At 45.2% G+C, this 285,092-nt stretch overlaps 8 protein-coding genes and 2 long non-coding RNA genes across 23 annotated transcripts; 6 read left to right on the plus strand and 4 right to left on the minus strand.

The window, feature by feature from the left end:
- Positions 1-2,792: 2,792 nt before the first annotated feature.
- Positions 2,793-38,413, minus strand: LOC132672337 (uncharacterized). Of its 8 annotated transcripts, none has more exons than XR_013554512.2 (6): positions 38,136-38,413; positions 16,001-16,209; positions 11,523-11,599; positions 9,693-10,482; positions 5,664-5,736; positions 2,793-3,793 (listed from the first exon to the last, which is right to left on the minus strand). It is a non-coding gene; the product is annotated as an uncharacterized LOC132672337 (long non-coding RNA). The 8 variants fall into 8 exon arrangements; XR_013554510.2 differs by having other exon boundaries at positions 11,341-11,599; XR_013554511.2 differs by having other exon boundaries at positions 9,693-10,316; positions 10,436-11,599.
- A 163-nt stretch (positions 38,414-38,576) lies between these two features.
- On the plus strand, positions 38,577-60,198 carry YWHAB (tyrosine 3-monooxygenase/tryptophan 5-monooxygenase activation protein beta). 2 transcript variants are annotated; one of them, XM_060618881.3, is made up of 6 exons: positions 38,577-38,736; positions 53,322-53,624; positions 55,809-55,932; positions 56,807-56,970; positions 57,792-57,887; positions 58,187-60,198. In XM_060618881.3, the coding sequence occupies exons 2-6, from the start codon at positions 53,331-53,333 to the stop codon at positions 58,241-58,243; spliced, it is 735 nt and encodes a 244-aa protein (XP_060474864.1). In that variant the 5' UTR covers positions 38,577-38,736; positions 53,322-53,330; the 3' UTR covers positions 58,244-60,198. The 2 variants fall into 2 exon arrangements, with proteins under 2 accessions (XP_060474864.1, XP_060474871.1); XM_060618888.3 differs by lacking the exon at positions 38,577-38,736 and adding an exon at positions 42,052-42,082.
- Positions 60,199-61,830: 1,632 nt separating this feature from the next.
- PABPC1L (poly(A) binding protein cytoplasmic 1 like) lies at positions 61,831-82,773 on the plus strand. 2 transcript variants are annotated; one of them, XM_078444052.2, is made up of 14 exons: positions 61,831-62,023; positions 64,095-64,288; positions 65,788-65,903; positions 68,025-68,164; positions 68,326-68,420; positions 71,580-71,717; positions 72,016-72,111; positions 76,774-77,040; positions 78,062-78,161; positions 78,794-78,922; positions 79,472-79,575; positions 80,428-80,521; positions 81,964-82,094; positions 82,540-82,773. In XM_078444052.2, exons 1-14 carry the CDS (start codon positions 61,831-61,833, stop codon positions 82,606-82,608), a joined length of 1,866 nt encoding a protein of 621 aa, XP_078300178.2. In that variant the 3' UTR covers positions 82,609-82,773. The 2 variants fall into 2 exon arrangements, with proteins under 2 accessions (XP_078300178.2, XP_060474976.3); XM_060618993.3 differs by having other exon boundaries at positions 78,077-78,161.
- A 1,282-nt stretch (positions 82,774-84,055) lies between these two features.
- On the minus strand, positions 84,056-103,258 carry TOMM34 (translocase of outer mitochondrial membrane 34). Its single transcript, XM_060618983.3, has 7 exons — positions 103,008-103,258; positions 99,017-99,116; positions 97,719-97,871; positions 94,753-94,922; positions 91,723-91,870; positions 86,754-86,880; positions 84,056-86,565 (listed from the first exon to the last, which is right to left on the minus strand). Exons 1-7 carry the CDS (start codon positions 103,132-103,134, stop codon positions 86,461-86,463), a joined length of 930 nt encoding a protein of 309 aa, XP_060474966.2. The 5' UTR covers positions 103,135-103,258; the 3' UTR covers positions 84,056-86,460.
- A 7,753-nt stretch (positions 103,259-111,011) lies between these two features.
- On the plus strand, positions 111,012-203,075 carry STK4 (serine/threonine kinase 4). 5 transcript variants are annotated; one of them, XM_060618974.2, is made up of 12 exons: positions 116,735-116,815; positions 117,911-118,136; positions 118,825-121,787; positions 122,760-122,888; positions 125,614-125,728; positions 131,768-131,932; positions 136,767-136,934; positions 138,279-138,416; positions 140,816-140,944; positions 141,832-142,018; positions 161,825-161,982; positions 198,894-203,075. In XM_060618974.2, exons 4-12 carry the CDS (start codon positions 122,872-122,874, stop codon positions 199,050-199,052), a joined length of 1,236 nt encoding a protein of 411 aa, XP_060474957.1. In that variant the 5' UTR covers positions 116,735-116,815; positions 117,911-118,136; positions 118,825-121,787; positions 122,760-122,871; the 3' UTR covers positions 199,053-203,075. The 5 variants fall into 5 exon arrangements, with proteins under 5 accessions (XP_060474900.1, XP_060474957.1, XP_078300175.1 ...); XM_078444049.1 differs by having other exon boundaries at positions 117,954-118,136; XM_078444051.1 differs by having other exon boundaries at positions 116,742-116,815; positions 118,004-118,136.
- Positions 203,076-212,535: 9,460 nt separating this feature from the next.
- KCNS1 (potassium voltage-gated channel modifier subfamily S member 1) lies at positions 212,536-221,027 on the minus strand. The gene is made up of 4 exons (XM_060618899.2): positions 220,893-221,027; positions 219,935-219,994; positions 217,598-218,626; positions 212,536-215,067 (listed from the first exon to the last, which is right to left on the minus strand). Exons 3-4 carry the CDS (start codon positions 218,621-218,623, stop codon positions 214,597-214,599), a joined length of 1,497 nt encoding a protein of 498 aa, XP_060474882.1. The 5' UTR covers positions 218,624-218,626; positions 219,935-219,994; positions 220,893-221,027; the 3' UTR covers positions 212,536-214,596.
- Positions 221,028-227,586: 6,559 nt separating this feature from the next.
- On the minus strand, positions 227,587-232,406 carry WFDC5 (WAP four-disulfide core domain 5). The gene is made up of 5 exons (XM_078443805.1): positions 232,322-232,406; positions 231,781-231,815; positions 228,821-228,989; positions 228,605-228,745; positions 227,587-228,196 (listed from the first exon to the last, which is right to left on the minus strand). Exons 1-5 carry the CDS (start codon positions 232,404-232,406, stop codon positions 228,192-228,194), a joined length of 435 nt encoding a protein of 144 aa, XP_078299931.1. The 3' UTR covers positions 227,587-228,191.
- Positions 232,407-242,507: 10,101 nt separating this feature from the next.
- On the plus strand, positions 242,508-244,097 carry PI3 (peptidase inhibitor 3). Its single transcript, XM_060646765.2, has 3 exons — positions 242,508-242,634; positions 243,449-243,694; positions 243,931-244,097. The coding sequence occupies exons 1-2, from the start codon at positions 242,559-242,561 to the stop codon at positions 243,691-243,693; spliced, it is 321 nt and encodes a 106-aa protein (XP_060502748.1). The 5' UTR covers positions 242,508-242,558; the 3' UTR covers position 243,694; positions 243,931-244,097.
- Positions 244,098-263,482: 19,385 nt separating this feature from the next.
- On the plus strand, positions 263,483-266,174 carry LOC132688049 (uncharacterized). The gene is made up of 4 exons (XR_009614396.3): positions 263,483-263,706; positions 263,849-264,007; positions 264,362-264,405; positions 264,618-266,174. It is a non-coding gene; the product is annotated as an uncharacterized LOC132688049 (long non-coding RNA).
- Positions 266,175-282,182: 16,008 nt separating this feature from the next.
- On the plus strand, positions 282,183-284,847 carry LOC132688055 (antileukoproteinase-like). Its single transcript, XM_060646783.1, has 4 exons — positions 282,183-282,310; positions 283,238-283,399; positions 283,677-283,826; positions 284,601-284,847. The coding sequence occupies exons 1-4, from the start codon at positions 282,226-282,228 to the stop codon at positions 284,627-284,629; spliced, it is 426 nt and encodes a 141-aa protein (XP_060502766.1). The 5' UTR covers positions 282,183-282,225; the 3' UTR covers positions 284,630-284,847.
- Positions 284,848-285,092: the final 245 nt, after the last annotated feature.

Here is a 285,092-nt window from a genome sequence, read left to right on the forward strand (position 1 = left end):
AACATCATAAAGATTTGCCTTTCGATTTTGTATAGCTTCTTAAACCATCTGAAGTTTGTCTTTACATGATATGAGATAGGATGTTATTTTATTTTTTCCATACAGCAGACTCACTTTCTCCAACACTGTTAGAATAATCTGTCCTTTCTGAATTCTTCTCTTCTGTTCCATTGGTCTACAGTGCTTGAATTAACAGCACACTTGGAAAAATTAGACTTTATAATAGGTCTTAATATCTGGTAGGATGAGATCCCCACCTTTGCTTTTATTTTTGAGACTACTTCCTTTAGCTATTCATGGAAAGCTTATCTGCCATGCAAATTTTAGAATTGGTTTATCCAATTCCTCTCCCCCAGATATCGACTAGAATTATATAAACTGACACCATTACAATGTTGTGACTTACCTTTCACAAACATATCTCCATTTATCCAAGAAATAAACGCCTCCTTTAGTGAGCTTTCTCTGACATGCTTAGCTAGGGTAATGTCTAGGTAATTCATTTTCTTTCCTTCTTTTTAAAATATTCTCCAATTTAATATGTGGGAATGGTATCTTCTTTCAGGACAGCCAGGGTTTGGGGTTTGTTTGTTTTGGAGGGGGAGAGAGAGTTTGTGCATGTAAAAGGGCAGAGGGAGAGGGAGAGAGAGAATCTTACGCAGGCTCCACGCTTAGTGCGGAGCCCAACACAGGGCTCGAACCCACAAACTGCGAGATCATGACCTGAGCCGAAATCAAGAATCAGACTCTCAACCGACTGAGCCACCCAGGCACCCCCAGCCCGGTTTTTTATACTCTTCTCTTCGTGACCCTGTCTCCTGGATCGCCCTCTTTGGCAAGAAATGACCCCGAAGATCTCAGAAACCCAGGCCCCTATAAGGACCAGGCAGAACCAGGAAAGCAATAATCAGATGGGTAGTTGCCAAGGGTTCCAATCTATTGAAGGTGCTGTGTATATCTGGGGCTCTAAAACAACTTTACATGAAATGAGATGGAGAGAATAATACTGACCTGGGTTCCTTTCAAGGGTACCACCACCCCTGTTTGAAGGGGTTACTTAAACTGCTTGGGTGTTGGGGGAGGGAGAAGATGATTTGCAGTTAAACTGCCTTCTAAGGGAGATGAGCCTTCTTAACTGCAGGGTGCTAGTCTCATTGAGCTGGTTATACAAGTTCAAGGCTAGAGCTGAATTACTTGTTGCCACAAGGATCCTTCCTTCCCAGCTCTTTTTCTGTGCATCACCTAGCCTCTCTTCTAAACAAATGTTGAGCAAACATGCATTTAAAGGGAAAAAGAGACACTGAATTATTAGCTGTTCTGGGCACTACGCATCTCAGGCTGGCAAGGTATGGGATGGTGAGAGAGCAAGAGGTCCTGGCAAGGCCCTAGAGAAGCCCAAGCCTACAGGAACCAGGAAATCAGGTAGACCGCCAAGGTAGGAACGTGGGAATGGGGACCAAGGCCAAAGCCCTATTACAGGAACTGTAGCCCAGGCCGGATGGAACAGGACTTCTTAAACCAGATAATAGTCCCATTATTGAAACACCAGCACATGTCCCAACAGAAAAAAAAAAACAGCAAAAGACCTGACCAGGCAAATCTCCAAATGAAGAAAAACAGGTGGCCAATACAAGGAAAGGAAATGATCAATCTCACTAGAAGCAAAACAATAAGAGATTTCCCCCCCTTATCTGATGGGCAAGGTTTCTTTTTTCTTTTTCCTTCTCTTTGTTCTTTCCTTCTTTCTCACTCTCTTTTTTGTGGTGATACTCTTACTGAGAGAGAGGGTGGTGGAGGGGCAATCTCACGCCCAGCCGGTAGTTCCGTGTGTTGGCACAGCTTATCCGGAGGGCAATTTGGCAGAGGCTGCGTTAAAAACCCCAAAGACAAGCACTCTTGGATCCAGCAATCCTCCTTCTAGGAAACTTTCCTAAGGAAATAATTAGAATTGAACACAAAGATGGATAATAGCCGCTTAACATTTACTGGGTGTTCAGTCTGTGCCAGGCAATATGCTGAGCTCTTTACGCTTAAACCTCAATCAGGCCTTGCAGCCACATACGGTGAGATGGGGATTGCCACGTCCATTTTCAGGTGGGGAAACTGAGGCTCAACAAAATTTGTCGAAAATTGCACAAATTCAAGCCTATCGCGTGACAGGCGGGGGCTGAAACCCCCATCTCTCTCACTCCAAACACCGTGCTCTGAACCAGCTCACTGTCCTATAGTGAAAAGCAGAAGAGCGTAAGAACTGGTGTTCCGGAAAAGTATGAAAGTGATGTCCTACACAGTACCGTTTGAAATAGCAAAAACTCAGAAATAAACTTAATTGTGTAAGAAGTGAAGGATAATTAAATAAATCCTGTAGAATAGTATGACAAAATGCAGTCATTAAAAAGAAATCTGGAAAAAATTATGACAGGGAAATATTCATGATATACTCACTGAAAAAAAAAATGTAAAACAGCTATGTCCCGTTTTAATTTTAAAAATGCATCTATACCATTTTTATGAAGTTCAAAGGTAGGAAAGACCAGAGAAGTGATCAAGATCAAGGGAAGGGGTTGTCAATTGGGAAGCCTGCTAGGGTACAGGAAATGTGCTAGATCTTGATCTGGGTTGGCTGACGCTGGTGGATGCATACCTAAATATTAATCCAGCTGTATAATTAAAACGTTAATATAAGTGCTTTATAGAAGTTAGGTTTCTCTAAAAAAGAAAAAAGTACATAAATGTATAGGAAAAGCCCTAAAGGAAAAGAACAGAAGAATGTTAGCAGTGATTGTGGCTAAGCATAATTTTCACTTTATTCTTTACAGTGTTCTCTGTACAGTTGACCATGAACTGCACGGGTGCACTTAGATGCAGATTTTTCCCCATATATACAGTCTCATACTGTACATGTCCTCTTTTTTTATGATTTTCTTAATAACACTTTTTCTCCAGCTCACTTTATTGTAAGAATCCAGTGTATAATACAGACAACATGCAAAATAACTGTTAATTAACCATCTATGTTATCAATAAGGCTTCCAGTCAACAGTAGGCTATTAGCAGTTAAGTTTTGGGGGAGTCAAAAGTTATACGTGATTTTCAACTGCGTGGGCATCAGCAACGTACAAGAGTCAACTGGTACTTTCTTTCCTTCCTTTTTTTTTTTTTTTTTTTTTACAATTAGAAAAAAAAATAGTGTCAAGTTCATCATCAGAGGGGAGGAGGGAAGGAGAGCATGCACTTGAGAGCCAGGTATGGTCTGGACCTGGCACTCGGGGGGTGGTTCCAGTGCTGGAACGGGAGTCTGGTCTTGCAGGCAGGACGCCCCCGTTCCAAGGATGGAGAGAATGGAGGAGAGAAGCCCTGCGTGATAGGTAACGCTGAGAGAGGGGCCCTGAAGAGCCTGGGATGGACCCAATTCCTGCAACTTTAAATGCCTGCTCGGTGGGTGCTGTGCAGAGGACCCCCCCCCCCCCCCCCGCCCCAGTCACAGCCAAGGCTCCTGGACTCCTCATTCTGCTGCCAGTCAGATGCCTTGTTGCTCACTGCTGATGACATCAGGCCTCCCGGGAGCACACTGGCTGTCAGTCAGCCTCTTCTGGAAGCAGTAAGCCAACTCTGCCTCCTCTCTCTTTTAAAGGGACAGCTTCTGCCCGGATGAGGGAGCCAGATTGGGGCCCTCTTGACTCCCTCCTTCCATTTAGAGTCCGATTCCAGCGCAGTGGAGAAATGAGAGGGGGTGCAAGGCAGGTTTTCGTGGCTGCTTCCTGAGCCTCAGCTCATCCCTGACAATGAAACCCTGCCAACCAAGAAGTGGATCAAAATAAAGAATTTAGGTACAAAGAAGCTTTGGTATATAAGATTACCTGTAAGTATTAAATATGCCTAAATATAGAATAAGAAAAAAATAACTGAGAATTAGCAGCTCTTCCTTCCCTACTAAGAAATACCAATTCAGATTGGGTCCATCAAATGTACCTAGTAAAAAAAAAAAAAAAAAATCCCACATTTCCTAACCTCTGTTACTGCCAGGGGCGGCATATAACACTGTTACGGCCAATGAGATATAGACTAAGAATTTGTGGAAAGCTTTCTTGATAGAGTCATTTTCTCCTTCTTCTAGTGAAATAGAGACATGGTGGCTGGAGCTGCAGCAGCTGTTTTGTAATTATGAGGAAAACCCCAAAAGACTTGCAGAGACCCCAATCCTGACATTCTTGAGGCCCTGAACCTGAGGCAGTGACTGTCTAACTCTTCACTACTTGTTTATTTAAGCTACTGTTTTCTGTAACTCATGACTAAAAGCAACCTCTAACTGTTTCACTCAACAATGTAAACATAATAACATAACTAATGCAAAATGGGAAGTTTGGGGAGAAGGGATGGGGAAAAGCATAAAAGTGCCAATGTTTCGGGGCGCCTGGGTGGCTCAGTTGGTTGGGCGTCCAGCTTCGGCTCAGGTCATGATCTCTTGATTTGTGAGTCCAAGCCCCGCATTGGGCTCTTTGCTGACAGCTCAGAGCCTGGAGCCTGCTTCGGATTCTGTGTCTCCCTCTCTCTCTCTGCCCCTCCCCCACTCGCACTCTCTCTCTCTCTCAAAAATAAATAAACATTAAATACTTTTTAAAAACTGCCAATGTTTCACTGCAGGTAGTTGCTATCTGAAATTGAAATATTTAGTTAAAAATGATGTGGGGCGCCTGGGTGGCTCAGTCGGTTAAGCATCCGACCTCAGCTCAGGTCACGATCTCGTGGTCCATGAGTTCGAGCCCCGCATCAGGCTCTGGGCTGATGGCTCAGAGCCTGGAGCCTGCTTCCGATTCTGTGTCTCCCTCTGCCCCTCCCCCGTTCATGCTCTGTCTCTCTCTGTCTCAAAAAAAAAAAAAAAAAATGATGATGGCTGCAACCTCTTGATGTTTTCCAGAGGGATCTTTGATGAGCTAATATTGTTTTTGGTGGAAAAAGAGCTATCTAAAGTTCAGATATTCTTTCATCTACAAAAATTCTATTAAATCCCAGTCAAATATATGAAATAGCTCTCAAAATTAAAGAAGAATTTTATAATATGAAACAATTTTGATAAACCTATTTCTGATTATCTGTGTACATGCATTGAAAGATGTTGGGCATGACATTCATCTCATGTGAATTATGCAAATCTCAGGTGTTTTTGGTTTTGTTTTTCGACTTTTAAATTTGAAATAATTGTAGATTTACAGAAGAGTTGCAAAGATAGAGCAAAAAGTACCATCTCACTTATTCTTCACTTAACTTGCTCTAATGTTAACATCCTTACATAAGCACGGTACATTTATCAAAATGAAATTAACTGGGTAATATGCATAATATGATTAACTACACTACAGACTTCATTCGGATTGTCCAATTTTTCCACTGATGTCCTTTTTTCTGTCCCAGTTTCCAAACCAGGATACCATCTTGCATTCAGATGTCACGTCTCCTCTGGCCTATGACAGGTTCTCACTCTTTCCTTGTCTTTCATAGTCTTGACATTTGCAAAGAGTAGTGGTCACTTATTTTGTAGAATATCCTCAATTTCCGCTAGTCTCCCACTTCCTCATGATTAGACTGAGATTATAGGTTTGGGGGGAGTGATGTGCTCTTCCTATCACATCATAGCAGGGGCACATAATATCAACATGACTTACCCTTCGTGCTGTTGACCTTGATCACTTGACTTTCTCACTTCCTTCTTTGTACTTTTCCATATTGCTTTAACTCCTATAATAAGTATGTGAAGTCAACGAATCTGGAAGTGCTTCATAAACCGAAGAATCCAAAAATGTGAGGGTTAAATTTTTTATTTGAAAGGGAGAATTGATGTCCAAGCCTTGATTGGGAGAGGGAGATGGAGATAAGTATAGCTACACCATCAATGTTTAATTGGTCTGGAGGCTAGCCAGGGCGGCGGGGAAAGATAGAGATGACTTTGGGATTTATGTAACTGCTGGCAGAGCAAAGAATTAGGGCCTTGTCCGGATAGTTTTCATATAACACATTTCCCTTTCCCCTGTATCCCTGGGTAAGAGTAGAGGCCACCCCACCAGCCTAGTCAGAAACGACCTAACAAAGGAGGATTGGTTCTGTTGGGAAAGCGAGTGGATGTGGGAACTAACACTAACCAAGCACCGTCTCTGCTTACACCTCACTCGTGTAACATTCACAATGCTGCCAACTAAGCGTGATGATCATCTCCACATCCCACGTGGGCAAATTCAGATTCAGAGAAGTGAAGAGACTTGCCCGAAGCCACACTGCCAGTTAACCATCAGCTATCTCTCAGGCAAAGTACGGGGTGGCACGGGAAAGCCACTGTGTGAAATTAGATCTCTGTGACACCAAACCTACGCTCTCTGTCTTCCACTTCACGCTATCTGCTGCTTGGGAAGAACCGTGGTCAAGTACGGGAATTCTAATCCCCAGGGGAAGCTGTGGCGACAACCCACTCTCCATAAGGTTTTTCATCGTCATAAGCTCTGTGTCTCCTCACTGATCAGAGAGTCACCTGGCACGAATTCCGGTTTCAGGATCCCACCACCCTTTGGATGCCTTGGACAGCTACCCTCTGCAACTGAATAGTAACAAAGGTCCAGGGTAGCTGGGAAAGCCTTTCCCTAGGATGTGTCCAGCCAGGATGCAAAGAGAAACAAAGGGGAGAGGGGGGAAAGGGAAAGGAGAGAGAGAGAGAGAGAGAGAGAGAGAGAGAGAGAGAGAGAGAGAGAGAATTGCATGGTTCTGGATTCTAGACTCTTCTTCCAGTCAGCCCTAAGGCCCGCCTTAGTTTTGTTCCTCCTAAGGATAGATTTGAGCCAGTGAAGAATCCTTTTTTCTTGAAGCTGATTCAAGTTTGGTTTTTTCAACTTGAAACCAAGGTGTCCTGATGAGCACATTCACCTTAATCTAGTTTCTACTTATTCTTATCATCACTGTGCCTGTGGCTTTTGCCTATCTGGGCCCCCAGATCTGTTTCACGAGTGGCTATGAATGCAGGCTCTGGAGTCAGAAAGACTGGGGGTCAAATCCCAATGCTTGCACCAATAAGCTATGTGGCCTTAGGCAAGGACTTTACCTCTAGAGCTTGTTCAATCTGATAAAATGGGGTGATAATATTCCTGCAAGGGGTATTATAAGACTTACACAAGAATAATTCATGCAAAGTGCTTAGCGCAACACAAATTTAACTTAGTATTCAATAAACGACAGCTATGATTATTAGCATTATTCAATTCTCCTTGCCAACTGGTCACAACTTATTGATTACCCAATTCCACGAGACACCTGCTGACCTAAGCCATTTTTTTCTCACCACATAATTCATACACCACTGGTAGCCTATGGATAAGTCCCCCCAGGGGTGGGAATCTACCTCAGCCCCTCAAGTGACAACTTAGGGCTGGCATTCCAACAAACGTTTGGAATTGTATGGCCGACCTGTGCCTGGTGGTATGCAGTAAATATTTAACAACTAGCACTTCAAAATGAACAATAACAAGAGTGTTTTTGCCAGCTTCCATGGTGTAAGTACTCCCACCATGTCTGATTCCAAGCTATCAACGCAATGTCACTAAGCACAGAGTTGGGAAGAAAGTGTGCAGTTGACCCTCATGAGCTAGAGCTGGCCAGTACAAGTACAAGTGACTTATTGAGGGATCTCTCGGGTGAAGCCTTTGAGGGGGTGAGGGAAGGAGAATACGACTAGGGAGAAAGGTAGGCAAAAAAAATATGGGTAGAGCTCCAGTCTAGCCACTGCCTAATTCCAAAGAGGGTTGTCCCAGCCTGATGCAAGGCGGTGGGGGACTGTGCATCCAGTTAGTTGGTCATTGGGTACACAGGGGCACAGGTCTTCAGGGGCACAGATTCCCAGGGATTTCCTGTCAAGGATGTTCCACTGGCTGAGGTGAATTGTCAGAAGGGAGTGGCCGTGAGCTGTGAGCAACCAACTCTCACAGCAGCTGGGGGATGAGCACAGCGGCCTAGTGAAGGGCATCTGGGTGGGGCCCCAGTGTCATTTACTAGGTAGTGATAACAATGCTGATGAGAATTTTTATGGGGAAGAAAATGGTGGTGGTGGTGGTGGTAATTGGGGAGCATGGTGACGGCGGAGCTTCTGAGGGTGACGATGAGTATAGCAAAGGTGCTGGTTATTAGAGGGACCAAGGATACCAAAATCCTTACTTCTTCAAAGTTGGTCTCTTTCTTTTCTGCGTTGTATTTCTACAGTAGCCCTGGGGAACAAAACTACTCAGAATTTCATCTCGTTGAGACTAGTGAATGAAAACATGACTGAGAAAGTCGCAATGCATTCATTTCACCAGTGATGTCCTGCTGGGTGTGTGTTTTGTTTTAACAATGCACACATTCTCCAGGGCTGTGATTTTGTTCTGTTTGCCACTCTACGTCATGGTTCACTGGGAAACGCAGGGGTGTGGTGACTTTAGCCTTCTTAACCCATCAAACCTATCAGTAGTGTTTAACACGCCAACATTATGCCAGGAAGTCCTGGAGATTGCTAGAATGAATCTATCCTGCGCTCAACGTGGGATTGTTGTTTTCAGCGAAAGAGCCTCGCTTGTGAGGACGAGAGCAGAGTGACTGAAGTGAGTAAGCAGGTCAGCGTGCTGGTGGGGAGTGTCGGGGGAAGAGTCTGCAGAGTGGATGTCCTTTTATCTACCTCAGGGCGTCTGCCTAGATTTCTCCTCCTTCCCCTCCCTCCCCAGAGGGAGGCAGTGAGGCAGCAGGGGTGCTCACTTTCCACTTCAAGCACCTATCACGTTATATTTTCAACCAAATAGCTTCCTACATAAGAGGTATTCTGGGACAAATGTAGAGTTCATTCACTCCTTCCATAAATATGTACTTAGCATCAGCTGCAAGCATGCACTCGGCTAGGTGCTGGGGATAGAACATTTGGAGGGGGTGGGGGACAAAATCGTATGTTCTAGTAGATCTGAATACGACTCATCCTCATTACACACAGATGAGGAAATTGAGGCTTAAGAGGTTAATGGGTTTGGCCAAAGAGCACAGCTAAGATTTTAACTAAAGTCAGCCAGCTCCCCAAACCCATCCCCTTGACCAATTCTATACTACCTGCCATGGACATTTTTTTTTGTTTTGTGTTGCCGCCCAACATCCTCTTGCATTATTCTGGTACTTGAACCCTCTGGTAGCTTCAGGAAAACGACTTTTTCTTTTTCTTTTCTAGATTTTTAGAAAATTTATTTATTTAAGCAATCTCTACACCTGATGTGGGGCTGGAACTCACGACCTCAAGGTCAAGAGCTGCACACTCCACCGAATGAGCCAGGCAGGTGCCCCAGGAAAACCACCTTTTCCAGCACCATCTAGAAAGATGGTCAGGTAAGGCATCCTGCCCTCTTTAATTGTGGCGTGGGCCCATGACCGAAGCTACGTCATCCCAATGCTGGAATTCTGCTATCCAGACCACCTAGAACTATGGTTCCCTTTGTTCAAGTTGGTTTCTCAGCTTCGCCTGAAATTCTGAGAGCCATCCCATATTCTTCCCCCAAACTATTTTTTTCCTCCAGCTACACAGAGTCTGCTTCTTTGCATACAACCAAATGCTCAGACTGACACACGGCCACTTCAGTCTCTGAGCCTCAGTTTGGACTTCAAGCAAGTTTTGTCACCTGCTAACTAGGAGGTGTAATACTCACCTTGCAGAAGGCGGGAGGGAAGATCTTGTTTCCTTGAGCCAGACCTTGCCAGCATCCCTGTTTTCTAGCACCTTCTTCAGACTCTAACCTCCCGGGAAAAGCTTCTCCATTCTTCGCTGGGGCTGCCAGACACGCAGAAGCTGCACACTCAGCAAAAGCAGTGAAGGAGCCTGAGCTATATTTGAGCTTCCCTGAGAACACACGGACGCAGCCTCCTGTGCTCTGGCTGGCCAAGGAGAATGTAATTAACAGACTCTTCTTCAGAGCATGGATTGAACAGGTGATGGCTCAGCAAGTTCAGAATCACAGCCATGGCCAATTTCTCTTCCCCCCTGGTCTATTTTTGAGTCACCACAGGTGCTTATTAAGGCCACATGTCAGGCCTACAGGGCAGAGGAGAGACTTTTCTCAGAGAAACTGTCAGGATGGTATGAAGTTGACAGAACAGAAATCTGACCAAATAAAGCTTTATTTTTCTCATGTGACAAGAAGTCTAGGCAATCCAGGCTGGTACAGAGGACCGATTACAGAGAAGTTTCTTTGGTCTTCCGGCTCTGCTATCCTTAGCAGGTGGCACTCACCCTCATAGTCACAAGATGGCTGCTGCACTTCCAGAAACCTCACCTATGTTCCAGGTGACGATGAAAACAAAGGCAATTTGTGCCTCGGGCTTGCTGACTTCTCCCACCTTTTAGTATGAAGAAGATAGATCCCCAAGAATCCCCACCCAAATGTCCACTTACATCTTATTGGTCAGAACTGGGTCAGGGGACCACCTGTAAGGGTGCACCTGTAAGGGAATGCGGGCAGGTGTTTTTAAGTGGGTACATTTTATTCGAACAAAATTAGGACTCTGTTACTAAGTAAAAAGGAGAGGCCAGACATTGGTTCAGCACCTCGTAGTGTCTGTTAGAGGTGAGAGGAGGGATACGTGGTTGTGAGGGAAGTCTCTGAGGGGCTGAATCAGAGGTTCTCAGAAACACAAGAGATGGACCAGGTTCCAGAGCCCTCAAGCGGGAAGCTAGAGAGACCCATCATCCTCACTATGATGTACAGAGAAAAGCAGGTGCCTCCTAAGCATGTTCTGTAAAGACACTGTTGACCTCCAAAACATGGAAAGGTAGAGGGGCTTATCAAAGAGTCAAACAGTCCTGGTTTTAAATCACAGCTCTGCCTGATACTCCGTGACCTTGGGAAAGTCACTTAACCTCTCTGGGCCTCTCCGTTTTCTCAACTATAAAATGGGGATGATACCTTGCACAGTTTTTATGTGGCTCAAATGAGACCACATGTATAAATTGCGCATTGAAGGCATTTGACACATGGGAGTTATTATTGATCTAATTCCTTCATTTTCTGAATGGGGAAAACAAAACCCAAAGAGAGGAGGCAAGATGACCTAAGTCACACGGCCAGATAGAGGTGGAGCTGAGACCAGGGCCCAACTTTCGGACTTCCGACCTGAGGTGTGTTCCATTTCACCGCCGCCTCTACCTGTTAAAAAATTATTAACTTTCGCCAAAGTGTGGAATCAGGCCTGCACCGTGGAATAAAGTAACCGGTTCAGAATTATAGATTTTTTTAAAAAACTGAACAAAGTACTTTCAGATGCTTCCGACACCAACAGTTAAGCAGAAAAGGAACAGACCTCCTGCTATACCGCTTCCGGCGAGTTCTCGTATTCATTATGTTTATTGTGATCAGTATTTACTGAACACAATGACCACAGGTAACATGGAGCTGAAGTTCCTCCCCAACGGCCAGAGCGAACGTTCAATGAGCGCTGCGTTAGCTTCCTACCGCTGCTGTAGCAAATGAACATAAACTCACATGAAGTCACTGATGTCTCTGTTCCTTTAGCTCATGCTCCACGGAGTTTTGACAGAGATTTCCTTGAACACCAGGAACTAAAAACAAAACAAACAAGGGGTGCCTTGGGTGGCTCAGTCAGTTAAGTGTCCGACTCTTGATTTCGGCTCGGGTCATGATCTCACAGTTAATGGGTTCGAGCCCCGTGTTGGGCTCCGTGCTGACAACATGGAACCGGCTTGGAATCCTCTATCTCCCTCTCTCTCTCTGCCCCTCCCCCGCTGGTGCTCTCTCGCTCTCTCAAATAAATAAACTTTAAAAACAAAACAAAACACACCTCTCAGAAGCGGTCATTGCCAGAGAGGAAGGAGATGGGCACAACGGGTGAAGGGGACTGGAGGGTACAGGCTTCCAGTCATGGGATGAATAAGTCACAGGGATGAAAGGCACAGCATAGGGAATAGAGTCAACGGTATCTTAAGAGTGATGTCTGGTGACAGATGCTAGCTACACTTGTGAGCACAGAATAACGTATTAGAGATGGTGAATCACTATGTTGCACACCTGAAGCTAATATAACATGATGTACCAACTATACATCACAGACACACACACACACACACACACACACACACACACACACCACCCAGTATTTGCAGACTGCCTCTGTGCTGGGGTGCTCCTTCAACACTCAGCCGGGCTGTTCACAACTCTGCCTCAGACGGCACCCCTGTTTGCACTGAGCCGTTTTCAAGTTGCTTTTTCCTTCGTTCAGCATTCACTTGGTTGCTATAAACCTTGACGGTTTTCCAGAGTTCTGACAAAGTTAGTTCTGATAGTGTCTGCTTGCTTTCTCAATGTTTCTCTGGGGGAGCTCGGAGCGCCTTGTCTGAGCAGTAGTTTGGATTGCTCTAACAAAAACATTACAGTCTGGGTGGCTTATAATAAACAACAGGAATTTCTTTCTTACCTTCCTGGAGGCTGGAAGTCCAAGATCAGGGTGCTGGCATGGCCAGGTTCTGGCAAGGACCCCCCTTCTAGGCTGCAGACTGCCAGCTTCTTATTGTACCCTCACAAGGCAGAGAGCAGATACAGGAAGTACAGCTCTCGGGTGAGCCCTGTAAGGGCACTAATCCCATTAAAGGGCTCCTCCCTCCCGGCCTCATCTAAGGTCAGGCCTCCCGAAGGCTCCACCTCTTAATGCCATTACATTGATAGGAGATGGGTGAGGTCTCAACACAGGAATTTGGGGAGGACATTCAGTCCATAACATGCCTACTCCGCCATTTTGTTTTTTAAAGGCTTCCCTGGTGATTCTAATGGGTAGCCAAGGTTGACATCCACTACTCTAGAATCAGAACCTTGCATCACTGCTTTCAACAGGCTCCTCAGGTGATTCTGATGCAGCCCCGCCGAGCTTTGGGATCCTGCAGATTAAATAAATTCTGGGACGGACCTCAGGAAGTCCACTTTGTCTCATCTTCCTCCAGTTCCAGGGAGCCAGACGGGATGGAGAGGTCAGCCTTTGTGTGGATGGCTTTCCATCTGTCCACCGCAGCACGTGGTGCCCACGAAGGGCTGCATTTGGAGTTAATGAGAAGAATTGCCCCCATTTGCTTCCCAAAGGAATCAGAATGGAAATACAGAAAGGAGCCCAGGATGTGCCATATTCCTGCCTCCAAGTATGATCATTCAGTTGAAGCTTCTCAGCGGATCTCTTTTGGGACTTGGCATATGGGTCACCTGCACCCGAGCTAGAATCCCCCCAAATCACAAAGATTTCGGGTCACAAGCTTTTGGGTAAGTGCAGCTGGGAGGATGAAGCTGTCTCAGTCCAGTTGAACTCCAGGCTTCCCCCCTCACAGACATGGGGTCCTTGAACAGTAAGTCATTCTGGGATGACCAAGAGATTTTTCTCTCTCACCACCTGTGACCATGCACCAGGCTTTAATTATCTGAGTCTCAGTTTCCTTAACTGACTGGTGAAAATAATTACCCGCCTCAATTCTTGTTATTACTATAGAAGATAAACGCAGGGTAAAAAATACAATGATAATAATACATGTGTAGTAAAAAATAAAATAATAATAAATGTGTACTTTGATTCTGTTTTTGTCAAAAATTATGTCTATGTCTTTAACTTTATTTTGTTCACATTTATTTATTTAGAGAACAAGTGATTGTGCGTAGGGGAGGAGCAGAAAGAGGGGGAGAGAGAATCATGAGCAGACTCTGTGCTGTCAGCTTGGAGCTGACTCGGGGGCTGGATCCCACAAACCGTGAGATTATGACCTGGGCCAAACCAAAAGCGGGCGCTCAGCGGACTGAGCCACCCAGGCGCCCCTATAATTACGTATATATCTTTATACATATACTGATCTTTATATGTTTGTGTGGATATACGTGTATGTTATGTGTTTATGCACACAATGCTGCCTAGAACAATGTTCACCAAATAGGTAGTGGGATTGGAGGTGATTTTTGTTGTCCTCTTTGTACTTTTCTAGCTTATTTATGATGTGCACGTACTATTTTTAGAAAAGAAAACTGAACTTTCGGGTCAAGGGGGCTGATTAAGTCCTTCTATGATTCTCTCCCCCTCCGAATATCCCACTGCAATGACAAAATGAACATTTTAAGTACTAAGGAAAGCTATCAAAGTAATAATAATAATTACTCTTAGAATTCTGAGGTTTAAAATCTGGCACAAAGTGCTTACCGATTACGATCTCCATTCCCTAGCCGTCCTAAAGAGAACCCTTCTTTGCCCTGGACCCCTCTGCAGTCAGGTGGAGACTGTGGACCTTTTCTCAGCGTAATTATCTTTAAATGAATCAACTTCTATGCACAGGATTACAAAGGAAATCATTTACATCAACATACACTTATCAAAATATTTAAAAAACAAATCTGTCATATAGTGACATATGTGCTTCTATATTAGAAGATTTAGCAGGGTGTCTAATGACTACCATCATTTCAAAGTCACGACGAGCATAAATGATGTTATGAAATGACTCCAACAATACCATCATGGTGGGAAAATACCTGGTTTCTATTGATGATGAAGTCACAGAAACTGCTAACACTACTACAGTTTGTTGCTTATGTTTGTAAGCGAAGAAAATGCTGCCTTGAACTTAGTGAAAAGAAAGGCCATTTTTCTCTTCCAGCATTATAGACCTCCAAATTTAACAAAATACGTGCGCCCAGAGATCTTCGCTTAGATCTGTCCATCTGTTTGTTTGGTCTCTTTCGCGTTTACATTGTTCCTCGAATGTACGAGGGCCCTTGGCCGCCTGCTCATGGGGGAGGGTGGGACCTAGGCTAAGGTTACTGAATGCTATGTGATTGGCAGGGGGTCTCTTCACTGCCAATTTGGTATGACGATTAGGAAGCTCCCAATGCATGTTTAGGTCCTTCCTCCCGAGCTGGTCAAATTCCCCAGAGATGGTTCCCCCAGCTTCTTTTTAGGAGAGTGTAATTCTCCCTGCCAGCATTCTGGAATCTAGGTCAGGAAAGCAGCCTGTAAGAAGATTGGGTGGGGCATGCCAGGCTTCCATATGTGAACTTTTACTTAATCCCCCTGCTTTCCGGTGGATGTCCCATCTTCCACGACACGTGGTGTTTCCCAGCCCAGATGCCCTCTTGTCATAGTCGACCGCTGTGCCATCCAACACAGCAGCTTCTGCCAGCTACTCACATTTAAATTCATTAAAATAAATAAAATAAACGTTCAGGTCCTTAGTTGCACCAGCTACTTATCAAGGGCTCAGTAGCCACATGGAGCTAGTGGCCAGCTACCATATCGGATGGCGGTACACAACCCCTTCCGTCACTGCAGAAAGTTCCATTGGACGGTGCTGTTCTAGAGCAGGGGTTGGGATTTTTTTTTTTCCTGTAAAGGGCCGGATAGTAAATATTTTTGGCTCTGCACGCCATATGGCCTCCTTCGCACCTACTTAACTATGTCATGGTAGCGCGAGAGCAGCCGTAGACAATACATGGGACCTGCATTGGAATGCATGGCCGCGTTCCCACAAAACTTTATTTATGCACTCTGAAATCTGACTTTCATATCATTTTCACGTGTCACAGAATGTTATTCTGGTTTTGATTTTTTTCCAGCCATTTGCAAATATAGGACTATTCTTAGGACAGGCTGTCCCGAAACAGGCAGCGGGCTAGATTTGGCCTGTGGACCGTGGTTTGCAGACCTCTGTCTTTGCGTTTTGCCTTTTCAGAACAATTCCTGTACTGCTATTTTCGTAGGTTCGGGGAGGAAGCAGAGGGTAAGGGGTGTAGTTTTTCTAACCTAGAAGTCTCATTACCTGTTCAGGGCCTGTCTTCCCCCAGTGCCTTAGAACCTGTGAGCACGGAGACCCATCTCTCTTATTCACCATCCTCCACCTAATGTCCAGTACAATGTTTGACATTGACATTCGATGGAGACCTGCATTAGGCTCTTCATCAATCGAACTCAATGATCAAATGCTCGCCAAGCCACCTTCTTTGTATAATTTGGCTTTTCACTTAGATCTGCCTCCGGGAAAGAATGTGCTGGTCACACTGATGAGAGTATTCCAGTCTTCTCAGCAATTATATTTCTCGTTATCAGTGAATACACTGACGTTCCGATTTTCCACATCAGTCCCATGAGCTTGGTAAATGTAATTCCACCTCGGAGAGAAGACATCAGCTTCTAAGCCTGTGCAGAATCAAACAAATCTTGGTTACAGAAGTGGAAGTCTCAATTGAATTTGATAAGAAGACTTGTAAGGAGAGGGGAGGTAATCTGGTAGACAGAAGTACTGGGAGGTTTTAAATGCAGGGCTGAAATTGCCTTCCCAGCAAGATAAAGGAGAGAAGGTTGCAGAATGTTAACATTTCCCAGACCATAAGAGGACAATGTGCCAAGGGCATTGTCAGAAACCAAGTGGACGGGGCAACAGGCACAGGTTAAATTAAAAGTATATGTATCCCAAACTCCTAGAAGATAACAGGAGAAAATCTTGGGTCTGGTGATGGCTTTTTAAATTTTTTTTTTTTTCAACGTTTTTTATTTATTTTTGGGACAGAGAGAGACAGAGCATGAACAGGGGAGGGGCAGAGAGAGAGGGAGACACAGAATCGGAAACAGGCTCCAGGCTCCGAGCCATCAGCCCAGAGCCTGACGCGGGGCTCGAACTCACGGACCGCGAGATCGTGACCTGGCTGAAGTCGGACGCTTAACCGACTGCGCCACCCAGGCGCCCTGGTGATGGCTTTTTAAAAAACATTTATTTATTTTTGATAGAGAGAGAGCACGTGTGGGAGATGGGCAGAGAGAGAGAGGGGGACAGAGGATCTGAAGCGGGCTTTGCTCTGACAATCGTGAGCCCGATGTGGGGCTTGAACTCACAAACCGTCAGATCACGACCTGAGCCGAAATCAGTTGCTCAACTGACTGAGTCACCCAGGCACCCCTGGTGATGGCTTTTTAACTGTTTATTTATTTATTTTGAGAGAGAGAGAGAGTCTGTGCATAAGAGGGGGAGGAGCAGAAAGAGAGAGAGAGAGAGAGAAAGAATCCCAAGCAGGCTCTGAGCTGTCAGTTCAGAGCCTGACACAGGGCTCAATCCCACCAACCACGAGATTATGACCTGATCCGAAATAAAAAGTCAGATGCTTAACCACACTAAGCCACCCAGGCATTATTTTTTAATGTTTATTTCTTTCTTTTGAGAGAGAGAGGGATGATGCCTTTTAGATAGAACACCAATGGCACAATTCATGACGTAAATCATTGATTAGCTGGACGTCACTAAAATTTAAAACTTCTGCTCTGCAAAAGACAACGCGAAGAGCATGAGAAGGCAAGTAACAGGTTAGGAGAAAATATTTGCAAAAGACATACTTGATAAAGACCAGGAGCCAAGATAGGCAAAGAACTCTTAAAACTGAGCAATAAGAAAACCAATCCGATTAAGAAAGAAATCAAAGACCCTACCAGACACCTCACCAAAGATGATATATAGGGGGCGTCTGGGTGATTCAGCTGAGCATCTGGCTCTTGATTTTGGCTCAGGTCATGATCCCAGGGTTGTGGGATCGAGCCTTGTGTCGGGCTCTGTGCTGAGCACGGGACCTGCTTGAGATTCTCTCTCTCTGCCTCTCTCTTCTGCTTGCACTCTCTCTCTCTCTTAAAAAGATAAAGATGATATATACATGGCAAATAAGCATGTGAAAATATGTTCCACATCATACATCACTAGGGAAATGCAAAATAAATGCAATGAGACACCACCACTTAATCCTGAGAAGGGCCAAACTCCAGAATATTGACAACACCAGATGTTGGTGAGGACGTGTAACGACAGGAATTCTCATTCGTCGTCAAATACGGTGTCCGGAAAAAATGTCCCTCTTCCTATGTAGTGGCTTTTCACCTCCCAGTCTGCCTGACACCAGATCCCATGACCATGAGTTGTCCGCTTAATTGACTATATTACTTATTTTTGTGCCCTATCCTACCAGAGGTAAGATAAATACGTGAGAGTGATTTGGGCCACAATGGGCCGTGCAGACTTAACAAACACGTCCTAGGTGCCTGTAATCTAGCACGCTCTTTCACTTGTGTCATCACTCCCGATTTACGGCGGAGGAAACTGAACCGGAACAAGGGGACAGATGAGTTGCTCCATTTATGCAGGGTTTCAAAAACAAAGGAATTATGGGGGCGCCTGGGTGGCTCAGTTGACTAAGCATCCGACTTCGGCTCAGGTCGCGATCTCACGGTTCGTAAGTTCGAGCCCCGCGTTGGGATCTGTGCTGGCAGCTCAGAGCTTGGAGCCTGCTTCGGGTTCTGTGTGTGTGTCTCTCTCTCTCTCTGCCCCTTCCCTGCTCATGCTCTGTCTCTCTCAAAAATAAAATAAAAACACTAAAAAAAATTTTTTTTAAAGAAGTCAAAAGCCAGATGCCCATAATGCAGTATTTGAAAGTTCTGAAAGAGACTTTTAACCTACAATTCTATTCCCAGCCAAATGGAATCAAGTAGGAGGGCAAATAAAGACATTTTCAGACTTGTGAGGACAGAAAAAGTTTGTCTTTTTTTAAAAAAAAATCTTTGTTAAAGTATGGAGAATACATTAGCATCATGGCTATATTTGCAGGACAGAATATAATAACGTTATATTGTGTTATATTTGGGCATAAGTTAGGATATGCTTGCCTCTGCTGACAAAGCAAATAACTGCCAAACTCTCAGAGGCTTAGGACAATGAAGACTCATCTCACTCACACTACACGTTGACTGTATCCTGGTGGGGGTGCTCTGCTCTCCCGGGACTCAGACTAATGGACACTCTTCCACGTGGCAGGTGTGGCAGTGGGCAGGAGAGCATGCGTGTCTGTGTATGGGGTGAGAAACTCACACAGTCATTAAATGCTCCAGCCTAGGCTAACAAAGGTCACTCCCTCCCACAACCCATTGGCCAGCACCAGTCACATGGCTACACACAACTAAAAGCTGTGGGGGACTTTTGAAATCAGCCAGGCTGACAAAAGATGGAAAACAGAAGCAGGGGGGAAAGATGGCGGGAAAAATACTGCTCATGCCTTCATCTTAGAAAGTGAAATGTCAACTCTAGAAAACAGTATGGAGGTTCCTCAAAAGGTTACAAATAGAACTATCCTATGACCCAGCAACTGCACTACTAGGTATTTATCCAAAGGATACAAAAACGCTGATTCGAAGGGGCACATGCACCCCAGTGTTTATGGGGGCACTAAAAACAATAGCCAAAGTATGGAAAGAGCCCAAATGTCCCTCGACGGATGAATGGATAAAGAAGATGTGGTATATATATGTATACACACACACACACACACACACACACACACACACAAGGGAATAATACTCAGCAATCAAAAAGAGTGAAATCTTGCCATTTGCAACAATGTGGATGGAACTAGAATGTATTATGCTAAGCACAATAAGTCAATCAGAGAAAGACAAATATATGATTTCACTTGTATGCGGAATTTAAGAAACAAAACTTATGAACATAGGGGAAGAGAAGGAAAAATAAGAACAGAGAGGGAGGCAAACCATGAGACTTAAAAAAAAATTTAATGTTTATTTATTTTTGAGAGAGAGAGAGACAGAGACAGAGAGAGTGTGTGTGAGCAGGGAAATAACAGAGAGAGAGGAAGACACAGAATTCGAAGCAGGCTCCAGGCTCTGAGCTGTCAGCACAGAGCCCAACGTGGGACTCGAACCCACAAACCGTGAGATCATGACCCGAGCCAAAGTTGGAGGCTCAACTGACTGAGCCACCCAGGTGCCACAAGAGACTTTATTTTATTTATTTATTTTGAGAGAGACAGAGAGCACGAGTAGAGGAGGGGCAGAGGGGGGGAGAGAGAGAGAGAGAGAGAGAGAGAGAGAGAGAGAGAGAGAGAATCCCAAATAGGCTCTGCACTGTCAGTGCGGAGCCTGATGCAGGGTTTGAATCCAAGAAATCGTGGGATCATGCCCTGAACTGAAACCACAAGTCAGACGCTTAACCGACTGAGCCACTGAGCCACCCCTAAGAGACTCTTAAATATAGAGAACAAACTTAGGATTGCTGGAAGGGTGGTGGGTGGGGGGACAGACTAAATGGGTGATGGGCATTAAGGAGGGCACCTGCTGGGATGAACACTGGGTGTTGTATGTAAGTGATGAATCACTGAATTCTACCCCTGAAACCAAGAGAGAGAGAAAGTGAGTTGTCAAAAGGGATTGTCCATGTGATAGAATAAGAAAATAGGGGTGCTGTTTATTGAATTTATGAGGAGAAATGAGAAATACCAATAAATATATAAATAATCAACAGTTGGAGAAAGCACAGAGTATAAGTAAACTTTACAGACAATAAATATTGTCTAACTATTGTTTATATTTAGGGACATAATCACCTGAAAATCAAAGTGATTAAAAGAGATTGCCCCAACAGAGTTGGGCAATGGGCATGAGAGTTTGCTTTTCATGGGAAACTCTCCTGTGCTGTTTGGTATGTTACCATGTATATGAACGTATTAGCAGGGCTCTCCAGAGAAACTGAACCAATGGGTGATAGATGTTTACAGATAGATATGGATATGTGTATATGTACATGTGTGTATACGAGACAAAGAGAGAGATTTATCGCAGGAATTGGCTCACACACCATCTCATGTCTGTAGGCTGGAGAACCAGGAAAGCCAGTGCTGGAACATTCCAGTCCAGTCCAAAGGCCCGAGAACCCAGGGAGCAGACGTCTGAGTGTAAAGACCTGAGAACCAGAAGTGCCAGTGTCCAAGGGCAGGAGAACATGGATGTCCCAGCTCAGGCAGAAAGAGCAAATTCGCCATCAACAGATTGAGCGATCCCTGCCCCTCCCTCCCAACATTGGTGATCTTTACTCAGTCTACTGATTCAGATGCTAATCATTTCCAAATATACCCTAGCAGACATACCCAAAAATAACATTTACCAGCTCTCTGGGCATCCCTTAGCCCAGCCAGGTTGACACATAGAACTCACCATCAGAATGAACTACATTTTGTTTCAAATAACATAGTTTTGGAGGTTGTACATCCCAGTTCACCATTGGGAAACTCTCCTAAACTTCAGGTCCCTTTTCTATAAAGTGGGGTAAGATTTTATGAGGACTACATGAAATCACGTATGGCAAGAGGCGGGCGTAGTGCCTGACACGTAGCACATGCTGGTTACACGGCGACACATCACGAACATCAGGTCCAGATTGACTCTGTGTGCAAGAGATTTGAGCCCTGAGCCTTGATGGAGAAGGTTCTGGGAGACCATCCAAACCACTGCTTCTGCAGGTTGGGCACAGGTGGCCTGGTCTTATCTGCAGCTACACGAGGAGTCAGTCCCCAGGACCAGGACTAGAATGGCCTCCTGTCTTCCAACCCCAGGACCTGCTGGCCACCCCTGTGGTCTCTGAATCAGAACTGCATTTGGCTCTGGACATAGAGAAAGAACCCTTTGGGAGGAAAGGGATCATTTCCTCCGGTGCAAATTGTTTCTTTTTGTGCTGGCAAGTCCAAGGTGTTCTGACAAAGGTCAAAAGTATTTATTTTCTTTAATACTGGAGGGGTCAGAGTGAGATACAGACAAGGATGAGCCAAAGTGGGGAAAGGAGAAAGGGGGGGGGGGTGTCAACTTTGAGAGCTGAAAAAGCTTCTTATCACAGGCAATGGCTGTTTTGGGGGCACAGACACAACTCCTGGTTTTCTATTAAAAACAGCAGAAATTACAATGAGGGAAAATTAAGAAATCATTAAATACAGACGATGCGGTCAAAGCCACTCTCCCATCTAGTCCTGCCCACCTCCCGATTATCTCTTCCTGCTCCCTACCCACATGTGACACCTGAGCCCTGAGCTTTGCCGCTCTGCTGGGCTCCTGACCGCTGCACTCCCCTATGCCATTCCCTCTGACTGGCTCGCCCAACCCCAGTTCCCTGGCTAGTTGGGCCCTTCCTCTAGGACTCAGGTCAGGCGTCCTCTCCTCCTCAAAGACCACCCTGCCAGCTCTTCTTCTGTGTACCCATCACATCACATCTTGGCATCTTAACACTTACCAAGCTGTGTCGAAATCGCCCAAACTCCCATCTGTCTTTCCAATTGGACTGGAGATCACACACTGGACCCTCAGACTCAGATCTGGCATTCAGAGAGAATTATGTTTTACTTGCTTGGCCTGTACTTTTTTGGGCCCACATGGTGTTTTTAAAAAATTTTTTTGCATTCATTGCCAAAAATTAAAAAGAGATTGTGCAAAAAATTTTTTTTTTCAGTTTCTGGCTTCTCTTGAACAAACTGGAAATCCAGTAAGACGGGTGCAGTTCTCCACCCTTGTGGTAGTGGCCCCCTTCGGATAGAGCACTGTTTATTTCTCCACAGTCCCCACCATGCTCTATTGTCTCTGCATTTAAGCCTCATCTCAGAGCCATTTGTCATAACTCTTGCAATATTGTGGGTTTTTTTGTTTTTGTTTTTGTTTTTTTTTTACAGCGGAAGAAGAAAATAAAATATTTCTCTTACCCATGTTCCTTATTCACACCTGGTCCACTTCCCTCATTTATGTCACCAGACTAGACCCTGTAGGTACCTTGGCTTTCCACCCTTGTACCAGGAGCTCCTTGAAAACAAACAAGATGGTGGGGGGGGGGGGGTGCCTGGGTGGCTCAGTCGGTTGAGCGTCCGACTTCAGCTCAGGTCATGAGCTCACTGATTTTGAGTTCGAACCCCGCATCGGGCTCTGCGCTGATGGCTAGGGAGCCTAGAGCCTGCTTCGGATCCTGTGTCTCCTTCTCTCTCTGTTGCTCTCCCGCTTTCTCCCTCTCAAAAATAAATATTTTTTTTAAATAAAAAAAAAGAAAACAAACAAGATGTTTGTTCATCTCTGTCGCTCCAACAGCAAGCACAGTGCCTGGCTCAGAGTAGGTCTCCATAAATGCTTATTGGAACCATGAATGCAACTCTTGCTGTTAGAAGAGAATCCCCCTGAGCCACCCATTCAACAAATTTTACTGAGTCCATCTGTGTGTCCCTTTCCCTAACTTGGTGTTCTCTCTCTTTACCTTCAGAGTCCTGGATCCTCTCGGAATCCCCAAATAATTAAAACTTCTCTGTAGATTCATTGGGTATTTCTCATAAAACCTTGCTCTTAGCAATTACATCAGAGAAGATCGTAAGAACCATTGATCGGTAGTGGTAGTATTTTTATCAGTAATAAATAGTTATCATTTATTGAGAGCTTCCCACGTACCAGGCACTGTATATACATTTCCTCGAACAACAACCCTGTGTGGTGACCTTCAGGAAAGCACATTCATTCACTCACGGTTCTGGAGCAGGTATAAGAAGACTTGAGGTGGGCAGCCTCTGTCCCAACCACAGAATTGGACTTCTCCCGGGTCCTGGGCTGGTGGCTTCCAGGCGTGCCTCCTAGCATGACCAGAAGACCTGCGAAATGACTCCGGTCTGGGGCTCCTGACTCCAGGCCAGCTAGCTGTCTCCTCCCAAGCACTTTGACACCTCCTTTATGGATTCTTTCTTCTTTCTCCTACACGACAGTTTTAACCAGCCCAGGGACCAGTTGTTCTGCCCTCAGATCGATAGCCCTGGGGAAGGCCTGCAGACGGCCTCTAGAAGCACCTCAGCTGCTCCTGCAGAGGGACCACTGCCTCCTGATTCTGTTCAGTCATATTATGTACTTCTTCCGCTTTATTAAAGCTGCCTCCTTTCCGAACGAGTTGGCACAAGCCCAATAGTAGTGCCTAAAACTTTTCATTTCCAAATCCAGAATCGTATTTTTCTTCCTTCCTTCCTGCCTCTCTCTCTGTCCCACCCTCTCTCTCTCTCTCTCTCTCTCTCTGTCTTGTTTGCTTCTTAGTCACCATGATGTTTTAGAAGAGATTTAAAGCCGCTCTTTGGCTGGGGTAAGTGCTCAGGAAGCATTTAAGACAAAGAGATGAAAGAATAAATGATAGAACAGTCAGCACTTGGTAAATGGTTGATGAAGGAGAATCAAATGAGATAATGCATGGAAAACTGATGTATATAATCTGTCAATGGTGGACCTTGTAACCAAGCTGGACGAGACTGCAGCCTTATCCGCTGGCGCCATCTGCTGGAAACAAGATAGCACAACAGGTCCGTTTCCGCTTTACTCAGGTATGGGGACGCCGGCTTCTGGAAACGCCCGCAAAGGGCTGAGTAAAAAGGGAAGAATGCATTTCGGCAAAACCTAGTATGGGCCAGGTAGCATGCTAAGGGCTTCACACTGCTTTCCATGCATTATTTCTCTTCATCCTCTACTATCATTAGAAGAGGCAGATACTATTATTATTGCATCTTTAGAGATGAAAAACCTGAGACTTTCAGGTTTACAGCAGATTCACGAAGTCTAAAGCCACATAGCTAGTGGGTATTTGAGATAACACTCGAACCCAGCTCTGTGTGACTTAGGAGCCTTGTGGGTTTGGTTCCTCAGGAATTAAGACCCCAACGGGGAGACGTGCATGCAGAAAGTTTCCTGCAGCGTGCTCTCAAGGTGACAGGTGGAAGGGAAAAGTCAAACTGCAATGCAGCCTCATCAGAGGTCTCAGCTGACGCCCACCCTGCGGGGAGTGGGGAGGAGTATAGAGGCGGGATGGCAGGGAGGCTGGACCTTGGGGCTCCCACTTCACACAGTCATTGGATGCAGTACTCGGGCTGGGTTGCGCTCTTCAGCCAAGGGCAAGTCCCCAAGAGGGAGGGACTCAGTTGAGTACTGTCAGCGGCCAATGCTCCCAGCAGATGGGGGAACAAGTGCCTCAGTATTAGAGCGGAGGATCTGGGCAGCATGCCACAGTGTCCACTACAGAGCCCGGGCACCTATCTTACCTGCATCACTGCTCAAATAAGGGGAACAGCTGGTAGGCAGACAACGTCAGTGTCATAGATAGTGGGAGGGGGATTTAAAGCGTGAAAGTGGTTCTGCCCACCAATCGCTCAATGCACCTGTGACTCAGGCCATGCCTGCCATCCAGCTGCAATAACCAATGTACTTTGACCAATTCATATGGAAATACTATATAGATTATTTCATGGGTTCCAAACCATTAATAAAGAAGTAAAATGCAATGTTCAACTAGCTGGACAAGTGAAGTGGTTGGTGATGGATTTCTTGACATCCTCAAATAAGAAACAGAAGGACTGGGTGCCACAAACTGACTAATGCATAAATGTAACTGATTTTTTACAAAAAAATCACTTTGTGGTAAATCAAATTGTATAAAAACATTTCAGTCTTTCCCCCATGCCACCTCCATAGAAGAGTGGGTTTTTTATGTTGGAGACTGGTGGGCTTGTTCATTCTACTTCTTTAGCTTGGTGGAGAGCAGTGCATGGTTTCCCCCACCCACTGACAATAGACTTGACCACGTATGTGATTCGCTTTTCCCAGTGGGATGTTAGCAGTTTTGACACAAGCAGAGGCTTGCAATGTTGACCTTGCATGGTTAATCTTGCCCTCTTGTGCTTCTGCAATCCCAGAGAACATGGCCTGGCTAGGCTGCTAATCTAAAGATGAGAGACGCCTAGAGCAGATCTTGACCTAGTCTACAGCTTGGAGCCACGCCCAGGCAAGCCCCACTGAGCCCAACCTAGATCAGTCAACCTACAGAAGTATACATGAAAATAAATGATGGTTGTTTTATACTACTGAGATTGGAGATGGCTCGTTATGCAGCAATAGCTGATTGATACATGTTCACAGAGTTGTAGAGGATAACACACATGGATATCTCAAGAATAATTTCAACTGTACATGATCTTTCTTCAAGAACTGTCTTTAGGGGCGCCTGGGTGGCTCAGTCGGTTAAGCGTCCGACTTCAGCTCAGGTCATGATCTCACAGTCTGTGAGTTTGAGCCCCACATCGGGCTCTGCGCTGACAGCTCAGAGCCTGGAGCTTGCTTTGGATTCTGTCTCCTTCTCTCCCTGCCCCTCCCCACGTGTGCTCTGTTTCTCTGTCTCTCAAAAATAAATAAATATTTTTTTTAATTAAAAAAAAAAAAAAAGAACTGTCTTTAGACTTAATCTCCATGTAGGATGAGACTCAGATACTTAAACATGGAACAAATTGGGCCACACATTTTTCTTAGCATCTGTGGCAGAGACCATTAAATGTCCCCTAATAAATGTCTCTCTTTCTTCTACAAAGCAATGAGAAGTTCTATCCAAAATCTGTGTAGACCCTCCAAAGGGTGACACTAATGTCTACTAGATATGGCCATGAGGATATTGGACAAGGCAGAGTTTTCCTGAGGGAAGAGCCAGGGGTCACAGAGGTCACAGGACAGGGACATTGCTCCCAGATTAGCAGGACCAACTCACCTACCAGAAAAAGATGATTTTATAATTCCTGGGATCTGAGTAGTATTTAGAGATCATCTCCCTTGTACCTAGGTACATGGTCCCCCAAACGAATGCTAATCTTCCCAGCTTCCCTTAGAGCCAAGTAGGGCCATGTAGCTGACTTTTGCCCAATAGATATAGATCAGATAATCACATTGCAGATTCTAGAACCTTTATCAAGAGACAGCTGTGTTGCACCCAATACCTCCACCATCCCCCTGGGGTCTCTGACTCTTTTCCTTATGGCTTGGATGCAGACATAATGTCAGGAGTTGGAGCAGCTATTTTGGAACATGAGGTGAGCTTGGAAATAGCAGCTATGTGCAATGAAGCAACAAGATTAAAGGTGCCTAAGTCCTAGAAGACTTCATGGCACAAATCAATGCCAAACTTCTTGTCTCCAACTTTTTTTTTAATGTTTATTTTTGAGAGAGAGACAAAGCTTGAGTGGGGGAGGGGCGGAGAGAAAGGGAGACACAGAATCTGAAGCAGGCTCCAGGCTGAGCTGTCAGCACAGAGCCTGACGCAGGGCTCGAACTCATGAATTGCAAGATCGTGACCTGAGCCTGGCATCTCTTTTAGTCAGACAAACCTAACCCTAACTGATACAGCATCCAACTATTGACAATTCACAGTCCCAACATTTAATTAGAAGGAAAAAGATCTTTTCTCTGTTGTAACTGTTAGTAGAAACAATAGCACTCTAAAAATGTATATCTGGGGGCACCTGGGTGGCTCAGTCAGTTAAGCGTCCGACTTTGGCTCAGGTCGTGATCTCGTGGTCTGTGAGTCTGAGCCCTGCATCGGGCTCTGTGCTGACAGCTTAGAGCCCAGAGCCTGCTTCGGGTTCTGTGTCTCATTCTCTCTTTGCCCCTCCCCCGCTTGTGCTCTGTCTCTGTCTTGCAAAAGTAAATACATGTAAAAAAAAAAAAAATTAAAAATGTGTATCTGGAAGTGGTTCAACATGCTGGAAGAAAAGAGCAGACTGGAGTTGGAACACCCAAGTTCTAAACCCAGCACTGTTGCTGATGAACTGTGTGATCTGCCATTTTCTTTCCACTGGGAAACCGAGGAGTTTGGAATAGGAAGCAGAATCATCAATAAACATAGGAAAAGATGCTTACCTTCACTAGTAAAAGAGAAATGCAAATTAAGACAAGTAGATACAATTTCACACCAATCAGATTGGCAAAATCAAAAAGCCTAATAATTCCAGGTGCTAATGTAGATATGGGAAAACAGGGATTTTCATACAATGCTGGGGGAACTGTAACTTGGTACCATCAATGAAAATTAATCATTTGTGGTAAAGCTGAAAGACGTGACTATCTTGTGATGCAGCAGCTCGACTTCTAAATATATACCCTGGAGACACTCTCACAAGTGTGTCCCAGGAGATGCTCTAGTATGTTTGCCGCAGCATTGAGGAAACAGCCCATAATCTCAACGTGTGTTATAGAGATAAGTTAGGTAAGTACGTTGTGATATATTCAGGCAATGGAATACTATCACAACAGTGAAAATGAACCATATCTTTGTTCAGGTCTTGAACCCCTAATGCTGAGTGGTAAAAGCAAAGTACACAGTGATACATATGACAATATGGCATTGATATAAGAAAGTTTGAACCCACAAAGCAATTCTACATATTGTTCCTGGGTATATACATATGTGATAAAACTATTAAAACATGGTAGGAAAAGATATGTGACCAATTCCTGACAGTGGGTCCCCCAGGGAAATAAAATGGGGAAGGATACGAAAGGAATTTCAACTTTATGTGCAATGTTCCATATCTTGGGTGCCTGGGTAGCTTAGTCTATTCAGCATCTGACTCTTGATTTCGGCTCAGTTCACGGTCTCACAGTTTCAAGAGTTTGAGTCCCACATCGGGCTCCATGCTGACAGTGTGGAGCCTGCTTGGGATTCTCTCTCTCCCTCTCTCTCTCTTTGCCCCTCCCCCACTCTCTCTCTCCCTCTCTCAAAATAAACATGAAAAAAATCTTTAAAAAAAAAAAAAAAAGCAATGTTCCATTTCTTTACTATAAAATTAGAAGCAGGGTGCCTGGGTGGCTCAGTCGATTGAAAGTCCAACTTCGGCTCAGGTCATGAGTTTGAGTTCGAGCCCCAAGTTGGGCTTTGTGCTAATAACGAGGAGCCTGCTTTGGAATCTCTGTCTCCCTCTCTCTCTGCCCCTCCCCTCCTTTCAAAAATAAACATTAAAAAAATAAATAAATACGGGGCGCCTGGGTGGCTCGGTCGGTTAAGCGTCCGACTTCAGCCTAGGTCATGATCTCGTGATTCGTGAGTTTGAGCCCGCGTCGGGCTCGGTGCTGATGGCTCAGAGCCTGGAGCCTGCTTCCAGATTCTGTGTCTCCCTTTCTCTCTGCCCCTCCCTTGCTCATGCTCTGTCTCTCTCTGTCTCTCAAAAATAAATAATATTTAAAAATTTTTTGAAAATAAATAAATAAATAAAAGAAAATTAGAAGCAAAACTGACGAGATTTGTCACATTACTGTCTTAGGATTTTGTGTTTGTAAGCTTTTGAAGTTATAAATGAAAATGAAAGAATCTGAATGAAATGATATCTAAGGTCTCATTCAGCCCTAAATTTATATGTACAAAACACATACAAAGCATGGTACAATATACAAAGAATACATCAGTTGGAGGTCTTTCAGTTATGAGTGACCAACACATACACACACATCACACCAACAACAAAACTGTCTGAAGCAAAAGGCTCATGTTACCAAATACTCATGTGTAGCCTCAGGTAAGGCTTGATCCAGGACTCAAAAGATGCCACCACATCCATTTCTCGGCTTTTCCTCTCCACTGGCCCAGAAACGATTACACAATGGCTGAAGCAGTCTCTGGCTTTACATGTACCCATCACAGAGTCCAGGGAAGAAGAGATCATCTGTGTCCCTGAATTATCAGCACGAGTCCTTGCTAATAATTAGGGCAATGCAAATTAAAAATGCACTTTTTAAAATCGGGGGGCCTGGTGGCTCAATCAGTGAAGGGTCCGACTCTGGCTCAGGTCATGATCTCACTGTTCGTGAGTTTGAGCCCTGCATTGGGCTCTGTGCTGACAGCTCAGAGCCTGGAGCCTGCTTCAGATTCTGTGTCTCCCTCTCTCTCTGCTCCTCCCCCTCTCACTGTCTCCTTCTATCTCAAAAATAAGTAAACATTAAAAAAATGCACTTTTTATTTTTTTATCCTATTTTTTAATTCCATTTATTTTTAAAATTTACATCCAAGTTAGTTAGGATATAGTGCAACAATGATTTCAGGAGTAGATTCCTTAGTGCCCCTTACCCCTTTAGCCCATACCCCCTCCCACAACCCCTCCAGTAACCCTCTGTTTGTTCTCCATATTTATGAGTCTCTTCTGTTTTGTCCCCCTCCCTGTTTTTATATTCTTTTTGCTTCCCTTATGTTCACCTGTTTTGTATATTAAAGTCCTCATATGAGTGAAGTCACATGATATTTGTCTTTCTCTAATTTTGCTTAGCATAATACCCTCTAGTTCCACCCACATAGTTGCAAATGGCAAGATTTCATTCTTTTTGATTGCTGAGTAGTACTCCATTGTGTGTGTGTGTGTGTGTGTGTGTGTGTGTGTGTATACACACCACATCTTCTTTATCTATTCATCCAACTATGGACATTTGGGCTCTTTCTATACTTTGGCTATTGTTGATAGTGCTGCTATAAACATTGGGGTGCATGTGTCCCTTCGAAACAGCACATCTGTATCCCTTGGACAAATACCTAGTAGCACAATTATTGGGTCGAGGGCAGTTCTATTTTTAATTTTTTGAGGAATCTCCATAATGTTTTCCAGGTGGCTGCACCACTTTTTATTCTTTTTTTTTTTTTTTTTTTTTTAAATTTTTTTTCAACGTTTTTTATTTATTTTTGGGACAGAGAGAGACAGAGCATGAACGGGGGAGGGGCAGAGAGAGAGGGAGACACAGAATCGGAAACAGGCTCCAGGCTCCGAGCCATCAGCCCAGAGCCTGACGCGGGGCTCGAACTCACAGACCGCGAGATCGTGACCTGGCTGAAGTCGGACGCTTAACCGACTGCGCCACCCAGGCGCCCCGGCTGCACCACTTTTTAAAATAAAAAAAATATATTAAAAAATGCACTTTAAAAAACATTAATCTGCATCCAACGTGGGACTTAAACTCACAACTCTGAGATCACGAGTCACATGCTCTACCAACTGAGCCAGACAGGTGCCCCCAAAATGCACTTTTAAGTACTATTTTTTGCTTATGATACTGGCAAACAATTAAGTCATTCCTGTACTGTGGGTAGGAGAATGGTGTGGGTATCTTCTATTTGGTCCTCCAGATTGGCTCCCTGTCCTCTCTTCCTCTTCTGTGTCCTAGGGGACAGGCGTGCATCGGCTACAACAGATTACCTGGCCCTCTGTCATCTGGTTTAGGTCAGCCCAGTAGAAGATCAGAGGGAAAAGAGTGATTTGAGGCATATATTCCCTTCACTCCCTCTTTGTGGGTCCATATTGGGCTGGCTTCACCCATCCCTTCACACGACTCTCCTCCCTGTTCTCCTCCCTGCTCTCTCACTTTGCTCCTGCTGGCCCAGGAGTGGTGATAGCCCAATTGTTACCAGCCCCGGGGGTACTGTGCTGTTCTTTGTAAACAGTCCTTCTTTATTAAACTCTCTTTGGAATTCTCCTATGAGTGTGCCATATTAGGATACAGAGAGAAAACTGGCATAGAACATCCACTTCTCTGTACCCGCCCTAGACAAAAACTTGCACATATATAAAAAATTAGAGACGATTTAAACATTTTCAAACGAGGAAGCTGCTAAATAACTATAGTACATCCATATTATGACATATCATACAGCTGTTTAAAAAGGAGATGGATCTATCTGCCTAACACAGGAAGACTTCTAAGACATATTTTTGCACGCAGAAAGTAAGGCTCAGTACCATAATAAATTATATTAAAATGATACCTATTCGTATAGTTTTATGAACCCTATAAAACTACAGGAAAATTGTCACTGCCCCGCCCTGTAGCAGGACTACACATCCCCACCCTACTGAAGTCAGGTTTGGCCATAGGATTTGCTTTGACCATGGAAATGTGAGTGAACATGACAGGATACTTCCAAGCAGAAGCTTTAAAAGCTTCTACCATTCTTTCTTCTCCCTCTGTCATGAGATAGGCACATCCTGGCTGCTTCTTCACTTATGTCCAGAGAAAACGGCTGAAGCCAACCCATGACAAACATGTAAGGATCGAGAAATAAACCTTTGTTGTTGTAACGCACTTAAGATTTTGAGGATGTTTATTACTGCAGCATAACCTGACCTACCGTGACTAATGCAAGCTGCTATATAATTGCTACTTGGTTACTTTCTGGGGAGGCGAAATGGCACTGGGGGGTGGTGATCACAGGGGACTTTCACTTTTAATCTTTAATATTTTAATTTTCTTACAATGGAAGCATATCCATGCATCACCACGTAATAAAAATACATGATTGAAAATGAATACAGCAGGTGTTTTCTTAAAATTCAGGGCTAAAAAAAATATCATTCTTAAAATACACACACAAACACCCAACAAATTAATGGTTCTTGTTGCCCAGCTGGCACTCTGAAGAAACAGACTGAAGGCGGATAGCTCTGTGAACTTTCCAAGGCTAGAGGAAGTACTGCAGCATGACATGCCTTGCCACTTTCCCTGCAGGTAGAAATCTGCAAAACCTACACACGCTGTGAAACTTATTTCTGGTTCCGTTATCATGAAATTGAAATAGACTCATAATTTTTTTTTTTTAGGTTAATGATGCCTGCCTTTCCAGTGACCTTATTTATATGAGAGCAAAGGTGATTATATGACCAAAATTCAATTCAGAACTCTAGTCTCCTGGCACAGTCAACTCTTATGTGGCTCTTAGTGAGAGCCATGGGAGCTCTGTTTCTGATTACACCTATAGATCTAAGTCCGGAATTCAGCCTTGGTTCCATTAAAACAAAAGCCAAAACGGGTGGATGGATATCAAAGACCTCATGTGAGTTGACATGTCATAGACTACCCCACAATTTCAATTTCTTATTCAAGCCAGACAACAGCTCTCTGATCCTTGAACTCTACTTTTGAAACAAATGTCAATGGCCAGCCTCTACCATCCAGTGCCCAGTCCCCAGCTTCACATGGTCAGGAAGTTACGGTGGCAGCAGGAGTAGCTGTAACAACCCTGACCTCTCAATCACAGCTGTGATGACTTTGAAACAAGAGTTGTCCCTTCCCTCCCTGTCACCCCATCCCTGCCCTCCCCAAGTTGGAAATGCCAGATCTCTCAATGAGTCTACAAGCACCTAATTTCCGATATTAAATTCCTTTCTGCTTAAAATATTTAGAGTGGTTTCTGCCTCTGTCTCCTACACAAAATTCTGACTAAATACAGGTTGGAAGATGATATTCAGAAAGTAGACCCAAATACACAAACACTAAAGAAAAATGAGAGGGAAAAAAAAAAATATTAGAAAATCATTCCAAGAGTTCAGCTATCTGAATAATTAGTTCCAGAAAGTGAAGACACAGAAAATAGGGAGATGGAGGAAAGACATCACCAAAGAAAGACTTCACAAAAATATCCCAGAGCTGGGGGCATCTGGCTGGCTTAGTCGGCTGAGTGACCAACCCTTGATTTTGGCTCAGGTCATGACCTCACTGGTTGTGAGATCAAGCCCCTCATCGGACCCTGTGCTGACAGTACAGAGCCTGCTTAGGATTCTCTTTCTGTCCCTCTCCTGCTCACACTCTCTCTCTCTTTCAAAATAAATAAACCTTAAAAAAAAAAATCCCAGAGCTGAAGGAAATGGGGTTTCAAATGGAAAGAGATCATTGAGAAATAATTAGACATTATGTACCTCTTCATATGATGCAATAGGAAATACACAACCCCACCTGTAAAATATTCTTGTCAAAAATTGAACTGGAATCTAATACAGGACATTCAAGGTATTGTATCACATTTTAAAAACACCACAAAGGTCCAATCAGACAAATTCAGACTGTGAGACATTCTACAAGATAATTTACCCAGTTTCTTCAACAAATCAATTGTAAAAAAAAGAAAAGAAAAAAGAAAGAAAGAAAATAAAAGGAGGAGGAGTAATTGTTACAGATTCAATGAGAGTTAGCAACTAAATGCAATGGGTAGACCTTGAATCTGGACTTAAGTAGGCCAGTGTAAAAGAAGTCATTTTTGAGACAATGAGGGAATATCAAACATGGACTGTGTGTGTGTTAATTTCCTGAAGTGTGATCATGGAATTGTTATTTCATTATTCATTTTTAAATTCTCATCTGTTAGAACTACATACTAAGGTATCTACAAAGGCAAGGATGTAGTATTTGGGACTTGCTGTAAAATCCTGCTAATAGTAAGAAGGATAGACTGAAGAGTAAAATAAAGCTGGGTGATGGGTATATGGAGATTATTGTACTATTCTCTCAACTTTTGTGTTTGCTTGAAAATTGTCATAATAAAAAGTGAAAGAAAGGAAGAGAGGATGGATGGAGGGAAAAAGGAAAGAAAAGGAAGGGTGGGGAAGGGAAGAGGAGGAAGGAAGGAAGGAAGGAAGGAAGGAAGGAAGGAAGGAAGGCAGGCAGGCAAGCCACTGGGTGTCTCAAGGCTGTTAACCATGAAATTTCAGAGTAATAGGAACAAAAAGAAACTTTGGAGAAACAAACTAGGTTCTTACTTTGTACATCCATGTAAGAATGGCTGAAATAAAAAACAAACAAAACAAAAACAACAAGACCTAACAATACCAAATGCTGACATGGATATGAAGCATCAGGCACTCTCTTTCACTACTGGTGGAAATTGAAAATGGTACGGCCACTTTGGAAGATGGTTGATAATATTTTACAAAGCTAAACATAGGTTTAACATGTGATTTAGCAATCGTGCTCCCGGTATTCACCCAAATGAGCTGAAAACTTACGTCCACACAAACACCCGCACAAGGAGGTTTATAGCATTTTTTCTTCTCTCTCTCTCTTTTTTTAAGCTTATTTATTTTGAGAGAAGGAGAGGAGCAGAGAGAGAGAGGGAGAGAGAAAATCCCAAGCAGGCTCCCCACTCTCTCAGTGCGGGACTCGATCTCAGATCATGCCCTGAGCCAAAACCAAGAGTCAGATGCTTGACTGACTGAGCCACCCAGGGGCCCTGGTTTATAGCAGTTTTATTCTCAACTGTTGGAAACTGAATCAAGATCTCTGTCCCTCAGTAGGTGTATCTGTTTGCTAAGGCTGCTGTAACAACGCCCCACAAAGTGGATGGCTTCAAACAACCAAATTTATTCTCTCACAGTTCTACAGGTTAGAAGTCTGAAAACCTGGTGTCAGCAGGGCCACCCTTACCTGGGACTCTGGGTAAATCCCTTCCTGCCTCTTCCTAGTTTCAGGCAGTGGTTACAAGTCCTTGGTGTTCCTTGGCTTGTGGCTGCCTCACCCCAATCGCTTTCATCACATGGCCTATTCCTCTTTTTAGAAGGACATCCGTCATATTGGATTAAAGTCCACCCTAATGACTTCATCTTAACTAGATTACACCTGCAAAGGCTTGTCCAGATAAGGCCACAGTTCACAGGTACCAGGGACTAGGACTTCTACATTTCTTTTTGGAAGATGGGAGGTGAGGGGTACCTGGGTGGCTCAGTGGGTTAAGCATCTGCCTTTGGCTCAGGTCATGATCTCATAGTTTGTGATTTCCAGCCCTGCACTGGGCTTTCTGTTGTCAGTGCAGAACCTGCTTCAGATCCTCTGTCCCCTTCTCTCTCTCTCCCTCCCCCACTCCTGCTATCTCTCTCAAAACATAAACATTAAAAAAAAGTTTTTTTTAAAAAAAAAGGGGGCACCTAGGCAGCTTGGTTTGTTGGGTGTCCGACTTTGGCTCAGGTCATGATCTCATAGCTCTTGACTTCAAGCCCCGTGTCAGGCTCTGTGATGACAGCTCAGAGCCTGGAGCCTGCCTCACATTCTGTGTCTCCCTCTCTTTCTGCCCCTCCCCTGCTCACACACTGTCTCTCTCTCCCTCTCAAAAATAAATAAACATTAAAAAAATTAAAAATAAAATAAAAGACACAAGTCAATCCATACAGCAGGTGAATGGAAAAAATGTGGTACGTTCATACAGTGGCGTATTACTCGTGATAAAAAGAAATGAACCATCAAGCCATAAAACGACATAGAGGGACCTTAAATCATATTGCTTAGTGCAAGAGTCCAGTCAGGAAAGGTGACACTCTTAGGATTCTAACGATATGACATCTGGAAAAGGCAAAATTAAAACAAAGCGTAAAAGAGAAGTGATTGCCAAGGAATTGGGGTGAGGGCAGGGGGTGAGGGTCAAGTAAGTGAATACTTGGGTTTTTGTAGGGTTTCTTTTGTCTTTTAAAATTTTTTCATTTTAGCCTAAATGTTATTTACTGGAAAGAGCAGAGAGAGTACAGGCCCTCTAGGGACAGGAAGGAACAAAACAAGATGCGAGTCTGCCTCCTGTTCAGCATCTTCTCTGGCTGGCCCACTGGGCATAAGGCACAGGGGAGTTTTTTGTTTTTTTAATGTTTGTTTGTTTATTTTTGAGAGACAGAAGAGAGAGAGCACACAGGGGAGAGGCAGAGAGGGAAACACAGAATCCCATGCAGGCTCCATGTCATTAGTGCAAAAGCCTGACACTGGGGTTGAAGTCACAAACTGTGAGATCATGACCCGAGCCAAAATCAAGTCAGAAGGACTCTTGATCGCCTGAGCCACCCAGGTGCCCCGGCACAGGGGGGTTTAAGGCAGTGAAACTGTTCTGTAGGAGATAGCAATGGTAGATACAGATATCGTGCATTTGTCAAAATTAATTGAACTGTACAAAATAAATGAGCCCTAATGTAAACTATTGCATTAATAACATATCAATATGGGTACATTGATTGTAACTAATGTACAACACTAGCCTGTTAATGTTAGGGGAAATGGGGAGGGGCAGAGATTGGGTGTATGGGAACACTGAACTTTTTAATCTTTCTGTGAACCTGAAACTGCTCTACACCAATAGCCTATTAATTTAAAAAAAAAAAAATCCTTTATAGAATCTAAGGCTCAAGTATCTTCCCTTTCAAAAAGTCTTTCCTGCTCTCCCACCAACCCAAGATGGATTGTGCCTTTCTCTCAGGCTCCCAAAATATCCTGGGCTTCATCTGCCACATTGTATTTCAGTATCTGCTTGTCTGTCAATAGCTGTGGTTTGTTGACCTCTGGCCTAGAATGCAGAGATGATGAAAGCAGGTAATCCATGCAACCTGTTAGCAGACACTCAGGGGTGCCTGGCAAAAGGCACTTCTGTTCCCTTAACGCACTGATGACGTCATTTGGGTATAATTATCATGAGCCCTCTGACCCACTAAGGCATTTTCTGGATGGGGGCAGAAGCCACAGTCAGATTACACTGCATTATTTCAACCTGAGCCAATCTCTAGATTACTGATCTTTTTTTGGTTTGCCAAAGATGGATCCCCATGGAGAAGTTTTTGCACTGGAAACTCTTCTGGGGTTCAAATCCTGCGGTTTTAACATCAAATCCGTGCTGTTTACATTACACAACACTCTCTTTCAATCTTGCTCATATTAAAAGTGTAGGGGTCACTGGCACAAATGCCTACGTGCAGATACATAAATGAGAAAAGCAGACTCAGGTCGGGAGGGGACCCTGGCACTTTGAAAAGTCTCTGACCTAGAATGGACAGCCACTCCTTGGCTTCAGCCCATTGTTGCCACACAGGAATGTGAACACAGTCCTGCCAGATGGAGTACTGATGCAGATTTCTGTTCACACGGAAATTTCTGTCTTTAAAAAATGTTGGCAACTAACACAAATGGTTTAGAAATACTGGAGCTGGCATATTGGGAGGATAGGGCATCATCCAGCTGAAATGGGGTTTTATCATGGAGGGGAGAGAGCAGGGAAAGGGAGAACCTTGACTGTCACCTGTCACACTCAAGGCGCTTATCAATAGTCTTCCAGGTCTGAGTAACCACCAAAGGATTTAAGCAAGAAAGGGAAGATAAGAATGGCATTTCTTAAAGATCACTTTGGCAGTTGATGGGGGCAGGGCTGAGGGTAGGGTGGTGAGTTAGAAGTCTGTAGCATTCAGCTAAGTAAGGGTAAAGGAGAGATGACAAAGGCCTATTTACTTTGTTCTTTCTCCTACCAGACTGTAAACTCCAAGACAGCAAGGCCCGTCTGTCTCATGCTTGCTCTGTCTCCAGCACAGAGCACAAAGCCTGCTCAGTAAATATTTGTTAAAAGAATGAATGAAAGGGAGGGAGGAGAGGTGAAAGACGTTCTGGAGAACTGAGTTTAATGGGAGTGGGGGCTGTAGAGGCCTGTTTCCTTCCCTTAAGCTTTCCCTAGGAGGCTTGGGAAGGGCGTGTCTCAACGAAGAGATCACAGAGACCCGCTTCAAAAAAAGAACCAAAGACTTGGCCGGTTCCAGTCCTGGTCCGGGCCACAAATGAGCAAAATGGTAAGTACCGTAAAGGGCTAAAGGGAAGATTAAGCGAAAATTGAGGGAAAAGCAATTTCTGTCCTTCCCTAGGTCCAGTATTCCCAAAACACATGGCGAAAGGGGACTGACCTCAGCCTCCGACCCGGTGGCGATTCCTTTTTGGGTGGGGAGGGAACGGATGACCCCGGAGACTGTGGTCCTGGTCCTGCCGGGTTCCGAGCCCAAGCAGAGAGCGCAGCACCTGGGGCTCACGCCCGCCCAAGCCCTCACCTCGCCCAGTCCCCAAGTTCCCACACGTTCCCTCCTCCCCCGGCTCCACCCCCTCTTCTCCCACCGCCTCTTTCCGCCCCCATTTCCGTCCCCCTCCGCCCGCCTCCTCCTCGCTCCGCGTCCGCGGCGTCCGGGTCTCCTCTCCCCTTCTCCTCCCTCCGTCAGCGCCCCTCTCGGGCGGCCGGGGCAACCCCGTGGCCCGCTCGCCCAATGAGGAGCCGGCGCAGGGGCGGGGCGGGGCTCGGGCCGGAGCGGAAGTGGTGACCGGAGCGGAAGTGGAGCTGCCGCCACCGCCGCCGCCGATTCCGGAGCCGGGGTAGCTGCTGCCGCCGCCGCCGCCGCCGCCGCCGCCTTTGCAGCCGCCGCCGCTGCTGCCTGAGGAGTGGGCTTGGGAAGGAAGCGGTGACCCGCGCTCGGAGCTTCGCCCGCAATCACCTTTGCTCCCTGTTGTCCTCCCCCGGTGAGTGCGGTGCGGGGTCCGCCCGGGGCCCCTGGGGGCCCAAGCGCGAAGCTTTTCCCAGGGGCCGGCTGCCGTGGCGACGCGGGCGAACCCGCGGGTGGACCCCGGGAGGTGTTGGCGCGCGGCTTCCCCGGCCCCGCGAGGCCGCCTGCGGCGCAGGCCCGGCCTGGCCGCGGCCCCTCCCTGTTTCCGGGGCCGAGCCCCATCGCTCTCGGAAAGGCCTGGGCAGCCCTCGCCGCCTGCGGCCCTGCCCTGCGGGCGGGGTGCGGCTCCAAACGGGACCCGGAGGGACGTCGACCCGCGGACCCCCGACCCTCCATTCCCCCCCTCCCCAGCTTCGATCCCTGCGCGACCCCTCCCTGCTCCTTGGCGAAAACCGACCCTTTAAGCCCTATTAACCCTGTTCCTTGCTTTCTGGTTTCCAAAAATTAAAATTTAACCCAATACGGGCGAGTTTTCGAGGCCCAGGGCCTGTATCGACTCCCCTGGATGGGTAAGGGGTTTAACCTTGGGAGAGAGCAAAGGGGAAACCCCCTCCCACTTTGCAGTAAAGCCATTTCTTCATCGTTCGCTGGCTTGGGAGCCTAGCAGAACCCGAGATTCCCTGAGAAGCACAGGGTTGAGGTTTGAACCAAGAAAATGCATTTGTTGGAACCGGTTACTGAGTCAGGCCTGATGCCCGGGAAAAAAATATCAGAGACTGAAAATCGGGAGTGTTTTCCCACGGTATTTACCGTCATTTAATGCCAAAGTCTTTTGTGTCCTCACCCAACATTTACCCATACTGTGTGTTAGCACGTTTTTGGGGCTGAAATTTGCCTGGTGCCCTCCCTGGTGATGGGGAAGGGGTGGGATTGATTTGGGCCCCTTATCTTTAGAGGATTGAGTACATCTTTGTTGCAAATGGAGAACTGCATGTAATGGGGTTTTCAAAGGTGGCAGTATTGGTAATTTGCCAGCGTTTCTGTAAAAATGCATGTCTCTTGTCCTTGGCTTCACTCCCTTTTTCTTTGGTAAGGCTAGGTAGCATCAGACTCTGATTTTACTTGTCCTGTGTGGGAGACGGAATTTGGCAAGATGATGTTATGAACATACAAAATCAGGCGGCCACAGGATCCAAAGCAGAAAGATGAAGCACTTTCAAGAACATGAAAATTGTCTGAATTTCTCACTGTGTCTCAATTGTTCAAATGAAACCACACACATAGGCAGTTTATAGAACTGGACACACAGCTACTCAGCTTTTTGCATTTTCTCTTTGGAAATTTATATGTATAAATAGTGCTTGATTATTAGTGATTTTCTTGACTGCTCCCAACGTACCCCATTTCTCAGGAATATCTCAGTTGTCTGAACCCTCATTTTTCTTGGATCTTTTTCCCTAGCAGCATACAGAATGGTGAGGGTAAAACGTGTCAGTTTTTACTGAACCCTACTTAGAATTTTAGGTGTGGTCTTCCAAATGGAACGCTAATAATTCGTAGCATCTACTGAATTATTTTCCTAGACTCTCTTCAGTGAGATAAGAAACCATTCACCCATCTTACAGATGAAGTCTTTATGGGAAATGAGGTAATTTGGACTAGACCACACACCTAATTTTTAGATTGAATATCCTCATTCATCAGGAGCAAATGTTTCTGGACTGTCAGCTCCTGGAGTATGGCTCCTACCCTATAATCTTCTGTACATTTCCCATCATGCAGTGCTTGTGTTATGTTGAAGCCATTTTAGAATTGGAGCTCTATAGATCAGGAAGGCAGCCTCCATAAAACCAGGCGGAGCAAATTCCCATGATGCTAGTTCCGGAGGGACAGTCTCCAGAGACTTGAGCCACTGCAAAAAGTGACTTTAGCCCAATTGGCTGTGGATATAGAAACAAAGAGCACTGGACTTGGAGTCAGATAAATTTGGTTCAGGTCTTGCCTATGGCATTTTCTAGCTGTGGGATCTTTAGCATGTTACTTAATCTCTGGTTCTTAGCTTCTCTATCTCCAGAGTTGTCCTGAGGCCTTTTTTACAAACTGTAAACTGTTAAATGTAAGCTTTTTTTTTTTTTTTTTTATTAAATCACAGAGTCCACTATTAATAGCTTTCTTTTTTCTTCAGCTGCATTCTCATGAGACCCATCCCTGCTTTATATACCTGTTGCTTTTCAAAAATCGATATATTATTGTAGAACTTTATTTTGTGTATAGCATCTCCAGTCTTTCTGAGCCTATTTGCATCTGTACAATACGAATGGTAATATAGTCTTTGTTGTGTTGTGACAAACTCAATAATTAAAATAAGCATATGGGGTATAGTAGGTGTTTAATAAATGTTAGTTGACTATATCTGTGCATATACATATATAGAGACTAGACAAAGCATAAATGCTACATAGCATAGACACAAGAATCCATCCATTTGTGGGGCACTTGGATGGCTCAGTTGGTTAAGCGTCTGACTCTTGATTTTGACTCAGGTCACAATCTCCCAGTTCGTGAGTTTGAGCCCTGATTCATGCTCTGCTCTGACAGCCTGGAGCCTGCCTAAGATTCTCTTTCCCTCTCTCTCTGCCCCTCCCCTGCTTGCTAGCACGTGAGCTCTCTCTCAAATAAACTTAAAAAAAAACCCGTCCATTTGTAATTTATTCATCAGCTGATGAGGTAGCATCAGGTAATTAGTCTATAATAATAGTAATCACTTACACTGCCTACTGTGTGGCAAGCTTTGTCCTAAGCACCTTACACATATTAACCAAGTCTTCATAACAACTAACGATAGGTAAGTACAATTAGCCCCATTTTACAGATAAGGAAATTGAGGCATAGAAAAGTTAGATAATTTCCCCAGGGGTGTATATACTTAGACCCATACACAGCACAAGGTAAGTAAGCGCTGCAGCCAGAAATCAAACCCAGGCACTTTGGCTCTAATAATAGGTGTCTGCTAATGGTAGAACATGTTTTGTGTGAACACCATTTAGTTCGTAATGTTTCTTTCCACATATCCTATTACAGTAAATGTGTTTGGGCAGGAATTTTAGCTATTTTTGAGGATAAATGTCATGTAATACATTGGAAGGACCGTATTTATTCTGACCTGTAGGGATGATACTGCTGGTGAGCATCAGGAAGCAAGCTTGTGAAGACCCCAGTGTTTCTAGCATTTGCTTCATATTAGGAAAAGGATTCATCAGTTACTTTGTGGCACACTGATTTATCTAATCCTAGGTTCTTTACCTAATGGGATGTGGTCAGGACTGTCATCACTGATTTTGGTTTATCATACTACTTTTTTTTGTAGATTTTGATACTTTCCCTATTTTGTTGGGGAGGAAGAGATGAGAAAATAAATCTACGTAAGTAGAGAGAAAATTATAATTTCCTGTTAGGCTACCTATTCTTTCAGTGGCATCACATTAGGCAGCTGTCCTTTAAATAAGGATACCCCAGAACTAACTAAGATTTACTTGTAAAGGGACTTTACACCCCTTGGTTCCTGCATTTTTGTAGGAGAGGTGGCAGTTCACGCTAGCAAGGGGGCGAGAAATTTGCTTTTTCAAAGCACCTTCTGAGCATTACAACCATCTTGGTCTCTACAGGAATCTGGTTCTGGTCGTCATCTGTGTGTCATGAGGGAGAAACTTTACAGTTGGAGCTGGATTCTAAGGGAATTTTTCTAAGGGGAATACTTAGGGAGGAAAAAGAGACTAAAGTACTTTCTATTTTGGGATATGTGTGCTAAAAGCCAAGTAAAAAAGCTTACTGCTTTCTGGGCTAAGAGATCTTCTAATACAGGCATAGTTGTGTTTCTAATATGTACTTATAATGAGATGAGATTGATTGATGACCTCAAGAGAACAAGTCATTCCCAACAGTAAATTAGTGAGACAACCTTTTTTTTTTTTTTTTTTTTTTTAAATAATCTGGCCAGTTCTCTCTTATGTAAGTTTTTTTCCTGTTAGTTTTATTTCATTGTTTAACCTGAGAGACCCAACAGTAAAAGTTATTTCTGAATGGCCTTGACCGGGACAGAGGTAACAATAAAGTAGATATGAATCCTGGCCATTGTTCTATTTGCCCACAGACCTCAAAGCTTATTTGACAGTCTCTTGAGTTTTTGGCATATGCTATTTTTAACTCCTTAATTTTATTTTGATTTTTAAAGCTAGATGAATTAACGTAAGGTCAATTCTGAAATCTCACTGTAATAACTTTGTATGTTTTTTGAAAAGTTGTCCATTTTATCTTTTCCTTAAGTAAGCATTGGGAATCCTAGTTGAGCATTAGGAGGTAGTGCCACATAGAGGAAAGACCATGTGACAGCTAATACCTGTGTGACCGTGGGCAGGTTACTCCTGGCATCTGTGAAAGGGGACAATGGCACCTACCTCATAGAATACTTAGGATTAAATGAGTTGATAATAAAGGCCTAGTGCTGTACACGTTTAGGTAAACCATAAATGATGGGTATTTTTGTTATTTATTAAATCAACAATCAACTGGCATGGACTTTTGAAAAGAGGAGATGGACAGAAAATATTCTAAGGGCTTGTTGAAACTCAGTTTGAATCTATAAATATAAAAATTGGGGGGGTGCCTGGATGGCTCAGTCCATTAAGTGTCTGACTTCAGCTCAGGTCATGATCTCGCAGTTCGTGGGTTTGAGCCCCGTGTCGGGCTCTGTGCTGACAGCTCAGAGCCTGGAGCCTGCTTTGGATTCTGTGTCTCCCTCTCTGTTCCTCCCCGACTCATCCTTTGTCCCTCTCCCTCTCCCTCCCTCCCTCCCTCCCTCCCTCCCTCCCTCCTTTCTTCCCTCCCTCCCTCCCTCTCTCTCTCTCTCAAAAATAAATAAACATTAAAAAATAATTCAAAAATTAGTAGCTGAGAAACATTAGTCAAAAAGTATAGTGTTGTCTTCTGATTGGAGCTAAGGTGGCTCTACTCAAAAAGTAGACTAAGGCAGAATGTAAATATAGTCTGTATTTTATAGGTCAGATGTGGTCTACTTATCTCTGTCCACATAGGAAATAACAGCCTTCTGCACTTCTTTTAAAAAAGTGCATCGATGGGGCGCCTGGGTGGCTCAGTCGGTTAAGTGGCCAACTTCAGCTTGGGTCACGATCTCGCGGTCCGTGAGTTCGAGCCCCGCATCGGGCTCTGGGCTGATGGCTCAGAGCCTGGAGCCTGCTTCCGATTCTGTGTCTCCCTCTCTCTCTGCCCCTCCCCCGTTCATGCTCTGTCTCTGTCTCAAAAATAAATAAAACGTTAAAAAAAATTAAAAAAAAAAAAAGTGCATCGAGTGGCGCCTAGGTGGCCCACTCGGTCAAGTGGCCCACTCTTGATTTTGGCTCGGGTCATGATCTCGAAGTCGTGTGATTGACAGAGCCTGCTTGGGATTCCCTCTCTCCCTCTCTCTCTGCCCCTTCCCCACTCATACTTGTGTTTTCTCTCTCTCTCTCTCTCTCTCTCTCTCTCTCTCTCAAAGTAAATAAATAAACTTCAAAAAAAAAAAAAGGGGGGTGCATCAAGTGATGAAACAGTCCTACTCAGCATGGCAGGCATTATGCCACAAGTTGGGTGCCCAGAGATAAAGTCTGGATTCCTGCCTTAAACTCACAGTCCAGTGTGGGAGTCAACAAAGACATTTAGGGTAAACTATGCTAAGTGCTACTTTAGAAATAAGCATAGGTAAATTAACATGTGTCTTTCTTTTAAAAGTCTTTAAATAAATCCATTTGGATTTAAAAGAAATGAGGTGTGGGGGCGCCTGGGTCGCTCAGTCAGTTGAGCCTCTGACTTTGACTTCCTCTCAGGTCATGATCTCACAGCTCCTGACTTTGAGCCCCTAGTTAGGCTCTGTGCTGACAGCTCAGAGCCTAGAGCCTGCTTCGGATTCTGTCTCTGCCCCTCCCCTGCTTGTGCACGCACCCTGTCTCTCTTTCTCTCTCTAATAAACATTAAAAACAAAAATGAGGTCTGTAGTTAAGTGTCCCTTCCCTGGCTGACCACTTTTGTGTGGCTGCTATTTGAGTGTTCACAGTGTGTAGAGACTGTTAAGTATTTTGCATCATGAACTGGTTTACTTCTTACAAAAACCATATTGTGTAGATTTGCCTGTTTTATGCATGAGAAAACAGACTCACAGAGGTCAGGTAACCTATAGAGTTGGGGTGTGGTACTGGTAGTTGGGCTGAGTCACTCCATTATGTAGGTGGGCTCAAAGCTTTTGAACCCTATTTACAAGATTGACCAGTTGAGCTGCGTTTATGGATCAGAATCAGCATATTGTCTTTTGGGATTGATCCTTTAAAGCCAAGATATCAATTTGTTGTCCTGTCTGCTGGGTTCACATTGTGTGACCTTGGGTATCACTTAATACCTCCATTGTTTTAGTTTTGGCTAATTGGACGTAATTAACAACAATATTCAACAACTGATGCAGAAGAGGGAAGAGATTTTGAAATAGAAGTTTTCCTCCACAATTCTGTGTTTGCTGGACATCAGCACTAATGATTTTGTATTTCGGACATGCTGTTTCATTTTCTGACAGAGAGCCTGCAAATGTTCGGACGGAATTAAGTTGGTGACATGACTCTGAATTTTGTGTGTTGAATGGCACACAGACATGTTTAGAGTGGGTGTTTTTCAGTGAGTAGTTTTCTTTAAGAGCTAGGAGTACTTCACTTTTTCTGGGTAGCACCCCCTGACCATCAGGTCCCATTGACTTTCTCACTCCTTCCTGCTTGTAGCTTGGCATCTGTTTTTCCTTCAGCGGAGTGACTCCAGAACTGTACCTTTGGCCTTATGGTGCTGTGGATGCTCTGTCCGGAATGGTGCGGCTGAACGCTAGTCAGAATTTACGATCCCTTCCTACCCCGTGGAAACTTGGGAGTCTAGATTTTTAAGGTGCTCCTGTCAGTGAGTTCCAAGAAAAGAGTTCATACTCAAAAAGAGTTTTTTCACTTGCAGTGATTTCAACACACTGAATTATATGCACTACGTTTTTGTGAAGTAGCTTAAGGGTAAGAATGTGTCTACTTTCTTTCCTTTACTCCCACCGGGCACCTACTAGCCCTTTTTTTGCACATCATCTTATTTGATAGCAACTAATGTCTCCTTTTAACATTTGAGGAAACTGAGGCTTAGAGAAGTTACTTTAAACGTTGCCAAATTTCTCTTTTTGAAGCCCAGATTTGTTGTATGTGGAGCTTTCCTAGAAACAGATTCCATTCCCGTGTGTTTCATAATTAGACACATGATAGACCATGGCATCCTTATTTTAACTTTTCTAGCAAATTATTAAGCTCCGTTAAAGCTCAGTATTTTATTATTTAAAAAGAAAATTTTTTTAATGTTTATTTATTTTTGACAGAGAGGGAGAGACACACACCCAGAGCATGAGCAGGGGAGGGGCAGAGAGAGAGAGGGAGACATAGAATCTGAAACAGGCTCCAGGCTCTGAGCTGTCAGCACAGAGCGCGACGCGGGGCTCGAACTCACGGACTGTGAGGTCATGATCTGAGCCAAAGTCGGACGCTCAACCGACTTTGCCACCCAGGTGCCCCAAAGCTCAGTATTTTAGAAGTGAGCATGTCCTTTTCCTTGAAGACAAAACATAACTGAAAGTTAGATATAGCTGAAGGCCACGTTTCACAAGGTCATTTTCAGTTCTTTTCTTCCTTTGCAAGGCTGCTTTTCTTTTTTTATATGGATTAGCACTGGGTAGTCATTTTTATTTTTTATTTTTTTCCTTCCTGTGCTTGGATATCTGCTTCACGCTACTGCGAAATGGCCTCTCAGTATTCTGAACCTGGCTAAAAGAAATCCTCTAGGCAAAGAATTTTGAGATAGAGGGCCGTGGTTGGTTCGTAGATACTTTCATTTCAGCATTTACTGTCAGATTTGATGTTTCATGTATTTGAAGGAAATCCTGTCATTTCATGCGCACCCTCAGAATTATTCTTCATAATATCACTTAGCGGTATTTTACAAAAATGAAATACTTTTGTGCCTCTTTTTCTTCCTCTTCCGATTATATGTATCTCTTTAATAGATAAGTGACATTAATTCCCTTCTTTTAACAGGCCTGTAGTCTCATACCAACTATCCATCTTCTTAACCGCTCTGCTCTTGGAGATTTAGCTTGTTTCCAGTTTTTCACTAAGCATTGCTGATTTAATCGGCAAATGCTTCCCAGTCCTCTAAAGTGTTTACAGGACCTCATCCAGTGGCTTAGCAGAGATAGACACCCATCATCATCATATGGCTGTGCTTGAGAACCGTTCTGAGGCATCTCCGTGTCGGCATTCCTGATTGGTGCCCAGCACAAGGAAGTCTGCTGGTACTCTGCCTGGTTTGATGTGTTGCGGCCTCCAACAGGTTTGCTCTGGCGTCTTTGAGCGGTCAGTGCCAGGCTGGATGGTGAGACCACAGCCTTTTAAGGTTTCGGGGAGGCAAATAAAAGACCTCTTGCTGATGTTTCTCTTGGTAGGACATTGGTTGAGAGTCTCAGAAGAAAAGTAGGTCCTGATTATAAACCGTCACTTCTTGGCATTCAATTCAAGAAAATTCAATTAGGAACTAATGAGCGAAGGTGTTATGGTTAACATGTGTGTCCACTTTGAGGCTGTTGAAGGCTGGAGTCTTATCTAGGAACGTTAACATTGTAACATACTCACCTCCTATACAAGAAGAATCTAGACTTGCTTTCCTTCTCCTGGGTTGAATGTTAAGTAAATAAATAAAAAACCGAGCTCACATCTGTGGGCCGACACAGGGATGTGTAGGTACTGTTAGAGGAATAATAGTGCTTCCATTGGTTTCACACTATGCATTTCTTTTTAGAAAAAGATTTCCCTTAATTCCCTGCACCACCTCATCACAGCACCTCTTGTGAGCTAGATGTCATGTCTCCAGTGCACAGATTGGAAGGCTGAGATCGAACAAGCTCACGGGGCTTTGTAGTAGCACATCCCGCTCTTACACCTGGTCCTGTTGCCTTTCTGCCATAACCACATACAGCTATCCTGCTCTTTCTGCTCTCCCGGTACTGATTTGTTGAGAAAAGTTGACAGATACTTATTCGAGCATTAGTTTTGTGCTTGGCACAGCGTTAGGCATTAAGTGAGAAACCAACGGGGAGCTTTCCTGTGAGGGCATAACACGTGGGACTGTTGGTGAAGGGACCCTGCTCATCGTGTGTACCAGAAAACATATGGAATGTAGGCCCTGGACTGTGTCATAGGCTACAGGTACATTTGGGTTCATAGGCTGGTCCATCAGCAGGGGCTGGGGTAGCCATGGAAGGCTTTCTAGCCAGGTGGATGGATAGGGTTTGCGTAGGCAGGAAGTACAGAGGAGAGCATTCTAGACCGAGGAACTAAAAAAGCCCTTTCAGGGGTGTTTGAGCCTGACACGTGTAGGGTATTCGAGGGTCTTCTCCAGCCGGAGAGGAAGATCCATGTTGGAGAGTGGCCAGTGAGAAAGCCGGACCGGTACGGAAGAGCCACATCGACAAAGGACTTCGAAGGCCGGGCAGAGTTTAGACTTGGTGGAGCTGCCAGAAGAGTCGTTGAGGGTGACTGAGTGAGGGTGGGGGCGGGACTAAGTTACTTTGTTTTTTTTCTCTTTTTCTGTTGAAGTACAGTTGACTGGCCGTGGTACACTAGTTTCAGGTGAACAAGATAGTGACTCGACAAGTCTACACGTCAATGCTGTGCTCACCCGAGCTTAGCTGCCACCGGTCACCGTCCAGCACTGTTACAGTACCACTAACGATATTCCCTGTGCCATGCATGCCTTTGGCAGAGTAATTTTGAAGGAGGATGCAGGCGTACAAGGAATGAGGTACACACATTATGAGGATTTAATGTGCTTGTGAAGAATAGGTACTTGGTGTTTTGAATTATCTGAGCGGAGGGAAGACTGCCACGTTTGCAGTTTTATTATTCCTTCATTTGGGGATCTGTTCATGCAGCAGATGCCAGTTGATGCGGATCGGATGCAAGGTGCTGTGGGAGATAATGCCCTAAAGAGTTTATGGTGTGGTGAGGGACTTAGAGATAAATACATATCATTTTAGTACTGAAGAAATGTGATAAGTCGTGAAGAGAGAGATAGATGAAATGCTTTGTTGAGAATATTTTCAGCTTGGAGCAGCTCTCTCCAGTAGAAATAGAATACAGTCCTCATGTGTTAAACATTTTTTGGTGGCTACATTAAAAAAGCAAAAAGCATGTGAGATTTACTTCAATAATGTTTTATTTTTTTGTTATTTTTAATTTTTTTTTGTTCGTTGGAGAAAGAGTGTGAGCAGAGGAGGGGGGCAGAGGGAGACAGAGACTCTTAAGCCGGCACCACGCCCAGCGCGGAACCTGAGTCGGGACTTGATCCCGTGACCCTGGTATCATGACCTGAGCTGAAATCAAGAGTCCAGCACTTAACTGACTGAGCCACCCAGGTGCGCCTATTTTAATAGTTTTTTTAAAAATTTAACTCCATATATCCAAAATACCATGGTTTCCACATGTGACATAGCTACATGTGGCCGGTGGCTATCAACCATGGTGGAATGACATCTCCAGCTTGGTGGTTTCAGAAAGACTTCCTGGGGGGATGGCACTCGGGCCACTCTCTGAAGAATTCTGTATGCTCAGTAGATGGGAAAGGACATTCCAGGCAGAGGGAGTGGCTTCGTGAGCAAAGACATGGAGACCGAAAAGCAGACTCCCAGGAAAACCATTTTGGCAGAAGCACAAATTGTGTGGAGGGCATGTTTTGGCAAAAGGCTGGAAAGATAGGCTGGAAAATCTTCAATGACGGGAGTGAATCCGACTACTATTGGCGGGAGGGAACTTTAAAGAATTTTGAGCAGGAAGTGACTCAGTCAGAGTTTTAAGAATGGGTCTGTGCTTTAAGACACCAAGAGGGCTGAAGGTAACAGGAGACTAAAGGCCGTGGGTCTGGGGAGAATGGAAGGGAGGCTTATTGCAGATGCAGAACTAGGAACTGTTCCAGATCTCTCTCGTCTCCTGCCTTCCTCCAAACTGCTGGGTGTTGTGTAACCCATTTCCTGTTGAAATTGGTCTAGCTGCTTCAAAATCCGTGTTATATAAGTCAAAAGTTATGTAAGCAGTAGGCATCAGGACACTTGGCTGTGGATTTTGTTTGTTGTAGTTGTCGTGTGCCTGTGTGTGTATGAAATTAAAGTTTTTTAAACAGATGGGTACATTTTTGAAGACATGTATTCAGTCTTAACATATCGTGATGGCTCTCAATGTCCAAGAAGCTCTTGCAACTTCTGAAGAAGCTTGAAATACTTGGCCCCGAAACAGCCCATATTTGATTTTGAGAAATAGGGCATGTACCTTTGAGAGCTCCCAGGGAGCAGTCAGGATTCTTCAGAGAGGTTGGATTCAACTTTCACTGTTTGGGAGGGGAGCTTAAGTGGGGGGCTGGCAAGGCCAAAGAGTTTCGTGGCATCTTTGGGGCAGTGTTGATCCTTTGTGTTTCTCTACTACTCTTTTATAATCCTGCATGTGATGGCTTGGCTCTGAATTGGCTTTGGGCCAGTTCTTTATTAATTGGAATCTTTCCCGGTCGAGTTGCACAGTGCTGTTCGATGAACTTCAGAGTGGGCCACTGAGTGGTCGCTAACTTTGAATTCATCCGCAAACTGGAACATTTCTGAAGTTATTGAAAGTTAGCTTCTCTCAGAATGTTTCTCACTTTGAGGAGCAGCGAAGATAGGATTATTTGCTGTCTGAGAGTCTGAAAGACTTTGTGGTCAAGAAAATTAGACATAGTGAGTAGGTGTGTAATTTGAACACGAAGGATGGCGTCCTTTTGATGGACTTTGATCAGAGTAGACTAGGCTGCGTTGTGGCAGCCAACAGCACCAGCATCTCCGTGACTTCACCCAGTGACCATACTTCCAGTCCAGGGCCAGCCTGTAGGAGTCCCTGCACGACAGTCACTCAGGGACTCGGGCTTCCGGCACTGCACAGCGTCTAGAGCACACGGCCTTCTATGTGGCTGCTGTGTAAGAAGAGAGCCTCTCCGATGACATACAGGCTTTCAGTTGTCACCTGGAAATAGCATCATTGCCGCTGTTTGATTAGAACGAACGCTGTGCCCCTGGGGACTGCCGGAAAATGTAGGAGAGCAAATGGAATGTTTCATGAGGGTTATTATCTCTGTTACAGTCTCCCTCTAGTGACGTGGGTGAAGATGTCGGGCAGATCAGGTGAGACTTGCTTCACTGAGTGTGAGCTTAGAATTAGCAAGCCTTATGTAGGACGAGGCTCTGAGTATGACTTAGATCATAGGCAGTGGGAAGGAAAATAGTAGTTCTGAACTTAGAGAACCAAATCTGTCGGAATAGTCTAGGTTTGGGGCGTATCTTATGCTCCATCTAATAACACATTTTCATGTGATAGGGCCCTGTCTGTAGAATTTCTTGCTTAAAAATGCAGAAATACATGTCGGGCTCCGTGCTGACAGCTCAGAGCCTGGAGCCTGTTTCAGATTCTATGTCTCCCTCTCTCTGACCCTCCCCCGTTCATGCTCCGTCTCTCTCTGTCTCAAAAATAAATAAACGTTAAAAAAAAAAATAAATAAATAAATAAATGAAAGTGCAGAAATACTTGAGGCAAAACCATGTTGTGAGGAGAGGTTGTACTTCCTTTGCTATTTTAAAATTATTAGTCATTTTCAGAGTCTTAAATTGTGATGCTGTGTATATAGTAATGAAAGAATTTGGGTTTTCTGTTTTATCTTTTAAAGATTTTATTTTTAAGTAATCTCTACACCCAGCATGGGGCTCGAACTCACAACCCCAAGATCAAGAAAGAGTCTGGCTGAGCCAGCCAGTCACCCCTGAAAGAATTTGTTTTAAAAATACTGATAACTCCAGAGTGCCTGGGTGGCTCAGTTGGTTGGGCGTCTGACTCTTGATATTGGCTCAGGTCATGATCTCAGTTTGTGGAGCCTGTTTGGGATTCTCTCTCTCTCTCTCTCTCTCTCTCTCTCTCTCTCTGCCCCTCCCCCATGCGCTCTCAAAATAAGTAAACTTTAAACAGATACTGATATTCCTACTATTATTTAAAGTAGTATTTTCCCTTTTTGTACCTAAGATAATAGTATATTTGTGCACCGTGGCACAGAGGGACATATCAAAATTTAAACTAACAGTACGTAAAACAAACTTTTGGTTCGTTTTGTTTAACAAAATTTTTTAGCTACATATTATCCCAAAACTGAATTCTCTGTAAATAGTGATTATTGTGAGGAATTGACTAAGGTGAGGTGAATAATTTGAGGCGTATTCACTGATGGGTGTCTAAAAGGTGTGATAAGCTGAGGTCAGTGAAAGTGACTGTTCCAAATTTTTTTTTTAATTTTTTTTAATGTTCGTTTACTTTAGAGAGAGAGTGCACACGCTGAATGGGAAAAGGGCAGAGAGAGAAGGAGACACAAAATCTGAAGCAGGCTCCAGGCTCTGAGCTGTCAGCACAGAGCCTGATGCGGGGCGTGAATTTGGAAACAGCGTGATCATGACCTAGGCCAAAGTCAGACACTTACTTACCCGACTGAGCCACCCAGGCGCCCCTCAAAAATTTTTTTTAAATGAACTCAGTTATGGTTTGAAGTTCTGTTGCCGTGCATCTTGAATGCATTCCTCTTACAACCTATGCCATATACAAAATTAGTGCCTGATGCTTGTTTGTAATGCTCTAAACTTCTCAAAGCACCTTCACATAGATCAGGTCTTTTGTTCCTCACGGCAGCGCTCTGGAGAGTAGGTAATGTTCTTCTTACTTTCCAGTAAGGAAATTGAAGCTCTCAGAGGTTAAGTGATGTGACCAAGGTCATATTTCACTTGTAAGTAGCAGAGGCGATGCTGGAGAGAGCTGAATCTGCCTGCCTTTGGTTTATGCTCTTGTCTACAATGTGTCCTTGTAACAAAGTTAGCAAAGTGCAGAAGATCCGGTAACAATGGCTCCTATTTTTAGGTGCCCGCTCTTGATGGGCACTACCAAATGTAACATTTAAAGCTCTAGCTTTGCTTTAAAATTAATGGAAGCAATCATCACACTTCATCACACGTAAGGTGTTTTTCTCTATACTATGGGGAAAAAAGTCATACTGGTCAAAACCAGACAGTTCTGGAAAGAAGTTAGGGATGTGTGTTTAGCATAAGCCTCTAAAGAAATAGTTGGTACAGCAGCCTCCATGTGCTGGGAAGGCAGACAGGACACGTGGGGACAGAGATGAGTCTCCAGGGGTCTCTCAGCAGGGTTGCCCGGAGCCTTCTCTGAACCTCCATTTCTTCACCTCAAAAAGGGGGAAGGGATTGTTGTGAACATATCTACTCTTGGTTAAAAAAAAAAAAAAGAAAGAAACCTAGAAAGCTTAGCAAAGTTCTTAACCCTGTAAGTGCTCATGTTCAGCATTGCCGAGGGCTTTTGGAAGCACACGTTTCGTATCTAGGTATGATTCTCCCCACACGGTTGGAAGAAGATTTACATTGCATTTCCTGGGCCCTGAAACCTGACACTTGCTTCCTCTCTTTTCTCTCTCTTGCTCCTGTTCTAGGGAACGACCATGGATAAGAGTGAGCTGGTACAGAAAGCCAAACTTGCTGAGCAGGCCGAGCGCTACGACGATATGGCTGCGGCCATGAAGGCGGTCACGGAGCAGGGGCACGAACTCTCCAATGAGGAGAGAAACCTGCTCTCCGTGGCCTACAAGAACGTGGTGGGCGCCCGCCGCTCTTCCTGGCGCGTCATCTCCAGCATCGAGCAGAAGACAGAGAGGAACGAGAAGAAGCAGCAGATGGGCAAAGAGTACCGGGAGAAGATAGAGGCCGAACTGCAGGACATCTGCAATGACGTTCTGGTAAGAGACCAGTGCTTCTGTTTCAGATAGTGATTTCCAGACAGTATCGATTTAATGTGCAAATACAAACTCTCAAATGACTTCTGAGAGAAAGGTGTTGGAATGTACTGGAAAGCTGCAAACCAGTTGCAACTAATTTGTGAGCGTATGATGTGATTTCTCTCACCTCTTATTTGATCAGAGGTCGCTCATCACAAATGGGGTGTTTTCCCCTCCCTTCAGAAAGACCTGGGATAAACAGGAACACTGAGTCAGCATCCCTCCATCTTTTCTTTAGAAACCGAGTCCAGATAGGCAGGATGTCAGGTAGGTGCAGCCACAGATAGGCTGTTCTGTATGTCAGGCTGAGTGGTGATGCCTCTCCAGCAGGGGAGACGGGAGCAAGAAGCTGAGCTCCCTTTCACCCTCTCCCAGTCGCGTCTGCACAGTGTAAAGGCCTGAAAGTTAGCCGCGCCCGTCAGTTTGGCCTGCGTTCCGAAGCCAGATCAGATGCGGTTGGGGATTGTCCTCTCCTGGGTTTTAGATAAGCCTTGGTCAAGTGATTGATTCTGAACTATTTCACTCTGACCACAGTCTGGGGTTGGATGGGAGGGGTGCGTATCCTAGAGCAAGTCATGATCATATTGCCTTTCCCTCACATCCTGAGCCCACTGGGAACTTTCTTTTTCTTCCAGGTGAAATCAGGTAAAAATGAACGGTGAGGGCTGCTTTGAAGGGAAAAGGAATTCACACTTGTGGATCTACCTCCTCCCCTGCTGGCTGCCTCTCCGAATTACTGCCCATGACACCTTTCTTTTGAAAACCAGTACAAAGCTTGTCAGCCATCAGGCAGTACTCCTCCTCCCTAACCCATAAGGAGTCACACCCTGTCTGTCTGCAGAGAGTGTTAAAATGACGACTGCCCCTTGCAGCTTCTCACTCTGATTGACTAAATTCCCTTACAACTAAGCTTTTGCATTGAGCTGCCCTTCTTACGAGACTCATGGTGTAAGAGTGTCATGGCTAAATTTGTTGCCTGTTCGTAATTTGGGGGTTTGTTAATGGTGCACTAATTCCTGAATGTTAGGTACATCTGGTATTCAGATGAAGTATGGCATGCATTCCAAGGGCAAGAAAGTTCCATAATTCCTGAAATGTAGACCAGCTTTTAAGAGCATCTGAAAGAATGTGAAGAAAAGCATGGTACTTACTGCCTCTTAACCAGTTTTTCAGGATGCCACATTCTAAAACAACTCTTCGAAAATATTGCTCTGTATACGAAGCTTGGACTCCTTCAGAACTGCTTTTGTTGTAAGCATAAATGTTTAAAGGAATTTATTATTAATAATAGTATTAGCTACTTTTTGAGTGCTTACTACGTGCCAGGCAACGTGTTAAGCGCTTCATATACACTGGCTCATTTATCCTCATAATTATCCTAGAAGATGGCTATTATGCTTCCCCATTGTATAGCCGGGAAAACTAAGGCACAGGTGCTTAAATACAGGGTCACAGGTAGTAAGTGGCAGAGGAGGGATTTCTACCCAGGTCCGATTGATTTTCAACTTAGTTTTTGGCAGTTTTGCTCTATTACCGCCTTTTTCCTCCCAAAAGGTAAAGATTTTTTTTTTTTTTTTTTTTTAATTACAGAAGTAATACAAGTTTATTGTTTTTAAAAGGGGTGGGGGGAGCCAGGCAGAAGAGTATAAATAAGAGAGTAAAAATCATTTCTAATCCTGTCACATAGAGAACCATTATTAATATCTTGATAAATATCCCTCAAGAGTTTTCCCTTCCATATTTGCGTGTGCACATACATATTTTAATATTCAAATAGGATTCATGTGGTATTTATAATCCTTTTTTCTTTTTTTTTTTCCACTGACTTGTTTTGAGAACCTTAGCATGTTATCAGTGTGGTTCTGCATCGTCATTTTTAAGGCCTTACGTAGCATTCCATTGTGTGGCTAGACTTTAATCAACCCCTTGTGGATGGTCAGAGTGATTTTTAACAGAAGGACACAGGCATCTGCTGTTATGACCTGGGCTAAAAACCACTTAAAAGCTTTGGATGGAAATTATGTTTTTTAAATCTTCAAAAATATTATTTAGAAGTGGTAGTATGTGTTTTGAACCTCAAACATAGTTATAACATCTTCTAACTAATATTTCCAGATTCTTAACAGAATGTGAATCATTTTTTAGGAGCTGTTGGACAAATATCTTATTCCCAATGCTACGCAACCAGAAAGTAAGGTGTTCTACTTGAAAATGAAAGGAGATTATTTTAGATATCTTTCTGAGGTGGCATCTGGAGACAATAAACAAAGTAAGTAACTTTTTTTTCTCCTAAGAAATTTGACCAGTAGTGGAGCCAGTCTTCCTTCATAAGAATTTTAAAACCGTTTTTGCTTTGTTCCTCATAGACCCTACTGTCACAGTACTGAAGATTTTGAAGACCACAGCACTGTGCTGACCTGTGATTAGCAGGGTCATGGGGGGTGACAAATCAGAATGTATCTAAGGGGAAAACAGGGCATGAAAAGTGTGGCGCAGTAGTGCATTTAAAGAGATCCTTTTCTTAAAAAAAAAAGGCTCGTTATTGAAACTTTGAAGTATCTGCTAGCCTAGAACCGCTATAGTAAATAGTGATGCATTTCTTTCATCACATACGCGTTTCGTGACGGTGATAACTACAGCTGTGCTTTTATTTAAGTGCCTGCTACGTGCCAAGTATTCTAGAATCTCGTTTATTCCTTACAAAACTCTAGGAGTTGCGGTGGGAATCTGTTCATTTTTCTGATAAGGAAACCAGGGCTCATGGAAGTTTTCACGTGCTCCAAACCCCACATCTAGTGAATAGGAGTTGGAATTCGGGTTTGGGTCTGTTGACTCCAAAGTCCATGATTCTTCCACTGGAGCGTATTGTTTCCCGTGTTCTGTCTTGTTAAAGGTTATCTCTGTATTTCTTAACTGCTTTAGGAGACTTTGTCCTAATTGTTTTCATTTTCTCCCAAAGCATGTCATGTAGTACTTGGCTGAGAGTATACGTTTAACGAATGGTTGTTAATCAGGTGGCGGAGACACCCCTCATTTGCTGGTTCCTCAGCCACGCCCAGTGTGGTAAAATAACTAGATGCTGGTCCAGTGTGCGATACACCTGGGAAAGAACCTCCCCTTTAATGTTCTTATCTTTCTTACAGCCACTGTGTCGAACTCCCAGCAGGCTTACCAGGAAGCATTTGAAATTAGTAAGAAAGAAATGCAGCCTACACACCCAATTCGACTTGGCCTGGCACTGAATTTCTCAGTCTTCTACTATGAGATTCTAAACTCTCCTGAAAAGGCTTGCAGCCTGGCAAAAACGGTGAGAATGACCTTCTGTGCTTTCTGATCATAGGAAAACAGTGTTTGTGTGTGTGTGTGTTTGGTTGGTTGGTTGGTTGGTTTTGGTTTTGTGCTTGTTTTTTAAGAATTTGTTTTTATTACTGAATTTAAGAAAATTCAGGAGGAAGGTAGTGTGTTTTTTCTTGTCAAGCTCTGGGCTCTGTAGGCCGCTGTTAGGTATTCTATTTCTCATACCAAGATTTGAAGTTACTACTATGTAAACCAAAGAAAGAAATCAGACCAGGTTTTCTTTGTGTGCTGGGTTACCTCCTATCTTCTGTTGGTAACTCAGCTGCCTTTTCTACATATTTTTTAGTCTTTGAACATGCACACTGTTGTTTAAGAATTTTTTAATCTGGAAAAGTGGTATGAAATGAATTCTCTAAGGTCTGGCACTTAATTGAATCAGATTTAGTGGTGTGAACTTCTGTTCTCACTTTATTCCCTGTATCCAGACCTTTGGAGTTTTAGTAAAGAAAGAAGAAAAAGGGTTACTGGAAATATCTTTGGCAGTTAAAAAGTTATGTGAATTTGTGCTGGGTTGACAGTAACCCCTGCTATCTTATCACATACAGTGAAGTTCTCAGCTAGAGGACTTTTTTGTCATTGTTCGTTGGTGCTTTATGAACATGCATTATCTGTTTGCTGAAACAGCTAACAAACAAGGTCGTAATAGCCTCAGTTCCCCCATAGTACGGTACTGGAGAAGAAATTGTATTCACTTGTTGTTAACGGAAAAAAATGGGGCTAAACTAGCTCCAGAGAACCTGTGACAGCTTTGCTAAAGGCTCTTTGTTTTAGGCATTTGATGAAGCAATTGCTGAATTGGATACACTGAATGAAGAGTCTTACAAAGACAGCACCCTGATCATGCAGTTGCTTAGGGACAATCTCACTGTAAGTATTGCTGGTTTGTGCAGCTGTTTCTGGAGGGTGTATAATCTTGTTCCTACTCACTATTGCCCAAGACTCAAGGGGAACTGTACCCTGCAAGTACATGTTAAAAGTATTAAAATTGTTAAATTGGTTAGAAATGACTGCTGAAGTTTTGACCTCTGCAGTCTCCCTGTCTTCAGTAATACAGGAAGAATTTTAAGCAGTGAAGATGGAAGGTAAGCTGACACAGGCTGGGCCTATCTCGCTGCGTGAATTTGAGTAGCCCTATTTTGATCCGAGCTCTGTTTTTCTCTTTTCAGCTGTGGACGTCGGAAAACCAGGGAGATGAAGGAGATGCTGGGGAGGGAGAGAACTAATGTCTGTTGTGCTTCGTGATCTGTTCGATGTCACTCTGTACCCTCCACATATATCCCTTTTGTGCGATAAAAAGAAAAAAAAAAAAAGGAGTCGTACGTCGACTTTTAATTTTTCACAGCCTCAGCCTAGCAAAATGGTCCATGGGATAAACAGCTGGCGTTTGTATCTAAAACTCCGATTGGTCACATAAATGCCACGGCATTCTGAAGTTTTTATTTTGATTAACATTGACAGGATTACTGTGTGTTGAATTTTTTTTTTTTTTTTTTTTAACTGAACACTGTGATTATGGGGTTTTGTAACTTAGCAGACCTCTTACTGGTAGAAAAAAATAGACCTGAATTATGTGTAACTTTTTGGAAAGTTTAATCTGATATCCAACTGGTCCCTGAACTACAGTTCCATTGTAAAGTTGTACAGAAAGTTATAGAGATTATATTGTGACGCTGGGGCGCGGAGTGAGACACCTGTCCTGTGACATTCAATTGTGACAGCAACTCACAGTAGTTCTGCCTGTGTTTGGGGGATTACAGGCGCTTGGCCAGTCCGGGCTGTTGCCAGTCAAAAGTTCGTGACCGCAGACGTCCACAGTGTCTTCCTCTGAGTAAACTCGAAGCCTGAAATGGAAACTCTTTGTGGCAGATAATTGGGTTTTGACCCCGTGAAAAGGTCCAGTGCTCCTGGAACACGTGTTGTGTGACGTGTGGCTAACACCCCCTTCCTACAGCCGTCATACTGATTTGTCTTATGCTCCCGTGGTGGAATCTGTTTTCCTTATAACCGGGAGCTAGAGGAGCAAAAAGCCGTGTGTGTAGCCTATCAAAAAGGCCGCCTCTGTTTCCTGGGTGATACCTTTAAGAGTAGTGTTCTGCAGAGACTGCCTCTCACTTGAGAAGTACTCAATCTTCAGGTGCTTCCTAGCTCCCGGCTTCTAAATTTTGAAATCGAAACGTTCTTCCCACTGTCCCTTTTGACTGTTGACTTTGGTATTCTTTTCCCTCTTTAAGTTTCTGTCCTGCTTCCTGACACCGTTTTCTTTTTGAATTCTGCCGTTGTCTTCCGTTCATCATCGTATGTAATCCCATCTGGGCAGGGATGGGGGCCTGCAGGGAGTGAGCAGAGTTGTTGAGCACTTTGGTCAGCAGGCGGCGCTTCAAAGAGTTTCTGAGAAGAGCTCCCAGCACACAGCTCTGGCTTCCTCTGGTTCTCAGCACGCTTGTTGCTCTTCAGTCATACGGAAACCTGAATGGAAAAAGTATTTTTAAACATCCATGATTTCTCCCTGTATTGCAGCCAGCCCTGGTAATGCTTGTTAGTACCTGTCACCAGATCTCCCAAGTGTGCCTCCTCCAGCCAAGTTCACAGACCTGTTTGAACAAGACCCTATGATGCAGGGAAGTTGCATGAACGCCGCAGTGGGGAGAGTCCAGAATAGCCAGGCCTACCAGTCTCACAGTTCCCCCCTCTCCCTTGAACATTCCACGTAGCCGTAGTGTCCACCTGTTTGTCCATCTGCTGAAATGAGAAACATTCATGCACTGAATTAAAACAAACCAAAAGAAAAAAAAAAAAGGAAAAAACAAAAAAAAAAAAAACAAAAAAATCCCTGCCCCCCCCCCCCCCGCCCCTTCTAGCTGAACAAAAATGTGCAGTTAATACTTGGCGCTTGAAAATGCAGTAGTGAATGTGGAACGAGCCTGTCTGTATATCTGGTAGCTCTTTCTTGCTTTGTGTTTCCTCACCAGTATTCTGCCTCACGTTTGCTTCTGTGACGGTTCTATTGCCGAGCAAGCACACCTGTGGTTGTGAAAATAGTATAGCAAAAAAAGAAAACTCCCCGGTTACCGATGTACTAGATTTGTGTATGTCTTTTCAAAGTTCTAGTTTCCACCTTACATGGAATAATCAGGAAAAGTGTAAAAATTCAAAAGTGAAATAAAAAATTTTATCAGTTGCCTGTGAATTGATCTATGGCGCCATCTCTCTCACTACCAGAACTAGCTACCTATTCTGATCACACTATTTTTGGCTCACTTCTTTCTTTAGAAGTAGGAAACATCCTTATTTCATCCCAGTTAGAACCCCAAGTCAAGGTGTTGTAAAAGGGAAGAAATTAGCATTAATTAACCATTTTCCACCCATTCTGTGCCACCTCTCCACCTTCCACAACAAACCGTCTTTTTTAGCTTCTGGGATTTGTTATCTACATTTATTTTGCATCCCATTCGAGACACACACACACACACACACACCCTTTTTTTTTAAAAAAACCCTGTGAGAGATGGTTGCACAAGGCTTGGTCATTTCCAGGGTTCTACGAATCCCTGTCACTGTCCTGACACTTTATGGTTCACGGTAGCCTGCAACCCTGTTTCCTTATGGCGTCTGCCCCCTTTGCAAAAACTTGCACGCTCCCACAAGGAGAGGGGGGAAAAACATCAGGGTAGAGTGTATTTCAGCCCAAGGTGAGAATGGGTTTGGGGCTGGCTTGCTACCATGTGCTGCCCAACCAGACTAGTTCCAGAACTTCCATCTGTGGCAACCACCCTCAAAGGGCCATGGGAACCTGCCTGCCTATACTCTGTTATAGGAGGGGACGGGAGAGTCGCTGTGAGAGGTGAGGGGAAATACTGGCAAGTCGGGGCGCCTGGGTGGCTCAGTCAGTTAAGCGGCCGACTTCGGCTCAGGTCATGATCTCACAGTCCGTGAGTTCGAGCCCCGCGTCGGGCTCTGTGCTGACAGAGCCTGGAACCTGTTTCAGATTCTGTGTCTCCCTCTCTCTGACCCTCCCCCGTTCATGCTCTGTCTCTCTCTGTCTCAAAAATAAATAAACGTTAAAAAAGAAAAAAATACTGGCAAGTCTTAGTGGTCCACTGTGGGTTGGTTTTTTTTTTTTTTTTTTTTTTTTTTTTTTATGCCCCCACACCACAGGTAGGTTAAGGCTGCAAGCTGAGCTTGGGGTCACTGTCACAACCTTGTCCTGTTAGGTCCCTGCTGTCCCTAGAGAGTAATGGTGAACCTTCCAGATGGAATGCAGGTGGAATGGCTTGTTCAAAAGAAAGGCAGACAGGGAAGGTTCCGGAAAAGATTTCAGCAACGGGAGACCCGGTGTCAAGGGAGACCTCTGTGGTCTCAAATTCTCACGTGGAGCCTTCAGTCCCCAATTCACACGGCCAGTTCCAGGAGGGGGTGCTGGATTCGGGCTGTGTCGATAAAAAGACTCCTTTCAGGAGGCGAGGTGCACAATCTTTTAAGCTGAGTTTCCGGCTCGGGATTCTGTTCCTATGTGAAACACAAAATGCGCGGTTCCCTCAAACGCTTGAGAAGAGAGCCATCCCTGTTACTCAGAAGGGCCCAGAAAGGCAATGACCGGGATTGGAACTGGGATCCGGCCCCGCTCTTAGCCGCGTCCCCGCAGGCCCCGTTGAGGGCGCGCCCCGCCTCCGGAGGCGGGGTCCCAGGGGCACCACCTGGGGCCCCTGGAGCGCTGAGGGGTCCCAGCTGGGGGGGCGGGGCGGGGCGGGCGCTAAAGGGAGGGGCTGCCGCCGGAGAGGGAGAGCCCCGGAGCGGCGTCTCAGTTCCCGCCATGAACGCCAGCGGCCCGGGCTACCCGCTCGCCTCGCTCTATGTGGGCGACCTGCACCCCGACGTGACCGAGGCCATGCTGTATGAGAAGTTCTCGCCCGCCGGCCCCATCCTGTCCATCCGCGTGTGCCGCGACGTGGCCACCCGCCGCTCGCTGGGCTACGCCTACATCAACTTCCAGCAGCCCGCCGACGGTGAGCCCCCGGGGGAGGGCACAGACGCACCGACCGACAGATGGCATCTCAGGCCCGCGCTGCCATCTCTGGCTGCTCCTGCATCTCTCATTTTGCAACCAGGGACACTGAGGCCCAGAGATACAAGGGGTTGGAAGGGGCCCTGTCCCTAAGAGCCCCCTGAGACCGCTACGAGCAATTAGTGTGAGCTCACCGCGTGTTTTATTGGTGCTCCGTTGTACAGAGGAGAGCTATAAAGGCTGAGTGAAAACAGCCAAGGGGTTAAGGGGTCACACCGGCCTCGGATCAGAAGGCCGGCAGCTGTGTGACTGAGCAATTAATCAACCGTTCTGTTTCAGTCGCATGTCTGAAAAATGGGGATCCTACCTACCTTATGTAGAGTGGTCGGGAGGGTGAGAAAGTCAAGGCACCTGGGGAGGATACAGGTGGAGTGGGGAAGCCAGGAGAGCTGGGCCTTGGGCTCCCGCCTGGCGGGGCTGCCAGACCTGAGCTTGCACCAAGAGGCTCCTCCTTGGGGAACCCTGAAAACCCCTCCACTCCAGGCCCCAACAGAGTTTTTCAGAGCTGATAGGATTGATTAGAGCTTGCCAGGTGGTTACGGCCACACTTTACAGTGGAGAGGGTAAAGACTGAGAGCGCCAGGTCGGGCTGTGAGCCGGAGCAAGGGCTCACACTCAGTACCTCTTCTGTGAGATGGGGCTACGGCTTATCCCCCAGTAGCGTGGAAGGAACGAACTGTGTCTGTGACGTCTCTCCAGTATCATCTGGTGCAGCAGGAGGGCTCAGTAAGTGCTAATCTTAGAGAAGAATGGTAGCTATAACGTTCAGGCATAAGACTCCAGAAACCACCAAAAAAGGGCTGCCCCAGCCAAGTTCAAAAGCCGCCACTCTTACTCTGGGTCTCCTGGGTGGATAGGGAGGTTTCCTAAACTGGGGGTTTGCTGGGGGTGGTTTTGCTGGCTTCCCAGCAGGTGACCGAGCTGGATCCCAGAGAGCCTTCTCCTTCGCTCTCTGCTTTACCCCGCACTGCCTCTAACATCTTCCTCCAAGCCCTGCACGCCCTGACCTTTTTGCCAGACTTCACAGATGGTATAAATCGAGCTCCAGGGAAGAGAAAGGAGTTTGCCTCTTACTGGCAGGGAACAGGCCGTAGCAGTGGCCGGAGAATGGGTCTAGGGTGCTGTTCTCAGATACACTACCATTTACCAAACTCCTATTTTGTACCAGGCACAAAATGCAGGGCACCTTACATACCTGATTTTTTTTAAGTTTATTTATTTATTTTGAGAGTGGGGGAGTGGGGGAGGCAGAGGGAGAGAATCCCAAGCAGGCTCTGCGCTGTCAGCAAGGACCACCCCCCCCCCCCCCCATGCGGGGGCTCTATCTCACAGTTCGTGAGACCTGAGGCAAAGTCCCACGCTTAAGTGACTGAGCCACCCAGGTGCCCCGCATACCCGATTTAATTTTCAACCCGGGGGTGGGTGGTATTCTCTCCCTTTGTTAGATGTGGGAAGGTGGGTAATAGTCTCATCATCCCCACTTTACAGGTGAAGAAACAGGCTCAGAGAGGTGTTATCCCCCAGAGTCCTGCTGCTGGGGATTGAATCTCTGCTCTGCCTCTCCGCACTTCTGAGCTTTCATTTCCCCTAACTGCTGCCACTCTTTGTCTAAAGGACCCTCCTTTACCTTTTTATCTACCCCACGTGCTCTCGAAACCGTGGTAGACCTGCTCTGCCACTGATCCTTCCCCCTTTCTGAGCCTCAGTTTCCCTCCGTGAAGTGGGGCTACGAATCCATGCTCACGCGGCTATTGTGAGGAGCTGAATGGGACCCCAACACGAGGGTGGGAGGAGCGCCATGCACGTTAATTATTTCTGCTCATCTCCTCTGAGGCTCCAGGCTCTTCTCTCAAGTGACACCCAGACAGTGGCACTGTTTTCTTTGTTCTGCTTCCAGTTAAGCGCCTCCGGGCTCAGGGAAAGAAATACCCTTACTTGCTCCCTTTTCTCCTCCTCCTCCTCCTCCTCCTCCTCCTCCTCCTCCTCCTCCTCCTCCTCCTCCTCCTGTCCAGCGGAGCGGGCACTGGACACCATGAACTTCGAAGTGATCAGAGGACAGCCCATCCGCATCATGTGGTCCCAGCGGGACCCAGGACTCCGCAAGTCGGGTGTGGGCAACATCTTCATCAAGAACCTGGAGGACTCCATAGACAACAAGGCCTTATATGACACCTTCTCCACCTTTGGGAACATCCTCTCTTGCAAGGTGGGTGTGCCCCCTCGCGGGGGAGGGTCTGTGTCGCATACCTGTATGGTAGAGGGATGCCGAGCAACGCCTTGCCCCGCGGCCCACGGCTTTTCGGTACAGCTCAGGCGCAGCGAGCACGTTCAGTTGGTCTCTTCGCAGATCCATCGGAGGCCGCCTGTGTATCAGTCAGCTCTGGCTGCGTAACCAACGTCAGAGGTTAGGGGCTGTCAACAAGCATTTATTCAGCTCCTGATTCTGCAGTGGGCAATCTGGACGGGGTTCAGCCGGGCATTTCTGCTCTTGGCTGGGCTCCTTCGTATGCCCACTGAGAGCCGACTGGCTCTGCTTCTAGAGGGCGGTTGGCTGTCAGCTGGAGCACCTCGGCTCCCCTCCCTACAGTCTTTCCTCCTCCAGCGGGCTAGCTCAGGCTATTCTCGTGACCGTGGCAGTGGCCCAGGGGACTGAGTGGAAGCTCACCAGGCCTCTTGAGATGTAAGCTCGGAACTGGCACACCACTGCTTCTACTGCCTTCTTTGGCCAAAGCAAGTCCTGAGACCAGCCCAGGTTCAGAGAGACAGGACAGAAATTATAAAGGGACATAGGAGGGCTGCTAACTAAGGCCATCCTGGCAGCCAAGCCTTGAGGCTTCCTCTGGACCCCTGTGGATTGGACAGAAAGCTGTATGTGACCCAGGCGAGTGTGGGAGGCCTACTGAGGACCTGCTGTGGGCCGGGTTAGCTGCAAGGCACACAAATGTCGGCCCCGCCCTGGGATCTCTCAGGCTGGTCGGAGATGGTGACACTTTTAGGAATAGCTGGAAATGGGGCTCTGAGGGAAAAGCATAGTGACCATGCAGTCAAAGGCCCAGGAAAGGTTTCCGTAGCACAGTGGGAAGAGAACCAGACCTGTAGTGCGGCCAGCTGCTGAGCAGAGTCAGCGCTACAGAGTCGGTGAGACCTTGGACTTTGGTGCCTGGGGTTCAGATCCTGCCACTTCCACTTCCTGGCTAGCAATGTACCCTTGGGCCAGTTTCTAAGCTCTCCATACCTCAGCTTCCTCTAAAAGGGGGCGGTTGTAGAAGCCACCTCATAGGCTTGTTGTGCCTGTGTTTTACGTCTGGTAATCTTCACAACGTAAGGATACCTGGTACTCTGCTCACTGTCTAAGTGGTAGCCATAATAATCGGAAGCATGGCTGGCTAGTGACCTTGGGCTAGTCATTTATTCCTATTTTTCCCAATCAGGCTGGGGCTCAGAGGCTCAGAATTGCCTGGAGGGGTTCTTATAGTAAATGTAACAAGATGAGCATGTGATACCCTTAGTGGTGCTCGGCCCAGAGTGGGGGCCCCAGTCACCGTGATTAAATCTGAATGGAAGAGCCGGGGCTTGAGTTAAAGGTGGAGGGACTGTGTGTGGGGCACAGAGCAAGCACTCAAATAGTAGTTGTTACCTGTGCCGTCCTTTTCCACCCGAACCCTCGGTTGCATGCTGCCTCTGTCCTTCTCCCCCGTGGTCCAGGTGGTGTGTGACAATCACGGTTCCCGAGGCTTCGGCTTCGTCCACTTTGAAACCCATGAGGCCGCTCAGCAGGCCATCGTCACCATGAACGGGATGCTGCTGAATGACCGCAAAGTGTGAGTGGTGCGCGGGGGAGGGGGGGGGCAGGGCTGCGGCCGACCTGGGGAGGGGGGCTGATGCCGTCCGTCACTGTCTGATGGGCACCAGCCACTAAGCCGCAGCCGGTACGCTCCTGGCAGTGTGACCTGAGCAGAGTTCGGGGTCTCAGGAGCTCCCTTTCCCCAAGTCAAAACGGGGCTGCCAATACTCATGAGAGCATCGCTCCGAGGAGGGATTTTGCAGTTCCAGCAGGAACAGCTAGTGGCCACGTCACCCTGGAGTCAGTGATTTCATCTGTTTTCCAGCCTTCTTGGCATGGCTGTGAAAATTCTTTTCGTAAACCTTTTGTGTCGTTTCATGGGATTTGGGGACAGGAAGGGAAGCAGGCCTGGGCTTAGCCCACCATCTTCATACCTTTAAGGGCAGCATCCCTCCCCCACCCCCTGCCGCCCCTCTTCACGGACGGGACAGTTGAGCTGCAGATGCTGGAGAGACCCTGCTCTGGGGTTCCCCGTCCCCAGTTGTGACTCTGCCCCGGTGATGGCCGGCCCCACGCTCGGTGCCGTGGAGGCAAAGTGGCTTTGAGCCGGAAGATGCACTGAGGGTTACCTTGGCCAGTTTCTCGGGGGCGGCTCTCGTCAATGCAACTGAGCCCGGCAGGCTTTCCCCAGTTCGGCAAAGGACGTGACCTTCGTTAGCCACCGTCTGCCCGAGCTCACCTTTGCTCCTCCATCTTTAGTGCCAGCTACAGCTTATTTGTGCTAAGTGTGCCATAGACACCATTAAATTTTCTCTTTTTTCCCCCTTAATCTAGGATACTTTCCTAGATGTGTTTCCCCATGTGTAGACCATGTTGGTTCTGTTACTACTGCTTCTCTAGTGTACCCAGTACCTGTGAAGTGAATAAGCAAATGCCTGTGATCTGAGTTTCATCCCCAGTTTTTATTTTATTTATTTATTTCTCTTTTAAAGTAATCTCTAGGGGCACCTGGGTGGCTCAGTTGGGTAAGCGTCCAGCTTTGGCTCAGGTCATGATCTCGTGGTTCGTGAGTTCGAGCCCCACGTTGGGCTCTCTGCTGACAGTTCAGAGTCTGGAGCCCGTTTCAGATTCTGTGTCTCTCTCTCTCTCTCTCTCTCTCTCTCTGCCCTTCCCCCGCTCGCACTCGGTCTCTCAAAAATCATTTAAGAACAATTTTTTAAATTTAAATTTTAAATTAAAAAATTTAATTTAACGTGGGGCTTGAACTTACAACCCTGAGACCAAGAACCTCATGCTCTACCGACCAAGCCAGCCAAGTGTCCCTCATCCCCAGTTTTATAAGAATGAACACTGAGGCTCAGAGAGGTGAAGTAACTTGCCCAGGGTCACACTGGTAGGCAACTGCAGAGTGGGGACTCAAGCCCTCCTCTGTAGGACTCTTTAGTTCCTGCTCTTCCCTCATGTACACTCAACTGCCTGGTGTATGGTAGGAGGTCTCTGTGCATTTGCCACAAGAATAAAATCTTTTTTAAATAAAGTTTATTTGGAGAGAGAGGAGCAGAGAGAGAGAGAGAGAGAATCCCAAACAGGCTCCATGCCGTCAGTGCAGAGCCTGATGTGGGGCTTGAACTCAAGAACCGTGAGATCATGACCTGAGCTGAGAACAAGAGTCCGATGCTTAACTGACTGAGCCACCCAGGCGCCCCAAGAATGAAATCTTTTTTTTTTTTTTTTTTAGCATTTATTTATTTTTGAGAGAGAGAGACAGAGCATGAGTGGGGGGTGAGGGGAGAGAGGGAGACACAGAATCCGAAGCAGGCCCCAGGCTCAGAGCTGTCAGAGCCCAATGTGGGGCTTGAACTCACGGACTGCGAGCTCATGACCTGAGGTGAAGTCCGACACTTAATGGAATGAGCCACCCAGGTGCCCCATAGAATGAAATCTTCTTAACCCGATGCTAGAACATAGAATCTTGGCTGTCAGAAGTGGTCTGGCCTTGGATGTAATCCATCTAAAGAGTATTGCCCTTCCCAGCCTTTCGATGAGGGATATAGGTGCCTGGAGGCTGATGGCAATTGACCCAAGTGACCCAGGGTTGCTGGGTGGAATGGGGGTGACTAATGGCTGGCAGCTACCTACCCTGTCAGTGTGTCCACAGCTTTGTTGGCCACTTCAAGTCTCGACGGGAGAGGGAAGCAGAGCTGGGAGCTCGGGCCATGGAGTTCACCAACATTTATGTGAAGAACCTCCACGTGGACGTGGACGAGCAGGGCCTACAGGACCTCTTCTCCCAGTTTGGTGGGCGTGTTCCCCAAGGGAATCGGGCATCACTTTGTCTTCTGTCCCCAGGTTGGGCTGGGCGGAGGGGCCTTTCTGGAGCTTCTTGAGGAACTGGGGGAAGGAAGGGGAGCATCTTGGGGCTTCCCCAACTCCCTTTGAGCCAGGTTGGCCCTTCCCAGGGAAGATGCTGAGTGTGAAGGTGATGAGGGATGACAGCGGCCACTCCCGCGGCTTCGGCTTTGTCAACTTTGAGAAGCATGAGGAAGCCCAGAAGGTAGGAGCCTCCCCGTGGCCGTTTCCTGGAGGAGGTACCACACCAGTACTAGGAAGAAAGGAGATCAGGAGGAGGGGGCTCCAGCTGCCCACAGAGGAGAAGAAAGTTCCTCCCCAGCCTGGGCCCACAACAGTCAGGGCCCTGCCTGCCTGTGGCGAAGGCAGAAGGTTGCAGCCTCACCTGGTGCTTCTAAACCCTAAGGCTGACTGCTTTTCATAGATTCTTGTCACCCAGGGGAAGTAGAGGGGTCTCTGAGACAGCCACCACCCTCTTCTTGAATTGATGGTGGGATTGAGGCCAGGGAGGGGAAGCGCTTAGGTTATTTCTTGCTTCCAGACCTTTGCAGATAAATGCTGTTTCTCAAAACCTTTCCCTTCTCTTACTCTTTAGATTAGTGCTATCCAGTAGAAATATAATGGGAGCCACGTGTGAGATTTAAAATTTTCCAGTAGCCATATTAAAAGGGGTAAAAAAAAAAAAACAACCCACCAGAAATTGATTTTAATAATGTCTACCATTCAATTTAACATATTGAAATTATCACTCCAGTGAATATTCAATATAAAAACAGATATTTACATTCCCCCTTTTTTGGTACTAATTCTTTGAAACCTGGTACTTCCAGTACATGTCAACTCAGACTAGCCATATTTCAAGTGCTCAGGTAGCTGCACGCGGCTAGTGACCACCGTATCAGATGGTGTGGCTTCAGACTTAGTGCTTATCCTGTGGGTCTTGGCTTATGCTTTCCCTCCACCGAGGAGCCTCTTCTTTCATCCCGTGCTTCTGGTGAGGTGCCCTTTCTGTCTCTCTCCATCATTAACACAGATTTCCATGTAATAGGACTGAGGGTAGGGGCCGGATCTCATTTCACCCTTAAATCTCCAGCATTGCACCTGCCAGTACGTACTAGCTACCTATTGGCTGAACAAGTGAATGGTACAAGGTCACACAGTGACCGAGCTGGAGTGATGTTGTCCCATTTGCCTTCCTACCCTAAAGCTCTTTCCTTGGATGCTGCCCCATGAAGACCGTTGGACAAGGGGATCTCAGCTCATGGTGGGTTCTGGCTAGAGACCCTACCTGGTGCCATCTTGACGGCAGCCACTTCTTGCTGGGCGCTTGCCATGGGCCGGGCACTGTGCTGAGGGCTGCATACGCTCTCCTCGCTGCTTCACCAGTGTGGGCTAAACTGTTTTCAGGCTCCACAGGGTGGTAGCTAGCAAGAGGCAACATGGGGATTAGAACCAGCTCTTTCTGACTCAGAAGTCTTGTTCTTAAGTGAATGGCTCCTTTCGAAAGGTGACTTCTTGTGTGTCCTTGGACAAATGCCACTCTCTCTCTCTAGGCTTTGGTTTGCTCACCTGTAAAACGACAAGTTGGAATAGGTGGGTGAAGCCTCAGGGGTCTATAGACTCCACAGTCTTAGAGGCTTTGGTAATGACTTTTATGTTAATGATTTCTGTAAGCATGACTTTCTTTTGTACAATGTTGTATTAGCTTCAGGTGTACAATATAGTGATTCAACAATTCTATATGCACCCTGATGTTTGTAGCAGCATTATCTACAATAGCCAAGTTATGGAATCAGCCCAAGTGTCTATCAGTTGACAAGTAGATAAAGAAGATGTGGGGTCACACACACATACACACACACAATGGAGTATTACCCATAAAAAACAATGAAATCTTGTTAAATAGGTGATGGGAATTAAGGAGTGTACTTGTGATGCGCACCGGGTGATGAAGTGTTGAATCACTATATTGTACACCTGAAACTAATATTACGCTGTATGTTAACCTATTTAACCCACCCGCCCCCTCCCCTCTGGTAACCATGAGTTTATTCTCTATAGTTGAGAGTCTGTTTCTTGGTTTGCCTCTCCCTCCCTCTCTCTCCCTCCCTCTCTCTCCCTCCCTCTCTCTCCCTCCCTCCCTCCCTCTCCCTCCCTCTCCCTCCCTCCCTCTCCCTCCCTCCCCCTCCCCCTCCCTCCCTCCCCCCCTCTCCCCCCCCTCCCCCCCCTCCTCCCCTCTCTGCTCATTTTTTCCCTTAAATTCCACAAATGAGTGAAATCATACGGTATTTGCCTTACTCTATTTTGCTTAGCATTATACTCTCTAGCTCCATCTATGACCTTGAAATGGCAATATTTCCTTCTTGCTAATCGCTGAGTGATATTCCATTGTTATATTACAAAACTGTAGTAATCAAAACTGTGGTACTGGCAGAAAAATAGACATGTAGACCAGTGGAACAGAATAGAAAACCCAGGTAATGACCTTAAAGACTGACATACAACTAGCAGTTTCTGTGGCCTTCGACTATGTTTACATAGATTTGCATATTTAGGTAAGGAAATATCCTCATGATGTAAAAATATTTACTAACTAGTTGGCCACTTAAAAAATTCCCTTTTTTTCAAGCCCCACTTTGGGTGTTAGAGCTTAAAAAAGGTCCTTTTCAAACATCTCCTCACTAACACTAGTGTCTAACCCTAACCATCGAGCTGGTACACACACGAGTCTACCTTTTTGCTGATTTTTTTTTTTTTTTTTTTTTTTTTTTTTTTGCAGATAAGTCCATGTAAATTCAGTTCAGTATAAATGCATTAAGAGAAGTTGCACATCTTGTAGAAGATGTAGGATTCCGTGCAATCAAAGCCACTGACCATTTAGGATGTGGCATGCTTAGGCCAGCTATCTAAAGAAAAGAAGAAGAAAAAAGGGTTAAGACGTGTTTCTTAACAAAAACGAAAGCCTTCGTAGTTAGCAAAAAGGATTCTTTGTGCTGTGAAATCCAGCATGAAGTGAAGGATGTTGATTATGCGCTCATGCCGTTTTGAAAGAATTCTGCTCCCTGCTCTGTTCAGATCATCAGTGTGTACATAAAGTTAAGAACCTAAAGGTTAACTGTGGGAAACTTTGCAAATTTCAATTTCACTTCTTAAAGTAGAGCGCAAATCAAGTTTTGTTTTTTTTTTTAAATCTATGGTTTACTCTGAAATTTTGTCCCATGTTTTTAAAAAAGTGGATTCTTTAAGTGGCTTTTATCCTGATACTAATTATTCTCAGCTAACAAGGCTGGCCTGGTTTGCAGGGACTGGAGGCCAGGGCCTCATGGGGGTGGTTACCAAGGACGCTCGCTCCCTCTCTGCCCAGGCCGTGACGGACATGAATGGGAAGGAGGTGAGAGGGCGGCTACTGTACGTGGGCCGGGCCCAGAAGCGGGTGGAAAGGCAGAATGAGCTGAAGCGTAGGTTCGAGCAGATGAAGCAGGACCGGCTGACCCGTTACCAGGTGAGGGTCAGTCCCCTGGTGACAGCTGCAGCCATGTGAGAGTGTGTGTGTGGAGGTCCTGAATATGAAGCCTTTCTCCAGCAATCCCACCCCCAGGAAGCTGGCTTTAGGGGCCATGGGGGCTGCAGCTTCCAGTGATGGGCACGCCGGCTGGGGGCGTGGGTGCCATGCCAGACTGGAAGCAGGAGGCTTGGTGGCCAAGGCTTCCAGGGCCCCCGTGGCCTACAATGGTCCCCGACATGAGGTAACCTGGGGCGTGGAGGGGAAGGGACACATCCACAGTAACCTCTCTTTCTAGGGTGTGAACCTGTATGTTAAGAACCTGGATGACTCCATCGATGATGAGAAGCTGAGAAGAGAGTTCTCTCCCTATGGAGTGATTACCAGTGCCAAGGTGAGGGCTGGGGGGGGGGGCACCTACAGGGGATAGAGAGCCTGCCCCTCCATCTTCCTGCTGCCTATATACCCCTTCTTCCAGGGAGTTGGTGCTGAGCTACTCCTTTTAAGAGTTTGGGGGGGCTATGTCTGACACCCCATTGGAACTTGACGTCCATCTGCAGCCTTGTCTGCTCTGGAGGGGAAGAGGGTTGAAGTCCAGTCCCAATCATACAGCTGGACTTATTGGGGCTCACTGTAACCTTGGTTCATTTAATAAGCATTTATTGAGTGCCTACTGTATGCCAGATTCTAGAAATTCATGTTTCAAAATTTCCACTGCTTGTTTTGTTGTCTTTTGGACCCCCGTCCCCCCATCTGGAAAATGAGAAGGTTGGGCTGCTATATTCTTCATTCGTTCATTCATTCCCTGTTTACTGAGCACCTACCACCTGCCCAGCCCCCTTGGCACCTGATAAGTGATGATTGGCTGTTCTCAGTAGCTCTGTGACTTTTAGCAGATGTCTTCTGACCTTCATCCCCACAAGGAGAGTGTTGGGCTCATTGGATGGTTCTCAACCCTGGCTTATTAAAACTCCCCTGGGGAGCTCTTAAAGACAGACACCTGAGTCAGACGACTCACGATCTCTGAGTAGGGCCTGGGCATTTTATTTTAAAAGCTCCCCAGGTGATTTTAAGATGACCCAGCATTCATTCATTCCATCCTTAAGCACCTCCTGTCTTACCGGGCCCTCTGGGAAGTATACAGTAACAAGTTAGATGTGGTTCTTGCCCTCGAGTAGCTTATAGTCAAGTGGGGAAGTCAGACACGTCACTAACTCAAATCTATTATAAGGTGTTTTTGTAGTGAGGGTGGGAGTACTGGAGGCAGAGGTATGGTAGCCCAGGGGAACAGGAAGGAGGGCTTCCTGTAAGAAGTGTGAGAAACATTTGGCTTGGCTGTGAGGAGGTAGGGAGCTGCAGGTGGGAATGAGGAACTTTCCAAAGAGATCAGTGTGAGTAATGGGGCTGGAGACCAGCACATGTGATGCAATGGTTGGGTTCTTAGGAAGTTCTTTTGCCTGTTAAATCCAATTTTTTAAAGTTTATTTTTATTTATTTTGAGAGTGAGATCAGGGAAGGGGCAGAGAGAGAGAATACCAAGTGGGCTCCATGCTGTCAGTACAGAACCTGCTGTGAGGCTTGATCCTGCGAACCACGAGATCATGACCTGAGCCAAAATCAAGAGTCAGATGCTTGGGGAGCCTGGGTGGCTCGGTAAGTTAAGCATCTGACTTCGGCTCAGGTCATGGTCCCATGGTTTGTGAGTTTGAGCCCTGCGTCAGGCTCTGTGCTGACAGCCCAGAGCCTGGAGCCTGCTTCAGATTCTGTGTCTCCCTCTCTCTCTCTCTCTCTGCCCTTCCCCTGCTCATGCTCTCTCAAAAATAAACATTAAAAAAATTTTTTTTCTTTTAATGTTTACTTATTCCTGAGCGAGAGAGAGAGAGACAGTGACAGTGTGAGCAGGGGCAGGGGAGAGGCAGAGAGAGAGACACAACTCGAAGTGGGCTCCAGGTTCTGAGCTGTCAGCACAGAGGCTGATGTGGGGCTTGAACTGTGAGATCATGATCTGAGCCGAAGTCTGATGCTTAACCAACTGAGCTACCTAGGCAGCCCTGTTGAATCCAATTTTAAATGCCTGGTGTTTGGGGAAGAGGTTCTAACAGTTTTTGAGTTAAGGACTCAAATGTGACCGAGCTGTGGGACATGTAAATTAAGCATCAATAAATTTGCTTAAACATTATAAAAAAGCCGTGGGCCCTCTTGCCCAGCAAATTTATACTTTGGGTATAAATTTGGGTAGTATTGTGGTCTAAATCCCAGTCCTACCATTAACTAGCTGTAGGATCTGCAGGAAGTGACTTTGCCACTTGGAGCCCGTTTACCCGTCTGTAAAGTGGGAGCAACCTTCCCTACCTCTCGAGGTGTCCTGAGCACTAAAGAGTCAGCATGTAGAGTGCCTGCCCACAACAAGTGGTAAAATAGTGATCTGATTCACACATTGTGTATAATTTCTGGGGATTCACCCACCTCCTTGAGGACTCCTCGAGTGGAGGGAATTCTAAAAATCTGGGTTACTTAGAGTTGTGGCACTATCTTGTTAGTTGACCAATTAGGTTATAAAATGGGGATTTTATGTAGGCTTACATATTTATATGATTTCTATTATATATAAAATACAGTGATTATGAAAACAAGTTAAGGTATATAAAGTGCTAATAACACTGTCACATTCATAGCAGCTATATAAGTGCATTTTATCATTATTTACTACCTAACAGAAGTTTTTATTACCTTGCTAAGACAATACTTTTGTGTCAAGAAAATTTGGCTGTCTGATGATAGCCTACAGATCCCTTCTGAGAATATTCTTAAATGCCTAAAAGAAAATTCATAGGATTGCAGAGAAACAATTCTACTGAAATATAATTATCAAAATGCTAAGGTAACAGCAGTATGGGGTTCATAATTACATCAAACGAGAAGGTCTAGAGAGGTACCAATTAGCACAAATGATATTTTGAGATCCGCAGTGGTTGACATATGAAAATATCTTCTTTCTCTTCCTGACAAAATCACCAGCACAGCCAAGACTCCCCTATTTTTGTTGCCTGTGTTCAAAATAGAAGGAAACACTACTGTGAAAATTAAGATGCCATTTTTCCCCCCCATCCAAGTTCACAGACCCCCTGAATTCTATCCACTGGCCTCCCTCGCCGGGGGGGGGGGGACCTGTGAACCCTCAGGTTCAGGCCCCCGTATGAATGGGTTGCAAGGTGCAGTTTGAAAATTGATGATGTGTAGAGAATGGGCTTTAATAGAGCAGATTTAAAAAGTATGTCAGTTCAGATCTAAATGCATGGGCCAGGCCAGTGTCTAGACCTCCCCCTACCCCCAAAATTAAGAACCATAAATGCAATGTGGATTGGATCCTGGAAAAGGAAAAAAAAATATTAGAAAAACTAGGGGAATCCCAATGAAATCTGCAGTTCAGTCAATAGCATTGTAGCTAATAACAACCGTATCGATGTTAACATCCTGGTTTTGACACATGTGGACTGGTCTCAGCCAAGTCCCTCTGACTCGTTCACACTGGGGCAACCCTGGGTGAAAGATGGCTGCCCTGTACTGTTTTTGCAACTTTTCTGTATACCTAGAGGTATTGCAAAATAAAAAGGTTATTTTAATAACAACACTAAGAATGCCTTCCCCAGAAGGAGAAATCCCCAGATTTCTCCTAAAGAATCTGGCTCAGTGCCTTGCAGAGGCAATGGAAGTCACCAGAATGCTGCATTGGGTTCAAATTCTGGCTGATGGGTGCCCACAGGCTGGGTGACCCTGGACGAGTTCCCACCCACCTTTTTTTTTTTTCCCCCCAATTGTAATAAGGATTTTTATTTCCACCACAAAGAAAATTAACAGAATAGGCACAAAAAGTATAAACTTAAACCTTTTTTTATATTCCATACCGTTTTTTAACTTTAATTTTTTTAATTACTAATTTTTTGAATAAATAAATATTTATTCATTTATTTACAAGTTTATTTTAGAGAGCAAGCGTGTGTGAGTGGTAGAAGGAAAGAGAATCTTAAGCAGGCTCCACACCCAGTGCAAAGCCCAACACAAGGCTCCACCTCCCAACGCTGAGATCATGACCGGAGCTGAAATCAACAGTCAGATGCTTAACCGACTGAGCCATCCAGGTGCCCCCATTCAAATCTAAGTTTTTATTGGAGTCTAGGATACCTAACTCTTAAGAACATTTTATTATGTCCATAATTTCACAAATGAACTAAAGAATCCTAAGAATTAAAATAACCAGAGGGTAGTCGAAATGCAGATTTTCATCACAGTGACCTCAAACGAAGTGTTTAAGATCGTGGCTCTGGCTAAGGACCCCTGCCTGCCCTGTTCTTGGATTTTAACCAATCCTAAACTGTCCTCTTCATCCTAGCCCCTCTGATGAGGGTAGATACCATTTAAACCGGCCTTCCATCACAGCCTAGGAAAATCATTTCAGGAAGAAAATTTAAATATAAAAAAAAATTCTGAAATGCTGCTGTTCTCACGGACTCTAGGGAATGTCCTGTTAAACAGTGAGCAGCTGGGGTGCCTGGGTGGCTGAGTCGGTTAAGCGTCCGACTTCGGCTCAGGTCATGATCTCACGGTCCATGAGTTCGAGCCCCACGTCGGGCTCTGTGCTGACAGCTCAGAGCCTGGAGCCTGCTTCAGATTCTGTGTCTCCCTCTCTGACCCTCCCCCGTTCATGCTCTGTCTCTCTCTGTCTCAAAAATAAATAAACGTTAAAAAAAAATTTTTTTAAAAACAGTGAGCAGCCCTCAGTTAGCAAGTTGACTGGTCTCAGCCAAGTCACTCCTGAGCCCCCGCTTCCGTCACCTGTGAAGCGGGAGTCGTGGTGCCCCCCACGATCGGGTGGCGGCGCCTGTGGAGCAAGAAGGCAGTCCGGCATCTGGCATGCGGTGGGCCTCAGTCAATGTCAGGGTGACAGTTTCTCCTGGGCCTGCTCACTGCCCGGCTGGGCCCCGGGGGAGGAGGGGGACACAGCCCCAGGAGTCTTCCTTCCCCACCCCCAGCAGCCCTTGTCTTGTCTTGCTTTTAGGTGATGACAGAGGGTGGCCACAGCAAGGGGTTTGGCTTTGTGTGTTTTTCCTCTCCAGAAGAGGCGACAAAGGCCGTGACAGAGATGAACGGGCGCATCGTGGGCACCAAGCCGCTGTACGTGGCCCTGGCCCAGCGCAAAGAGGAACGGAAGGCCATCTTGACCAACCAGTACATGCAGCGCCTGTCTACTGTGCGGGCCCTGGGTGGCCCCCTCTTGGGCTCCTTCCAGCAGCCCGCCAGCTACTTCCTGCCCGCTGTGCCCCAGGTGATGGCCTGCCCGAACCCCGCTGCACCCCTTCCCTGACAGCCAGGTAGAGCAGGAAGACAGCCTCACAGGTAGATGTAGCTTCTCAACTTGTTTCTGCTGGAAACTTGGCAGGCAGGCCACTTTAACCCCACCTGGTAACGGGGGGTAAGAGTGTGTGTCCCCAACCGGGGAGAGGTTCGTGTTGTGCTAAAAAACATGCTCCCTGGTCAAATAAGTTTGAGAAACCCTGCATTAAGGAAAAGGAACTAGCTTTCCTTATTATACTATGCTTTACCGCACACATTATTCTACCCTAACGTGCTGGTGTGCGTCAGGACTTTCCCAAACCAGCAGAGAGCATGTAGCATTTCCCCAACTTAGATGGTCCTATTTTGTGGGCTGCCTGCCAACCTCCCTCCTGGAGGCCAATGTTCTGAGCGGCCCCCCTTGGGAAGGGAGCTCCCAGGACTTGGAGTGGAAAGGTGTTGGCCATTTGCAGCTGTGGAGATGGACATATCTGCTCCCCTGCTCCTTTTACTTATTTTTAATTTTTTAAAGTTTTATTTATTTTGAGAGTGAGCATGAACAGGGGAGGGACAAAGAGAGGGAGACAGAGAATCCCAAGCAGGCTCCATGCTGTCAGCACAGAGTCCAGTGCGGGGCTCAAACTCCCAAACTGTGAGATCGTGACCTGAGCTGAAATCAGAAGGTGAACGCTTAACCAACTACGCCACCCAGGCGCCCCACCCCCCACTCCTCTTAGCAGTAGCTTAAGCTGGCACAAGTCTGAGTAGGTCTGTCACCATTTTATGCTGCTGTTTGGGCCAGTGGCTCTGATGATAAGGGGCGAGGATTGAACCTGACACCTTGCCCTGGAAGGCTCAGGGCTAACGAATAGCCTGAACTGGGGTAGCGGAGATTTCATCCCAGCTTGTGGGTCTTTACTAATCAGTAACCCTGGAGGGGGGCGGTGGAGTTTCCGCAGGGGTGTCCATGAGGGGATGCGGTTTCTCACCTGCTGCGACCCCCTCACCCCCAGTCTTCTCCCGCACAGCCTCCTGCCCAGACTGCGTACTATGCGTCCAGCTCTCCCATGCAGCCTGCCCCCAGGTGGACGGCCCAGCCTCCGAGACCCTCGTGTGAGTGACTCCGCCCCTTGTACCCTCAGCCTGGCCCACGGACGGTGGACCCCTCAGGGCAGTGTGGAACCTGGGACTATGAACACAGGCTTTGGGGGCAAGCCTGGCTCTACTTCCCAGGGTGTTCATTTGGGTGGGTAACTTCACCTCTCTGAACCTCAGTTTCCTCTTCTGAATGAAGTGTGCATAAAGCCCCACGCAGTGCCGACCTTGTGAAAGACTAGCGGTGCAGCCATTCTCTTCAGTTAGCTCCCAAGACTTGTCTGATCTGTGACCATGAGAACGCGCTCCCATGGCAGTCTTGCCCCTCCGGCCCCTCTCTGGGAGCAGAGCTCGCCCTCCCTTGCAGCTGCTTGGGGACCCAGCGGGTGTGATCATGCGGTCTGTGCGTCCTGGGGCTTGTGTAGAAACAAGTCGGCTTTGTAATTGAAGACTTCCACACACTCCCCTTCCCTGGAGTTCTGGGTCTGCCCGACTAGGTGAATTCACCCATCTTTTTTGCTGCGAATGTTCTACTTCCCTTTCCCACCCATTGCCTTTCTCACCCCAGAACCTTCAGGGCGCAGTGTGCCGCTCTGATTGTCCTGCCCCTGCCCCACCGACCTTTCTCTCCGTGTTCTTTGTGCCACAAGCCACCTACCCTCCAGCTGCCTCAATGATCCGACCACCAGCCATGTTGCGGCGCCCCCCGGCGCAGGTCAGCGGTGTCAGGCAGGCCTCCACCCAGGTGCCACCCACGGTGCCCCACACCCAGAGAGTGGGTGAGTGTGGGCTGGGTCAAGAGGAACGGGTGTGCGCGGAGGGTGGGGTAGGGGCTTGGCGCTGGGTTGGCACAGGCGGGGAGTCAGGACTGGCCTCCGTGGTGACCTTGCCGTTTGCCTCTTGGAGGGTAGAGCTGACTTTGGAGGCCGTGAGGCACAGTAGTTCGTGTGGGCTCCAGAGTCCCACAGACCCGGTTCCTGGGGCCAACTCGCTCTGTGGCCTTGCTAACTACTGTATCTGATCACCTACCTCATCTTTTTAAAATAGGGATGAAAATAGCCCTCCTGTTTTGTCGTGTGGGTGAATGAGATCACACATGGCGGGGCTTAGCATCACATCAGAACCTTAGCAAGTACTGCGGCAGCTGTGAACAAGGGCGTAGGTTTGAGCTGTAAGGCCAGCACATCTGTTCCTTCATTCGGCAAATGTTTGTACATCTGTGTGCCGGCCTCACAGTCGGTGCTGGGGATTCTACATGAATGCTTGTCTTTAGGCTTCCTGGCTTTAGATCACTGTCAGGCCCTAACTCCCCTGCTTACTCCTTACAGCCAATATTGGTACCCAGACCACAGGAGCCAGCGGGGCGGGATATCCTGCACCAAGTGGGCCTCTGCTGACACACAAATATTCCTCAGCAACATACAACCACGGGGTAAGGCTGGCCTGACTGCCCTCTTAAGTCTGGGCTCCTGGGGCCTTGGCTCAGAACCTTGGCTAAGGCACTGGCCCTCGTTTGTTTGTTTCTCTTCTTGAATTATAAACGAGCAGAGTTTCGTTTAGTAACGTGTACAGTTGAGAAGCAATCCCCCTTACTAACAGAAGGAGGGAAAGAGCCAAGATCATGTTTGGTTTATTAATTATGATTTCTGCCTGGATTATTAACAAAAGTAATCTGTATTTCCTTCGTATTCAGTGTTGAGCAGCAAGGAAAAATATCCTAGCGATATGCTGAATATTGAAGGGATGGGATTAATCTACAAAACAGAACTAAAAATACCTACTGTGATTAAATTAAAAGGCTATATATCTTCCTGCCCAAGTCTCAAACTCGGCATTATCATATCCTGTCTAGAATTTTAATGTGTATACTTGACTCTTCCTTGCAAAAGAAACAAGGGAGTAGTCTTTAAACAGCAACATGCTTTTAAAGTTACCAGGATAGGGAAAGGTCAGAAGTATGCCGGGGATGTGGCCATAAAGCTACTTGATAAAAAGTGCCTTATTTGGCATGAAGTGGTTAGTAATGTGTGACTTTCACTTGGCAACATCCAGTGGGGCCTTGACAGGTTCCTGGCACCGTGGAAGGCGTCGGAATTAGAGGGTGACTTTGTCTATCCCACTGTGCCCTTGTTAGGGACTCTGTCCCACCCGATTGTCCATACCTTGCCCCCTGCTCCCCTCTTCCAGAGCCTTCCTGGAGGCCTGTGCTCACCTGACAGGGTGAGGGTTTTGAGGCCTTGCCCATCTGTGGTGGTGAAGGGATGTGTCCCCGGCACCATTGCAGGTCCAGGAGCCTGCTGTGCGCATCCCGGGACAGGAGCCCCTGACGGCGTCCATGCTGGCCGCAGCGCCACTGCACGAACAAAAGCAGATGATTGGTGAGTAGCTGGAGCAGGAAGCAGGGGGAGTTGGCCAGCCTGGCAGGAAACATGTTGAGTGGAGGTGAGACACGTGGACGAGGTCCAGCTTTGCCGCTGACCAACCTGCCGGGTGGCTTGGTCCGGGTTGCCTCTGCTCTCCTCGGCTTCCCTCTCGTCTTAAAGCACTGGTCAGACCAGATGGTCCTGAGGTTTCTTCAGTTCTGCTGTTCAGGGGCCGTGACAGGCTTGGAGAGATCCCAGCTGTGGGCAGATCTGAGGCCAGGACTAAGGGTTTCTGTTGGTGGGTGTTGCCGTTTCTTACATCTCCTGAATGGGAAGAAGCCATCACCACATGTCCTCTGTCTCCCAGTGCCCGCTGCAGGGAGGTGGGAAATAAATGTGCAGAAATTCGTATTTACACATTCCCCACTGGACTGCGAGTTCCTTGTGCAATTCTCCTCCAGCCCAGTGTCTACGGCAGGCCCTGCTAAAGGATGCCGCTAACTGCTGAGTGAATAACTTGCCAGGTTCTTGCCTTCACGGCCACCAAGATTTCCAGAACCTCTCTGAAGTCCGTCCCGATTCCCTCCACTTGTTTTCTCGGCTCACTTGGGGTTTTGCCACTTTACTACCCACTCTTCAAAGGAAATGGAGGCAGAAGGCTTAATGGAGGCAGAAGGCTCTGTTAGCAGTTCCCTGTAAACCTCTTCACTTTCCTCACGGGAAAACTCTCCCACCCAGCACACAATCCTGGCCAGACCCTCCACACATGGCCAAGATGGGCTGACCACCAACGCTAGGCTCTGCCACCAGAAGTGCCTGATGGCGGAAGGTGAATTTATCTCGTGTGTGTGGCTCCTCCTACCCCCAAAAAAGTCTAGTCCCAAAAAAGCCTGTCTTGTCTAGAATCTCAATGTGTGTATTGGAACTATTTCTTGCAAAATGAACAAGAGTAGTCTTGAAATTTTTTTTTTTTTTAATGTTTACTTATTTTTGAGGGAGGGAGAGAGCACGAGTGTGAGCGGGGGAGGGGCAGAGAGAGTGAGGGAGACAGACTCGGAAGCAGGCTCCAGGCTCCGAGCTGTCAGCACAGAGCCCGACGCGGGGCTCGAACTCACGAGCTGTGAGATCATGACCTGAGCCGAAGTCGGATGCTTAACCGACTGAGCCACCCAGCTGCCCCAAACAAGAGTAGTCTTTAAACACCAACCAAGTTTGTATCAGGCTCTGTGTAGATTCGTTCATGTAGAATGTCAAATTTGATTCTTCAAACTAGCCTCCGAAGCGGGGTTTGCTCTGCGCACTTTACAGTTGGAAGAGAGCCTCCCAGTGAGGCTAAGTGACACAGCTCAGAAGGAGCAGTTCTGGGACGACCCCCCACCACATGCCTTACTGCTCCCTTCCACAGTACCCCCTGCCTCCCTGGGGCTGCTGGGGTATCAGCCAGGTGTTCTGTACAGGTGAGCGTCTGTACCCCCTTATCTACGATGCCCACACCCAGCTGGCTGGCAAGATCACAGGCATGCTGCTGGAGATCGACAACTCGGAGTTGCTGCTCATGCTGGAGTCCCCCGAGTCCCTCAATGCCAAGGTGGGCTGGGGCCTGGGTGGCAGGGTGCCTCGCGAGGACAGGAGGAGAGCTCATGACGAACACCTCTCCTAGAGGACTTAGCAGGCTGCTGCCCGGACGAAGTTTACCTTCCCGCTGACGCCAGCTCGTACGGGCTGCATCTGCGAGCGGGAGGCCTCGGGGTTGGCCCCTCCGGCCCCTCCAGGTTAATTCTCTGCAGCTCCACGTGCAAGGTGTCGGTACGGGCACGTGTTCTGAGGACCGGGCTCAGGTTCTCCCAGCTGTCCGGCGGCGTCCATCTGTCTGGAGAAGGCAACCGACGACCCGCTCATCACGGGCGCTCGCCAACGGCAGTGCCGTGGAGGGAGGCGACTTGTGGCATCTAGCACGCGGGGGCAGTGGGCGGCCAGGGCTCTCCCGGGGACCCCGCTGGGCAGCTGCACTAACCCCCGCTCACGACCCACAGGTGGAAGAGGCTTTGGCGGTGCTGCAGGCACACCAGGCCGCGGAGCTGACAAAAGTGAATGTGCTCTGAAACCAGGTGGGTGGCTGGGGGTGGGAGAGACGGAGATGGAAGCAGCGGTGGGCCCAAGAGAAGCCGGGAAGAGGCGGGCAGGGGCTGACTTTGAGAATCCCGCGGAGAAACCATGTTGGCGCCGGCTCGCTCTCTGGAGCACTGAGGAGTTTGGGGGAAGCTGCGAGGCGCAAAGGAGCGGACAGACCGTGGGAGGAGAATGAGTGTTGACCACCGTGCGAAGTGCGGGTGTTTTCTCGCCAGCTGCCCTGCCTGGCGTCACTGGGGATAGGCTGGGCTGTCCCTGGGCACTGGGTGAACTTATCTTGTGTATGTGGCCTGCTTCGTCTGCTCTGCCTTCTCAGTTGAGACCAGGTGTCTGCTGTATGTTAGAAGGATGCATTCCTCTCCTTTCATCCCCAGACAGCGGGATCCTCACTCCCTCGGCTGAACAGCGCTTCCTGCTCTTGGCTCTCTGTCCCCGGGAGCTGTAACTTATTTCCCACTCAGGCTGTATCTGTACTTGAGCTCTGTATGTGGAATGAAGGCCGGTCCCCCCCGCCAGCCTGTCACCCTTTCCTTTTGTGCATTAAAAGTGCTGCAAACTGTCTTGTCTCCCAGGAGGCCTTCTTGTGTCTGAGGGAGGTGGGCCAGAGCCAAGGGTGGACTTGACTGGGTTGGGGATGTGGCTCGAAGGAACAGAAGCCCAAAGAGTTATGGGAGAAGCTGTGTGTGCGCCAGACCAAGGTCACCAGGAACTGAGCAGGACCGTCTGGAACGGCCCCAGAGGAGCAGACGCCCACCAGGCAGTGGCTCAGTGCGGGACTGAATGGTTGTCCTCACACGGCACCGAGAGAAGGAGCTAAAGCTACAGGTGCCCACATGTGACGTACACGGAGGTTTCTGGACCCCGGGCTTGAGTACCCCGCAGTGCAGGTATACACCCCGGAAGCAGCAACTACTTGTAGGCTCTGGGCTGGCTGGCTGAGGGCTCTGTAACACCATCAGAGAAGAACCCATGTAGAATTGCTTTAGGATCCCTTCCCGGGTCCTGGTTTTACCTTCTATGTTTTCCTTAGTCAATCAAGATGCCTGCCTTTTAGACTTCAAGAAGAAAAAGTCAGTTGTGAATGGATGGCACCACTAACCCTGCCTCAAATCAGGTAAGAGTCGTGCCTGCCTAAGAGGTGGCTCAGTCGGTTGAGCGTCCGACTTTGGCTCAGGTCACGATCTCGAGGTCTGTGAGTTTGAGCCCCACGTCGGGCTCTGTGCTGACAGCTCGGAGCCTGGAGCCTGCTTCAGATTCTGTGTCTCCCTCTCTCTCTGCCCCTCCCCTGCTTGTGCACAGACACTCTCTCTCAAAAATAAACATTAAAAAAAAAAAAATCATACCCAAGGAGCTCAAGATAATTGATCTAAAAAATACCTTAAAGACATTTATAATATTCAAACACATAAAGGAAAAACATTTGTTAAGACTAGATATCACAGGAAGAAAAACCAGATTTAAAAATAACTAAAACTTCTAAGAAGCAAAAAAAGTAGTCACAGAAATAAACTCAATGTCTGGGTCAAACAGTTGATTACATATGGGTAAAAAAAGAATGATAGATGATAAATTTAGAGAAAACACCCAGAAAGTAGCACAGAGATCTAAAACATGGGAAATGTGGAAATAAAAAGGAGAAATGACCATAAAGGGAAGAAACCAAGGGTCCTGACAGCTGCTATTATCTTTGTGGGATATAAAGTGGTATGACAGTTGAAGGACAATATACCAGCGTCACAATATGACAAATACACATGAAACTATTCAAATACTTCAGAAAACTTCTAGGAGGGGAGCCTGGGTGGCTCAGTTGGTTAAGTGTCCAACTTCAGTTCAAGTCATGATCTCAGTTTGTTGAGTTCGAGCCCCGCATCGGGCTCTGTGCTGACAGCTTGGAGCCTGGAGCCTGCTTGGGATTCTGTGTCTCCCTCTCTGCTTCTCCCCTGCTCGTGCTCTCTCAAAAATAAATGTTAAAAAAAAAAAATTTCCTAGGAAATACTAAAAAAGAAGGAACATTTGTATGTAAGGTGTTCCCTGCAGTTATTTATAATAGTGAAAAATTAGGAACAACCAAAATGTCCAGCAACAGATAAATGATTAAAAAACACTTAAGTGTGATAAATATAATAAAGCGTTGTATTCTCTCAAAAAAAAGGCGGGGGGGCAATAATAGGGGTCCAGCTCCCCACTTTAGTCCCTTGGCCATGCCCACGGAGTCTGTCCAGACCCTGAAATCTGCTTAGCTCAGAGGTCTGTGGCTGCTCACACAGGAAAGCATCTCCTCCTTCCAAAAGGTCAGAATCAGTGTGCTAACAGCTGAGTGGGGCTCAACATGCTATGTGACAGGGAGCAAAGGGACAATGAAAACCCTGTCTTTAGAGTCCTCAAATTTCTGCTTAAGGGGAAAACAATTTAATTGGGACACAGCCCAGGAAAGGGTAGCAGCCCTTAGTTCTGGACAAATCCTAAAGCGCCCTCCAGCCTCATCCACACCACGTTTTGTGAACTCGAGGGGTACTTTCTGTCCTGGTCCTCACCCTGTCCTCCTACCTAGGGCCTTTACAAATGTCTGTTTTGTCTGCTTGGATTGTTTTTCTGCCTTCTTTACCAGTTAAACTCCCACATTAGAACTCAATTCGAGCTCTACTTCCTCAGGGACCCCTTTCCCTCCACAGGGTCCAATCCCCCCGTGAGGCAGGGAAAGCATCGTGTGGCGGCTTGTCTACAACGCTCAATCTGGCTGCCGTTTGTTCCTGGGATTATCTGATTACCTTCTTGCTGTTCCACTAGAGCCTCAGCCCTCTGAGAGCAGGGACCATGTCTATTGACTATGATTTCACCAGCACTATACACAGAGCCTGGCCCATGCAGATGCTCCAGGAAGTGTGTTCAGTGAGTGGATGAGTGCTGAGCAGGCAGTGGCTTTTATTATTGCAAAGTTCAAAGCACAGAGCAGAAAAAGCACAAACATAAGCACAGCACACCTTTCTTGTACAAGAAAGGTGTTTAATGCAAAAGCTCAAGTACACAGTTCGACATCAGTCTAGTTCAAATTAAGTTCGTATTACAAAGAACCAAGAAGCTTGGAGGGGGCCACTGTTGAGGTCAAAAGGAAGTCTCTGCCCAAACTGGAAGAACACTGACTTCAAGAAGGGCTTTCTCTCTTGGAAAGGCCCACCTTTGGAAGTGCCCTCACCCCTGGACTCTTCAAACACCTCAGGCACCTCCGTGCAGGTGCAGCAGCACAGAGCCACAGGCAAAGCCACCCCCCGGTCAGGATTCCGCATCCCCACCAGAGGAGGGCCCAGCCAAAAGGCACTGGGGCTCAGAACACCGGGGACTTTGCCGAGGACGGGGTGGGCATGGCAGCCCTGGAGAACCAGCTCAACAGGCTGCTTTGGGTGTAGGTGGGCCGGGGTCTTCTGGTTTATCCCTCACCCGCCCCCACCCCGGAGCTCAGTTTGCTCAGATGAACCACAGTGAGATGGGTCTGGTGAAGAAGCTACAAGGGCAGCGGTCGGTAGTATGCTTGGGGCGGGGACAGAGCCAAGTGCTCTGCCGAGGAGGACCTATTTCTGCCGTCCTGCTAGCTGTCTGGGTGGGTGGAGGGGGGACAATAGGGCTCTAGTGGGGACCATTCCAGCAAAACATCGTTTTTGGTTTTTTACTACACTGGGCTTGATTTGAACGAGCCAAGCCTCTTACAAGGTGGGAAGCCATCACCTCTGAGTTGCTTCAGAGCTCACTCTGGGGCAGGCGAGGTCCCAGGAGCAGGCACGGAGGAGGGAGCTCAGGCAGAGGTTTCCCGCTGCCCTTCTGGGCGTTTAGTTTAAGCTCTGGTTAACTTCCTGCTGCAACTTCTGGGCAGGGCCATTCCTGGGCTCAAGTTGCAGGAGACAACTGATGTCTTCAAAGCTGGATTTATAGTCCTGAGAGAAGAGAGCAGGGGGTGAGGATGTGGCCCTGATGGAGGCGAGATGAAGTGGAGACGGCAGGCCTGCCCTGAGCCACGTGGGGGCCCCTGGAGAAGGGACGTGGCACCACCTCGCCCTGCTCTGGGAGGACCGCCACCAGCACGGACGTTTCTGACGGTGCCTTTCAGTCAGGGTCTTCTTACCTTGAGTGCCTTGTAGGCTTGAGCTCGTCTATAGAACGCCTTCACGTTCCTTCCATCCAGCCTGAGGGCTTCTGTGCAATCCTTCACTGCTTCCTTGTACTGCTTCAGAACCAAATGGCAGAGCGCTCTGATGGGGAAAGACCGTTTGGAGGTTTCAATCACTGCTTGGAGGCCACCCACCAGCCACAAGGAAACGGTTTGAGGGCTGACCTCGGACTCGGACTCGCCGAACACCTGCTCTGTGCTGCATACTTTTTAGCTTCCTCACCCTCGAAGCAAACCACCGGCTCGGCCCGGAGGGGCCAAAGGCCCCGTGTATGCACCAGTGCCAGCGTAAGGCAGAGTCTCCGGACGGGAGCCTGGTGTGCAGGTCTCTACCCCCTAACCACATCCAGTCATCACTTGGTCTACTTCACGCTCCCATCCTGTGCTCTTTTCACATCAAGAAAAGGATCCTGAAACCTCCCCCTTGATGGACTAAAAAGTCATCTACCTTAAACAAATACTGGACTGCATGCGGACGTGTTAGCAGTGAGAAGTAAAGATGCCTCCAGCTCACCCTGAAATGCGCCTAAACTAAGAACAATCGATAGCTAAACAGCGATAAAGCAAATGTGACAAAACGTTAAGGAGGAATTGACGGTAGGTACGCGGGTGTCCAGTGTCCAGTTCTTTCAACTGATATTGTGAAAATTTTCACAATCGTGGGAACAAACAGTTGCATACATCATACAAGATGCTCTACACCTACGGGGAAAGAAGTATGTATATCTTCATCCATTTTCAATTATTTTCCCCAAGGACGGTCATGAAAAACAGGTGTCCCGGAACTCATTTGCTATTTTCAGTGAGAATAGAGTATTTGCTTAGTTGGATGAACCATAACTTATTTTACCAATTCCTTAACTACAGATCTTTTTCATTTCTTCCAGTTTGTAGACACAAGGTGCTGCCATGAGCATCCTTGTGCATAAAGCTTAGCGCCTATCCCGAGGGACAGACGGGTCAACCGATACACGCATTGAAAATCTTGACTCTTACTGCCAAAATGTTCTCCAAAAGAGCTGCTCTCGTACAACCAGTTATTGATAGAGCCTATTTTCCTGTAAGTGAACTAATCCTGGGTCTCAACCTTTAACTTATTAATATTGGAAGAAAACAGTGTCTCACTATTTTAACGTAGTTGCTTTAAACATGGGCAAAGCTCTGTGTCTTTACATAAGACTTTTTAACCTTATGAAATAAAATTTACCTTTAATGACCTCTGTGGTCCCCACCTCCCCATTCCCTAGCTCTATAATACATTCCACACTGCAAAATAATTAACCCACGCATTCTTCTAGAACATAATTTTTAATTTCTACATTTGAAACCGTGGTCCACTTAGGATTTATTTTAATAAGGAGTGAGGTAGGGATTCAGGCTTATTTTTAACTCCTATCCAGTCAACCCAACACTACTCATTGGAAAATCCCTCTTTTCCCTACACTTTATCATATGCTAAATTCTCATAGGCTGCTATTCTCATTTTTTCCTGACAAACTTCAGAATCATTATCGTGAATTAAAAAAACTCTAATGTTTTTACTGAGACTGCATGGATTTATAAATTAGAAAAAGCTCCCCCTTGCATCAATTTTTTTAAAGTAACCTCTGTGCCCAGCAATGGAACCTGAACGTATGAAATCGAGAGCCAGAGCTCCATGCTCCGCTGGCAGAGACAGCCAGACCTCCCTACCCCCCAGCATACCAATTTAAAAGCCGGCACAACAGGGGTGCTTGGGTGGCTCAGTCAGTTAAGCATCTGACTTCGTTCGGTTCAGGTCATGATCTCATGGTTTGCGTGTTTGAGCCCCACGTCAGGCTCTGTGCTGACAGCTCGCACGCTATCTCTCTTCAAAATAAACATTAAAAAAATTTTTTTTGTTGTTAATAAAAGCAGGCACAAATTCTTTGTCATTCTTCCCACTGAAGGAGTCCTATGTTCTCTCCCCTCTAATTCAGGTAGGTTTGGGGACTGACCAGTAGAGAGGAAAGGGCATGGTAGAGCATTAAAATGGCATCTGGGGGGTGGCTGGGTGGCTCAGTCAGTTAAGTGTCTGACTTTGGCTCAGGTCATGATCTCACGGTTCATGAGTTCACGCCCTGCCTTGGGGGAGCCCCACTTCTGTTTCTTGTTCACTTATGCGCTCTCTCTCAAAAAAAAAAAAAAAAAAAAAGCATCTGGGATGAGGTATAATTTCAGTCTCAGTGGATGGAAAATTCGTAAATATAAAATATAAAGTTATCAGTCCTCTAAATTTTTATTTGAGAGAGAAAGTGTGAGTGGGAGAGGGGCCGACAGGGAGGGAGAGAATCCCATGCAGGCTTCACGATGTCAGCACGGAGCCCGACGCGAGGCTCGATCCCACAACCATTGGATCATGGCTGAGATGAAATCAAGAGTTGGACGCTTAACCAACTGAGCCACTCAGGTGTCCCACAGTCCTCTAAGTTAAAAATTCTTTAAGTTTGTTTATTTTTGAGAGAGAGAGAGAGAGAGAGAGAGAGAGAGAGAGACCCAAGCAGGCTCTGCACTAACAGTGCAGAGCCAAAGGCAGGGCTTGAACCCACGAACAAGGAGATCATGGCCTGAGGCAAAATCAAGAGTCAGACGCTTAACCAACTGAGCCACCCAGGCACCTCTAAATTAAATTTATAAATTCATGGGTGCCTGGGTGGCTTGGTCGGTTGAGCGTCCAACTTCGGCTCAGGTCATGATCTCGCGGTTTGTGAGTTCGAGCCCCACATCAGGCTCTGTGCTGACAGCTCAGGGCCTGGAGCCTGCTTTGGATTCTGTGTCTCCCTCACTCTCTACCCCTCCCCCACTCGCACTCTGTCTCTCTCTCCTTCAAAAATAAACATTTAGGGGCGCCTGGGTGGCGCAGTCGGTTAAGCGTCCGACTTCGGCCGAGTCACGATCTCACGGTCCGTGAGTTCGAGCCCCGCGTCAGGCTCTGGGCTGATGGCTCAGAGCCTGGAGCCTGTTTCCGATTCTGTGTCTCCCTCTCTCTCTGTCCCTCCCCCGTTCATGCTCTGTCTCTCTCTGTCCCAAAAATAAATAAACGTTGAAAAAAAAAAAAAATTAAAAATAAACATTTAAAAAAATAAATTTATAAATTCATTGTAACCATAACCAAAAGCGCACCAAGAAACTTTCTGGAGTCTGTCAAGACGATCCTAAGGTTCAGCCAGAATGAAGCTGGGAAAACAGTCAGTGATGCTCTGAGTAAGAAGAATAAGGAAAAGACTAGCCCTACAAGATATTATAAAGCAGTAATAATTGAAACAGTGTGGCATGGACACACTTGCATGAAAACTGTATTTAAACAAAACAAAACATTGTCCCCAAAGTGGTAAAACTCCAGGAAAACAGGCTGGCAGGAGTCTCTAGCAGGATGAGGTCAGCGAGTCAGGCAGGCCCAGAGATAGAGGAATCAAGCTGCCACTGCGTCAACACAGAACAGCAGGCAGCAGCCCTTTCTTCCAGGTTAGCCGGGCAGGCTGAGGCACCAGGCACCCCTGGTCCAATCAGCCAGTAAAACCACAGGGCCAAAGCCCCAAATCCACTCTTTGTAAGTTCTCTTTTCACCTCATTTGACACCGACACCTGACCTGCACGGACGTGAGGCTACTTGGTCGTTCTTTAACACCGCCCCGTGACAAGTGGAATTCTGCTATGTTTCACGGCAGAAATGTTAACAGCGAGTTTCAGCAAGCTGCCCCAGACTCTGTGCGAGCATTATGTGATTCGGGATACGGACCGTGTCACCTGACTCAAACCTGGAATGCCTTTTATCCCAAGAATTCTGCATAGGGAATGGAGACACTACAGTAGAGCCAAGGTTTTTTTTATTTTTTTAAATGTTGATTTTTGAGAGAGGGAGAGAGGTGAGCAGGGGAGGGGCAGAGAGAGAGAGAGAGAAAGATTCTCAAGCAGGCTCTGCACTGTCAGCACAGAGCCCAATTTGGGGCTCAAACTTACAAACCGTGAGATCATGACCTGAGCCAAAACCAAGAGTCAGATGCTTAACCGAATGAGCCACCCAGGTACCCCGATCCAAGGTTTTTGAACAAGAGTAACATGTGTATGTGAGCAGGAGAAGAGAAACAGATTCACAACATTTTATCGTAAATCTTTTATGACAAATGATTGGATCAGACATGGTCCCTTGCTGAATATTTCAACTTCTGACAGTAAAACTAATAGAAAGATCTCACCGGAGCCAGGTTCCAATTCTGTCTCCACCATTTAATGGCTGGGTGAGCTGAGGTAAAGCCCTTTCTGCTCTGAGCCTCCGATTTCTTGACTTTACAGGGGAAGACCACCTACCAATACGTCGGGAGTGTGCTGCAAAGCAGTGACTCCCACACAATAAAAGGGATGGTGTCCTCACTGTGGGTGGAAAGAAGCACCAGCCACAGACAGCAGTTCATGGTGCAGAGCGCTCAACGGCGCCACCCACAGGTCAAACCCTTCAGGCAAGACCTTCTCTCTTGCTCCTGGGCCAGGTGACCATTAGTCCACGGCCTGGGTCTTGCCCTAGGGCTGGGACAGTGCCAACACTTCTAACTGGAGGGGCTTAGAGAAGCCGTGGGGCTAGGGGGAAGGGGGAAGGCGGACAGACATGTATTGAGGCTTTTACTTTCGGAGTGTGCTTATTTGGGTGGTTCAGGAAAATCTGAGGGGGAGAAGGCCCGACAAAGCCCAGGCTCCACACTGGCACCGCTCTTTCTATTCCTCTAAGGTAGCAGATGCCACGGGCAACACCTGCCTCACGATGACCAAAACCCATGTGAAGGTAGGTCTGGAGCTACAACATGCTGACCAAAACGCTAGGAATGAAGAGCCCACCCCAGTCCGAGAGAAGACTCTGGAACAGTATCCAATGTCCTAAAATCCCCCGGGCCAGCAGCTACATGGAAGATACCTGTTGCTGTATGTGGCGGACTCCACGTCACTAAATGAGAGGCTTTCACTGTACTTCTCAATAGCTTTCTTATGGTTTCCCTTCTTTACAAGCTCATTGCCTTCTTCCTTCAGAACTCTGGCTCTCTCCACATCCCCAGCAGAAGGCACTAGATACAAATTCAGAAGAGGAAAAAGCCATGGAGCGGGTGCCCAAGCGAGACCCACGAGGCCTCGCCGGCCCCATCTCTTCCAAGTCATCTGCCACCCTCCCCCACTGTCCCCCCCCCCGCCCCCCCGCCAAGATCCCTGCACTGCCCTAAAGCAGCCTCCCTGATGAAGGAGTCCCCCATGTGGCTTCTGGGAAATTAAACAATTTTTCAGTCATAGGAGGTTGGGGACTCCCATACAAACATACTTAGACATGCACATAAGAATAGACAGAACTCGGGTTCTAGTCCCGGTGCTGCCACTTAGGAGCTGGGGATCTCGTGGGGCCCAAGTCTTCTGGACCTTAGTCTCTCCATCCACCGGGGCACTACCTGCCCCACACGTGGCTAGTTTAGGACGAAATCTGAGCATGCAGAACATCCTATAAACTTAAAGCAGGAGAGTAAGTAAATGAGATTTAAATAAGCAAGCATCTGAGAAAAAAAGGGTATAGCTCCCAGGCTTCAGAAAAGGGCAGAAGAGCCCACCAGTCTTCACGGTGGCTTTGGCCCGGGCCTGTACCCTCCCTCACGAAGTGCGTGCAGCTTCCCCACCCCCGCCCTGACAGGGAGACAAGGTGAAATGCAAGCTGCTCACTTGGCTTTCCGGCCCTTCACTGAGCAGCCCCACATCGTCGTTCCAGACCTCACTCCCATTTCACCTGTTTTTGTAATTTTTAAAAACTACCTTTATAAAATACTGGATATGTATGGCACGGGTAAGGTTTTAGGAACTGAACTAACACCCTTGAACTTATCCCTCACCTTAAGAAACAGAACATTCACTAAGACCTTTAAAGCCCTGTGGGGCCCCCTCCCCAAATCAATCCACTCCTGGAGGAAACCATTATCGCCAATCCTGTGCTCCCTTCCCCCGCTTTTCTCTTGGTAGCTTAACTATATACAACAGTTTCTATAAACCATTTGCTGTTTGTTTTGTTTTTAAACTTCGTATAAAAGAATAAACGATTCTAACTATGCTTCTCTGATCTGGTTTTGCCTTCTCCCCTCACCAACGTGATCCTGAGATTCACCTGTGTTGATACGGATGCCTGCAGTTCATTCACTCTCACTGCTGTGGTACAACTGATTTATCTGTTCTATTTACAGATTTGGGTTGTTTTCCAGTTGTGTTTTTTGCTGCTGCAAACATTCTTGTACACGTCTCCTCTGCGCACATGCATGAGGTTCTCTAGAAGCAGAGCCAACGGGCTGCCGCGTACACACGTCTTCAGCCTGACCTCGGCTCTGCGACACAGCTCGCTGCAGGCACGCGGATTCCCACTGTTCACCTGCGATGCCCACAGGCTGCATTCTCTCACGTTCTCTGGCACCTCCCCCAGGAGCCATTCCCCAAACCCCTCAGTGCACACGTTAGTTCACGTTTTGAACTCCCCAGATACTAAAGACTCTAAAGCACTTATTCTTCCTCCTGTATTTTCTTTTTTTTTAAGTAGGCTCTACCGCCAATGTGGGGCTTGAACCTACAACCCTGAGATCAAGAGTCATGTGCTCCACAGACTGAGCCAGCCAGGCACCCCTTTCCTCCTGTATTTTAAAATGCTGTTTATGTGTCCCAGTCTCATCAGACTGAGAGCTGCCTGAGGGCCGAGACTGCCTGCCTTCTCTATGTCACACTGCCTAGCACAGCACCTGCAAAACATACGGCTCAGTGGCTCTGAAAGAAGGAAATTAATGGTAGGTGCTCTGAAGCCATCTAGTTCATCAGCATCCCACATTTTCATTCCGGAGAAGAACGGGGGACACTTAGCAGGTTTCCACAAACCAGAGTGAGTGCTACCCATGGTCAGATAGGTTCCCTCCTGGGAAGGGGAGTTAACTCTGCCCTCCCCTGACACCCATGGCTGGGCTCCAGCCCGCACACCTGCTGCACCTCCTCCCCTCACCACCTAGCTTGCTGGGCCCACCTGAGGCCCCTGGAGCACTGGTGAGCCTGTGCCTCAAAAATGGCCTCTTACTCAGTCTCCTGTCTTTGGGTTACCTGACTTTCATCTCCCTTCTTATTCATCCTCCAGGGACTCCTTGCACGCGTGTGGGTGTGTGTTCGTTCTTAGGGAAGCATCACCCTCTAGTTAAGAAGGTGGGACAGATGGCTTACGGTGGAGCTCATCACAAAATCTCAGTCCCTGGTCACGGTGACTAATGCAGACAATAGCCTGTGACCAAATGGGCCGGAATCGTTGAGAAAACATGTGACCTAGGGATTTAAAGGAAAGAAACTCTCCTTCTTAGGGGGCTATTGGAAGAAGAAACCAACCTTCTTCTCCTCCTCTGAGCCATGAGGCACGGCATATGGACATGAGGCCAGGAGCTGCTACAGCCGCTTCACTACTAGGAGGGAAGACTGCCCCAAGACAAAGCCAACACACTAGAGGAGAGAGCGGAGAGAGCACGGAGGAATGGACTCAGAGTCTGAGAATGTTGTGAGTGGCTGGAGCAAACCCTGCCTGAACCTGAACTCTGAACTTCTCAGTTTCACGAGCCAGTACATTCTCTTTGTTTTCACCACGTTGAGTCTTCTGCCCTTGCTACCAAAACAGCCTGGACGATCCATCCCCAGCGCCGCCAGAGGAACTAATGCCGTACGTACACCGACGCACCAGGCTGGGAGTTCCAGGCATCTTCTATCGCTTCACCCGTACGGCGGTGGGTGGGCTTTCTCATCACCTCAGTCTCTAAGAGGTTAGGACTTTTCGTTTTGTATTTTTTCTTTCAGATACTTTTTATAGCGCAGCTTAACCAAGGCCGATTTTTATAGGATTACTCTAGAGAAAGTGGCTACGGGGAGACTATGCCACTCCGGGCAGCAAGTCACAACTTACCTCTGCTCTTTGCCGTTGTGGTTTCTCTGAGTTTGCTTTTAGCTCTTTCTCTGCGGCTCTCGGAGGGCAAGGACTCCCACCTCTTCTGAGCCGAAACAGGCACCAAGGGGGTCAAGGGCAGCTTCAGGCGCCACTCGGGCCCAAGTGAGTCCATGAGAGCTCTGCTCATCCTGGAAAGGCAGACAGAATTACAGGGAGGTTTCTGGCTGGGTCCGGGAGATAGTCCTCCTCTCATAAATCCAAAGCGGGTGTACGAGAGCCACCATCCCTTTCTGGCCTTCTAACACACAGCGGGAAAGGGACAGAAGTCTGCACACGACAGTACCCCCTGCTGCCATGACATTACTCATCTACATTAACTTCAAAGTGGTGACCGCTGCTCGTGAAGCGTACTCCACCTTATCCCCAGAGGACCACACATGCCCCAAGAAAGGAAATGTTTTATATCTTCCTAATGGATCTATGACAAGGCCACGCAAGCACCTGACATTGGATTTTTAAAAAGCGCAAATCTTCTGTCATTCTCTCATTTTAAAACCCTTCAGTGGTTCCCACTTCCCTGGGCTGACGGGGCCTGACACCTGGTCCCTTCCCGCCTCTCCGCTTTTACCGTGTGCCACGTTCCCTCTTGATCCCTATGTTCCAGGCTTTGCACATGCTCTTCCCTCTACCCAGAACAATCTCTTCCACCTCCCGTTCCCCATCTCCGCCTTCTGGCCCAGCTAACTTGCTTCAAATGCTGCTTGGGGACCTCGTCCATCTTGTATGTGCTCAACCAGCGAACAGAGGCAACTGCGTGCTTTTTCGGCTCCTACGACTGCCTCCTAGAGGCAGTGTGACTAGAATGAAAGCGTCACAGGCCGGCATCACTGCAAACTCATGTCCTTGGACTCTGATTGGCACAGCTGTCTCAAACCTCCACCGTCCTCGGCCCGGCTCCCTCACCCTCCTCCTCCTTCGGGGCAACGTCCCCATCCTGAAAATGCAAACTCACCTGCAAGGGCACCTGACCCTTCCCATTTCTCTCCCGTCACAAAGGAAGAAGTGACGAGGCCAACCTCTCCATCGAAGCTCCGGGCCTCCCCTCTCCCTGCCTCTAGCAGCAACCACGGCCAGCACCTCTTCTACAGCTTCAACCTTTCTCCGTGCCCGGAGGGCCGCCTGGAGGCCCCACTTGACTGCACAGCTGGACTCCTCTGCCTCTCCTCAGCCAGACCTCTTGAACTGCTGCTGTCACATCCACCAGTGACTTCATTCTTAAACCCAGAAGTCCGCGTAAGCTCCCTGCCACACCCGACAGGAAGGATGTCTTCGTCCTTCTGGAAACACTTTCTCCCGAAATGCTCCAAGTTCCCTCCTACCCTCCAGCTGCTGTTCTCCTGGAAGTCCCTCAAATGTTGCGATTTTCAAAGCTCCATCCTCTCCCCCCAGCTCACTTGCCGTGGGGGTCTTCTTCTCTCCCACAACCTCAATCCACCTCGACGCCGATGACCTCTGAATCCAAATGTCTGCCCTGTATTCTTCTCCTTTGCCCCCAAACCCATGGAACTACCCAACCACTGTCCTTACATCTCCCGTCTCGGGTCCCCTCCAACACAACCTGTCAGCCTCCGGGATGTCTCTTCTATTCTTCCCTCTCACCACCCTCCTAACACCAAATCTCACCGAACTACTACCCAAATGTCCCCAGAACTGGTCCCACTGTCCTCCTTCCACTATCCCTACCGTCTCTTCTGAGTTACTGCTGGGCCCTTCCTACCCTGCTCTCCTTCGTGTCATCCCTCAGCACGGAAGCTAGTCAGCTTTTCTCTCAAATCTACTCCCGCTGTCCCCCTGTTAAAGCCCCTTTCACAGAGCCTCACCATGCCTGGATTAGGTCCAGGCCCCTGAGTGCCAGGCCCCGTGTGATCTGGTCTCACCTCACCCGCCCGAGCTGAGCTCCTCACCAGCAGCGCCAAGCAAAATGGGACTTCTCGCAATTCCTGGAATCCATCATCCTCGCTCACCCTGCGCAGGCGGCCTCGTGGCTGCCCCGATCCCGGATTTCTATTCATTTCTCAGCCACGGCTCGCCTCCTCTGGAAAGTCCTGACCAGTCTCCTCCCTCCCCCTGGCTGGTCAGGTGCCCCTTTCTGCCCCTACAGCCCCCTGGGCCGCCGCCTACCACAGCACTCGACATACACGGGTGCACTTGGCTACTACTGGGGTTCCCCATGAGACTGGGGGCTCCATTACGGCAGCAAGAGCTATGTGTCAGGCATCAGCCCAGGCCCTAGGGCAAAGACGGGCACACGAGTGGCAGATTCTGTTGAAGGACAGAAACTAAAAGGAGGCAGAGAGAAAATGAGTGAAGCTAAAAATGACGCACTAAATACATACCACGAAGTCCTGTGAAGGGTTTGCTACGGTGTCACGTTCGGCTTTCTAGCAGCCCGTGCAAAGAGGGGAAACATGCTCAGTCACACAAATGAGGGTATCCGTGCGGTACAACCACTCAGAAGCCCAGAAAGCAGTGCTGCCCGACGGACCACCTGAAGGGGTCACAGTACAACATACAGAGCCATCCCCGCGAACACCACCCGTCGCCTTGTGCTGCGGCTGCCTGTGCCCCTGTCTCACTTTCCCTGCTCTAGGTAGGTCTGTGGAGCAAGTGGGATCTGTACCTGGTTGTTACTGCGGTCTTCCCCTCCGAACCTGGCACAATCCTTCCAACAGAGCTCAGTAAGTGGTTACAGCGTGAATGACCCGGAGCGGCTAGGCAACAATCCACCAGTCCTCTACGTCTGACCCCGAACACACCTGCTAAACACGACAGCTGACTGTCCTTCTGCGCTTTCCCCACGTGCTCATTAGGAGTTTCTAAGCCTAGCCCAAAGGGACCCCCAGGAGATGCCCAAAGCAGTGGCCCCAAGTGCATCCGGAGGACAGGGAGTCCCAGAGAGACTGCGGGCAGTGGCTCAGGCTCACCTGTTGATGCCTTCCAAGGCCGACGTCACGCGGTCATCAATCTGCAGTGCGGTCTTGTAGTCGACATAGGCCAGGGGGTACTTCTCCAGAGCCTCGTAGGCGGACGCTCGCCGCAGCAGGGGCTTCAGGCTGAAGGGAACCAGGGCCAGCGCTCTAGGGCAGGAGGCACAAATGTCACCTGGCTGCTGAGTCACCAGGGCTCCCCTGCAGCTCCTTCCAGGCAGGGTCATGTGCAGCATTCAGTATACAGGAGGTCGCATCTGGTAGAGACACCGCTAAAATGTCAAACCTTAGAGGAGGGACTTTCGAACTTGGACTGAGGTGGAGAAGGGCTGATGGACAGAAGGCCACTCGTACTGTGAAATCTGTGTGCCCGTTCGTCAGTTTTCATGGTTGCAATCCACCCTGCAACCCCACCCCAAGTCAAGCACAAGTGCCTTGTAGTTCTCATTCTTCGATGTGCTTCTACGGAGGCTGACCCGGTGGGAAAACAGGCTCTGGAGTCAGATGGGGAGCGGTGTTGGAATTCTACCTCTGCCACCAACCACGTGACCCCAGGCAGGTCACTTTACCGTCTCGGTCCCCTGCAACCCAGCGCTAGCCTGGGCAGGGTGGTAAACTTACCCCACAGAGTGGTCATGAGCACTCCCAGAAGGAAACCTAGCACGGGCCTGGTACAAATGACCTTAGCACAGGCTCCATGAGCCTGCTCACCTCTCCTCCTCTCCCACCTATCACCAGGGCATGAATCTAAGGCAATACCACAGGACACAGGATCTGAGAACATGAAGTCCCATGTGCTAGTTCAGTGAGGAGGAAAGAAGGCAGGGTCAGACTAGCTCGGAGAAGAAAGAAGTATGAAAAACTGTTTAATGTTTAACATCCTTTACCCCTGGTCACCGATGAATACCTCTTAGTTTCTTTTGAGACCATTCACTAACCTCTATCCCCCTTTCTTTCCCTCCCTTGCTCCCACACACATCCACCGCAGAAAAATCCTGGGCAAGCCAGTCACCAGTCTGCAGCTCAATCTCACCCTCAGGTCCCAAACCTCAAAGACCTTTAAGGCCCACCTTTAACTTCCCACCCCACTCCTTTTTCGGCAGACTCCAAAGACATAAGTCAGGGGCCACGAGGACTAAGTAGAGCCTCCTATCCTCAGTGACCTAGCGGTTGCTTCTGAATTATCTGGCATGGCCGTAACTGGTGGGATCGGTCCAAACAATAATACAGGCCAGATAAACCCAGCCTCCTCTCCTGAGACCCCCAGGCCCCCAAGGTCACCCCTGCCCACTTACAAAGTGCAATCCTTGATGCAGTCCTTGCAGTTGCCATCCTTTAAGTGGCACACTGCACGGTTAGAGTAGAGAATACTTTCTTCTCCAGGGTTCGAAGAACCTGCCCAGGGGGAAGCAGACAGGAGATTAACAGGGTGGGAAATGGATGCCCTGGGGCTCTGGGATGTATTTCATACGAGTCCTGATCAGGCTTGTCGGTCTGATGGGCTGCTGGGGTTTGTCATTCTCACGTGGAGCCAGAACGGGAGGCTTCCTGCCACTCACAAGGAGGGTGAGCCTCATTCTACCAACCACAGCCCGTTGCCCCAAACCTCTTCTCCAGCACTGAACTTGGGACCAGCCAAGAGACAAGACACGAAATAGCTGCCTTCTGCTCAGAGAAGTCCATGCTGTAACTACACGTGTGTGTGTGAGAATTTTATTACAAAAATCACGTAAACCCAATAAAAGCGTTCCTAAAAAAGAAAAGAAAAATGTGATACATAGACTGAACAAGGGTCGTGGGGACATAAAAGACAAGAGTAATTCCACCTGGTCAAATCAGACAGGACTTTGCCAGGGAAAAGTCCTCTGGGTGTGGCAGGATTAAGCAGAACTTAATCAAAGGAAGGATTCGAGCTACCAACAAGCCTGATCAAGAAGCCCAGAGGGAGAATTATCAGGCATTTCTCTAAAGGCAGTCCTTATCCTCAGGAATCTCAGAAGCCTATGTCTTTCATTGTGTGGCCACAATGACTTTCATTTTTTTATATGTTTATTTTTGAGACACACACACACACACACACACACACACACACACACAGAGAACAGGAGCGGGGGAGGGGCAGAGAGAGAGAGAGAGAGAGACACACACACACACACACACACAGAACAGGAGCGGGGGAGGGGGCGAGAGAGAGAGAGAGAGAGAGAGAGAGAGGGAAGGAAAGAGAGAGAGACAGACACAGAATCCGAAGCAGGCTCCAGGCTCCATGCTGTCAGCACAAAGCCTGACTCGAGGCTTGAACTCACAATCCGTGAGATCACGCCCTGTGTCAAAGTCGGACGCTTAACCGACTGAGCCACCCAGGCGCCCCAACTTCCATTTTTAAAATAATTTTTCAACTACTTTATGCCCACTAGCATAGACCATAATGGAAAACACACGAAAAACCCTGAAAACTACCAAGTGCTGATCCAGTAATTCCATCCTGGGTATATACACAAAAGAATTAGAAACAAACTCTCTTTTGAAAATTATGAAATAGCTAGAAGAAAACAGTGTAACAGGAACTTGACATCCACCACTGGACTTAGCACATGTTATATTTGTTTCCAGCCTTTTGAATTTTTGATACGGCCAAAGCTCCACTCAACCTCATCCTTCTCTCTTGCTCCCTCCTCAGACGCCCAGCGCTCAGCACAGTCCTGAGGTTGGGATGTGACATCCTCCTGCATGCCTGTGTGCCTGCTGCCATTACAGCTGCATTCCTAAGCTTTTCCCAAGTGGCACGCTATTGTCTATCCTTCAGCAATTTGCTTTTTTTCCGCTAAGTATGTTACCATGTTGAGGCATGACAGCTTTCATTCAACATCAACGGTGACAAATCTGATAAAATAATAACTTTTCCCCCCTTATCTTGCCAGGCCCTGAGTGAGACAGCAGAGTACAGAAAAAAGTAAACTATATCCTGGCCTTTAAGGAAAGAGTACAATTACTCACAACTTGCAGTGCACGTCAAGTCACTGGAACGCACAGAAACAGCAGTGGGGCAGTGGCAAGGGCGCTGGGACCTAGAATCCCGCCACTCAATCCCGCTGATCGAACGTGCCCACGTGGCTATCACATGAAGACACCACTTCACAGACCTGCTGGAAGGGTTCATTTTGTTAGGTTACTCCCTGCTGTCCTTTCAAGAGCCGCAAAACTGTTCACAGAAATCCAGGGATTTGCCCAGAAATTATCTGGACAATCAACAGCAAGATCAGAACCGAACGCTGGTCCCCTACTAAATCCAGACACTAGGCCCTTCTAAGGATCCAGAATAAATCCACCCAAAAGCACCAGCTTTTTTCCAGGCTGGCTGGAGTAGGATGAAAGAAAAAGGCAGAAATAGCAGTCTCGCAGATTCATCCGGGACTTCATCAAGTGACGCTGAGATGAGGAGGTGGGCCTAAAAAGGGAGTGTTCTAGAAGAATAAGAGGTGGGCAAACGAGTGGCTTCAAACTGCAAAAGTTCAAACAAGAAAGACTGGAATTTGGAGAAGATTTGGGGAGAAGTCTAGCAAAGTGACTCAAAACTTGGACTTGCGAATCAGACCCATATTCAAATCCTGCCTCTGACATGTCTTTATTGTGTAATTCTTCTGGACTCATCTAGAAAGTATCTTATCCACAGGTTTGTATGAAGATCAAAGAATTGACGTCTGTAATGTCTGGCACACAGTAAAGCACTCAACCAATGCCAGCCAAGAAAGGGAGAGGAGGAAAACACAGGGAAATCGGTTCTACGGAAAATGAGGGCTCACGGGTAAGACACTTTTGGAGAAGAGGTTTGGGGCAATGGGCTGTGGTTGGTAGAATGAGGCTCACCACTTCTCCAAAGTGTCTCACCCATGAGCTGGAGGTTGGGAGAATGGACAAGGACATGCTATACCTCTATTAAAAGTTATTTTTAAACGTTTATTTTTGAGAGAGAAAAAGAGACAGAGAACGAGCAGGGAAGGGGCAGAAAGAGAGGGAGACAGAGACTCCAAAGCAGGCTCCAGGCTCTGAGCTGTCAGCACAGGGCCCGATGTGGGGCTCGAACTCACGAACCGCAAGATCATGACCTGAGCTGAAGTCGGACGCTTAACCGACTGAGCCACCCAGGTGCCCATGCTACACCTCTATTTAAAGCAAAACTTCCCAGTAGCCTCCCATCAGGGAATAAAATCCAAACTCCTTACCGCAGCCTATTGTGTAAAATAAGGCCAGTAAGTCTCTGCCGCTCAAACTGCCCTCAACACTTCCTGTTCTTCCACAGCTCACTATACGCTGTGGCGCCTGGGACACACCGTGCTTATTCATCTGGGGCCCTTGGAATGAACAGTTCCTCCACCTGGAACACGCAGCACCCAAAACTTTGTGCACCTGGCTTCTTCTCATCATTCAGACGTCACTTCAAATGTCACTGCTTCAAAGCTGTCCTTGACCTTCCACTCTAAAGGAGCTCCCCAGTCTCCTGCCTTACCATATCACTGTATTTGTCTTTTTTGCAGTCCTAATTGCGATCAGACAGGCCTTGTTTACATCTGGATAAAGAAAATGTGAAATATCCACACAATGGAAATTATATGGCCTTAAAAAGTTAGTAAGAAATTCTGTCACATGCTACAACACCGATTGCAACGTCCTCGAGGCCATTCTGCTAAGCAAAATAAGCCAGTCCCAAAAGACAAATACCATAGGACTTCACTCATTTGAAGTATCTAATCAAAACCAAGGATACACGAAGTAGAAAGGTGGAAACCAAGGGCTGAGGGGGAGGAAAGGAAGATGACAGTGTTCAATGCGTAGAGTTTCAGTGTCGCAGATGAAAAAGTTCTAGCGATCTGTTGCACAACAATGTGAATTTACCTGCGCTTAAAAATGGTTATGAAGATAAATTTAAGGTTGTGGTTTTTTTTTTTTACAGCAATAAAACATGAGATCAAACATCCATTAATACGGAGATATGTTTGTGATATATCAGCAAGTGAAAAAGAACCAGTAACAAAACCATATTACCATTAGGAAAAAAGGGGGTGGGGGGCAGGCGAAGAAAGAGCTAAGGAAGTCTCTCGCAGGATGCCAAAGCAGGGAGCGGGCGGGAAGGGTGCCGGGTGGCCCTGGTGAGCCAGACGACCGCTGAGAACGCAGGCCCCGGGGGGTCGGGGGCCGAGCGAGGTCTGGGCGGCCGCGGGGCCGTGGGGGAGGAAACACCGGAGGGGGGAGGCAGGCCTGGCGGAGAAACGGGGGCCAGGGTCGTACCTTGCGCCTCCAGCGCCCGCAGCGCGCGGCTGTACAGCGCCGCGGCCTCGGCGAACTGGCCGTTGCGGAAGCTCTGGTTGCCGGCGGCGCGGAGCCCCTCCACGGAGTCTGAGAGCTTGGGGGCCATCCCGGGGCCGGGCCGGCGAACCGGGGGGCGCGTCAGTTACCGCGCTGAGGCGTGCGCAACTGCGAGCGAGCGGGAGCACCCGCTGGCGAGGACTCAGATCCCACAGCCAACCAGCCCATGAGGGGGCGGGACGGACGGGGCGGGGCCGGGCGCCGCGCGCCAGAAGCCCTCTGCGCATGCTCAGCTGCGGACGCCCTGGTGAAGCGCGTTTGGGTCGCCGGAGTTGCGCCGGGTCCCTGGGGATGCTGAAGGTCTGTGGATGCTGAAGGTCTGTGGATGAAGAAGATGAAAAGGGGCCAGGGCCCTGCTCGCGAGGAGCTTACATTCCAGTGGCAACTGGCAGGCTGTTAACTCTTGAGCAGACGAAGATGATAATCTCATAATGTGATTAGTGCTAGAAGGAAAGCAAAACAGTGATGTAAAGCCAAGTGTCCACGTGGGGGCTGTTTTAGGTAAGGGAAGTGGGGAAAACGTCTCTGAGGGACTAATTGAGCTGAAGCCTGAGAAGATTTAGGGAGTGCTGTTCCAGGCAGAGAGTGCAAAGGCACCGAGGCTGGAGGGTGGCTGGTACCTAGTGCTGTGTAGATAATCATTTAATAAATGAATGGACTGATAGGTTGATGAGGATCTTTCCCTAAACTTATTTATCTTCAGCCTCATCTGACTTCACTGTATGTTCCACTTCATACTCCAGTGTTTTTTATTGCTTGTTGCTACCTGCGGACATTAAGCTTTTTCTCTTGCTTCCTAACATTTGCTTATGCGCCGCCCCCCCCCCCCCCAAGTCTTTTCCAAACACTTCCTCTTGCCCAGTCCTGACTCCACCTATAATCGACTCAACCATCGTCTCTGAAAGCCTTTCTTGCCTCCTCTCCTCTTTTACCTTGTTTCTCCTCTGCTCCTATTGCAACCAGGGTTTACCCCTATTTAGCACTTAACACTCTGTGATTGTAAGTTCACAGTTTTTCTCAAAGACTGAGGTCGTTAAAGGCAGGAGCTAGGTCTTTATTTTTGTCTCCACAAGACCCAATGGGATCTGGCACCAAACCTGCAGTTACAAAGGCTTGTTGACAAACACCTGGTCTCTCAGGAATTTAGTTACAATTATTTATGTAAATTCAACCAGACTGTAAACTTTCTGAGGGCGGAGTGACTGTTGCCTATGAATCCCCTCAGTCCAGCACAGACCACACAAGAAGAACGAACGAACACTTAGTGTGGTGGGAAAACTCGAGGCGGCACACACACAGCTGCTCATCTACTCCACAGCTTCCATCTTTGCTTCTAGAAGTTTGAATTTCGCCTGAGATTCTCCTGGCCCAGGGGATGCATCAGATTTCTTTAAGGGAATCAATACTCTCTCTCCCTTTTACCAGTGATTGGTCAGGGGTGGACATGACCCTGATCTGGTCCGTGATATGGGATGTTTGCTGAGTGTTTAATGAGAAAGTTTTTCCTCCCACGTAAGAGGTACAGGACTTCAAAATAACCTTTTTTGCTCTCTTTCTGCTTCGGGCACCGTTGAGTTAAGGATATACACCTGGATATATACTGATTTTTGCAGTTGTGAGGCTATAAGCACAGGTATGAAAAGCCAACGTACTGAGTAGGGTGGGAGGGGAAAGAGGAAATTGACATTGTCGAGCCACTGAGTCAACCCTGGGACTACTGACTTCTGGACTCCTTAATAAACGAAAAATGCGTGGTGCCTTAAGCCACTATTTAGGTGTTATTGGTTTTTTTTTTTTTTTTTTCAGTTGCTTGGAGGTGGGTATATTCTAAATGGTACACCAGACAAGTATGCCTGTGGCAAATTATATTTTCCAAAAATGAGGAAAATAACACTTTCCAGTCCCACCCACTTCCAGAACTTTACCACTCCCCATCAAGAGATGGAGTCTATGTCGGCTCTTTTGAAACTGCTCAGGACTTTGGGGCCCCCTCAACAGTAGAAATATTATCTATCTACCTTCCAAAGCTATGCTGTTAAAAGGAACTACAGCTTCCTCCTGGCTCTCGCTCACAAATGTCGTTCAGAACCCAGCCTTTAATCTATGAGGAGATACAAAAACAAAAACAGAGAAGGCCCCTCTACCCCCGGCACCAGCTTGTCAGCCATGTGGGTGAGGCATTTTGGATTGTAATCCATCCAAATGGTGACTGATCTTGACTCCATGGGAAAGAGATGAGCCTTCCCTGCTAACCCATGCTCAAATTGTAGATTTATGAGAGAGAACAAATACTGTTTTACGTCACTAGGTTTTGGGAGTGGTTTCTTTTTTCTTTTTTTAACGTTTTTTGTTTTTTATTTATTTCGAGAGAGGGAGAGCACGAACACAAGTGGGGGACAGGTAGAGAGGAGGGGAGAGAGAATCTCAAGCAGGCTCACACCATCAGTGCACAGCCCAACGTGGGGCTCCGTCTCAGGAAACGTGAGATCACGACCGCAGTGGATGCTCAACCTACTGAGCCACTCAGGCGCCCCTGGGAGTGGTTTCTTACACAGTAATTGATAACTGGCAAATCCCTTCCCACAATGTTGCCTATAAATGCAGGGCTGATAAAAGCAGCGTTGAGGGGCGCCTGGGTGGCTCGGTCGGTTAAGTGTCCGACTTCAGCTCAGGTCATGATCTCGCGGTCCGTGAGTTCGAGCCCCGCATCTGGCTCTGGGCTGATGGCTCAGAGCCTGGAGCCTGCTTCTGATTCTGTGTCTCCCTCTCTCTGCCCCTCCCCCGTTCATGCTCTGTCTTTCTCGGTCTCAAAAATGAACAAACGTTAAGAAAAAAAAAAAAAAAAAAAAGGCAGCGTTGAAGAAATTTAGGGGAGGGGGCGTCAGAGGGGAAGTCTTCTAGGACAAAGTGACTTTTTTTTTTTTTTTTTAAAGTAGGCTTCACACCCAGTGCAGAGCCTGACACGTGGCTTGAACTCATGACCCTGAGATCAAGACCTGAGCTGAGATCAAGTCACACACTCAACCTACCGAGCCACCGAGGGGCCCCAGAGGTGACTCTAAAAACAACTTTACTAATTTCCCAGACACTCCTATATGTTTAGTCCCACATAAAACTTAGAATCAACTTAACTACCACACACACACTCTTGGACGTTTAAATTGGATTGTATTAAGCCTACTGACTAAGGACTTGGATAGCTTTGTATTGGTGACTCCCTCTACCCAAAAGCAAGATACGACTTTACATTTTGAAATCGACATGGAGTTTGTTTGTACTTGACGTTTATCTGTTTTTTTTCTCTCCACAGACCGGTTTCAGACCTGTGCCTCATAAAATCAACTCTAGTTTTACTCCCAAATTCTACACACCTGTGGGTCTGTCTGTGGGTCAAATTCCCATCATTTCCAATCTGAGCTATCCTCTGTCACTTGAATTCTGATTATGATATGTTACCTCCAAATTCCTGTTTGAATATTGCCAAATAGTGAAAAGAGGGGGCCATCAAAATTAAGATTTCAACTTTAAAAAAAAATTTTTTTTTTTAACATTTATTTATTTTTGAGACAGAGAGAGAGCATGAACAGGGGAGGGTCAGAGACAGAGGGAGACACAGAATCTGAAACAGGCTCTCAGCTCTGAGCTGTCAGCACAGAGCCCGACGGGGGGCCCGAACCCACGGACCGCGAGATCATGACCTGAGCCGAAGTCGGACGCTTAACCGACTGAGCCACCCAGGCACCCCAAGATTTCAACTTTTAGCTGTTAAGATTACTTTGGTGGAAACGCATGAGAAGCACTATCAAAACTGCTTCTATATAGATAGGCTAAAAAGAGAATTAGATGTGATACTGTTTTTTAATATTTAGTTACAGTATGTAACAACAGGCTGTGAAAATAAAGTACTATTCTGAGGTTTTACTTCTTAAAAAACATTTTGACTCCTCTCTAACACATGTGTTTCTCAGGTATTAAATAGATCATAGTAGATTTTAGCATTATCAGCCTGAAAAAAACTTTCATTCTCAGTGTTTCTGGAGGCTCAAATATTATTAAAACAATTTTAATGAGAAAAAATAAAAATAAAAAACTTTATTGAGAAATAATTCACTAGCATATAACTCACCCATTTAAAGTTGAGTGCAGTTCAATGGCTTTTATTGTATTCAGAGTTGTGCAATCATCACCACAATCAATTTTAGAATATTATTACCCCCAAATGAAACCCCACGTCCTTTAGTCATCATGTCCAATTCATCTACCCCTTCACCCCCAAGTCTAAGGCAACCACTAATCTACTTTCTGATAGATTTGCCTGTTTTGGACTTTTCATGTAAATGGAACCATATGAATCCTTTGTGATTGGCTTCTTTTGCATACCACAATGTTTTCAAGGTTCATCTATGGTGTAGTGTGCCTCAGAACTTCATTCCTTTTTATGGCTGAATAATATTTCACTGTATGCATTTTGGGTGTCCGTTTGGTTTATACATTCATCAGCTGATGGACATTTGGGTTCTATCTATTTTTTGGCTGGAAGTAACTTTTTGACATTAAGATTTCATCTCTCTGAGTTAACCATCTCATCAAACCCATATTTAATACGTATTCAGCTTTAATGGGGGAAGGAATAGATGTTAAAGCCATGGTCTCCCTAATGAGATAATAATATGCACAGACATTATTATTGGACATAGTTTTCTTATTGTTGTTTAAACACTTCTTTTCAGGGTTAATTGATAGTTTCTTTAAATAATATCTTTGCCTTCCTTGGTTGAGAGACACTGGCGAGTAAAGATGTGTTATAATTAGGAAAATGTTACATTTCATTTAACACAGCCAGGCACAGCCAATACTTTTATATGCTGATTTCAAATCATAAACCAATTAGTCTTGGGGAAAGAAGTACAGACAGCATCGTAATTTGTCAGTTTACAGTTCTGAATGCTTTTCAACTCAGGTGTATCAACATGATCTAACCTGAAAACACACTCTGAGTAAGATGGGTTACAGAAGGGATTTGAAATAAGAATTTAAGGGGCGCCTGGGTGGCTCAGTCAGTTAAGTATCTGACTCTTGATTTTGGCTTGGATCATGATCTCTCAGTTTGTGGGATCGAGCCCCACATTGGGCTCCGTGCTGACAGTTCAGAGCCTGCTTGGAATTCTCTCTCTCCCTCTTCCTCTCTGCCCCTCCCTCCTCACTCTCTCAAAACAAATAAACATTAAAAAAAAGAATTTATTTTTTAAATATAATTTGTCAAATTGGCTTACATACGACACCCAGTGCTCATCCCAACAAGTGCCCTCCTCAATGCCCATCACCCATTTTCCCCTCCCCCCAACCCCCCATCAACCCTAAGTTTGTTCTCTGTATTTAAGAGTCTCTTACGGTTCACTTCCCTGCCCCTCTGTTTGTAACTATTTTTTCCCCCTTCCCTTCCCTCATGGTCTTCTGTTAAGTTTCTCAGGATCCACATATGAGTGAAAACACATGATATCTGTCTTTCTCTGACTGACTTATTTCACTTAGCATAATACACTCCAGTTCCATCCACATTGCTGCAAATGGCATGATTTCATTCTTTCTCATTGCCAAGTAGTATTCCATTGTATATATTAACCACATCTTCTTTATCCATTCATCAGTTTATGGACATTTAGGCTCTTTCCATAATTTGGCTATTGTTGAAAGTGCTGCTATAAACGTTGGGGTAAATGTCACCCTATGCATCAGCACTTCTGTATCCCTTGGGTAGATTCCTAGTAGTGCTATTGCTGGGCCATAGGGTAGGTCTATTTCTAATTTTTTGAGGAAACTCCACACTGTTTTCCAGAGCGACTGCACCAGTTTGCATTCCCACCAACAGCGCAAGAGGGTTCCTTTTTCTCCATATCCTCGTCAGCATCTATAGTTTCCTGAGTTGTTCATTGTAGCCACTCTGACCGGTGTGAGGTGGTACCTCAGTGTGGCTTTGATTTGTGTATAAAAAAAAGAATTTAATTGAGGGAATTGTTTTGATAGATGACAGAGGAGCCAAGATGCCAACAGAGAATAGTGAGGGAGCCCAAAGGACAGCAGTAGCAGGAAAGAACTACTCTGCCTAGGACTTGGATATAAGAAGGAAATGGTGATATTTACAGAGTTCAGAAGCCGCAGCAGAATGGAAGCTGGAGCCATGTCAGGCCACTCTAGGAGGAGCTGAAGAGAAGGTTACTGTTGGATACTTAATCAGAAGCAAAGAAGGCAGAGAAAGAGTCTGGCTTCTCTCTCAGTTCTGCCCTCCACTGAAACCAGCCAGAAGTCAGCTGACATGGGAACCTGGGAAGTGAGCTTGCAGGGTTGGTCTCCTCCTCAAGATTTCTTAGGTGTGACATCAAAAGTATGACTCACAAATGAAAAAAAAAAATGATTAATTGGACTTAATAAAAATTAAAATTTCTGTTCTTCAAATGAGACTGTTAAGAAAATGAAAATACAAACCTCAGAAAATATTTGCATATCACGTATATGATAAAGGACATGCATCCAGAATATTAAAAACTCAAAAAAAATCAATAATAAGAAAAACAATCTAGTTTTAAGAAGGACAAAAGGCTTGAACAGATACTTCAGTAAATATACAGATGACAAGCACTTGAAAAGATGCTCAACATCATTAGTCCTTACAGAAGTGCAAATTAAAAATGATGAGACACTATTACACGCCTATCTGATTGGCCAAAATTGCAAAGACTGATCATACCGAGTGTACATGATATAGAACAATTGAAACTCATATACATGGTTGGTAGAAATGAAAAATAGTGTAATCACCTTGAAAAAGTTTCTTAGCACATTAAACATGTATCTTCTATGGCACAGCGATTTCTCACCTGTATATTTACCCAAGAGAAATGAAATGTATGTATGCCTATCTCTATGTCCATACAAACACTTGTATACAAATGATCATAACTTTTATTTATAATAACCAAAAGCTGGAAACTGTTTAAACCATTGGGCTTTGGGGTGGTCTGTTACATAGTGATAGCTAATGGTACAGCTAACTAACTTCTAGTAATTTTTTGTATCTGTACATGGCCCATTTTCAATCTGATTCTGGCCACAGCTCCTACCTCATCTCCTACTTTTCCTTATTCATTCTGCTCCAAACATGCCAACTTCTAACACAAATCTTTGTCCTTACTGTTCCCTCTGCCTTAAATACTCTTTTAAAAAATATTAGTGTGACTAGGGGCAGTTGGCTGGCCTTAGTAGGTTAAGCATCTGATTCTTGATCTCTGGGTTGTGAGTTGAAGCCCCAGACTGAGTGCGTAAAATCTTAAACACATTAGTATGACTTCTACTCTCATTTTAGTCAGTTTGTTTTTGTTTGTTTGTTTGTTTTTACGTTTATTGCCTTTCTCACTTGAATGTTAAGATCCATGAGGGCAGAAATTTTATTTTGCTCACTGTGCGGCACCTAGTACTGTGCTTGGCCCAGAGCAGATGCTAGATATATATTGAATGAATGCCCGTTCGTTCCAGCCTTCTCAGAGTTTTCCTGATCCTACTGGCGTTGGTTAGGTTCTCATATCACAGTTGTCTATCATCACTTATCACTATGTTAACTACCAGTCTAGTAACTATCTTTTCTACGACGTAAATTGCAGAAAAAGGTAGGACCCCTCTAGATCTTGACTATTACGTACCTAGAGCCTAGCGCAGCGCCACACACACGGAGCTCGGTAAGCACAGAATTAACTCCGAGTAACTCTGCACCGAGGCAGCATGGCCCACAGATTCCGGCCTCGCGCAGGGAGCTCCGGGTTCCTTGGCCGCGCCCCGAGCGCCACGTGACTCAAGTCCACACCACGTGGCTCAAGCCCGGTCGTTGTCGCCCCGCCCCGCTCCCGCCGCGCGCGCCGCTTCCGGTGGGGGCGGAAAGCGGAAGTGTGGGAGGGTCTGCGGGGCGGGCTCGGGGAGGTCCCGGGGGAGGATGGAGCAGTGAGCGGGTCTGGGCGGCTGCCGGCAGCGCCATGGAGACGGTGCAGCTGAGGAACCCGCCGCGCCGGTAAGGGGCCGCTGGCTAAGAGGCAGGGGGTGGGGAGAGGGAAAGGCGGGAACTGGCAGAGGGGAGGCACCAGGTGCGCCCCCGTAGGGGTGGACCCGCGGGGCGAGGCTATCCGGCTGATGGGCACCTGCTGAGTTGGGGGGGTGGGGGAAATCTCTCCCGGGAGGGGGTCCGGCAGAGGGGAGCGCGCGCCCAGGGGAATAAACGTGGGGCTGGTTGGGGAGAGCGCTTGCTGTGGAGGGACATCCTGGCGGAAGGGGGGCGCTGCTGAAGGGAGCAGCTACTGAGGGACGTGGGGACAAGTTAGGGAGAGCACCTGCTCAAGGCGGGGGCTCTTGCGGGGAGGCTGTCCTAGGAGGGATTCATCGAGGTAGCGGGGAGGTGGGGGGTGGGGGATGCTGAAGCAGGATGGGAACCTAGAGAGGTCCAAGGTATGGATCAGGAACAAGCAGAGGAAGGCTGGATGCACTTTCTAAGGGAAGGGGTCCCACCTGAGGGGTGCAATGGGGAGGATCTGTTGAGGGGAAAAGCTTTGCGCCTAAGGCGGAAGGCGTGCTGAGAAAGGTTGAAGGTCCAGCAAGGGAAGGCTTTGTGGAGGGTAGCATTTAGGAAGATTTGCTGGATAGTGTCCCCACTCTAGGATGATGATGGCATCTTTCATTCCTGATGCCCAGTGCCTTCCTAGCTTTCCTCATGTTCTCCTCAGCTTTTCAAATCTGCCACTGGGAAGGAAATAAGGAAATAAGAGGAGGTTTTCAAGATGGGCAAATTGAGACCCAGAAGAGTTGTGACACAGCTCTGTGTATTTCCTTCTTTGCTCCAGGTCTGGGTCGTGACCTGACCAGACTGGGCCCTTTTCAGGCCTCTATTGTTTTGTATCAGCTCCAGATCCTACTACTACCTGGAATTGTTTTAAGTCAAGATTGGGGAGGTAGCAGATCCTAGAAAGTCTGAACTGTTGGGCTGGTTATAGTTGTATCATTGATTTGCTCTGTGGACACCAGGATCTTATGTCAGTCTGCCACATCTGGAGAAAAGTAGAGTGCAGAGATCAAGGGAGTCATGCTTCTCTGGGGTGCAGTGTAGTTAGCTTCTATTTCACAGAGACCTCTGACTTCCTGCAGCAGAGCGAACACTAAAGTAGGAAGTGTTCTGCGTGTGGGAGTGTGGGGCAAAGGAGAGGTGAAGGGAAGGGATTGGCAGCCTGGGCTGCACACTTGGTGTTTGTTTGAAGTACGCAAACACTGCGGAAGGCAAATAGCTGGTTGGGGTGGACTCATAATCACCCCACTCTAGTGTGCTGAGACGGAAATAATAATGATTCTTACCCAAACGGCACTTACTGGGAGCCAGACACCTTCCCAGTGCTTTCCATGTCTCCTGATGAGCCTCTTGAAATTGACCTATGAAAATGGTAATTTCACGTGATTCAACTTCTTATGACTCTTTTGATTGTCACAACAACCCTATGAGGTGGTTATCTCCATATTTCTGTTTCACAGGTGATTAAACTGAGGCACAAAGAGTTTAAGTGATTTGTGGGAGGTTCCACAGTTAGTAAGGGGCAGACCTGGGATTTTAAACCAGGCGATCGGGTCCAAAGTCCATGCTCTTAACTGCCTCAGTCTGATGCTTCTGTGGAAGGATCCCGGTTCCACAGGGCCTGTGTATGTTAGCAAGTATTTGCTGAAGCACCATAGTGATCCAGTTATAAATGTACACGGGTTATATTTCTTTCCGAAATCTATTCATTGTTCTTCCGAGGTCTTGGTTTAATTGAAAAGAGGATTAGGAATCTGAGTTTTGTTTCTACCTTTGCCTTGTGTTATATTAGCTTGGGCAAAAGAGTCAACCTTTGTGCATTTTGGCACACTCATTCCCGCACCTTTTGGATTTTCAGAAATTTATGAAATGTGCAAGAGGAGAGCACTGCAGGGCTGAATTCTTTTTTTTTTTTTTTTTTTACCATTTATTTATTTTTGAGAGACAGAGACAGAGTGCGAGCAGGGGAGGGGCAGAGTGAGAGGGAGACACAGAATCGGAATCAGGCTCCGGGCTCCGAGCTGTCAGCACGGAGCCCGACGCAGGCCTCAAACCCACAGACTGTGGGATTGTGACCTGAGCCCGGATGCTCAACCAACTGAGCAACCCAGGCGCCCCTGCAGGGCTGAATTCTTGAATGAATTGCTCAACTTAGGTGAACCTCATCAGCAGATGAACTTTATTACTTGCATTTGTTAGGACTGCCATGTCCGTTTCACACACTGGGTGATTGAAATGGCAGAAATTTATTTTCTTAGAGTTCTGGAGGCTAGAAGTCTGAGATCAGGTTGATAACCTGAGAAGGCTGTTTCCTTGAGGCCTGTCTCCCTGGCTTGCAGATGGCTGTCTCCTTCCTGTGCCTTCACATGGTCTTTCCTCTGTTCCTATCTGTGTCCTTACCTCCTATAAGGACACCAGTCTTATTGAGTTAGGGCCCACCTATGTGACCTCATTTTACCTTTATTACCTCTTTAAAGGCCCTGTCTCCAAATAAAGTCACATTCTGAGGTCTTGGCATTTAGGACTTCAACATATGAATTTGGGGAGGGAGAACATACTGATTTTTATGATCATTAAAAAAGTCATCAATTTATCTTACACATTTGTTGTAACCATTATCAAATTCTGAATGGAAAGAGGGGTAAGTATACATTAATAAAATGAACCTTACAAGAGTTCTAAGATGGAAGAAAGAGGCTTCAGAATTAGCCAGACTTGTGAGTAACTACTTCTTAAACACCCTTGTTTGTGTTTGGAAAGGTACAGGTGTCTTGTCAGAGATTCGGTTGGTATGTGTTCCCAACAAGGGATTGCAGTCTCAATGCAGGAAATCCTCTCTGCGTTCATTTGCGTGTGACTGAGTGATGAGAGATTAAAGTTGATGGCTTATGTAGGAGTTTATGATTTTTAAAAAAGTGAATTGGTGTCAGATAATAATAGCGTGGTGGAGGATGCAGAGAGCATTTCTGGGATGCTTGGCTGTCCATGTGGCCATCTGACTTAGGAGAGGAGCATCTGCCCGTGTTTGGTCCATGGAGGCTGTGTTGGCCAGGCCTGTTCTTTTATGAGCAAGCAATGAAACTACCTATGACTTGGGGAAGTCCCAGCTGAGAGCTGAATCATCAGTCGGGGCTGTTTTGTGCTTCTTCCATGAAAATTTATGGTATAAATGTCATTAAGAGTCACTTACCAAAAGATTTTCCATAGTAATCTTAATCGTTGATAACCTGCTAACCCTTTTCAGGGTGGAATTCTGTTCTTTTGAAAACTCGCAAGGATTCCTGGTAAAAGCTTAGGATTCCCATCATGATGTTCATTGATCAATTTAGGAAATATTTATCGACCACTTCTGGGTTGTGAGGCACCAGAGAAATAAAGACGTTTAAGCCCAGATCAAAAACAAACAAAAACCCCACTTCGATTGTTTCAGAGAACTGCCTGAGCAGGTATATAAAGTTCTTCTGTCCGAGGATTATCAGGCGCTTGCAGCTGTTTCTGTCACGGCAGTGGCAGTTTCCTTTGTTATGTTGTGGTCTCAGAGTAGTTGAAATCGTGAGTTTTGTTTTTTTGCAGACCACAAAGTCAACACTTCAGAGGAACACATTTGATCTTCCTTTATATAAGCTGTTTAATTATACTTGAGGAATGAGGTATTGTCCATTGTTTATACAGTTATAAATTCAGTGCTTCCCCGCCCCCTGCCTCCCGCCTCCCTTGGTTTATGCGATGTTCTTTCTAACTTCTGAGTTCATAGACGTGTTGCTTCTGAACTTTAAGAGGAGTTTCACTTCAGCCCTTTTTGTTTTGAAGCTAGTTTTTATGATGTCATTGGAATTTAATATTTAGGACCTTTTGATTTTCAAAGGTCGCAGTGGGCATTTTGTTAATTTTCAAGTTGTGGCAATTACTGACGTGGAGCATTTCTCCATTTCTCTAGTACATAGTCTTGACATTTACAGAATTATAAAAGATTGTCCTTTAGAGATCAGTGGTTATGGATGGATACACTTGATGTGTTCAGGGATTTCTTTTTTGTCTTTTTTTTTGGTTTTGCTATTTTTTCCAGGAAGGTGTGTGTGCGTGTGTGTGCGCGTGCATGTGTAATTCAAGTCTTTTCATGTAAAAATTGGTATTGTCCAGCTAGTTTGAACCTTCTCTCTACAAAGAAATCTCTAGTGTTACTACTTCCATATTTCACCATCTCCTGAGCTGTCTTTTCTTTGTTGTCTTTTGTAGTTTCAGGAAGCCATTGTGTAGAAGATGCACACGTATACACACACAGATACTCCTTGGCAAGCTTCTTCCTTAAGCCCATTAATAATTTTCAGAGGTCTCAGAGTTTTAAAAAAATACTGTTAATTTTTAACCTCCTGTGTTTGTTATTTATACTATGTCTGGCATAGTCTGAAAAATTATCTGGAAGTTACAAGCACCCATATGTCTTTGATTTTTGGGACTCATCAGAGGTACACTGCTGCTCGTGGAAGAGTCCCTGTGAGACTATTTGAAATTCCTAGCTGCGTAGTTATTTTTCACTTTTGATCATGTCTAAGTGTATACCTTCCCCTTTCTGTTTCTGTGATACCTGTAGAATCTCTATGTTTTGACCAAATTGCCAAAATCTTGCTAATGAAGGGTGAGAGACTCTGTCTTCCTTGGCCTCCAGGCTGAGACCATATTTCAATTCATAGTTAACCTTACATTAAACATCTTTTTTGAAGAGATAGTTATGCCATTTTAATTCATGGCATCTCAAGATTTAAATGGATTTAAAGGTTCCCTCTAACGCTTGAACCCACTCTGTAGCATTTTAGCCACATGATGATTCATTTTCTGTTTAAATTCTCCAATGATGGGGAACTAGGGACTTTTTAAGGCTGTCTAAACCATTTCAGAACAACTTTTACTGTTAGAAAGTTTCTTATACCTGTTGAACTGAAATCTGACTCTTGGTAGCTGTCTACCCTCTGGTCCTGATTATGCTCATCAGAGGGAGCCAGAACACGTGCAGCACTGCCATAGAGCCGCCCTTCAGCGTCCCTTAAAGGTCTTTTAGCTCGGGGTGTCTGGCTGGCTCAGTCAAAAGAGCATGCGACTCTTGATCTCAGGGTCGTGAGTTCAAACCCCACGCTGGGTGTAGCGATTACTTAAATAAATAAAAAACTTAAAAAAAGTCTCTTAGGGGCGCCTGGATGGCTCAGTCGGTTAAGCGTCCGACTTCAGCTCAGGTCATGGTCTCGCAGTTCGTGAGTTCGAGCCCCACGTCGGGCTCTGTGCTGACAGCTCAGAGACTGGAGCCTGTTTCGGATTCTGTCTCCCTCTCTCTGACCCTCCCCCATTCATGCTCTGTCTCTCTCTGTCTCAAAAATAAATAAATGTTAAAAAAAATTTAAAAAAAAAAAAAAAAGTCTCTTAGCTTGTCTTTCATGTTCACTAGTGAAGACTTTGTAGAGAAATCCCTAAGATGCTAATTTTAATATAAATAATGTATTTTGTGGTCTAGTTGCTGGTAAATAAAATGTATTTTATGTTTTTATTTCTTCATTCACAGGCAGCTGAAAAAGTTGGATGAAGATAGTTTAACTAAACAGCCGGAAGAAGTATTTGATGTCTTAGAGAAACTTGGAGAAGGGTAAGTGTACAGAACAAACAGGTGGACCAGTAGGTCCCAGTCTTTTTCTTCCCCTAACACTGGAAGTAGCTGCACCTTTCTCATGTCAATAGTTCATACACCTGAGGAGGAGGGACAGAAATGTTGTGTATGGCACTGCTCTGGGTCAGGAGGAAGGTCAGCTTACAGCTTGAAATACCCTTTTCCTCTCTCTCCTAGTCACCATTGTAGACAGATCCATTGATTTCTGGTCTCTTTCACACCAACGGCATCCATTACTTTCTCTCTTATAGAATCCATGGGTTACGTGATTTTATCTATGTAACAGCACTAACTAGCTTATACTTCAAGAATTTTTGTTGATCGTACATTTTTATTTGCTGTTCATAGTTTCTGATCAACATGCAATAACTTGTTTCAATAAAAAAATGGAATTCAGCATTTTGGTTAGTGTAGCTTTGTGAAATATAGTAAATCAGGGACTGTGACTACCTTTATAACTTCCAATAGATTGAAAATCCCAGGTTGGGAACAAGTTCTTAAAACCCAGATATGTGAATGGGTTTATAAAATACTGCTGAAATGGTAATTAGTAGTGGATAGTGGCTGTCATTGACTTTCATGATGCAATAAAGGTTACAGCATAATTTTTTATACCTTTACATATCCTTTTCATTGTACCCTTAATCTATTTATTTCATTTTCTGTAATGACCAGATATTAAAATGTGAGAGACATTTTTTATTATGTTGTTAGTTTTTGAATAGGTAATCAATTCATAGGATTCAGAATTCAAAAGCAAAGGAGTGTATACAATGAGGAAAATCCACATTCTACTTCTGTCTCTCAGCTACCCAGTAGCAATCAGTATAGTGGTTTTTTTGTGTATCCTCCAGTGACAGTTTCTGCAGAAATAAGCAGGTGTCTGTGTGTGTGTGTGTGTGTGTGTGTGTGTGTGTGTGTGTGTGTGTGTTTAGTCTCTTGAGAGTGCTTTTAGTTCAATAGAAGACTTGAAACATTAGCTTTTAAAAATGTCTGTTTAAGTACTGTGTGCTTCTTGAAATCAAGTCTTCCATATTTTATTTTGGAGTTTAGTGGTATTTATGTCTAATATAGGTCAGCAATAATGTTAACCCTGATCGTGGATTACATGGCATAGGTTTTCATGGATTGCCTCCTTGTAAAAAACATTAGTCATCTCTTTGTAAGTTGGAGAAATACTCTTTGGAATCAAACAAGACATCAAGCAGAGAAGGGAAGTAAAAGGGGACACCAGCTGTGCTGTGAAAAGACAAGTACAAGATGAATCTGAAGACTGCAAGTTGACTTGGCATCCTTAAAGGTATGGAAAAATGACAGTCCCTCTACATCTCTTGCCTGCCCTTTTCAGCTTTAGCTTGGTATCCTTGCTCTTTTCCTCAAGGAAATGAGTCCAAAGCCCTTAATCTAACAGTGCTGACAGGTTATGCTTTGAATAAGATAAACATGGTAGGCATCACTGAATATGTAAGTAACTTGTTTCTTTCAGTTTTAATAGAAATGTGTTACAGTCGTAAAGGTGTGGACTCTGAAATTAGAGCTGCGTTAAAACTCTTGCTCTACTGTTTTTTAGTCACAATAAACGAGTGAGCTTGAGCAAATTATTTAATATTTTGAAGCTTCGTAAACTTCAGCTATAAAGTGCAGACATTAGTATCTCCCTCATTTGGGTTAAGTCAAGTATTATATGAGGTAATGGGGGTAAAGTACTGAGCAGGTGCTTGTCACAGAGTAAGTCCTCAATAAGTGGCAACCATGAGTATTTTATTTTTATGTCTATCAACTGAAGCATTTTTCAGACCTTACCATGTCAAGTTAAAGTTAATCTTAACTCTTCCAGTATATTTAGGTGTTCTTGAAGGGAGCTCTAAACTCCTTTGGGTTGATTGGGTTTGGGGAACGCCAAAAGAAAACTACAGACAGAGAATAGATCAGGAACGTAGCGTAAGGGAAAACTAAGCTAATTACGATTGTTTTTAATTGTCTTTTAGACCTATGCATGTCTTCATTGAGGAACTTGGAAATTTCCCTATAGAGATATAACCAGCAAGAAAATTGGCATAAAGCTTCAGATCTTTCTCCCCGTGCTATCACCGTATTGTTCTTTTAAGTGATACCACAGATGCTTGGATTTCTGTCATCATAGCTGAATGAACCTGAACAAGTTTCATTTAACTAACAGAATCCTAAAGGAAGACCTTAGCTGCCCTTTTCTGTCTAAACACAAACTGCCACGCCATCCTTACATTGTTCTGGAAAACAAATAGATTGTGAACACTCACTGACTTGTGTCTTGTGAAATGAGCTCTGGCTGACGGACTGTATTGGATTCTGGAGGCCGTGGTCCTTCTGTGTATGGAAGAAACGCTGTGGATCTGTGGCAGAGTAGAGCCAAAGCTCCAGACCAGAATGAGTGGACCATGCTTGGAAAGTGTTTTGAGTGCCAGCCTAGCACCTTTTGTCCTTCTGTTATACTTAAAAGTTTTACACCTTGACTCATTGAAGTTTTTATCAGCGGGTAGTAACAAAAACATCTTGCCCATGGTTTCATAGCTAGTGAGTGGTATTGTTAAGACTTGTATCAAGTTACTTTGGCTTCAGACACTGTATTATTTGTTTTTTTCCAAATTGATCCTTGCCTTGTATGGCTTGTATGAAACCCCTACTTCCCCACCATTTTTGTTCTCTGCCAGTTAAAATTCACTGTAGTTTTGTGGTAGGGAATCTGGTCTTATGGAACTGGCCTAAAAGTGCGAACAATTGCTGAAGCCTTCTAAATTCTCTTCAGATTACTGGAAATGAAGTACGTGGAAATCACGAATCTTAATTGTTATATGAACTCTCGGAGTATTCCTTGCTCTCAAGGGAGCATAGGGAGGCATAGAGAGTGTTCTGGTCAAGATTGCTGAGTGAGCACATGCAGAGATCTCTCTTTCCATTTCAAACAGATAAAACTAATGAATGAAAATTAAAAGTTTAGATAAAAGGACACATGGCCAGCTACGGACCAGGGATGGAAAAGATGTGTAATAATAAGGGGGTGGGGAAAGCTTGCCTTGTCCTTGTCAGGAGATTGCAGGTGGGCTTCCTACATGAAGCTGTGGGATGGATGAGGCTCCCCATCTATGAGCTAAAGTTGAAATAAATTTGCCCAAACACCACTAGAAAGTATCATTTGCCTGTGGCCTGGGGAAAAAGTGGAGGTACCTGTTTGACAATAGGAACTGGGCCCAGATGCTTTCAGGTATGGGATCTTAGAGAGGCAACAACTCCCATCTCCTAACGGGGGACCAAGTTTAAGTTGTACAGCCTAGATGATGGGGCTGAAAGAACCATGAAACCACCATGGCATCATGAGCTGGTCATGGCAGTTAGCATTGTGTAGAGGAAAATTATTCAAGATAAAAGGAAACTCCTGCATGGAAATCTGCTGCCATGAAATAATGATCAGAACTAACAAGTGGGAGAATTCACACCCAAGGAAATAGAAATAGTGGAGCAATCTCAAAAGGGATTTAACATGTTTTCGATTTTCAAAAAGAGAAGACACAGAATAACGTCCTTGAAAGAAGAGCACCTGGTTATGAACATGAACAGTTAGCTCCATGAAAAATTAAAGTTGGGAATCTTGACAATGAAAACTATAATGATTGAAGTTCAGGAGGCCCAATAATTTGGATAAGCAGTAAACTAGACAAGCTGAATGAATTTGTGAATGGAAAGATAGAAATGAGACTGATCACAAAATGCAGGACAGAGAAACATGGTGTTAGAAATCAAGAGGGCAACGTGGATTGAGGAGGTGCAGTATGGGTCCAGTAGGAATTCTAGGAGATAGTAGAAAAGATAGGAAATAGATAAGGCTGAGAATTTCCAGACTTGAAGAAAAACATGTGCCTTCAGATCAAAGAAACTTATGAAGTATCAAATAAATCAACTCCTAGTTATAGTAAAATTGTAGAATGTTAAGGATAAAGAGGAAATCTGGATACTACAGAGAGATTACCTATGAAAAATGATAATCCAATGGTAGCCAACTTCTTGGCAGCAATAGAAGCTGGAAAACTGCAGAAAAGGTGCTGAGGGAAAGCTATTGTCTACGAACTCTGTATCCAGCACAACCGATTCCAAAGAGGAGGTGAAATACAGACATTTTCATACATATGGGACCTAGTGTATCAAGAATAACTTTGGATGAAAGTAATAGAGTACCCAACTAGCAATGGCTAACCAATAAGGGCATTTAATAACTAAGTAATAATAAATCTGGGGTGAAAGATTCCAGAATGGTTAATTGGCTTGATAATGGGTTAGCTATTTGTGTAGTTCTCTATTTCAAGATGGCTACATTACTTTCCAGCATCATGCCTTATGTAACAGTAATCAAAGTAGGAAAGGAAGTGGCGAGTAAAAATGGGCCTTCTTGTGTGCTACCGTCTGATTTATCAGGGAAGAAAGTCTCTCCCAGAATCCCTTCCACAGAATTCCCCTCAAATTTCATTGGCCAGAGCTAGGTCATGTGCTTATTACCACTTCAGTCACCAGCAGAAGGAATAGGAATGCTGAGTGCTTGGACCACCATGTTTTATCCCCTGGGACCAAGCCTTCACCACCCTAATGAATCAAAAGTTTAACTGTGAGGAAAAAGAAGCAGCAGTCAGGACTCCACACAGGGTCAATGGTTGCCTTTCTCTGAAAAAAAAAAAAAAAAAAAAAAAAAAATTGTAACATTTAAGGATTATTATACTAGTTTGACAATATAAGGGATTCTGATGGAATGGAAATTTTTTGTGTGTTCTGCATAGACTTTTTTTTTTTTTTTTTAAGTTTTATTTACTTTCACATTGCAATGGTTCCCAAGTGTCTTTTGGCAGCTAGAGCATTCAGCTACTTTGCTATATCAGGTGGTCCTGTGATGTTGATGTTTTTTCACCAAGACAGTGTGAAGAAACAGGTGGGTTTGGGAAATAGGAAGGATGTCTTACTCATTGTGTTTTCAGTGACAGCCGTCGAGGTTTCCAGTAAAAATGTAATCCATGCAAGGTGATGATGGTATGTCATTTGACCACCACAATTGTCTTGTAGTTTGTATTGTCATTTTACAGGTGAGGAAATTGAGGCACGAGAAGGTTAATGTGTATGTAAATGATGGTTAATATGTAGTGGGGGATAGGGCTCAAATCCTAGGTCTTTCGATTCTAAATCCCATGCTCTTTTCACCCCCAAATTGAATCGACATACACACTTTTTACTTATTTCGATAATAATCTTGTAAGGGGACATGAGTAAATGGCTTTATATGTGCTCCGTTCATCTGATACTAGCATTTGAAGGGCCTGAGATTTTTAATTAGTTTCTATAAAGTTTTAAGTATTATTGTGAGTGAGAGGAGCAAGGACGGAAAGACCTCATGGGACTGGAGTGAACACAAGAGCACAGAGGCCTCCGTTTCTGTGTTTGAGCCCTGGGAGCTCTGTGTTCACACAAACCTAGATTCACTTCCTGGCCTGACCACTTAGTTTTTTTACCTTTGTGACGACCAAGTCTTATAACCTCTGGGCCTTTACACATTTTTCCTGTAAAATAGGGATAATGACCCCTTCTTTGTTTTTTGTTTTTTGTTTGTGTGTGTGTGTGTGTGTGTGTGTGTGTGTGTGTGTGTGGATGAACTGGGATGATGCACAGCTTCTGACAGACATCAGGCATGGTAGCTACTATAACAGTGATTATTTTATATGAATACGGTCAGTTATTTAAATGTGAAGTTAACAGGTTGTGTTTCCTCCCTGAAGTACTTTAGCTGTTTCAGTTTTGCAGTTGTAGTCATTGGGGGTATAATTTAGAACCATGAGTTGCTTGTGTTTTACCACTTTGTATCTCTGGTCTTGCTGTGCCTTTACAAATGTTCTCTTTACCCCAATTATAGGTCCTATGGCAGCGTGTACAAGGCTATTCACAAAGAGACTGGTCAGATTGTTGCGATTAAGCAAGTTCCTGTGGAATCAGACCTGCAGGAGATAATCAAAGAAATCTCTATAATGCAACAATGCGACAGGTAAAGCCATGTGGTCTTACTCTGGAGAGGACATGGTTTTGGATTATTTACAGTTTAACACCTACAGATGCATTTCCTTAGATATTTTGCAGAAGAGAGAGTTTAGTGGAATCACTATGCATGTTCTTTTCAGACAAAAAAAATCTGATGAAAAAAATGTGTGTTTTAGTAGCTAAACTTTTATGGTTTCTATTCTGGATAGATTTTTTTTTTTTTTTTTTTTTCTCAGTAAGCCCCTTTCAAAACTAGGAAGAGGAGGCAAAGAGGCAGAAAGTGGTGCTGGCTTTTTTTTTTTTTTTCCCCTGATAATGATCTCTTTTACTTCCTATTGAGAAAACATGTCTGCAGAAATAGCTAAGGAGAGATAATTCAAATACTTTCAGCTCTAGAAGCCTTGGAATATCAGATCTATAAAAAGAAAATGCTTTTTTTATGTATTACTGTTCCTTCACATTTAAAAAAGAATTCTTCAAGCTCAGAGTAGTTAAGAATTGTATTTTTGAGGAACTAAGATTTGTCAAATGTTGTAAGCAGGAAGTCAGGCCACCAAGCAACCACAGAAAAGCACGTGGTTTGCTCTGAAATTCTGTGACAACATGGGTTGGTCTCTGTGATGGAGCAGGTTTCCCCACTACTGTTTATTTAAAAAAAATTTTTTAATGTTTATTTGTTTTTGAGGGAGAGAGACAGAGCAGAGCTGGGGAGGGGCAGAGAGAGAAGGAGACACAGAATCTGAAGCAGGCTCCAGACTCTGAGCTGTCAGCATAGAGTCCAGCACGGGGCTTGAACTCACGGACTGTGCGATCATGACCTGAGCTGAGGTCAGATGGTTAACCGACTGAGCCACCCAGGGGCCTCTCCCCACTACTGTTTAAATTTGAGAGAAAGACACCTGCGTGGTTCATTTTGTTAAGTGTCCAACTTCGGCTCAAGTCATGATCTTATGGTTCATGAGTTCGAGCCCCACATCGGGCTGTTAGCACAGAGCCTATTACAGATCCTCTGTCCCCCTCTATCTCTGCCCCTCCCCTGCTCGCGCGCTCTGTCTGTCTCTCTCTCTCTCTCTCTCTCTCAAAAATAAATAAACATTAAAAAAAAAAAAGGTCAGAGATACACAAACTTAGAGGCAATGCCAGCTCTAGGGAGATGAAAGGAGAATGAGAGTGTCTTGTACTGGAGGCTGCATCCATTCTCCTGAAGCTCAGCATTGGGGCAGATGGGGCAGCCTACGAGGAAATTTGCCCAAGAGCCTTTAGATTTCACTGACTTGCGAATGCAGTTATTTTCTCTTCTCCCTCCTTCCCTTTGTATCACTTGACCGGATTGATCGTAGTCGGGTAGCCATTTTCCTTTTCCTCTGCTCTGAGATACTGTACGGAAGCTCTTTCCAATTGGCACGTTGGGACTTTGCCACTTCTGATAGGCCACCCAAGAGCTGTGTTTCAAACAGAGTATGCAAATATCTCTAATTAAAGAAGAGTTATTTTGAAGAGCCTATTCTGTGCTAAGCATGGTACGGAGTACAGAGAAGTACAGGACAGACTTCTTGTCCCCTGCGAGTTTATAGACAAATGTGTCATGCCAGACATGCCTGTGTATGTATGGGAGAATCTAGCCAATGATACAAAATAGTATAGGACATATCACAACAGTAAGTAGCTGGTATTACTTGCCTTGTAAAGGCAGTAAATCCTACAGGAATGTGAGGAAGGGAGAGCAGATGTGATCGGTACCTTAAGAGACTTACTCATCCATGTCCTCGTTAGTAGCGTTTGTGTGTGTGTGTTTCCTGCTGTCCTTGTCGTTGGCATGTTTCTCGGGGATGAAGGGGCGTTTGAAATTCTGAGCATTAATGATGCCAAGTAGGTTTTAGCATCTTCAGTTATTATGCAACATTATCTAGCCCTGATAACAATCTAGCCAATTAAAGCTGGTAGCTCTCAGTGGGCAGATTATTTCATTTTAATGGGATGTTTGACTTTTCTCTGAAATTTCTCACTTGGTATCTGTCTTCAAGCCTGAGAACCAAAATTCCAGGTCTGACTCTGAAGGTTTTTTCTTTATAGTAGATTGTAGTGCGACTTATTTTTTTTTCTTATTACAAAGTGCACATGACTTCTGGGAAAAATGCAAATAAAAAGAAAATAAAATCATTTTTCCCTTTGGAGAAGTAATCATTGTTAAATACTACTTGGTGTACATATCCTTTCATATCTCTTTCTGTAGTTTCACTTTTCTTACTATTATGTAACCTGCACCTGTCCTTTTTTTCTTTTTGGTAAGCACTTTTTTTTTTTTTTGTAAGCAGGATATCTTCTCATGTTATCAAGTATTCGTCTGTAATATTTTCCTTGGATTTGTGGCTATTCCATTATATGGGTCTATCATTATTCCTTTAATAAACTCCCTAATGTTAGACATTTAGATGGTATCTAAATTTTCATTGTGATACTGCTGTGATGGTAACTATTTCTTTTTGAATAGCTGTAGTTCTTTTCCTGGGATGAATTGTACACCTAGAAATGCAGGTTAACAGACCCATACATTTTCTCACTTTTGTTATTTATTATTTGGAAAATTATTATTATTTATTATGTATATTTTTATCAATAAAGAGGGTGTCTATTTTAACCTGAAATATGAATAATTGATCTTTGGAGCAGAGAAATTAATTTTCATGTATCGAAGGCTGTAACACTAATTCATATTGTTGCTCTCTCTTTAGCCCTCACGTAGTCAAATATTATGGCAGTTATTTTAAGAACACAGACTTGTGGATCGTTATGGAGTACTGTGGGGCTGGTTCTGTGTCTGATATCATTCGATTACGAAATAAAACGGTAAGTTTACCTTCTGGAACAATGCATCTGGGCTAGTTTCTGGCCTTGTATTCGTGGTAACTTTCCTACTGTTGTTTTAAGAGAGATGACTGTCAGTTTGCCCCGTTTCCATCATTTGTTCCCTCTCTGCTTTCCGATGCCTCCTAAAAGTGGCAGTTTTGACATCAGCCCAGTCCACTGATATGTAGCATGACTTGCTTACTTCATCCTGGGAAGGAAAACAGTGCCAACAAATCTTGGTTAAGCAGTGGATTTTATTTTATTTACTTATTTATCTATTCTAAATAAAAAAAAATTATTTTAAATGTTTATTCATTCTTGAGAGAGAGAGAGAGAGAGAGCACAACAGAGTGTGAGCAGGGGAGGGGCAGAGAGAGAGAGGGAGACACAGAATCCGAAGCAGGCTCTAGGCTCTGAGCTGTCAGCACAGAGCTTGATGCAGGGCTTGAACCCATGAACTGTGAGATCATGACCTGAGCTGAAGTCGGATGCTTAAATGACTGAGCCACCCAGGTGCCTCTTTGAGAAAATGTTTTTTAGTGTTTTTTTATTTTTGAAAGAGAGAGAGAGAGAGAGAGCTCAAGCGAGGGAAGCGAGCTCTGACAGAGCTCAGAGAGAGAGGGAAACACAGAATCCGAAGCAGCTCCAGGCTCTGAGCTGTCAGTACAGAGCCCGACGTGGGGCTTGAGCTCATGAATGTTGAGATCTTGACTTGAGCTGAAGTTGGCCACCTAACCGTCTGAGCCACCCAGGTGCCCTTAATTTTTTTTTAATGTCTATTTACTTTTGAGGGAGAGAGAGAGACATAGCATGAGCTGGGGAGGGGCAGAGAGAGAGAGGGAGACACAGAATCTGAAGCAGGCTCTAGGCTCTGAACTGTCAGCACAGAGCCCAATGTGGGGCTCCAACACTTGCACCATGAAATCATTACCTGAGCCAAAGTCAGATGCTTAACTGACTGAGCCACGCAGGCACCCCAAGCAATGGATTTTAAACGTTTAAAATAGGATTTGGTTTTCTCCTCTTACCCAGCATGTTCACAAATTAACTTCTGTATCCTACTAAACAGAATAATCTCTGTGGAAGATATTCGCTCTCACTGTGATTGCTGGAATAAAAGCTAGGAGTCGTGGGTTCTAATTCAGGTTCAGTTGCTCATTCAGTAAATGCTCTAAGCTCTAGGCATCCAGTAGTAAAGAACACAACGACCCTGCTCTTGTGCTGGTACATTTTTTTGTAGGGCAACAAAAAAGCCACGTGATGGTAACTAGAAAAGAAATCCCAGATAGTGATAACTTATTTGAAGGAATGGAGTGGCGGAGGGTGCTTGGGGAGCTACTTGAGAGTGGACAGCTGAGAAAGGCCTCTTAGGGAGGTAGCGTTTAAAGTAAAACTTGAGGGTTGCCTGGGGGACTCAGTTGGTTGAGCATCTGACTCTTGATTTCGGCTCAGGCCATGATCCCTGGGTCATGGGATCAAACCCTGTGTCCGGCTCTGTGCTGAATGTGGAGCCTGGTTAAGATTCTGTCTCTCTCCCTCTGCCCCTCTCCCCCATTAGCACTCTGTTTCTCTTTCTGTCTCAGAAAAAGAACATTCTAGGTAGGGGAATAAGCAATGCAAAGATCCTGAGGCTAGAACGGGTTTGGCACATAAAGAAGGCCACTGTGAGTGGAGGGAGAGGGGAGGGAGAACTGTAGGAGATGAGGTGAGACAGGTGAGCGGGCCTGGATTATGTTGGGATTGTCCACAACGATAATGAGTTTGACTTTTATTGGGGTACCATAGGAAACCATTGCCAGGTTCTAAGCAAGTGAGGAGCCATCTGATTTACATTTTAGAAGATAAACCGTGGTGGGGCGCCTGGGTGGCTCAGTCGGTTGAGCGCCGACTTCGGCTCAGGTCACGATCTCGCGGTCCGTGAGTTCGAGCCCTGCATCGGGCCCCTGTGCTGACAGCTCAGAGCCCGGAGCCTGTTTCAGATTCTGTGTCTCCCTCTCTCTGACCCTCCCCCATTCATGCTCTGTCTCTCTCTGTCTCAAACATAAATAAACGTTAAAAAAAAAAAATTAAAAAAAAAAAAAAAAAGAAGATAAACCGTGGCTTCTGTGTGGACTGTGAATGGATAAAAGTAAAAGCAGGGGACATCTTAGCCTTTAGTGTTTTTGTTGTTGTTGTTTTGTTTTGTTTTAATAAGAGAAACAGGAATAATACCTATATTAAATATTTGCAGAATTGTGAAAATTAATTTAAATATATGAAAGTGCTTTGTAAATCGTGAGGTGCTGTATGTAAGGTAGGAATAGTTTATTTTTATTTTTAATTTTATTATTTTTAATTTATTTATTTTTAAAGTTGACTTATTTTGAGAGAGAGAGAGAGAGTAAGCAGGGGAGCAACAGAGCGAGAGTGAGACAGAGAATCCCAAGCAGGTTCTGCACTGTCAGCATAGAGCCCGACACAGGGCTTGAACTCACAGACCAAAGGATTGTGATGTGAGCTAAAATCAAGAGTCTGCTGTTTAACCAACCAAGCCACCCAGGCGCCCCAAGATGGGAATATTTTAAGACTCAGTTGTATCCTCAAAAAATTAAAACTAAAATTACCCTAGAATTCAGTAATCACACTACTGGGTATTTACCCAAAGAATACAAAAACTAATTCAAAGGGACATATGCACCCCTGTGTTTATTGCGACATTATTTACAATAGTCCAATCATGGAAGCAGCCCAAGTGTCCATCATAGATGAATGGATAAAGAAGATGTGTGTGTGTGTGTGTGTGTGTGTGTACACATACAAATATTATTTAGCTGTAAAAAAATGAAGTATTGCCATTTGCCACAACATGGATGGATCTAAAGTGTATAATGCTAAATGAAATAAGCCAGTTAGACAAATACCATATGATTTCACTCATATGTGGAATTTAAGAAACAAAGCAGATGAACAACAACAACAAAAACAAACCAAAAACAGACTCTGTTAAGAGAGAATAAATAGATGGTTACCAGAGGGGAGCCAGGTGGGGGGATGGGTAAAATAGGTGATGGGAATTAAGAGGACACTTAACCTTGATGAGCACAGAGTAATGTATGGAACTGTCTAATCTATTGTACACCTGAAACTAATACAGCATTATGTTTACCCTGGACTTAAAATAATAATAATTAAAAAAATAAAAATAAAACTTTGTTGTAACTTTTGATTATCTATACAAGTATATCCTTTTCTTAATTTATATTATTCAGAGTTACTGTGTTTTTCTGATCAAATAGCAAGTTCTTTAGGTAGGAATAATATCCAACAATATGGTAAAGAAGTCCCAAAGCTTGAATAATTTATTGAATTAAAAATTGGATTCCAAGCTTTCTTATATGCAGCATTAAGTTACTTTGTTTCAGGTATTTTGAAAAAATCCAAAACTAATTTGATGGTGAATTTGATGTTTTAATATTAATTTATTGTGTTTATGTAATTTTTAGCTATTAAGTGCTGATCTTTAATTATTGCATGTTATTTTGTAAAATGTTTTAACTCTGTCTTACCCAGCATGATAGTCACTACCTACATGTGGTCACTGAGAATTTTAAATGTGGCTAGTCTGAATTGAGAAGTGTTGGAAGTATAAAATACCAGATTTGGAAGAATTATTACAAAAAGGAAGAATGTAAAAAAAATTTACATTGTTTATATATTGATTACATGTTGAAATGATAATATTTTGGATAAATATGGTTAAGTAAAATATATTATCACAGTTAATTTGGGGGTGCCTAGTTGGCCCAGTTGGAGTGAAGAGTGACTCTTCATCTTGGAGTCATGAGTTCAAGCCCGATGTTAGGTGTTAGAGATTACTAAAAAAACAAACTTAAAAAAATTAATTTTGCTTTTTTTTTTTAAATGTGGCTATTAGAAAATTAAAATTTATATTTGTGGCTCACATTATATTGCTCCCTTACCTGATTAGCTCAATTCGTTAGGATAAGGGATCAGTAAACAGGTCACATGAACTTTGTTCTCTTCAGCTACAGGAGGTACCTAAACTCTAGTTTGCAGCCTTTGCCAATAGTGTTTGCTTGGGCTGCAGTGAGAGAGCTCCGTCGCTTGTTAGCTCTGTGACCTTTGAAACAAATGACTTGTTTGTGCTTCAGCGTCTTTATCTATAAAATGGTGATGGTGATGATGATGATAGTACCTATTTCGTGTGATTCTTATAAGGATTTAATGAGATTACAAAAACAGTGCCTGCCATAGAGTAAATGCTTAATAATGGTTTAGCCTTTTTAAATTTTATTAGCAGTGTCTGGCTCTTTTTTTTTTTTTCAATGTTTATTTATTTTTGAGAAAGAGAGTGTGTGTGAGCGGGAGAGGGGCAGAGTGGGGACGGGAACAGAAGATCTGAAGCAGGCCCCATACTGATAGTAGAGAACCAGACGCGGGGCTTGAACCCACGAACTGTGAGATCATGACCTGAACCGAAGTCGGAAACCTAACTCACTGAGCCACCCAGGTGCCCCAAGCAGCGTCTGGCTCTCAATTGATGCTTATTAACTATTTGTTGATTGATTGATAGCATAGTAGTTATTAAGCCATGTGCATTCTTCCATGCCTTATATCATTTGATTTTCCTGACATTCTTGAAGAAAGGTAATAGTCCTGTTTTATAGACTGAGAAACTGGGACCAAGGGAGGTTCCAGAACTTGCTTAAGTCACACAGCTAGAATGTAGAGCCATGGGGAAAAACTAGGTCTTCCTAATCCCCAGTCCCGTGTTTGTTGCACCACGCAGCCTACTGTCTTCTTGTGTGAGTTGTTAAAATGGAGACTGAGAGTTTGTTGATGGATTGCGTTTGTTTAGCACTGGATCTGCACAACATCAGCATGGGACTGGGCCGATCTTCTGTGTCGATCAGCATTCTTGCTTTCATTTATTCATCATCATTCAGCAAATACTTTTTCAGGACCTGCTATGTGTCACGTGCCTTTCTTGGTGCTAAGGTTATAATAGTAAACAATCAAAGACATTTTAAAATGGAGTTTACATTCCTAGTAGGAAATACATCACATAGTAGGTATACAAATAACGTGTAATACGACAGTTGGGGATAATGCTGTATTTACCGGTAAGATAGGATAAAGGGGTAGAGAATGACCTAGGAATGGAGGGAGCTGGGGAAGGCCTTTCTGACTTCCTGGATGAAGAGCATGGTAGGTAGAGAGAACATCAGATGAATAGTCCCAGAAGTTGAAGTTTGCTTTGAGTGTCTGAAGAATAGCAAGGAAGGGTACGTGGCTGAAACAGAATGAGCAAGGTAGAAAGTAAGTAGAGGAGGAAGGTAGCTGGGAACCAGATCATGGAAGACTTTGGTGAGGACTGGCTTTAATTTTGAGTGACTTAGGAAGCCATTGGAGGGTTCTGAACAGATCTGGCTTGCATTTTAAAAGGTTCATTATGGCACGCTGCCATGTGGAAAATATGTTGTTGAGGGTCAAGGGCGGAAGCACTGAGACCAGTTAGGACCAGCAATGAGACCATTGAGGAAATTATTAGAATAATTCAGGCAGGACTTGCGGTTGACTTGGACCAAGGTGATGACAAGAGGATATGTTTGGATATATTTTGAAGATAGGAGGGAGCTAGGGACGACCTCAAGGTTTTTTGTCCAGAGCAATTGAAACTGTCTTTTACTGAGAGAAGACTAGGAGGAATAGAGCAGGTTGGGTGGGTGGTATGGAGAGGCCTGGCGGGCGGTAGGAATAAATAAAGAATTTGATTTTGACTGTTATGTTTATGAGGCTTGTTCGGTATTCAGTTGGAGATGCTGTGTAGGCAGATATGTGAATCTGATGTCTGGGGAGAGATGGGACAGGAAATACCACTTTAGAAGTGGTTAGTGGAGAGATGGTACAAGCTGTCCAATGTTGTGACAGGTTGAGTAAGATCTTATATTCTAGGATGGGAGCTTCGATCTAATTTTTCCCCTTGATGTAAACTGATGGCATTTTAACCTTTCATTCTTTTTTTTTCCCCCTCCCCAGTTAACAGAAGATGAAATAGCTACAATATTACAGTCAACACTAAAGGGACTGGAATACCTTCATTTTATGAGAAAAATACACCGAGATATCAAGGCAGGAAATATTTTGCTGAATACAGAAGGACATGCAAAACTTGCAGATTTTGGGGTAGCGGGTCAACTTACAGTAAGTAGAAATGTTACTTGTCTTGGTAACTTTCAGCTCTGTCCTGAGAAGGAATTCCTGTTATTTAGGTATTTAAAAAAATTTTTTTTTAAATGTTTATTTATTTTGAGAGAGAGAGAGTGCGAGTGGGGGAGGAGCAGAGAGAGAGGGAGACAGAGTCCAAAGCAGGCTCCGGGTTCTGAGCTGTCAGCACAGAGCCTGACGCGGGGCTCAAACTCACGAGCTGTGAGATCATGACCTGAGCCAAAGTTGGATACTCAACCGGCTGAGCCACCCAGGCACCCCTAGGTATTTTTTAAATGCAATACTTAATTTCATTGTATTCATAAAAAGTTTATAAAAGTTGCCAATAAAATTACAAAAGAGCTAGTAGGTGACTTCAGATCCTTTCCTGGGGTTCAGGTCCTGGATTTTAACTTTGATAAAAATAAAAGCTAAAACAAGAAATGGTAAGAGTAGAAGTTTGAATTCTGTTCATCATCATATTTATAAAAGGAAGAAAAATTCAATCCAAACTGCTTTCCTTGAATAAGACATAGCATCATGTCAACCAGGAAGCATTTGGCAATTATTTTACTGAAAACAGTCTTCGTTTGGTTCCAGGTTACAGCCTTTTGATTCTCCTCCTACGTCACCGGTGCATGGCGATGAAAAAACCATGGTTTCAAAACAGGAAATGTAGAATTACCTGATTTTGAAAAATACCTAAGTGTATATGAAGTATATATAGAAAAACAGAAACAGTTCTGGACAGATATGTACTAAATTGGCAGCAACAACATTATACATCAAACAATTTTCTTGGGCGGCAGAAAAAATATTTTTTGCTTGTTTGTTTAGAGTTGGTATTAGGTAGAGTTTTCTGTTTTTTTTGTCTTGTTTTGTTTTTTGTTTTTAAATCTGCCTGGATTATGTTAGGGAGTTTAATAGGTATTGCAATGGCACAGAAATTGCTTTGATGTTTGAAAAGCAAAATCAGAAACTTATTCCATATTGTGATTTCTGGGTCTTTCAAAAGATTTTGTTGTTAACACATAAAGTCCTTCTAGGGGTGCCTGGGTGGCTCAGTCGGTTAAGCGTCCGACTTCGGCTCAGGTCACAATCTCACGTTCTGTGAGTTCGAGCCCCGCGTCGGGCTCTGGGCTGATGGCTCAGATCCTGGAGCCTGCTTCCGGTTCTGTGTCTCCCTCTCTCTCTGCCCCTCCCCCGTTCATGCTCTGTCTCTCTCTGTCTCGAAATAAATAAATGTTAAAAAAAAAAAAAAAAATTAAAAAAAAAAAAAATAAAGTCCTTCTAGGGAACAATTTATTCTTCCAACTGTAGTATATAAATGTGTCCATTTTTGGGGCTCCTGGCTGGCTCGGTCTGTAGAGCATGCAACTTTTTTTTTTTTTTTTCATGTTTATTTATTTTTGAGAGAGAGAGAGACAGAGTACCAGCAGGGGAGGGGCAGAGAGAGAGGGAGACACAGAATCCAAAGCAGGCTCCAGGCTCTGAGCTGTCAGCACAGAACCATGAGATCACGACCTGAGCTGAAGTCAGGCGCCCCTAGAGCATGCAACTCTTAATCTTAGGGTCGTGAGTTCAAGCCCCACATTAGGCATGGAGCCTACTTAAAACAAACAAACAAACAAATAAATAAATATAGTTAATTAAAAAATGAATGAATTAAAAAATGTCCATTTTCCTTCATATTTGCCAATACTGAATGAGAAATAAATTGTATCTTTTTAATCATTTTTGAAACTATTTTTACATTTGACAATTGGCCATTTACAGTTCTTTTGTAAGTTAACTCTTCATCTTAATTGTTGGTGGGGGGCCCCGGTGGCTCAGTTGGTTAAGCATCTGACTTGAGTTTAGTTCAGGTCATGATCTCATAGTTCATGGGATCAAGTCCTGTGTTGGGCTGTGCACTGATGGTGTGGAGCCTGATTGGGGTCTTTCTCTCCTTCTCTCTCGGCCTCTCCCCTGCTGTGCTCTCTCTCAAAATAAATAAATAAACATGAAAAAAAAATCCATTTGCTAGGGGTACCTGGGTGACCTCGTTGGTTGGGCATCTGACTCTTAATTTCAGCTCAGGTCTTTTTTTAAAATTTATTTAAAATAATTTTTTAAGCTTATTTATTTATTTTGAGAGAGAGAGAAAGAGAGAGGCAGAGAGGGAGAGAGAGAGAATCCCAAGTAGGCTCTGCACTGTCAGCACGGGCCGGATGCGGGGCTCAATCTTGTAGTCGGACACTTAACTGATGAGCGACCCAGACTCCATGCTGAGAGCCTGTTTGGGATTCTCTCCCTCCCTCTCTCTCTCTGTCCCTCTCCAGTTCATGCTGTCTCTCAAAATAAACAAACTTTAAAACAAAAAACGATAAACCAAAACTAAAAAAAAAAAATTTGTTAAAATTGTGAATCCTTTGTTATATATGTTGAAACATGTTTTGTAGTTTGCTAGTTGCCTTTTTACTTTGATTATGGTTTTTCTTTAAGCACCGAAGTTTCCAAATTTTATATAGGGAAATCCACCTCCCTTTTATGTTATGCTTTCTGCCTTTGATGCCATCCTTTAAGAGTCCTTTTCTGCTTCAACATTCTAGAACTGTCCATCTATACTTTCTTTTAGTACTTTCTTTAGTACCAAGCCAGACCGATTTTGGTTTTTGTATTTAAATTTTCAACGTGTTTGAACTTCCTTTGGTGAAAAGTATAAGTTAGGAAATTAAGTGTAGAGCGTTAGAAATGACTAGCCAGACTCCCACTGCTTTTTTTAGTCCTTTGGTTGGTAGTTTGGAATGACATTTTAATCATATCTCAAGCTTTATGTATATGCGTGTATGTGTGCCTGTGTGTACACACACATAAATACACATACGTTGCCATAGTCTGTTTCTGGATTTGATACTTTCCCTTGTTATGCTACTGCATTAATGTAACTTTGTAATACAGATCAAGCAAGCTGGGTTAGTATCCACTCGTTACTCTTAGTTTTTAAAAAATTTCTAGATATCCAAATACTTATTTCTAAATAATGAGTATTTCAAGGATATAATCCTTGAAAACAACTTTGACTACCACCATTTGAAAACTGCAAATTTAGGTTTCAAACCAAAGGAAATGACTAAGCAATAAGTTAGTTCCTGTGCTAGTTTTTTGCATAGGACTCACAAAGTGTGATCGATTTAAAAATATTGCTGTCATTTGCTCCTCACTGGCATAGCCTAAGTGAGGTCACAGGCATTTCAGAAGGAACATGAGTATGAGTGATGGTGATGGGAAGTCCTGACGCACATTTAGTTCTGTTCAAAATCCTTCTCTTCCTAAAATGCAGGATCCCAAAAAGGTTCTCTTTCATTAAGGCCAGGCCATTCTGGGGAAGTATGAAAGTAGTTACTTGCCCATGTGTGCTACATTCATATATTTTTCTTTAAGCCCCAAACTGAGACTTTTTCTATGTGTACATTATATTTTATAGAATATATGTACATGGAAAGAAAAATTACATATGTACGTAAACAACACACGATTTTTCTTTCATTTCTTGATTGTACACGGACTGCACGCTCATGTAAACCATCAGAGTGTTACAGAAGTAGATGGGATGGAAAGTAAGCGTTCTTCGTCCTTCCTTCATGATTCCACTTTCTAGATGTAACTGTTGCTAATAGTTTGGTGTGTGTTGAGATTTTTCTTTTGCTATCCATACAGCAACAGTATTTATTATTGTTTGCTGTTTTATTGTTGTGATCATTAGTTTTCTTTTACAAAAACAAAGCTATATTACATATAATTTTGCAATCTAAATTTCTAGCTTTACAATGTATTTTCTATACCAGGAAATATATGTGTCTCCTTTTTAATAAATTGTATGGATATTTATTATTTTTAATTAGGTGGTCTTTTGAGTTGTTTCCATTTTCTCCCCCCCCCCCCCCATTACAAATATTTCTCCAACATTTGTGCATGTATCTTAGGGTACCTACACATAGGATACATTTTTAGAAAAAGATTGGGCTCAAAGGATATGGACATTTAGCTTTATAAATATTGCTAAATTGCTTACACAACATTATACCAATTTATACCCTGGTAACACTGTATTTCAGTGTCTGTTGTTTTTCTATGCTGTTTCAGCACTGGTTATTATTTCTTTAAATGTTTGTCAACCTTATTTTAGTACTTGATTGTTTTTTTTGTGTGTTTTTGTTTGTGTGTGTGTGTGTGTGTGTTTTAAAGTTTATTTATTTAGAGAGGAAGCAAGCACGTGTGCAAGGTGAGGAGGGGCAGAGAGAAAGGGAGAGAAAGAATCCTAAACAGGCTCTGCGCGGTCAGCACAGAGGCTGACGTGGGGCTCGATCTCATGAACTGTGAGATCATGACTTGAGCCAATATCAAGAGTCAGCGCTTAACCAACTGGGCCAGGTTGGTTACCTGTGTGTATGTTTAAAAATTTTTTTTTAGCGTTTATTTTTTGAGAGAGTGTGAACAGGGGAGGGGCACAGAGAGAGGGAGACACAGAATCCAAAGCAGGCTCCAGGCTCTGAGCTGTCAGCACAGAGCCTGATGCAGGGCTCGAATTCACGAACCGCAGATCATGACCTGAGCCGAGGTCAGTTGCTTAACCAACTAAGCCACCCAGGCGCCCCTGTGTGTGTGTTTTAATAATTGAGAATCTTTTATGTTTCCAACTCATTTGAATTTCTTTTGTAACTTGCCCAGTCATGCCTTGAGTATGGTTTTTATATGTATTCCAAGTATAAGACATTTCTTGTTGGAAAAGTCTCTTCTTCTCTCAGTAGTTTTAATGCTTAGTGTTGATCTCTATTCTTTTCTGTTTTAGGATACGATGGCCAAACGAAATACAGTGATAGGAACACCATTTTGGATGGCTCCAGAGGTGATTCAAGAAATTGGATACAACTGTGTGGCAGACATCTGGTCATTGGGAATAACAGCTATAGAAATGGCTGAGGGAAAGCCCCCATATGCTGACATCCATCCAATGAGGGTAAGGAAATGGACAAAACCAGTAGGGTGGTTAGCTACTGGTCATTAGAAAGTTAAATGGCTTACTTGATTAGGTACCAAACAATAAATGAATTAATTGTCTATAATTGATAAGTGGCAGTCTAGACTCCACTAATCAGTTCAAGTGTGATCCACCCCTCCATACCAGAGGTTGTGTATTGATAGCTGTCTGGCAGGATGTAGGTCACAAATGCAATGTATATTTTTTAAAAGTTTAGTTGCTCACATTTTAATATAACATTAACTGGAACTGAGTGGTGGTCCCCTCATTTATACAGGGCATGGGCTTTCTACTTTATCAGTCTCCATGATTCCCTAGTCACCAAGTATCCTTTGTCCCTTATCACAGTGTTTTCTCTGTTTTTCTCATAGTAATATTAAGAGGAAAGCAAACTATTTTTTTGATGTCATGTCCCTAGCACCCAGCCTGATTGATTTGTTGTCTTTTTCCTGCCTGAGCCTCAGAGATATTTACATGTGTAAGTTGTGGTTTGGAGATCCCCAGACTCTCCTCATCAGAGGCACTGTCCTTTGCAGCTTCCATGGGCTTCTAGAGTAGTAAGGGCCCATCGGTGCAGTCTTCACTGAAACTATCAGTGTGACACCCTCAGGGGTTTGCAGGGTATTCCCAGCCAGGCCCCTCATCACAGCACTGTTAAGAGGCCTTGATCATGCCTGGGGCGCCTGGGTGGCTCAGTGGGTTAAGTGTCTGACTTCAGCTCAGGTCGTGACCTCACAGTTGGTGAGTTCGAGCCCCACGTCGGGCTCTGTGCTGACAGCTGGGAGCCTGGAGCCTGCTTCGGATTCTGTGTCTCCCCCTCTCTGCCCTTCTCCCACTTGTGCTCTGTCTCTCTCTCTCTCAAAATAAACATTTAAAAACTTAAAAAAAAAAAAAAAGGCCTTGATCCTGCCTTCCTCGGGGATTCCATAGTCCTCTCACCGTACATCCCAACTCAGCTCTCCCTCTTCTTAGTACTTCTATTAAAAGACTTAACAGTTTGTAAAATGTAAAAATGCTCTCAGGTCTTGCCTTTTTATTTTGAAAGGCAGTATACAGTGGTTAACAAAACTCCAAAAAAGCTTGCTGGATATTGGAGGTTGAGGAGACAGGAATACACATGAAAGAGGGAGAGGGAGAGAGAGCTATATTAACTTCTCTAATTGTCATACTTCCTACTTTGAGACACTTAGACTTCAGCTGGGATTTGGTTGGGCTTATCAATGGAGAAGAGGAAAATGTTTCAAACTTTAAATGTATCTCTAGTCATATTTTAATTAGTACATCACTTTTATTTTACCAAAAACAATTTTTTTTTTAACCTAGGCAATCTTCATGATTCCCACCAACCCCCCTCCTACATTTCGAAAGCCAGAACTGTGGTCCGATAACTTCATGGATTTCGTGAAGCAGTGTCTTGTAAAGAGCCCTGAGCAGAGAGCCACAGCCACTCAACTCCTACAGGTATGATCCTCCCTGAGATGCTGCCTCCCTCTGTTCCACTCTCCTGCTGGCCAAAAGGTGCTGCTAACCCACCTGCGTGGAGATGGTAAAGAAGTAGAAGACATTCCCTGCCTTCTAAGGAGCTTTGACTCTAACTGGGTAGAAAAGAATGTTAAATCATGGAACAAGATGATAATACCAGAAAATGGTGGGCTCTGTGGGGTCAGAGATGGGAACTGAGAGTGAGCACTGCCATTGTGCTGAGTGCTTTGCACATGTTGTGCCATTTAATCATCACACATCCCCTGTGAGGGGAAGGTATTATTTCGGTTTTCTGGGGAAAGAATGGAAGCTTAGAGAGATTAGCTCATTTAGAGGCACTCAGCTGGGGAACAGCAGAGCTGAGGCTAGAATCTGGGCCTTCGTAGTTCCAAAGCACAAGTGCCTGCAAGTCTACCCAGTTCTGCCAAGGACCTGAGATTAATGGTAGGTCCTCTTGTAGCTCATGACAGGAGGAGGTGATTTTGGGCTGGAGGTACCGGAACTGCTTCCCTGGAGCAGGTCGCCTCGGTGCGTGGGCCTTGCAGGACGGGTGGGGTTTGCAGGCAGTCTGCTCGGTGCTGAGGAGGTTGAATTCGGGTGTCAGACTGTCCAGGTTTGAATCCTGGCTCCCTGTTTACTAGCTTTATGACCATGGGCAAGTGACGTGCCCTCTCTGTTGCTTTAGTTTTCTTATCTGTGAGTGGAGACTAATACCTGCCTCCTATGTTGTGAAGATTAAGTGATATGTGTAACTTTGAACGAAGTTTCACATGTGTTAAAGGTAGAATGACGTGGAGGTGACAAATGTCTGTGGTTATTATTGGGCTGGGCCAGTGGTTTTCAGCCGTGGCAGACCCAGTGCCCCCTCTTTATAACGCATATGTGTATTTTTAGTACTCTCACTACTCTTCTGGAATGAAATTTGTAGATAATAAAATCTGTCTATCCCCATAATTTAAAAAGGATTAGTATAAGGTGTATGATATAATGGAGAGATACAAAGATAATAATTCATAAAATGTGTGGCAGTATAAAAAGAGGCTCCAGTTTGACTCAACTTGCAGACACAATGCAGCAGTTGAATACCTGTATCTAGCACCATAAATGAGCTTAGGTTTAAGAATGGTAACCATTCCGTTCAGGCACTCCAGGAAAATGAATGGGTGGACACTACCATAAAAGTGATGTTAAATAATAACAGACCAGGCTTATTTGTATATGCTAAGAGGAGGGAAATGATCTTATAGATATTCCCAGTGGAGAGAACAAGGAAATATGATATTCTTGCAAATCAGCTGGGCCTTAGTTCTAAGCATTGGCAAGTTCTTTCCTGCCGGGATGGGGTACTGATGAAGTTTTATGGAAAAGAAATCTCTTTTGCAACCCGTCACAGGCTGAGATGCACTTACAAAGTTCTTACAAAGACCATAGAGACCGTCTCCTCTGATGAGTGCTGGGGAATAGAGAATGGGTTATAAAGAGAAAGATGGGGACAGTGTCACAATGAGTTGGGGAGACAACAGGCAACCCCCCAAAGAGAATTTCCACATGTAACTTTCATAGCCTCATTTCCTAATGTTCTGTAAACACAAATAACAAAAAAGGTAGTATAAATACTAAAAAATTTAAGCAGCTTGTATAAATGAAATTCCACAATATCCCTGGGTTTCAGGTGTCTGTGCTGATTGGTATTTGGGCCTACATCTGTTCCATATTTGTGACCTGTTTTAGTGTTTTTCTGCAGTAACCACACTTTTGCCCTAAAATCCCTCTTTACCTAAATATGTAGTTGGAAATACTATATAGTGCATTGTGTAGAGAGAATAAGCAGGATGAGTAAATTATCCAGTGATATTTAAACAATGTCTTTATGACATTTAAGCCCCCTCCAACATCATCTCTGGACTTTTTTGCTTATCTCTTGAGAAAAATTTGTCAGTATTATTTACTAAAGTGCATATATACTCTAAGACGTTTGAAAGACGTGCAGAATGTGCCACAGTTTGTTGCTGTGCAGGACTGTTCCCCGCTTTGAAGGATTGCTGGTGTCCTCCTTCCCCTCATGTGCCATTGGTGTTCAAACACCAACTACAAGCTCCCGACACGTTTATAAAACTTCCTCTAGGGGGCAGTACCACCCCGCTGAGAATATCTAGGTTTGGCAGAGAGAGAGGAGACTTTGTAGCCAGGCTGAAAAAGACAGCAAAGCCTGAAACCCTGGTCACAGTTATAAAGTGAGTGTGATTTCACGGCTGTTATGTTACCATAAAGAGAAAGATTAGATTCATCGATTCAGCAAATGTGATCGAGTGCCTACGGGGTGCCAGGCACCGTTGGGGCACGGGTGCCGTATAAACTGTCTCCTTTTGTGCTTTCAGCACCCGTTTGTCAAGAGTGCCAAAGGAGTGTCGATACTGCGGGACTTAATTAACGAGGCCATGGATGTGAAGCTGAAACGCCAGGAAGCCCAGCAGCGGGAGGTGGACCAGGACGATGAGGACAATTCAGTGAGTGGCAGTCATGCTGTGGGCCTCGGGCATTAATGCGTGTTATTTCGCGATTGCCGGGTCCAGTGGGACGAGTAGGAGATACCAGATCAGCCTGGAGCTGGAGACGCCGCTTGGCTCATTGTGCCCTGGCCTGACCCTGCGAAGGACTTGCTCTGTCTGTGCTTGTTCTTCTCACGGTGCTTCCTAAGACATTTTCAAATTTTACTCTTTTGCCCCCACAGCATTTACTGAATTTGACTTTTTATTCGGGAAAGGGAATGCTTAGGTCGGAGACTTGGTCTTTTGTACCCTTTTGGAGAATCAAAAATCTATACTAAATATGCAGGTTTTATCCTCAGAGACTCCCTCCCAAGCCTGAGATTCCAAGGGTGTGCACCTCAGCTCCTTAGGTTACGTTGTAAAACCCTTAAGAAGGAGGGAGGAAGGGGTGAGGGAAGAGGGTCCTCCTTTTTTTTTTAATTTTTAAAATTTTTTTAAATATTTATGTTTGAGAAAGAGAAGCAGAGACAGAGTGTGAGTCGGGGGAGGGGCAGAGAGACAGAGAATCCCAAGCAGGCTCCAGGCTCTGAGCTGTCAGCACAGAGCCCCGCATGGGGCTCGAACTCATGAACTATGAGGTCATGACCTGAGCCGAAGCCGGATGCTTAGCCAACTGAGCCACCCAGGCGCCCCATGAGGGCCCTCCTGGTTCGATATGCTGTCTCGCATGGCTGACTTTGTTTCTCTTTGGTTAAATAAGAGTGCTCTCTGCTGTACAGGGTGTGGGTCTAGAACCCCAGTCAGCATCAAATCCAGAAATGCTTGCGTTGAGATGAGTAATAGTAATTCGAAGGATTCAGTCTTTTGATCCAGTTGGCCCAATTTGAGGTTTTGTCCTCCTCCAGGAAGAGGATGAGATGGACTCTGGCACGATGGTTCGAGCAGCAGGTGATGAGATGGGCACCGTCCGGGTGGCCAGCACAGTGACCGATGGAGCCAGCACTATGATCGAGCATGGGGACACGTTGCCGTCACAGCTGGGCACCATGGTGATCAACGCAGAGGATGAGGAAGAGGAAGGGACTATGAAAAGTAAGGCTCTGGTTAAATATACTCCCTTCTTGGACGTACCCTACACATTCCAGAGAAAATGGGCTCTCCTGGTCCACATGGGCTCAGCTCGAGTCACTTTCTGGTGGTGCGGGGGTGGGGGAAGGGGAAGGGGACAACTGGCCTGCGGTGTCAGAGGCAAGAAAACGTCAGCAACGAGGAGGGACTTTCTTTCAAACCTGAATGGCCCTTTTCTCATCGAATGTTGTCATTTTCTCCTTTTTCCTTGATCCGTGGAGGCAAGCACACATATTGTTTTGATGCATAATCAAAGTGTAATGAGATTCTGAGCTATTTAACATAGCTTCAGTGTATTTTCTGTTTTCTGTGCATTTAACCCAGGTTTACCGATACTCAGTCAATACTCAGTCAGGATGACTGTACAACTGTGAAAGTCCTGTCAAATTCCTTCTAGTTGAAACCCACCTCTGCTTCACTTCTTATCCTGCTCATACTTTTTTGCCTGTGACTGAGGCCCGACACACATTTTCTGCTCTCATCTCGGAGTGCTGTCCTCTCCCCTCCTCACTTGTTTCCCTTCCCTTACTCTGTGCATCACAGACCAGCTCACAGAGGAAAGGAATTTGCGAGTACAAACAGTACTAATTGAATTCTGTATGCACTTTTTAGCCTGCACTTTGCACAGGTTTATTTATTTGTTTTCTAATTAGTTAATTTTTTAAAGGTTTTATTTTATTTATTTATTTTTAAAAATATATTTATTTATTTTTGAGAGAGAGAGAGAGAGAGAGAGAGAGAGCACAAGCAGGGAAGGGGCCGAGAGTGAGGGAGACACAGAATCCAACGCAGGCACCACGCTCTGAGCTGTCAGCACAGAGCCCGACGCGGCTCAGACTCATTACCCGTGACATCGTGATCTGAGCTGGAGTTGGTTGCCCACTGACTGAGCCACCCAGGCACCCCTAAAGATTTTATTCTTAAAAATCTCTACATCCAGTGTGGCACTTGAACTCACGACGCTGAGATCAAGAGTCGGATGCTCCACTGACTGAGCCAGTCAGGCACCCCATGAACTTTGCATAGGTTTAAAGCATTAAGGCTTTATAATCTTTTCATCATCTTTTCTCCCCTCTTTCCTTTTTAAAGTTTAAAGGTCCTTCCTTTAAACCAGGGAGCAGCAAACTATGGTCCATGGGCCAAATCCGGTCTACCACCTGGTTTTGGCAATAAAGTTTTATTGGAACATGGCCATGTCCATTCATTTACATATTGTCTGTGACTGCTTTGCACTATAGAGGCGGAGTGAGCAGTTGTGACAGAGGCCATCTGGCCCCCAAAGCCTGAAATGTTTGCTCTGGTTCTTTACAGACAGCAAAAGTTCCCTAACTCCTGCTCTAGACCCTCTGCTTCATGATTAATTCATTCAGTGAATTTTTCTTCCGTGCTGGATCCCAGGTCCTTTGCTGGGTGCTGAGGACACAGCAGGAAATGAAGAAACAGTCCTTGCCCCAAAGGAAATCATGGTTTAGTGTGGGAGATGGACCATGAATTGCAATTCAGTGTATGAAATAATTTCTAAAGTAGAGGTAACCCAGGGGCTTGTCGAAACAGAGTGGAGGAGTATTTTATTTAATCTGGGCTGTGAAAAGGGTGGGTGGAGGTGTTCCAGCAGAGGGAGCAGCGTACACAGAGGCCCTGAGGTGAGAGAGGGGTAGGTCAGTGCAGGGGAGCTGCGGCTGGTTGGCTGGTTCATCGGGACTGGAGCCAGCAGTTCTGGGGCCGTGGGTCCCAGGCAGCCCCCTCTGCTTTCAGTGTGTCAGGTCTGTGTATTTATAATCCAGCCTTTGTTTATGAAGGGAAAGGTTTTCTTTTTTCTGTTTTGGGGCCGAGGCTTATTATCTGTGTTTGGATTCTGCTCAGAAGTATACAGGTGGTGAAAAGTAGTAATATTGTTGATGGATGTGTTAATTGGTATAACTTTCCTGGAATGTAGTGTGCATCAAGGGTTTAAAAAGTTCAAACCTTTAACTCAGCACATTCCACTTCTAGGAATCAGGTCCAAGAAAATAATCGAAGATGTAGACAAATTATATGCAAGAGTTTTCCCAAACATGTTACTTAGAATTGTAAAACAAAAAATCTGGATTAAATGTTTAGCAGCAGATTATTGGTCAAATAAATTATGATACATCTGTAAGAGGGACTACTATACCATATAAAAACAATAAAAATCCTGTGTTTGAGGAATACTTAGTGAGCTAAGGAAATACTTACGATATGTTGTTAAGTGAAAAAGAGAAGGAGGGGTGCCTGGATGTCTCAGTCAGTTAAGCGACCAACTCTTGATTTCAGTTCAGGTCATGATCTCATAGTTTTGTGAGCTCGAGCCCCACGTTGGGCTCTGCACTGACAGCGTGGAGCCTGCTTGGGATTCTCTTTCTCCCTCTCTCTCTGCCCCTCCATGGCTCTCTCTCTCACAATAAATAAATAAACTTAAAAAAAATCTTTTTAAAAAGAAGGAAGCAAAATTATAACATGACTCCAGGTTTACAAAGTAAAAAGATAACATACATTAATGTGTATATAGAAAAAAGACTGAGAAAACAAAAGGCTGGAGGTAAATAAATCAGATATTAAAAGTGGTTATTATTGGTAAGAGGATTATATCTGTTTTAAATTTTATTTATTTTCCAAATTATTTTCTAAAGTTACTGTCGTAAAGAAATCCCACCAGAAATACTGATGGGATAGTGTGTCTGGTAAATTAGGGTTTTGTCTCTGGATTGTCTTAAGAATTCTTTTTTTTTTTTTCCCTCTTACTTCTTATGGCCTTCAAAAGGGTTGTTTACAATAGTTTATAAAAACATTGTCGGCCTGCTAGTCCCTTTTAATTCTGATTTCATTTAGTGTTCTTAGGTATGTTTTATCCCTTAAACTCCATATTGGAGTATCCTATCCTAGATACATATCTTAGATATGTGTTTGGTGTTACATAAATTATCATGTGAATGTTATATACTACATTTAGTTTTTCTTTCTAAATTTTTAAGTAGCCAGTGTGATTTGTTGGGTTTGTTTTGTAGCTGCTGACCTCTAGATCTTTCCATGGATTGTGAGTGCTTCTACTTGTTTTAAGGGCTTTAATTATACAGATGGTTATAATCACTGTGTAGTAAACTTGGCTGGCCCATTAACATGTGCTGTGCATGCACATGTTATGGAAAATCTGCCTCTTTTTTTATTTAAAGAATTAATTTTATTCCAAATGTAATTTTCCAAATGTATTTTAAGTGCTAATTAATTCAGTGGGTTGTTTGTTCAGTTTCTGAGCTTGGATAGTTTAGTGTGTCTAATCAGAAACATGCATCTTATATTAGAGTCATGATGAAAAACTGTTTAAAAGCCTCGGCGGTCATAGCCAAGTGACATTAAATAAACTCAGTTCATCAATCATCTACTTCAGGTCTTATAATTCAGTTTTGGGGCCACGAGTTTGACAGATTTGCCACTTACTTTGAAATCTTTACCACTTATGTTTCTAGGAGTTACTTAAACTTTTCATTATGGGAAATTAAAACATAATTGCACAGAATACTATCATGACCCCAGTGGACTTGTCATACGGTTACAAAAATGATTGGCTCACTGCCCGTCATATTTCAGCCCCTCAAAATGAACTGAATTAATTTAAAGCAGATCTAAGACATCATACCATTTCTTCAGAATTAGTTTTAAACATCTAAAGGAGACTATCTGACCAAGCTTGGCTCAGAAGCTGTCTGTGTTGTTTTGGAGAAGTCACATTCCTTGTATGGGCCTCTGTACCGTAATGGGTAAAACTCAAGAATTATAAGCTTATTACATTCCTTGTCTCCTACAGCTCAAATAGTCCAAGCATTTATAAAACTTTTACAATTCAGGACTAATATAGAACTGAAGTCGCTAGAAGTTAAAATCCGTTTTCACAAATAGGCTTTCATTTACTGCTTTCTTTGAACTTCTGTGAAAAGTTTAATCCTTAAAAAGTAAAATTATAATTGTTACCCTCAATAAACCTAACAAAAAATGACGTATCTCCATAGTGGTTTGCATTAGTTTCATAGAATCTAATTTTAGTTTCTAATTTTAAAGAAATTGTAACAAGAAAATTAGAAGACTTGCACACAGTTTGTGTAGGACATCTAGGTCAGAAACTTTTCTGAATTTTTTGACACACTTTTTGACAATTAGACTGTATTTTACAGATTTTTTAAAAAGTTTATTCCTTGTCTTAGAAAAGTTAGATATTTCATTTGCTTCTGTTCTCCATTGCCATATTAAAAATTATTATACCAACAGTATTATGGCACTATTAACACAGTGTTTTAAAATGACGTATTTTGAGAGAGAGAGAGAGAGAGCAGCGTCCATAAGCACGGGAGGGGGTAGAGAGAGAGAGGGAGAGAGAGAATCCCAGTCAGGCTCCGCACTGTCAGCACAGAGCCTGCCTCGGGGCTTGATCCCGAGAACTGTGAGATCATGACCTGAGCCAAAACCAAGAGTCAGTCGCCTAACCAGCTAAGCCACCCGAGTGCCCCTTAATGCACTGTTAAAAAAGAAAGTAGTTCACCCTTTCACTCAACCAAAGAATGCCTGTTTTTGACTGTGTGCCAGTATGGTTCCTATACAGTAATAATTTGCCTAGGTTTTTGTTTTTTTTTTAAATTTTTTTGAGAGAGAGAGAGAGAGACAGAGTGTGAGTGGGGGAGGGGCAGAGAGAGAGGGAGACACAGAATCCGAAGCAGGCTCCAGGCTGTGAGCTGTCAGCACAGAGCCCGATGCAGGGCTCAAACTCGTGAACTGTGAGATCATGACCTGAGCTGAAGTAGGATGCTTAGCCAACTGAGCCACCCAGGCGCCCTGATATTCTTTTGTTACGGTTATTTATTCTGAGAGAGAGAGCGTGCATGCCTGCCTGAGAGCAGGAGAGGGACATAGGGAGAGAGAGAATACCAAGCAGGCTCTATGTTGTCAGTGTTGAGCCCTTCTTGGAGCTTGAACTCCAGAACCCCAAAACCGTGAGAACATGACTTGAGCTGAAATCAAGAATTGGACACTTAACTGACTAAGCCACCCAGGCGCCCCTAATTTGCTTAGATACTGTTTTCTGATTATTTTCCACTTAGTAAGTGTATGCATATTCCATGTTGCTGCATAGCCCTTTATTATATTTATCACACTTACCAGTGTATTTTAATCATTTACCTGGTGCTGGACATTTTGGTTGTTCCTAATTTTTCACCATTATGAATAACTCTGCAGGGAACATCTTATGTATAAATGTGCCTCCTTTTTAGTATTTCCTTGGATTTTTCAGAAGTATTTGAATTATTTCATGTATATTTGTCATATTGTGACGCTGGTATATTGTCCTCCAAATGTTGTACCACTTTACATCCCACGAGAATAATAGCAGCTGTCAGGACCCTTGGTTTCTTCACTTATATTCATTTCTCCTTTTTATTTCCCTATTTCCCATGTTTTAAGTCTCTGTGCTACTTTCTGAGTGTTTTCTCTAAAATTATCTTCTTTCATTCTTTTTTTAGCCATATGTAATCAACTGTTTGACCCAGACATTGAATTTATTTCTGTGACTACTTTTTTTGCTTCCTAAAAGTTTTAATTAGTTATCTTTAAATCTGTTTTTTTTTTTTTTTGTGATATCCAGTCTTGTCTTAGCAAATGTTCTTCCTTTATCTGTTTGAATATTATAAGTGTCATTATTTTAAGGTTTTTTTTTAGATCAGTCTATTATCTTGAACTCCTTGGGTCTGATTTGTTTTTTTGGTTTTTTTTTTTGTTTTAATGTTTGTTTATTTTTGAGAGAGAGAGCGCGTGTTCATGCAAACAGAGGAGGGGCAGAGAGAGAGCGAGGCACAGAATCAGAAGCAGGCTCCAGGCTCTGAGCTGTCAGCACAGAGCTGGACGCAGGGCTCGAACCCATGAACTGTGAGATCATGACCTGAGCTGAAGTAGGGATGCTTACCTGACTGAACCACCCAGGCACCCCCCCTTTTTTTTAATTTTTAAAAAAATGTTTATTTTTGACAGAGAGAGAGAGAGAGAGAGACAGAGCATGAGCAGGAGAGGGGCAGAGAGAGAGGGAGACACAGAATCCGAAGCAGGCTCCAGGCTCTGAGCTGTCAGCACAGAGCCCGACAAGGGGCTCGAACTCACAGACCACGAGATCATGACCTGAGCCGAAGTCGGACGTTCAACCGACTGAGCCACCCAGGTGCCTCACCCCCCCCTTTTTTTTATAAGTTGATTTATTTATTTTGAGAGAGAGAGAGAGAGTTGTGTGTGTGTGTGTGTGTGAGAGTGTGTGTGTGTGTGTGTGTGAGTGTGTGTGTGAGTGTGTGTGTGAGTGAGGGGAGTAGCTGAGAGAGAGTGAGCGAGAGAATCCCAGGCAGGCTTACCACTGTCATTCTAGAGCCTGATGTGGGGCTCAAACTCAAGAGACGTGGGATCATGACCTGAGTCAAAATCAAGAGTCAGATGCTTAACCAACTGAGAGCCACCCAGGTGTCCCTTTGGGTCTGATCTCTGCTGTTTGTGTCTGCCATCTCTCATGTTGTTAGATTTCTTTTTGTATTTTGTAATTTTTGTTGTGAGCTTTAGTGGGAAGTATCTTCTTTGGAGGTCTCTTATGTTTCTGGGGTTGCATAGGTATCCTTGTGGGTCCCTAAGGGGTATTTTCTTCCAGTGTAGTTTTTAGATATTAATCATTACTGTAGTGTGCTTGTGGGACAGCCAAGGGAATTACATTTCTAGAAGTTGACTCTTTCCACCCCTTACATTCCTAAGTCATGTCCTTGTGCTTGTGGGTAGAGTTTGTCCTGGCTTCATCTTTGTGCTGGGAATGGAGTTCTAGCTGCCTTTTTATAGACGTATCTTGGCTCCCGTCTTATCTCCGTTCCTGTTCCCACATCAGCCTGAAAACTAGTCCCTCTGGTTTGGTTTTCCCAGTGGGCCACTCACCTCAGTGCTGTGGGTTCCTCTGTTGCTTTTGGCATCTGCGAAGTATCCTGTTCTCGTTTTGAGCACTACGGTGTTTTTGTTTTGTTAGGTCTTGAATTTTTGTGTTTAGAGCAGGAGGGGGGCCCTCTAGTGCTTCCGTTCATTCAGTCATCTTGACCTGTCTATAGTGATGGTATGTCTATACTTTCTCTACCAGGGAAAACTTGGGAGAGGTTGTTCCTTGCTCCTGGTCACCTGGCTAGTAAGTGCTAGAGCTGGGAATCTCAAGTCCGGAGTCTGTGCTCCTTTTGTTCTCCTGAACTTCAATTTGTTTTGGAAGCATTCCCTTACATTAATGGGCATTGGACCTAATATAAGACTCATGAAAATTCATGATGAAGACTAGCGCTGGCTTCTGAGGAGATTCCAGAGATAATCTATTTTTTTTTAGGACCGATTATTTATTATATAAGTTATTTCTTTATTATACTCAGGAGGCTAGACATTATAACTGTTAATAATAATCATTAATGATTAGGCATTTTCTATGTCAGGCATTGTGCTTAATCCTTTGTAAACATTTGACATACTAGTCATTGCTCCCATGCTGTGTGGGAAATACAGCCACCCCCCATTTTGTCGCAGCAGAAATGGAATTGCAAAGCGATTAAGTAGCTTGCTCGTGATCACATCGTGAGTAATAGAAGTGCCAAGGCTTGAAACTAGATATGTTTGATTTCAAAGCTTATTATATTATATTCCTGTTCCGCAGAGCCTTTTTTATTAGTTGTTGAGGGACAGGACCAAGGCTCATGTTACAGATCATGTGTTGGTAAGCCTCAGCCCGCAGTAATATACCTCTCCTTGCTGGTTGTTCAAGTAACTAGCTACTCTATATGTTTCCCCAGAGTTCCAGAAGTGAAGGGCAGATGGTTGTCAAAGGGGGTCAGCCTCCGACGATAGGTTTAATGGTATCTCCGTCTGAGGGAGTATGTTTTGGCTGCGTATGTCTCAGTCTAGAGTAAAGAATCCGGTTGCAGCTGGAGGGAGGGGGTCAGAGTAAGGGGAGACCTGGTTGCCTTAGACCTTAGGAGCATCTGTAAGAACCGAGGAGGGAAACCATCGCCTGCACTACTTTGAAAACTATGTCTGGATAAAATATCAGTTTGGGGATTTTGGAAGTTTTCTTCTATTTGTCTACATAAGTGTGGGCTTTTTGTTGTTGTTGTTTTGTTTTTTTGATAAGGGCTACGGAAGAACTTTATTTGCCCCACCCCCCATATCTGAAGTGACTGGAGAGGTTCTAGGTCAGTGTCAGGATTGTTGTGCTTTCTCGGGGCCAGCAGAGGGAGCTCTGTAACAGGTTATGAGTTAGAATGGCATTCCCATCAAATCCCCTTTCTATGGTTCGCTTTATTCTCGATCAAGACCATTGTTTATTTATTTTAAAATCTATTTTAAGTAAGCGCAGCAACACTAGGACAGTGTCTTTATTTTATTTAGGTAGGAAATTGGACACCTCATACTTGGCAAAGTTCAAGTAAGAGTAAAATCTGCCAAAATGTCTCAAAATAGTTTAAACTTCCTCTCTCTTCCCAGATTTCTCAGTAGACCTTCACGAGAACTGATGTTTTCTTTCTGCAGCATGGTATGATGCAGAAATTTTGGACAAAATTTGTATGATGTAATTTTGCAGCTATCATCGGCTAAAATGGCCCTAACCAAGTAATTAAATAAATTTTTAAAATAAAACTCAAAATTCTTGTGCGAACTGACTTGGAGAAAGTTATATGTGTATCAAAGTAAGTATTATTAATGGCAGTTTATAGCTTTTGTTGACTCTCTCTTTAGTTTTCATCTAATCTGTTTCCACGTTGACTACACAAAAGTCAATCTTAGTTCTTTCTTTTGATATCTATATCTATCTATATCTATATCTATATCTATATCTATATCTATATCCATATCTATATATTTTAACTTTAGTTGAAAGAGAGAGAGCATAAGCAGGGGAGGGACAGAGAGAGAATCCCAGGCAGGCCCTGTGCTGTTACTGCAGAGCCTGAGACGGGGCTCAAACTCACGAACCATGAGATCATGAAATCAAGAATCAGACACTTAACTGAGCCACCCAGTCGCCACTGATCCTTATATATTTTTCTTTCTTACCAAGCCCTCCAGTAGAGTCTAGAATAGTAGAGGCGGTAGTAGGCATTCTTATTTGAAAGGCTTGAGTCAGTGGATTCAATCTTTCAATCCTTCAGTGGTCCAAGTTCAGACCCAGCCTTTTAAATGAGACTCTGAAAGGGAGTAAGTGGGTGATTTCTATTTAAAACTTGAACATGATTCATAAATTTCTAATTTTTATTCTAGAGTAATGACCACATTAATCTCTTGGAAGTAGAATTTTAAAGTGAATGGCATAAATTAGTTAGGACAACTCAGAAGCATGTTGTGGGCAAATTACTTGATAGTATTATGTGGGGCAAACACTGTGTTATTTGTAGTTCCCCAGAAATTCCTAAGTCTCATGAAGGCCCCTATTGTTGCCATAAGTTTCTTCATGTTAAAAAGTCCAGGCTCTCGTTGAAATGATTTTATTTCAACACTACCCATCAGATACAATTTTGGAGCTGCGTAAGTTGGAAATTCTTGACTCACAGCCTAGTTTCTTTACACCTGCAGCGGTTTGGAGGGGATTGTTTTAACATTGCCTCCCTTGTATGTTCTCCATCTCATTCTCCCTGACTGATGATCGCATATGCAAGGGTAGTAAATAGGACGTAATGTACTGTGTGTGTTTTAACACTTCTTTTACTACAATAGCCTTACTGTGCAATTTCTTTAGAACTGTAGTCAGAGAATGTTAAGTGTTCATGTATTTTTTTCTACTCACAGCATTGTCTGAGAGTTCTACACATGCATTGGTATAGTTATAGTACCAAAGCTAAAACTTACAACACTTCGTTAGAAATGTATCTGCTGAGAGTCTTTGCTTTGAAACTTGCTCAGAATCTCATAAACTTCGTTCAACTTTGGCAAGTTACGTCCTTTTTTAAGCCTCAGTTTCCTAGTCTAAAAAAATGGGGCATAAAAGTTCCTACTCTGTAGAGCTGGTAAGATGATATGGAATAACGTATGGAAAATACTTAGAATGTAAATGCTTCAAAATGGTGAGTTGTGTAAGTTTATGAGTCTTTTAATGAGTGACAGTGGCTTTTTAATTGGACCTGAAAGTTCCTTCAACCAGGGCTACTTTTTTGCATCCTAATTCCTTTTCTCTTGCTAGTTATGTTTTTTTATGTTTTTATGTTCTCATTCTTGGCATGAATGGTGTTTTGTAAGTGCCACCTCTCTGAGCACTGGTGAACTAAAACCATGAAAATGGTTGAACTAAAGTAAGGTTACCTGTCAGTTTCAGTAATGTTTTAAAAATGTGCTGAGGGGAGAGAGAGAGTGAGAGAGGGAGAGAGAGAGAGTGAGTGAGTGTGCGTGTTTTACATTCCTTGGCAATAAGATAGAGGTATTTTGAGAATCTGTTAAATAGCTCAAAATACAAGATGGCAGGTTTTAAAGAAGGCTAGACTTCGGATCCACCTGAACCTTCCTTTGTTGAGTTCAAACTGTTATCTTAATCCTGTGGAATTTTTACTGACTGGATTTTTTTCTATCCCTGAACGATAATTGCTGTGGTTCACTGTGTGTTTATCAGAACCTTTCTCCTGGGTGGGATTTAAGGTAGAAGAGCAGACATCTTGGTCCTTAGACTTTTCTCATGGTTGCACAAATATTCCAGGTCAGGGGCGCCTGGGAGGCTCCGTCGGTTAAGTGTCCAACTTCAACTCTAGTCATGAGCTCAGTTCGTGGGTTCAAGCCCCACGTTGGGTTCTGTGTGGACAGCATGGAGCCTGCTTGGGATTCTCTCTCTCCCTCTCTCTGCCCCTTCCTGACTTGTGCTTTCTCTCTCAAAATAAGTAAACTTAAAAAAAATTATCTTAGAAAAATACTTCAAGGTCATCCTGTAAAGTGGAGACTAAATCCTAATTGTTTGTGCAGTTTTTCTAATTCTGTCCAGATGTTGGGCTCAATTTTATCTTTGGAAACCATTAACATTCTTGATTCTTTTGGGATGAGCCAAAAGGCACAGACACGTGGTGCCTGAAAATTCATTCGAAACACCCTGCCAGATCACATATTAGGATATGAAAGTACCAGATCTCAGTGTAGCTTGGGTGAAGGGCTCAAGGCCTATATTTTTGGGAAGATAAGGTGCTCCATTACAGTTAAATTGGTAAAAGGAGAGAGAGCCAAGAATAGCCATGGGGGAAATGTATTTTCCAGGAGAGGGCAGTAGCATGAGAGTAATGAAGAACAAGGGAAAATGAGTCTTAAAAGATATACTTCGGCTCTTATGCTTAAGAGGCAGATAAGTCAGTTTTGACTGGTTAGGGAATATATTTCTCTGGTGCTCTAAGCTGTTCTTCAACGTTTTTTATTTATTTTTGGGACAGAGAGAGACAGAGCATGAACGGGGGAGGGGCAGAGAGAGAGGGAGACACAGAATCGGAATCAGGCTCCAGGCTCTGAGCCATCAGCCCAGAGCCTGATGCGGGGCTCGAACTCACAGACCGCGAGATCGTGACCTGGCTGAAGTCGGACGCTTAACCGACTGCGCCACCCAGGCGCCCCAGCTGTTCTGACTTGCTTATACTCTTATTCAGCAAAGAAATGGAGATGCATTTTAATCAATTTAAATGGATCTATATAGAAAAAGTAGATGATTCTCATAACTGTGCTCTAAAAATATCAATTTGGAATCAGTATTTGTTAACAATAAATATTTAATGCCAACCAAGAAGTATTTATTAGGTAGTCACAATGTGTTACGCCTGTGTAGTGTATAAAAACCAAACGAGTCATTTTCTGCTGACCAGGAATTTATAGGTTAAGAGGGAAAGATAACATTTGTCATTATCATTGTCTAATACTTATGGAGTGCCTGCTGTACTATAACTGTTCCTTGTAGTTCCTTATATGTCTGGGGCATTACCCTAGATGTTTTGGATAGTGGTATTTGATGTTGCCATAACTTACATGTGCAGGTAATATAACTAGGCAAAATGCTGGGTAAGTGGTGCAGACAAGTATTAAAGGTTTTGTGAGAAGGAAAGCAAGGACTTAGATGTGCAGAAAGACTGAGGGAGACTATTTTAGGCAGGTGCAAAGTCAGAAAGTAAACATACACATTGAATATTCAGTTTGGCTGAAGTGGATTTTGACTGGATGCTGGAGGACCTTGAGTGCCGCACTGAGAAGTTTGAACTTGGTAATTACTGTTGGTAATAGGGTATTTTAAAGACATTTTGATCAGAAAAGTGATAGGACAAGGTGGCTTTTTAGGAGAGTCACGTGGATGATTTGGAGCTTGAAAGGGCTGGAAAAGGGAAGATCAGTTGGGAAATTTTTGCAATAACCAAGATATGGATCATTCTCACTTGTTAACTTCCTATATCTTTTTAGATGTGTACCTCTTTTGCTCCAGTTAGTAATTCTTTGAAATTTGGGTTCAGATTTCTTTGAATAGATATGTGGCAGCTCATCAGACTTAAATAACTAAGTACCACTGCCCAGAAGTCATGTCAATTTACATAAGAGGCAATTGCCAAAATTGGTGAACTGGAAGAGTTTTTCCATTTGGACTCCAGGGAATCTTCTAATTTATGATTCCAGCAATTCTCAGTGATTTCAAAGAACATTCAAAGGAATATTTATGGCCCGACACAGAAACTTGGATAATAACTTGTGTAATGAAATGAGTTAATATGTGGAAGACACTTAGGTGCCTAGTAACAAAAACAAAAACCACACAAAGACCAAAATCTAATAAAGGTTAGATTAAAAACCAGAACAAACAACGCTCTGATAAGGCATTTTATTCCATGCCAGAAGAAAACATTTGAGAGATTACTTGAGTTTTTTCCTTGCAAGTATTCAAATATGAAACAGAAGAAAATGCAGGCTCTGTGTGCTTCTCTAACTTAAACAGAATGTATTACTGTTAAGGTAGAAAAGAGTTATTACTGTAGAAATTAAGGGCAGAGTAGTGACCATTATGGTTTACTTAATGACAGTCTTAAAAACGAACGTAAAAATGAAGGGCATTAAGTTTAATGTCTAGTAGGTGGTCATTCCATAGGAAAAGACAGGCTTCAGTCTTTGGTCAATCTCTTTCCCAGTTTTGACTCCCCTGGCATTGTGTCATAGCTCAAAGGAATCTAGAAATAAAAGTAAACTATAGGGGTGCCTGGGTAGCTTGGTCGGTTAAGTGTCTGACTTCGGCTCAGGTCATTGATCTCATGGTTCATGAGTTCGAGCCCCGTGTCGGGCTCTGTGCTGACAGCTCAGAGCCTGAAGCCTTCTTCGGATTCTGTGTCTCCCTCTCTCTGCTCCTCCCCTGCTCACACTCTGTCTCTTTCTCTCTCAAAAATAAATAAAAACGTTAAAAAAAAAAAAGTAAACCGTAGAGGAAAGAAGTCCTTCTTTTTTTTTTAATTGAATTACTGTTTTTAATCCCTAGTTTTTTTTGTTTTTTTGTTTTTTTTTTTAATTTTTTTTTTTTAACGTTTATTTTTGAGACAGAGAGAGACAGAGCATGAACGGGGGAGGGTCAGAGAGAGAGGGAGACACAGAATCCGAAGCAGGCTCCGGGCTCTGAGCGGTCAGCACAGAGCCCGACGCGGGGCTCGAACTCACGGACCGCGAGATCATGACCTGAGCTGAAGTCGGACGCTTAGCTGACTGAGCCACCCAGGTGCCCCAATCCCTAGTTTTTTTAATAATTTTTTTTGAGGGAGGGTGTGCGCCCAAGTGTGTGAGCGGGAGAGGGGTGGAAGGAGAGGGAGAGAAAGAATTTTAAGCAGCATCGAGCCTGATGCAGGGCTTGATCTCACGACTGTGAGATCATGACCTGAGCAGAGATCACGGCCTGAACCTAAATCAAGAGTTGGACGCTTTACCAGCTGAGCCACCTAGGCACCCCTAAAATTGAGTTATTGATATATAATTCACATACCATGTAATTTACTCATTTAAAGTATACAATTTAGTGGGGTTTAGTATATTTACAGAGTTTTGCAGCCATCACCACAATCTAACTTTTAAAAATGTATCTTTTTTAGTTGAGATATAATTCCCATATCATAAAATTCACCATTTGAAAGTTACAATTCTGTGGTTTTTTTAGTTAACAAGGTTGTGCAACCGTAGCCACTGTTGAATTCCAGACATTTTCTTCACTGCCCCCCCAAAAGCCACAGTGCTGTTAGCAGTCACTTCTTATTACCCCCTGCCCCCATTCACGGGCAACCATCATCTGCTTTCTGTCTCTATGGATTTGCCATTCTGGACATTTTATATAAATGGAATCCTACAAAATGTGGCCTTTGTGTTCCGTTTCTTCCTCTTTTTTTTTTTTTTTTTTCAACGTTTTTTTTTTTTTTTTTTTTTTTTTTATTTTTGGGACAGAGAGAGACAGAGCATGAACGGGGGAGGGGCAGAGAGAGAGGGAGACACAGAATCGGAAACAGGCTCCAGGCTCCGAGCCATCAGCCCAGAGCCTGACGCGGGGCTCGAACTCACGGACCGCGAGATCGTGACCTGGCTGAAGTCGGACGCTTAACCGACTGCGCCACCCAGGCGCCCCCCGTTTCTTCCTCTTAATGTTTTCAAGGTTCATCCGTGGTGTAGCATGTGTCAAGTGCTTCATTCCTTTTTAATGGCTGAATGATTCCATTGTATGGATAATACCCTGTTTTGTTGACACTCTAATTTTAGAGAATTTTGATCACCCCTAGAAGAAACTCCATATCCATTAGCAGTCACTTGCCATCCTACCCACTCACCCCATGGGCCTGGGCAGCTAATCTACTTTATATCTCTACAGATTTGCCTTTTCTGAACATTTCATACGGAGGCATAAAATATGTTGTGTTTGGTGACTGGCTCTTTGAATTTAGCATAATGCTTTTAGGGTTCATCCGTGTATCATGCATCAGTATTTCATTTCTTTTTATTGCTGAATAATATTCCACTGTATAGGTATTCCATATTTTATGTATCCATTCTTCAGTTGATGCACATTGGCTTGTTAGGTCTTTCTGCTTTTATATAGCATTTTTCAAAGGAAAATAAACATGGGATACAGTTGCTTATGAATTTACCCCTGGTCTGTGAGCTTAGACAGATCCTCCATTGAGCTTGCCAGATGCTGCTTACAAAGAAAAATGGGTCAGTCATAGTATAAGAATTCATGCATTTCCTGTGTCAGATCAAAGAATCAGGGCAAGAGACGGCCATTTAGAAAGTTTGACTTTTCTGCTCGGTCTATTCTCCCTACGGCTTCAGGTTTCTGGAATTATCATTCAGCGGAACGTCTTCATTTCCTGGGATACATCTGAAAAAATATCCCAGCTCACATCGAAACAAAAAGCCCACCAGCCAGCTGAAGCCCTGCGGACAGCATTGCCTTTAATCAGCTTGGACTGATTCTCTTACACTTTTCAGTACTGACAGGCTGTTGTCCAGCACACTTGATTATCCAGCTCAGGAGCGCTAAAAGAGAAGTTCAAAGATAAGGTTACTGGGAAAATCCCATTCCCTCAGTCTTTCTACACTCACCTTAATGGCAGTTCTGACATATCAAGAATTTTCATTTCAATTTTAGAGAATTTGCAGTATGAGATGCAGCTCACCAGACTTAAACTGACAATCCCATTCTTGTTGGTAACTAGCTACGTAATCTTAAGCAGATTTCTCACCTATAAGGTGGAAATAATACATACCTCAGAAGATTTGAGGATTGCATGAAATGGTATATCATCTACTACTTGGTGCCTAGTAAATGCGGGTCCTCCTCCCTCCTGCTTCATTTCATGGTGTTCATGAAGTTTGGATAGGACTGTCATGCAAAAGTACCTAGTAAAATGCCTGAAACTTAGAAGATACTCAGTAAATCTTAATTGAATTTGAGAGGTACCTGGGTGGCTCAGTCGGTTAAGCATCCGACTTCAGCTCAGGTCATGATCTTGATCTTGCGGGAGGGCATTACCAACGGGCGATGACACTGGGAGGGAATTCTCATGGCCGTTTTTTGCAAACGTTCTATCCGAGATACTAATTATTTCAGTAATACAGATCTGTTTATTGAGAATTATCAGTCTACAAAATCAGAGTGAAAACAGGTACTATAATCACAGTGTTAGTAAGAAAATGATGGTCACAACAGGAGTGCTGACTGGTCCATATGAACTTAATACAGAAGCAGTCTAACACAGAGGAAGAATATTGTGATGCAGTCAGTTAATTTCTGGAACCACTAAATAACAGGAATCACAAATACACCTAACTGTTTTTCTTTTTTGAATGCATGCTGTTTCTTGCCAGTTGAGTTGGCTTCTCCTACTAGTAGATTCATTCATGTCTTCAGCTTTACTTATATAAAACATTTTTATAACCAACATCTCTAGATGATATCTTTATTACAGTTTGGGCCAAGAAAAATTTGGTCACCTCTTCCATCTGTTTTAAAAAAGACAACTTCTCCCCTGCCACCTCCAAAAAAAACCCCGCTAACAACAACAACAAAAAACTCAAAGAGTCAGAGACAGTCTTGTCACAAGTATTTGTTGAGTCCTAACTACTTTTTGCTTTGGTCTGGTCTTTGGTTTATGCCCATGCACATCTAAGCTGTGGCAAATGTTAGATTAGAGGTTATCAAGTGTGATAATCCCTCTGGAGATAAGAACTTCTTTTGAATGGTTATCAGTAACTGAGCATAAATACGTTTTCATAAGTTACTGCCAACTCATAGAATTAGGAAATTTTCGGAGCTGTAAAGGGGCGTGGGAAATAATGGTCCAGGGGCCTCTTTTTGTAGATGGAACCTATGGTTTTCCCAGGATTTTATAGTTGGACCAAAATCTGGATCTTTTAAAAAAAAATATTTATTTATTTTTGAGAGACAGAGCATGAGCAGAGGAGGGGTGGAGAGGGAGGGAGACACAGAATCGGAAGCAGGCGCCAGGCTCTAAGCTGTCAGCACAGAGCCTGACGCGGGGCTTGAACTCATGAACCGTGAGATCATGACCTGAGCTGAAGTCAGAGGCTTAACTGACTAAGCCATTCAGGTGCCCCTAAATTCTTTAAACAAATTTATGGTACTTGTTGCCAGTATTTTCTTCCAGTTTGTCATTTGTCTTAGCTTATATATGTGCTTACTAATTTTTAAAAATGTATGATGTTTTCTTTACATAAAAGGTTTTTATTTCTCCATTTTTCATTGCATCTGGGTTTTTGTCATAGGTAGAAAGCCTTTTTCCACACCCAGGCTTTTTTTTGTTTTTACATTTATTTTTATTATTTATTCATTTTTGAGAGACAGCATGAGTGGAGGAGGGGCAGAGAGAGAGGGACACACAGAATCCGAAGCAGGCTCCAGGCTCTGAGCTGTCAGCGCAGAGCCTGACCAGGGGCTCGAACTCGTGAACCGTGAGATCATGACCCTGAGCCGAAGTCAGACACCTAACCGTTAGGCTGAGCCACCCAGGCACCCCTTCCACACCCAGGTTTTAAATGCATTCACACAAGTTTTCTTACAGTACTTATAATTTCCATTGTTACAATCGGAGCTTTTACCCATTTGGAGTTTTCCTGGTTTAAGATATGAAGTGTGGATCCAATTCAGTGTTTTTCCAAAAAGCTAATTGTTTGGAAGCCATTTGGGCTCTCTATTTTGTTTCAGGACTTCCTGTCCTGGTCAGCTGGTTGGACTGTCTAGCCAGGAGATTCCATATGAAAGGACACCATACACCGTTTGTGCCAGGAGATTCTGTATGAAAGGAAACCGTGTGCTATATGTGACAGCTGTCGCTAGCACGGCCATGGTTACATGGTTCCAGGAGGCTCTCTAAGTACTCTTTGTCTGTGTGTGGGGTTTGTGGAGGCTTGCTGCACGGTTGTTCCTGGTCCCAAAGGGGGGGACTGATCAAAAGTACTTGTCGACAAATCCAAAACACCTCCACTTGTATAGGTTTTATTTTGTTGCAGTCCCTTCAGAAGTAGATTATGAAATGATACCTTACATTTAACTCAACAATTAAATAAAATAAGCGCGCAAAGCCCTTAATGTGGTACCTAGAACAAGCAAAACAACACACACACTCACCAGATAATCACTGATCTTAGTAAATACTGTGGGTAATCCCTCATTAGTGAGGAGGCACCAGTGAAGTAGGCTTTGGGCAGCATCTGGAAGTGGGCAGATCTGGGATTGGCTGCTCTTGAACTTGGCAATGGTAAAGTGAGATGACAAACATCTGAGAGGCAGTCAGGGTGCCTGCTTGACACTGGACCAGGGGGTGTTGGGAGATAAGGTTGCATGGGACAAACACTTGTTGGTGTTTCTCTTCTAGACCCCTCCCCATCCACTTCTTAAATTTTTTTTCAGTTTACTTATTTATTTATATAGAGAGAGCATGAGTGGGATAGGGGCAGAAAGAGAGGGAGAAAGAACTCCAAGCAGGGTCTGTGCTGTCCGTGCAGAGCCCCACATGGGGCTCGAACTCCTGAATCGCGAGATCGTGACTTGAGTCAAGATCAAGAGTTGGAGGCTTAACTGACTGAACCACCCAGATGCTTCTCCCCATTCATTTCTCAAGGCTTTGAGCCTTCTGGTCTTTTTTCCTGTTACTGGGGAAAAGGGCAGTGTAAACCCACATATTCATGGAAAGCACTGGGAAAAAACTTCTGTACTTCCTGATATTAGAATACTAATTAGAAGTACAGATTACTTTGACGTGTGAAGTAGATACATTCAGCTAGCTAGGTTGTTAAGTTGTGCCAATTTTTCTTTTTGCCCTTGTTACTAACTAGTGACCGACTGCTGTTTTCATACCTGCTGCCTCTGCTGTGTAACTGCCCTGCCACCTAAGTGCTGATTCTTCTTCAGGGATGTTTGGGGCCCAGCCGAAGCCCCCCTCTACCAGTCTTCCCTGACCATGCCAGCTTACAAGATCTTTCCTTCTGTGAGATCTTGAGATCTACTTATGAGAGACAAACCCTGTTAACATTTTGGTATATTTTCTTCCAGTCTTTTTTTTTCCCCCCTACATAGATGATTTTACAGAGTTGAGATCATTCTGTACATATAATATTGTATCCTGTTTTTAACTTTTAGCCTTATTATAAACCATGTATAAATAAGATTTTAAAAGTTACGTAATATTTCCTGGAGTGGATGGATTATGATTTATCTCTATTTGCTTTTTCATGCATATTTTTCTTATTAGTCCAGTCTGATCATGAGTTTATCAAAAGGGAGTCACCCTATTGTATCATTCCCCTTCTCTACTCCGTTGGCTCTAGAAAATGTTGTCTACGTAGATGACAAGTAAATATTTTTGCTTGCTTCTCTGTTTTCAGTCTGAATGTTACAGGAACACGTTGCCATCGGAGACCCCCGAAATACTACTTGCATCTTACTCGGGGTCTTTACATCACCCAAGTCTCTCCATCCAGAAAAAGGGGCCCTGGGGAAATATTTGCATGTATTTGAGGGGGGCCACAGTCCTCTGAAATTCCATGAGAAGCATTTGGAGTGAGCATTTGTGCATTTCCTGTGGTTTTTACTAGATTCTCCTCAGGGTCCTTCTCTAAAAAAGCCACTGACTGACACACAGGCCGAATGAAGGCCGTCTGGGGATGGATGTATCCATTAAACTTATCTGAGGTCGAAGATATCATTTTTCTCCTTTTGTTGTTCTTGGTTTTCAGGAAGGGATGAGACCATGCAGCCCGCAAAACCATCGTTCCTTGAATACTTTGAACAAAAAGAAAAGGAAAATCAGATCAATAGCTTCGGCAAAAGCGTACCTGGCCCCCTGAGGAACTCCTCAGATTGGAAAGTGCCGCAGGATGGAGACTATGAGTTTGTAAGTAGTGCTGGAAGCCAGTGGTTCTGTCTGCTGGGCAGAGTTATTTGCCACAACACACATCCAGTTCTGTCACTTCACCAAAAGCGCTAGAGCATTTTCTTGTGCAGTGTAAGCCTCTGGCCATTGGGCTGAGGGCCTCATGGGTTCGAGACGGCATCTTCGCTGACATTTGAGTAGGTCTGGGTCTAATGGCATCTTCTTTGCACTAAAAATCCTTCATTCACTTGCCATTTGTCTTTTTGTCGAGCTTGGAATTCTTAATGGTAAAAGAAATCCTCATCGAGTAAGGACCCACATTTCTAGTTGATTTGGGATTGTGACTTTATAGTTAAGAATTACACTGGGGGGCAGTTCATGCTGGTGTGTGGTGTCTTTTCTGTTTTGCTAATCATTACCCTAATTTTAGACTCTCTGAGAGGATTATTCTGAATGTTGCCTGAGGATGAATATTAAATTGTTCCAAAGTTTCTTATGAAAAACTGGGTGTGTTTTTCCTTTCTCTGCAGTGGAACATTCTCCCTCAACCACAGACACGTGTTAATGTTCACAGAGATTCAGTGAGCAGAGGCAATAAAAAATTGGGGGAAAAAGTAAGCTAAGGAGTCTGCATTCCTTTTTTTGAACATTTTTTGAAAAGAATTTTCTCTTTAGGGATTTTTAACTTTTACACTCTTAAATTCTGTCGTCATTCTGATGTTGCTTATGAAAGAATTTGGATTGGACATTGTGGTTGGATTCTGGGAGGCCTTTCTGGCCCTGTCTTTCTACTCTCCTACTCACTGGCCTTGAGGTAATGACCTCCTTATCCCATAGGTAATTTCTACCACTGTACAGTAGCAGGAATGTCATCGTGTGTGCTAACGGTGACAGAGGTCATTTGAGCATCAGAATAACCCACCTGAGGCTGTTTTACTATTGAGTCCCTGAAGCCCTGTTAGAGCCCGCTTCATGTGCCTTGTCATCTGTTCATTCATTTACTTCTTCAGCATCACGTGTTACTGTCAGCTATTCACTCATTTATTAGTAGACTCGTGAGATTTGAATTATTTTGGCGATTCGGTGTTGCCCACGTGGTTGCCTTCAGCGTATTTGTAAGGACTGATTTTCTCGGTTGAGTGAGTCTCTAGGCAAAGATGAAATAACTTCTGGATACCGGATACCATCACTGTGACAGAAAGCTTCACAATCCTCAAATCTGTATTCCTAGGTGTAGTGTCCTTTTCTTTGATAAAAGTTAGTGATCCCGAAATTCCGGGCATTTTAATCACTGCTTTTGGGTCGGTAGCTCCAGTGTTGGAAGAATTCTCTTCTCTCTGCCATAGTTTTCCCATACTAGGATTACTGGCCGACAAGTTGTTTTGGTGGGCAAGCTGCTTATGCAGAGAGGCTTTCTTTCATAGGTGTTTAGAGAGCGTGCTTTCCATTCTGGGAATAGGCAGCTGCTGGAGGGAGTGGCCACGAGCGCCGCGAGTAGGTGAGCACATTGCCCAACCTGGACTGTGCCTGGCCCGGGTGGGAGGAGGTCCTGAGACTCCCTCTACACAGAGCTTGTAAACTGGCAGCCTCCGGCCCACAGACCTTTTTGTGTGCCTGTATTGTGTTTACAAACCTTTGAGTAGTTGCTCAGGTTTGAAAATTGAGAGCTTTTAGATAAAATGGTGGATCGCTGGCTTATTTTGAAAACTTGGAAGACCTGATCATAACTGTCTGCAGCTGCACAGCTGCTGCCCTTTTTAGGTCTGGTTCTCAATGTCTGGCCTCCTTTATTCATGTGTATTGACTGACCTGGCTGGCATTTAGGGGCATTTGACTGGGATTCTTGCTGTAAATCCTTAGGATGAGTATATGTCCACATTGTACCTGAACCAACCTATCCTACCATGTAAAATTTTATTCTACTTTTACTGTCCAAATGTCAACAGAATTTTTAATTTCTCTTTTAAGAGAATCTCAGACCAAGCAATGAAAGAAAGTTTAGGTGGGGTGTACATGAGCTGCTGTTTCAAAAAGTACCAGAGCAGATGAAAATGATTTTTAATGCCTTCAAGTTCTTGCTAGGTAGCTCTTGCCTTAACCCCAAACCGAGCATTTGAAATAACGGCCTCAGACAGTTTCTTGAAGAGTCTTCCCCAGGCCAGCAGCGTTGGTATCTCTTGGAAACTTGTTAGAAATGCGGTTTCTCAGGCCCCACCCTGGACTTCGTGAATCGGAATCTCTGGGGGCCGAGTGATCTGTGCTCTAACCAACCTTACACTCGATTCTAATTTGCTGAATTCTGCTCTAAAGGTTTTTAGAGTGCAGTACAGCTTTTTTTCTAACCAACCTTACACTTGATTCTAACTTGCTAAATTCTGGTCTAAAAGTTTTTAGAGTGCGGTATAGCTTTTTTTCTTTCCTATTGGCAGTATAGAAATTCAGAAATAAGGATGTATTCGTGATTTATTAGCATTGCGTGATTTTTTCAAATTTCTTTTTTACTCTCCTTTTGCGTCTCCTGTACTCCTATTGGAGTTTCCAAAGAAGCACAGAAAAGAAGGAAAATATCCATTAAAAAAAATTTTTTTTTTAATGTTTATTTACTTTTGAGACAGCATGAGCAGGGGAGGGGGAGAGAGAGAGAGGGAGACACAGGATCCGAAGCAGGCTCCAGGCTGAGCTGTCAGCACAGAGCCTGACACGGGGCTCGAACTCACAGACCACAAGATCATGACCTGAGCCGAAGTCGGATTCTCAACCGACTGAGCCACCCAGGCGCCCCGGAAAGTATCTGTTTGTAAGTGACATTTGGCAAAGAACAAGCCAATTTGTGGCGTGAAGAAAGTATTCTGAATAATTTCACTGAGTTTGTAGAAGGTTGTGTGTCAGACTAGCTAACATGTCTCCTTCAACAATCTCTTAGAGACGCTGATTTCCCAGGCATTTAACACCATTTAGCTATGAAATTTAATACATTTAACAGGTTTTAATTATGAAAAAGATGCTCTCTTTCTTCCTGTGAAGGCAGTTGCTATTTTGAAATGAATTTTTTGCCCAAAATGGCAAATAGGAAGTAATTTTGTCAGGAGTGGTAGAATTGAATACTGACAAAACCCATCATATTTTCATCTGAAATTGAATACTTTTGCATTTCTAAAATGAATTACCTTATTTGCCACGTTGGAAAAGCAACAAAGGTTTCCTTTAATGTGTAATATATATTGTGATTAAAGTATAAATAAATTAATAAAAGTATAATAAAAGATGCTTGAAAATGCAATATTCCCTAAAATCAGCATTTCAGAGTCTGTAAACACATTACAAGCAATGAAAGTTGCTTCAAGGAGAATTCAGACCCTCCCATTTTGCCGTTTGCAAAACCATAAAAAGCTGTAAGCTTAAATCCAGTTTGACTCACGAATCTTCCAGAAACACACTGTAATCTTTTAGTCTAAGGTGGCTTGAATGCCAGGAGGGGTGAACAAGACAGATGCGGCTGGAGCTTGCAGTGGTGAGGGAGACAGACGTTAGGTCAGATAATCTATCTGTTCAGGTAATAATGGCATTGGAGGGAAAAAAAAGCCACAGTAAAGAGATAGCATGAGAGAAGGTCTTGCAGAGCAAGGAGACATTTACCAAGACCTGAATGAAGAGGGGCAGCATGTACAAAGGCTCTGAAGCTGGATGTGGTGGGCTCAGTGATGTCAGGAGAGAACGAAGCCCGTCGTGGCGGGAGCAGAGTGACATGGTTGATAGCAGCCCCGATGTAAACACTTCGGTAATTATAGACATGTGAGCGCGTTAAAATCACCTTGGGATCAAAATAACAGTCAAAATCCAGCTAAATCTTGTTAATAAGAGATAATAACGAAAATAAAATAACACTGAAAAGTTTAAAACAAGAAAAACACACACTCAGCAAAATCCTCGCTGAAAGGAAGTAGCTGAAAGAATATTAATATCAGATAAAATAGAATCTAAGACATAGTGCATGGGGAAAAGATATGTTTTCTATTGCTAAGAGCTGTGCTTGGTCAGAAGACCTAAGTCGTGAACTTCTGTAAGTATGTATACTTCTCCCAAATTGCTAGAAACACAGGTGACAATGAGAAAACGGCAGCCATAGATTAAGGCGTAAATTGTCTTCTCAGAATTGGACATTTTAGTTAAACAAAAAAAAAAAAAAACAAAAAACAAAAAAAAACAGAGGACTACAGTTAACAAGGTTGATAAAACCGAAAATAGGAACACTTTTCAAATCTCTAGGACACTTTGAAGACATATATGGAAGAGTCACAAAATTTGACTATGTTTTAAAGTTGCTCAGAAAAAAATCCCATAAAGAAACGATACAGGCCACGTTCACAGACTAGAACACAAGAAAATTAGAAATTAACAATAAAATAGCTAAAACCACTTTGTTCCATTTGGAAATGTAAGAGTATATCTCCAAATATTTATTGTTTTCAAGATAAAGTAGAAGTTGTAAACTATTTGGAAATGAGTTACAAATACCTGCAGGGTTCAGATCTGTAAATTAAACCTATAGGATGCAGCAAAAATGGTACTCTGAGGAAGATTTATTGCCTTAAGTGTATTTTCTTTTCAGGATGTAAGAAAGACTGAAAATAAGACAAAATAGGATAAAGGTAAAAGCAGAATTCGGTGCATTAGAAAACAAACAACAGAGTTGTTAAAGTTGTAAAACGAAATGCTGGTTCTTGGAAAGGACCCACGCATGACAGATTCGATCAAGTTGAAAAGGAAGAAGGTCCCAAAAAACTGCGAGAGAGAAGGGAAGAGAGAGTTACTAAAGATAGAGGAATGTCAGAGTGGGAAGAGAATATTACTATTTATGATGTGATGTCTCTACAATTGAAAACCTAGGTACACAGATGTCTAAAACATAGGCCAGAGTTCCTTCCCATATGGAAATGTATCAAGATGTTTTTGAACCAGAAGGATAATGAGGTTGGACCTATACCACCAGGCGTCAGATCGCACAAAACCACAGCAATGAAAGCATTGTGATAACTGGCATAAGAATAGAACACAGATTAGAGGTGTAGAGAATAGAGTCAGGAAACATACCTGTGTATATATAGGAGTCGGTGTAACAACAGTAAAATGCAAAATAACGTAAACAGTGTGACACCATTTTTGTTTTTTAATAACCACAAAACATGGTACATATTTCTGTGTATATGCACACAGGTGACCGCAGAGATAAAAAACAGCATGTGAAATGATTTGATGAGTCATTACCTTTGAGAATGTCAGTTTTAACTGTTTTTACAGCAAGAACGTATTTATTACTCTTAAACTATTGCTTACATTTGAAAAAAATAGAATGTTTTAAAAAATTCTGCATAGGTTTTTCTGTGTGGGGTTTTTTTTTTTTAATGTTTATTTCTGAGAGAGAGTGTGAGCAGGGGAGAGGCAGAGAGAGAGAGAGAGAGAGAGAGAGAGAGAGACAGAATCCAAAGCACACTCCAGGTTCTGAGCTGTCAGCAGAGAGCCCGATGCGGGGGTCGAACTCACGGACCGCAAGACCATGACCTGAGCTGAAGTTGGATGCTCAACCGACTGAGCCACCCAGGTGCCCCCCACCTTTTTTTTTTTTTAACGTTTATTTTTGAGAGAGACAGAGAGACAGAGCATGACCAGGGGATGGGCAGAGAGAGAGGGAGACACAGAACCCAAAGCAGATTCCAGGCTCCGAGCTGTCAGCACAGAGCCCAACATGGGGCCTGAACCCATGAAACACGAGATCATGACCTGAGCTGAAGTCAGATGCTTAACCAACTGAGCCACCCAGGTGCACCCCCACTCCTGGTTCGAGTCTAAATAGAGTCAGCCAGAGCTTCTGCAGATCTAAATGATCTAGTACTTTTCAGTCTTAATAACTTTATTAAGTATTATTGATTATTAGTTCTTGGTCTGTTAGTTTTTGGAGTAAGTTTCTTATTTATTCAAATGAAGTTGTTTCCAGATATCTTACGACTCATTCTACAGAATTGATAGTAGTTGCCCCCCACGTTAATTCAGTCTCTATTCACTGAAGCCCTCTGTGTGTATACTTTGTGTGAATAGGCAAGGCTGAGAGATCCTTGACAGCCAGGACTGATTTAACTCATCTTTGTATTCCTAACATCTAGCAATTGCCTGACTTAAAGTTAGCACGCTATTTTTTTTAAGTTGATTTATTTATTTTGAAAGACAGAGAGTGTGTGAATGGGGGAGACAGAGGGAGAGGGAGAATGAGGATCTGAAGTGGGCTCTACGCTGACAGCAGAGAGCCCCATGGTTAGCACACTATTTTGATTACACTCTGAACACAGTCTCTGAATTAATTCAACAAATACAGTCACTATCCTGAGAGAGTTGATAGTGTAGCAAACAAGACAGATAATCAAATCACTTTGATACATTGTGCTAATAATAGCTTACATTTATTGAGAACTTCCTATGTGCTTGGCATTGGACTAAGTCCTTCCTATGTATTAGCTCAGTCCTTGTAACTTTCCCAGGAGGCAGGTAGTATTGTTGCTATTTTACGGATGAGCAAAGTGAGGCTTAAAGAGAGTAAGTAATGGGCTAAAGTGGTACAGATGGTAAGTGGACAGCGGGGATTTGACCCAAAGCAGTTTGGCACCAGAGTCCATCCTCTGAACCACCTTCTGTAAGCTATTGTGGTAAATTCTGTTTATAAAGTGCATATAAAAATTGCTGTGGGAGCCCAGAAGAGGGAGCAAGAACCTCAGCAGGAACCCCAGGGAAGGCATCAGGAAGTCTCATTTGAAGTGTATTTTGAAAGAAGAAAAGGAATTCTTGATCTAGAGGAGGGAAAGGGTGCGTGGAGGCCTTGAGGAATGTGGGATGCCGGGAAGCACGGAGAGATCGTTTTTTGGAGCCCAGCGGGTGTGGGTGTGTGAGCGGAGAGGTGCGGGACTAAAGGCCAGCTGGTCGATAAGGAAATGCCCCGTGTGCCCTTCTTTTTTGGGAAATATTTAGTAGTCTTTTAGGTTTTTTCCTTCGTGTATCAGAAAAATTAATAATAGACTCCTAATGCAACTCAAAGAGCTAAACTAATATCTCTCTGAAGTTGTGCGATAATGGGCCCATCAGGATGTAAAACCATTGAACTGTTAATTCAAATTTAATTTGATAAAAGTAACAGAACCTGAACAAGATTGATTGTCTGGATTCCCTATGCAGTTAAAGCCATCAGATGGCTCTTTGTGGGAGGGAAAGATAAATTTCAGTGCTGAGGTTTCCCCAGGAGGGTGACAACAGCCTGTGATTTCATCAGACTTTGTCTTAACTCTCCTTTCCTAGGTCAGGGCTCCAAATGTGACTGTGAAGCAGAGATTTCTATGGGTTTTTATAAAGAAGCTTTATGCTGCTGTCAGGACATAATTGATTATTCATTGTGTGAGAGGCTGCGCTCTTTGCTTTTAGTTACGCACTTCAGCAATTAGACATTAGGTGGGAGGTAAGAATGAATACTTTATTTGTAATTTAAAATTATCAATATGGTAGCAGGAATGCTTTATTGACTCATGTTTAAATTGATGCATCTTGATGTTTTCTGGGAACGAGGTATCTACAGCTTGAAACTTTATCTGCCATTGTATAGAAACAAAAGAATCAGTGTCCAAACAATTTGTCTTTGAGTTTATTGCCCATTTATTTAGAAATGAGTTTTAAAAGACGAGTACACAGCCTTAACTGTCCCACTGGCCGAATGGAACCTAATGTCTGGAAGTTGGAGTTTCATCGCTGGCAGCGCACACTGTTGCGTGGTTTCCCGTGAAGCGACAAGCCTTACTTTGTTCATTTGTGAGAACGTGGCTTCCACGTTTCCAAGTCCGAGTGGCCACAGTGTGGCATTCTTTCAAGGAGAAACAGTGTTCCATGAGAAAAGCAGCTCGTTCGCGTCACAGCTTATTTGCACAAGCACTCTGCTTCAAGCCAGCCAACCCAGTGCGGTGCACGGCACGGCCCGAGTGCTTTATGCAAACTTCCCATTTCGTCGCAGATGGTATTAAAAAGACATACTCCAAGATTGAACTTAAATAAAATTACTGCTTTTTACTACTTCATCAAGGACATTCTTTTTTTTTTTTTAAAGTTTGTTTATTTATTTATTTTGAGAGAGACAGCGCGAGTGGGGGAGGGACAGAGAGAGAGAGAGAGAGAGAGAGAGAGAGAGAGAGATGGAGAATCTCAAGCAGGCTCCACACTGTCAGCGGGGAGCTGGATGCGGGTCCCACACTCACAAAGTGTTGAGATCATGACCTGAGCCGAAACCCAGAGTCGGACAGTTAACCAGCTGAGCCACCCACGTGCCCCATCAAGGACATTCTTAAGAAAATTGTTTGTTTGTTTGTTTGTTTTCTTTTTTTTAAGTGGGCCCTCACACCCAGCATGGAGCCCAAGGCAGGGCTTGAACTCGCCACCCTGAGATCAAGACCTGAGCTGAGATCAAGAGTCAGATGCTTAACTGAGTCACCCAGTTGCCCCTTGTTAGGTTTTTTGTTTCTGTTTTTGTTTTTGTTTTTTAACTGGAGCCTGTGGTCGTGAAGAATTCAATAGCTGCTAGTACCGTTTGGTGCCACTTGATTCATACAGAGGGGCTAGCAGTGTTACTCACTGTTGCTTTTGTACCGTCAGTGTAAATGTCAGCAACGGTGGAAAGGGCAAATCGTATCTCTATGAAGACAGTTTGGTTCCACAGTTTCCTTAAGAGGGTGTGAGGGGTTTCCCAGGTGTCTGCAGGCTGTACTCTAAGAACTGCTGATCTAGAAGCTAACTCAGACTAAAATCAGTTCTTTTTGGCAAGGATATTTCATAGATGGCATGTGCACTTCCATCAGGAGGTTCAGGATACCTGAATATATGCTCATCTCTCTTTCTCTTCTATAAGCCACTGAGGGTCATTGCCTACATGCATTATTTCATTAGGGGTTGCAAAATTGTGACATTTGATCACTCCTTTTCCATTTACCAACTGAAATATTTCTATAGTGAAGTGCTTCATTAATTATGTAATCTCAGCTATAATTTATATAGGAAAAGCAGCGATATTAAAATATTTGATGCATTTCAATCTTTGCAGTTACTATTTTTTATGTTCAAATTCTTCCATCTCGCTATGACCCCAATAGTTCTTTTTAAAATAAAAAAAATTGGTTTGGTGATGTATATACTCCCCAGCAACTTTTCTCATGGCCTCCTTTCTTTCTAATGTGATGAGCTGTTCCAGGCTCATGTTGTATGTTTCTTGCTCCAAACCTGGAAGCAGCCACATTTTTAAAGCTTTTTTGAGGTATTATTGGCACAGAATATATGTGAGTTGAAGGTGTATAGCATGATGATTTGATACATGTATATATCGTGAAATGATTACCACAGTCAGGTCAGTTAACTCTTTTATCCCCACACACAATTATATATATGTGTGTGTGTGTGTGTGTGTGTGTGTGTGTGTGTGTGTGTGTGTTGATAAGTTTTAAGATCTACTCTCAACTTTCAAGTATATGATACACTATTGCTAATTATAGGCACCATGCTGTACATTAGATTGCCAGAGAGTACTCATCTTATAGCTAGAGCTTTGTACCCTTTAACCAACATCTTTCCTTTTCCCTGATCCCCAGTCCCTGGCAACCACCATTCTGCTGTTTTTTGTTGTTGTTATTGTTGTTCTTTGTTCTTTGTTTTTTGGTTTTTTGTTTTTTGTTTTTTGTTTTTTGTTTTTTTTAATTCATGGAAACAGCCATTGTTAGGAGGAATTTTCTGCTTCCTTTTAGTGGGAAATAGTATTTAGAGACCATGTTCTGGGTACAGGGAGTGCTCACCGCAGTTAGGTCATCATTTTCCCATAGGCCTTTTCAGTGGGTAAGACCAGAGAGTATGTTTATTACAAACTCATGAGTTCTTACGCTATTTCCAGTACAGGTTGAATACTACAGGGCTTGCTCTTAAACACATCGATCCTACATCTGTAACTCATTCCCTCACCCTAAGGGTCTCAGCAACTGCAATGTAACTTGTCATCTGCTTTATGTCCCACAGTACATATGCCATCCCCGAATCACAATACCATCACTTCCACCAACAATAATTACTGAAAACAGTTTAATATTTGTATTGCACTTCTCTTTGTCCTTAGGCCATATCCCCGGTGAGATGTGCGGTCAAATCATTGTATGCTTAAGTCACTTGCAATAATTTCTGTCTGTGTGGTTATGCCACAGACACAGTATGTAGATAGATTTGTTTTCTCATCTTGTGTTTTTAGATATTGCTTTTTATTGTTTCAGTTTACAATTATATAAACTATACAGCTCCAAAGGTAGATTTACAGAACAGAGTTATTTGGACTTTGCCTCTGTCCTTAAACCCTCTACTATTAAAACTTCTGTTAAAGCCTCTCTCCTTTTTTGTTGTTACGTTTTGGTTATATATATTCACATATACATGTGTATTTGTACTCTCCTTAGATAAGCAATAGTTCACATACTTTCATCATGTACTTTAATCTACCTGTTTTCACTTAACTGTATAGCCTAGAAATCACTCCGCAGCATTGTACAGAGAGAGTCCTCGTTCCATTTTTTCTGATGCTTGGTGTTGTGTTGTGTGGCTGTATGACAGCTGATTCAGCCAGTCTTCTGTCGATAGACATTTAGGTTGTTTGTAGTGATTTTAAAGTCGATCACTTCATCAGCCCATTCCTAAACAGAGAACGAAGCTTTCTGTAATTTGCCACTTTTGTTTTGTAAGGCTCATGCTTTAGTCTTTCAGTTTTGAGAAGCGAGTTACATACTTATGCTTTTATGGCTTTCTCTCTCTCTCTTTTTTTTTTTTTTTTTTTTTTGTAGTTAATGTTTTTGTTTGTTTGTTTTCCGTTTTATTGGCAGCTAGTAAATTTATTCAGAGTTCTCTCTCTGCCACAATCTGGTGCTGTTTATATAAACCAATTAGACCTTAACGTAGTCATAGCACCTGTATCACAGGAAGGTGCGTGATCAGTCTCCTGGCAAACACTTAGAGGCGGGAGTGTCCGAATGTTCTTGGGTTGGCATTAACAAGTGAAGGAATTCTCGGAGGACGGGATTTCCTAATTGCTGTAATCAGAACCTGAAATGAGTATGAATCTCATTACAACCAAAGCCAGGTTTGGTTCAGTTCCTTTAATTTTGCTAAATTTGAAGTCAGAGGAGAGAAAGGAAAACTATTCTAAGTTTAGTATTATTTACTCTTCATCAGTAAGAAGGTTCCAAAGGCTAAAAAATATTTTTAAATGTAAATTATTTATCAATCTAGAAAGCAGAACTTGAAATTTTCAGCTGGGGCAAATGTAAATTGTTTTTTTTATTGCCGACCCCGCAGCCATGACTTAGAATTGTGATCTCATTCACCTAGACGTATCTGTGTTCACTCTTCTTCCTTTGAGCTTCAAAGATACTTTTTTCCAGTCTTCCTTCTCGGCCTCACCTCCCATTTTTTTCCTCACATGGACTCCTGACAGTTCAGTAATCTATATTTCTGGAACATGAAATACTGAGAAGACAAGGAGCTTTATGCCAATTTTCTCACCCCCATCTGAAGAAAGAATCTCCTTTAGAATTCTGAAAGCAGTATTTGCTTTTATAGCCTCATGCCTTTGAAAGAAAAAACATGGTGTGAACTTTTCTCATTACCTGAGATGTATTCCTTGTATCATTCCGTCTTCTGACATGAGTACATTTACTTAAAAAATCTTGTTGTTCCGCCACTCAAATGAAATACAATAGAATCGAGCGTCTTCTGCCTTTGATGACACGTTTACTCTAAGCAGGAGAAACTGAGTGGAATGCATTTGGGATGCACGTCTCTTTTCCTTTCTTCATCTCACTGTTGGAGCTGGATGCTGTTGGGACTGAGATTTTGAGGGAAGAAGGGGTAGGGAGAAGAGGATTCAGACAGGAGGAATGGTTGGTTTAATTGAAATGCTACTGAGAAATTTATTGAGAAATAAATATTGATTTTTATTGAGAAATGTATTGAAACACTACTGAGCAAGATCGAGCTCTTTGGGTACATAGGTTGTTCTGCACATCTAAGTATCAGACAGGAAAGTGTTGTATTTCACATTTGTTTAGAAGGTCTTACAACATTGCCGTGGGGTCTGTTTGTGAGGACACATGAGTTGCCTATGCGTACCTGTACCTAAGTGCCTGCTGGTTTGCTAACGCCTGCTAGTTAAAAGCCCTGCAGTCAGACTTTTCTGATCCTGACCCCAGCACTTACCGAGTATAGTTTTAGGCTAGTTTCTTTTCCCCTCTGTGCCTCAGTCTCCTCATCTGCGAAGTAGAGGTAATCCTAGCACCTATCAGATGGATTTTGTGTCTGTATGAGAATTAAATGTGGTAGTGCATATTAAGTGCCCTCAACATAGGCACTTCATAAATGTTAACTTCCTCCTCCTTCCCTCCCTTCTCCCTGCCTTTCCTGAAACACTGTCCGCAGAGGAAACTGCAGTAACCCAATTCCTTTTCCCTGGTGATTTGACACTGGCTTCCACTTGAAAACCAGAAATACATCCCAGAGACACTGACGTCGACCTGCTGTAAGAGAGAGGAAGGAGAGCTGTTGCCCGCTGGAAATGAATTACCCAGGGTGATCGTGGGTACCGTTCTTGGGGCTTCCCAGTGCTTGCTTGCTTTCCCTTACTTCTCTGTTCCGTATAGTTTTTCTTTGCGCCCGCCCATCCTTTCATAAATTGTTAACATACTGGCAGTTTTCAAATCCGGCCACTTTTCGATTGCTTCTGCTGCAGCACACGCCTGGTGCCGAGAGACGCCTCCCCCTCGCTTCTCGCGCACGTAGCCTCCTGTGTGGAACTTATTTGTGGTACAGAGAGGTGGCCGGCTGCGTAAAATGAGTGATAAAAGTAGTTCATCATTCTGGAAGTTGGACATTGTGTGAAGCGAGCAGAACGAATGTTCAGTCATGTCAGAAGATGGGTGCGTGGCCTTGGCTTCAGCCAGCACGGTGGAGGTGTCACTCTCCTCTTTGAGTTTCAGATTTGTGGTCTGTAAAAAGCATTATACGACCTGTCTCTGTGGTCTGTAAAAAGCATAATACCACCTGTCCGGTTTTTCCCAAAGAGCCAGAAGAAGGATCAAATGAAAATGTAGGTTGGGGTTATTTGAACTAGGTTTATTTTTAGAACTATGGTAGAATTCTACCAGCAGAGAATTGTAAGATTGCTTATGTTTGGTTTTGGTTCACAGTATGTTAAGTATTACTTATTTTATTAGCATCTCACTTTTTATTTTACTTTAGTAAAAGAAAATGACATCTTTGAACAATAACAACCCAGACGCAGAAGGCCAAGGGAATAGTTAAGCTCAGACTTCTGGTATACCTTTGTTTGCCGATGGTGGTAATGTTATCACCGCCATCACATGTTAGGTTAATATAACACTTAATATAGTTAAAAGAGCATTTATACTTTCCTCTTCAATTTGGTGATGCTTACTGTGTTCCTGTGAAGGAGGCAAGGCAAGGTTTCTTATGTCTTTCAGAGTTTGAAGATTTGAAGTCCAGAGACATTAAAAGGCAACTTTCCTGCTTAATGCCAGAGTTAGGCCTAGAACCCAAATCCCCAGGTTGCCTCCGGTCTCTGTTAATCCTCGAGTGCTTTCTTACATGAAGAAAACAAAGCAAAACAAACCGACAATGAGCTCCAGGCACATACTAGGTACTTATTCCATGCTACAAAGCAGTAAAAGAATCTTCTTTCAGATAATGTGTGATGGGGACTATGGAGACCAGGAAAACTGATTTCAGGTTTATTGTGTATTCCTGGGAATTCTGTGATACTAGAAGAGTATTTGCTATTGACACCAAATGATTTTTTTCATGCCGATTCAGAACATACTGCAGATTGGCAGGCCTTACATTTCATTGTTTATATAAATAATTCTCTTTTGGAACAATTTAATTTTTACATTCTTCTGCTGTTTCTGTTTACTTTGTAACTGTGGGTTATGCAGTAGTTATGCTGTTGTTCAGGAAATGTCATGCTAACCAAAAAGGCATTATTTTCAGAACACTTTCAGTTTGACTAAAGGTAACCTCTGTGAAAACAAAGGTATCCATTGTAGAAAAGTCTTAATGGCCGTGGCGAACATTTGATATACTCTCCCATTGTATCTCTGTCACAGTGTGCTTGTCAGTGTCATTTGGGCACTCAGTCCCCGGTTTTCCTTCTCTCACACTCTGTTGTCTGTTCAATGCTAGCTTTTCTGTAAACTTCCGTTTCTTACCTTAGACGTAGGTATTGAATATTTGTAGTAACCTTCATGTTGGTTATTTGTCTTTCTTTTCCTCCCACCCTCTTTTTTTATTATTATTACTATTGTGATAAGATGACTTAACATAAGATCTACCCTCCTGGCAAATGTTTAGGGGTACCGTACAGGTCGTTAACTGCCGGCATCAGGCAGTGGAGTAGAGCTCTAGGACACAGTCATCTTGTCTACCTGAAGCTTTGACTAATAACGTCTTTGTTTCCCCTTTACCTTGTCTTTAAATTTTATTGGCAGGGACACTTGTTCTCTTAAGGTTGTAGAATTTGAGGAGAAAATGGTGAAAGTAGCAGTTATTGAGTGCATGTTGTATGGTTGGTCCCTGTAAATGTTTTCTTCCATTTGCCTCTCACAGAACCCTCGTACAATGGGTTTTATGCCCATGTACTTGACAGTGAGGCCCAGAGACTCGAGGTGAATAAGTGGTGGCCTTAGGTTTTTTTTAATCCTCCTGATTTTCTGATGATAAGACCATTGTTTTTGTCACAACTTACGTGAGAAGTGTTATGTGTGCCCTGGTGGTAAGCCTTTGTCTAATTCAGAGGCTCCATATTTTCTTTCTTGGACGTGCCTAGCCTTAGCCATGACACACAGGTGCTCAGAGTGTGTTATTTGATTACGTTGTTTGAAACCACTGTGTGTTCTTTGAAAAACTTTCCACATCTTTTCATCATTTTTTTTTTTTTTTTTTGCACCAGCCATTCATCTGTGTGTGTAGGAGCATGTTAGTTGGCTTATAAATTGGATTGATGTGTAATTTAAATTCTTTGCCACTTCTTTGGTAAGACGTTGGTAGAGAACATTGATTGGAACTGAAGTGTTGGGAATCCCCTAGATTGGAGTTGGTAAAGCATGAAAAGCATTTAGCGAAGGGCCTGGCAGTCCTGCTCTATTATTCATATGCTGGTTCCTTTCAGAGCAACAACTTCGATACAGTTAGAGAGAGCCACAGATTGAGAATCAGATCTCAGTTCTGACAGTAACTAGCTTTGTGTCTTTCAGCAAGCCACCTAATCTTTCTGGGGCTCTGGTTTCTTCATCTGCTAAATAAATGTGAGATTAAAACTCTTCAAGGGCCCTCAGACTCTCTGTCTTTGTTTGCTAATCTTTAAAATGGAGATAATGCATATCTGTCATAAGGGGTTATTTGAGCCTAGAAGAGATAGCTTGTGTAAAGCATATAAAAGATGTTCAGTCTATGCAGGATCTCCCCCCCTGTCCTTTTAGAATGCAGGGGGTGCCTTGGATGCCCTGGAGACCAAAATGAGCATAGGAAGCAGTATAACATACCGACCAAGAGACTGGATTCAGTCCTAGCTTCACTGTTGACGAGATACATAACCCTAGGCAAGCCACTTAACCTAGGAGGAAGATACTAATCGTATTTATGTCAGGGTTATTGAGAAAATTAAATTAGAAAATGCTTTTAAAGTGCTTAGCAGAGTACCTGACATAGCAGGCGTTCAGTAAATCTTACTTATGTGCGTAATACTGAGCTGGGAGAGGTGAACCACCAGGGGAAGAGTGAAAGATAACGATGTGGGCTGCCCAAAACACAGAGGTGGGGCCAGGTCCCCAACTTACTTCATGGTTTTGTCAAGGGCCCTGCTGTGGTAGCTGCACTTCCTGGTTAAATGTTGTCTGCTTTGAAGAGTCTAGTTAGTACTTCAGATGAGCCTAATTCTGTTGTGACTTTCTTAGTCACAGGGTTCAAATATCACACACACTGATTCAAACAGACCTTTTATGTGTTCTCCGATCAGATGGTATCCCTTCTGTGCCTGCCTAGAAGCTGTAAGACCTGGGAAGTTCCCACATTGATGTTCTTTTTCAAAACGGCTTTAATCCTGATGGTGCCCTTGAGAGAGAGAGAGAGAGAGAAAGAAAGAGAGAGATGGATGTGTGTGTGTGTGTGTGTGTGTGTGTGTGTGAGAGAGAGAGAGAGAGAGAGAGAGAGAGAGAGAGAGAGAAAGAGGATCAGAGAAAAAGAGATCCCGAGAGAGAGAGAGAGGATCAGAGAAAAAGAGAGATCCCCAGAGAGACACCGAGAGCTGGATCTGGGCACCCACACCTGTCGAGCGCTTCCGTTTGTAAATGCTGAGTTTGCACTGTGCACAACATTGGGTCCGAGGGTGGCCGGCTGCCGGGGGAAGGGCCAACTCAGATCCCCGTTACAGAGCCACCGGTCCCTTCTATTTGCTCTTTGTTCAGGAAAATCCTATTGAATATTAAACACTATTCTAGGATTTTGTAGCCTTCAGACATGGAGGTATCTTTTAAAGATTATATTCCCTTTTTGTAACTAAACTTTTTATTTTGAGGTCATTGTAGGTTCACGTACAGTTGTAAGAAATAATATGTGTTGAGGTCCTTTGTCCACATCTTGCAAAATTACGGTGCCTTATCACAACCAGGATATGGACATTAATACGTGGAGATGAAGGACAGCTCGTTGCCACAAGGAGCACCCCTGCTGGCTTTGATAAGGCACCCCCCCCACACACACACACCCTGTTTCCTAACTCTTGGTGACTGCTAATCTCTTCTCCATTTGATGTGTCTCTTCTGGAGTTTAAAAAATCTTAAGGGAGTGGTGTTTCAAATGAAGTGAAGTCAGGAAATCTGCTGCCCTCTCCCAGGGGCTCTTATTCCCAGAAACGGCAGGCCCAAGTACAAGGTCATCCTCACGCATTGTGGAGAAACATACAGTTCCAGATCCACGTGGAAGCTTCCCGCTTTCGAGGGCTGCCAAGGCTGTACTGATAAACCGAAACCAGGATTAACTAGGATTAACTTAAACCGGTTCCTGGGATGAGTCCAGCTCCTGTGATAAAATACCTTATGCCACCCACCACGTTATCTGTGGCCACACTTCTCTGTGGCAGCTGGGCCCTTGAAGGCAGCCTCGGCCCAGAGGCTTATTCCTGAAAGAATGTCCAGCGACCATCCTGTGAATTCAGCACTTGGTGTGAGCATTTGCAGAAACAGTGCTCGAGTTGCTGGTGTGAGATCACTACGGCGATTCATGTACCCTTCAGCAAGGTTCGTGCTGCGTGTGTTCGCCCCCGTTCACACTCCTCCCATCTCCATCTTGTTCCCTTGGAGAGGGAAGACCCCACAGAAGGCCTAGTGTTCACTCCCCGACTGCCACCCCGGCCCCCGCCCCCCTACCCCTCCCTTCTCTGCGATCTGAACCTGGGCCCGTAAAACCAGGCTGGGTGGCCGGAGCCTGGAGGAAAGCTCCGTGCGGGAGCAGATGCCTGTCAGGTTTGGCACCATCCTCTTGGAGCTGCTCCAGCCTGAGGAACCTTGGCAGTTAGGGGATCCTCCCAGCTGCTCTCAGAGAGAAGCCCCAGGCAGCAGTACTCTTCCCCTGGCAATGGATCACAGGGATCACACATCGCACCCTGAGGGGTGGGGGGCCTGGGCACACACGGTGTTTACGGTGGGAATTGCTGAAATGGGCCGGAGCTCTCCAGTTCACTGCAGACCGCACCACTTACCGTCTGCAGTTTCAGAGCCGGCCTGTTGAGCTTATTTTTTCATTGCCTGTGCCAGCCGCTGAAAACATCTGCTTTTGTGACCCCCGATTTAACTAATCCCCAAACCGTGGCCATTTAGGTGGCCTCCAGCTTTTTAATATTAAACGCTGCTTTAATAAACATCTTTGCATGATATGTATGGCTTTAGAATTAATTCCTGCAAGTAGAATGCCTGGGCCAAACTGTTTATAAGTTTGAAATTGTGATTCATGTTCTCAGATTTTCCTACTGTTTTTGGTGTCTGAATTGCCGGTTTGTGTATTTATGCAGTTATTAATGGAATTCTTATATTCCTGATTGATTTCAAAGTAAGGTTGCAGGCCTTTTAACATGTGTGGTAAAGGTATTTTCCCAGTTTTTTAAAAAAATTTTCACGTTTATTTATTTATTTTGAGAGAGAGCACATGCACACAAGTGAGCGTGAGCAGGGGAGGGGCAGAGCGAAAGGGAGAGAGAATCCCAAGCAGGCTCCGCACTGTCATGCAGAGTCCACCTTGGGGCTCAATCTCATGAACTAGGAGATCATGACCTGAGCTGAAATTGAGTCAGATGCTTAAACAACTGAGCCACCTAGGAACCCCTCCCAGTTTTTATTTTTATTTATTTTTTCTTTTTCCAAATTTTTCTTTAAATTCCAGTTAGTTAACATACAGTGTAATATTAGTTTTAGGAGTAGAATTCAGTGATTCATCACTTACATATAACACCCAGTGCTCATCACAACAAGTGCCCTTCTTAATGCCCATCACCTATTTAACCCATCCCCCCACCCATCTCCCTCCAGTGACCCTCAGTGTGTTCTCTATAGGTAAGAATCTGCTTCTTGGTTTGCTTCTCTTTTTTCCCCATTATGTTTATTTGTTTTCTTTCTTAAATTCCACACATGAGTGAAATCATATGGTATTTGTCTTTCTCTGACTGACTTATTTCACTTAGCATAATACACTCTTGTTCCATCCATGTTGTTGCAAATGGCAAGATTTCATTCTTTTAATGGCTGAGTAATATTACAGTCTGTGTGTGTGTGTGTGTGTGTGTGTGTGTGTGTGTGTGTGTGTGTATACACTACATCTTCTTTATCCGTTCATCAGTTGATGGACATTTGGGCTTTTTCCATAATTTGGCTATTGTTGATAATGCTGCTAAAAACATTGGGGTACATGTAAATACAGATTTTCCCAGTTTTTAAAAACTTGATAGTCTCTAACTGTTCAGATATTTAAAATTTTTGATTTTGATTTAGCAGCTTTTCCTTTGTGGATTCTGGAATTTTAAGGTATATTTAGAAGTTTCTCATATCCCAAGATTATAAAAATGTTAACCCTTTGTTTTAGAACATATACTTTTTTTCTTTTTTCACTATTTATTGTTTGGAATTTGTGTTGATGTAAAGGGTAAGGTAGCAATCGACCTTCATATTTTTCTTATCAGCTAGCCTTTTTTCCTAACAACCAAAAAATTTTAATATCCCTGGTGAATTTGGAATTACCAAATCTTGATGGCTTCTGGTATCTAATAGTGTCTGTTTTTATAGATAGAAAATTTCCGTTTAAAACTTTGAGTTTCAGTATTTTTATGCTGTTAAAACCTCTAGAAAGGATCTGTGAACAGAACACCAGACTGGTTTTGGCATTCACTTTAATGCCTCTGAAATAGGCTGATTCTACAGAATTGGATCCAGAATATTTCTATGTCTTGATGCCTTTTTGCCAAGCAAAATTGATTATTTCTAACCAAAAGGCCCTCAGTGCTGGACTGAAAAAAAGAGTCAGGGGGTCCTCCTGAGCTGCTTGCATGTTAGAATTTGGCATCAAGGACAATGCTTACTTTTCTTGTAAGTTTCTTTCTGTTCTCTAGCCTCCAGTGGTCAATGCCTCTTGTTACTGAGGACTTTTCTGGAGGGAAGGGCAAATTCAGATCCTGTTTGTTCAAGTCCTACCAATTGTATTTTTCAAGTACTTTTTTTTTTTCCTTGGCTGTTTGATGACTAGATAGCAAGAGTCTTCCTCTGCCTAGCTTTCTCTTATATTGGGGACCTTAGCTGTGGGTTGGCTTTGTTGTGCTGGTATAATTTCCCCTACGGTGATGGGTTGCTCTAGCACATAGATTCTCTTTATATCTTTCATTAGAGGTGCTTTCAGTAGTTGAAAATATTACTTGAGTATCTTAGTATCTTGACAGTTTCCTCTTTTGCAGTCATAGTCTCCTAAATTATTGGAACTTCTCTTAAGGTAGATTTTATTATCGACGCTTGTTTTAGGCTCAGTGTGCAGGCAGGGAGGCAGGTCCTACAGTTGTGGTTAAAGGCAGTGTACGTGGTGGTTAAAACCACCAGAAGCATTCTAGCTGCATATCCCATTGTTTGCACCTGTTGGGTCACCTAGCTAACTCTGAATTTCCTTACCTGTCAAATATAGGTAAAAGTCACAGCTGTCTCATGGGACTGGTGAGAATATCATGTGAGATAATGTGTACAAAGCACTTAGGACAGGGGCGCCTGGGTGGCTCAGTCAGTTGAGCATCTGACTCTTGATTTTGGCCCAGGTCATAATCTCATGGTTCGTGAGATCAAGCCCCGCATTGGGCTCTGCACAGGCAACGTGGAGCCTGCTTGAGATTCTCTCTCTCCCTCTCCTTCTGCCCCTCTCCCCGACTCATACTCTCCCTCTCTAAAAATAAAATAAATCTTAAAAAAAAAACAAAAAACAAAGCACTTAGGACAGCACCTGGCCCACAGTAAGAACTCGATAAGTGTTGTTTTTCATCATCTTTTTTAGTGTTGCTTTGTTCTCCTGAGATGTTGCAATGCTGTTTTTTCCCCTTTCTTTGTGTAAAAAGAATATGTGCCTAATGTAGACAGTTTAGAAATTGAAGAAAAGCTTAGGGAAGAAAATTTCTCCCATCACACCACTACCCTATTTACACTTAACATACCTGCTTCTGGTTTCTGTACTTGCATATTGTTTTTCATGGCTGAGATCATTCTGTGTGTAATATGGCATCTTGATTCCTTTTCACTTAACACGTCTTAAACTTTTCCTCATATCATTAAAAACATTTATAAAATTATGACTTGACGATTACATAATAGTCCCTCACATTGTATTATTTTGCTTGACTTAATCATTCTCCTTTTATTTGGCATTCGGTATTTGGAACCTTTTTGGTTGCAGTTAGGTCGCCTTTAGGTCACTCTGCCCTATGAAGCCTGGGTGTCTTCCTGTCAGTGGGCAGCTCTAGGAGTTGAGGCTTCACATTTGCTTTTGTTGTTGTTTTGTCTGTCGAGTGTGAATTCAGGCAGCATTTTAAACATGAGACCCCGTGCCCTCAGACTCTTGCCTTTCTGTTCTGGAGTATCTCCATGCTTGTTTGCTTTCTCACTTTTTTTTGGTGAGTTTCTTTTCCTAATCCTGTGCTGGAAGAAAGATGAATGGAGACGATGATTAGTATTATGGTCTCCAGCTCCAGGGCCACGAGGATGCCGGGGAGCTAGCCAGGATAAACACCAGTTGCATGTTAATGGATCTTTACTGGGTAAATCAGACTGAGCGGTTTCTGGTAAGAAGACTGCCCTAAATTGTTCTTGACAAGGTATACTATTTTTGTTTCAGATTTCTTATTTTTCCTGTAAAGCTGGGTTTAAAGTATGTTAAGGCTGAATTCACTTGTACTTGGGACTATAATGAGATCTTGTACTTTTTACTTTCAGAAAACCAGCCAAGAATAGCAGTCTGAAAGAGAAGTATGTATCCAACATTGCCAGGGAAACCTGCTGTTTAGATACGCTTTCTGAGAAACCACACAGCAAATGAATGTCGCCTTTGTCTCCAGTCACAGCAGCCTGCTTCTGCTGGTGACTCGTGCTAGCCAATTTGAGCTTAGTTTTTAACTCAGTTATTGAAATGGCACTGAGAGCAAGACCTTTTAAATGCTGGTGGTTTGTGACCCCAGGAGGTTGCTTAAATGGTCTCAGCCGCTGTGAACTTGCCACTGTTTTTCATTCCCTTTGTTTGGCTCTGAGACTGCTTGATCTGTGACTGCTTGGCACCTTTCTTTAAAGTTCCTTCTTCATGGTCATTGATTCTGTGCTGTTAAAATATAGGATGATTTTTTTTTAAGTTTATTTAGTTTGAGAGAGAGAGAGAGAGAGAGAGCGCATGTGGGTGGGGGAGGGGAAGAGAGGGGAGAGAGAGAGAGAGAGGGAGGGAGGGAGGGAGAAAATCCCAAGCAGGCTCTGCATTGTCAGTGCAGAGCCCAGTATGGGGCTTGAACTCACAAGCCATGGGATCTGAGCCACCCAGTCACCTGAGCCAAAGTCAAAATTCAGATGCTTAACCCACTGAGCCACCCAGGCACCCCTAGGATGATTTTCATCCCAACCGCATGGTGAGCCAGAGTGCAGACCATGGTTTTGCGAGTTTTGGTAGCAGTAGTGAGAACAGTGATAAAGAGAGAGTTTCCATCTAGGTAGCTTAGCATAGAAGATCAGAAATGGACCCTAAGACCTGCACATAATCTCTTGGCACCTTAGGCCCTGAGGTCGCTTCCTTGTGGCTTCACAGGAAGCACAGGTAACGAGTGGTCTATGTTTTGAAGCCATCATCTCTCAATAAGCTGTTCCAACACCGTCTCAGAGAACGACGGGCTGTCAGAACAGAACGGGTTCTTAAAGGGTACGTGTTCCAGCTCCTGCAGCATTTCCAACAAGAGGCACTTGACTGTGTCTGATCATTTCTGAGAGGAAAGGGGGGATTCCAGAGCTGGGAAGTAGTCCAGACCATTGCTCGAAAGCTCTGCCTAAAGATGCTGTTGTTTTATTTTGCCCAAAATTTGTCCCCAGGGAACTTCTACCCATGTGTCTCTTTTGATTATTTCTCACAGAGACTGTACAGTTGGTTAGGATTATCTGGCTTTTCCATTTTACAGGTAGAGAATGCAAGAAAGTCTCTTGCTTTTAACCACTTTGTATTGTGGTCGTTTGACTTGAGTAAACCTTGCCTGTCTTCATGTTAAGCCTCTCTTAGCAAGGCAAGCAACGAAATCTTGGGTATTCTCTTTCTTTATTCAGTGTTGCTTTGATGGTATCTTTGTGCTTTATCCTCCCTAGACTTCAGATTATGAGGGGCAAAGCATCTGACCAATAGTAGATATTGAGTGATGTTTCATTAAGAGTACAGAACCAGACAGAACCAGATTCAGTTTGGGTCTCTTGCCCAGACAAATTATGCGATTCTGCAAACCTCAATTTCCCCATCCACAGAATCAGATTAATAATTATAGCTGTAGATTTAATTAAGAACAAATGAGATTTTAACACAGGAAGAGTGCTTAATGTAGTGACCAGCTAATAATGGTGAATACATATTTTTTTAAACACTGGCTTAAATCATTGTTACTGTTATTATTACTATCGTCATCGTTACGCAACCAGGTCCTTAAATCCTGCGGTCTCAGCAAGGCAGCACCGGTGGAGCTTCGGCTGGTCCCTCTGCCCTACCTTTCTCTATGCTTCCTTGGTTTACTGGGAATAGCAGTGTCAGCATTCTGAGGAAGGGGGGTGGGCACACAAACCACATCTCTGGCCTCTGGAGAGCTCCCCCTCTTTTCCAGGAGGAAGTTCTGGGAGGTAACTCTGTGGGGACCTTGTTGCCAGAACTGGAAGTTCTGGGCATTCATGTGTTTTTCCTGCTTATAGGGAAGTGCCTTTGCTCAGTAGTATCAGAGTTGTGTGTATTTGCAAGGTTGTTTCATCCTCTGTGGCTTTCATTTTGGTGTACGTTGTGAACAGTGCCTGAACAGTGCCGCTCTCCTCCTTTGTCCTTGGGGCCAGATTTCTGAGTCCATGGTCTCTATGGTTTTTTTGCCACGTAAATCTAGTCGTTTTTTCTCCCTAGAAATCTTGATTTCATCTGAGTTTTAAACATTTTTGGCATAAAGTTTTGAATGTTAAACTTTGCAGTATCTTTAAGTCCAGCTTGCTTTTCATTCCCAATATTTGTTTCTTCTTCTTTTTTAAAAATCAGACTTATCAGAGGTTTTTCTTTTCTCTTTTCTTTTCTTTTCTCTTTTCCTTTCTTTTTTTTTTCTTTTTTCTTCTCTTCTCTTTTTCCTTTCCTTTCCTTTTCTTTTTTCTTTTCTTTTCGTCATTTGAAACAACCACCTTTTGGTTTTATTGAGCCTTGATAAAGCCATTGAATTGGCTTTAAATTCATAAATTTGTGTTCTTACCTTTATCTACTTTCTGTGGGTTTATTCTGGGTGCTTTCTTCCTTCTTTAGTTGGACAGTTAAGTTTACTAATTTTCAGTCCTCTCTCTTTTCTAATTTATGCATATCAGGCTATAAAATTCCCTTTAAGGATGACTTTAAATACCTTCCACAATTTTTAATATATAGTTTTTTGTTTGGTAAAGTCTGGCTTATTGAGATTTCATTTACATTTACATTTACATTTCATTTACATACCATAAAATTTGCTCCTTTTTAAGTGCACAGTTTGATGAGTTTTGACAAATGGATACAGTTGTATAAACACTGCCATAATGAAGATCTAGAACATTTCCATTACCCTGAAAAGTTCCGTCATGCCCTGGTTTTTGTCCCAATGGTCTCCTTTCCTACAAGGCCATGTGAGTGGAATTACACAGAATATCATCTTTTGTGTTTGGCACTTTCATTTAGCATGTTGTGAGATGCCTCCGTGTCGTTGCATGTCTATGGACTTGCTCCTTTCAATTGCTGAGTAGCTTTCTTTGTATGGATATACCACAATTGGTGTATCTATTCACCAATAATACAGTTTTCAGTGGGAGCAAGTCAGAGTATTTTAATTCCACACGCAGGCTGTAAATACACTAGACTATTCTGGATTTGAGGTTGTCTGGGCAGTTTTCACGTTTAAATTTGTATTTGGGGTTTGGCATTTTGGAAGTATTCCCGTTAGTGGCCAAGCATGTGCTCATGTGTACTCACGTACGCCTTCCTCCCTGTAGCAGTCTGGGTCCAGTGAAGAGACAGAAGCCACACAGTGAGTTAAACTAATACAAGGAATTATTGCCTATGATAAAGGAGTTACTATAAGATCTAGGGAAACTCTTCGTGGTTCCCTGGGGCTAAGGGAGCATGCCCACGGCAGGGGGGGGGGGGGGGGACAAACTACCAGGGGTTCCAGCCTCAGTGGAGAAAGTAGAGTTTGACCCATGGCACAGCAGGGGAGTTTGCTGGTTTGGCTAGACCAGAGCTGGCGCAGAGGCTCCGGGCCCGCCATAGACTACCCTCTGCGGTACAGGTGAGGAGCAGGTGATCAGCAGCCAGCAGCATGGGTGAGCAAAGGAGAGGTGGGTGCTGGTGGGGGCAGGCGGCCTTCAGAGTCTGTTAGCCCTGGTGGGGTGCCGGTGTCTGTGTCACCGTGGCTGCCGAAAGGTCATGGCCAAGCCGAGGCTTCAAGGTCTCAGAGAAAATGGGTCCTGGACTTTTGCTGGGCCGTACTTCACCAGCTGTCCTCCCAGCCACACTGCCAGCCCCTGTGCTGGAGACTCAGGAGAGCCTCTTCCTCCCTGCACTGTTCCTCCAGCCTCTCTGCTGAGAAAGCTTAGCATCACACACGCTTTCTAGGAGAAGCGCTAAGACTGCCATTGTTCACCTCAGTGCATGAGCAGAGAGGCCAGGGGCTGGCAACTGACAGACTCTCCCTGTTCTTTTTAAGAGAAATACCATCAAGTCAGAACAGCAGTACCCATGTGCTTGTGCTGTTCACAGACACTTCCATGAGGGGACAAGGATTTATGAAAATTGGAACTTGCAAACAATACGTTTACAGACACAAATAAAGATCATATGAATCATGGTATATTACACATCATGCTATTATCACAGTTCCCCCCACTCCCGTTCAGTATAGATTGAAAGCTTTGTGTCAGACCGTGGGTTAGAGGCAGTTTCTTTCTTCATGATGCTTGCTCATTATAGAAAACATTTAGGATACACATTTAAAAGAAAGTTTCATACCAGAAGAACCAAGTGTTGTTTTTTGAAAAGCTAAGTGGTTTTTATCTCTGAGCTTAGATGAGCTCATGCTAGAAATATGGTGATGATCCTTTCTGAACCAAAAAACTAGGACACATGGGCTTTACAAAGAGTTTTCTCTGGTTTGTGAATTTGTACACATGTGAAAAGTATTACGATGGCATAAATTAAATCACATTTGATTATCCATACCCAATTAAACACTTGTTGAAAAGAATAAAGGGCCGTCTCAAAGCACCAAGAACATATACATATTAATGCTTTGACAGGATAAGGAATTAAGCCATCTTAATTGTCCTTTTTGGACAATCCTGAGTCAGAAAAATAAAAGAAAAAATGATACAGATTCCTCTTTAGCAATTATGTGGTTTTGGCAGAATTGAAAGTCTACACACACACACACACACACACACACACACACTCCCACACCCCACCCCTCTGACACTGCAGGGGGCTCAGGTCCCAAGACTCAATGGCCATTATATAAGGATTGTGACATGCTTTGCAGATAGAACTAGTCTTTTTTTCCTCAAAGGATATTGAGAGGATATTTCTTTTTGGTTATTTAGGTTGTAAATCTCTGACACTTCATTACATGGGACTACCCAGCAGTAGGGTGTACAGAGGTTTTATATACTTTCCAGAAATTAAGTACTGTTCACTTACAAGTTTTCCCACATCAGAAAGCCCAAATTGTAAAAATTCAGGCCTGCAAAGTAGCTTACTCAGAGTACTTTGGTTTGCGTTCTTGGCCAGTTTTCGGTAAACATTTTGTTCTTTGGGTGTATTTAAATTGGACCTTCTTTAGTCGAGGATCCCTTTCAAGACTGCCTCTATTAAATGAACTGAGATCAATTTGTATTTTAGCTTTCAGATTTTGCTTGGGATTCTTTGGGCTTCTTTCATTTGGCAAGATGAGAGAAAACGGCCTGGCCTTTTTGTTATCTTGGAAATTTCCAGCCTGAGAAAGTGTACAGAGGCCCAGCTCGCAGGGGTTCTCAGGTGATTAGCCAGCTCTTTTCCTGAATTATTAAGCTCCATTAAAACAGTAGCTTGGTACAGTTTGTGCTATAGGTTTTCATATCTTTTGAAAGATTAATATTCCCTCAAGAATGATGGGACGTTGGGTGTCTCCCTTCAGCGCTTTCAGATGTCAAGAGCCTCACACTCTGCTCTGTTCTTGTGCTCTGCCTTCTTTAGACATTTGCCATCACTCTAGATTATGTGTGTGCTGACTTCCTGAAAGTTTTCTGCTCACAGTTTAGCTTCCTCCAGTGTGAAATTTATAAACCAGCTTAGAGATCCTCTTAAAATAGAGTTTTTCTTAGCTGTCATAAGCAACCAAGACTAGAGTGGATTTTTATGTCCATTTTTTTCCTTGTAGCTTTATTGCAGTCATGATACCAGATGAGCTGTTCATTTTGATTTTGGCATGCAGGGGTCAGTTTGGACTGATTGGCATAATCTTATTTAACAAGCTTATACTCTTAGGTTTGTTTATTGATTATCCATTTCCAAAGCTTCTTGAGGGAACCGAATAAAAAGTCAGTACCATTTTCAAATAAATGCTTAAAGATTAAGGATATGTTTCTTTATTAAATATTTATTGAGAACTCTTTTCTGCTGGCCTGACTCTCTGAAAATAGATGTAGTTCCTTCTCTGAAATAGCTCCCACCCCAGGGAAGGAAAAGGTAGTTGGGGAGAGGGAGGAGTTAGAGCTCTGGCTAGGCTGGAAGGTGGAATGGGCTTTCCCTAAACTGAAGACAGGATTATATTCAGCAGGTGCATGGAGGTGTGAAAAAATGTGGCGCCTGAAGGAATTTGGAGTGGCTTTAATAATATTGACAAGTGAATTCCTAAGTCCTTTTGTTTACTTAACCTAATTTTATTAGTCCCCTGTATCTCGAATGCAATAAATACTTGAAGTAACAAGATTTGCATGTCATTTTTAAAAATTCTGCAATTCAGACTTTGCTCTGAGTCAAGTGAGTGCTCCTCCTCTGTTATATTGTATATGTATGTATATATATACACTACTATAAATGTATAAGAAAATGGAAGGTCTCTCAGATATTCCGACCACAGGGATTCTTCCTTGTCTCAACTCCTGTAGCACGTTGCCTTGACAAGAGGTTGGCTTGGGCTTTGCGGTCAGACGTGCCAGGGCTCGTACCCTAACTCCATCACTTACACTTGCTGGCTTCAGGGCCAGGAGCAAATTCCTGTATTTCTTTATGCCTCAGTTTCCACCTCCGTAGAGTAGGATATTACTACTTATTTCATGGACTGTTCTGAGGTTACATGAAATAATGCATGTAAGGTGCTGAGCACACAGCACTCAATGAAAGGTGGCTCTGTGATGACACCTACTTAGCAGTCATGAGTCGGTAACGCCATGGATTGTAGCTCGTTTGACTACCTCATTTAGCTCTGCGTTTAGTGTGCAGGGATCCTGCCATATTCTTTCTGCCCCATGCACACCTTTACTCACCCTCACCTCTGTCGTCCCTACTCCTGCCCTGTCCAGGCCCCCCGTCACACGTGTGTCAGCCGGTACTCGCTACACATTCAAAATTAAAGATTTAACTCTCGATGGCAGCAATGCAGTGCCTCTTAACATCTGTTAGTCATCTGTGTTTGGGGTATGAAAGTGCCTTATGCATTCTTACTCTGGAAAGCCAGAGGCATGATGGTAGGAAAACAATCTGTGTCTGGTCAAAACATTTTTACCTTTGGCCAAAGACTGTTGTAAAACTCACAGAAGGCAAACAAAATAACAACAAAAGCAGGGGCATTGTGATTTTCAAGAGTAAGTGGTGAAAATTCACGTTGGAGTAAATTCTAAGCACGCAAAACTACTACAAAAAGTAATTTTGTTGTGTAACTTGAAGGATGATCTTTGATAAATCACAAAAAATTAACAGTATGCAAGTAATATACTTTATATAATACTGAAACCCCATTCTTTAAAGAAAACACTTTTGCTTTTCGTCTTTTGGCTTATGCCATTTATCAAATTGCATCCTTCATACACACAGCACACGCACCATGTACTGAGCTCTCTAGGTGGGAGGCTCTCTGGATGCAATCTTCAGGTTGTTCGAGGCTGGTCTTCTGACCCACATCAGAGTTTGTGCCATTATATCACTGGGCCTGCCTGGAGCCACATTTCTTTGTTTTACCCAGGTTCAAGGTCTGCATTTCATTCCAGTCTTCTTGGTAAATATTTTAAATACATGCAGCCATGTTTTCTTTGGTTAGAATTCTGACAACAGTTCCATGTATTGACTTGAAGTAATTGTAAACTCAAAGTGGGGTTGAAGTAATCATTAATAATAGTTTTGCATTAGAAAGATTTTACAAGGGGCTGATGGAAGCATACTTTGGCATGACCATAATTTGAATCAGAGGAAATTTCCCATTAACATTCTCACAAGGTTCATTTAAGCAGTAAGATGTTTTGAAATTCAGTGGCCTAGGGCTTACTTAACCCACACAAGTTGTTTTGACTGTCAGTTCCCTGCTTTTCTGCATGACTACATTCTCAGTCATCTGCTGAGAGATTATTGCATCATCTGAGAATCTTCCTAGAGTCACCTCCTTCCAATCTAGAATCCATTCCTTGATAGAGACAAATTTACATCAAGGAAGGATGAGTATCTTTGGTGGATTTAAGTCAATGCCCTACGTGATTTTGACAGACCTTGGTACCTTTTCTCTAGTGTATTTTTGTTAACCTTCTAGCGGCTGGTATTGAAGGTATGGATTGGCACATTGGTGGCTTCGTTCAGCTCTGTTGAGCTTCCTTGTCGTCTTGCTAAATTCCAAAGGCGTGTTCTTTCCTCATTCTTGGCCACTATAAAAACATCACCTTTGACAGGGCATCAGCCTGACTCACCTGTTCAGAAGGGGCAAGGTGTTTGAGAAATCCTGGTTGTGATATTAGATGCAGAATTATGAGTCCTTAAGTATACAGTATGTACAGAATTGAAGCTTGTCCTCAAACGCTTTGGCACCTCTCTCTTTCTCTCTCTCTCTCTCTCTCTGCTGGTTTTTTTTAGGGATGTAGCACGATACTGTACAATAGACTTCTGAGGTGAGTTTCTAGCAGCAGAGGAGCAGAACTTTGAGCCCTGTTCCTTGGACATAGACCTGACCTGTCTGTTCACCGTGGGCCTTGTTGCCAGGACAGGATGAACCTGTGCTGTACATTCGGATGTGTTTAGTTCAGCTTCACTCTGCTCATGCGAGGTGGGCCGACTGTCACCGTGATTCCTGAGTCCCCGCTTGTCTGAAACACCAGCCGGATCTTCCCGGTTGTTCTTCGGGCTGGTTGACACAGGGTAATTCAGAATTTCAGAGTTGCTAAGTCCATTTGAGGAGAAACCAGTTCCCATCAGCCTTCTATATTCGTACTGATGCCGGGAATCCGAGGCTCTCGCTGTGGTCTGGCCCAGGGGAGACAAGCCAGACTCCTGCGATTTGGGGTTTCTCACGCAGAGTTCACTAGAGACAGCTCTGTGTGTGTGCTGTGTCCTCACCCTACCGTGAGCTCATCAAGCTCAGCTCTGACAGCAGCAGCAGCTACTCTTTATATTACTTCTGTATTTTCTCCGTTTCCCGAAGAAGGGATTTAAGGTGGTAGCTCCCACTTACCCGCTTTGTTTTTGGCGTGTACCAATACTGTTATACGCTTGCCCAACACCTCTGAACCTCACAACTTCCCCTGGTGGAGAAATACCGCTCTCTAAAAATGGGGAAGGTGATGGGGCGCCTGGGTGGCGCAGTCGGTTAAGCGTCCGACTTCAGCCAGGTCACGATCTCGCGGTCCGTGAGTTCGAGCCCCGCGTCAGGCTCTGGGCTGATGGCTCGGAGCCTGGAGCCTGTTTCCGATTCTGCGTCTCCCTCTCTCTCTGACCCTCCCCCGTTCATGCTCTGTCTCTCTCTGTCCCAAAAATAAATAAAAAACGTTGAAAAAAAAAAAAAATTTAAAAATGGGGAAGGTGAGGCACACATTATGTGACTCGCCCAAGGGCGTCCAGCTCCCAAGGGCAGAGCTGCCGTGGGACCCCGGTCCGTGTGACCCAAAGCCGGTGCTCCTGCCCCAAAGCCCAGCTGCTTCTCCGACACATACCGCCTTTTACGTTCCTGTTGCCCTGCAGTGTGCCTGGCCTGGTAGAGCTGTCAGGAAAGGTGGTTGGTTCAGTTTGCAGCGTGTTTAGCAAACGTGAATTGAGTCACTGCCCCTCTGCAGTGGTGCCTGGCACGTGGTAGGCCTTTGGTGGTTTTACTTGAGGAAAGGCAGCCAAGTAGACAGTATCATCCCCATTTTACAGATGAGGAGACCAGATCCCAGAGAGGTCAGGTGACTTCCCTGAAGTCACCCATCATCACTAGCAGTGGCAATTTTGAATGCGAAGGCCATCTAACGTATTTAACATCAGCCGAATTTGTAATTCTTCTGGCCTTCCATGTTGTTCACTAACAGGCCCGTTTCCAGAAACCCTTAGGGTGGTGGTTACAGTCTTTTCCGGTTCCTTGCTGTATCACTTTGGGCAAATTGCTTGCTCACTCATACCCTCATTGACCTCATTTGTAAAAGGAGGTCAATCATAATACCTGCCTTGCAGATAGATTGATTTGTGCGGACACACGCTTAGCTCAGTGCTGGGCGCCTGGCATAAGCTCAAGAAATTAACATATCGCCTCGATGTCTAAGTGTAGAATCCAGTGGTAAGATGGCGTTGCATCTGGCTAAAACAGGGTGAGGCCAAAGTTCACACTGAAAAACTGCCTCCTTGAGGATACGGAACATTTCCGGAGACCACAGCCTCTAAGAGAAATCTCCCTGCGCGTGTGTGGTTGCCTTTACTTGCTCAGACATCCGTCGACAGACGTCACACTGGGTGAGGGAAGTCCAGCTGTTGGTCAGCTACAGTGAGCACAGCGCCAGAGCATCAGTACCGTCAGATTCGGAGCCCACCCACTGCCGTGTACTCAAGACTGATGTGTTGATTAGCATCCGAGTGGTCAGAGAATTCTAAATAACCATGGTTGTGAAGAGGCTTATTTTAGTTTCTCTTTCCTTCTGTGACCTCTCCCTGTGCTTGGTCTGCTCTCTTCAGCACAACCCACCTTCATTAATGAGCCTGGGGCTCGGGGCTCGGCATTCATTTTGTCTTGTCCCCAGGGATCATGTCTTATTCTCTTGATTACTTCATCCTTTTCCAAAGTAGTAGTTCCTTTTTGTCAGAACGAAAAATTAAAGTGGACGTGCCCATTAGAGGTGACTCAGCCAGGGCTGGAGACCTCCTCCTCGTCATTCAGTATCAAACACACCGATGGGATTCCAGGGAGCAGAGACTTCGTCTTCGATGCCAAAAGAATGTTGAGAGGAATACAAGTTCCGTGAAGGGCCTACCTCGTTCCTTGTTCCACACCAGGGCCTCTCCGCTCCTCGCCCAGAGCCCTGCTGCCTGTGGCGGTGCTTGGGGAGCTTCCCCCTCGACTTCAGTGGCTTCCATTATTATTTGATTGGAAACAAAGGGCAATTTATTCATTCCTGCACATGGTGTAGTGAACAAGACAGAGTCACTGTTCTCCTGGAACTTTTGTCCTAGTGAGAGACACAATAAATGAAAGAAAATAAATAAGAACGATTGATTGATTACCTCGTACCACATCGTTTTGAAGGAAGCAAACTATGGGCTGAGGCACAACAATGCATGTAGGACAGGCGACCTTTCTAGATAAGTGCTTAGGGGAAGGCTTTCTCAGATTCTTTGAGGAGTTGACCTTGGAGCGAAGGCCTAAAAGATAAGGAAGAACTGAGGACGACCCATCCAGGCAGAAGGATCAGTCACCATGTAGCCCTTGAGGCCAGAAAAAGTGCAGCTTGTCTGACGATTTGAAATACAGAGTAGCCAGTGTCCCGAACAAAAGGGAGAGTGGTAGGTGATGCAGTTCGAGGGGACTGTGGGGCCAGAGATGGACGGCCTTTGTAGCCCTGGGGATTTTATTCTAAGTGCGGCAGGAAACACAGGGGGACTCGATCAGGTTCATCTCTGTATTTTTAATGATGTTCGTTGCTGTGAGATGATGGTGGCCTGGATTGAGGGGCTGGATTTGGGTCACCCTAGCATTTTAGAGATGAGATTGAAGGATGGGTTGTGGGCAAGGGGTGGTGAGGGGAAGGAAGAATCAGGGGTGATTTCTGTGCACCTGGCAGGACGGTGGTACCACTCCTGAGACGGGGAAGACCTGGATGTAAGGAGAATAGATTTGCCCCTTTGGGAGGGGTGGGACTCTAGAGTTTTCTTTTGGTTGGCATTAAGGGGCCGATTTCCACGAGCTGATCTGGGATGGGGATATAAAACAGGACCTTCCCTGGGTGTGTGAGCCTGGAATTCAGAGGAGAATGCTGGTCTGCAGATGGACATGGGGAGTCACAGTCTAGAGAGCCTATGTAAGTGCGAGGGGACAGATGAGGTGTGCTACAGGGTGGGACTTCCTGCAGCTGGTGAAAATGGCTCAGCCCCTGCACGGTCCGGGGAGGGGGGTGGCGGGCCGCGGTGTGCTCCGTCACAACTCTGGCTATAGCAAAACCTGAGAATCACAGTTACCCTTCTGCAAGATATCCGTTTGAAATTTATTTATGCCACCAAGGACCAGGAAGGTGAGATGCTACATTGGCGCCATGAAACCATTCTCTGAGCTTGTTTTCAGAAAAATCCATATCTGGAGTGTGACTGAGGCATTAGCGGTGACTGGCTGGCAGTGTTCTAATGGGTCAGGTGTAACTTAAGCCCAAACAAAGCCTTAGGGCAAGTAAATTAGCCCAAAGGTGGTGGAGATAAAGCAGGGGTTCATGTTGTGGCCTTTAGATTAGATCAAGGGCAGAAGGGCTGTGCAGAAACTGGAAACCTAGAAGCCTTGACCCGAGACAGGCAGCAATTACTTTGTGAGAATTTTGCTGTCAGGAAAACGGGAAGGAGGATGTAGCACCAGGCTCATCACACTTGAGGAATTACAAGGAACAAATGAGAAGCTTCTTTAGCATGCAAAGTCCTTACCTGGGCCGGGTGGGGGGGGAGTGATCGAGTAGCTCACGACTTGCAACCTTTAATGGGTGATTCCAATGCACAGGATCCATGGATCATAGATGAGAAATACTGAGTCCAACAAGATCTTGAGGTCATCTCAGCAGCCCTCTGTTACAGGTGGGGAAACGGAGGCCTGGGGAGGAGAAGGGGTTTGCCCGAAGCTGCCGAACAAACCAGAAAGCCAGTGCTGCTCCACTGACTTTGATTTCTTCATCTCGCAGTTGACGCTTCATCCTGATGGATGATGAAGAGCAAGCCTCCCGATCCCCAGCTCCCCTTCCTTCGCTGTGTTTTTTCTTTTCTTTCCCCATCACCCTCTAATGTAAGAGTCATTTTCTGAGTCATTTAATTCTCAGTTGCCTGTCTCACCTCATTCAAATGTGAGCTTCACAAGGGCAGTTATTTGGGGGTTTTGTTTTGGGTTTTTTTGTTTTGTTTTGTTTTTTTTCACGGAAGTATCCTGTGTGCCTACCTAGCCCATGGTAGGTGTTCAGTGAATATACGATGGCTCGATAAAACCATATTTTGTTAAACTATAAATAAGGTAACAGATGGTACGCGAAAATGCCAACCTTTAGGCATTGTTAGCCCAAAATAGAGTAGAATATTTTCTTTTTTACTTGTTTGACTCTGGCTTGGATCAGAGGTTATAGGAACAGCTTGTTTATGGGAGATTAATTAGAGACTTTTCAAAATATTAATAATAATGATAGTATTAATACCAGCAACAAGAGCGGTCATTAATAACTGTGGTGACCACTACAGTTTATGGCATGCTTACTGTCTGGGAAATGCATACCATGTGAAGTTCTGTGCTGAGAACGTGAACCCGTGAAGTCATCTGATCTTCATTAGAGCCCAGGGATGGCAGAACTGGCGTCTCTTCTCCGGAGGAGGACACTGAGGGGTTCAGAGGGGGAAGTTACTTGTCTAAGATTGCACAGCCTCTACAGACTGATGATCTGTGACTCTTAAGATTAACACCTCAACTGTTGGGAACATTAGGTATTAGGTCTGGGGTGGCTTCTTTTTGGAGAAGGAACTGAAAAAGCCAAAGACGAGGTGAGCGTTGCTCTTGGGAGTGTCCCTGGGCCCAGAACACCACCCTCCTGCTGGTCTAAAACCACAGGCTGGGCTGGAAACGAGATGTGGTTTCTTCAGCCCAACTTTCCAGCATCCCCCACACTCGCTGTCTGCATTCCCACATCACAAAGAGCCTTTCGTCTTGAACTGTTAGGCCTTTCTTGCTTCTCAGCCCACCTCCCTGAAGCTGGCCAAGGTAAATTCCTGTGGCGACAGGTCACTAAACCATTCCCAGGGAAGCCACTGTAAGCACTTCACACTCGGTCGTACCCCACCCTGTAGAGGAAGGGCGGACAGAAAGAGGTTCCTTCACCCCCTTCCTCTACCACTTCCCTGTTGGGGCCTCAGGGAGGGGCTGAGGGACATGTTGATTCCATAAATCTCTGCTAAGACTTGAGTGAGCCTTTGAGTTCTTGAAACACGGCACCTATTAAACTGGTTGTGAGCTCACAGAATTTATCACCACCTGCTGTGGATAATGTTGGCTTTCATTCCCATCCCTGGCAGCCAGGACTGGCCTTGCTTGGAGTCAGTGACCCTCCTTACATATGGCAGTGAAACCACTTGCCCGACAGCTGCAGACACATGTTGAACATGAACACACTCCTGGGCTCTGGTAGAGGGAGGGTTGTAACACGCACGGCCATCTTTAAGCACACGGTGTACCAGGGATTGTGCTGACATCTTTACAGACATGATCTCATTTAATTCTTAAAATAAGCATGACGAGGCATGGCTGTCCCATCTCTATGGGTGAGGACGGCCTGGCAAGACAGGTGACTTGCCTGAATCTCAGCATTTGCAAGAGGCAGAGCCATGTTTGTTTTAACCACAGATTGAGTTGGTTCTCAAACCTGTGCTTTGCTCGTCTGCTCTTCTGTGATCCTTGTTAAGAGCATGAACTCTGGGGCCTTCCTGCCTGGGTTTGAATCTCGATTCTGCCACTTACTAGCCATGAGACCAGGGGCAGTTTTCTTCACCACCCTCTTTTTTGGCTTGTTCATCTGTAACATGGAGATAATGATATATGCAAGTCGTAGGCTTGTCGCAAGGATGAAATGAGTCAATGTATGTAAAGCATGGAGCATCTGGAACATAGAAAACACTATAAATGCTACCTTTTATTATTAATTTATATATCAAGTTCTGTTGTTTTTTTCTCCGGATGATGGAAACTTAATCTCAGAAGTTTCCAACTACCCCTCGCACTCCCTGCCCAAGGGTTGTATCTGCATTCTCAAGACGCCTGTGTCGGTAATCCATAGGAAGTGCTTAGAGTGGTGCCTGGTATGTAATTAGCACCCAATGATTATTAGTAAGACAAGTGCCGAGACACTGGGGGTACAGGGGATGGCATCTGATCCTCAGTGAGCATCCCTCCTCCCTGGTGCGGTATCCAGAAAGAGACACGGTCACCATCCAGACACTCATCTCATGGGTAACATGAACAAGCAGGAGACAAGAACTAGGAGGGCAAGCATTATTTTGTCTACACCAAGTGGCTGTTATTTTAATAAATTGATACGTAATTTGTTGAAAAGATAGGAGAGATGAAAGTATTATTGGTTAAGTTTCTGGTCAAAGCAAGGTAAGTCAAAGAGATTAGCACTTACAACTTGTCCAGGGATAAATTATCTCCAAAAAGCCTGGTGGCGTGCTATTTATGAATGAATTGTCCCTTTCCAGCCACTGCCCCTGCTCCAACTTGGTCTGACCACAAACCCTTCCCTTCTGGGTGACCGGAAAGGGTGGGCTTCTCGGCTCTTCTGTGCTGACGTTGGCTTTGTCGTGACTGTACGTTCCGCTTCTTCTAGCTTAAGAGTTGGACAGTGGAGGACCTTCAGAAGAGGCTCCTGGCCCTCGACCCCATGATGGAGCAAGAGATTGAAGAGATCCGGCAGAAGTACCAGTCCAAGAGGCAGCCAATCCTGGATGCCATCGAGGCTAAGAAGCGGCGGCAACAGAACTTCTGAGAAGGCCCGGCCAGGAGGGCCCCAGCCTGCGCACCAGGCCTTCGGTGAACCCCGGCTGCTCGCCACTCAGGCTTGTCAGCCAACACTTCCGCCCCGTCATTTTTCCACGGCACCTTCACCTCCGTGAACTCAGGAAGTGCACCAGTGGGAAGGGCTGCCTGCCGTCAGCGCGCCATCTTGTGTATGTATTTAAATCGATCAGTTATATTATTTCAAAGGATTCATATCAGCGCTTTTAAACTCAGAGTTTTTAACCCCAGGAACAGAGACTCCTAGATGAGTGATAGCTGGGAAAGTGTTACATGTTGTCTTGTCTTTCTTCTTCCGATAGCTTCCGATTGTTCTTTCTGGAAAACTTTTTAAAAATATATAAATATGCACATATATATAAATTATAACTGGATTCCCCACTGAGTGTGGTGGTGGCATCTCTGTACAGGTACAGTTTTAAACAGTTGGCCTCTTTTCTGTAAGATTATGGTACTGTGGGACACGAGGGCAGGGGACAGCAGGAGGCTGTTGGGGTCACTCAGCTCCCAGGGGCCAACCTCACCCTTTTGCAGGGCTGCAATTAAAAATTAGGTTTGGGCCAGTTCTCTCCCCATGGTTTGAGCCTTGGGTGGGTCATCTCTGGCTTCTGGAGCCACTGACCATGTCCACAGGAAAGCCTTGAGAGTTTGTGTTTACTTTCTGAGTCCCAGGAGAAGCCTGGCACCCTCTTTGTAAACTGCCCCTTGTGGCTTCAATGCCTTTCATCCATTTCCACTCTCCCGACCGCCTAAAGTCACAGCACAGATACTGCCCAGTGCCTTAAGAGGAGACGTGACCCCGTGCAGGAACGGGCCTGCCAGGTCCTCTCAGCAAACACGGGGCTGTGTGCAAGCCACAGAAGAGAAGGTGTCTTCAGACTTCTCATTGATCATGTGAAGATCGCAGAGGGGCATGCGTTTTGCTCCGCATTCCTTACAGACATGGGTAGATGGCATTGCTTTTGGTGATCATATTCCAATATGTGACTGTTTTCTTTTTTTACTTTACTGCTGAGGGGTCTGGAAAGGATACCTGAATATTAGACTAAGATCTGTTCTCCAGGAGGCTCCATCTGGGCCCACAGAATGCCACAACTGGAAGGGACCATAGGCATCTTCTGGCCCGAATGAGGCTTGGAGAGGGGAAGTGACATGGTGACAAGATCACAAAGCAAGCTGAAGAGCTGAGACTAGACCAGAGCTCCTCACCCCTGGGCCCTGATCCAAGCAGCCCCGTCCAAGGGGAGAAACCTGTGTCAGTTTTGGTTAAGTTTCGCCAAGAGGCCTACAAGGCAGACTTGGTCTTGCTTGGTCCCTTCAGAGGGCGACTGGCTCTGAGACCCCCAGGGGGAGCCTGATGGTTGAGTCTCGGCCCTTCCGGAGCCCCGCAGCGCCTGCTGGCCAGTAAGAGGCACCATGTGGGCAATTTCAGGCCTAAGATCACAGGGCTTCACAGAACAGCACTGGCCATCCCTCTGCAGCATGAGCTCAAGGCCACATGTCCTGTCATCGCACAGCAAAGAGTAGACAGTGAGGAAAGGCAAATGTCTGCTCATTTTTAATTATCACCCCCCCCTCCGCGCCCCTGCTGGGAGAGCACTGACTGGGTTGCACCTAAGGATAGTGTAATTCGACTCCATAATTGCTTTTGCTTCCCAAACCTGGGAATCAATGGAAAGGCAGGGAATGTTCCTCTTCTCTGGCCAGATTCTGTTCTTTGCAATTAAAGCAAGTTTTTAAAAATGTAAGAGGCAGTGGTTGATCTGCAGGGTTTGGCCAGTTAGGCAGTTATGTGTTAGATACAGAGAACAGAGGATGACTAGAGGATCCCGCTAGAATAATCGATGGCAGCTAATACTCATTGACCACTTAGTATACACCAGGCACTGAGCCAGGTGGGCTTTTTATATATGTGAGATCCAAACTTCAGGATAACCCCATATGTTAAGTACTTTATCTCCACTTCATAGATGAAGGAGCAAGTTCAGACAGAAAAAAAGTTCTTTCCCAGGGCAATACAGCTAGTAAGTGGCTGAATCAGGATTCATAGCATCACCATGTGAGACCAATATTTACAGGGAAAAGGAAAGTCACAAATCTTTAAAACGAAGTGACCACCTTTCTCGCACAGGATAAATAACTCTCACTGGCATTTTTAGGCTGGGAAACAGCTGAGTTAGTAGTCAAGTCTGACAGCCAAGCGAGTCTCACCAACCACAGCACGGAGCGTGCATTCCCCCACACCATCTGCTGTGCTAACGAACAGGCCTGCCTCAGCCTCTTTCTCTTTAGAAAGGACTTTGCACTTGGCCAGACAGGAGAGGAATGCCCATTTCTTCCTTCCTAAGCTAGATCCAAGTAAAAGAAGGTTTTCGTTTTTCCCCGTAAATGTTGTTGGGTCATGAATCTTGATCCGTAGTTTATTTTCTTTCAGGCATGTGTGCACCCACCATGCTGGTCCAACAAAGAACACTGCTCACCAGTCTAGCGAGACAGAACCCTTTGGCCAGAAGTCAATTTCTTTGGACCACATACATTTCCTGACAAGATGTATTTGTTTTCTAGTGATGGAAAGCCAGAGGAGCAAGTCCCAGTCATTTTTTCCCCTTGAATACCAACTTCAGGCTAGGTCAGCTTGCTTTCATTGAGTCCCGAGCTTCAGTAATTGCCTCAGCATTTTTGACTCAAGTTTCCAGGGACTCTGCACCTCGCCTGTTCTCTACCTTTAAGAAACAAGGACCCTCACCTAGTTGTAGCCTAAAAAGATTGAGATTTGAGATTTAAAAATCTCAAGTTCTCCAAGAATATCTTGATTGCTTCCTCATCAGTAATTATGAAGAAATTTCTCTTTTCCTTTTTTCTTTGTCCCTTCTCCCAGTCACCAACTGGATGGATGGATGGATGGATGGATGGATGGATGGATGGATGAATGTTTGGCTGACTGGCTGGCTGGGGGCTGGCTGATGAGTGACTGACTAGATAGATAGATAGATAGAACCAAAATTCTGAAGCCACTGGAGAGCTATAGCCTTGACTCCTTGAGACTGTGTATTCTGATCCAGGAAACATTTCTTTAGCACCTGTCAGATGCCAGAGATTTATTATACCATTTAAAACTCAGTAGCTCTTACCAATATCAGGAATGAGAGAGGTGGCACCAGTAAGCTCCTACAGATATTAAAAGGCTAAGAACAATATCATGAACAATTTTATGCTAATAAATTCAGTAACTTAAATAAAATGGACGAATTCCTTGAAAGATACAAAACACCAAAGCTCATTCAAGAAGAAAATAGATAATCTGAATAGCCTTATATCTGTTAAAACTTAATAGCTCCGGGAGGTATAGGTATTACTGTCCTCTTTTTACAGATAAGGAAACTGAGACTCAGAGAGGTGAAGTCTTTTAAGCTCAAGGTCTTGCAGGTAAAGTATGGGAGCTAGGATTCAAATGCAGGTTTTCTGAATCTTATTCCAGTGCCCTTTCTAGCACACCACATTGCCTCTAAAGACTGCAGCTCCTTATTTCCTGGAAAATTGTTTCTTCCCAGTCCTCAGCCTCCCACCCCATCCTTTCTTATGCACTCTTTGTTTTCATCAGGATTATATTCATTGTATTTGGACTCCATGTTCTTTTTTGTGTCTGGGGAAAAAAAAAATCTCCTCTACCAGCTTGCACTCGAACCAACTTGGAAAAAGCTTAAATGCTGTTGCAGATGTACAACTTAAAAATGTGAAGTTTGTAGCTTTAACTTTTTGTAATAAAAACTAATAACACTGGCTTAAGTGCTGACTTGAAATGCTATTTTATAAAGTTTGGATGTAAATAATCAATTGAGGTCAGCAGTTTGTATATGTGTGAAACATAGCTTCCTCCCCTGCACCTTTTTTAATTTGAGGTGCTTCCTGTGTGCTTTTATGTTAGAATTGTTGTCTTTCCTACTTCCTACACATTGTCACCTTTGTTTTAAATAAACTGTCCTTTGGAACACAAGACTTTCTTCTTTTTAAAAATGAGATCCTCCCTCCGTAGCCTGGATAATGGTGTTGGGAACCTCTGCGACATTGACTGTGTTGTATGTTTATTTCAGAATCCAAAGCTGGGGGAGAAGTAGCTAAGGTAGGGGGTAAATGCCGACTGTGTCCCCAGTCTGAGCTAGTCGTCAGGGAGATAAAGATAAACCAGACATAGTTCTTGCAGACCAGATGGGGAGTCAGTCAAGTGCATATGGAAATACCACAGTGGAAAGAAGTTCAACGACCATGGACACAGGAGGAGAGAATGACAGTCAATTCTGCTGGGGTGTCCAAGGAAGCTTTTCTGGAAATCGTGCATCTTCAGCTTGAAATAGGCAAGAGATGGCCAGGTCAAGAAAGGGCAAGAAGTGAGGGATCGAAGACCTCGTGGGCAGAGTGACCGGCCTATGCCGAGGGTCTGGTGTGAGAGTCTGGGTGTAAGGTCACCATGACACCCTTCATCTCTGTTGTTGCATGAACTGGGCCGGGCACAGCCCAGCATTCAGAGCAGAGCTGTCCTCCTGTGGCCCGTCCTCATCCAGAAGTACGTGTCTAGCCCGCCCCGCCCCAGGTTTTCTCAGTCTCAGAGTTTATACCAAAGCAGGGAAGGAATGGAGTTACACCAAAAAGTGAGTGCGGGTCTCTTGAGTCAAATTGCTCTACAGTGTTTAATATAATAGTTCCACAGTCTCTCTGCATAACGTCATGCTATTCTGTCAGCCCTCTGGGCGTGGGGGTGATGTGTGTCTCTTGTTGCCTAATTTACTCCCCTTATTCCCTGAAAGAGTCAGAGTGTCTGCCTTCCTGCTGCCAGGGTTTGATGACAGGTGTTCCCTGTTGCTCAGACTCAGAACCTGTGGCCAGAAGGTGGAAAGAAGAGATGAAGTAAGTTCCCGTTTACTAAGCACTTACTAGACATCAGACACACTGCCGAGCCTTTCAGGTTGTTTCATCTTTTTGCACAGACTCTGAGGTATTTAGTACTAGACGCTTTTTTTTTTAAGTTTATTTACATTCTGAGAGAGAGAGAGAGAGCATGCGCGCATGAGCAAGTGGGGGAGGGGCAGAGAGCTTGGGAGAGGAGGAGAAGCCCAAGCAGGCTCCGTACTGCCAGTGCGGAGCCCAACGTGGAGCCCGAACTCATGAACTGTGAGATCGTGACCTAAGCCGAAACCAAGAGTCGGACGCTTAGCCGACTGAGCCGTCCAGGCGCCCCTAGTGCTACGCCCTTTCTATAGATGGGGGATTCTAATAGTGTGCGGTACTGACCACTAGGGAGCGTTCTGGAAATGCTTCAGAATGGTTTGTTGTGACCATGACCGCAGGATCCGGTCAGCATTTAATGGGCAGAGGCAGGGATGCTAGGTGTCCTGCAGTGCATTCTGGGCAGTCCTGCACAGCATCAAACCCCACTGGACATTTCTGTTGGTGAGAAACTTGTTTATCAGCACCTCATTCAAAACCAAACCTCACTGACCTCTAGACACAAAGTACTTTGTGCAAGGTTTCACTATTAGTTTTCCAAGAATGAACTATGTGGAATGAAGGGACACTTGCGGTTTGTTTTGTGTGGAGCTTTCCCAAGAGCTGGTCTCCATTTCAGAAAACCACATCATCCACGGCACCGATGCCGGCAATAGTTGAGTGACTAGTGCAGTTGTAACGCAGATTCACAGCGAGTCTGTGTCACGTGTAAATAAATAAACCATCATTCAGAGGAGGATGAAGTGCCATAAGGAAAATAAAACAGTAATGTGATTCTGAGCAATATGTGAGTGTGTGCGTGTGTGTGTACGTGTGTGTGTTTGCACATGTGCATGCACGAATATGCAGAGAGAGACAGCTTTTTTTTTTAATTTTTAAAAAATATTTATTTTTGAGAGAGAGGGAGATACAGAATCTGAAGCAGGCTCCAGGCTCTGAGCTGTCAGCACAGAGCCCAACGCGGGGCTTGAACTCACAAACTGCAAGACCACGACCTGAGCTGAAGTCAGATGCTCAACCAACTGAGCCACCCAGGCACCCCAGAGACACCTTTACGTAGAGTGATCCAGGCAGGTTTTCTGAAGAGATGGCTTTTGAAGTGAGACCTGAATGACAAGAAGAAGCCAGACAGGCAGAGTCCATGGATGGTGGACATTCCATGCTGAAGGAGCATCAAGAACAAAGGCCCTGAGGCCAGGACAGAAGTTTGATTTGTTGGAAGGATGGCCGCCCTGCCTGGAACGGTGAACAAAGGACAGAGTAGGTGGCAGTGACATCAGAGAGATGAGTGAAGATGAACAGGTGGGGCCTTGTGGTCCATGGGAAGGGGTGTCATTCCTGATGAGACTGAAGCATCAGAGGGAAACCACCCCACCCTGTGCAATGTAAGAGATGCTTACTCTCAGCCAGCTTCCTGCCTTACAGACAATGCAACTGAGGCCCGAGGTTTGGCCATGTCGGGTCTGGATTCCACCCCAGACTTCTTGACCCCGCTATTCATTCTGAGACCCCAACTGTGGCTTCAAGTACAAGAATGCCTCTGGTTTGTGATCTCTACACATGCAGACTACTTCCCTTCCCAGCAGCCTCTGCTCGAAGTTGCTCTACCATTCCCAAAGAAAACCAGAGCGCTGCTGGATTTCCGTTTCCTTCATATGTGTTTTTTATCTTCTTCCTAGCATTTATTGCGCCAGGCGTTTTCACATAGGTTACCTCACTTGAACTTGACATCAACACTCTGAGGTGTCGGGGTCATTATATCAAGACAAGTGAAGGAACAGGCTGAGAGAGGCAAGAAACACAACCAAGATCACACAGCTTGTTGGTAGCAGAGATTCAAGTACAAGTCCATCTGGCCTCAGGGCCCATGTTCTTTCCTCCTCACCATGTGGTATCACTCGTGTTCTCCCATCCTATTCAAGTAATCCCAGTAACTCTCTAAGACTGAAGCCAACACAGGAATGCACAGCTAGGACAGCAGCAGGGGAGGTGACCTGATGACCTCTGTGGAACCTCTGGATCCACCTGAACTTACGCCACGGTGTTGGATTTCTGTCACTTGTAACTGAACGCTTCCTTACCCATGCAAGAAGACGGGAAAAGGTGGAGCAGGGAGGGCTTTGGATACCAGCCTGACAGAGGTTGGAGGTCGACCTTGAGACATGCTTCTTGGAGATCAAAGATCCGGTCCAGGGTCATGTACCTGGTAAGTGGCAGGGCCAATGTCAGAACCCAGGTCTGACTCCGGGAGCAAGGTATGTGCAGTTCCTCCCCTTCAGCTCATGAATTTCCTGAAGGTTCTGAACCCACTCCGTTTGAACAGGTTAATCACCAGTCTACATATGACCTTGTCTTCTTTCCTAGCAGACAAGATTCTGAAAGACACTGTCCCTTTCATCTCAAAAGCTCCTGCCTTATGAGGTTAGTGTCTCAACTTACTAAATTTCCTGGAGACTTCTTTCCACACTCAGGCACAGGGCCTGGCTGGCCTGGAATATGAGATCTGGCAGTCATCAAGGACCATCCCAGCCAGCACCTGAAGGCCACGTCCAGAGCATGAAGACCCACACTTCAAAACCACTTCCTTCAATGGCACCCAGGGAGTTAAGTTTGCCAAAGAGAGTGAGAACAGTGAGCTGTGGTGCCCAGTTGAGTACAGCCCCATATTAGGTGGCCTGAGCTTGAATCCCTGATGCACTGCTTTCTGATCATCTGACTGTGGGCCAGTTTCCTCAGCTGTCCCAAAACTGATTATTCTATTTCATTGTTGGCTTTGCCTTATAGGGCTGTTGTGAGAAGTAGCGGATAAGGGACATGAAATCATGCTGTAAACTGTAGAGTGCCACAGGTAAGTGATGAGTGGTTATTTTTATTAGTTGACAGGTCACCTTCACTCTTGGGAGCCTCAAGAAGTACCTTAGGAGGCAACCAGATTCCCTTCCATCCCCTTTCTCCAATAGGAACACTCCTCTTGGCCTTATTTAAGCCAAAAATCTCTTCTCCTCACAGAGAGACTCAGGTATGACCTTGGACCTCCCTGGGTCTCTGTTTTTTGATCTATAACATGGGGCTGGGGAGGGGAAGATCTTAAATTGGATCCTCCTTGAGGAACATTGTGTCTCACTAACCAGGGAAGTCTGCACCCCCAGGTCATTGGAAACAGGGAGAAACTACCACAGACATCACATCCCAGAGCCCCAAATGACCTGAGCTTCCCCATGTACCCTCCAGGCCTAGTGCCCCAGTTACTCCTGAACATCTCTGGACATCATCTCTCCACTTTACAGAACATGAAACTGAGGCCCAAGAGGGCAAGACTGTAAGGGGGATAACGATGGGATCTGTCCTTTTAGAAACTGCTCGACTCCCACGCCAGCCAGGGGTTCACATGGTGGCTGCTGTGTTCTCATGGACCCAACCCTTTGCCACAGTGGAGTGACCCAGCAAGCTCATCCAGAACTGGGCCAGTCATCTCCTCTGACACAGTTTTCAACCTAGAACTGGGAAAGAGTTCTCTGGCGGAGGTGCCACAAGATGTGGAACCGAGAGAGATATTGGTGACCCCGTTGTCTGCCGTGTCGTACAGATTCAGTGTCTGTCTTTCTCTCTTATTCCTGGTTTCTGTTGTTGCTGAAGCCAAGCCATCTATCTATCATTCCCATCGGTGGTATTATAATAAATATTTGTTCGTTTTGCCCACTCAGGATCCCTTTCCCTCGTTTTTAATGAAAGCACCCCACGTTTTCTTCAGGAAACTACGCCTCCACCATCTGTGTCCTGGGGAGACTGCCAGTGGGAGTTCCTCCGTTCCCTCAGCCGTGGGGTGGGCATGTGACCCCAACTAGTCCAGGGAGACCCAGTTCTCCGGGAAGTTTTAGCTAGAGCAGAGTGCTGTCACCCAAGCATTTTAATGGCAACACCAGAAAAAGGTGATTCGTGGGTTCTATCTAAGTACCTCCATCCCCATATTGCCCTCATTCCTATCTTTTTCTCAAAGCCTGGTTGGGTTTTGTTTTGTTTTTTTTTTTTAATGTTTATTCATTTTTTAAGAGAGAGAGAGAGACAGAGCACGACCAGGGGAGGGGCAGAGAGAGAGGGAGACACAGAATCCGAAGCAGGCTCCAGGCTCAGCTATCAGCACAGAGCCCGACGTGAGGCTCGAACTCATGAACTGCAAGATCATGACCTGAGCTGAAGTCAGATGCTTAACCGACTGAGCCACCCAGGCGCCCCCCAAAGCCTGGTTGTTTAATTTTACTTTGATTCCAACTGGTATCTATCCAATGCACCCATTTTTTGCTTAAGTTGCCCAGAGTTGGATTAACTTGTTTGCAGCCCAAGTCTTCTGACAGAGAAATTGGAAGAAGAATGGAGTCATAGTCCACATGTCCTCCAGGAAGTGTGGGGTATTAAAAACAGTCGGGCTTTCCTGGGGCAAAACAGTGGGAAGTTGCTGCTGTTGCTCTGGTCCTGAAGAGCAGCCCACAGTATATACAGCAGGAAAGGATTGTTTCCTGTACTACTTGGTATCATTTGACCACTGAGAATGTGGCTCTCAGAGAAAGGATAGCTTCTGTCACAGTTCAATTTTGAGATGAGAAATGCCCAGGCTGTGGGATAGAATGTTTTGTTTCTAACTGCATAGAATAATGTAAACGGAAAGTCAACAAAGCAAGCCAAAATATAATTTGGGGGTGGCGGTCATAGAACATTTCTATGACCACAGTGAAAAGAACTTCATGACCTGCGATAGGGCTGAGATCTCCAAAAACCAAAGTTGGTAACTGATTATGCCGGTTGCTGATTTGACAGGCCGGCTACACTTTTATGTGTGGCTTATGACCAGCAGAACAGCCACGCAAGAGAATGTGGGAGAAATCCAAGGCGATCTCAAACACTGGGTGGAAGCAGTCCCTACCTTCCTTGTGGAGAAAGCTCCCAAGCTCCCGGGATGGTGGGGATGAGTTTTGGCCTGGAGTGTGAAAAACAGACTGAGTAGGAAAGAATCTTGGACACATACAGAACTGCAAAAATCTGTTCACTGATACCAGTGGAAATCTGGGCAGTATTTGTGAGAATGGATTTTTGTGGTGCTTGATGAGGGGAGGGGAAATGTAATGTTGGACCAGGCTGATCTCCTTGGTAGGGATGCACGGGTCAGGGATCCGGCATTCTCTGTGCTAGCTCCAGGAGCTGGCCGCGTTCTGACCATTGATGGGTTGGCTAAAGCAAACTTGGACCAAGTGCTGGCCCACATGAAATGCAAGGTAAAGGCCCGAAACCCCTGGGCATCACGTAGAGGAAAGGATTCAAAAGTTTCTGAAGACTGGATTTATTTTGTGCCTCCTTCCCATTAATATCTCTATGGCCTTCCCTGAACCCAGAACACTTCACCTTTGCTTTGAGGAAAGTCTACAGCAGGAGAGCTTGGTGGTGGGGCTGCAACTGCAGTGAAATGGGTTCACTGACCTCAGACGGGAGGGAGAATGGAGAGGTGTGGGAGGCCAGGGGGTGGCATTGAAGTGCCTCAGAAATGAAGTGAAGTGGTCGTCATGATATTCAGCAGGTTCTGAAGGAGGCAGGATCTCTGCTAGAGGGCCCCGAAGAGGTAAAGGTGACCACCAGTCTTACTTGATTTGAGTAATGAATAAAACATAAGAAACAAAGCAAAACAAAGCAAAGCAAAACAAAACCTAGTCCTGGCAAAAAAAAAAAAAAAGTCCCAACTTACATCACTGCAACCATCGCCTAACACCTAGGCTTGAGTTCATTTACTGATCTAAAGCCCCTTAATGAAGGATATGCTACTTGCCCTTGGGAAGCATGTCCGCTATACTACCACACGAGGGTAATGGCAACATTTGTCTTGCTTTCTCCAAAAACGCCTGTGGTCATTCACCGGGGGAACTGGGAGAAGAAAGGGAAATACTCAAACCTTTCAGGAGGCATTGGACGAAGACTTTGAATCAAGGCCAATTTCCTGGGTCTGAGAGTACCACTGTAGGTCCACCCATCATGTGAAAAGTCAGATTTTGGCCCTCGTCCATGTCACTGGAGGGCTGGATCTCCAGTTTCTGAGTGACAGCTGGAAAAGATCCCCACGTTGGCTCCCTGACCCAGGGAGGCCATTATAATATAAAAGGCCAATGGAATCCAATTGAACGACTATTTTGAAATGGAAAACTCAGAATGGTACCGCATCTTGGGGGAGGCTGCAGAGATTAGTACCTCCAATAAAGACCCTGCAGGGTGATGACTCCCATCAAAACACCATTAGTTTCCCCTGTTTGGCTGGTGTAAAATTAGATGGATCTTGGAAAATGGCCGTGGATGATTTTAATGAAGTGACAACTCCAATTTTAACTGCTGTGTTAGATATGTATTCCTTACCATCTCTGGAGCTAATATGCATCTATTGGTTTCATTTTCTATTCCAAGAAACACAAACCACTGGAAGCCTTTTGCTAATAGTTGGAAGAGAGAACAGTTTTCCTCTACTGTTTGACTCAGGGATACTTTGGTTCACCAGTTCTGCTCTGGAAAGATTTGATTAGATCTCTGACTTTGTCCTATTCCACAAGACATCAAACTGATCCACTATACTGATTAAATCACATTAATAGGGCCCAAACACACCAAGTGTGTTTTCCGTTATATACAAGATAGTTTCCTTATGTTACAAACATTTTTTTAGACTGTGCTTATGGAGAGAAGATGTGAGCATATAATGTGCTGGGCAGCCAAGGGTTGGGGACAACCTGCTCTTTTTGCCTAACATCCCTCCCCTTTATTTTGGTGACGTCACATGGCCTTTTCTTTTGGGTAACTACCTTTCTTCCATCCCACGTGGCCCAGGTGCCCTGCCCCCTTCCACCAAGGGAGAGGCGTGGGACTCAAGGCAGGCTGGGATCGGAACTGGGCGCGGAATGACACAGGGGAGGAAGGCCGCTGAAGGCTGAGCATTTAGCTGGCGGTGCCGTAGGCAGAAGGCTCATGGGTCCCACCACTGAGGTCCTCAGAGTTCCCCTCATTCCTGCGTGTCCTGAGGCCTGGCCAGCCAGCTTTTCCTTTGACGGGTGAGCATCACTGGTACCCTTCTGTAGTGCGCAGAATGGTGGTCCTGAAGATATGTCCAAGTCCTATTCTCTGGAACCTGTAAATGTTACCTTATTTGGGAAAAGGGTCTTTCTGCAGATGTGATTAGGCTAAGGGTCTTGAAATCATCTTAGATTAGCTCGGGTGGGGGGTCCTACATGCCATCACACAAGTCCTTATGAGAGGAGCACTGGGAGACTCCCACACACGCAGGAGGAAAAGGTGACATCAGGGCAGAGGCAGAGAATGGAGGGATGCAGCCACAAGCCTAGAACACTGGCAGCCACTTGAAGCTGGAAGAGGTAAGAAGATTCACCCCTGGAGCCTCAGAGCGCGGCCCTGCTGACACCTTGATTTTAGATTTCTGGCCTCCAGACTGTCAGAGAACAAATTTCTATTGTTTTACGCCATCAACAGGAAAGGAATACACCTTCCAATAAATTTTTTTTTTCCTTAAGAGAGTCCGTTTCTGTTGCTTGTAACCAAAGGACTATAATTGTGATGGTTGCTCATCACTTATTTATAATGAGTCACTCTTTTTGACCAAGTTAGTTCCCACCGGATTCCTGTCACTTGCGTCCTGTGCCAAACTCAAGACTGGAACCAGAGGATGTGGAAGGAGTCACTCCACACGCCTCCCCACCCTCCCCATTCACTCAGCACACACGCACGGGGGGGCAGCCAGCTCCAGTACAGGCAGAAACAGGTCCCTGTGCCCCACCTCTTTATTTGCATAATAGTTTTCACAGACACACAGGAGTGGGAGTGAGAGTGAGTTGTCGCTTTTCTGCCAGGATGACACACACCTGGGGAGGGATGCAGGCTGGTCAGTTCACCCCGGAGCTTTCTCCATACCGGCTTTACGGACTTGTCTGTGGGATGAGAAAGTCTGGAAGCTACCTGGCTCTTTGACACGTTCAGCGGTTCAGGAAGGGCGGTGCATACGGGGGTGAGCCTGCGGGAGGGCTGGTATGGACGCGGGGGGTCAGGCGCCGCTCCAATCTCTGCTCAGGCTGGAGACTCGGATTCCAACCATACGCGGGGGCCTATCACGTCATACCCAAGGCCTGCCCGTGGCTGTGCCCTGTGCTTGGAAATGCTTCCCGGAACCCCCGCTGCCTAATTAACGATTCATTTGTATGGTCACCCTCAAGAAAGTCTTCTCTGACCCCCGTTAACGGTCCCTGCTACATGTGTGCCTGGAGTTCCTGGACTCAGTATACAGCTCACTGTTACACATCTCTGTGATTACTGGATTAAAATCCATCTCCCTCATTAGTCTGTAAGCTTCTTGAATATATATATATATATATATATATATATATATATATATATATATATATTGGTTCCCCGTTATATCTCTTGAACCTAGCAGTCAATGAATCAGAGGACAGGTGTGGCAAGTAAATCTGAGAAGCAGCGGGACTACCACAGTAGAGTGTGTGTGTGTGTGTGTGTGTGTGTGTGTGTGTGTGTTTCGGGGGAGACGCTATGGGGAACTGGAAAGTACATACCTCACCCAAAGGCATTTGAATGAAAAAAATATACTAAATGTACTGTTCAGCTAAATAAAACGCCTCTGCAGGCCACACATGAAGCCCCGGCTTGTGAGTCTTCCAATGATATTTGTTGAATGCGTGAGTGAAGAATCTACAGAGAAATGGCCGTAAAAGCCTCGTAAAGTAAGGAGGAACCGGGGGCAGGACCAAAGGACATGCTGTTCGGTCCTGTCCATACCCTTTCAAGGGCAAGGCCTCTCTGGTCATTTCCTCTTCCTTCCCGGCGCCTGACACACAGTGTGCTGTTCGAACTGGCTGATCCATCAGTAGGTATTCATTAGGTAGTCACTAAGCACCTACTCCGCACCAAGCCTGGATTCCACCACACGTCTTCTGTGTTGAAATGCAGCATGTGGGGGGTGGCGGCGCACAGAGCCGTGGCCAGCCAAGGACAGTACAGTGATGAGTGTCCTAGAAACAGTATGTAAATGGCGCTACGGGTGTCCTTCCCTCCCAACGTCTCAGTAAGTAGGAAGGATTCAGCAGGTGAGTAGAAGGGATAAGTCCTCGGCAAGGATGAAGGGCTGGAGCTGGTCAAAAGGAGCAGAGGTCTCAAGCGTCTGCCTGGACGGTAACTCAAGGAAGGGTTGGAGGCCTATGTGGCACAAAGAAGGGAACTGCCACAGACTGGGGACAGCAGAGTGGGGTCACAGGTGTCCATGCATAGCAGCTTCTTGCCACCAACCTCTCAGAGCTGAGCTGGCTTTAAATCGGTGACTCCCTGCTGAATTTGGCTTTCATCTCCCTCCGGGGCACAGACTGTGACCTTGTGACAGGTGGGCTGGGACCTGGAGATGGGGTGTCCACCTCCCACACTGTGTCCTAGCAGAGCTGGGTCTAGACCTCAGGCCACAGGCAGGGGCCCCTCCAGGGTCTGTATCTCAAGCCAGCCCTGGCGGGAAGCTGTAAGACTATTGCTCAGCAAAGCTCACACAGCAGCTAGGAAGGCAGCTCTTCTTCCTTCCTCCCAAACCTCACCGAGAGCCGACTGCCGTTAGAATCTCATGGGAAAGGGGGCGCCCAAGTGGCTCAGTCGGTTGAGCGTCCAACTTCAGCTCAGGTCATGAGCTCGTGGTTCGTGAGTTCAAGCCCCGCGTCGGGCTCTGGGCTGACAGCTCAGAGCCTGGAGCCTGCTTCAGATTCTGTGTCTCCTTCTGTCTGCCCCTCCCCTGCTTGTATTCTGTGTCTCACATTGTCTCGAAAATAAATAAACATTAAAAAAAAAAAAAAGAATCTCATGGAAAGGGACCACAGCTGAGGTCCAGCACTCCTACATCTGAATCCTCTGTCTGGGCCTTTCCCTAGCCCTGATAGAGGATCTTCTCAGGATTCATGAACCCCCTAAAACCACATGCAAACTTTAGGAGGGCAGAAGAAAGACAGCATGGAAGGAACACTGGCTTGGTCGACCAAAGAGTCTGGATTCCCAACTTGGCTCCACGACTTCTAACTGGGAGACATTTGGGCGAGTCATTGCACCTCTCTGAGCCTCAGTTTCCTCATCTGCGAAATGGGGCCAATTCTCATCCTCCAACACAGGGCTGAGTGTGATAGGGCTGACAGGCAGGGAGTGTTCATGACCCGTTAGCATCCTTTTGACTTTCTCTGTAGCACATGCCTGCTTCACAGTAGCTTGGAGGTTCGTTTACGAAAGTCTCTGGGCTGTTCTCCAGGCTCACAGAACCTAGGGTGACACCATCCTAACCTGGGCCTTTAGAGGAAGGGACCCAGTCCCCATTTCTCAGGGCTGGGGGAGTGATCCTGAGCAGTGAGGCCACCATGAACCATGTAAGCAGGGAAGGATCTCTGCTGTTTCAGCTGACTGTAGGGGTGTGGGAAGGAGGACACTGAGCCCTGGCTTTAATAAACCTGAGAGTCTGCAGGTGCACTCGGGGCCTGGGCCTCCAGGTCTGCAGACCTTCCCTCCTGGGAGGTCTCACGGGAGGTCTCCAGAGACGCCTCCGACACCCCATCCACACTGCTCAGCAAATCCTCAAACCCCCGGGGGTCGCTGTTGCGCACAGCAGCCTCCAGAGCCTTCTGGCGCCGGTAGAAGTGAGAGAACTTATTGAAGATGATGGTGATGGGGAGCGCCACCACCAGGATGCCCCCGAGGATGCAGCCTGAGGCTGCCAGCTTGCCAGCCACCGTCACGGGCACCACATCCCCGTAGCCCACAGTGGTCATGCTCACCGTGCCCCACCACCAGCAGGCGGGAATGGTGTCAAAGCCCACGTCCTCCTCCTTCTCGGCTGTGTAGGCCACACCGGAGAACACGGACACGCCCACGGCCAGATACAGCAGTAAAATGCCCACCTCGCGGTAGCTGTGCTGGAAGAGGATGCAGGAAGCCAAGTCAGAGCCGGGTGGGCTCACAGACCTGGTATGGAGCATATGAGGAAACTGAGGCCCAGAGAGTAGAAGGGGCAGGTCCAAAGTCACAGAGCAAAGTACAGCTGATGCCAAGACCCAGGTCCCTTGACTCCAAACTAAGATCTTTCATCTACAAGAGGCAGCCAGCTCCAGGCCTAACTTCTGTTGTCCAGGGCACCCACTAAGCCATAGTGGTTTCTTCTAATGCAGGGGGCACTGGTGGCACCAGCCAGTGAATAAGAAGCTTGTGACTCTTCCACAGTTGCAGAACCAAGGGGGGACCACAGTTTGGGTTCCACAATGCAAAGCGTTGGTTTCATGTACTTTTGACTGGTCTATCTCATTTCTGACAAGTACAAAAACACATTCTGCCCCTCGAGGAAGCCGACAGGATACGCGTTCCTGAATGCACCTGCCTACCCCTGAGGCCAAGCAGTGGTTCGCAAATACGGCAATCTGCCCCAGGGAACATATGGCAAAGTCCTTAAACACTTTTGCTTGTCGCAACTGGGACAGGTGTGCTAGTGGCATCTACTGGACAGAGGCCGGACATGCCGTTAAACATCCTACGATGCCAGGATAGCCATCCCCCCGCCCCCAACACACACAACCAAGAATTATCTCCCCCCAGATATCAATAGTGCTGAGGCTGAGACTCCTAGCCTAGAACTGCAGTCCCCTAGTCCCAAACTGTAATGTGTGGAGGAATCATGTTGGGATCTTGTTAAAAAGGCAGAACTCAATCGAGCGGGTCTGGGGTAGGGCTGGAAATTCTGCATTTCTAAGCAAGTTTCCAGGTAACGAGAAAGCTGCTGCTGGTCAAGGGCCTTGCTTTGAGGAGCAAGGCTGTCACCTGGAGACTTACACCCGTGTCCTGGAATCTGGCAGCCTCCATCAATATCCTTCTCCCTCCTTGCAGAAAATGCTGGTGATATCAGGCCCTGGATCCCTGCATGGCTGGAGACAAGGCAGAGTTCTGGGGCAAAGGGGTCTTCCCTGGACAGATACTGAATCCCACGTACATGCCCGATGCCCCAGCATTCTGCTCACGTCATCCTGCCTGTACCCAGCTTCCTGGCTGTCTTGCCTCCAGGGCATGAAAAGGGCTTTAGGAAGCCATGAGTAGAAGGGGTTGTCTAGGGATCGTCAGGAGGGTTGCACGGAGCTTTAGGAGAAAGAGCAGGAGGTCATGGCGTCAGGCACAGCTGGGTTCTTCTCTGGGCTCTGCAACTTACTCAGGAACCTCTCACAAGTCCTGTCCCCTCTTGGAGCCTCAGTTTCCACATCTGCAAAGTAGTGACAGTAATACTTGCCCCAGCTTGAACCCCTCACAGGCTCCATCTCCTAATACTCGGGATAAAGTTCAAAATCCTGGTCCAAGAGTCCATGGCCCTTCAGTACCCTGTCCCTCTCACCTCATCAGCCTCATCAACTGACACCCCTCCCTCCATGTCCCCCCCACATCCACCCCAGCGTTCATCCTGTTCTCTCTCCAGGCCTTTGTCCAAATTGTTCATATCTCCTCCTTCTCCACACGAGGCTAAGTTCACCCCTTCAAGGTTAAGCTTGCCAGGGCAGTGATTCACCCCAGTGCAAGGCCCGGCAGAAGGAGGGTGCTCAGTAAATTGCAACCAGGCTTTAAAAAGCCAACCTTCCAACCTCAGGTTGTTCATCTACGGGAAGGGAATAAATAACCGCATCTTCCTGAGGAAGTTGTCCTCAGAATGTCGATAATGGATGTAAAACTGGCACAGAATTAACACTCAGTAAGTGTTAGCTCTGGGGCTGCTGCTAGATTTGGCCCGTCAAGGGTGACCTACAATATCTGTGCCCCCTGATAATGCCAGAGGAAAGGCTCAGCGGAGAAGGCATTTAGCATTCTGCTTTGCAAATTTCTGCACTTATTTATTATCTGATATTTGACAGACCAAAAGTGACCTTTGTCTTATTTTTTTAATTAAAAAAATTTTTAATGTTTATTTTTGAGAGAGACAGAGTGCGAGTGGGGGGAGGGGCAGAGAGAGAGGGAGACAGAGTCTGAAGCAGGCTGCAGGCTCTGGGATGTCAGCACAGATCCTGACACGGGGCTCGAACTCACTAACCGTGAGATCATGACCTGGGCCAAAGTTGAATGCTTAACAGGCTGAGCCACCCAGGCGCCCCACCCCCTGCTTTTTCTTTTCTTTTCTTTTCTTTTTTTTTAAAGAAAAGCAAACCTCCGTGTTCAGTTTTCACCCCTGGGAAAGAGCCCTCCCAGGGCTGCTGGGAACATCAGAAAAGATATGACGTGTACACCTGGTGTCCAGCCCTGTGCCTGGCACAGGAACAGAATGTCGCCTTGGATCACTGTGTGCCTGGACACCACGCGCTTGTAAGTTCACCTGCTAACCTGTCCTCTGGTCACCCCCACCTGCAACCCCCCCCACCTCCCCACCTCCCCCCCTTCCCCCCCCCCCCCAACCTCCTCGCGGGGCCCCAGAGGCCGTACCTTGAGCGTGGCGCCCAGAGAGCGCAGCCCGGTGGAGTGGCGCGCCAGCTTGAGCACGCGGAAGATGCGCATGAGGCGGAACACCTGCACCACCTTGCCCAGGTCACCGAGGTCCTCGCCGCCCGCGCCGCCCCGGTCGCCGAGCGCCACGCCGGCCAGCAGCGTGAGGTAGAAGGGCAGCACCGACACGATGTCGATGAGGTTGAGGGGGTGGCAGAAGAAGTTGCGCGTGCTGGGCGCCAGCAGGAGGCGCGACGACACCTCGAAGCTGAACCAGGCGATGCAGAAGTACTCGAGGTGCCGCAGCACCGGGTCGTCGCGCATGCCTTCCGTGCCGCGACCCGCGGCCACCGCGGCCACGGCGGCCGCCGCCTCGCGGGCCTGGTACTCGGGCAGGCTGTGGATGCACATGGCGGCGATGGAGGCCAGCACCACGCCGATGGAGACGCAGCTGAAGAGCTTGCTGGGCAGAGAGTAGCCGGGGTTCTCCATGGTGAGCCAGAGGCGGCGGCGCAGGCGGCCGCAGCGCGCGGCCCCGTAGCGCGCCAGCTCGCGCTGCACGTCGGAGATCTCGTCGGGGCACGGGTCCACGCTGCTCGGCGTGTCGCTGTCCTCGTCCCAGTCGCGCGGCCGCGCCACGCGCCGCTCCAGGTAGCGCGCGCGGCAGCAGGAGGCCAGCGCGCTCTCGCCCAGGCCCCAGTAGTCGGCCTCCTGGCCGAAGGCGAAGACGCACAGCTCGTCGAGCACGTGCAGGCGGCCGGTGCGGTAGAAGTGCAGCAGGCCCAGGAAGAAGCCCGGGTGCCGGTCGAAGTAGAACTCGCGCGCCGCCGCGTCGTAGTCGTCGCACAGGCGCCGCGCCTGCTCCTCGGACGCCGCGGCCTGCAGGCGGCCCAGCCGCGTGCCCGGGAAGCGGGCCAGCGCGCGTGCGCTCAGCCGCCGCCTCACGCCGCCCACGTTCACGCGCAGCGCCTCGTCGCTCCGCCGCCAGGGCACGCGGGCGCCGGGCCCCGGGGACTCGCTCACCATGGCCTGTGGACACGGGGAGGGCGGGATGCGGAGCGGGGGTTGTCCCCGGGCCTGACTTCCGGAGGCCCGGTTTAACCCTCCTGCCCCCTCCACCAGCTCTGGTGTGCAGACGGCGCTCGGGAGGTAAGTGCCCTCTGATCTCAGACTAGGGTTTGAATGCCCCTCACTCCCCCGACTCAGAGTCTTTGGCTAAATCATTGAGCCTGTCCCCCACCCCCACCCCCCCATTTCAATGGCACGGAACAAATGCTGGGATCTATCTTGGGGGTTATGAAAGTGACTGAATGGCAGGATGTCCTGGCACCCCAGGGTGTGCTCAGATAGGATGTCTCCCTTTTCCAAACTTGGATTTTCATATGCCAGGGGCTTAATGTGGGATCTTGGACACATGAGCACTCTGAAACTCAGTTCCTTCCTCTGCAAAATGGGGATAGTAATACTGACCACCCCTGGGGGGGGGGGGGTGTTGGGAGAATCAGTTTAGACCAGTAGTTCTCAAAGTGTGTCCCCTGCACTTGCAGCATCGGTGCCACCTGGGAATTTGTCAACGATGCAAATTCTCAGCCTGCTCTAGACTTACTGAATCAGAAACTGTGGGGATGGAGTCCAGCAGTTAGGGTTTTAACAAGCACGGAGGGTGACTCTGATACATGGTCAAATTTGAGAGCCGTTGGCTTAGACCATTTGAAGCATCTCTGGAGTCAGTCAGATGGAACACACTGTCTTCTGTGACCAGAGACAAGTCCTGTCACCTCCCTGAGCTTCGGTCAAGTGGAGATAAAAAGATCCACCTCCAAGTGTGGTTAAAAAGATTAATTGAACTATTGTCTTTATCAGGCCTGGCTCCCAGAAGGGGTTCGGTAAATTATCCACCTGTTTCACTGTCTCCCAGAGTCAGCCAAACCTGGGTTTATCTCCATCCCTGATGCCCCCCAGGGCCTTGAGGAAGATGCTTTTCTCCAGGTCTCAGTTTCCTACACAATACCAAATGCAGACAACAGCACCTACCCAAGGCAGGCTGGAGGACTAAAGTAGCTTATGGGGAAAGTGCTTCGCCTTAGTTGACCCCAGAAGATGTTGGGTCCTTCCACTGCCCACGTCTCCGAACTCTACTGGGACTGACGGCTAGTGACTCACCTCCTGATCCTCAGTAATCCCATCTGCCCCATCCCATCAGCAATGCCCGCTTCCCAGGGTGGAATGTACACCATCGAGCGGCTGGCCTGGTGCCTGGCAAGGAGCCAGGTGGGGTGCCCTTCACTCACCCTGGGCTTGGTGTTAAGCTGGTCGGGATCAGGGTGGTGTCCTTACCTCCGTCACTTCTGCGTCCTCAGGCCAGTCTCCTCCTGCTCTCGGCTTTGGTTCTCTTATCTATAGAACAGGGAAAGTAGCAATAGCACTTAGGGTGAAAGCTTACCGTGAATGCATGTGCAAAGCCCCTGGAACACAGTTGGTGCTCAATAAATGTTAATCATTTGCAATTTCTTCTGGTCAGAGCTAGGTTCAAATTCTGAGTCTGCCATTTGCTGACTGTTGACCTTGAGGGGCTGCGTTCTGAGCTTCAGTTTCCCCATCTGTAAACTGGAGGACATCACACTTCCCTTGAGAGGTTATGAGGCTTAACTATGGCAAGATGTTTATGGGCAGCACGGCCCTTGGTTCATAATCTGTGCACAGTAAATACCTGGGACGCGGACGCAGTTCCACTCCCACCTCCTCCATTGCACCTGGTGTCAAAAGATGAAGCTTCTAACCCAGTTGCATCACCCATTATAGCTACATAACGGTGGGCAAATCCCTTTCTCTTTCTGGAACTCACCTTCCTGCTCTATGATTATGAGATCATGAATTCAACAAACCTTCCCTAACAAGAATCTGAATATCAGTAAGAAAGATTAAATGACTTGCTCAACATCACCCAGCTAGTCCATGGCACACAGTTAAGGTTGGAAACTAGGCTTTTCCATTGAAGGCTCTCTCCACAAACTTATTTTGAGCACCTACTATGTGCTGTTCGCAGGGCTCTATATACAGCTTCACTCGGTTCAATGCCTACACCGACCCTGCTAGGGAGGTTTTCTAATCCCATTTTACAGATGAACCAATAGGACCGACCCCAGGTCACTGCCACCCCACAGCGCTCCCTCCAGGCGAGGGGGAGGGTCTCAAGGAGGGGACTCTGGAGCTGAAAAGGCAGTGCCCCCACCCTCGCCTCCCACTGTGCAGCCCCCGCCCCGGGCCACGCCCCTCCCCAGGGGAGGTCCCTTACCTGTCAAGGCCCCTCCAGGGCGCCCACCAGGTGCTTCAGTCCCCGAGGGCTCCGTGGCTGGGGAGCCGCTGGCCAGGCCGGGATCGTCTCTGTCCCAGCGGCGCCGCCGAACCTCGCTGCTGCCGGAGGCCCCGCCGCCCCTCCTTCCCTGTCTTCCTCTGTCCCCCGCGGGGGAGGCCACATCGATCGCTGCCGGGGGAGGGAGGGAGGGAGACCGCGGGCTGTCGGAGGCGGTGGTTTCTATTCCTGACTCGATTGGGTGGAGATGGTGGCTGGAGACTGGGCCCAACAGCCAGGAACATCCCCCTCCCCCCAGTCAGGGGCCAGGGGAGGAGGGGTCACTTAGGAGACTGAGGTGCCACTAGGGAGGGATTTCAGCCCAGGTTTTGCCTACAAAGGAACAACAACAGCAGTAATAATCCCTTCCTTAATTGCGCCCTTGACATGTGTAAGGCACTCTGCTTCAGGTGACTTATCCAAGTCCTTCCTGACACAGACTTGGATGAGGACAGATCACCTGCGCAGGTCACCTAGCTTGGTCTTGTGTCTCATGTCTTCCAGGACTGCAGGTGGGGCTCTGCCTTAGGGAGTTAGAGAAGGGGGCCTTATTCCCCAAGAGCCCCTTGGGGCTGTGAAGCTTGAAACAGATCATTTTGTCCCCCAGAAGTTCTGTCTCCCCCCTAGCTATGGGTCCCTGATTTCCACCCTTCCAAGTGGGTTGATAGGGTAAAGGAGAACTGTGTCAGAGCTTTGTCAAGGTTATGTCATCCAGAGTGCCTGGCTGGCTCAGTCCATGGAGTGTGTGAGCCTTGATCTCGGGTTGCAAGTTCGAGCCCCATGTTGGGTATAGAGGTTACTTAAAAATAAAATCTTTTTAAAAAGAAAGATTATATAATCCACAAGCATTCATCAAGTGCCTACTGTGTGTCTGGACGGAGAGAGGGTGCTGGAGACTAGGATCTGGGTTCAAGAAAGGATTTCTATTTCACATATACTAATTGTTATTATTAATAATCATAATAACCAGCATTTTTTAAGACCTTGCCTTGGGCCTCGGGTCCTACAGGCCTCATCTCATTTATGCTGCAAAATGGATAGGTGCTATTATTATTCAAAGATAAGAAATGGAAGACTTTAGGACACCTGGGTGGCTTAGTCAGTTAAATGTCCAACTTTGGCTCAGGTCGTGATCTCACGGTTCATGAGTTTGAACCCTGCATCGGGCTCTGTGCTGACAGCTCAGAGCCTGGACCCTGCTTGGAATTTTGTGTCTCCCTCTCTCTCTGTCCCTCCCCTGCTCACACTCTATCTCTCTCACGAAAATAAATAAACATTAAAAAATATTTAATAAAAAATAGGGGCACCTGGGTGGCTCAGTTGGTTAAGTGTTCGACTTGGGCCCAGGTCATGATCTTGCGGTTTGTGAGTTTGAGCCCAGCGTCAGGCTCTGTGCTAACAGCACAGAGCCTGGAGCCTGCTTTGGATTCTATGTCTCTCTTTCTCTCTGTCCCTCCCCTGCTCTCACTCTGTGTGTGTGTCTCTCTCTCTCAAAAATAAATAAACATTAAAAAAATCTTTAAAAAATTTAATAAAAGAGAAATGCAAGGCTTTGAGAGTGAGGTGACTCACTCCTAAGGTCATATGGCTAACTTCCGGGACCTCTAGAACAGAACTGTCCACTGAATAGTCTGTGGGCCACATATGTAACTTAAATTTTTCTGATAGCAAGGGGCGTCTGGGTGGCTCAGTCGGTTGAGCATCTGACTTCAGCTCAGGTCATGATCTTGCGGTTCATGAGCCTGAGCCCCATGTCAGGCTCTGTGCTGACAGCTCAGAGCCTGGAGCCTGCTTTGGATACTGTCTCCCTCTCTCTCTGCCCCTCTCCCACTTGCACTCTTTCTCTCTCTCTCTCAGAAATAAATAAACATTAAAAAAAATTTTTAAATAAATGTTTCTGATAGCAACTTAAAAAATTAAAAACAGATGAAATTAATTTTAATAATATATTTTATTTACCGCACTATATTCAAATTAATATAATTTCAACATGGGATCGATAAATTACTAAGAAGGTATTTTACAATTTCATTTTTTTAAATGTTTATTTATTTTTGAGAGAGAGAAAGAGCATGAGTGGGAGGGGGGCAGAGAGAGAGGAAGACACAGAATCTGAAGCAGGCTCCAGGCTCTGAGCTGTCAGCACAGAGCCCGACGTGGGGCTCAAACTCATGGACCACGAGATCATGACCCGAGCCGAAGTCAGACGCTCAACCGACTGAGCCACCCAGGCACCCCACATTTTTGTTCTCGTACTAAGTCTTGGAAATCCAAGATATTCGTTTTTTATTGCTGTGTAACAAATTACAACAAACTTAGCAACTTAAAACAATACAGATTTATTATCTCACAATTCCTCTAGGTCAGAAATCTGAGCACCTCATGGCTGAATTCTCAACCCGGGTCTCACCAGGTTGAAGTCAAGGTATCAGCCAGGGCTGTGGTTCCCATCTGAAGTTCGGGGTTCACTTCTAAGCTCACAGGTTGTTCATTTCCTTGTGGTTGCAGGACTGAGGTCCCCATCTTCCTGCTGGCTATCTGCTGGGGATCACTCTCAGCCTCTGGAGGCTGCCTGTGGCTCCTTGCCACATGGCCCCATGGGCAGTTCACCGCATGGATGTTTGCTTTCTTCCAGGCAACCTAGTGTGTGGACTTCCTCTTCTGTGAGCAGCCAGAGAGAATGCTCTGCTCTTAGACCATCATCTGCTTAGGACAGGCCCACCCAGGACAGTCTCCCTTTCCTCACATAACACATTTCACATGTTCCATCTACACTGCAAGAGGAGGAGGTTATACGGGGGGAGGGTCACCGGGAATCATCATAGAATTCTGACTCCTATATCCACATACAGTACTTCTCATTTGGAATAATCACATTTCACACACTCAGTAGCCTCATGGGGCCAGTGGCTGCCATACTGGACACTGCAGCTCTAGACTTTACCAGTTCAGTTCTTCCCTCAAAGTAAGAAGTTAGAGCAGGAAGTTCACAAACAACTTGCCCAATTCCCTCATTTTACCAACAAAGGAAATGAAGATCTGCAGAGAAGCAGGTCTCCCATTTCTTGGCCTAGTACTCTCTCTGCAGCCTTCACGGCCCCCACTTAGAGGTACCCTCTACCCCGGAGTTGGACCAGTAGCTTCCAAAAAGAGAAAAGACAGACCTATTTCCCAAGGGCAGAAGACACTGAATCTAGGATCTGGTTTCATCCCCAGATCACGTGGGAAGTAAATGGAGTGTTGGACGAATTCACCAATGTAGAGTGGGAAGAGGGTCATTATGGGCTTTTGAGGCTAAAAGAGGTATCCGTACCCATTACATTGGGCTGTGCCCCAAATTCTCTTTCAGTCCTGGCCAGAAAGGGCCATCTGGATCCATGAGGCTTTACCCCAAAGAGTAAGTCTGATGTTGCATAAAGTGCAGACATTTTTGTACTTAAGTAGAGTCGGTGCATCAGGCAGCTTCTAGAATGTCCCAGTGATGTCTGCCTCCTGGTATGCATGCCCTTGTGTAATCCCTTCCTCTTGAGCATGGATGGGCAGGATTTCCTGATTTGTCTGCAATGAGCAGAATATGGCAAAGGTGAGGGAATGTGGCTTCCAGGATTGAGTAACGTAAGATTGACTTCCTGCTGGTTTTGGCGAAGCAAGTTGCCGTGCTGGAAAGGCAAGGACATGAGGCCAACTTCTGACCAACAACCAGCTAGAAACTGAGGAAGTCAGTCCTACGGCCCTCAAGGAACTGAAATGCTGCCAACAACCTAATGAACTTGAAAGTGGATCCTTCTGCAGTCGAGACTCAGTGAGGTACCAGCCCTAGGTGCTCATCTTTATTTCAGCTTTGTGAGACCCTGAAGCTGAGGACCCAACTAAGTTGTGCCTGGATCCTTGACCCACAGAAACTATGAAATGATAAATGCGTGCTGTTTTAAGCTGCTACATGGGTGGTAATTTGCTACTCAGTGATAAACAACGAATACAGTGGGTTTGTGTCCTGCCTTTCCCACTAAATCTCTGTGGGATCATGGGCCCAGTGATGTCTCCTCTTGGATTCTCAGCTTCCTCATCTGTAAAATGGGAACAACGCCTGCCTTTCAGGAGCATGGTGAGAAGTAACGCACGCTGTCACTCCTCCATGAACAACTCTTCCTGCCTTTCTTCACCCAGCATCTCAGGTACGATTCAACTTAGCTGCAAGAATGCAAACCAAGCCGGGGGCGCCTGGGTGGCTCAGTCAGTAAAACGTCCGACTTCCTCTCAGGTCATGATCTCGCGGTCTGTGAGTTCAAGCCCCGCGTCGGGCTCTGTGCTGACAGCTCGGAGCCTGGAGCCTGCTTTGGGTTCTGTGTCTCCCTGTCTCTCTGCCCCTCCCATGCTCATGCTCCGTCTGTCTCTGTCTCTCAATAATAAATAAATGTTTAAAAATTTAAAAAAAAAAAAAAAAAAAAAAAAAAGAATGCAAACCAAGCCTTGGTGGCTTAACTGGAGGGGAGGTGACTCTTTTCAGCAGTCTGGGTGCAGCTGTCTGTGAGGGGCACTGAAGACCCAGGCTCCTTGTCGCTTCCTCCTCCACTGTCCTCATGTGGCTCTCATCTTTGTAGCAGGTGAGGACCATGCATTGCCCAGATCAACTCAGATCCCTTTTCCAGTTTTATGCACACCGGCTCCTAGGATGCTTTCCCTCCTGACAGTTAGTATCTGAATCTCTTTGTCAACTGGCATCCTTAAGCCTCCTGCAGCTTGCTATGCCACACACAGGGAGAGCCTGAAGTGCCTGGGAATTTTTTTAAGGTTATTTATTTTGACAGAGAGAGAGAGAGAAATAGAATGAGCTGGGGGGGCGGGGGGCAGACAGAGGATCCTAAGCAATCTCTGTGCTGATAGCAGAGAGCCTGATGTGGGGCTCAAACCCAAGAACTGTGTGATCATGACTTGAGCCGAAGTTGGACGCTTAATCGACTCAGCCGCCCAGATGTCCCTGAAGTGCCTGGGAATTTATGTCCTCCGTCCCATAGGTACTACTAACTGATGCCTGAGGGATACAGAGGCATAAATGCTCCAGCTCCCTTGCTCTGCGGGACAGCTCTGAAAAGTCACCTACTCTCATCTCTAGACCCCCCTGTGAGACTTTGCTTGTTGTCACACCCTTACTGGCCTCCTTCCCTTTTTGGTATACTTCTCTGCTCCCAGACCCATTTTTCCTGGAACGTTTCCAAAGCATCACCACCCTGTGAACCTTCATCTAAAGATTTGCTTCCAGGGAACCCACTTCAGACAATCACTTATCTCAAAGGCTCTTCTTGTCAAATGGGAATAACAATGGCGACCTTTCTCAGGGTGATGGGATGGATGAATAAGATGATGGTTTAGAGTGTGAGGCATAGAATGGGCACTCGCTAAAGAGAAACAATCATTATCTGAATTCCACAAGCTCTCACTGCTATAGGTCAATAATGAACGCCCCCCTCCGCCCCCAGATCTCACTGGCTTCCTATCACAAACATTTATTTTGCTCTTCCAAGTTAGAGTCTTGACAGCTTCAGCCCAGGCCTGCCCCAGTTATCCTTCATCCTGAGACCAGAGGGCTTCTGGGCAAACACTTCTCATGGCAGAGGGCAGAGGCTCCAAGAAGGGTGGTGCCTTGCCTTGAAATTGGCACACTGTCACTTGCATCCGTGTCCTATCAGTTCCAGGGCCAAGCCCTAACTTTTTGGGCCACGGATGACCTCTCCCCCCACAGGGAAGCCATGGTAACGGTGGGGAAGGAAGAGGCATCTGTGGGCAACAGTACAATATACCGTATTATCTGTTCCAAGCACCTGAATTTACAGATGGGAAACTGAGTCCCAGAAAGACGGGAAATATCCAAGCTCATAGATGATTCTCTTCCCTCTCCTCTCTTGGACTTCACCATGTATCCATACATTAGCATTTGCTCCTCTGGAGTCAACAGCTCAGCCATTTGAACCCCGTGAGAAGGACTATGGCAGAGAGGGAGTAGAATCCTTTCCATCTTCCAAAGGGCAAATAGAATCCCTGAGTGGTGACTCACCTGCGACCACACTGCCAGGTCAAGGGAACAAGGAGAGAAGACCCAGGATTCCCAACTTAACCTGCACAGTTGACTTCCCAGCCCCAGATTCTCTTGGGAAACAAGAGGAAACCCAGCAGATAAAACAGGGAGAAATCTGCCTGCCTCCTTCCCCTCCCCAAAGCAAATCCTGGGTGAATGGGACAGTCAGGAATCCAGCTGTATGGGTCCAGGAATGTCCCTTAGCATGTCATTCCCTCATTGACCCCCTTCTCTGCCCTCTTAGGCCCTGACTATAGACCGGCCCTTGAGAAATCGAGGTAAGTGAGGTATTGCCCAATGGGAGACACACCCTCCCCAAAATAACGACATCCCAACCATTCAAGCAACATTCCCCACATGTGCAGCAATTCGAAATGATCATAGGGTGTACCTGGGTGCAAAATTGTACAACTCAGTTACCCCAGGAGGGAGGTCACAGTTCTGAGATTTGTGTCTTTACCACATCTTTAACCCCCCCGCTCATTTTCCTTTACAACAGAGACAGAGAGCAGCCTTGGCGGGTGGCAGCACTTAGGTAGAATTCAATACCATTATTTAATACCGTGTGATCTGACAAGACCGACTTTAATGGAACTTTGCCATTTTCATTGCATTTGCTGTTACAGTTATATTTTATTTGAGGCAGTCATCCTGCATATCCCGTTTTATAGTGATGGTAGCAAGCTTTTCTTTGGAAATAAATTTATTTATATACAAAAGCAAGTCCACTTAAAGAAAAACATTAGATACATAGTACAGAGAGTACACAAGATATCGCAATGCTATTTTGCAGGTGTGGCGAAAGTTGTGGAAAGGGGTATGTGGCTAGGTAATGTCTGGAAAATTCTGCTAGAACATACCTTGGTGGTGGCTGGGCTGCCTGAGGGAGGGGCTAGGACCCCCCAAAAGAAGGGCCTATCTGAATTGGGCATTTTAGGAGAAACTGTACGAAGAAATTGTTGGTGGCACAGGGTGACAGGAGTCTATTTGTGCACCTTGACTCCCAGGAAGAGAAACGAGGGGTGGATGGGAAGTGACAGCAGATCAGTGCTCATCAGAAGGTTGGAACTGCCGCTGGCAGAGATAGTGCTGTCTGGGCGGGGTCCCAGGCTCCCCCCATCATCACCTCTTCCTGCTAGGAACCCCATCCTGAATATCCGAAACCAGAATTAGCCTGAGGAGAGAGAAGGAAAGGGTTACCCCACCCACCATATGGCTCTGGGTTCTTTAGAAACTTTGATCCCCCATTCACCCCCCCCCCCTCCCCCCGAGCCCAGCCCTGGGCCACTAAGGCAGGACGGCCCACCCTTCTTCCCAAGGACAAACCAAAGTTCAGAGCTAAAAGTCTAGGGTTGTGGTCCAGGGGACACACAGCAAGGTCCACAAGAGAACGGAGGGTGTCCGCTTCCTCCATGGGCCTGACGAGGACCCCTCCCATCCCACCCTCTTCCCCAGGTCTGGTGTGGGCAGCCCCAGGCCTCTGGGAAGGTGGGTATCCGGTTAGGCTTACCGAACTGGAAGAACGTCTAAGGCAGGGGCTGAGAGAGGGAAAGACCCTGCCACGCATGCGCAGGTAGCGTACCTCGTGCAGGGCTGCGACAGTCACGGCCACAGGCACCCAGGCAGCAGCGAGCCGAGCCCTTGCAGTCTGAGTCCTGGTGGCACAGATGCTGTACGGGGCTGACGCAGCGCAGGCGGTCCTCCGGGCAGCTGCCGGGCTTGACTGCAACACAGGGGCCTGGCTGAGCTCTGCGTGGGGCTCGGGACTCGGGCGCTCCGCAAGGTGGAGGACACTTACCTGAGATCTTACGGACACACTGGCGGAAGCAAGCTTTGTAGCAGCATTTCATCCTTGCGGGACACTGGCTGTCATCCACGCAGTGGTCAGGCACCGAAAGGAGGCAGGGCCCGTCGTCCGGTGGGCAGCCCCCAGATTTCTCTATAAGAGAACCCCCCGAATCTTGCAACTGGAGGCAGTCCAGAGTCACGTCATAAAGCACCCACCTGGGAATCACAAGGTCTGAAGTCTCTACCCCTTACTTCTTGCCTGTCCTTTGGCAAGTTTGTTTTTGTTTTTTAGGGCGGGGGTGGGTGGGTGGACTTGCTTTTACTTTTATTTAAAATTTTTACTGGGGTATAATTGACATAGCATTGTATTTGTTTCCGGTGTAGAACAAAATGATTCGATATTTGTATATATTGTGAAATGATCACATGTCTAGTTAACACCTGTCCCCACACACAGTTACACATCGTTTTCCTTATGATAAGAACTTTTTTTTTTTTTTTTTTTTTTTTTTAAATTTTTTTTAACGTTTATTTATTTTTGAGACAGAGAGAGACAGAGCATGAACGGGGGAGGGCCAGAGAGAGGGAGACACAGAATCTGAAACAGGCTCCAGGCTCTGAGCTGTCAGCACAGAGCCCGACACGGGGCTTGAACCCACAGACCGCGAGATCATGACCTGAGCCGAAGTCGGCGGCTTAACCGACTGAGCCACCCAGGCGCCCCCTTATGATGAGAACTTCTAAGATCTTCTCGCTTGGCAACTTTCAAGTAAGCAACACAGTATTGTCAACTATAGTCACCAGGCTGTATGTTACATCCCCAGGACTTATTTCTCTTATAACTGGAAGTTTGTACCTTTGACTCCTCTTCACGCATTTCACCCACCTCTCACCCACGCCCCCTGGCAACCATCAATCTGTTCTGTGTACCTATGAGCTTGTTTGTTGTTGTTGTTGCTGTTGTTTTGTTGTTGTTGTTGTTTAGTTTTGATTTTTAGATTCCAATGTGAGATCATACAGTATTAGTCTTTCTCTGGCTGATTTATTTCACTTAGTGTAATGCCTTCGAGGTCCATTCACAGTGTTACAAATGGCTGGCAAGGGTTATGGTTTTTGGTTTTTTGTTCTTTTGTTTGTTTTTTACTGCAAGCGTCAGTGTTCTGTCTGTGCAGTGGAAAACTGGACTCCTTCCTCCCGGAGCTGGTTTGAGACTCCAATGACATGAAGGATAGGAAAAAATGAAGTTCAAAATCTACACCTGGGCCACCAGGCTGTGCCTGGTCTGGGGCTGCCCACCTCACTGTTCTCAGCCTCCACACCTTCCCGTTTGGGGCTCCTGCTCTGCTTCCAGCTGCTTCTCTTTTCAGAGCCTTGCTTCTGCTGTGCTCTGGCCTACACCCCATTCATCAGGTCTCAGCGGTAGGGAGACCTACCTCTCCGGCCTCTGACTAACCAGGTCAGCCCCGTCCCCCACCCCACACACTCCCAAAGGATCTTTCCTTCAGCGCTGTGACTCCGACTCTATTTGTCTCCTTCTCTCACTTGACTGGAGGCTATGAGAATACACCCCCACCTGCTTCTCTCACCATTAGGCTAAAGTACAGCCCTTAATGCAGAACACCAGTGGCTCAGCGACTATTTGAAAGAAAGGATTTTGAAGGGGGTCCAGCATCGTGACAATGTCAGCTGCTGCCAGCCTGGTGCATTGTCACACAGCCACAGTCAGCCACAACCGCACTGTGTGCTTGTCCTGTTCCAAGTGGCGTTGTTTCAGGGATCTGTATTAACTCTGACTTTAAGGTAGTCCTCAGACGGCTCTAGAATTTTTGTCCCAGAGCTTATCCCGCCATTTTTCTTGTTAGCATTTTGGGCCATTTCCAGATGTCATGCAGAAGGCTTGAATCTGTACCTTCTTCCATTGAGAGGGAGAAAGCAACGGTTGATAGGGCACTGACTGCCCAGACCCACAGGGCCTGGGCTAGGACTCTGACTCCTCTGATGACCCACCCCTCTGCTCTGGCCACCATTGAGTCCTGTAGAGAGGATGGAGGCCAGTCCCAGGCCTTCATTTAGTCTAGCATCAGAGAAAAGGTGCAAGAGTCCCCAGCACCAGCTGGATCTGGTGCTGGGACTTTACCTTGTGTCTACCTCCCCTCTCCAGCTCCCGACTGGATGCTGGCCACACACACAGTAGGCACCTTGCTCACACAGTAAGTGCTCAAAACTGACTTCACTGGCTTGGATTGGGTTGTCTTATACTAAATTGCTGCCCCCTGCTGGAGAAAGAACAGCTAGTCTGTGAGGGAGGCCACTACTCAGATTAGCGCCTCTTCCCCAGGCTGGTGGTAGATGGGTGGGAAGACCCTGAGGTCCCTGGGGTAGCCTTGGGGAGTGAGCTGGGAGGAGCTGTCTGAAGTCAGAGAAGGAGCTCCCTGTGGGCTGGGGTTGGGGACCCTATCATACAGCCAGGAGGGCTTCTAGGAGGAGGGACCAGGAGGTAAGACTTGAGGAACAGACAGGAAGAGAGGGTCAGGACTGGCATTTCAAGTGGCTCAGTTTTGTCACCTGCAAAAGGGGGATAAAAATAGTCCCGATCTCTCAGCATCTCAGTGAGGGAGGAATGTGGTGAGGACACATGAAAATCCCAGCCAGCAGGGATCTGGCCTTGGAACTTGCTAGCAACCTTCCCTCCTCAGCCTGGGGTCTCTGAGCACTCTACTCCCCAAACCCTGCCTCTGAGGAAGGCACAAGTTAGAGTAGAGGGGGCAGAGAAGATGCAGGGAACTGCTCTCCAGGACCTGTTTAGGAGGGAACCTGTCCCCATTACTGTCTGCTTCCCCCAAGGCAGGGCCAGGGACGAACAGGTGTATGTAGGTCACAGTGTACCCGTCGCAGAAAGACAGGAGGTGGAGACCTTGGCCAGGTGGGGAGGCACCTGTCTAGCTACTCAACAGCCCCATCCTCCCTCACCTGTTGACAGGTAAGCCCCAGGCTTTTCAAGGAGGCTGGGGGAAAAGAGGGGTGAGGGTGGAGCTTCCTAACAACAGATCCCAGAAACTATATCCCTGCCCAGTTCAAGAGTCCCTTGCACAGATTGGGCTCTGGGACAGGAAGGACTCGAGAAAGACGGAAACAAGATGGGCAGGGGCCAGACCCGTCACAACCTTGTTAGCAACAGAAGATGACAGAAAGGGTCATCTCGTTGCCATGGGGGCCCACAGACCCTAATACCTCCATGGAGACAACGTGGGAGAGCAGGTACAGACAAGTTTGCTCCCCCCACCGCAGAGACACAAAGGGATGTGTGTTCACCCATGTACAGGTGCACAGACACACATTGGCCATACCTAAACATACTTGTGCAGACACAGCAAAGACACACACACACACACACACACACACACACACACACACACACACACTACATTGCCTGCTTTCCCCAGACCCTCACTCTCCCCAGAGAGGTAGGAGCTGCCAGGTCCCCAGAGCAGAGAAACCTACCCACACTCACCTCCCTTCCTCCTGGCCAAGGCAGCAGGTAGCTGGCTCCCCAAAGCCAGGAGGGCCACCAGGAGGAGAAGGCCCCAGGCCCTCATGTTTCTGCTGCCGGCACTTAATAAATCCAGGGCCCAGGGGCCCTTAAATGAACTCCCGCAGCTCCAGGGAGGCTAGAGCAGCTGAGTCAGGGGAGGAAGGACAGGAGGTGGCTGGAATGGCACCTGTTTGCCTTGTCCTGGCCCCACCCCGTGCCCCAGAGCTCCAGTGCAAGGGCCCTTGTGCAAGAACCAAAGATAGGTGGGAGCAGGTGCTCGGTGTTGGGGGCCAGGATCCAGTCCTGCCTGTATTGCTGACTTGGGCTGTGATCTCAGGCAAGTCTGCTCCCTCTTCAGGCCTCGGTTTTTCTTATTTGTCTAAAGGATGAAGGTTGTTGAGACAGACAATCCCTTTCCTGGCTCTCGAAGGTCTCGAAGCCCCAACAACGGCTTAGGCAGGAGATAGAGGTCGGCTTGGAATGGCAAGAAGGGGGTTGCAGAGTTCTGGATGCCTAGGGGGAATTGGGGTTAAGGTCAGGCAGGCACAGTGAGTGAGGGTAGCTCTGGCCCCTCCTGGGCTTCTGTGGATGGGAGAGAGAGAGATCTCCCCGCCTTTGGTGACGTCATCTCCAGTGGCCTCTGGTAGAACCACCCTCTGCCCTGGGCTGGCTCAGCTGTCTGGGTGGATGTTTGTTTGGCTGAGGTTACCGGTTGCAGCAGATGTAGGTGGCTTTTGGGCCTCTTTCCCTGGCCCTGAGAGATCCTGAGCAAAAAATCATCAGAGCCAAGGACTGCACCTTAGATTTCACATTATTTGGCTCCTGCATTTGGTAGAAGAGGCACTGGGGCTCAGAGTCTTAAGGAGCCCCAAACAGAAACCCCCGTGGAACCATATAGCATCTTACCAGGACCGCAGGGGATCTAGGCCTTCCTCATCACCCTCCCATTTGAAAGATGAAGAAACTGTAAGCCAGGGATGGGCGGGGACTGACTCAAGAACCCACAGTTAATTCCTAACTAAGGTGGGACTTCTGTCATTGCCTCCCCATGGTCCCCATCAGTTACCAGGCCTTGGGAGCAAGGTATATAACTTCATCTCACGCCAAGAAAGAAAGAGGATATTCCTTTCAACCCTCACAGTTGGGAAGTTCTTCGTTGGGTTTAACTAGAATCCCTCCTGCTGTCTTTGAAGCTCTCAGGAAAAGAGGGAAGGGCCCTATGTTCTATGATGTGATGTTTCTTTTGGAATAGGAGAATTTTATGGGACTGGTTTTTTTCCCTGATTACGAACTACACATATATATTGAAGAAATGCTTTTTCAATTAAGATGATTTTGCAGACATTTTCCTGTGTCGTGAAGTATTCTCCAGTTTCATCATTTTTAATGATTACATGGTATTTTGTAAGGCTGGTATGCTAAAGCATATAGTTTCCTATTGTAGCACTTAGGTTTCCATTTTCTTCACTCAAATAAAGCCGTGACAGCAACCTTTGTGTATACATTTTGAATCATCTCTATTTTCTTTCTCTTTTTTTAAGTTGTCACTTTTTTAAGGTTTATTTTTGAGAGAGAGAGAGCACGAGTGAGTGAGGGGGAGAAAGAGAGAGAGAGAGAGGGAGAGAATCCCATGCAGGCTCCACGCTGACAGTGTGGACTGGAAGCGGGGCTCCAGCTCACCTGATGTGGGGCTCGAGCTCATCTGATACAGGACTCAAACTCATGAACCATGAGATCATGACCTGAGCCGAAGTGAGATGCTTAATCAACTGAGCCACCCAGGTGCCCCCACACCTCTATCTTCTTAGGGTAAATTTGTCAAAGTAGAAATGCTAGGTCAGTCAAAAGGCATAAACTTCTAGGCATAAAATAAATAAGCCATGGGGATGTAACATATAGGATGGTGATTATAATTAATAATACAGTATTGCATATTTGAAAGTTGCTAAGAGAGTAGGTCTTAAAAGTTCTTATCGTAAGAAAAATGTTTGTAACTACATGTGGTGATGGACGTTAACTAGACTTATTTTGGTGATCATCTCACAGTACATACAAATATCAAATCATTACATTGTACATTGGAAACTAATATGTTATATGTCAATTATACCTCAGTAAAGAATCTCAAAACCAAAACCCAATTTTTAAAAACCCAAACAAACAAATAACAAACAAAAAGAAACACGGGGTCAACAGCAGTGATCGCTTTTCAGGTTTGGAATACCCGGTCAAATTGCATTTCAGAAAAGATGTAAATGAGTGTGTGAGCGGCTGTTGTTCTGTAGCAGGAATCTCCTGCTTTTGTCTGCCTGGTATCTCTTCCTTTGGTGGAGTCATTGCTCCCCAGTCCTGTAATTCTGGTTGGCTGTCAATCACCAGATGCTTCCCCTGCTACCGGTGAGGGCGTTTGACTCAGGCTTGAGTTGACTCTTCTCTTACCTGCCCACCCCTCCATTCAAATCCTGAATGGAGAAGGCAGTGTCATAAAGAGAACAGTCTAAAATTCAGTTGCTGTTGCTTGCGACCCAAGATCCTTAACAGATATACTCAGCAAAGAAAGACAGGATATTAAGAGAGAAGTATATAAAACCTTTACTAATGGAAAAGTATCTCATTTTAATTTACCTTTCCCTGAAATTGGTGACAGCATTTCTTCATATGTTTATACTGACCAAGTGTATTTCCTGTTTTTATACTTTGCCCACTTTTACTGGGAATACATTTATTTTTATTATTGAGTTGTAAAAGCTGTTTACATATTAGGGACACTACTAACATGTCATACGCAAGAGGCAGTATGGGAAAGTAGTTAGCCAATGTAAACTGGAGTCGGGCAGACCTGGATTTGAATCCAACTGCCGCTAAAAGGGCGGGCCTCCGCCGGCCGACTCCATCTTGTTCTGTGTCCTTCACCTAGACCACGCCTCCTCCCCTTGAGTAACCTCCCGCTCACCCGTTCAAACTTCCTGATCAAAACGCGCCCAGCGACCTGCGTAACAGGACTCTGACCCTTCCCCAGCCAATCAGCTGAGGCCACAGCCATTACCTCACCAACTGCCCCTAGACCCCTATAAAACCTTTGTGCTTTTGAAACTCGCTCTCTCTCCCCAGTATCTCACCGCTGCGTGAGATAGCTCAAATAAAGGCTCTTTTGCTTTTGCATCGGACTCGGCTCCCTGGCGGTCTTTGGAGATCACGAATTCTGGGCATAACACCACCAGGTTCTAGCTGTGTGACTTTGGACAAGTCACCTAACTTTTTTTTTTCTTTTAATTTTAATGTTTATTTATTTTAGAGAGAGAGAGAGAGAAACAGCACGAGTGGGGGAGGGACAGAGAGAGGGAGACACAGAATCTGAAGCAGGCCAGGCTCTGACCTGTCAGCACAGAGCCCGATGCAGGGCTCGAATTCACGAACCCTGAGATCATGACCTGAGCTAAAGTTGAACGCTTAACCGACTGAGCCACCCAGGTGCCCCAAGTCACCTAACTTTTTTAAACCTCAGTTTACTTTTCTATAAAATAGAGATAATATTTATTTTACAGGATCGTTCTGAGGATTTAATAAGATGAGCTTAATAACCACTTATTTTAATCCCATCCTGCAAATATTTGTTTCTTTGGTTTTGCTTTGGTTTAGCCCTGTGTCAGGCTCTGTGCTGACAGATTCTCTTTCAATCTCTCTCTCTCTCTCTCTCTCTCAAAATAAATAAATAAACTTAAAATTAAAAAAAATTTATAGTCAGTCTACAGGGTGTGAAGTCGTATCTTGTGATTTGGGTTTGCGTTTTCCTAATGGCTAATGATGTTGAGTACCTTCTCACGTGCTCATCAACCTTTTGTCTATCTTCTCCAGAGAAAAGTATATTCTAGTCTTTTGACCATGTTTTAAAATTTTTATTAATTTTTTAAATATAATTTATTGTCAAGTTGGCTAACATACAGTGTGGACAGTGTGCTCTTGGTTTTGGGGGTAGATTCCCGTGGTTCATCGCTTACATACAACACCCAGTGTTTATCCCAATAAGTGCCCTCCTCAATGCCCATCCCCCATTTTTCCCTCTCTCCCACCCCCCCAATCAACCCTCAGTTTGTTCTCTGTATTTAAGAGTCTCTTATGGTTTGCCTCCTTCCCTCTCTGTAATTATTTTTTCCTCTTCCCTTCCCCTATGGTCTTCTGTTAAGTTTCTCAAGTTCCACATATGAGTGAAAACATATGATCTCTCTTTCTCTGACTGACTTATTCTACTCAGCATAATACCCTCCAGTTCTATCCATGTTGCTGCAAATGGCAGGATTTCATTCTTTCTCAACCACATCTTCTTTATCCATTCATCAGTTGATGGACATTTAGGCCTTTGACTATTTTAAAATTGGGTCATTTATCTTTTTATTGTTGTTGGATACTAGGCCCTTATCAGATGCCTGAATGGGAAATCTTTTCTCCCATTCTGCGGGTGGTCTTTTCATTATCCTGATAGTGTTTAACTCTGTTGAAGCTTATTGTGTTTTAAATATCCTTCATCTTGAAACTATTATATGTAAAGCAATCAACGAGCTTACTCTTTTATTTACCTTCCTTCCCCTCTTCCTCCTGTTGATGGAAGTTTTACTGTTTATATGTTCTCGCAGCATGGCATATTTACATACTGTTTGTTACCACTTTGCCTTAGTCTTATTTCCGCAGTTAAAATGTCCAGTGTTCAAATGAGATACCACCTCACACCTGGCAGAATGGCTCACATTAACAACTCAGGCAACAACAGATGTTGGCGAGGATGCGGAGAAAGAGGAACCTGTTGGCACTGCTGGTGGGAATGCAAACTGGTGCAGCCACTCTGGAAAACAGTATGCAGGTTCCTCAAAAAATTAGAAATAGAACTACCCTATGACTCAGAAATTGCACTACTAAGCATTCATCCAAGGGATATAGGTGTGCTGTTTTGAAGGGGAGCATGCACCCCAATATTTATAGCAGCAATGGAAAGAGCCCAAATGTCCACTGATGGATGAACGGATAAAGAAGATGTGGTATCTATATACAATGGAGTATTACTCGGCAATCAAAAAGAATGAAATCTTGCGATTTGCAACTACATGGATGGAACTGGAGGGTATTATGTTAAGTGAAATTAGTCAGAGAAAGACAAAAATCCTATGACTTCACTCATATGAGGACTTTAAGAGACAAAACAGATGAACACAGGGAAGGGAAACAAAAATAATATAAAAACAAGGAGGGGGACAAAACAGAAGAGACTCATAAATATGGAGAACAAACTGAGGGTTACAGGAGGGGTTTTGGGAGGGGGGGATGGGCTAAATGGGTCAGGGGCAGTAAGGAATCTACTCCTGAAATCATTGTTGCTCTATATGCTAACTAACTTGGATGTAAATTAAAAAGTAAATTAATTAAAATTAAAAAATATAAAATAAAATAAAATGTCCAGTGTTCAACGTGAGTCATTTTGGTAATTCCTACAAACCTTCTGGGTCGGGTGTATCTCATCCCTTAGAACGCTCAGGAAAGCTCTTGGAAACAATTTTCCTTGAGTTCTTGCATGCTCAGAAATATATTCTTGTAGCCTTTTTACTTAACAGACAGATTAGCTGTGTAAAAAATCCTCAGTGCACATTTTTCTTTCAAGTTTGGCTCTGCTCTTTTCGGGCTATCATTTAATCTGATTAGCTTGGATTTTGGATTTTTTGAGGGGTGATGGCTTCCTAAGGGCTTCTGTTTTCTATCTTTACAGTCTAAATACTTGACTTGCATGCCTTTTGTGTTTTCCACGATGTGGACTTTCAATATGTAGACTCAAGCCTGCTTTTATTTCAGAAATATTTTCCTCAATTACAGTTTTAAATAATTCTTTTATTTTGTTGTTTTGGTTTTCTTCTTTGTGGGACTTGATTTATATGTCTGTTGGGTCTCTACTGACTTTTTTATACTTAAGGCTTTCTCTGTAATCATTTTAAAGCTGTTTTTAATTTTTATTTTGTGTTCTTTGCTTTCCTTATTTTCCTTCCTTAGTTTTTATTTGTGCATTGTTTTTCTCCTTGTCTTCAATTTCTTTTCTGAGCTCTTTCAGAATTCACTTCACATCTTCCTGCTACCTTGCAATCGCTTCTTTGAATTTCTATATTTCTGCTTTATGTGGTTCTTCATACTTTCAATTTGTTTCAGTAATTTTCCATGTTCATTTTAGAATATCCATTTTTTCAGTTTTGTGGTGGCATTTCACTTAGGACTTTTAAAATCCCATTTTAATGTATATATTTTTGAAATTTTATTTATTTATTTTGAGAGGGAGAGAGAGCACGTTAGCATGTGCGGGGGGAGGGGGGAGGGCAGAGGGGAAGGGCAGAGAGAGAGGGAGAGAGAGAATCCCAAGCAGACTCTGTGCTGTCAGCACAGCAGGGCTTGAACCCTCAAACTGTGAAATCATGATCTGAGCCAAAATCAAGAGTCAGATGTTTAACCGACTGAGCCACCCAGGCACCCCCAAATCCCATTTTAAATGTTTTTAAGTTTTGCGACTCATTTCTGCTTTCAAAATTAGTATTTTTGTATGGCTTATGTGATTTCCAAATTTCTTTCTTATTTTAAAATCACTAGATTTTCAAGGACCAGCTATTGAAAGGAATATAGTAGGAGCGGGGGTACGGGTGTGGGGGGTTGGGAGGGAGTATGGGGGGTTAGCAAGGGGGTTGGAAGGTGTTTCTTAGTTTCTTAGCTCAAGGGCTCCCTCCTCCGTTGCTACAATAATGGGCAGTTCCTTAAATACTTGGGTTTTTCCCGATTCTTACGTACTGGTCTGAAACAAGAGGTCTCCTACCATCAGCCATGGCCAAAGAGATACTATACTGCTCCGGTGTTTCAAGATGATGACCTCTCTCCTCAATACGTCTCCTCCTTCTCCCGGATGCATTTTCTTATTTCTTTTCTTTGGACACCTCCCAGCACTGTACCTTACCTTTCTTGTTCTCAGCCCTGCTCACCTCCACTTCCCGCTCAAGGTGCACACTCTTCCTTCTAGGAGGTGAATATTTGCTGATGTTTGGAAGTGTAAGTAGGGGATGGACCAGGGGCATGAACAGTGGCAGGAGAAAAAAAGAGTGGATGGTGACATGCACTGTTCAGTGTCTTCATCGATGTGCATTTCAGCTGCTCCCAGCATGCTTTCCTGCAGCAGTTGGAAATCCAGTGATATGTGTCCCAGACTCTTTCATCTCCAGGACTGCAGATGTGATTCAAGTTCTTACAATCAAATGCGTTCACACAATAGCTGGATTCTTCTGCTTGAACTACCTGGACTGATTTCTTTCCACTGCATCTGAATCATACCCGACATGCACTATTATATTTTTACATTATGACACTTATATTTTCAGCACCCCTTATTAACACTGGCACCAATGGTTACATGTGTATATTCCATGTATATAGTTTATTTAGATGTTACTGTCCGTTATACTCTTTTCTTCATTCACGTGTTTCCTTGAATTCTTTTTTCCTTTTTTAAAAAATTTTTTATTTAATTTTGAGAGAGAGAGACAGAGCATGAGTGGGGGAGGGACAGAGAGAGGGGGAGACACAGAATCCAAAGCAGGCTCCAGGCTCTGAGCTGTCAGCACACAGCCTGATGCTGGGCTCGAACCCACAAACCATGAGATCATGACCTGAGCCGAAGTCAGCTGCTTAATCAACTGAGCCACCCAGGCGCCCCTTGAATTCTTTTTTTTAATTATTGATGCTAATTTTCTTTGATATTTTCAATCACAACAGTGACTTTTTGTTGTGACAAGTGAAAAACTGAGAAACTAGATGTATAATGGAAAACCTAGTTGGGGTGCCTGGGTGGCGCAGTCAGTTAAGCGTCCCTCTCTTGATATCAGCTCAGGCCATGATCTCATGGTTCGTGAGTTCAAGCCCTACGTCGGGCTCTGTACTGACAGCATGGAATCTGCTTCAGATTCTCCCTCTCCCTCTCCCTCTGCCCCTCCCCTTTTCTCTCTCTCTCAAAATAAATAAACACACTTTAAAAAAAAAAGGAAAACTTACTTATCTTGCTTTTTCCTATTCCCATCACAGTGATGTAAGCAATGTTAATAGGGTAGCATATATTCCTTCATAACTTTTTCCTCTTTCCTACATAAATAAAGCCATGCATAGCAGTTGTATGTGTTTCTACCAAAGTATTATCAAACACATATGTTACCCTCTAACTTGTTTTTCTCTGTTGGTAGGATTTCATGAACATTGCTAGGATTCAGTAAACAGATCTAGTGATATTCATCCCTTTTCTATTTATACGTATAATAGGATCACATCAGACATGATGAGTTTTTTGGTGAAACAATACTTTTTTCTTTTATTTACCTTTTTTTCTTCTCCTATCCTACCTTCCTAACCTCTATCCCCTCATCAACTGTTTGGTGAACCTCTACTAATAGGACGTGCAGCCTTCTTAATAGAACCATAGCCAGATTTGTTTAATATAACTCTATTAAGAACACACTCTCACTATGTGCAAAAAAACCCAAACAATAGGAGGTAATGTCCAGGTAAGACGAGGAAAGGACGGTGGCCTGAGCTGTTCTGAGCAGGTCTTAGCATGACATTAAAGTTTTCATTTGCACACCATGCCACAAAGGACCTTTCTCCATCATATATAAAGAGTGCTTAAAAATGAAGAAAAAGGCTAATGAATCTATAGAAAAGTGAGCACAGGAAAAGAAGCTTTCAGAAGAAGAAACGTCAGGGGCTCCTAAAATGTGCAAACATGGAAATGTGAGAGATGCTAACTAAAGCCATCAGTAAAGTATCATTTCTCACCTACCAGACTGAGACATTAGTCTCATCCCCACATCAGACGCACCGTGTGTGCCTGGAATGGCACAGGACGTGTCGCCCGCTGCCGGTGCGGGTACAAAATGGTACAGCCCCCACTGAGCGAATTAAGACAAGATTGTAAAAATCTCAAAAGCACTTAAAAAATGGTAACTCTAGGAGTCGATGGATGTGTTCATGAGCCTGGTTGTGGTAATCGCTTCACAGTGTACACACACGTGAAAACATCATATTGTACACATTAAATAAATATAAAATCCATTTGTTAACCGTACTGCACTATGCCAGGAAAAAAATTCAAATGCATTTAATCTTTGTACTAGCAAATCTGCTTCTGGGAAGCAAGCTTGCAAGTTAATGCAAAAAGTCACATGTGTATTTCGTGATAGTAAAAGACTGGAAACCACTTGAGAGAGCAACAGGTGTGGGTTTATGGAAGGTGAAGATAATTCGTAAATGATTTTACCCCGTAGCCTTGGAAACGCGTGCGCGCGCGCGCGCGCGCGCACACACACACGCACACTCACACACCCCAAGGGAAATCACCAATCAACCCAAGTACTAGCACATTATCAGAAACCAAAAACTTAAACCAACCTGAGTACTTTTCACCCATCCAGAACGTCTCTTCCCTCACTTCCAGAGTTAACCACGATCCTAGATTTTGTGTGTATATGGCTTCCTCATTTTCATCTACCCCCCGAGTAAATGAGTTTTACCACATATCTAAGTGTGCCTAGACAATCTATTAGTTTGCCTTCGTTTTGAGCCTTAGACACAAGCGTGTCTAAGAACAAAATATGTTCTTGTGAGACTTGAATTTTTCACCCAGCATTAGTTTGATTAGAGTCGCTCTGTGAGATCTAGAATCCCGCCTTCCCTATTACTTTCGTGGTGCATCTCAGAGACTACCCATTGAAATAGCAAAGTGAGGTGATTTGTCATTAGACTTTCAAAGCAAATTTCCCTTCAACAGTTTTTCTCAGGGCCAGGAAGGCATGAAAGAAAAGCCTTGATGCTGGGAGGGGTGAACAGTTAGGATGGATCTGGGTGGGGCCCGCAGGAACAGGAGTAATGGGGGAACTCAGAACACTGGACCTGCCAGCCAGCCCTGCTTCTCTGTGAGAAAGGGGGACAGCTTCCAGGCTGATGTGACATGGTATCTGCCATTTCTCTTCTGTGAACAATCCTTGGGGAAAGTCCCACGGCCCCTCCCAGGATAGGGGTGGATACTTCCTGGTAGAATTAAGAAAATGTAGGTCTTGTGCCAGAGACAAGCACAGGCCCGCCCCCTGGCTCCAGGCCACGCTGGACAGCATAAAACGGGGTGGCCTCAGCTCTTGGCCACACGCATCTTCCTGACATCATGAGGCCCAGCAGCTTCTTGGTCCTGGCGGTGTTCCTTATCCTTGGGACTCTGGCAGCACAGGCGGCTGTCACAGGTGAGTAGACAAATGGCCTGGGTGAGGCTGGATTGGGCCCTGGCAGGGAGCACTCTGGGGCAGCAGGCAGGCTGGATCGAATGCTTTGGTCTGTGGCTGCTTCCGCTGTATCCAGAGAGAGCAGAAGTTGTCCAGTAGAATCATGTGCTTTCCATGCTAAGACTGAGCTATCAGGACCATTGCCGGACAAAGTGTGGCCATGTGGCGTTGGCCTCAGGGGTTGATAGCTGGGCAGAATGTGCAATGAAGTGGGGAACCCCAGGAGTCTGGGTCTGGGTGTGGGGTTTGCCTGTCTGCCCCCAGAAAGCACCTGAGTAATCAGCCTCTAAAAGGAGGTTGCACACCAACAAGACCTCAGAAATCCTGTAGTTTGAAGACCCCCATTTTACCAAGGAGGACATTGATTGTCCAGACAACCTCCAGAGCCAGGAGGGAGCTCAGGGCTCCTGGTGTATGTTTCAGGGCTCTTTCCCCACCCCCCAAGTTGCCTCAGAGATGACAATGTGTCCTTCTCACCTCTGGAAGTCACCCCTGTCTGGCCTCTCCTCCTGAGAGGACTTGTCATGGAGGGCGGGGGGAGAAATGGATACCCAAGGGAACCGTGGTCCTGTAGACCCTCTCCCCAAAGCCCAGAGCACAGCTTTCCTAGGGCACAGACCCCAGCTAGCCCAGATGACCCTGCCCCATCTCCGGCCATGGTTTGGGAAACACGGCAGAGAGCAGTGGTTGGACGAAGAGGAAAGACTAGATAGTGAAGCAGGTGCACTGGGTCTAAATGTGGCTACATTTCTTCTTTCAACCGTTCCTCCTAAAGGGCAAGGCACAGACAAAGGTCATGTTCTGGTCAAAGGACAAGATCCGGTTAGAGGTCAAGATCCAGTCAAAACCAAAGATCTGCTCAAAGTTCCAGTGTCCACTAAGCCTGGCTCCTGCCCCAACATTCTGATGCGGTGCGCCATGATGAACCCCCCTAACCGCTGTTTGAGGGATACCGAGTGCCCCGGGGCCAAGAAGTGCTGTCAGGGCCCTTGTGGGCTGGCCTGCTTGGATCCCCAGTGAGGTGAGAACCTGGTGGAGCAGGAGGAGACCCCGAGGGCACAGAGAAGGCTGAGCAATGGGAATGAGCCTGGGTGGGTGAGAGGGAGGCTGTGGAGAGGGGATGGAGGGACTGAGGCTCTTTGAGCCTGTAACTGACGACCTGAGAGGGCGGTCACGTGGACGTGATCCTGCCCTCCACTGCCTCTGAGTGCTTTGACCTGCCGAATCACTTCTCTGGTCCTCTTCTCTCCCGGCCAGGTGGGGCGTGTCCTTGCTGCCCCTGTGAAGTCCCCAGGGCTGCTGGCCCTGGCCCTGTCGCACCACCCTCTCCGGCCAGCGCATTCTCGCTCTCACTCAGGATGCCCAAGACCGGACTTGGCTGCTTCTCTCGTTGACTTTGCAATAAAAGACCACTTTCTGCTCCATTTGCTTCTGGCTCCCATGATTTTTGTGCTCCTGGAAGCCCCAGGGAGATGGGTGAGGGGCTGAGTGTCCCTCCCCTCAGCGGGATGTGAAGGAGAGCAGGGGTGGAAGAGGCCCATTCCTAGGGCTTAATATGAGAACTCCACTAACTGACCCCACAACTGGAGTCTCCATTTCTTTAGGGGATGCTGCCTTTCGCCTAAGGCCAGGGAATAAAAAACAAAAGGTTGCACAGACAGCAGGCAGTTTCTTTCCAATCGACCCCACATCCTGACCCCGCTACTGCCAGCCCGCCAGTGTGACCAGCCAGCTCCAGTGGCCCTCCCTCCTTTCCTTTCTTGTTCCCCAGGGATCTTCTCAAGAGAGACACTGGAAATCCCCTCTTGCTCACCTGTCCGTGCCTGAGATGCCTCCATTAACCCATAATTCCTCTGGGTTAAGCCATACCCTCCCCCAGCTTTCTATTTTAAGATGTGAATGAGGAGACAAGACGCACTAAGTCCTTGATCCTTTAGTGTGGACGGTGAACAGTGTCCTCCGGAGACACACAAGGTGGGGGCAGGAGACTCGAGTAGTGCAGATCTTGGATGGTGCGTGTTAGGCAAACTTGAATGACCTCATGGCTCTGCTGTTGACCCACCTGCTCCACTGCCCTTGAACAAGGAGGCTCTCACAGAAAGAGGAGAATTCGGGGTGGAGTTGAAAGTGCACAGGCTTAGGAATCAGAGGACCTTTGTTCTAGTCCCAGTCCAGCCTCCCCACTTGCTGGATGACCTCGGACAAATGTCTTTCCCTCCCTGAGCTTCATTTGTCTATTAAATTTGAGGGGGTTGGATGTAATTATTCAGAAGTACAGTTTAGCCATTCTGGACCTGAGACAACTCTTTTTGTGTTGAGTTCCTGCTGCGAGTGGAAGTGGGGGGCAGAGACTCAGGGTGAGAGAACAGGGAGCGCAGTGTCCTTTGCCCTTTCCAGAAGCATGCAAACCAGGGCTCCCTCTCGTTCTCCAGGGGACCGGCTGCACTGCACTGAAGCCGTGATCCCAGGACACCTTGGACAGTAGGCAAGAGCCGTGCCCAAACTTCTGGCCTGACAAGTGCAAAATGCAGCACTGGCACAAAGATTACTTTATTTTTTTATTACATTTTAAAAACGTTTTTATTTACTTATTTTGAGAGAAAGAGAGCATGAGCAGGGGAGGGGCAGAGAAAGAGGGACACAAAGAGTCCCAAACAGCCTCTGTGCTGACAGCACAGAACTCAACACAGGGCTCAAACCCACGAACTGTGAGATCATGACCTGAGCCAAAACCAAGAGTCAGACGCTTAACCGACTGAGCCACCCAGGCACCCCACGAGGATTACTTTATGTACTATTTCTCTGTTCCAGACCCTATACTAACTGTGTTATATGTACTGTCTTATTTGTGTCTCAGAAGAACCCTCTCAAATGGGTATTATCACACATCTTTAATTTCGTTAAAAGATTGAAGCCATGAGAGGTTTGGTAACCACCCAAAGTCACACAGTTAGTAAATGATAAATCCTATTTTTAATATAAACAAGCAGTAATCAGAATAAAAAATTTAAAATTGCACTTACACTATCAACAAAATTATACCATTCCTTTATCTATTTTTATTAAAAAAATTTTAATGTTTATTTTTGAGAGAGAGAGAGAGAAAGAGACTGAGTGCAAGTGGGGGAGGGGCAGAGAGAAGGAGACAGAATATGAATCTAAATCAGGCTCCAGGCTCTGAGCTGTCAGCACAGAGACCAGTGCGGGGCTCAAACCCACAAACTGCGAGATCATGACCTGAGCCGAAGTTGGATGCTCAACCACCTGAGCCACAAGGCATCCCTATATCATTCCTTTAAATAAATGTAACAAGAGGCAGGAGGAACTTTAAAAAAGAAACCTATACAAGTGTTCACGAGGTACATAAAAAAAGGATTGAATACTCACTGATCTGTGGGAAGATGCCACATGGTGAAGATACCAATATTTACCTCTTCAATTGACTTTTTTCCCAGCTTTATTGTGATAAAACTGACATATGGTATGATTTGAAGGGTACGTGTGATTATTTGATTCATGTATATATTCCAAAATGTTTACCATGATAAGGGTAGTTAACAAATCCTTCACCTCATATAATTACCATTTTGTTATTTTTATGATGAGGACATTAATACTCTTCTCTCATAGTGACTTTCAAGGATATAATACTACATTATTAACTATATTCACCAAGCTCCACGTTAGCTCCTCAGAATGTGTTGGTCTTATAACTGAAAGTTTGTACCCTTTGACCAGGTAATTTCCTCCCCTCTCCCAGCCCCTGGCTATCACCATTTTACTCTGTTTCTATGAGCTGATATTTTTAGATTCCCCATAAGTGAAATCATACAGTATTTGCTTTTCTCTGTCTGACTGATTTCATTTAGCCTAATGCCTTCAAGGTCCATCCATGTTGTCAAAAATCCAGGAACTCCTTTTTTTTATATGGCTGAATAATATTCCACTGAATATACCATATTTTCTTCATCCACACATCTGTCAGTGGACACTGACATCTCACTATAACTGGGAAAAAAAATTCACCAGATTTCCAGGGCAGCTGGTGTCCTTGTAAATTTAAATCTCCAAATCCATTCTTCCGTAACTATAGAATTCAACAAGAAGAAGAATAAAACCACATAAACTCCCTGACATCAATGTAGTCAGAAGTCAGGGAACAGCAAAACCTTCAAATTACCTTTACTGAAAAGACTCTTGATTTTCAAGGAGACGTCTCTTGAATTCTTGCTTCTACCCCTTTCCGTGAGAAAAGCGAGGTCCAGAAATATCTGTAAAGAAGACGAGAGGAATGGAGAGCTTAGGACCGAACTAAAATCATTCCAAGAAGATGTCTCCGGTAAGTGTGAAAATACCAGAAAAAAGTCCCGAGTAGAGCATTTCTATGGTACAGGTGCCACAATTAATGAAGCAATATCTATACATTATTGCAAACTAAAGTCCATACTTTATTCTTATTGCCTTATGTTCTTTTTTTCCTGCCAGAATCCCACCCAGAATATCATGTTACATTTAGCTGTTGAGGGTCTTTAGGCTCCTCTTGGTTGTGACAGTTTCTCAGACCTTCCATGTTTTGATGACCTTGACAGTTTAGAGGGGCACTGGTTAGGCTGTTGGGTGTGTCTGATTGTTCTTCTCATGATTAGACAGGGGTTATGGTTTTTCGGAGGAAGACCACCAAGGCAAAGTGCCCTTCTCATCACTTGACTTAGCGCTGGTGATGCTGACCTGATGATTAGGCTGTCAGGTTCATCAGGCTTCTATGCTGTAAAGTTATTCTTTTTCCTCTCTTTCCATGTTATTCTCTCAGGGAGAAAGTCACTCTGCATACCCCACACTTACGATACTCCTTGAGGGAGAGGAGGCTCAAGACATTCTTTGGAATTAATCTGTATGAAAGATTTGTCTATTCTCCTTAGTTTTTTGCTTTTTTTTTTTTTTTTTTTTTTTTTTTACTTAACTATCCATTTATATCAGTGTAGACTTGCAGACATTATGATTTTGGGTTGTATTTTGTTTTGTGGCTCAAGTTGTCAGAAGGACATTTTTAATGTTAATAACCACAATTCACAGTAAAGATATACAGTTTTTTAAATGTTTATTTATTTCTTTATTTGAGAGAGAGAGAGAGAGAGCCCACAAACAGGGGAGGACCAGAGAGAGAGAGAGAGGGAGACACAGAATCTGAAGCAGGCTCCAGGCCCTGAGCTGTCAGCACAGAGCCCGATGCAGGGCTCAAACCCACAAACCATGAGATCATGACCTGAGCCAAAGTCGGAACCGACTGAGCCACCCAGGTGCCCCTTTTTAAAAATTTAAAAAATTTTTAATTTATTTTTTATTTTCATTTTTTATTTTTTTAAGATATGCATTTTAAGTGTATAAACACCACATAATACATACAGCATGTTCCTTTATAAAGAAGTTACTACAGCGAAACAGACCAGCAAAAAACAGAAACAGACTCATAAATACAGAGAACAAACTGGTGTTGCCAGAGGGGAGGGCAGTGGAGGATGTGCAAAACACGAATAAGAGGTAAAAAGTTCTAGTCATAAAGTAAATAAGTCACGGAGATGAATAGTATAGCATAGGAAATACAGTCAATACTTTTTTTAAATTTTTAAAAAAACATTGTTATTTATTTTGGAGAGACAGAGAGAGAGTGTGAGCAGGGGAGGGGCAGAGAGAGAGCGGGAGACACAGAATCGGAAGCAGGCTCCAGGCTCTGAGACAGAGCCCCATGCGGGTCTTGAACCCACCAATTGTGAGATCATGACCTGAGCCGAAGCCAGATGCCCAACCGACTGAGCCACCCAGGTGCCCCGTCAATAATATTTTAATAACGTTGTATGGCAACAGACTGTGACGACACTTACTGTGGTGAGTATCGCATGATGTATCGAATCGGTGATTCACTATGTTGTGCACCTGAAACTAATATAATATCATCTATCAACTGTACTTCAATTAAAAAAAAATCAGGATCTACAGGATATGCAGGGAGACGTAGATTGAAGGTCACCCACAGGAGAATTTAACACACCATCACTGCAAGATGGTTCAAACGGACAACAAAAAATAAGGATACAGAAGATCAGAGGAGAGTATCCTTAAATACTTACATCAGTGAAAAAGGAACAATGGGGGCACCTGGATGGCTCAGTCAGTTAAAGGTCTGATTGTTGATCTCGGCTCAGGTCATGATCTCACAGTTCGTGAGTTCGAGCCCCATGTCAGGCTCTTGGCTGACATCACAGAGCCTGCTTGAGATTTTCTTTCTCTGTCCCTCCCCCACTCCAAAATAAATAAATACACATTTTTTAAAAAAACAAGTAGATCAAAATTTACACACACAAACAAAAAGTCAGGAAAAAAAGGACAGAGTAAACCAGAGGACGTTTAAAAAAGTGATAATAATATGGGCAAAATAATAAATTTATGAGGTTGAGCCTAGGAAAACAGTAGCTCTGGTTAATAAATCAAAATCTTATTTTTAAAAATATTTACAAAATAGACAAATCTCTACCTACTTAACTTTGCTTTTTTTAATGTTTATTTTATTTATTATTTATTTATTTATTTATTTATTTATTTTTTGAGAGAGAGAGACAGACCATGAGTGGGGTAAGGGGAGAGAGAAAGAGGGAGACACAGAATCAGGAACAGGCTCCAGGCTCCACACTGTCAGCACAGAGCCCGATGCGGGGCTCGAACTCACGAGCTGCGAGATCATGACCTGAGCCGAAGTCGGACACTTAACTGACTGAGCCACCCAGGCGCCCCTCTTTGATAAAAAGAAAGGAAGCAAAAATAAATAAAATGAAGTACAACAGTGGAAAACACTATTGAGAGAGACAAAATCATCCTGAGACCACTTGGCAGACCAGCTTTCTTCCTCACCGCTTCTGGCTGCTGTCCTCAGGGTGAGGAGGCTGTCAGGTGCTGCGTGCATGGTTGTTGTCAGGGTGAGGACAGAGGGGACCAGCGACTGTCTCCCCCGATGCACAGGCGGGCTGCTATATTCAAGGCTGATGGGGAATGATGTTTCAGCTTTACAGAGCGGGGCTGGGGACAAATGTCAGGAGAATCCCAGGGCAGACTCTTGAGCTGATCCATGAAACCAATCTGAAAAGGTTTCCTAAACCTGCACCGGATCTCAGCGAGGACCAGCCCAGCAGTCCCAGTGGTCCCAGCAGGACCACTTTCCCTGGCCCGAGAAAGGTGTGGTGATCCTCAGAAGAAGGGTTTTGGTCGCACCACCAGGTAAGCCACTGAGCGTAACACTGATGGCGGCCAAGGACAAGGAGGCTGTGGAATGCAGTGGCCAGCAGGGTGACGAGGAACAGTGGCTGTGGGCCTGATGCCAGCAGCAGGGGCTGGCGCTGAAGTTTGTCCCACTCACCCCCATCCTCTGGCGTCTCCCTCCGCAAAAGCATCCATCTGGAGGTACTGCTCCCCAGTGTGACTGCAGCACAAGGCGGGCGCTGGGTCTGACTGGGACGGGTGCAGCCCAGACCCCCTTCAAGGAGCCCCTCTCGGCCCAGCTGTGCAAGCGTAACTAAATGCTTCTCAGGCACCACCTTGGTGCTCGAGCTGGGGCCCCCCAGCCAGGGACAGGGTAGGGCTATGGTACTTTCTGCCCAAGGGAGGACTCCTCGTGGAAAATGCTTGCTCCAGGGCTCCCGGTGGGGCCGGCAGAGACGCGGTCAGGTCAGCATGGCGCTGGCTCCCTTCGTGGGCCCAGTCTTGCTTCTCTCTGGTACTTTTGCTGGTGGCACTTTGCAATGGAACTTGCGCCCCTCCCTCTGTCCCAGCCACTGCTACGCTAAGAACCCCGTCTGCAAAATGTGCCTCCAGGGATTTATGAAGATTCGGGCTGAGGGGTGTATCGTAAGAACGAGAGCGTCCAGTGTGACCACAGCCAGAAACACAGCCAGTTCCACAGCTGTGTGATGGGGACACCTGGCTGCCGCACACTCCCTGGGGCCACCGGTGCCCGTGACTCAGGCGCTGGCGTGGACAGTGATACTGTGTGGCCCTGGGGAAGAATGCCCCTTCGTCCTTGCTGCTTGGAGCCACTCGGGGAGATGTGACGTGCCAGGGGGAACTTCGTATTTGCTGAGCAGCCCTGGGTGTCGGGGGCGAATGAAAGTGAGTCTGTTTGTTCAGTTCCTGCAATGGGAAACCGTCTCTGCCTCTCATCCAGACTCAAATACAGACTCAGAAAGAAGGGCGCCCAACATACAAGAAGGGCGTCCCACACAGTGGGCAGTCAACAGACATTAAGTAGCTTCTCCACGGTGGATTTCCATAAGGTTCCAAACTCCCCACGAAGCTCTTTGAGGTGATATTTGCAAAGGGAATGGCATAAAGGTTCCTGCCTCTGAAACAGAGGCCACACTCCCTAGTCACCATGGGAATGTCCTGGGAAAGTGCCTTCTCATACTGAGCTAAATAAACACCAAGACAGCTGTCTTACCAGTTTCTCCCTTGACAGTCATTTATTTCACAAGGCGACTTTTAATAAACCCCAAATCAATTTTCTGCCCCTATTTTAAAAAATTTAATGTTTTATTTTTGAGAGAGAGAGAGAGAGGCAGAATGTGAGCAGGGGAAGGGCAGAGAGAGAGGGAGACAGAATCCCAAGCAGGCTCCAGGCTCTGAGCTGTCAGCACAGAGCCCGACTCCGGTCTGCTCCTATTTTAATCCTGGTTTACATTCTCCGCTTTTCCACACTACACGGCGCTTGGTCTTCCCCAGTCTGCAGCCTGGTGTTTTTATGGGAACACTTATTCAATAACACTGTCCCACGGTCTTTTCCTCCTGAACCACAATAAAGCACAGCACTGCTGCCTCCGGGCAAGCTGACGTCACATCTTGTTAGCCTACGTGGCCAAAGCCTTGGCCATCGCGTTCACCCCCCTCCCTGGCAGTGAGACGCTGCAGCCATTGGCTGCGGGAATAAATCCTCACTTCTTTCTGTCCCCGTGTCTACTGCTTACTTCCACTAGTCCTCACATCCGTGACAGTCCGTGCATGTGCTGTTTGAACCACACTTGGTGGCTGCAGAGAAGGCAGGGACAGCAGGCATCTGAACTTTCCATCATCTGCGGGGGACCTGGCCTCAGCCTCCCACTGCCAAGACGAGCCTGGCAGGAGACTCCCTCATTACAGGAACGGTGTGTGTACGGTTAGAAGTCAAGAAATGAACGTTGTCTAAAACACTCCCACCTCAAGGGTCTGGCCGAACTTGCTGCCTGTAGTTGAACCACGTGTGAAAAGGAAGGGGATCGGAGCAGGAGGGTCTCCAAGTCCTCTTGGCCGGCATCCTCGAAACCACCCACTGCCTCATAACTCTGCATGTAGTGGTGACGATGGGAAAGGCGGGAAATGAGAGGCTGTGTGATATTAGTGAAATTACCCTGAGAGGTTAATTGGGAACAGCTCAACTGCTACCGCGCTTCTCCCGAAGACATAGCGTTCTCCAGCTGAGGAGTTTTTTTGCTGAGATAAAACCCTGATGTCATATCTGCAGGCTCTGTGTGCACTTTGGGGGCTGAAAAGGCAGGGTCACTGATAATTTTTGGACATTCTTTGATCGCTTTCTAGGCTCTCCTTGTCCAGAATATCCTCGGATGAGGAGACTCTGTTCCAGTCAGCCATGTGTGTCTGCCCCGAGGAGGTCAGCGTGACAAGGGTCATGCACAGACACCGCGTGCTTCTCAGCTTGTCACAGATGCCCTGAGCTGCAACCTTCTGCTGCATTTGGATTGGAAATCCCCTTCGCCATAATCCAGATTCCTGCAATGGGAAACCTGAAGCCTAGGGGAGCCATCAAAGTCCACACTAGGCGTCAAGGGCACAGCTGGGCCAGGAACTACCTGTCCCGATACTGTTTTTTCTCTTTCCATAGGATGCCGACTAGCTGACTAACCCTGGGGGACTGGTAGCCTTTCCAAAAAGACTTGTTGATCTATTCATTCTACCTGAACCAGAAATCAAGTTCACAGCAGGCATTCCATGGTCACAACATCACTCAAGACAAAGAGTAGAATCAAAGATATGCAGGTTTGGGGAGAAGATAAGAAGACAGTGCACAAAAGGCCCGGGTAGCCATTATCACGAGGCATTCGCATCATTTTGATGTCCTCACATTGATCTTTCTGCTCTTCTCTTGCCAATTTCCTCCTTACAGGGCAGAGAGACCTTTGCTGAGACTCTTGGAGTGTTTCTCAAGCAAGAAAGGTCCTAAGCGACTAAGCCACCCATTTCACAGTAAGGGAGGCAAAGGCCAGTGACAGACGGAATTGGCCCAAATCAGTGGTGGGGAACCAGTCTCATAGGCCCAAATAAAAAAGGAGTCATGTTTATTTGTTTAAGATTGTATTTTATTTTTTTATTTTTTTAACATTTATTTATTTTTGAGACAGAGAGAGACAGAGCATGAATGGGGGAGGGTCAGAGAGAGAGGGAGACACAGAATCCAAAACAGGCTCCAGGCTCTGAGCTGTCAGCACAGAGCCCGACGCAGGGCTCGAACTCACGGACCGCGAGATCATGACCTGAGCCGAAGTCGGACGCTTAACCGACTGGGCCACCCAGGCGCCCCTCATTTTTCTATTAGGTCATCTCTTTTCTTTATTATTTTATAAACAGTCTTTTGATACATTATAGAATGTATATTTCCATCATATGTCTTTACTCTTATTTTTCCAATTTCGAATTGTTTTTCCTACTCTCTGATTGATTTTTGCCCTACAAAAGTTTTCCATTTGTATGTGCTTAGCTATATCAACTGGCTTTCAGAAGGTCGTCTCCATATCAGTAGTATACAAAACTGTAGTCATGTTTTCTTTGAGTATTTTTATAACTTAAATCCTTCATCATCTAAAACTTGTTTTGAGATAATGGATGGGACAGAAATCCAGTATTTCCTGCCGGAATTGCCGACCATCTCTTTCAATATCACGTACTGAATTTTCTGACACTTCTCTGGTGATGTGGAATTCTGCCTTTACCATTTATAAATTCCTATAGGCCCTGAATTTCCCTTTTCTTCCATTGACATGTGTCTGTATGCCCCACCATTACTGTATGTCCTAACTATGTTGGTGTATTTTTATGATAATTTTGGTTGCATTAATATGTGTCATTGAGCTGGGGCACTGGATGGTTCAGTCAGTTGAGCGTCTGACTTCAGCTCAAGTCATGATCTCATGGTTCATGAGTTTGAGCCCTGCGTCGGGCTCCAGGCAGCCTGGAGCCTGCTTCGGATTCTGTGTCTCCCTGTCTCTCTGTGCCTCACCCGCTCACACTCTGTCTCTCTCTCAAAATTAAATAAACACTAAAAAAAATTTTATGTGTCCTTGAGCTTACTGTGGTCATCATTTCGCAGTGCATATTTATATGTAGTCATAAGCCATACACTGGAAGCTAATATAATGTCATGTGTCAATTATACCTCAATAAAATACAAAACAAAATAAAATTCCTGACAATCTAGCACAAGGGGGAAAATGTGTCATTGGGTAACTCCTCCCATGATAATTTATCATCAGTTTTGTCCTGGCAAATCTCAAATGCTTTCTTTATCAGGTGGCATTTAGAACAATTTATCATTTAGAAACCCTAACTATTGGTTATTTCATTGCAATGCATCAAATTTATAATGTAAGAAATAGTATATCTGGGCCACCTGTGTGGCTCAGTAGGTTGAGCATCCAACTCTTGATTTCGGCCCAGGTCATGATCCCAAGGTTGTGGGATCGAGCCCTGCATGGGGCTCTGCACTGAGGGTACGCCCTGCTTGGGATTCTTTCTTTCTTTGTTCCTCTCCCATGCTTGCACACTATCTCTAAAATAATAATAAAAAATTATATATATATATATATAATAAAAAATTATATATATATATATATATATATATATATATATATATATATATGTCTGTTTTTGTGAATGGAATCTTATCTTTTGCTATGTTTTCTCACTGGTTATTGAATGTAGGAAAGTTACTTCATCTATGAAATATGGTAATTTCTTATTTAAAATGGCCTCGAGAGCACTAGAAAAGCAGGAAACACACTAGGGCCATTTCAGAAACACTGTCTCTCAAGGGTAAACTGAACAAAGAACCAAATCTGTAACAAAATAAAGATAAAGAGCCTTTAAAAATAGACTGAAAGTTTTCAAACAATTTTGTGGGTGGACTTAACAGCTGAAGTAAAGGGAGACTTGTCCTGTCCCTTCATAAATAGGCTTCTACTTGAAATAGGGCACTTGCTATGAAAACATTAATTGCAATGGGAAATTCCAGTTAGAAGATTGCAAGCATGTTGCCGAATATGTTCAATGGGCTCTAAAAAGTAAACAAACTAAAAATCAAAACAAACTCCTGGTTTAAAAAATTGATCTTCAAAATAAAACCAAGAGCGGAAGATCTCCTGCTGAGAATCTGGAATCTATGGATTAGGACACCGTTAGGTATTGTGAGCAACAGAGTCACTGGAAGAACCAAAGTCTCATAAAGATTAAGACACAGGGGAGCCTGGGTGGCTCAGTTGGTTGAGCGTCTAACTTCAGCTCAGGTCATGATCTTATGGTTTGTGGGTTCAAGCCCTGCATCGGGCTCTTTGCTGACAGCTCAGAGCCTGGAGCCTGCTTCCGATTCTGTGTCTCTTTCTCTCTCTGCTCCTCCCCCGCTCGTGCTCTGTCTCTGACTCTCAAAAATAAGTAAATGTAAAAAAAAAAAAAAAAAAAAAAAAGACTAAGATGCAGAAGGACAGCTGACCAAAGTCTGCTTGACACTGATCCTTTCAGGGAGGACTCAACACCCAATCACATCCTTTCCTTAACTGTCCCTGATGAACACAAGTACTGGTCCACGACACCCAACCCTGGATTCTTCAACCTTGGCACTGTTAACATTTTGGGATAGATAATTCTTTTTTTTGTGGGGATCAGAGTTTTCCTGTGCATTGTAGGATGCTTGGCAACATTCCTGGCCTCTGCCTAGATCATCCCCCTGTGGTGTGACTAAATGTCTCCAGGCATTGTCTGGTGTCCTCAGGGGGGCAAAACTGCCCTGGGTGAGAGCACGTTGGATCCCTCCAAATACCAAAAACACTCAAATACTGAAAATTTCTAACAAGCTTAGGTCCTTTCCCATGTCCCAGCCTGTGAGTGTTACTTTAGAAAGATCACCATCATTCTTCCAGGCTGTCTGTTAAGCTGTGTGGCTGTCAGCATCACACCCAGCTTGTAGGCTCCACGAAATTGACAATTGATTGCTCTATTTTTTCCAAACATTCCCTGTGGCAGAAATTGTTTCACAGTTTTATCCAATTATTTGAGCCCCGTTGCAGAAGTAGTCTATGAGGTCAGTCTTTGAGATTTGTTCCCACCCAGGAGGGTTCTTTTTCCATGAATCTCTCAGGAAATTACTAGTTGTAAATTAGTCAACTAGTTGGCCTGTCACTGAGCTTTTTGCTCTCACGGAGCTGCCAACTTCTTCTTAATTGCTTACCACCAAAATCTTCATTGTGTTCAAGAGCGCCTATAGGCTTGAACTTTCCCACGTTCTGTTTTAAATAAAGTCAGTTTTGGGGGGAGAGCTTCAGAGCTCTCTGTTGTTACAGACTGCCTCTTACCCTGGGCAGAATCTCTGAGCTACATCCATGGAGCTGTGTTGGAGATAGTGTTCAGTGTGGCTTGTGAGTAAAGAGCCCAGAAAATAGGTCATTGTTTGACACCACCCTCCACAAGAGACCCACAGTTCCCCAGTACCACCTATCTGTTGCTGAGACAAAGAATCAGATACCCCTCTCCAGGGTCTTTGTGCACCCCGGGGTTAGAAGAACGAGTATCGCTATAAGCTTCGCTACACTTGAGCCACTTTCCAGGACCTTGCAGACTCTGTTCTAACCAGCCATGTGTGTCTGTCCCCAGGCATCCAGGTTCTTTGCAGCTCATAACAGATGCCCCAAGCCACAACCCTACATTGAGTTTGGAGTTGAAATCCCTGTGGACAGGATCAGAAAACCACATCCTCCTTACAGATGGAAAACTGTTTAGGAGTCGGGAGCAGAGCTGGGAATGGGAACTATCTGTTCTGATTTCAAATCATTTTTCTTTCCACAGGAGGTAGACCAAGGCAGGGGGATTTAGGAGTTTTTCAAAAACGACCATTGACACATTAGTTTAGCCTGACCCTGAACGAAAGTATAGGGTTATACCTTCCGGTGGCGAGTGATACTTGTCCAGTAGCAATTCCAAACCCATAGAACAATATAAGCTAAAGTGTGGAATTAAAGTAAATGTATTAATTGCAGTATTGTTTGCAAATGCAAAGTACTGGAAACAAACTAAATGCCCACACACAGGAAGGAGGGTGATTAATCAATGGTGGCACATGTATACGCTGAATTATTATGGCAGCTGTAACCAGGAATGTGGATGAAATATTTACCTTTACTATTGTTCTTTGTTTCTTTTTCTGGTTTGGGATTACTGTGGAGTGTTCTTCCATTTCTCCTCAAGGACTCCATTTAGCATTTCTCATAGGTGATGTCTAGCAATGATGAAATCCTTCAGTTTTTATTTTTCTGGGAGTGTCTTAATTTCTCTTTCATTTTTGATGGGTAGTCTTGCTAGCTGTAAAACTCTTGGAGATGAACACTACTCCAAATACAAGTGGTAGAGAGGGGTGGGCTTTGCTGTATCAGCTGATCCAAATTATCAGCCCGGTGAATGTCCCTGTCACCCATCCTGCTCCTGTACATGTTAATGTGGGGCTTGAACTTTCTCCGCAACCATTTCTCCTTCCACAGTCTTAAGGAAGTTTCCGCAGGAGCTTTCCGCTATGATTTCTCTCATCCTATTGCTCTATATTAAATCATCTAGGCCTAGCGCTTTGTGGCACTAAGGCAAGAGATGAATAGACAATTTCCTGTACCTCTTTCATATTTGTACAGTTTGGGTTTTCTATCTATTCTTAAAGCAATGAGGTAATTCATTCTGTAACATTTTCTATGTTGTCAAGTAATTTTGCATTGAACTGAGCAAAACACTGTGAAATTCCCTCTTTTTTTCCTTTGGGCATGTTATTTTCCCATTCTCATATCAAATCTTACATATTTTAATATTTTCCTCCCTCTTCTTGATTTTTCCAGGAGGAGCTTTTCCTTTCCCTATCAAGACATCGTACCAAGGACTTATTCACCGATAATACCACTTTTCTGCTTTTCAAAACACTGATTGCTTCTTTCATTTGTATCAATACATTCTTTTTAAATTTTGAAATGCATTTTTTTCAAATTTCATTGAATTCTATTTTCTAAAGTTTTTTTTTTTTTTTTGAGAGAGAGAGAGAGTGAGTGAGAGAGAGAGAGAGAGAGAGAGAGAGCAGGGGAGGGGCAGGGAGAGAGGGAGAGAGAATCCCAAGCAGGCTCCATGTTGTCAGCCCTGCTGTCAGCACAGAGCCTGTTGCGGGGCTCGATCCCACAGCCATGAGATCATGACCTGAGCTGAAACCAAGAGTCGGGCACTTAACCAACTGAGCCACCTAAGCACCCCTGAATTGTATTCTAATATGAATATCATAATCTCATGCTATTTTTGGTCTGCGATTTTCTGGTTTGTTTTTGCAAATCTTCAGCCCCTTTGTTTTATCTGTATCTTCTGCACACAGGATGCGACAAAGATTTTGTTCTTGGATTCATAACTAAAATTAATGCTGTCAGATCCTTTCTTCTACTGGCCCACCTGGAACAGAGTGGTTTCTGGCATTTTCCTGAGGGAATGGCAGGAAGGAGTACAAAGGTAATTAGGGCACAGTAGGCACTGTAGACAATTATAGTTCAGGAACATTTCAACCTAATCTGCTCAGGTCTCTGCCCAAGGGAAATTTTGCCCCTCAGCTTTTGATATTACCACCCTTGGGGCACACACATAACCTTGGTGGGAGCTCAGAATGGCTTAGTGAAACCATTTAGCCCACATGCATTATGTTTGACAACTTAGTAATTTTTAATCTCTGTTCTTTACATAAAAAGCTTGGTTGATCTTTCCCTTTACATATGGCATTCCCTACAAGTAGGTCAGGATTTTAGGATAGAATGATTGGAAATATGTTGTCAAAGCCATCCTTCCTTCAGAACCACCTTCCATGGTGTTTTGAATCCACACACGGTCACTATTGGGATGCTTCACTGGTCCTGTGGTCTGTCCACTAGCAAATTTCATGGGTCAAAGTAAAGGAATGCTCTTTGGACTATTCAGGACCTTCTCACATTTGCAGAAAGCTGCACTTCTCCAGATAAGTTGGAAATATTCTCTTTGCATCCTCTCTCAATATATTAATAAATTCATCGATGGTGGCAAACATTCCTCACAGACTATTGGGCTGTAGCTGTTTACTATTGATGCAGGAAATTTTTTTATTAAAAAATTAATTTGGGGGCACCTGGATGGCTCATTCAGTTGGGCATCAGACCCTTGATTTTGGCTTATGTCATGATCTCACAGATCGAGCCCTCTGTTGGGCTCCACAGAGGCTGCTTGGGATTCTCTCTCTCTCCTTCTCTCTTTCTCTCTCTTCCTCTCCCCACCCCCTCTTGGTAAATAAATGAACATTTAAAAAATTTAATTTTGTTTTTTAGGTAGATTTACTGAAAAGAACTCGATAGAAAAACCAACACTCTTACTTCTTTATCCAATACTCATTGCCATCACCATTAAAACCTGTCAAATTCCTCCCATCCTTTGAAAATATCTCTGGAGCTCACCTTACCCACAGGTACAGCCCAGACTCCCATTCCATTGCAAATTCAGACTTCTTGAAAAGACTACTTCTGCTCTCTATCTTCCAACTGACAACTCAACCCAACAATTGTATTAATCTTCTGTAATTAAGGTTACTAGCAGCAGCTGGAGACAGTAAAGCTTTGGGCACATGTCAGTCTTTATTGTGATGAACTTCACAGTCAGTTTTGTAATTGGTGCACACTGTTTACTTCTTGAAGTCTTCTTTCTTTGGCTTTCATTTGTCTTCAATGTCTTTCTACCTCTATGACTGTTCCTCCTCAGTGAAATAGAATGTTGTCTCAAGACCATTTTGAAACAAGGAGAAGTACAGGGTTACATTTGTGATGGAGTATTTAAATATTTTTTAAATTTTTTATGTTTATTTATTTATTTGGAGAGAGAGTAAGAGTGAGCAGGAGAGGGGCAGAGAGAGAGAGAGAGAGGGAGAGAAAAAATCCCAATCAGGCTCTGTGCTGTCGGCAGAGCCCAACAAGGGGCTGGATCTCATGAGCCTGAGCTGAAATCAAGAGTTGGACGCTTAAACCAACTGAGCCACACAGGCGCTTCTGTGATGGAGTATTTAAATGATGGCATCATGGGGGCGCCTGGGTGGCTCAGTCGGTTAGGCATCCGGCTTCGGCTCAGGTCATGATCTCGCGGTCCGTGAGTTCGAGCCACGCGTCGGGCTCTGTGCTGACAGCTCAGAGCCTGGAGCCTGCTTCGGATTCTGTGTCTCCCTCTCTGTCTGACCCTCCCCCGTTCATGCTCTGTCTCTCCCTGTCTCAAAAATAAATAAACGTTAAAAAAAATTAAAAAAAAATAAATGATGGCATCATGGAAGGATTAGTTTTGTAACCTGAAGTAAGTCTCTTTTCTCTGGACTGAGTTTCTTCTGTAAATACAGAAGGCTTAGCATGATGATCTATGAGTGTTGATAAAGATTTGCTGGAGCTTATAGGGGAAGACAAAGGCCTCCAACATTGTATCCCTTTGCAAAGTCCCTGGGGACTCTGACAGTGGCCCCTGTTGAGCAGGAGTGAGGAAGTTGGCATTTACTGATAAGCGAAGAAAGGGCAGGGCCTTTTGTAACTTTGGCTGACCCCTGACACACACAGTCAAGGGAAGGCATACATGAGAAACTCAGCTCAGCTCTCAGCCAAGGCTTTCCTGGCAAGATGAAGTCCGGTATCTTTGTCCTTCCTCTGCTCCTCATTTTTGAGAAGCAAGCAGCTATGAAGGGACTCAGTAGTGAGTGTAGGAGGTGGGCTTAGGGGAAAAGCTAGTCAAGGAGAATGGCTTTTAAGGGTATCCTGGGTGCTAGGAGAGAACCACATACTCTCTTCCCTGATGGGAACTAATTCTTTTTGGGTTTTTTGTTTTTTTTTTTTTTTTTTTTTTTTGGAACAAAGTCTTCCACAACACAAACCACACAAACCACAGCCCTTTGGGGAATATCATGAGTGGTTGGGAACAGGTGGGTAGTGGTAAGAAATGGAAGGGAACTTTGGAGACTATTGAGCCCCAAGATTCTTATTATCAATTACCGGATGGATCATATGGATTTCTAAAGAGAAAACAAGGTCCACACGATTCTGGACAAAAAGGCAGACACCAGGCTGGCTCCAAAGACCAACTTTATAGCCTAACTTTAAAGCAAGTATGTGACAGTGATCATAATCAGACACAAAATCCTAATCAAGATCAAGGGCACGGCCTATATACAGTGACATGCCAGGCTAATATCAAGAACAAGAACCATTCGTGGCACCTGGGTGGCTCAGTCAGTTAAGCTTCTGAGTTCCACTCAGGTCATGATCTTGTGGTTTGTGGGTTCAAGCCCCATGCGGGGCTCTGTGCTGACAGCTCAGAGCCTGGAGGCCGCTTCAGATTCTGTGTCTCCTTCTCTCTCTCTCTGCCCCTCCCCCCACAACTCTGTCTCTCTCTCTCTCTCTCTCTCTCTCTCTCCCAAAAATAAACATTACAAAATTAAAAAACAAAACAAAACAAGAACCACTCAATCATATACAACAAGGTGGACACCAAGAGAGATCCCAAGAGAGTGATGGTATCCAACCTGAATAGTAAGTTCATGACAACCATCACAATCTTCCATAAAATCCTAATCGAGATTAAGGATGTGGCCAATATGTAAATGGAGCAGCAGGCCTCTATTCAGAGGCACGTACACAGCCCCAGACAGAAGCACAACCCCACGCGTGTGTGTGGGCTTCTCGATTCCCATGAATTCTCGTGAATAGGATAGAATCTTCAAAACCTCCTAGACATTTCATTCCCCACTTCCTCCTTTTAGGGTTTGTGGTCAGCCTCTCACTAGTTCCAACTGGTCTCCTTGTCTGAAGAAGCCACGATGTCAAAAGGACTGACCCAGGGAGAGGACTGAGCACAAAAAGCAAGCTCTGAGTTAGGTGGAATAAATACAGGCTCTTCATAAAAAAAAGGAAGGTGCCAGACAGGTCAAATAGTGACAATTTTCTGGAGACGGAGCTTTTGAGTAGCATCAAATCCATTCTCTGTTCCTGCAACTGCCATTCTGCTGGTCCTCAGAGCTACCGCAGCGCAAGCCCGCTGGCCTCCGGGCTGCCGCACAGCCAGGAAGAAAGGGATGGGAACGGGGCAAATCAACTGGTCACAGCACTCTCTCTTCTCGCTGAGATTCACCTGTTCTTCTTGAATAAAGACTTCATAGATTGTTGCAAGCCTTTGGTAAGCTCCAACATTCTGAAAAGGTTGATTTTGACAATATTTGTAGTGTTCGAACAGCTTTTATGGAGGAGCAGCTCTGACTCCAGCATTCTGAAAGTACTTACCTCCGTAACAGGGATTTCATAGACGCTTGCTATCAAATGAACTCAGTGAACTTCTAACCCTGTGCCAGTATGTTCTTTTACCATCGATAGAGAAATGATTTTTTTATATATTCTACTGCTGATGTGAAGATGATCATGATTTTCCCTTTATCTGTTAATAAGAAGTATTCTACTGACTTCTGAGAGTTAAACCGACCATATAGTGTTGAAAAAAACCACACCCATGTTAAGCAATTCTGGGAAGAAACAGATTTATGGATACACACAGGAGAATCGGGATCAGCTGTGGGAGGCAGAGAGCTGCAGAAAAGGGCCACCAAGGGGCGCCTGGGTGGCTTGGTCAGTTAAGCGTCCGACTTCGGCTCAGGTCATGATCTCAGGGTCCGTGAGTTCGAGCCCCGCGTTGGGCTCTGTGCTGACAGCTCAGAGCCTGGAGCCTGTTTCAGATTCTGTGTCTCCCTCTCTCTCTCTGCTCCTCCCCTGTTCATGCTCTGTCTCTGTCTCAAAAATAAATAAACGTTAAAAAAAATTAAAAAAAAGAAAAAAGAAAAGGGCCACCAAGCAAGCAGGGACATCATACACTTTTATGGGAGGGCAGGGAGAGCCAGCACGGTCTTGGGGCCTTGGTTTCACATTCCAAAGTGACCTGCAGTTAGACTTTTGACCTCAGCAGCAAATGAAGTTTATACGAGGTCATGGAGGCATAAAGACCGGGGGTAGAAAACATTCATCACACATCTTAAAGTTCTGTCTCGTCAGTGCCCAATGTATTGATAGTCTCCATAAATCTAGATATTATCTTGCTAATAGCTTATTTTCTTGCCCTGTTTTTGTGCCTGTGTGTGTTTCCAATGTTCATTTGTTCAAAGTAAGCTCTTCAAATGTACCCATTTCTGAAATCTGCTCAGAGGGATGGGTTTTACATCGTTCTGGATACACAGTGAGAAGAGCAGAGTCTGTCCGATCTAACGAGTGCCCCCGGGGAAAGCCAGTTCCCTCCTACTGCCTCAAAATCCACTCCATGAAGCACGAAGAATCAGGGGCCAGGCCAGCCCGGACCCTCCCTGAAAAGGCGGGAGCTCTCCTGGGCTCTCGCAAGTTACAAAGTGACGCCTAGGAGTTCTTGCAGAGCCTCTCCTAGGGGGTGTGGGGAAGGAAACCGCTGCTATTTCCCGGTCCCAGAGAGGCACCTGTGACCTTGGACCCTGGGAACCACAGCGCCCCCTGCTGGCGGGCCCCCGCCAGAGGCGATATAAGCCAAGAATCTGCCCGCGCGTTAGGCGCACACTTGGCCGCGCCATGAAGCCGCTTGGCCTCTACGCGCTCGCCGTGATCCTCCTCCTCCTCCTCCTCGTCTGCCTGCACACGGCGCAGCCCGCGAGGCGGAAGCGGCAGAGGCGTGAGTGTGTCCGGGCGCAGCGGGCTCGCGTGTGGCCGGGGTGGGGGAACATTCCTCGGAGCGGTCCCGGGGACCTGCCGGCTTCGATGCCTGGCCACGACGCTCCGGTGCCCCCACCTCACCCTGTGGCATTTCTCCCCAGCTTACCAGAAACCTGGCTATTGCCCAGAGTTTCTTCTTGAATGCCCTTTCACCCTCTTCCCTGCGTGCAAGCGCGATAAGGGTTGCCCCAGGACGAAGAAGTGTTGTTTCTACAACTGCAAGAAGCAGTGTCTGGAGCCCTTGACAAGCTGGGATTGAGGTGAGACACCGCCACCCCCGCCCCAACCCCGCGTCTGCTGCTCTAGCCTCTGCCCCAGGAATGTACCCGAAGAACACGGTGTCCCGGAGGAAATCGAGAACGGTCACTGCCCTGGGAAACCTTGGAGAACAGAGCTTTACAATTGGGATCTACCCTGAAATTCGTCTCGTGGGCCCTAGCGAGGGAGGCCCCAAGACCCCCTTCCGAGGAAAGGCGCAGTTTAATTTCCTGTAATAGACATCACGGCTTTCTTTTGAATGGTGGCGCCGTTTGGATGAGATGATCTCCAAGCCCCTCAACTGTTCCCGAATTTTTAGTATGATTATTTTCAATTGCCATTGTTTTTTCTTACAGCTTATAATAGTGAATCACTTTCCTCTCCACATTAAAAATGTGAGGTAAGGGATTCTAAGATTCTCATTCCTGAGGATGTCTCTCCTGGAATTCTCTCTCCCTTGTCCCTGATTCCTGGGCAGCACCTCCCAGTGCCCCTGGGAAGAGAGTAGCTGGCAGGATTCAGGCCCTGGGTGGTCTGGGGACCCAATCTATGCCCCCCACCCCACTACAGTTTGCACCTTCCCACATCTCTGATTCCCTCCTCTCTCCCCAGGTAGAAACCCCTTCTTAACCAGACCTGAGAAGACCCATGGCACCGGCTGAGACCTGGATAACTGACCCCCAATTCCTCCACGCTCTGCTCACTCCCCAAACTTTCTTTCATCAAAAGTTAAATGCTTATTAATATGAAAACAACAGAAAGAAATTGTGTTGTATATTTAAAACTACATGAAAATCTATGACTCCTGGATGTCCCCCCCGCCCCCCACCTCGCTTCTCTTTCAGCCTTTGCCCGGGGCGGGGGCGGGGGGGGGGTCCTTTAGAGTTTGTAAAAAGGGTAGAAGTTACTGTTTCACATTTCATTTTGGTTGGTTCTTGCACTTCTGTTTTTTCGGATATGTTTCTCTCTCGCAGTGTCTCCTGACCTTCAGGTTTTTTGTTGGTCAGATTCCAGGGGCATTTTTGAGTCATATCTTCTGGGTCTGGATCCTGTGAAAGCTGTACACATTACCCCCAGGTGGATGAGGAAGACGGGTGATTGTCTCTGGTGTTGCTGCCTTTCCACTCGTGCGAGTAGAGTGTTCTCGGGCCACGTCTGGAACTTAGGGCTGGAAATGGAGCAGGTCGTGCCTTTGTTCCAAGCTACTTTAGGGTCTCAAATGTAGACCCATCATAAATCAGGAAAAGAAACACTGTGACCCACTTTAGCTACCTTAAGTCTTAGTGTGGGGGTGCAGCCCCTAAGCTACCTAATAATGAAATGATACCCTTGCATTTCTTACCTTCTGCTATGTGATTCAGTCTTGATTAGGGGTCACACAAGGATTTCAGGTCGGGGAACGTGGCCTTCAAAAAATTTATTTTTCTTGGACACACACACACCTGAAACAAAGTTTTGTGAAGCTGCCGTTGCCTAGAATGTTTTAAGTTGACGTATAATATTTTTCATCATAACTTACATGGTTGCAAGTGCTAAAATTTTAAGGATATGATGAGTATTTTCATTTAAATACAATGGCCTGGGTGGCTCAGTCAGTTAGGCTTCCGACTCTTGATTGCAGCTCAGGTCATGATCTCATGGTTCATGAGATCAAGCCCCACGTCAGGCTCTGCAGTGACAGCGGAGCCTGCTTGGGATTCTCTGTCTCCCTCTCTCTCTGCCCCTCCCCCCCTTTCTCTCAAAATAAATAAATCAACTTTTAAAAAATAAATAAATACAACGGGGACCTCACTCTTTCCTTTTGTAATTTTTTTCAATGTTTATTTTTGAGAGACAAAGAGCACGAGCAGGGGAGGGGCAGAGAGAGACACACACATGGAACCCGAAGCAGGCTCCAGTCTCTGAACTGTCAGCACAGAGCCCCATGCAGGGCCTCAAACTCAGGAACAGTGCGATCGTGACCTGAGCCGAGGTCGGACACTTAACCCACTGAGCCACCCAGGCACCCAAGGGACCTCACTCATTCTAATGTTTCTAATGAAATCTGAAAACCGTCTTCATTTCATAATGATATGTATTAGAAAAACACATGTTCTTACTTTTCCAAAACTTCTTCTGCCTCCGCACTTTCTTTTCCGTCCCTGCTTGAATAATTCAAGTCAAAAGAAATGGATGTGTGCGTTCTTTGGAACCTCTGAAAAGCAGATGTCAAGATAAGATTAGATAATCAAGAGTTTTTTTGGGAGAAATGCCTGGGGGCAGGGGTGGTCAGTGGGAGGCAAGGAGACAAGGAGAGCCCCCAGACCACAAGGCAGGGCTGCCTCCTCTGGAGGAGGAGCACAAGATGGGGGATGGTGGAGGAAGTCTCAGAACACAGAACAATCTAGAACATCGGCCGCGCTGACAGAGGGTGCCTGAATGAATTTCACCTACTACATCTCTCCGAGTGGGTCAGAGATGGAGGGGCTCCTGGCTAGCTTGGGAGTGACCTTCTCTTCCTTTCTCAAGGCAGGAGCTCAGTCAAGTCCTTCTACTGGGCAGGCCAAGAAAGGGCACCCTGGCAAACAGTGGCAAGTTCTTTGTGAGGGCCCCATTTCCGAGTGTGTCTGAACCACCTGAAATCATCCTTTGACCAAACAGCTCTGTCTGCCACATTTCCCTCTGTCTCTCTGTTGTCCTTCACCTCACGTATCTCTCCACGTATACGTGTCACCTCACGTATATCTCCTTGTCCCCTTATTCTTCACCGCATTCCCTCTCGATATCTATCTGGATTTCTTTTAAGTTCTGGGTCATTTAAATTTTTATTACTGTCTCTCTCTCTCTCTCTCTCTCTCTCTCTCTCTGCCTGTCTTTCTGTCTCTGACTCTCAGTTTTCATCATAATGTTTCCAGATGTTTGTCTTCGTTTCCTCCCTCTCTCTGTTTTTGCCATTCCTTGTTCCGTGTGTCTCTTTCCCTGGGCCAGGAGCACCAGAATCTGAACCCTCTACCTTCCCTCCTGAGCCGGTGACTCTCATTGCCCACCTATCAGTCTGGTCCCTGGCACTCTCTCCTCGCCCGTCTCTGGGTCACGGCTGCTTTGGGTCTTGAAGGATCTTGACACTCCCCCCTTCCTTTGGGCTTCTGGGTACTCCTTTTACCCCCTGGGAAGATGGTCTCTTGCACACTTGTCAAATGCACTCCTTTCTTGTCCCTGTTGTCCTTCTGCAGAAGCAGAAAAAGCTAGAGCCTGCCCCTCTCCCTGGACTGGTGCCAGGTCTGTCGGCCCTCAGCTTTGTGCCAGGATGACCAGCCATGCTCAGAGAAGAAGCGATGCTGGCCTCGTGCTTGTTGCGTGAGGTGCAGGAATCCTACGAATGTTCTGGACTTGGGGGAGAAGTTCCTATCTACAAGGAAAGGGCAAAGGCTGAGACTGAGGACAGAGTCTTGGGGTGCAACAGGGCTCGCTCTGTATCTGCTTGGGGACAAGGCCTGGCTAGGTCTCTGCCACTGCCCACGTTGTAAATCTTATTTCTTGACTGAAGGGCAACCACCAGCCGGTCCACCAGGGGGCCCACTGGATTAAAGGAATCAAGCCTTCCTCTACCAGATGGTTCAGCCTGGGGGCACTGGGGAGAGGGGTTGGCTTCTGTGGGGCCGGGTAAGGCGGGGCTGAGGCTCTGGTACAAGGGCTCTGAGGAAGGTAAGAAGGGCTAGGCTCAGATAGAGGACACACCGGCCACCCCCCTCCGCCAGCGTGGCCTAAATCCCCTGACGCTCTGCTGTCCTTGGCCAGGGGCTGCCTCACCCCTAACAACTGACAGAACATCTGCCTTTCCACACCACCTCCTGCCATCCTCCGGGCGCAGAACCTAGAGGGTCACCTGTGCCTGTGCTTCTAGGCCCGATCTCTCTGACCTGGGCCCTGGGAGGGAGAAGCTTGGAGAAGCAGCCCAGTCACAGGGCGCATGAGACCGAGGTTTGAATGTCCGCTTTGCCTCTGACTTGCTTGTTGCCTCAGGCAGGTGGCAGCACCTCTCTGAGACTCAGTGACACTCAGTTTCTTCGTTATTACAATGGCCATAAACGCATCCTTCAAGGCAACAGTGGTGCAGGGAATCTTGTGTGCTGCGGAGCTCATGTATGCGGAGGGCCATGGCTGTGGTCATTCCCCAGGTCGAATGGGTCTAGTCTGATACCAAGGGCCAAACCCAATAGGACCAGAATATAAAGAACTCCTTGGATTAGTCCAATGGCCAGATTTTACAGATGGAAAAATGAAGGCACCGATGCAGTAAAAAGCTAGGATTTGAAGGTCAGCGTCCTGACCTCATGAGCAGTGCTCATGTAACTATACCACCTCCATTCTCCCTCTCTGCTTGGCCTAAGGAAATGCGGAAGGCTGGTGGCCACGGATGCCTATGGACCTGGAGGTAACCTGGCTAGTTCTAGTCTGATCACTCTGACCTGATTTTCTCTCCACAGACGAATCCCTGGTGTATGTGGTCTCTGAATTCTCTTTCCCCACTAAGCCCCAAAGCTTCCCAAGCGTCCCTGATGAAGCCCTGGTTTTATCACTAATACCTCCTTTGGGTTCCAATCTGGCCTGACTCATCTGTGTGCCCCTAGCAGCCTGGGTAGGACTTGCACACTCTGAGTGACAGAGTGGACACGCTGGAAAGGCCCATTGATCGGAAAATGAACAAATGAACATGCTTCTTCCTCATATACAGCTTCATTGGTCTGGTGGTTGGATGGAGAAAATGAGTGACAGGACATCTGCGTGTGTGGCCTCCCTGCAAAAGCATGTGGACTGTAAAGGATAAGAAGCAGAGGACTTAGAAATAAATTTCACCAAGGAGGTGAAAGATCTGTACACTGAAAACTAAAGACACTGATGGAAGAGATTGAAGAAGACACCAATAAATGGAAAGATACCTTGTGTTCACAAGGAAGGGTTGTGAAGAGTTAATATTGCTAAATATTAACTAAATTGCTAAATTTAATATTGCTAAAGTTAATATTGCTAAATATTGCTAAAATGTCCATACTACCCAAGGCCATCTACAGATTCAATGCAACGTCTACCAAAATTCCCATGGCATTTTTCACAGAGATGAAAAAGACAATCCTAAGATTCCTATGGAGCCACAGAAGACCCTGGAGCACCAAAGCAATACTGAGAAAGGATAATGCTACGAGCATCACCCCTCCTGATATCAGACTCTCCTGCAAAGCCATAGCAATAAAAACAGTGTAGTATTGGGGCGCCTGGTTGGCTCAGTTGGTGGAACGTGTAACTCTTGATCGCGGGCATGAGTTCAAGCCCCACATTGGGCACAGAGGAAAACAGCATATTACTGGCATGAAGGTGGACACATGGACGAATGGAATGACAGCCCAGAAATGGACCCTCGTATACATGGTTGACTAATGTTTGACGGGGGAGCCAAGAATACTCAGTGGGGAGAGGATAGTCTTTTCAATAGATGGTGTTGGGAAAGCTGGATATCCAGATACAATTGAATGAAATTGGACCCCTATCTGCACCACTCAGAAAAATTAGCTTGAAATGGACCTTAAGCATAAGAAGTGAAATCATATAACTACTAGAACAAAATATAGGGGGAAAGCTTCCTGACATTGGAACCTACAGGATGAGAAAATATTTTCAAACCATATATCTGATACGGGGGTTAATATCCAAAATATATAAAGAATTTATATAACTCAATAGCAAAAAAAAAAAAAAAACCCCTAAACAATTAAAAAGTGGACAGATGACTTGAACAGACATTTTTCCAAAGGCATACAAATGGCTAACAAGTACATGAAAAGGTGCTCAACTTTACTAAACATCACGGAAATGCGAATCAAAGACACAATGAGATATCACCTCATGCCTGATAGAATGGCCATCATCAAAAAAAACAAGAGATAACAAAGTCTGGCAAGATGTAAAGCAAAGGGAGCCCTGGTGCCCTGTTGGTGGGAATGCAAATTGGTACAGCCACTAGGGAACACGGTAGGAGAGTTCCTAAAAAAAAAAAAAAAAAGTAAAAATAGACCTAACATATGATCCAGCAGTCTCACTTCTGAGTATATATCCAAAGGAGATTGAGTTACCATCTCAAAAAGATACCTGCATTCCGATGTTCGCTGCAGCATTATTCACTATAGCCAAGACATAGAAACAACTTAAGTGTCCACTGACAGATGATGAATGGACGAAGAAAACGTGGTACATACATAAAATGGAATATTCTCTAGACGTTAAAAAGGAAGGAAATCCTGCCATTTGTGACAACATGGATGGCCCTTGAGGGCATTATGCTAAGTGGAATAAGCCAGACAAAGACAAACACTATCCCGTCCCACTTACGTTTGGAATCTGAAAACATCAAACTCATAGAAACAGATTAGAATAGTGGTTGCCAGGGGTGGAGGGGTGGGGCAAATGGGAGATAGCCCAAGAGTACAAACGTTCAGTCGTAAGATAACTAAGTTTGGAAATAAAAGAGGAATTAAGTTCCAGGGATCGGTGTAGAGCATGGTGACTGTAGCTCACGGAACTGTATGGTATGCTTGAAAGTTGCTATGAGAGTAGAGCTTTAATGTTCTCGCTCTAATGACAACAACTACAACAAAAATGGTAACTATTTGAGATAAAAGATGTGTTAACTAGTGTTATTGTGGGAAAAACATCACGGTATGTTCATGTATCCAATCATCACATTGCACACCTTAAACTTACACATTATAGGTCATTATATCTCAATAAAGCTGGGGGTGAAAAATCAGAATTATATAAAACGCTACAGTTATAGCAGCTTTTTTCTCATTCCTCTTCCACCCAATCCCTTTAAGTAACAATTTCACTCATTTATTCATTTATGCTTTATCTTTCTTACATTTTCATTATATATATAATATATAATAATATAAATAATAATAATATATATTATGATATAGAAAAATATATATTCTTATTTGCATTTGTCTCTTATGTGAAGGATAGCTTAGGACATACATTATTTTCACTTAGCAGTGTGACTGAGAATTCATCTCAGCTCATAGAGACCATCACTCGATTTTTTTTTTAATGGTGTTGTAATATTGTGTGGAGAGATCATAAGTTTATTTCTCTCATTTCCTTGTCTTGCATTTACAATCTTTGCTATTACAAATGTCACTAATTATGTTAGCATGATTGTTGACATACGTCCTCGGGGGAGATTCCTAGAATGGGATTACTGACAGTATAGATACATACATAATTTGGTTAAACACTGATAAATCCCCATCCCCGGGGACAGCACTCTTTTGGATTCCTACCAGCTATGTCTGAGAAAGACTGCTTCTTCACGGCTGTGCCAATGGAGTTTGCTGTTAAACTTTTAGATTTTTGCCAGTCTGGTAGAAAATGGTATCAGAGCATAATTTCAATGCGTGGTTTTCCTATACGAGAGGCTGATATTTATTTTTTCCTTATTTCAAGAGCAATTTTAATTTTTTTCCTATGAATCTTCTATCCTGTGTTTTACCCACATTCCTCTTCGGTTTCTGATCATTTTCTTCTTTATTTTAGAAAGCTTTTGGGGCGCCTGGGTGGCTCAGTCGGTTAAGCGTCCGACTTCAGCTCAGGTCACGATCTCGCAGTTTGTGAGTTCGAGCCCCGCGTGGGGCTCTGGGCTGATGGCTCAGAGCCTGGAGCCTGCTTCCAATTCTGTGTCTCCCTCTCTCTCTGCCCCTCCCCCGTTCATGCTCTGTCTCTCTCTGTCCCAAAAAAATAAATAAACGTTAAAAAAATAAATAAAAAATAAAAAGCTTTTTATATATCAGGGGGATTAGCTCCTTTTCTATGATATTAACGGAGAATATTTGTTCCAAATTTTTCTGTCTTTTGATTTTGACTATAATTTCTTTTTTCTCTTTCCTTTTTTTTGACATGCATTGAAAAATTATTACAGTTTTCCTTATATCATTTCTCCAGTGACTTGAAATGCCACATTTATCATACATTATATTTCCATTTGTAGCTGAGTCTTCTCTGGAGCTTTCTATTTGGTTCCTTTAACTAATCTATCCGTATACCAATACCACACTGCTTTAACTCTAGAGACATGATACTATCATTTAACATATGGTAAGGCTAGTCCTTTGATACTTTCCTTTTTTCAGGGATTTCCTAGTTATTCTTGCTTGTTTACTTTTCATATGAAGTTTAGAATCAATCAACTCCTCTAAGCCCTGGGGGAAAAAAAAAAACCTAATCGGTACTTTGTTGAGGTCATGTGAAATTAACTTGAAGAAATTGGACAGTTTTATTATGCTGCAAGCATTCCATCCAAGGACAAGGGATGTCTTCCTAACTAAGTGTACTTTTGAGTCTTTCAGAAATGCTTTAAAATTTTGGTAATTTCTTATGGTGTTTATTTCTGGTGTTTAAATGTTTTGTTGTGTTATAAATGAAATGTTCCCTTACATTAAATCTTCTAACTTCTTGTTGATACATAAGAAAAGCAATGATTTTTTAATATTAATACAAAATTCTTTGTTGGGTTTAGCATAGAATCTTTTGACTTTGATAGATACACGATCACGTCATCTGCAATGATAATTTTAATTATTTATTTGTAATTTTCATGTGTCTAATTTTTAAAATCCTGTACAACACACTGCTAATTCTTCCAGTATAATATGAAATGGTAGTGAAGTTAGTGGATATCTTTCTTCTTAACCTTAATGGAAAAGGATTTGTGTCTTAACCTTAATGGAAAAGGATTTGGGTCTCTCCATGGAGTAGGTCTTGGTCAATTTTTTAGTTTATCAAATGTGTATATAGTTTTTAAAAAGAATGAATGAGAGTTGACTTTTTGGAAGGTCTTTTCAGCATCTGTGAGAAAATTTTATATCTACTTACATAATTCTGTGCAAATAAACCTCTCATGATTTTAGAAACTTTCCTTGTTGAGGGGCACCTGGGTGGCTCAGTTGGTTAAGCGTTTGACTCTGGATTTTGACTCAGGTCATAAGCTCACAGTTCCTGGGATTGAGTCCCCCATCAGGCTCTGTGCTGACAGCACAGCTAACTGCTTGGAATTCTCTCTCTCCCTCTCTCTCTGCCCCTCCCCTGTTCTCTCTCTCTCTCTCTCTGTCCCCCACTCTCTCTCAAAATAAATAAACTTAAAAAAAAAGAATTTTCCCTGTTGGGTAGGTAGGTATTTTCCCTTGTTATTTCTTATGTTGTGTATTTGTGCTTCCTTACTTTATTGATTAGATTAGCTCGCCATTGATGTATTTTTATGGATCTTTTTCTGAAGATAGCATTTTATTGGTTAGTTCAGCATACTTTTGGGGTTCCTAACTTGTTACTTTCTGCTTTTATCTATAGTAATGCTTTTTATTTTTCTCACTTTGGTTTGCTTTTGTGTTTCTTTTACACTTTTTGAGCTGGGTATTTAATTTATTTTCACCCTTTCAATTTTTTTTCTATTCATATTTAAAACTATGGATGCTTCTTGGATTACTGCTTAACTCACATCACTTAGAGTCTCATATACAACATTTTCATTATGAGTAATTTTTAGAAATTCTGTGATTCTAGTTTTTATTTCCTCTTTGACCTAACCAACCATTGTTTTACAGAATTTCTAAATTTCTGGGAAGAAAATTACTTAAAAAAAGTATTACTAATCTCTTACTATGTTGCATGGCTACTAGAGAATATCATTTGTATTGTTTCTATTTTATGAGAACATACTGGGGATTTCTTTGTGATTTGGTATATAATGAATATTTTTTAATGTTCCACTGCTTGAGAAACAGTACAGTTTCTGTTATCAGTGTCCAAAATTAAACGCACATCTACAAAAGTACAGTGTGAATTATATTGTTTAGATCTTCTGTATTTTTACTGTCTTGGTCAGAGGCATTTTACAGGTGCCATTGGAGACTCACAGCCTTCGCTAGAATTGTTTTTCTTTAAGGGGAAGAAAAATGAAATAATAAGGCAATTCATCTCTGGAAGAAACAAAAATTGTACGAAGAATGAAATGTAATCATGGCATACAACTTGACCCAGTAGTGACAATTATCCTTGTTATCCTTGAGTACGAATTTTACCAATAAAAGTAGCATTTTAACCTTCAAGCTGTGTACTGCATTGCTATGTTAAGGAAAACAAATTAATTTGAGGTACTCTAGACAGTATAGTTCCAATTTTGTAAAATAACACACAGAACAAAAGCTGGGGTGGGGCGCCTGGGTAGCCCAGTTGGTTAAGCGTCCGACTTTGGCTCAGGTCATGATCTTGCAGTTTGTGAGTTCGAGCCCTGCATCGGGCTCTGTGCTGACAGCTCAGAGCCTGGAGCCTGCTTAGGATTCTGTGTCTCCCTCTCTCTGCCCCTCCCCTGCTTGTGCTCTTACTCTCTCAAAAATAAATAAACATTAAAAAAAGAAGAAGAACAAAAGCTGGGGTAAATACATGAGAATATTGAGTATCTATAATGAAACAGCTGGCAAGCTTTATCTTCTCATTTATGCTTTCTGGCAGGTTATAGTCTTCCAGTGCGGTCCCAGCACCCTTAACAGAGCTTCTGTGCTGGGGGTTATGTGGTTGGGGGACTGGTTGAGTCCCCCAACTGTCCCACCGTGTCCTCTCTGCTGGCTCCCCAGACGATCGTACTTTCTCTTTCCCTCACCACCCTCCAGGGCCACTCCCCTGGGGACCCATTTCAGTTCCCATTTCAGCAGAGACTTGGGGCAGTGCCTAGGAGGGAATTGAATTCAGCTTTGTCAAAACCTCCAAAATTCAAACCAGGAAGAATCTGGCTGTGGGGATCGATGAGGCTGTGAGGACGGTAGGAAGTCTTGGGGTCACAGCTGTCTCCCTCTGATGATTGGGAAGGATCTTAGTTATTTATTTTTTTGTATTTTATTTTATTTTATTTTATTTTATTTGTATTTTTTTTTTTTAATTCCAGTATAGCTAATATACAGTGTTATGGGAAGAATTTTATCTGTAAGACTCCCTGTTTTTTGCCCACTCTTTCCAAATCTCTCTGTGGCACTGGTCTCAGGTTTCTTTCCTGGAGCCTCCACGTGCACTCAGATCTTGACCCAAAGAAGGATTCTCTACTTGTCCTATCTCTGAACTGGCATAATTGCCTTTAAAAATATATATAGCCTTGGGGCACCTGGGTGGCTCAGTGGCTCAGTCGGTTAAGTGTCTGACTTTAGCTCAGGTCGTGATTTCATGAGTCCGAGCCCCGCATGGGGCTCTGTGCTGACCGTCAGAGCCTGCTTTGGATCCTCTCTCTCTCTCTCTCTCTCTGCCCCTCCCCTTCCCTCTCTCTCTCTGTCTCTCAAAAATAAATAAACATAAAAAAAAGAAGAAATACTGAAGTCCCGTTTTTAAAAAAATAGCCTTCTTAAATAACATGGAATAAAATGACAATATCTGGACAAGGTCAGGTGGCCCCAGGCACAGCCACAAGTTGGTGACACAGTGTCAGTGGGTCGGGGGGAGGAAGGGACTTGCAGCCAAGGCAAAGGGGCATGTGCTGGTCAGAGCAGAGAGAAACAGATCCAAGAGCGGGCAGGAGGTGGATGGCACAGAACAACCGCAGTGCAGACACCACGGCCTGAGGCCCCGAATGCAGTTCAGCAGCACCCGCTGCGGTGATGTGTGCGGGGCCCTTAAGGTAAAAATCATAGCCACTATTTACTGACGGTGACGGCTTTCTATGTGATAACAACTCTACCGAGTGAGGAAGTTAAAGCCCTCCTTGGAGGCAAGAGGAGACCGTGCCTCAGAAGGCTGGTGATTCTTCCAGCATCACAGAGGTGGTTGGTTGCGGCACCGGGACTTTCCAGAAGGTGCACCAGCTTCGTGGGTGCAGGAACCCCCACAGTCACACTGGGGTGAATCTCTGCTGCCCCCACCTTGAAATCCTTAATGGTTTCTAACAAGGGGCTTTGCATTTTTGGTTTGCACTGGGCCCCGCAGATTATGTAGCTGGCACAGGTAGGTTCTGGGTCGTCCTTCTTCTCTCCACACTTGCCCGGAGGAGCCGCCCAAAGTCTGTTCGTTGATTATGGAAACTTTTATAATGAAATTCACCTGGAGGCATTACTATTCCATCTTGATTACTTCTTTATAGGTATTTGAATTTCTTGAATCCCTCAGCCCCACTGGTGTTCTGACGTTTGTGATTGCCTCTGGGAGGGGAGGATGAAAATGAGTGTGGTCGTGTCAGAGGAGACCTATATTTTGCTTTTAGTGGGTTTTTTTTTTTTTTTGCTTTTTTTTTAAAGAACGTTTTTACTTTTTGTAATGTTATATATTTACTTTGAGAGAGAGTGAGCTAGCACGAGTGGGGGAGGGGAAGAGAGAGAGGGTGAAAATTTCCAGCAGGCTCCACACTGTCAGCACAGAGCCCTACTCAGGGCTGCATCCCATCAACTGTGAATCATCTCCTGAGCTGAAATCCAGAGTCCGGGCTTAACCAACTGAGCCACCCAGGTGCCCCTAGTGGTTTGTTATTTTTAAATTAAGTTTCCAGGGGTGGCTCAGTTGGTTAAGCATCTGACTCTTGGTTTTGGCTCAGGTCATGATCTCACAGTTTCGTGAGTTCGGGTCCTGGGTGGGGCTCTGTTCATGGCATGGAGCCTGCTTGGGATTCTCTCTCTCCCTCTCTCTCTCTGCTCATCCCCCACTCAGGTGCCTTGTGTCTCTGAAAATAAATAAACTTAAAAAAAATATAAATTTCTGATCTAATTGCAGGTGAAATCTTTCAGCCCTCTTCACTCTAAAATCACTTACAACATGGGGCACCTGGGTGGCTCAGTCAGTTAAGCACCTGACCTCAATTCAGGTCATGATCTCACGGTTCATGAGTTTGAGCCCCACGTCGGGCCCTGTGCTGACAGCATGGAGCCTCCTCGGGATTCTCCCTCCTTCTCTCTCCCTGCCCTTCCCCTACTTGCACTTCCCATCTCTCTCAAAAATAAACATTTTTAAAAAGAAATTAAAAAATCTATTGCTTTTAAAGAATAATAATATATGATCAGACTTTAAAATTTTTATCAATCACTGATGAAAACTGAGGTCTTCTTTCATTTTACATACATGATTATTTATGAGGCCAAATATATATTCAAGAACTCCAATAGTCACGATATAATTAATATCCATGTACTTGGTGCTGCATTAGCAAGCAATTGCAAAGTCTTCATGGCATGGCACTGTGCAAGTTTATTTCCACAGACTCAACAGATTTGTGGGGGTGGTCGAGAGGTCTTTCAAACCTTCTGTAAGCTTCAGAAGACCCATCTAGGAAGAGCCGGGTAGGGAAAACCTGAGCAGGAAGGACTTCATCTGTAAAGTTCATTTCCGGTGGGAGGAGATCTGACAGCTACCATTGTCCATCAGATCGCTGGTAGAGAGGGGGTGTGGTTGATGTGATGCTCCCTTATTTTTTACCCCATTTCTCAATCTGCACCTTCTGGCTCAGTCCAGCAGGTTTGTATCCTGACACCCTCCACCAACGTGTTGGCACCAGGCCACCATCTCAAGTGACCTGCCTCACGGTAGAGGCACCCTTCGTTCCCCTTAGAGATTGTTGTTAGCGTGTTTCAGAGAACCTCTTCCAAATATAAGAAAGGAGCACTACAAATCCGGACTTGAATGAGTGTCCCCAAGGACTACCATGAATTGGGAAGGGGGGACTCATGCTTGGCTAATGGCTGTTCCAGGCTTCCTTCATTAGTTCATTCAATGAATTATTTATTGTTTGACTCATTCAATATGTACCATGTCATGTTCCTGAACTACATAAGAGGTATTGTCTTTGGTCTGATGACAGTTGCAGTCTACATATGCCAGTCATTGAGCTAGGTGCTGGGATATATCTTTTTGGTTGAGTTATTCTGGAAGCAGACCCTGGGGCAGTAATTTGAGGACAAGTAACTTATTTAGGAGGTGATCCAAGGAACACTATTCAGAGAATAGGTTTGTGAGACAGGGAAGAAGGAAGCCAAGAAGAGTGCAATACTGAGAAGATAGCTATTATGGGCAACTGGGGCTCAATACTATCAGAAAACTCTGGAAGGTGGTATAGAACCCGCCTTGGAATTTCCCATCCAGGGTAAAAAGATGGGGTATTTATCCTCCAGTTCCTATCTGTCACTGGCTGAAGCATTTGGCTCCCCTGACTTGGGCTGAGAGACAACCTTCAGGCAGGATAGCCCAGGTACTTATATTAGATGCCACTAGAAGGTACCGGGATGGTGAATGCCTTGAAATTATGGACAGGGCACAGACAGGGTCAGCTATAAAACTTAATTGTAAACTATAGTCAAAAAACTTGAGCTGGAATCAAGATTTACTATAAAGCTACATGTCTTAATCTGCTCTGGCTGCTATAAGAAAATATCCTAAACTGGGTGGCTTAAGCAGCAGAAATTGATTTCTCACAGTTCTGAAGCCTGGGAAGTCCAAAATCAAGGGGCTGGCAGGTTTGGGGTCTGGTGAGAACCTTCTTCCCGGTTTGCAGATGGACACCTTCCTACTGTGTCTTCACATGACAGAGAGAGAGAGAGAGAGATCATCTCTCTCATATCTCTTCTTATAATAGCACTAATCCCATTCATGAGGGCTTCACCCTCATGACCTAAACATCTCCCAAAGGCCTTACTTCCTGGTGCCACTACAATGGGGACCAAGGCTTCAACGCATGAATTTTGAGGAAACACAAACATTCAGTCCATAGCACTACAGCAACGCAGGCATTGTGGTACTGGCCAAAAGACAGGCCTGTGCATCGATAGGGGGTACAGAAAGAGATTTATGGAAATAGAGTCAATTGTTAACAAAAGTACAAAGAGAATTCACTGGAGGAAAGAAAATGGTTTTTTCAGCAAACGATGCCAGAACAACTGAACATCCATATATATATAAATATTAACCTTGATCCATGCTTCACATCATTTATAAAAACTAACTCAAAATCGATCACAGACATAATCTCAAAAATTACAACTATAAAACTTTGAAAAGAAAGCATACGGAGAAAATCTTTGTGGCTTTGGGCTATAAAAAGATTTCTCAGGTGCAACAGCAAAATCATAATGAAGAAAAAATGATAAGTGGTATCTCATCAAAATTAAAAACTTCTGGGGGCGCCTGGGTGGCTCAGTCGGTTAAGTGTCCAACTTCGGCTCAAGTCATGATATTACGGCTTGTGAGTTCAGGCCTTGCATCGGGCTCTGTGCTGAGTGCTGACAGTTCAGAGCCTGGAGCCTGCTTAGGATTCTGTGTCTCCCTCTCTCTCTCTGCCCCTCGCTCTCTCTCTCTCTCAAAAATAAATAAGAACATTAAAAATTTAACAAAAATTTTAAAAACTTCTGATCTTTGTTTTCTTAAAATTTTTTTTTAATGTTTATTTATTTTTGAGACAGAGAGAGACAGAGCATGAACAGGGGAGGGGCAGAGAGAGAGGGAGACACAGAATCCGAAACAGGCTCCAGGCTCTGAGCTGTCAGCACAGAGCCCAACGCGGGGCTCGAACTCACGGACCGTGAGATCATGACCTGAGCTGAAGTCGGACGCTTAACCAACCGAGCCACCCAGGCCCCCTAAAACTTCTGATCTTTGAAAACCATTGTTAAGAAAATAAAGACGGGCCGCCAATTGGGGAGAACTACCGGCAAAATGCATATCTGATAAAGTGTTTGTATATAGAATATATACAAAGACTTCAGAATTCAGTAATAAGAAAACAACCCAATAAAAATGGGTAAAAGATTTGAACAGACACTTCACCAAAGAATACATACAGATAGGAGATCAGCACACGAAAATCATCACTTCGCGATTAGTCTTTAGGGAAATGTAAAGTAAAAGCTCGATGAAATCTACTACCTATTAGGATGGCCCAAAGCAAGCAGACAAACAAAAACAAAGACCCCAAAAAACAACAAAAAAACACCAAAAACCAAAACAACAACAACAACAAAAAGCAAGCAAACAAACAAAACCACACACACACCATCAATACCAAGTGCTGTCAGTGATGCGAAGCAATGACAGGTCTGGTGGGAATCCACTGCTGGTGGAAATGCAAAATGGTACAGCCACTCCGGAGATGGCCATTTCGTATAAAGTTAACACACATTTCTTCGCTACCTATCAATCTGCTTCTAGAAATTACCCAAGAGAAATGTAAGTCACATGAACACAAAAACCTGTCCGTGAATACCGACAACAGTTTTGTTTTCATCATACCAAAAACTAGGAGTAATCCAAAATTCCTTGCACTGGGGAATGCCTAAGCTGGGACATTTCCATCCAATGGGAATACTGCTAAGCCTTGCAAAGGAACGAACACCTGGGACCATAGACATTCTGCTAAGTGAAAGAAGGCAGACTCAACAGGTTACATCCTGTTTGATTCTGTTCATATGACACCCTCCAAAAGGCAAAATGAGAGGGACAGAAAACACACCAATTGTTGCCAAGAGCTGAAGGCAGAGCACAGGATCGACTCCAAAGGGTGCCTGAGAATTTTGAAGGGGGATGGAACTCTTCTGTCTTGGTTGTGATGGTGGTTATGTGGCTTCGCACCTTTGTCAAGATTCAGAACCGCACACAAAACTGGTTGAGTTTTGGGGCACCTGGGTGGCTCAGTTGGTTAAGGGTCCGACTTCAGCTCAGGTCATGATCTCACGGTCCGTGAGTTGGAGCTCCGCATCGGGCTCTGGGCTGACAGCTCAGAGCCTGGAGCCTGTTTCGGATTCTGCGTCTCCCTCTCTCTCTGCCCCTCCCCCACTCATGCTCTGTCTCTCTCTCTCCCTCTCTCAAAAATAAATTTTAAAAAATTAGCATAAAAAAAAAAGAAAAAAAGAAAATAAGATTTCGTCCCGTCCTTTGCCCCCTTCGGCCTCTAGCACACAGGCTCACCCTTCCCTCCCCTCCCTCCCGGGAGGGTCCTGTGACAATTTGATGAGGTCAGCACTACTGTTTACATTACTATGCCTGTGTGAACACCAGCCACAGCTGAGCTAGGAGCAAACCACCTACTTCTCCTTTCTGGCGCAACTTTGTATTTTCTTTGACATGAAAAATTGTCAGGGGGTGTGTTTGGTTGGTTTTCCAGCACATACCGCTTTTCAACTGCACGCTCTTCACTGGTTGCCGAAATCTTCTCCGCATGAGCTCATATGCATCAGGTGTGTTATTAATTTCACCTTCCAGAAGGTGAATTTCCTGGAGCCCTCTGACCCTTTCCAGTCTGGCCTGGCTATCCCATGCATTTTTTTTTTTTCTTGGTTACACCGTAATGGGCTTCCTTTTGATATTTAGAAATGTTCCACACGAACTCCTTGCCACACAGCCAATGCTCAGTAAAATGAGAACCTTCGTGTAATTATGAAAGCACGGTGGAGGTAATTTGGGATGTGGGAAAACTTTCTGAGCACGTTAAACGACCCTCCTTGCTTACCCGGCTGTTCAGTTGACAGCTGGGAAGAGTTCTATGGGTTCATCTCAGGGCCAAGTAGCTCAAAATGGGTGTATTCCCATGCACTTCGCCTCCACCCAGTGCTCGGGGAAAGTGTTCCCTCTCCTCCAGCCTCTTCCACCCCCTTTATCTCCAGTCCTGCTCAGTGACCCAGTTGGGTATTATTACCCCATCTCTTAGATGGGAAGACTGAGGCCTGAAGTGGTTTGGGTTGTTGTCCTCTCTTCACCATCCTACAGGGGCTCTTTGAGAAACCCCGGTGGGACTGGCCGAGTGCCTGGAACTGTATGTGTTACGTGAAAACAAGTCTGGAGCGAGCAGGCGAATCTGTCCCCTGATGTCTGGGAAAGGGAGTGACCCCGGTAATCCAGGAGTGTGGGACAGTCAAGGCAAGTAGAGAGGCTCCTTTGTAATGTCCTTCTGTTCCACCCTGTGCTCTCCCCTCGTGGCCCCTCCCCCACTCCACTCCAAAGGCCAAAGGCAGGTGGTTCCAGAAGTTTCCTGACCAGCCTGGTGACAACCCCCCCCCCCGTTCTACACATGTCCCTCCTGGGGGATAGAGCCATGGATACAGTGGAGTTCCTGTTTTCCCCTGAATTTCCTGCTTACAAAGAGCAGCTGGGAGGGCCCAGGGCAGTTCTGGAAAGACCACACCCTCAGGCGGAGGTACAAAGGGAGAGGCTGACTCTGGCCACCACTGCCCCATCTGCCGTCACTATGAAACCCAGCAGCCTCATCACCTTCACGGTGCTCCTTGCCCTTGAAATCCTCACGCCCTGGACTGCAGAAGGTACTAGCACAGGTGAGTTGGAGTCTCTTAGGCCGTATCCAGGTGCCAGGGTCAGTGATGGCTCCGCATGGCGGTAGCCTCTTCCTGCTAATCCAGGGACTGACCCTGTAGCCACCTTTCCAGTGGTCCGGCCCATGGCCCCTAATTTCTTTAAAAGAATTTTTTTTTTTTACATTTATTTATTTTTGAGAGACAGCATGAGACAGAGCACAAGCCGGGGAGGGACAGAGAGAGAAGGAGACACAGAATCCGAAGCAGGCTCCAGGCTCCGAGCAAGCTGTCAGCACAGAGCCCGATGCGGGGCTCGAACCCACAAACTGTGAGATCGTGACCTGAGCCGACGTCGGTCACTTAACCAACTGAGCCACCCAGGCGCCCCTCCTGGTCCCTAATTTCAAGTGTCTCTCTGAAGACTTCAGCTAAGAGTTTCTGAGCGTCCAGAAACCCACCTTCTGCCAGATGGACCGGTTGACTCCAGCCCCCATATTGCTTGCTTTTCTTTCTCTACAGTTTCTTCTTTACCATTTGGTCTTTTTCTCTGTCACATCATTTCAGTCTCTGTCTGGTCACTCTTCCAAAATGTTCTTTTTTTCTCTTACTGTTTCTTTTTTCAAGGTCGCTCTCTTTCTCTATTTTCTTGTCAACCGATCTGCAATCTTCCCTTCGGGCTCTGACGAGTCGCCTCTCCTGCTATGGCAGTCCCTCTCTGCCTCCCTCCCAGTCAATCCCCGGCTGGGAGCACCTGACCATGAGCTCTATCCGGCTGCGTGCCGGAGGTGGCTCATACTGGCTCGCAACAGCTACGGCTACACTTTCAAGACTTTTTGAGCCAGTCCACGTTGCATTCATTGGTAGCTGGGAATCAGCCATGGTGGCAGTCCAGGATGGTGGTCATGACTCAGAATCATCTCCTTCTTCTTCCTTTGTTCTTGCCCGTAGAAAAAGTTAAGAGTGGAGCCTGCCCCTTCAGACCTCATGGCCTATGCCTTGTGTACGAGCCCCATGAATGCCTGAATGACTGGCAGTGTCCAAAAGATCAGAAATGCTGTCCCAGCATTTGCAGCAACAAATGCATGGATCCTGTAGACCCATCGGAGCAAGGTGAGGAAACAGAGTCCTGGAAGAGAGGACCAGAGGGATTTTAACTTGAGGACACACATCTTGGAGAAGTTGCGGGAGGCGGGTGGGGGGGAGGGGGGAGGGCAGCCGGCCAGCCCCTCAGCCACTCACTCAGCTAATGAGTCACTCTGTCTGTCAGACACTTGCAGCACTGGTTAGGGCCCCCTTGGCGGAAAGGGGGCTCCTTCGGGACACTCACTGGCCTCAGTCTGGGTGCTGAGGTAGAGAGGAAGTGATTGGCATGCCTTGTTCTCACCAGTTAAGGTCAATCCTGGGAGGTGTCCACTGGTCATTGGCGAGTGTAAGGAGCCCAACCCCCTAGACACCTGCCTGAATGACGGTGACTGCCTGACCGGTCTGAAGTGTTGCAAGGGGCCATGTGGGAATTCATGTGTTGAGCCACTGAAAGGTAAGATCTGGCACAGACCCGTATTCCCTAGCCGACGACAGGTCTCAACTCCCTGGTGCTCTCCCATGTGAAGGAGGATGCTTGGCCTCTCCCTACGTATCCTCCCCACCCACCACGCAGACCCACTGCCCTTCGACACCATTCACCCCCAGTTTTCTAAACAAGCAGTCCCCAGGGCCACCTATGACTGGCAGTTCTGGGTCCTGGGAGGGAAGGATTCCTGGAATGAGCCAGGCGAAAGGAGCCATGATACCAAAGGGAAGAAGTTGATCTTTTCCTATCACCTCTGCCTCTGGCTGACTATGTGACGGTGAGCAATGCCTGTATCCTTCTTAGCTCCAGTGTCCCCATCTGTAAAGCGGATACAAGTATGTCCACTGAGATACTACATGTAAAAGTGTCTCTTAAAACTTGAAGTGCCGTGTGCATTGAGAGAGCGTTGCCATGGTTGTGGCCTCGCTAGGGCTAGGTCACCTGGAACCATAAGAAAGCCCAGTGTGATGCCCAGGTGTAGAGGCCATTCCTGAATTATCTGGCCCAATGCCCTGATTTTACTAGAATGAAGATGGAAGCGGAGAGTCAACGGACTACATGAATTCGTTCTTGATTCCTAGATCAAAGACCACTGCTGTTTTGACCACTCCAGCACCGTGTTCTCTCTCTTATCCCAAGGAACACAGGGCCCTCTGAAAGGACGACCTTCTGGGTGGGAGGAACACAAGGATCACTGGGATTGTTCCTGTGCTGAGGTTCTGTTTTATTTTCTTTCCACAGACACGTTCTCACCACTTCAACAAGATTAGGACTTCCTGGTACGTGTGGTTGGAGGATTCCTTTTCTCCCCAAACCAGAGAAAGAGGAAAGTGCCTTGATGAATGTGTGGCTTTGGGACCAACACCTCCAGGGGCCTAAGGTCGGGCTTGGTTTATCTGCGTGTGCCCAGCAGCCAACGTGAGGCTTGGCACACAAGAGGGAAATGTCTACTGGTTCTTGAAAAAATAAATACACCGTTTTCTCTGCATCTCTGTCTTCCTTGACTCATTGCGTCTGGTCTAGGGGATGAGGGGTGAGGTGAAGAAAGACAGATCTGCGTGTGTGTGGTTTTATCCCCCAAGCTAGGAAATGGAAAAGAAGAGAGCATTTCCGAGCCAAGCAGATATGGCTTTAAATCCTGCATCTGGGAGCGCCTGGGTGACTCAGTCAGTTGGGCGTCTGACTCTTGATTTAGGCTCAGGTCATGATCAAGTCCCTTGGTGGGCTCCACAT

The sequence above is a fragment of the Panthera onca genome, chromosome A3 (assembly GCF_046562875.1).
Source record: "Panthera onca isolate mPanOnc1 chromosome A3, mPanOnc1 haplotype 2, whole genome shotgun sequence".
Classification (NCBI taxonomy): domain Eukaryota; kingdom Metazoa; phylum Chordata; class Mammalia; order Carnivora; family Felidae; genus Panthera; species Panthera onca.

Bases quoted from the DNA above. Each gene is read 5' to 3' on its own strand.
- YWHAB (XM_060618881.3), top strand. From the start codon at position 53,331: ATGGATAAGAGTGAGCTGGTACAGAAAGCCAAACTTGCTGAGCAGGCC. The intron at 53,625-55,808 runs GTAAGAGACCAG...ATCATTTTTTAG, and splicing joins ACATCTGCAATGACGTTCTG to GAGCTGTTGGACAAATATCT. The intron at 56,971-57,791 runs GTGAGAATGACC...TCTTTGTTTTAG, and splicing joins CTTGCAGCCTGGCAAAAACG to GCATTTGATGAAGCAATTGC.
- PABPC1L (XM_078444052.2), top strand. From the start codon at position 61,831: ATGAACGCCAGCGGCCCGGGCTACCCGCTCGCCTCGCTCTATGTGGGC. The intron at 68,421-71,579 runs GTAGGAGCCTCC...CTCTCTGCCCAG, and splicing joins AGCATGAGGAAGCCCAGAAG to GCCGTGACGGACATGAATGG. The intron at 80,522-81,963 runs GTGAGTAGCTGG...TGTTCTGTACAG, and splicing joins CGAACAAAAGCAGATGATTG to GTGAGCGTCTGTACCCCCTT.
- TOMM34 (XM_060618983.3), bottom strand. From the start codon at position 103,134: ATGGCCCCCAAGCTCTCAGACTCCGTGGAGGGGCTCCGCGCCGCCGGC. The intron at 94,923-97,718 runs GTGAGCCTGAGC...CTGCCTTTCCAG, and splicing joins GCCTTGGAAGGCATCAACAG to GATGAGCAGAGCTCTCATGG. The intron at 91,871-94,752 runs GTAAGTTGTGAC...ATTTGTATCTAG, and splicing joins CACAACGGCAAAGAGCAGAG to TGCCTTCTGCTGGGGATGTG.
- STK4 (XM_060618917.2), top strand. From the start codon at position 111,107: ATGGAGACGGTGCAGCTGAGGAACCCGCCGCGCCG. The intron at 122,889-125,613 runs GTAAAGCCATGT...CTCTCTCTTTAG, and splicing joins ATAATGCAACAATGCGACAG to CCCTCACGTAGTCAAATATT. The intron at 140,945-141,831 runs GTGAGTGGCAGT...GTCCTCCTCCAG, and splicing joins AGGACGATGAGGACAATTCA to GAAGAGGATGAGATGGACTC.
- KCNS1 (XM_060618899.2), bottom strand. From the start codon at position 218,623: ATGGTGAGCGAGTCCCCGGGGCCCGGCGCCCGCGTGCCCTGGCGGCGG. The intron at 215,068-217,597 runs GTACGGCCTCTG...ATCCTCTTCCAG, and splicing joins CTCTGGGCGCCACGCTCAAG to CACAGCTACCGCGAGGTGGG.
- WFDC5 (XM_078443805.1), bottom strand. From the start codon at position 232,406: ATGAGGGCCTGGGGCCTTCTCCTCCTGGTGGCCCTCCTGGCTTTGGGG. The intron at 228,990-231,780 runs GTGAGGGAGGAT...GACTGCCTCCAG, and splicing joins TGGGGCTTACCTGTCAACAG to TTGCAAGATTCGGGGGGTTC. The intron at 228,746-228,820 runs GTAAGTGTCCTC...CCTGTGTTGCAG, and splicing joins GTGTGTCCGTAAGATCTCAG to TCAAGCCCGGCAGCTGCCCG.
- PI3 (XM_060646765.2), top strand. From the start codon at position 242,559: ATGAGGCCCAGCAGCTTCTTGGTCCTGGCGGTGTTCCTTATCCTTGGG. The intron at 242,635-243,448 runs GTGAGTAGACAA...TTCCTCCTAAAG, and splicing joins AGCACAGGCGGCTGTCACAG to GGCAAGGCACAGACAAAGGT.
- LOC132688055 (XM_060646783.1), top strand. From the start codon at position 282,226: ATGAAACCCAGCAGCCTCATCACCTTCACGGTGCTCCTTGCCCTTGAA. The intron at 283,400-283,676 runs GTGAGGAAACAG...TGTTCTCACCAG, and splicing joins TGTAGACCCATCGGAGCAAG to TTAAGGTCAATCCTGGGAGG. The intron at 283,827-284,600 runs GTAAGATCTGGC...TTCTTTCCACAG, and splicing joins ATGTGTTGAGCCACTGAAAG to ACACGTTCTCACCACTTCAA.